We start from the raw sequence: 288,358 nt of genomic DNA on the forward strand, positions 1-288,358 counted from the left end.
TTCAGGGGCCGGGCAGGACGGGAGGAAGTAACCGCCCCCCCTCCTGCGATTGGTCGGTTAGCTAACCGACAGATCGCAGGGTATAGGAGGAGGTGGCAGGCTTGCCACCTCGCTCCTATTCTTTTGCATGGTCCTGGCTGTCTGACAGCCGGGATCATGCGAAATTACTGGGCGGTCGGGTCCCAGAGACCCGATCAGCCCGGTATCGCCGCAGATCGCAAGGGCGATTTCCCTTGCGATTTGCGGCGATCGCCGACATGGGGGCCTACATGGCCCCCCTCGGCGTTTGCCCTGGATGCCTGCTGAAGGATTTCAGCAGGCATCCGGTTCCGATCTCTGCCCGGCGAGCGGCAGAGACCGGAAAACGCCAGGACGTACGGGGACGTCCTGGGTCCTTAAGAGGTTAATAAAAAGGCCATGGCCTTGTTTATTCAATCTGGTGTCTGCCTTATCCCGGTTGGGGTTTATTAAGTCTGTGCCCATGTAGCAGAGTAAAACATGTGCAAATGAACCATGGGGAGAGAAAAATAAAAATAATCTGGTTGGTTGCTATGGACAGGGCAGTGTGTGGCCCTGGGCAAAACATGACCCTCTTCATATACATGGAGCTGCAGTGCAGCATAATTTGGGGAGCAGAACAAGGTGATCTTTGGACATGCAACCCATGCCATGTTACAGTAGCCTTATATTCTACATACAGAAACCGTGCATGTAAAGTAACAGGGTCCAAGATCTATGACTATTTTCTGTGTTTAAACATGTAAAACAAACGACAAAGCATTAAAGGTTACTCTTGTGGAAAACTTTTAATGAACTGGCGCCAGAAAGGTAAACAGATTTGTAAACTTTTTAAAACATTTTAATCCTTTTAGTACCTTTTAAGCAGCAATTTACTTTGTGTTGTCCAGTGCTCTCTGCTGACCCCACTGTCAGGAACTGTCCAGAGCAGCATAGGTTTGCTATGGGGATTCTCCTGCTCTGGACAGTTCCTGATACAGGCATCAGGTGTCAGCAGAGAGCACTGGACAATATAAAACTACAAGGCATTGGGCCCCAGATAAAAGTAATGAGTGTTATCCCAAGAATTGAAACACCAAGTATCTTAATCAGTGGGGGCCAACCATGGGAACCCCCACTTCCACTGAGGAAGCACAGTGCAGTTGCCCATAGCATAGCAACCAGATTTTAACTTCCTCTATACAAGTTCGATAAATGCCCTACAATCTCTTTATTCTTGAGATCAATACCCATCTTTAATTTCCTATTGTTATTCCCATCATCCACCAGCAACAACTCCCACCAGCAGTACACCCCCCCCCCCCCCCCATGGTAATAGCATTAGCTGACGGATGATTGGGTGCGACTGCTTGGGGGGGGGGGGGGGGGGGGAGCATTAGGTAGGTAGCAGTTTCTACTATAAGTGACATCATTGCACTATAAGTGACATCATTGCACACGCTGTGCAGGATGTCTTCATCCCTGCACAGCACTTGCTATGACACTCACCGTGTGCACCCCAGCTAGGCAGTCCCTGCATGCAGATATTACAGGAGTAGCAGTTTAGTGATGGGGCAAGACTGGTTGCACCGTCATGTGCATTGGGTCCCATGTAGCAGTGTTTGCCAAAGTGTGAAGTCTTCCGGCATCTTGCCCGAAGCAGGGCTAAATGCATGAAGAAATCTGCCCGGCACTGCATGTCCCGGAGTCAGGCAATACAAATTCTATATCTAGAAAAATGTTCGTTCCACAGGCTGCAAATTGCCTGCAGGCGGGGAGTGGAGACCCCTGCTCTAGCTTTGTTGAGTGCATTGGATTGAGATAGTCTTCCTAATGGAAAAGCCATTTGCAAAATACTACCTCTACATAGTAAATACAGAATGTGAGCACAACACAAAACTGTATGGCCCCAAAGAAAGTGTCCTAAAGCAGTTGCACTGCATTTGTGTTTAAGGCCTCATCAACACTGCAGAATTCCACTAGCAGAATCCCATTTTCAGCAGAGTCCCATTGTTTTCAGTAGGATTTTGCTGTCCACTGCAGCAATTCCTGCATTCTCAGGAGTGGACATCTGCCTAGAGAACTAACATGTTCATTCTTTGGGCGGAATGCCACCAGACTGCATTTGTATCCATGATACAGCGCATGCCTGTGCGGTCATACTGCAAGCGGGAAGTGTGCCCAACCCTTAGATCTTTTCATCCACCTTAGGTCTAAAATGTTCACATGGGCCTCATGTTTTCACTTCTGCAATAAATTCTTACAAGTGTTATTGTACACGCAAATGTTTGCCATAAGTCTTTGTAATACCTAGTCCTATGAACCAGATACACATTTTGAGTTAGTCAAGGCATCATTTTAAGCCTAACCAATAGCCAGTCAGCCTTATTAGTGAAACATTTTAATTGTAATAAAAGTTTAAAAAGTTACACATTAACATCTTAAAAGCAGTAGAATACAAATAAATAAGGGCTGGGGAAAGTCTATTAAAACAATTCAGAACTCTTGAGACTCTGCAACTTTGGGTTCTTGTGAGGACGCTCCTTTTCCAGTCTTCTTTGGCAGTAGGATTGCTTGGATATTTGGCAGGACACCTCCCTCTGCAATGGTGACCCCATCAAACAGCTTGGCTAGTTCCTCATCATTCCTGACAGCCAGTTGGATGTGTCTGGGCAGGATCCTGGATTTCTTGTTGTCTCTGGCTGCGTTTCCCGCCAGCTCCAGGACCTCAGCACACAGGTATTCCAGGGTGGCAGCTAGATAGATGCTGGCTCCAGATCCAATCCTCTCAGCGTAGTTTCCCTTCCTCAGGAACCTGTGGATACGGCCTACTGGGAACTGGAGCCCTGCCTTGGACGATCTGGAGGCCTTACCAGCTGCTGGACCTTTCTGGACCTTCTTACCACGACCAGACATATTGAGAGAAATACCTATTGAAAGAAAAGTAATAATCAGTTCATTTTCTGTGCAATACTATTTCCATTCACACAGTTCATGGTGGTATTGCATGCAGATCATAGAGTAAATATGGCATGCACAAAAAGACTGCAGTCAGTCTACAAGCAATGGGAAGATTTATCAAAACCTGTCCAGGAAAAAAAAAAAAAAAAAAAAAAGCTGCTGAGTTGCCCATAGCAACCAATCAGATCTCTTCATTTTTTAACCCCTTAAGGACCCAGCCCAAATATACCTTAAGGACCCGGCCATTTTTTGCACATATGACCACTGGCACTTCAAGCATTAATTACTCTGGGATGCTTTTACCTTTCATTCTGATTCAGAGATTGTTTCTTCTTGACATATTCTACTTTATGTTAGTGGTAAAATTTTGCCGATACTTTTATCATATCTTAGTGAAAAATTGAAAATGTTGCATTTTTTTACTTTGATGCTCTCTGCTTATAAGGAAAATGGATATTACAAAGAATTATACATTGATTCACATACACAATATGTCTACTTTATATTTTCATCATAAAGTTGACATGTTTTACTTTTGGAAAACAGGTCTTCAAAGTTCAGCAGCAATTTTCCACAAAATGACCAGTTCAGTTTTGAAGGGGCTATTAAAAATACCTCACAAATTATGCAATTATAAAAAATGCACCCCTCAAAGTATCAAAAGTGACATTCAGCAAGTGTGTTAACCCTTTGTGTTTCACAGGAATAGCAGCAAAGTGAGAAAATTCTAAATCTTCATTTTTTTTTTTAACACTCGCATGTTCTTGTAGACCCAGTTTTAGAATTTTTACAAGTGGTAATCGGAGAAAAATCTCCCCCAAAATTTGTAACCCAATTTCTCTCGAGTAAGGAAATACCTCATGTTTATGTCCAGTGTTCGGCGGGCGCAGTAGAGGGCTCAGAAGGGAAAGAGCAACAATGGGATTTTGGAGAGGGAATTTTGCTGAAATGGTTTTGGGGGGCATGTCACATTTAGAAAGCCCCTATGGTGCCAGAACAGCAGAAAAACCCACATGGCATACCATTTTGGAAACTACACCCCTCAAGGCACATAAGGGGTACAGTGAGCCTTAACACCCCAGAGTTTTTTTGTTAAAATCGGATGGGCAAATGGAAAAAAAAAAAACTCACTAAAGTGCAGTTTTCCCCCAAATTTACCATTTTTTTACAAATGTTAATTGAAGAAAATGCCCCCTAAAATTTGTAACCCCATCTCTTCTGAGTATGGAAATACCCCATGTTAGGACGTAAAATGCTCTGCGGAGCAAACTACAATGCTCAGAAGAGAAGGAGTCACATTTGGCTTTTTGAAAGCAAAGTTTGCTGAAATGGTTTTTGGGGGGCATGTCGCATTTAGGAAGCCCCTGTGGTGCCAGAACAGCAAAAAATACCCTCATGGCGTACCATTTTGGAAACTACACCCCTTAAGGAACGTAACAAGGGGTACAGTGAGACTTAACTACCCACAGGTGTTTGACGACTTTGTTAAAGTTGGATGTGTAAATGACATTGGGGGGGGGGGGATTTGTGCAGGGTGCCTGCTGATAGGTATCCATACGCCCTAGGTCCTCAAGTGGTTAAAAGGCCTCTGCAAAATGAAAGCAGCAATCTGGTTGCTATGACCAACTCAGCAGCTTTTTTTCTGGAGAGATTTTGATAAATATCCCCCACTGGTGTGGTTTCTGTTAATGGGATGCAGTTTTATACTGTGGCTACCATTTATTTCAATGGCATAAATGTTGACAACTTTCTATTGCTATATGCCATTTAAAAACAGGCTACTAAATGGCACCCACTGCTGTCTGCCCCGGTACAATATGACATCCCATTCTTGGCAGGCTACCTGTGATGGAAGCCAAAAGCTGATTAATTCCACTCTAAGGCCATACATAGATATTGGGGAGATTTTTTTAGATTCGTTACAGAGTGTCACTGGGGAAGTTCTATATAGGAGATTTATCAAAACACATGCATCACAGAAGTGGTACAGATGCCCATAGCATTGAGTGTTTCGATTCGTCTGACTTTAGCCTGTATAAGTGAGTTCAGCTTTCAGGTGCTCCGGTGGGCTGGAAAAGGTGGATACAGTCCTAGGAGAGAGAACAAGGTGAAAGCCAGCTCACCCCGCCCCAGACAGTAGAGCGCGGATCCAGGCGCTGGACGGCACCAGCCAATGAGGAAATGAAAGAGATCGGATCCAGCTCAATGCAGGTAAAATCGGGTTTAATCCATAGGACAAGGAAGGAACAAGTCCTAGGAGAGAGTCTTCCACCTTTTCCAGCCTACCAGAGCACCTAAATGCTAAACTAGTTTATGCAGGCTAAAGTCAGCAACTGCTGAGCCGAGAAGTTCATGATGAATCGAATCACTAACTTTGCTCATCTCTAATAGCAACCAGATTGTCTAAGTGTTAAGGTCTTTGAAAAAATTACAGCAGTCTGATTGCTGAGTAATGGGTTTTGATTAACCTCCCCCTCCAAATCCAGTGTTTAATACAAAAGTCAACATTGCTTTCCATTTGAAATTAAGTTTCCAAGTATATTTTGTATTGATTTTCTCAAGAGCACATGCATAACACTTACTGTAAATTCCATGTGAGTAATATACAGCAAATACAGTCATAAGGCAGAGTTCACACAGGGCACGAGGGATGAAGCAGTTTTTTCCTCCCAAAATGTATCAGATATAGCAGCTTAAAGGGGTAGTCCAGTGGTGAAAAACTTATCCCCTATCCTAAGGATAGGGGATAAGTTTGAGATCGCGGGGGGTCCGACCGCTGGGGCCCCCTGCGATCTCTCTGTACGGGGCCCCGGCTCTCCGCCGAGATAGCGGGTGTCGACCCCCGCACGAGGCGGCGGCCGACACGCCCCCTCAATACATCTCTATGGCAGAGCCGGAGATTGCCGAAGGCAGCGCTTCGGCTCTGCCATAGAGTTGTATTGAGGGGGCGTGTCGGCCGCCGCCTCGTGCGGAGGTCGACACGCCCCCTTCCAGCGGGCTGTCGGGGCTCCGTACAGGAGATCGCAGAGGGCCCCAGCGGTCGGACCCCCCGCGATCTGCAACTTATCCCCTATCCTTATGATAGGGGATAAGTTGCTCACCACTGAATCACCACTGGACTACTCCTTTAACCCTAAACCCATAGTTTGACATATATAATGCTTTAGTTTAAACTCTTGTATCTAAGGCTGGGTTCACACTACGTTTTGTCCCATACGGGAGCGCATACGGCAGGAGGGAGCTAAAACCTCGCGCTCCCGTATGTCACCGTATGCGCTCCCATATGCCATTCACTTCAATGAGCCGACCGGAGTGAAACGTTCGGTCCGGTCGGCTCATTTTTGCGCCGTATGCGCTTTTACAACCGGACCTAAAACCGTGGTCAACCACGGTTTTAGGTCCGGTTGTAAAAGCGCATACGGCGCAAAAATGAGCCGACCGGACCGAACGTTTCACTCCGGTCGGCTCATTGAAATGAATGACATACGGGAGCGCATACGGTTACATACGGGAGCGCAAGCTTTTAGCTCCCTCCTGCCGTATGCGCTCCCGTATGGGACAAAACGTAGTGTGGACCCAGCCTAAGACTGCACTGCAGCTACAAGCAGTTTGTCATGGATTGTGGTAAACTTGTCTGGCTACAAGACTGACCAGTCACCAATACAATTCACCATAAAACTCCCTTCACCTGCATGTCAGATCATGGCCCTACAACTTACTGCATACAGGGCTGTTTGTCCTTATTCACCCAGGGGCCTGTGCCTAGGGCCACACTTGTGTTTTTTTTTTTTTTTTTACTCAAGACTCTTGTTGAATCTTAAAGGGGTACCCAAGTGGAATTTTTTAAATATTTTTTTAAATCAACTGGTGCCAGAAAGTTAAACAAAACAGATTTGTAAGTTCAGCCACTAGAGAGGGAGAGAGCACACCGTGCAGCTTAAACATGCAGACATACAATACCACTGGTATACACAGGCAGCCTCCGGACCCGATAAGTAACAACGCAGCACATGCAGTGTGCACACACTAGATAAAGTATCAAACAATACAATGAAAGGGAGTAGCGTACACTCACCGCAGGTAAACAGCTGCAGGCCCGAGGTCCGGGATCACCACAGCATAGACGGAGACGGTAAGGGGCGCTCAGAGGCTACGCCAGCTGTTTTGGATGTAGGAACATCCTTCTTCCGGCCTCCGCGGAGGCCGGAAGAAGGATGTTCCTACGTCCAAAACAGCTGGCATAGCCTCTGAGCGCCCTTTACCGTCTCCGTCTATGCTGTGGTGATCCCGGGCCTGCAGCTGTTTACCCGCGGTGAGTGCACGCTACTCCCTTTCATTGTAGATTTGTAAGTTACTTCAAATTAAAATCACTACTCTACCAGTACTTTAGAAGCTGTATGCTACAGAGGAAATTTGTTTACAGTGCTCTCTGCTGACACCTCTGTCCATGTCAGGGACTGTCCAGAGCAGCATAGGTTTGCTATCGGGATTTTCTCCTACTCTGGACAGTTCCTGATACAGGCATCAGGTGTCAGCAGAGAGCACTGGACAAGACAAAAAAAAAAAAAAAATTCAAAGAGTTTCCTCTGTAGCATACAGCTCCAAAAAAGTACAAATTTTCCAGGCAGACATGACACTAAAGTTTTCTTCAGTGTGATCACCCAATAGGATGTACTCAGAGTGCCAATGGCAGCAAACTATATAGCCCTGAAAAATTAAAAACCCAGCAAAGTTAAACATAAATAGAACTACACAACTATACACAAGACAAGCACCACAGAAGGGACACCCCATGAGAAAAGATTAGGGATTTCCAGAGTGTCAACAGGAGTGCAGATTCCCATAGCCTACAGAAGTTCATCATGTAAATCACAAGCAGTACATTCCTTCTCATACATATTATGTGTATATATATATATACACACACACACACACACACACACACACACACACACACACACACACACACCTCTATATACAGATAAAACACTTCATGTTGGTTTAGACATCACCTTTGTCTGATGAGAAACACAATGGAATTTCACAGTCAAAGCCTGTTCCTCACACAGCTTTCCCTACTCCTGAATGACCAGCCTACAGACTCTGCACCTCCCTTAGCACCACTCCTGATATTTATACCATGTTAATTGATCTTGCAGCTGATATATAAAGAGTTAATTAGGCAAGGCCCACACCTTGCTGACAATGGGATGCTGATGTATACTGTGGAGGAAAGGAGTGGATGTCATTCAGGTCAATAGTGCAAACTCACTAAGGGTAGGAACTACATCTTTGCCCCCATTAATCATATCTACAGGCATCCCGCCTAAAAACAGGATGCTGATGTGTACTTATAACTGGCGCAACAGACCCCATTCAATTCTATGGCTGAAAGGAGCCACCTAGTCACTTTTTTTCAGGATGTGTGCGCTATTTCAAAAGTGCAACAGCCCGTCATGAGTGCGCTTAAAATAGGGCATATGTCCTGAACAGAGTCACTAGGGGTGACTCCGCTCGGCAGCAGAAGAGAATGGCGTGCTCTGCTCCCATTAACAACATATGTCGGCATGCCATTTTCTGCGGGATACCGACAGATCCGATTAACGGGGGCCAGAACATAGTGTGTTCAATGCACCAAAATGTGGTTTGGTGCGTTGCCCAGTCTGCTTAAAATAGCATATATGGCCTAGTCATAAGGTGACTCCTCTCAGGATGCTGGTGGATACCTGCAATGGAAGGGTAAAGCACAACATAAGGGTATGATCACACTGTGTCCCCACTCTTATATGTATCTGTTGGCATGCCACAAAAAACTGGATGCTAATGTATACTATTAGGCTACGGTAAGTTTCTTATTGTTTTTTGGGGGCAAAAACTCCAAGAAAAACAAAAATTCTGCCGCATGGCGTTTTTTTGGCCAAAAAACGCTGCGGCCAGATGTTAGCTGTAAATCAATGAGAAATCGCAAAATTCTTTTTCCACTTGGCGTTTTTCAGTTTGGCGTTTTCTTAAATCCTTTTGGCATTTTTTCACTCTTTCTTGGCGTTTTGCAGCTCCTTGGCGATTTTGCAAAATCGCAGCATGTTGAGCCTCTGGCGTTTTTTCCCCTGAAATCGTGGCGTTTTTCTCCCACAGAAGTCTATGGGAGTAAAAAGACGCCAAGAAAATCGTTTTTAACTTTGGTGTTTTTTCAGGCGGTTTTTATTCTCTTTTGGACTTTAGAGATCCAAAAATGTGATGGATACACCTTTTTTAATAAAATTTCTTAGGGTAAGATTAAAAAAAATTATAAAAAAAATACAGTAGTGATGGAAAAATTTTTTATTTAATAAAATGTATATTTTTTATAACAACATTTTTATTAATTTTTAAACAGGGATCAATTTATGTGGGCGGGCAGGGCACTAAAAATATAGCCAACAAATGTAGTGTGTGTGTGTTTGTGCGTGTTTTTCACTTTTTATTCTTTATTTTTTAGGTGGTACTACTACTCCCAGCATGGAACACACTGTTCCATGATGGGAGTAGTAGTACATGTACTAATTAACAGATCGCCTCGGGTTCCATTGCGATCCTTCTGTATAATTTATAGATGCGGCCGGCCACTCTTCTATGGTCCCCTGCACTGCCGTATATACACCTATTTATATTTCTCTCAGAGAACTGTGATTGGCCAGATGGTTCCAGCCAATCACAACTCTCTGTGGGAAATATGAATAGGTGTATATACGTCAGTGCAGGGGACCATAGAAGAGTGGCCACATCTATACATTATACAGGAGGATCACATTGGGTGTCAGGAGTGACATCCGCTGTGATCTTTCCTTAACTGCAGGTACTACAGCTCCCAACATGGAGCAGAGTGTGCTCAATGATGGGAGTAGTAGTACCTGCAGTTAAGGAAAGATCACAGCGGGTATCACTCCTGACATCCGCTGTGATCATCCTATCTATTGCAGAGATGTGGAGCGGCTCTATGCAGCGATCGCATCTCTGCACTATACTCCGGCCAGTGATGTGAAGAGAACATCACTGACTCATATTTCCCTCAGAGTGGTGATTGGCTGCAACCATCCGGCCAATCCCCACTCTGGGCGGAATATATGAATGAGTGATGTTCTATTCACATCACTAGCCGGAGTATAGTGCAGAGATATGAGTGCTGTATAGAGCCGCTCTGCATCTCTGCTATATTATGGACGATCGCATCGGGCGATATGTCTATTAGTACAGGTACTACTACTCCCATCATGGAACAGTCTGTTCCATGCTGGGAGTAGTAGTACTACCTAAAAAAATTATCCAAGAAGAGAGAAAAAAAGTGAAACACACATGCACTTTATTAAAAATTCATTAAAATTTCGTTATAAAAAAACATAAATTTTGTTAAATAATTCGTTTTTTTCCATCACTACTGCATCCCTTTTTTTGGGTACCAAAATAAAATGCAATTTCCACACAAATGAAAAAATGACAGAAATAACGACAGATGCAGGAGATTGCTTAATTGCTTAGCCTTAAGTTTGTACTTGTTTTTTTGTCCTGCGTTTTTTTGGTTTGAAAAAAATGCAAGAAAAAACACCAGTGCAATTCCCTGCGTCTGGCGTTTTTTATGGCGTTTTTTCATTTGTGTGGAAATGACATTTTTGGCCCCTTTGGCGTTTTTTTTTTTTTTTGGTACCCTAAATTTGTTGGGTAAACCCCCCCCCCCCAAAAAAAAAAAAAAAGGATGCAGTAGTGATGGAAAAAAAATTATTTAACGAAATTTATAGTTTTTATAGCAAAATTTTTATTTATTTTTAATAAAGTGTGTTTGTGTTTTACTTTTTATTTTTCTCTTTTTTTGAAATGTTTTAAGTAGTACTGCTAATCCCAGCATGGTACACACTGTTCCATGATGGGAGTTGTAGTACCTGTACTAATAGATATCTCGCCAGATGAAATCGTCCATAATATAGCAGAGATGAGGCTCTATACAGCGCTCGCATCTCTGCTCTGTACTCCGGCCAGTGATGTGAATAGAACATCACTCATTCATATTTCCGCCCAGAGTGGTGATTGGTCGGATGGTTGCAGCCAATCCCCAGCGGATTTCAGGGGTGACACCCGCTGAGATCTGTCTATTAATGCAGGTACTACTACTCCCATCATGGAGCACACTCTGTTCCATGTAGGGAGCAGTAGTTCCTGCAGTTAAGGAAAGATCACAGTGGATGTCACTCCTGACACACGCTGTGATCCTCCTGTATAATGTATAGATGCAGCCAGCCACTCTTCTATGGTCCCCTGCACTGACATAGATATACACATATTCATATTTCCCACAGAGAGTTGTGATTGGCTGGACCATCTGGCCAATCACAGCTCTCTGCGGGAAATCTGAATAGGTGTAAATATATACGGCAGTGCAGGGGACCATAGCAGAGCGGCCGGCCACATATATAAAATATACAGGAGGATCACAACAGACCCAGGGCGATCTGTCAATTAGTACAGGTACTACTACTCCCATCACTTTTTTGGATTGCTAAAGTCCAAAAGAGAATAAAAATCCCTAAAAAAAAGCCGCATGGCGTTTTTCTTGGCGTTAAACCTCTATGGGAGAAAAACGCCATTGGCTCAACATGCTGCGATTTTGCAAAACCGCCAATGAGCTGAAAAACACCAAAAAAGAGTGAAAAACGGCGAAAAGATTAAAAACCGCCAAACTGAAAACACCAAGTGTAAAAAGAATTTTGCGATTTCTCATTGATTTACAGCTAACATCTGGGCGCAGCATTTTTTTTGCCAAAAAAATTCCATGCGGCAGAATTGGCGTTTTTCTTAGCATTTAAAAAAAAAAAAAAAAAAGTAGAAACTTTGCCTGTTTTGTTAAATACATTTTTTTTCCCGTCACTACTGCATCGTTTTAATTTTTAAAATTTTTTGGTAACTAACAAATTTTGGGTACCAAAAAAAAAGCCAAAGGGCCAAAAATGCAATTTCCACTCAAATGCAAAAAACACCAGAAAAAATGCAATAAAAAAAAAAAAGCCAAACACAGGAAAATGCTGTGGTGTTTTTTCTGGCGTTTTTTTGTGGCCACCTAAGGCTAGGTTTCCACTTGATTTTTTTTCTGGCAGTTTTTGGAAAACTGCCACTGCAGTTTTTGAGCCAAAGTCAGAAGTGTATTCAAAATGAATAGGACATATAAAGGAAGAACTTACACTTCTCCTCCCTTATGTATCCACTTCTGACTTTGGATCAAAAACTGCAGTGGCAGGACTCCAAAAACTGCCAGAAAAAAAACCAAGTGGAAACCTAGCCTCACAGTATGAATCAGCATCCCATTTTGGCGGGATGCCAACAGATAAGATTAACAGGGGCAGGGATGCAGTGTGAATGTACCCTTGCACTGCTTTATTGTGTACATTTGTCTTATATTTTACTATTTTACTTTTACTATTTGACTATTTTACTTGAATTATTTTACAAATGCTCCTTGTGAGGAAGTCAGCAGATTTCTCAAATGAGACATTTTTAAATTGTTGCAGTTTTTTCTCCCAATCTCGCTCCAGCCTTGACCAGACTTGCTTAGATCAATTTTTGATAAATTTGGGGGAAGCACGCATGACAGGAATAATAACTCCCTCTCTAGTATTTTACTTAGTATATCTATATATAAATATATATATATATATATATATATATATATATATATATGTATATGTATATGTATATATATATATATATATATATATATATGCAAAACTGTAGGTATCAAATCAACCATATAACCAAATCTTTCCTTGTAAGTTTTACACCAGTTTTTCTTTTAGCTATATTCTGCATTAAGCTATACTATATACAATTGTTTGGTGCACTTGTATTGCATTAGTAAGGACTGCTGGTGGCATTTCAGGTCCATGGTACGTTCAAATAGGTCATGCAAAGAGTACGTACCTTATTAAATAAAATAAAAAATGTACTGTAGTGAACGGAACAAAATGTACTGAATGCTGTGGCAGTGGAGTACCCCTTTAAAAGCAGACAATTTCTTTTACATGCTTGTTATGCCATTGCACTCCTGAGGAAGGGGTGTTTTTTACCCAGAAACACGTCATGTATATGGTGATTATGTCTGAATATGTTGGTGTGAAGCAATATTGGGATCATCTTATCACTTCCCTATGGCTCTGCACCTGAACATCCAGAAATCCTTTTGCATTTTCCTTGGCATATCAAACACAATGTTTCTTCCCCAAAAACAAAAAACACAGCATTTAGATGAGCTTTCATGGTAGACTCGAGCCTCTGTACTTTGTGTCTTCACGGCTGTGTTTTAAAATGAATTGTTTATATTTTGCTCCCAATGTTTTGGCTCCCAATGTGCTCGTCTTTGGAGTAAAGAGAAGGTGTTTTGTGTTCTGCGGAGGGCATCTTAAATTCTGTGACATTTACTTAATTGCCGACATTCTTGTGAACAATTTTGCTGGTGCTGAGCAATTTCCTTTCATATTTCTAATGCTGTATTCGTGCGGAGCTGACACGCTGTGATTCTCCTGCTAAATATTGTGGCCACAACTTTGGGGAATAATTGCACAGCTTTCAGAAAAATCTTTCTTATCTAGTTTGGGAGGGAATGCAAGGAGAGATGTTTGTGCGGAAGAAAGAACTGTAGGGATTCATTAGCATTCATTGTTTATAACCTCGCTATTAAAAAAGCATAATAGGGATTATCAGAAAAAGAGACTTGGAGGGAGGATCTACTTTACGGTTACATTTCTTTCTGCCGTATTCAAGTAATATGTATATTTTATGGAAATTCTTTAAAGGGGTACTCCAGTGCACACACACAATCAAACAATAACCTAACTCCAACGCGTTTCACCTGTCATATCTAAACAGGATCATCAGGGAAAACAGTGGCACAAACACAGATATTAGTGATGGTGATAGCACTAATTAAAACAGGGCACTTATGGTAGTTAAGTGTTCCCTAAATTGCAGCATGACAGACCTAAATAGTGGCTAATTACTCCAGATTTACACCCCTGATATGGGATGCACACTAAGTACACGGAGTATGCCACGTATACCAAACTAGATCATAACCTATGCAGAGTACTCTGCATTCACACTGCAGAATTTTCTGTGGTAGAGAGTTCCACTGCAAAAATCCGGACTCTGGACCTACCCAAAGAATGAACATGTTCATTATTTTGGTGGAAATCCACATGGACTGCATTTCTGTCATTGGTGACAACGTATGTTTGCTCGGTCCTGTTGCAAAAGGATTTCATTGGCGCTTGCAGCAGACAGAATATTCCTCCAGAATGACCTGACCCCACCACCCTGTATAGGGTACAGGAGGCACGCGGGAACGGGTTTCCCTTCTCCCACCTGTGCTGGCTGCTTTCTTCTTTCTGTCAGCTAAGGAGCAGGCCGCGGCATCTGCGGGATTGGACTGACAGTTCGGGGCTGGGCTGGGCTGGCCAAGTTCACTTAAAGGGGTACTCCGCCCCTAGACATCTTATCCCCTATTCAAAGGATAGGGGATAAGATGTCTGATCGCGGGGGTCCCCGTGCGATCTCTCCTGCTGCACCCCCGTACATCAGCAACCTGGAGCTATGTTTGCTCCATGGCTGATGACGGGCGATGCAGGGGACGGGATATCGTGACATCACGGCTCCGCCTCTCTTGATATCACGATGCCCCGTCCCCTGTATCGCCCGTCATCAGCCACGGAGCAAACATAGCTCCAGGCTGCTGATGTACAGAGGTGCAGCAGGAGAGATCGCGGGAGTCCCCAGTGGCGAGACTCCCACAATCAGACATCTTATCCCAAATCCTTTGGATAAAGGATGATGTCTAGGGGCGGAGTATCGCTTTAAGGCTACTCCACGCTGTCTGATGCCTCTTTGGACCTCCTAGCAAGATGAGCAGTGTCCCACCCCCCTTCCCTTTTATTTTATTTAGTCACAGTTTTGTATTTGAGGGTTTAGTTGCCCTGTCTATTTGCTGGGTGAACTATGGTTCTGATATGGTTTCCTGGGGTCCTATTTTATGTTATGGTGTAAAATTTATCACCGATCTTAAGTTACCCATAATAAAAAAACGTGGCCTTGTTTACCCAAATTCTTTGTCTTGGACTCCTTTATTTTACTTGTTTGTCTTATGGTTTTTTGGGGGGCTCCATTCCTGTGTCTCCGGGCAGATATTCTGTAGTGTTATTGTAGCCTTAGACCGCTGACCTGTCCTGTATGCTCTATGGAAACCTGGTAATTGGTTCTGAAGCCTCAAAATGTCATCCAAAAATAGGAAAAAGTGAGGATTAAAGACACATAAGAAGATAACTAATACAGATAAAGCAAGTCTCTACATATAAAAGTAAGAAAGATCTGCTGGAAGCTGTAAATCACTGTCTATGTAGAGGACAGGAGCTTCTTCAGGGTCCTGTACAATACACACAGTGTCCCAAAAAAGTAAAATGGAGCCGTCCTTACCTGGTGTCCAAAGGAGCAGCTAACCGTGGTACAAGTAAAGAGAAAAATGAAATACAACAGACAAGAAATACAGGCAACATGGATATATCTCTGGTATATACCTAATTTAGGGTTAAAAAAAAAACTTACAGAAATACAATAAAAATGCCTAATATATACAGTTGCTACTCGATGAACTCCCAATACACAATATACTAACAACAGAAAAATCATAATCATCATCAAACATTTTTTTTTAGAAAAATGCTAAATATTTTATTTTATTAGTTATCTCACAATTGCATTAAAACAGCAAGGAGGTATCCCACTGAAGAGGGGAAGAAAAAACGGGTAACACTGGCCCTGATTTACTAAGAGTGGAGTCTAGTTTTTTTTTGTGGGTTTTGATTCCCAACAGGTATTTTTCGTATGGTATTTACTATTGTTTCCCTACATTGTGCACTTTTCCCTCCCTGCTCTGAGCTGTAGGTTTTTCCTCAGCTCAAATCCACCATGTGGAAACATTAGTAAATATGTTGGGATTTTTTCACTGGAGAGTTGGTTGGGTTATTGAACTTTTTGGCGCAAATTCTGGCGCTGACACAATTTGTGGCGCAATGTGCCAAATTCTGCCGCACAACCCAACAAAAAATGCCGGGTTTACAATAGTAAATCAGGGCCACTGGAAACATGTTTTGGAAAAATGCCTAACAATATATAGGGGGGTATTTATCAGCGGATTTATGTGTTGTTTTTTTTAGCGTAACTTTGGTGCAATTCTTTGGCGCAGTGTCTTTTCAGCATACTTAGGCTTTTGACACAGGCTCCAGGACACAGAGGGACAACACCCCAACCCGGCATTTCGTGACTAAAACCTTTGTCAACGTCATGGAAGGGGGTAGGCCAGATGGAATATTGATGAGGAAGGGGGAGTTGCGCGAGCCGCCTCCATTTCGCACTGGAGTGCAATGACAAAGAGCTTCTAGTGGGCTTCTATGGATTTACCTAAGGTAAAACTGTAGATGTTCTTTGTACAGCTATTCACCTGCACTATAAGGCTAAGTTTCTACTTGTTTTTTTGTCCTGCGTTTTTTTGGGTTGAAAAAAACGCCTGAAAAAACGCCAGTGCAATTTCCTGCGTCTGGCGATTTTTCTGGCGTTTTTTCATTTGTGTGGAAATTGCACCTTGGCAGTTTTTTTTTTTTGGTACCCAAAATTTGTTGGGTACCAAAAACAAAAGGATGCAGTAGCGATGAAAAAAATTATTATTTAAAGAAATGTAGATATTTTATAACAAAATTGTAATTATTTTTTTTTATTAAGTGTGTGTTTCACTTTTTTTCCTCTATGTTTAAAATTTTTTAGGTAGTACTACTACTCGCAGCATGGAACAGACTGTTCCATGATAGAGTAGTAGTACCTGTACTAATAGACATTTCGCCCCGGGTGTCAGTCATGACACCCAATGCGATCGTCCATAATATAGCAGAGATGCAGAGCGGCTCTATACAGCGCTCATATCTCTGCTCTGTACTCCGGCCGGTGATGTAAATAGATCATCACTCATTCATATTTTCCGCCCAGAGTGGGGATTGGCCGGATGGTTGCAGCCAATTCCCAGCGGATTTCAGGGGTGACACCCGCTGTGATCTGTCTATTAATGCAGGTACTACTACTCCCATCAGGGAAATATGAATGAGTGAGTGGCCGGCTGGAGTATTGTGCGAGCGCTGTATAGAGCCACTCCGCATCTCTGCTATAGACAGGACGATCGCAGTGGGTGTCAGAAGTGATAACCGCTGTGATCTGTTCTTACCTGCAGGTACTACTACTCCCAACATGGAGCACACTCTGCTCCATGCTGGGAGCTGTAGTACCTGCATTAATAGACAGATCGCAGCGAGTGTAACTTCTGACACCTGTTGCGATCTGTCTATTAATGCAGGTACTACAGCTCCCAGCATGGAGCAGAGTGTGCTCCATGTTGGGAGTAGTAGTACCAGCAGTTAAGGAAATATCACAGTGGATGTCACTCCTGTGTATATATACGTCAGTGCAGGGTACCATAGAAGAGCGGCCACATCTATACATTATACAGAAGGATCGTAACGGACCTGGGCGATCTGTCAATTAGTACAGGTACTACTCCCATCATGGAACAGTGTGTTCCATGCTGGGAGTAGTAGTACTACCTAAAAAAATGTAAAAAATAAAGAAAAAAAGTGAAAGTGAAACACACACACACTACATTTTTTTATTATTGTCGGCTGCACCTTTAGGTACCCACTCGCCCACATAAATTGATCCCTGTTTTAAAAATTAATACAAATTTTGTTATAAAAAAGATAAATTTCATTAGATACAATTTTTTCCTTCACTACTGTATCTTTTTTATAAAAATTTTTTTAATGGTACCCTACGAAATTTTATTAAAAAAGGTATCTCCATATCTTTTTTTGGATCGCTAAAGTCTCAAAAAAAAATAATAAAAACCGCCTGCAAAAACGCCAAAGTTAAAACCCACTTATCATTTTTCTTGCCTTATTTTCACTCCCATAGACTTCAATGGGAGAAAAATGTCACAATTTTGACAAAAAAAAATCGCCAGTGGCTCAACATGCTGTGATTTTGGAAAACCGCCAAGGAGCTGATAAACGCCAAAAAAGAGTGAAAAAACGCCAAAAGTATAAAAAAAAATGCCAAAGTGAAAAACGCCATGTGGAATAAGAATTTTGTGATTTCTCATTGATTTACATCTGTCTGCAGTGTTGTTTGACTGAAAAAACACCATGGGGCAGAATTGGCGTTTTTCTTAAAAAATAAACAAGTAGAAACTTAGCATAACCCAATATATTGAGTTTAGTTTGAGTGAAATAGCTGTCAGATTCTCTTTTAAGGGGAGCCGAATATAATACACTGGGTTATAGTGTGGGTGAACAGGAGTACAAAGAGGCATCACTTACTTAATTTGGTCTTGTAGTTTTGAAGCTATGAGCCCCCCCCTTCCCCCAATTGCTCTATTTTCACTAGGAAGGAAGAGTGAATAATAGTAAATATTCAAATAACGGGCGGACATGGCACAGAGATGGGGGGCTGGGAAGCACGAGCAGCTTCAATTGCGCCACAATCCTAATTTTTATCTCCAAATTTAGACCAAATTGAGTAAGTGATACCTCTTTTTACTCCTATTCACCAACACTGTAATCTAGTATATTAGGTTTAGTGCAGGTGAACAGGCTGTCAGTTTCCCTTTTAAAGGGGAACTTCAGTAGAAACAATTGGAAAACAAATGTTTTCAAATCAACTGGTGCCAGAAAGTTGAACAGATTTGTAAATTACTTCTATAAAAAAAATCGTAATCCTTCCAGTACTTATCAGCCGCTGTATACTACAGAGAAAACTGTGCAGTTATTTCCAGTCTGACTGGACAGTTCTTGACATGGACAGAGGTGTCAGCAGAGAGCACTGTGGTCAGACTGGAAAGAACTTTGCAAATTTCTCTGTAGTATACAGCATCTGATAGGTACTGGAAGGGTTAAGATTTTTAAATAGAAGTAATTTACAAATCTTTTTAACTTTCTGGAGCCAGTTGATTTGAAATTTTTTTTTACACCGGAGTTGCCCTTTAACCCCTTAAGGACCAAGGACGTACCGGTACGTCCTTGGTCCTGCTCTCCCGATATAACGCGGGGTTACACAGTAACCCCGCATCATATCACGGCGGGCCCGGCGTCATAGTGAAGCCAGGACCCGCCTCTAATAGCGCGCAGGGCCGATCGCGGCGCCGCGCGCTATTAACCCTTTAGCGGCTAAAAGTGAAAGTGAAAGTGGCCGGCTAGCTCAGTCGGGCTGTTCGGGATAGCCGCGGCTAATCGCGGCATCCCGAACAGCTGACAGGACAGCGGGAGGGCCTCTTCCTGCCTCCTCGCTGTCCGATCGCCGAATGACTGCTCAGTGCCTGAGATCCAGGCATGAGCAGTCATGCGGCAGAATCGTTGATCACTGGTTTCTTATGAGAAAATAGTGATCAACATAGAAGATCAGTGTGTGCAGTGTTATAGGTCCCTATATAAAGATCATTTAACTCCTCCCCTATTAAAAGTTTGAATCACCCCCCTTTTCCAATAAAAAAAAAAAAGTGTAAATAAAAATAAAAATTAACATATATGGTATCACCTCTTGCGGAAATGTCCGAATTATAAAAATATATCATTAATTAAACCGCTTGGTCAATGGCGTGCGCGCAAAGTCCAAAATAGTGTATTTTTGGTCACTTTTTATATCATTTAAAAATGAATAAAAAGCGATCAATAAGTCCTATCAATGCAAAAATGGTACCGTTAAAAACTTCAGATCACGGCGCAAAAAATTAGCCCTCATACTGCCCCATACATGGAAAAAAAAAAATTATAGTGGTCAGAAGATGACAATTTTAAAGGTATTAATTTTCCTGCATGTAGTTATGATTTTTTCCAGAAGTCCGACAAAATCAAACCTATATAAGTAGGGTATCATTTTAATCGTATGGACCTACAGAATAAAGATAACGTGTCATTTTTACCGAAAAATGTACTACGTAGAAACGGAAGCCCCCAAAAGTTACAAAACAGCGTTTTTTTTTTCAATTTTGTCGCACAATGATTTTTTTTTCCGTTTCACCGTAGATTTTTGGGCAAAATGACTGACGTCATTACAAAGTAGTACAATTTTTAGGTGCAAAATTGAAAGTTATGATTTTTTAAAGGCAAGGAGCAAAAAACGAAAATGCAAAAATGGAAAAAACCCCGGTCCTTAAGGGGTTAAGGTCATTGTCTTGTTGGAAGGTAAACCTTTGGCCCAGACTGAGGTCCAGAGCACTCTGGCTCAGGTTTTCATTGAGTATATCTCTGTGCTTTTCTCCATCCAGCTTTTGCTTAACCCTGACCAGTGTCCCTGACCCAGCTGCTGAAAAATACCCCCACACCATGATGCTGCCACCACCATGCTTCAGTGTATGGATGGAATTGGGCAGACGATGGGCAGTCTAACCTACACTTGTTCTATTGGACAATTATGCAGCCTAAGGCAGCAAAAAACACAACACATAACCTACAAAGCTACCTCACCATATAAAATGATGTCAACACCAATTCATATGAAATATATCTCTTTATTATATATGAAAAAGATAAGGACAACCTCTAACCCTTAAAAAACATATATCCCAAAACAGACAGGAGAAGTTCCCCACATACAGAGTATATACATGGAGAATGTAGTTAAGTGTACCCAATATAATATATTTCCAAATGAAAACAAATCACAATACAAAAAATTATATCCCCATAAGTGACCAAACAATAATCGTGCCAGAATAATATACCATCATAAATACATCATATTACTAATATAAATGACATGTGGTAGACCTCCTCCGTGTGACACCTCGACGCGCGTTTCGTGGAAGACCACTTCGACAGGAAGTGATATTCAGCTGCCCCCCCCCCCCCCCCCCTATATATCCTTCTGGCATGTTTGTCGGATTTCTGGCATGGATGGTGATGAACAGTGCCTGGTTTCCTGCAGACATAACACTTAGAGTTGAGGCCAAAGAATTGAATTTTGGTTTTATCAGATCAGAGAATATTGTACTGAGGAGAGGCTTCTTTTGGCCACTCTGCCATAAAGCTCAGATTGGTGGAGGTTGCAGTGACGGTTGACCTTCTGGTTTCTCCCATCTGCACACAGGATCTTTGGAGCTCAGCCAGACTGATCATTGAGTTCTTGGTCACCACTCTTACCAAGGCCCTAGATTATATAGTTTGTTGGCGGGGCCAGCATTAGGAAGATTTGTGGCTGTTCCAAGCATCTTTCATTTAAGAATTATGTGGGTTACTGTTATTTTGGGTGACTTTCATTCTAGTAGAAATGTTTTGTACCCTTCTCCAGATCTTTGCCTCCACTCAATGATGTCTCTGAGCTCTACAGGCAGTTCTTTCTTCCTCATGTTTTGGTTTGTGCTTTGATATGTATTGTCAGCTGTGAGACCTTATATAGACAGGGCTGTGTCTTTCCAATCCGATCCAATCATCTGAATTTACCATGGTGACTCCAAAAAAGGCAAAGGAAAATCTCAGCGATTATCACGAGAAATGGGAGGAGCCAGAGCTAACATTTAAGTGTTATAGCAAAGGGTCTAAATACTTAAGTTCATGCAAAATAAAAAAAAATCCTTTTTAATAAATATGCAAATATTTCTAAAATGCAGTTTTCATTTTGTCATTATGGGGTATTTAGTACAAAATGAAGGGGATTTTATTTTATTTTTTCATTTTCATTTTTTTTTTCTTTTTTCTTTTTTTTTTAAACCCTTATTTTGTGGAAAAAGTAAAAGGGTCCTTCAGCTCCTGAGATGAATGCATCCTGTAGAAACAAAAAAAGATTATGTGAAAAGAGCCAAAGCACAGGTTCTCCAGTAGGTTGGTGCATAGACATCTTATTCCATTAGGGCAAGGATGGATAGATCTAAGCTATGTGAGAATAAGAACTACAACACATACTGTAGGTCTAATGCACACAGCTTGTACAGTTGCACAGTCTCTACATTTTTGCATTATTGAGATGAAGGCACTCCACCAGTAAAAAAGACCTCAGTAATATAGTATGTGTGACAGCATTCCACAATTTTTCATGAATTTCCTATTCATCTTTGAGAATAATATGTTGTATTAAAGGGGTATTCCGGTGAAACACTTTTCTTTTTTAAATCAACTGGTGCCAGAAAGTTAAACAGATTTGTAAATTACTTCTATTAAATCTTAATCCTTCCTGTACTTATTAGCTGCTGAAGACTACAGTGGAAATTCTTTTCCGTTTGAAACACAGAGCTGTCTGCTGAATCACGAGCACAGTGCTCTCTGCTGACATCTCTGTCCATTTTAGGAACTGTCCAGAGTAAAAGGAAATCCCCATAGCAAACATCTGCTCTTCTGGACAGTTCCTAAAATGGACAGAGATGTCAGCAGAGAGCACTGTGGTCGTGATGTCAGCAGACAGCTCTGTGTTTCAAAAAGAAAATTATTTCCGCTGTAGTATTCAGCAGCTAATAAGTACAGGAAGGATTGAGATTTTTTAATAGAAGTAATTTACAAATCTGTTCTGAAATGTTTTTCACCGGAGTACCCCTTTAAACTAGAGGCGTGACAGAGATACAGCCTGGGCCTATAGATTTCTGTGGGTAGTGCATTATGGATCCATACAACACAGATTTGCAAAACTACAACTCCCAGCATGCCTGGACAGACAACGGCTGTCCGGGCATGCTGGGAGTTGTAGTTTTGCAACATCTGGAGGTCTGCAGGTTGGAGGCCACTGCACTACAGCATAACCATGTGACTTATGACATATTGGCCCACATTTATCAATCAGCCTGAAACCATAAGGCCAGGTTCACACTACGAAATTTCCGCCTGCCATTCCGCTTTGAAATTGCAGGCGGAAATTCCGCTTGCTAAAATATATAGTGTAGTGATTGGGTTTCCGTACACAAATTCACAGTTCGGAATTTGTGAAGCGGAATTTGTGAACGGAAAAAAAATCCGCTTGGAAATTTCCGCCTGAAGAATGGCGGTTCTCTTTCTTCAGGCGGAAATACTCGCGGAACACATTGCAGTCTATTGGAGACTGCAGTGTCCACGCGGTCCTAGCGCCGACTGATTCAGTCGGCGCTGGCCGCACTCTGAATCTCCAGGCGGAGAATCCGTAGTCTGAACCTAGCCTAATTGTCTTGTTTTTCCCATAACAGCCAATCATAGCTCAACTTTTAATTTACAAGAGCTCGTTAAGAAATGAAAGTTGAGCTTTGATTGGTTCCTGTGGGAAAAACCAGAAAATTAAGGTTTCAGGCTGATTGATAAATCTCCCCCATTGTCTCTGTCCCAATGGAATGCTGGAAAAGGTCAGAGACTATAGTAAAATAAAAGGACTTGCACTACAGTACTTGGGTGGGGGGCACGGAGGTCATAGAAGCATATTACATGGTATTATAACTTGATCTCATGGGCTCGAAGGCTGAAGGAATAATAATTCTGGAATTTTAGTTTTAAAGTGGATTTCTAGGACTATAATACTGATGGATGCTCAGAATTCAAGTCATATTAATGGAAGTCCAACTCCCAGCACCCCCCAAAAAACCTAGTGCAAGAGGGCACAGAGGTCCAGCAAATGGAGCGTTATTAATTACGCATACCGTATTTTTCGCCATATAGGACGCTCCGGCATATAAGACGCACCCACTTTTAAATGCTGAAAATCTAGAAAAAAAAAAAAAAAAAGATTCTGAACCTTTAACCTGCAGATGTTGCAAAACTACAACTCCCAGCATGCCCGGAGTTGTAGTTTTGCGACATCTGGAGGTCCGCAGGTTGAAGACCACTGGATAGGAGGTAGTACTCATGTGTCCCCGCCGCTCCGGACCCGTCACCACGGCCCTGGATGTCGCCCTCCATCGCTGTCGCCGCGTCCCCGGGGGTGTCCACGTCGCTCTGGAACATCTCTGCTGCCCAGTATTCTCGCTCTCTGTCGCCGCCATCACGTCGCTACGCAAGCCGCTCCTATTGGATGACGGGACAGCGTGCGCGACGACGCGATGACGACGAAGGAGAGTGCCGGCCATGGATCCCGGCACGGAGCAGGCACCGAGGAGGCAGGTGTCCTGTAAGCTGTTCGGGATGCTGCGATTTAACCGCGGCGGTCCCGAACAGCCCGACTGAGCAGCCGGGTTAGTGTCACTTTAGTTTCAGACGCGGCGGTCAGCTTTGATCGGTGATGTCCTGTAGTGTTGCTCGCAAATATTCGCAATTCGAATATTATTCGCGAATATCGCATATTCGCGAATTCGCGAATTTCGCGAATATAGCGCTATATATTCGTAATTACGAATATTCGTTTTTTTTTTTTTTTTTTTCTTCACAGTACACAGTGATCATCCCTCTCTGCTTCCAGCTTGTGTGGTGTAAAGAAGGCTGTAAAACTACTGTGTGAGACTGTCGTGCGAAAGTTCGCATATGCGAAAATTAGCATATGCTAATTTTAGCATATGATAATATTCGCATATGCGAATTTTCGCAGGTGCTAATTTTGTATGTGCAAATTTTCACGTACGTAAATTTTCGCGTATGCGAACTTTCGCATATGCGAAAATAAAACGAGGATATAACGAATATGCGAATATTCGCGAATATATAACGAATATTCGTCCATATATTCGCGAATATTCGCGAATTCGAATATGGCCTATGCCGCTCAACACTAATGTCCTGTATTAGCCGCGGGTCCCGGCCGTTAATGGTTTTAATGTGTATTCGCCGTATAAGACGCACCAACTTTCCCCCCCCCCCCCCCAGTTTTGGGGAAGAAAAAGTGCGTCTTATACGGCGAAAAATACGGTATTTGGAAATGGCTGTGCATTGTACTGTATCTCACTATAGCTCAGTAACAATCAAGTGAACGGGTCTTAGCTGCAGTACCATACACATCCACTCAGAAATGTTTGGCGCTGGTTAAACAATGAGGGGGATGCAGCACTTTCTGGTATCAGCTGATTGGCATTGATGCTGGGTGTAAGACCACCACTTATCATGACAAGACACTTTATAGACTAAAAAAAAAACAATGTCACAATGTCATAATCTAAGACAAATTACGAGTTAATTTTATAGGTTACCCAGTTTATACCAAAAGCAGACTTTTCCTCTTTATAGTTATAAAATGCCATCAGTGAATTCTACAGATTGCTTGATGTACTGACTCACATCCTATTGTCTGTCACCAGCATCTGCTAACAACTCACTTATGTCAACTTGATATTGTTTTTGCTGAATAACATGTCATGAAAGCCTTATTTTCCTGCCTGAGAATGTCTCACTTTCTGGAAAAATAAAGCTGAAAAGGTCAAGAATTATTAATATTTCCCTGTGTTTTGCTATCTAATCACAATTCTCAAATAGCAAGCTGTCATTACAAAAAGGCACTACCATAGTGCACAGTAGCTAAATGTCTCTCTATGATTAATGACTCTGGACTAGTATGTAGGATCGGTCATTTAGGAGTAATCATTTCGCTCTTACTGTAGAATTATTATTTTAGCAAGGAGGATTAATAGGCTTTTGTGTCCTTAGATTGGTTTATGTCATCTCTCAGATGGTTTTATTTAGTTTAGTGTTGTTTCTAGCCTTTAAAGCGCACCTTCAGTAGAAAAAACATCATACTCCTGTTAAAGGGGTTGTCTGGCCAAATAAAATGGATATTGAAGGGAAAGCAGGAAGTGCTCTGTGGCTGTGACCGAACACCAATAAGATGGATGCATCGGGAGGTTGGCACTGTTGAGTAAACTTTATTTTTAGGCCAGCCCTAACCGAGACGTACACAATTTATTTTGTCAGACAACCTCTCTAAATACTCATACGCACTCCCCTTGTTTGGCTTTTCCTTTCAATGCTGAGCAATTTCTATTATAGACAGGAAGTTGTTAATATTGTCATGTAATAGGAAGAATAGAGCTGCCGCCCAGTCATGGTTGTCACGATGCCGGCTGGCGGGTAGTGGATCCCCTGTGCCAGAGAGGGATTGGCGTGGACCGTGCTAGTGGATCGGTTCTAAGTCACTACTGGTTTTCACCAGAGCCCGCCGCAAAGCGGGATGGTCTTGCTGCGGCGGTAGTGACCAGGTCGTATCCACTAGCAACGGCTCAACCTCTCTGGCTGCTGAAGATAGGCGCGGTACAAGGGAGTAGACAGAAGCAAGGTCGGACGTAGCAGAAGGTCGGGGCAGGCAGCAAGGATCGTAGTCAGGGGCAACGGCAGGAGGTCTGGAACACAGGCTAGGAACATACAAGGAACGCTTTCACTGGCACAATGGCAACAAGATCCGGCAGGGAAGTGCAGGGGAAGTGAGGTGATATAGGGAAGTGCACAGGTGAAGACACTAATTGGAATCACTGCGCCAATCAGCGGCGCAGTGGCCCTTTAAATCGCAAAGACCCGGCGCGCGCGCGCCCTAGGGAGCGGGGCCGCGCGCGCCGGGACAGGACCGAGGGAGAGCGAGTCAGGTACGGGAGCCGGGGTGCGCATCGCGAGCGGGCGCTACCCGCATCGCGAATCGCATCCCGGCTGGAAGCAGAATCGCAGCGCCCCGGGTCAGTGGATCTGACCGGAGCGCTGCAGCGGAGAGAGTGTAGCGAGCGCTCCGGGGAGGAGCGGGGACCCGGAGCGCTCGGCGTAACAGTACCCCCCCCCCTTGGGTCTCCCCCTCTTTTTAGGGCCTGAGAACCTGAGGAGCAGACTTTTATCTAGGATGTTGTCCTCAGGTTCCCAGGATCTCTCTTCAGGACCACAACCCTCCCAGTCCACTAGAAAAAAAGTTTTCCCTCTGACCTTTTTAGAGGCTAAGATCTCTTTGACAGAGAAGATGTCCGAGGAGCCGGAAACAGGAGTGGGAGGAACAGATTTGGGAGAAAAACGGTTGAGGATGAGTGGTTTAAGAAGAGAGACGTGAAAGGCATTAGGGATACGAAGAGAAGGAGGAAGAAGAAGTTTGTAAGAGACAGGATTAATTTGACACAAAATTTTGAAAGGGCCAAGATAGCGTGGTCCCAACTTGTAGCTAGGGACACGGAAGCGGACATATTTAGCGGAGAGCCATACCTTGTCTCCAGGGGAAAAAACGGGAGGAGCTCTTCTTTTCTTATCCGCGAACCTCTTCATGCGTGATGAAGCCTGTAGGAGAGAATTTTGGGTCTCTCTCCATATAATGGAAAGGTCACGAGAAATTTCATCCACAGCGGGCAGACCAGAGGGCAAGGGGGTAGGGAGGGGGGGAAGAGGGTGACGGCCGTACACAACGAAAAATGGGGATTTGGAGGAAGATTCAGAGACTCTGAAGTTATACGAGAATTCGGCCCATGGAAGGAGATCTGCCCAGTCATCCTGGCGGGAGGAAACAAAATGTCGCAAATAATCACCCAAGACTTGGTTAATTCTTTCTACTTGTCCATTGGACTGGGGATGATATGCAGAAGAAAAATTTAATTTAATCTTGAGTTGTTTACAGAGAGCCCTCCAGAATTTAGACACGAATTGGACGCCTCTATCCGAGACGATCTGCGTAGGCAATCCGTGAAGACGAAAAATGTGTACAAAAAATTGTTTAGCCAACTGAGGCGCTGAAGGAAGACCAGGAAGAGGGATGAAATGTGCCATTTTGGAGAATCGATCAACGACCACCCAAATAACAGTGTTGCCACGGGAAGGGGGTAAATCAGTAATAAAATCCATACCAATCAGAGACCAAGGCTGTTCGGGGACAGGCAGGGGATGAAGAAAACCAGCGGGCTTCTGGCGAGGAGTCTTATCCCGGGCACAGATAGTGCAGGCTCGCACAAAGTCCACAACATCCGTCTCCAGAGTCGGCCACCAATAGAAGCGGGAGATGAGTTGCACAGATTTCTTGATGCCCACATGACCAGCGAGATGGGAGGAGTGACCCCATTTGAGGATTCCGAGGCGTTGGCGTGGAGAAACAAAGGTCTTTCCTGGAGGAGTTTGCCTGATGGAGGCTGGAGAAGTGGAGATCAGGCAGTCAGGTGGAATGATGTGTTGCGGAGAGAGTTCAACTTCTGAGGCATCCGAGGAACGAGAGAGAGCATCGGCCCTAATGTTCTTATCGGCAGGACGAAAGTGAATCTCAAAATTAAATCGGGCAAAGAACAGAGACCACCGGGCCTGGCGAGGATTCAGCCGTTGGGCAGACTGGAGGTAGGAGAGGTTCTTGTGGTCGGTGTAAATAATAACTGGAAATCTTGATCCCTCCAGCAGATGCCTCCATTCCTCAAGTGCTAATTTAATGGCTAGAAGCTCTCGATCCCCGATGGAGTAGTTCCTCTCCGCCGGAGAGAAGGTCCTAGAAAAAAAACCACAAGTGACAGCATGCCCGGAAGAATTTTTTTGTAAAAGAACAGCTCCAGCTCCCACTGAGGAGGCATCAACCTCCAATAGGAAGGGTTTGGAAGGGTCAGGTCTGGAGAGCACGGGAGCCGAAGAAAAGGCAGACTTGAGTCGTTTAAAGGCGTCTTCCGCTTGAGGAGGCCACGACTTGGGATCGGCATTTTTTTTGGTTAAAGCCACGATAGGAGCCACAACGGTAGAAAAATGTGGAATAAATTGCCTGTAATAATTGGCGAACCCCAAAAAGCGTTGGATAGCACGGAGTCCGGAGGGGCGTGGCCAATCTAAGACGGCAGAGAGTTTGTCTGGATCCATTTGTAGTCCCTGGCCAGAGACCAAATATCCTAGAAAAGGAAGAGATTGGCATTCAAACAGACATTTCTCAATTTTGGCATAGAGTTGATTGTCACGAAGTCTCTGAAGAACCATACGGACATGCTGGCGGTGTTCTTCTAGATTGGCAGAAAAAATTAGGATATCGTCCAGATATACAACAACACAGGAGTATAGCAGATCACGAAAAATTTCATTGACAAAGTCTTGGAAGACAGCAGGGGCGTTGCACAGGCCAAAGGGCATGACCAGATACTCAAAGTGTCCATCTCTGGTGTTAAACGCCGTTTTCCACTCATCCCCCTCTCTGATGCGGATGAGGTTATAGGCGCCTCTTAAGTCCAATTTAGTAAAGATGTGGGCACCTTGGAGGCGATCAAAGAGTTCAGAGATGAGGGGTAGGGGGTAGCGGTTCTTAACCGTGATTTTATTAAGACCGCGGTAGTCAATGCAAGGACGTAGGGAGCCATCTTTTTTGGACACAAAGAAAAATCCAGCTCCGGCAGGAGAGGAGGATTTACGGATAAAGCCCTTTTTTAAATTTTCCTGGACATACTCAGACATGGCAAGAGTCTCTGGGGCAGAGAGAGGATAAATTCTGCCCCGGGGTGGAGTAGTACCCGGGAGGAGGTCGATAGGGCAATCATAAGGCCTGTGAGGAGGTAGAGTCTCAGCTTGTTTTTTGCAGAAAACATCCGCGAAGTCCATATAGGCCTTAGGGAGACCGGTTACTGAGGGAACCACAGAGTCACGGCAAGGGTTACTGGGAACCGGTCTTAGACAGTCCTTGGAACAAGAGGGCCCCCAACTCTTGATCTCCCCAGTGGACCAATCCAGGGTTGGGGAATGAAGTTGAAGCCAGGGAAGTCCAAGGAGAATTTCCGAGGTGCAATTGGGGAGGACCAAAAGTTCAATCCTCTCGTGATGAGATCCGATGCTCATTAGAAGGGGCTCCGTGCGGAAGCGTATGGTACAGTCCAATCTTTCATTGTTTACACAATTGATGTAAAGGGGTCTGGCGAGACTGGTCACTGGGATGTTGAACCTGTTGACGAGAGAGGCCAAAATAAAATTTCCTGCAGATCCAGAGTCCAAGAAGGCCACGGTAGAGAAGGAGAAGGCAGAGGCAGACATCCGCACAGGCACCGTAAGACGTGGAGAAGCAGAGTAGACATCAAGGACTGTCTCACCTTTGTGCGGAGTCAGCGTACGTCTTTCCAGGCGGGGAGGACGGATAGGACAATCCCTCAGGAAGTGTTCGGTACTAGCACAGTACAGGCAGAGGTTCTCCATGCGGCGTCGTGTCCTCTCTTGAGGTGTCAGGCGAGACCGGTCGACCTGCATAGCCTCCACGGCGGGAGGCACAGGAACAGATTGCAGGGGACCAGAGGAGAGAGGAGCCGAGGAGAAGAAACGCCTCGTGCGAACAGAGTCCATATCTTGGCGGAGCTCCTGACGCCTTTCGGAAAAACGCATGTCAATGCGAGTGGCTAGGTGAATAAGTTCATGTAGATTAGCAGGAATTTCTCGTGCGGCCAGAACATCTTTAATGTTGCTGGATAGGCCTTTTTTAAAGGTCGCGCAGAGGGCCTCATTATTCCAGGACAATTCTGAAGCAAGAGTACGGAATTGTACGGCATACTCGCCAACGGAAGAATTACCCTGGACCAGGTTCAACAGGGCAGTCTCAGCAGAAGAGGCTCGGGCAGGTTCCTCAAAGACACTTCGGATTTCCGAGAAGAAGGAGTGTACAGAGGCAGTGACGGGGTCATTGCGGTCCCAGAGCGGTGTGGCCCATGACAGGGCTTTTCCGGACAGAAGGCTGACTACGAAAGCCACCTTAGACCTTTCAGTGGGAAACAGGTCCGACATCATCTCCAGATGCAAGGAACATTGGGAAAGAAAGCCACGGCAAAACTTAGAGTCCCCATCAAATTTATCCGGCAAGGATAGGCGTAGCCCAGGAGCGGCCACTCGCTGCGGAGGAGGTGCAGGAGCTGGCGGAGGAGATGACTGCTGAAGCTGTGGTAGTAACTGTTGTAGCATAACGGTCAGTTGAGACAGCTGTTGGCCTTGTTGCGCTATCTGTTGTGACTGCTGGGCGACCACCGTGGTGAGGTCAGCGACAACTGGCAGAGGAACTTCAGCGGGATCCATGGCCGGATCTACTGTCACGATGCCGGCTGGCGGGTAGTGGATCCCCTGTGCCAGAGAGGGATTGGCGTGGACCGTGCTAGTGGATCGGTTCTAAGTCACTACTGGTTTTCACCAGAGCCCGCCGCAAAGCGGGATGGTCTTGCTGCGGCGGTAGTGACCAGGTCGTATCCACTAGCAACGGCTCAACCTCTCTGGCTGCTGAAGATAGGCGCGGTACAAGGGAGTAGACAGAAGCAAGGTCGGACGTAGCAGAAGGTCGGGGCAGGCAGCAAGGATCGTAGTCAGGGGCAACGGCAGGAGGTCTGGAACACAGGCTAGGAACATACAAGGAACGCTTTCACTGGCACAATGGCAACAAGATCCGGCAGGGAAGTGCAGGGGAAGTGAGGTGATATAGGGAAGTGCACAGGTGAAGACACTAATTGGAATCACTGCGCCAATCAGCGGCGCAGTGGCCCTTTAAATCGCAAAGACCCGGCGCGCGCGCGCCCTAGGGAGCGGGGCCGCGCGCGCCGGGACAGGACCGAGGGAGAGCGAGTCAGGTACGGGAGCCGGGGTGCGCATCGCGAGCGGGCGCTACCCGCATCGCGAATCGCATCCCGGCTGGAAGCAGAATCGCAGCGCCCCGGGTCAGTGGATCTGACCGGAGCGCTGCAGCGGAGAGAGTGTAGCGAGCGCTCCGGGGAGGAGCGGGGACCCGGAGCGCTCGGCGTAACAATGGTCACTGTTTCCTGCTAACTCACATTCTTCTTAATAGACCTCTTCTTCTCCCCCAACCCTGTTATCACACTCCTACACACAGACCAGATCAGTGCTGAGGCTGCTGTAATCACAGGTCTACTCAGCAAATCTGGCAGCAACATTAAGCATCGTGTTGCCCAGCTTGGATTGTGATGCATCAAGGCTGAGATAACTAAATGGGGTTGTGTTGCGACCACATTGCCACATGTAGGACACAATGGGACCTCCATTTAGTTACCTTGGCCACAACACTCCATGATCAAGCAGTGACATGATGATTTTTGGTCATGCAAATCCAAAATGTTGGGTAGTTCTAGCCTCAATAGGAGGCACTTTTAACAAACACACAAACAGCTCTGTAATTCCATGTTTAGGTAATGTATTTAAATTATTTCAGTGATATCTCCCTATATATCTCTGTCTATTTCTGCCCCATATTGAAATAAATGGAGCGTGCAACCTGCAGGTGTTTAAAGCTAATAGTAAGCATAGAGTACTCATACATTAAAGAGTACCTGTCATCATACCATATTTTCTAAACTAACTCAAATTATACTCGTTAACTACTTCTAACACCCCTCCTGCCCTTAAAAAATGTTTCCGAACTTTTAAAAGCTCTGTATCATACCTTTCCCCTTGTTCATATTATATGAGCTCCCAGCAGGAGAAAGCGGGCGTTCCCCAGCAGGCGTGACGTCACTGAAGCCTACGAGAGCTGCGCCTCGCCATGCCCCACATGCACACACTGAGTTTGGTCTCCTGCTAGACCGGGAGGAGACCAAACTAACTGTTTTACTTGCGGCAGGGATTAGAACAGAGCCACCTAGGGGCCATTTTTTCAATCACAGTAAATAGCAAAGTGTCTTATAATTACATAAGTAACAATGTATTAAAAGTTTAAAAAGGGTTAAAAAACTGTGTAGCTCACTTAGCATTAATAAATATACCCGAGGTGAACTGGCGTTACCTTCACCCAAAGGTCTAACAAATATTAATTAATGAAGTTGAAAATCAACTAGGAACCAGTCCTCAGGGTATATTAGATAGACAGAAAAGAGATGGAAAAAAGAGTGATCCTGATATACAAAATATTTATTTTATGTTACTAAAACACTGATACTCTCTGTCCCTGCTGGGCCCTAGCATGGGACACAGAAGTCAGTGAAAATAGAAATTAAAAATTACATTAATAAAATGATAAAACTTGCAACAAAATGGGTGATATATGGAATATTCAATAATGCGCTAAAAATAGCAAAGTGCTGTACTGTTCAATAACTGGAAAGTTCAACAGTCTTTGTGCTTCCAATAGATAGTAACACAGTTCAACAAAGTTCCGATGTATCAATCTCAGTAATAGTCATTGGGGATACAATGTAGCAAGTTGTCGCTTCAGAACACTTAATATACTGAGTGGATACGAGGTCTGGTGCACAGCACCACTCACCGCTCCTGACGCCGTCTATGGTAGCTGGCTGGACGGCTGATGTGGAGTTGTCAACCTCCGGCGATGCCCGATGTCTGTGCGGATCTCCTTCTCCTTTGGTCCTCGGCTGGCACGGATGGCACCGGCCTTTCAGGTGTGCCGTGGATCGTGAGTTGGTCCGGGGAGACAGCGGTGGTGGCAGAAAAGAAGTAGAGCAGCAGCGGTGGCGATGCGGTGGAAGCGGTGAGGGTAAGTGCGGCGTGCCTCGTGTGAACTGAGCGTTGTGCGCGCGTAGTATAGCGTGGTCCCGAAACTCGGGAATTACAGCAGTTGCAAGAAAATTATTCAATAGCGCTATATTGAGATGGATAAGATATATGCAAGTTAAAATCTAGACGCGTTTCAATGCCTCGGGCATTTTCCTCAGTAGAAATATATTTCTACTGAGGAAAATGCCCGAGGCATTGAAACGCGTCTAGATTTTAACTTGCATATATCTTATCCATCTCAATATAGCGCTATTGAATAATTTTCTTGCAACTGCTGTAAGTCCCGAGTTTCGGGACCACGCTATACTACGCGTGCACAACGCTCAGTTCACACGAGGCACGCCGCACTTACCCTCACCGCTTCCACCGCATCGCCACCGCTGCTGCTCTACTTCTTTTCTGCCACCACCGCTGTCTCCCCGGACCAACTCACGATCCACGGCACACCTGAAAGGTTGGTGCCATCCGTGCCAGCCGAGGACCAAAGGAGAAGGAGATCCGTACAGACATCGGGCATCGCCGGAGGTTGACAACTCCACATCAGCCCGTCCAGCCAGCTACCATAGACGGCGTCAGGAGCGGTGAGTGGTGCTGTGCACCAGACCTCGTATCCACTCAGTATACTAAGTGTTCTGAAGCGACAACTTGCTACATTGTATCCCCAATGACTATTACTGAGATTGATACATCGGAACTTTGTTGAACTGTGTTACTATCTATTGGAAGCACAAAGACTGTTGAACTTTCCAGTTATTGAACAGTACAGCACTTTGCTATTTTTAGCGCATTATTGAATATTCCATATATCACCCATTTTGTTGCAAGTTTTATCATTTTATTAATGTAATTTTTAATTTCTATTTTCACTGACTTCTGTGTCCCATGCTAGGGCCCAGCAGGGACAGAGAGTATCAGTGTTTTAGTAACATAAAATAAATATTTTGTATATCAGTATTAAAAGTTTAGTTTGGTGACAGATACTCTTTACTGATAGAATAGAAACTTTAATGTCTACAAGGAGGGGCATATCCTAAGAGGTTTGCATGTGGATTACTAAGACATAGGGGGACATTTATCATTGTTGTCTTTGGAAAGTGCATTTTTATGTACTAATTTTTCTTTTGTTTTGCTTATGAATTATCTCTGTGTGGCCCATCGACTCACCGGGTATTATGTTCACAGTTAGGAATTTTCGACTCCTCCTGGATAGGGAACACTTGCAGAATGGCGCGGTCGCTTGCTGGGAGATTTTCTTTAGGCTTCCCTTAGATCACCTCACATTCCTGCTGTCTCTTCTCCACACTGCAGCTCACACTGAGCTCTGCGCTAAGACTGAAGTTAGATTCTGACTCTAACTAGACTGAATAGCTCCCCCCCTACACTATATTTGGCTTATCTAGGGGGCCTCCCATTGGGCAATCAGGGTCACATGGGTACTCTGCATCATACCTCCTCACAGATATCCTGTACATTTCTTAAAGGTACAGTGCAAAACAACATAAATTAACAGGAAAAGATCATAACAAATATTTAAGCATTACCTGAGCAGCAGGGCCTATTGTAGGCACCTGAAGCAATGTTAACCTGACAGAACGCACTCCGGTACTGGGAAACCACACAGGGTACAATGAAATCTGAAGACTATCAAAGCATTCTGGAGGTAAATGTGCTGCCCATGAAGCTTGGTCTCAGGTCACAGGTCATGGGTCCAGGATAATGACCCAAAACACACAGCTAAAAATACCCAAGAATGGCTTAGAGCAAAACATTGGATTTTTCTGAAGTGTCCTGCTAGGCGCTTTAATACCTGCAGTCTGGAGAAGACACCTTCACACCTGAGACAGGTGGAGTGGTATCTTATGTGGAGTGGGCCAAGATACCTGGAATCAAGGGCAAATGTCTCATTGAGAGTTACAGAAATCACTGAATTGCAGAGACTACCTCAAAAGGCTGTGCAACAAAATATTACATTAAGGAACCATCATTTAGTGTTGTGGCGTGCGGGGGTGCAATGTAGGGCAGATATTGTAACCCTGGGGCAGATGTTATTATCCCCTTCTTGTCATGATGCCAGGGCGTGGTTTACCCTTAACCACTCGAAGGTAATACCGCTGGTCCTGGGATAGGCACGCGGGCAATGAAGACACCGACGCCAAGTCACAAACAGCGCTAGCTTTATTGAGGGTAGACAGGTGATACAGTCTATGCAGTACAGCCAATATCCCAAGGAGGTAACCAGTGACACAGGGGGACCTCGCAGGCTTGCTGGGACTTGCAGTATGTAGAGACACTTTAGTGCAGGTCACGGTGACTTTATAGAAGACTTGACTTGACTGACTTGATAATTGACATGAAGATGACTTTGAGCTTACTTGAGCTGACTTTGTGGCTGCAGACTTTAGGTTTGAGGCCTCCAATGCTCTGGACACACACTGAGACGACTGCACTGGACCTCAGCAGGAGCAAGAATGCTGGAAGAGAGAGAATGTAGCTCCACCCCTGGTTTTTATAGGGGTGTCTAGCAAAGAGCCCATAGGTCACTTGAGGTGTCACCTGGTCACTAGTTCCTCCTGGGTAACAAGCACATGGTCACAGTAATTACATGTGTACATAGGGGATAACACTGCAGTGGGCCCTGGGGACATAAAGGGGCTCTGCCTGACAGGGCAGGAGAAGGGTATGAGGAAACACCATCCTGTACTGGGCCACCACCAACTCCCCCTCTTTAATGAAGTCACCCTCGACGCCCAGTCCTGGGGGGCAGAGGACCGTAATGACCACAGGGGCCACAGACAGTTCCTGAAGCATTTCAAACAATGTCCATATACAGGTCTGGTGGTAAAAAACAGGTGAACAAAAGGAGTCCATGAGGCATAAAAATGTCCTTAAACACTCAAAACATCTGGAGGCTTAGTAACCTTGTCACTGCTGTAGTAACACGATTAAAGGACAATATACATGACTCTTTTGGATTGGGCTGCTGGAGGCTATTTACCCAACTCCTTGGCTACTTGGGTCCCTCGGTTGGACACACTTCCCCCCAGAACTCTACCTTCTGGCCAGTAAAGTATCCTGGGCACGTGGACACAAGAAAATATTAGACATTAAACATTCTTATCATAGATACTTGTGGACTGGTACTTACAGTAAATGCTACAGCCCTAATGTAAATATAGACATATGTACACTATTTAATATGGTGTTATTTACCTATGTGTGGTACATATCTTTTATGTGGGAAACTAATCCTTATACTGTTGTCCTGGCGGTGTGGTAGTAGTGACGTCCCTCCTGACTGGGTCAGGATACCTCCTATAAAAATTGCCAGGCACAAAAACATTGAACACTTTGAACTTGATGTACAAACAAGTTATAAACATTTTATTACATTATGACAATTATAGCACATTAGCACAAGTGTTGACTTGTGCAGAATAATGAGCAAAAATATATTACTATAACAGGATATATATATACACATAGGTCCATTGTACCGCTCTACAGTCCAGGTACATTAATAAACAATAGAACCCAAAATGACTTCCCCCATGCATGTATCTTATATTATTTTATGGGTGTCTATCGTGATCCTAGTAAAAAACCAATGGTGGCAACTCCTCTATACATCACATACCAAAAAGAAAAAAATGGAGATACCACTTAAATTAATAACACAATCTTTATTGAAACAAATATGTGACAAGGTAAAAACAACTCAACATGTGGAAGAGATGAACATACACACAGTGATTGGACTGCTGCAGAGGTACAATATTGACCATGTATTAGCTAGACAAATTAATTTTCCAGTATAGAATATCACTTGTACAGAAATGGATGTCTCATGCACCTTAAACCAAAATATAACAACGATAATAAGCCCCAATGTATAAGTTGTTAATAAATGAAAGTAATATATAACAAGCGGAAGGACCACATTTAATCAGGTTCAATTGTCCACAATATCTAGTGCAACTAAGTACTGGGTCCTGCTGCTTCCGAACCACCTCAGATGTGTAAAAATGCAATAGTAAACATGGGATTGATCAAGGTGCTATTAAAGTCCACACTGGAAAAGTGCCTTCGTGCTTACCCATTGCTTTCAGCATACCTCGGCACCTCAACGCCGATTGGTGCCTCCCTTTTTTCAAGGGGCCGCCGTCGACTTTTTATAACTTGTGTATTCTTTATATATTTTATGGCCAGGAAGTGTCCATTCACGTGATCGCGTTCTTCCTCGCGCAGACGCCGCATTCAGTTTCGCCTTGCTCTGCTCCACTTTCGTCACCCATCCTGGAGAGCGCAAGCCCGGGCCAATATTCTGGGCATGCGCCGTCCGTGGTGAGCAACGGCTGGAGTAGGCTCGCTAGAAAAGGAATGCTGAGCATGCGCACTGAGCGCGATCACGGATATGGGTTTAATCATAACTAATGTAATGGGGAGAGCCACATGCAGCAGAACCCATTCTATTGCACATAACAGGTGGACAAAAAAAAATTCCCTTAACTATATTGAAAATCATACAGAAATATTAAGTGTAAAATCTGATACCCAACACAGTGAAGACACTCCGCAATATAAATCATGATAATATTATGATTGAAATGTATACATTAATGGTGATACATAGTGAATATACAAATATGTGATAAACCCTGCAAATGCAAAAAACACACCCATAATTTATGGTAATATTGGAGGAAAACAAGATATAAATACTATAAATGTGTTGATAATAATAATTGATTGTGTACCTCAATCCTTAAGTAGCACTAAAAATAACCCCAATGATATTATGTGAAAGTGCCCTAAAATAATGGATAATGCCCATGAATTCGTATTACCCCAATATTTTCAAATATTGCCACTGCAAATCAAATACATCCTTAAAGTGATCATGACACACACATGGGAGAAAGAAAAAAAAAATTATTTTATAATTAATTTTAAGTAAAGTCTTCATACCATCATGATCTTGAGATTTATTCTTGAATGAGTTGCTCCGGTTCTCTTCCCTACCAATGGACACTTTCTTGCCAATCCTTCTCTGATTGTATCCTATCATTCACATGGAAAGTCAATCTAAAATACAAGGAATAAAACAAAAAATTTTAAAATCGCTGATGAACATATTATTTACAAAAATGCTCCAAATGACAACTGCTCGTTTAAACCACTAGGAGCCATGGTACCCAGTTGTACTATCCAATGGCACTCTTTCTGTGCTAAAAGCTTTTTTATAATTCCCCCCTCTAGCTCCTAAACTGATTTTCTTTATGCCCCTTACCTGCAGACTCGAGGGATCACAATTGTACTCAGATTTGAAGTGTCTTGGTAGCGTTTTTAATGCTATACTATCATCCATATTTCTAGCCGCCTGTATATCTCGTATATGCTCTCGGATGTGTATCTTCAGTTGCCTCGTAGTCAGGCCTATGTATATTTTAGAACATCCACACGTAGGGTAATAAATAACATTTTGTGAGCTACACGAGATGTATTGGAGACCGGAAAATTCTCTGGCTCCATCTGCTGATCTAAATGTCTTGGCTCTTACCACATTAGTACACGCTATACAATCTCCATATTGGTAACACCCCACTCAGGGGTTTGTTGCCCAAAAAAGTTGTTGGACCCTAGTGGTGTAATGACTTCTCATAAGTTTATCTTTCTGGTTTGAACCCCTTCTGGTGGTGAACGATGCCCTATCCGGAACAAACAATACCAATACCGGGTCTGTTTTTGGACCCCCCAGAGTTTGTCCACTCCCCTTCTCATTGCATTCCATTGGCAATTGCATGTGGATATGAATCTAACAACATTGTTTGTCTGTTTTTTTCTTTGTTTGTTGCTGACTTTTTAATAAATTACTTCTATGTTCATGCTTGGCCCTATAATAACCCTGCTTAATGGCCCTGTTGCTATACCCTCTCTCCATAAACCTCTCACTCAAATCATAACTCTACTTTTCAAAAACTGGGTTTATTAGAGCATATCCATTTCATTCTCAAAATTTGTCCTGTCGGTATTGCTCTAATTGTAGCTGGTATGTGTGCCGATGAGGCATGCAACAAGGAATTTGTGGATGTTTCCTTTCGGAAAACATCTGTGGAAAGGCTGCCATCTAGTTGTTTTAGTATTTTAAAGGGGTACTCCGGCCCCAAGATGTCACGCCCCCTCCCATAGACTTGCATTGAGGGGGTGGGGCATGACGTCACATGGGGCGGAGTCGTGACATCACTATACTACAGCGCTTGCTGCAGGTGGGTGCTGCATGCTAGATTGCAGGGGTCCCCAGTGGCGGGACCCCCGCGATCCAACATCTTATCCCCTATCCTTTGGATAGGGGATAAGATGTCTTGAGGCCAGAGTACCCCTTTAATGTCCAAAAAGTCCACTTCATTTTTACTGTATCTGTATGTTAGTTTGACATTAATGTAATTTGAATTTGACATGCTCATTAAAATGTCTAAGTCTGACACATACCCCTGCCAAATAAAAAGGATGTCATCGATATATCGAATCCAACACTGCACCTGGGTTGCGAGCTGTGCCCCGCTGCACTGCAGGACCTCCCTCTCCCAGTAGCCAAGGAAGAGGCCTGCGTACGACGGGGCACAGGCCGCACCCATCGCCGTGCCTCTCTTTTGTAGGTAGTAACAATCCTTAAATGTGAAAAAATTATGACATAACACAAAATCCAACTGTCCTAGTAAAAATTGGTTCTGTGTTCTGTGTCAATGCCACTAGTTTCAAAGAAAAATCGAACTACATTAAGTCCATCTACGTGTCTTATGCACGTGTATAAAGACTCTACATAAGCCGTCACAAGCATCATGTCATCCTCCAAAAAGATCCCATCAATCCTCCCCAGCACGTCAGTGGTATAGACGGTAGTGTTTTACCAATGTTTTTAAGTAAATGTCAATGAATTTACATACCATATCACAAACCCCATTGATGCTTGATACTATCGGACGTCCGGAAGGATTCAGTGGATCATTGTGTAATTTCGGAATCAAGTAAAATGTTGGAACTTGTGGGTAACAAGTGAGGAGCCCATCTTTAGTTTTTTTTGTTGATTATGCCTTTTTCCCAGGCCCCCTCCAAAATCTGATTAAGTTCTTTTTTGTAAGTCTGTAAGGAATTATGTGTTAATTATAGAGTTCTTGGTAAAGAATCTCGGCTAAGAGCCGGGCACACATTTATGAAATTGGTTGTAACAAAAACATTTGACAAGTTCGTCAGGTGCCATACTTGAACGTTGCTACAGAAACCTGAGACAACAAAGTATTCTCACACAGAACACAGTTAGTATTTTCGACCAAAAGGGCAAAGTTACTTGACTGAAACGATGCTCCTCAATATTGTATCTTTCCATCCCAGCCTCGGCGGTCGGTTTGCTTCCTAGGTTGTGACATGAACCTAGGGCCACGAGACTGAGCCACCTCCATGGGGTTGACATGTGTGTTCCATGAGACATGGGACAAACGGAACTCGGTGATGGTCGGACTCAAAGTGACCACCAGCTTGCGCCACTGGGGGATGAACAGTTGGTGCCTGGTGAACCGGCCAAACCTCTGCAACAGCTGGAGTAGGCCGAGGCACTTTGGTTGGTGCCTGCTGATTAGGCCAAACCTCCTCCACCACAAGAGAAGGCCTGGGCACATTCTCAGATGACTCTGGCAGGTATCTTGGAACCATAACAGGCGCTTCGGGCATGAAGACCTCCTCTCGGGTGGTACCCTAGGACTTTCGGTGGCAGCAACCCAAAGGGATCTGCGTCCCAGTTGTCTGAACGGAAATAAGCAAATGGAATCTGAGTTGGATTCTTCGGATGGGTCACCACAGCTGCCCACTCTCCTCTCATGCTCTGCACAGCCGTATACTCCACAATCTCCCTGCTCTCAAGAGAATGCATTTCTGGGGGGGGGGGGGGAGATAGTCCCTCTGTACTGCCTGTCAATTGACTGGAATAATTTCTCCATGATGGCAGTCCATAAGGGAGCAAAACCCACGTACCGTGTCAAACTTCACCACCGTCGCGCTGCGGCTTTCCAGGGGTGGCTAACCCTCTCGGGGATGCTCCAATTTTCTTATGTACATGGCCTCTAGGGTTTTGGTGTCTTGCTGCTGCGCCTGTCGCACGTCAAATGGCAGCAGCTTCGGCCTATACTTCTCCAGTCTCTGAGCCCTCAGTCCCTCCACAATTTCAGCCACTTCAGCATCTCTTTTGGCCCTTTTGCACTGGGCCGGAAGAACTGGGGGATGGGACTTCCCTGGCAAGGGAAGAAGGTGCTCCTTCATGTATCAGATAAAACTGGGCTCATCGCCAAATAACCACTTAGGCAAAGGTGGTGATGGTGGACGGACAACAGACTTTGGGGCCTGGGGGGTTTGCGCAGGGCTAGGGGTGGAAGGAGGGGTAGAAAATGCAGCCTCAGCCGGGGTACTCACTTCCGATTCTTCCATCAGGATTTCTGCCCAGGACCCCCAGATCCGGTGGTGAGGGGACAGCCTCACCGGCGATGATGCACCTGATGACTTGGATGTTTTCTCCTCTGGGGTTGCTGGCCAGTCCCCATCGTCCTACGGTAGTGGGACTAGGTGGCAGGCCTCCTTGGCCCCAAAGGAAAGACGTTGCAAGCGGGCAGCCAGTTCTTGGAACAGCTGCGCTGACTTCCACGCCCAGGACATTGACCAGTGCGGGACATTTTTGCGCACTTCTCTGACGCATCTTTAACCCGTTCAGATACAGGCAATGCTGGATAACGTAACATGGCTTCTGTTCTAATTTTGTGCATGTTTTTTTGTGACTTTAGCAGTTTTCAAAACAACAGGCAGCTAATTTTTCTTCACCTCCCCCTCTATTTCACAAGCGCCTCGGTTAAAACTCATCTCAATGACAAAGTCACGTACACTTTCTGGCGCAAACCTGTCGCATCGGCATGAGATTTTTTGCAAACAGTATTAGACACAGTTCAGACTAGGGGGGAGGACTTGTGGCATATGGCACACACCTGTATCCTGTTCGTGATGCCAAAGTTGTGGCATGCGGGGGTGCAATGTAGGATGTTGTAACCCTGTAGGCAGATGTTATTATCCCCTTCTTGTCATGACGCCAGGGCGTGGTTTAGCCTTAACCACCCAAAGGTAATACCGCTAGTTCTTGGCTAGGCACGGGGCAATGAAGACACCGACGCCAAGTTACAGACAACGGTAGCTTTACTGTGGCTAGACAGGTGATACAGTCTATGCAGTACAGCCAATATCCCAAGGAGGTGACCAGTGAAACAGGGGGACCTCTCAGTCTTGCTTGGACTTGCAGTATGTAGATACACTTTAGTGCAGGCCACGGTGACTATATAGAAGACTTGACTTAGCTGACTTGACAATTGACATGAAGATGACTTTGTGCTTATTTGAGCTGACTTTGTGGCTGCAGACTTTCGTCACTGAGACGACTGCACTGGACCTCAGCAGGAGCAAGAATGCTGGAAGAGAGAGATTGTAGCTCCACCCCTGGTTTTTATAGGGGGTGTCTAGCAAAGAGCCCATAGGTCTCTTGAGGGGTCACCTGGTCGCTAGTGCCTCCTGGGTAACAAGCACATGGTCACAGTAATTAAAGAAACATTACTCTTTTAACATATAACATATGTACATAGGGGATAACACTGCAGGGGGCCCTGGGGACATAAAGGGACTCTTCTTGACAGGGCAAGAGAAGGGTACGGGGAAACACCACCCCGTGCTGGGCCACCACAGTGTATGTTCAGGACAGATTAATTATTTTGTTTTTCAAAATGATTCTGTTGAGCCACAATTTGAAAGCAATGTCTGAATTTCATTAGTAAATTTTCATATATTATTATACTAGCTGAGTACCTGGCGTTGCTCGGTTTTTCCTTCCTAATCCTTGTTGGGGAGGAAAATCAACAAAGGAGGAAGCTTTTGACTTCATATCCCATCCTCATATCCAGTCCTCATATCCCGTCCTCATATCTCGACCTCCTATCCCGACCACCTATCCAAACCTCATATCCCGTCCTCATATCCAAACCTCATATGCTGTCCTCATATCCCGACCGCATGTCCTGTCCTCATTTCCAGACCTCAAATCCCGACCTTATGTCCCATCCTCATATCCCAACCTCAAATGCCATCCTCATATCCCGTCCTCATATCTCATCCTCATACCCCGACCTCATATCCCGTCCTCATATCCCAACCTCATATGCTGACTTCATATGCTGACCTCATATCCCAACCTCATATGATGTCCTCATATCCTGTCCTCATATCCCGACCTCATATCCTGACCTCATATCTAGTCCTCATATCCCGTCCTCATATCTCGACCTCATATCCCTTCCTCATATTCCGTCCTTATTTCCCATCCTCATATCCTGTCCTCATATCCCATCCTTATGTCCCATCCTCATATCCCGATCTCCGATCCTGACCTCATATCCCGTCCTCATATCCCATCCTCATATCCCTTCCTCAGGTGGGACTGATTTGTAATGAAGATATTGTAAGCTGAAAATAGAAGGGGACATGGCTTTGTGCGACTGGGAGGTATTTGCAAGCCAGACCGATGAACAAAAAGGGTAGATAATAAAAGGGGTGGGGCTTAAACAGTGGGCGTGTCTCTGTGAGATGGGGTGTGGCTTGCAAGCCAGAATGACACATTCACCAGGAGATGCAGAGTGGAGCTTGCGGAGTAAGGTACTGGAAGTCCCATATACTTGCATGGGACTTGAAAAAAACAAACATCTTTTATATAAGGGTGTAGGCTAATTTAACTATCATATATTTTTATTTGACATATAAGTAATATGTGTACCAGGTATTATTAAAATATCTCCAGCAGTACAGAAGTTATGCAGGAACATACAGTCATGGCTGTTGGCACCCCTGAAATTTTTCAAGAAAATGAAGTATTTCTCACAGAAAAGGATTGCAGTAACACATGTTTTGCTATACACATGTTTATTCCCTTTATGTGTATTGGAACTAAATCAAAAAAGGGAGGAAAAAAAGCAAATTGGACATAATGTCACACCAAACTCCAAAAATGGTCTTGACAAAGTTATTGGCACCCTTAACCCGATAACGACCACGGACGAGTATAGACGTCCAGGTTGGCGGCCGTTACCGCACCTGGACGTCTATACTCGTCCATTATTCTCGTGGGTGCTGTCCAGTGCACCCACGAGATCGTGGCAGGGACTCTGCTGTATCACACAGCCGGGACCCTGCTGCACTGCCAGGACCGAAGTAAACTTCGGTCCCGGCAGTTTTAACCCTTACAGCCGCGGGCTGTGTTATGACAGAGGGAGGGGGCTCCCTCTGTCTCCTCTGCAGCACCCCGCATCGCGATCGCGGGGTGCTGTGTGTAATACGCGGTTGGCCGGGGCCTGCCGCACTGCCGGGAGTGAAGTTCACTTCACTCCCGACAGTTTAACCCTTACAGCCGTGGTCAGAAGTGACCGCGCGCTGTAAGGAGTTCTGACAGAGGGAGGGGGCTCCCTCTATCTCTCCTGCAGCACCCCGCAGCATCGCGGGGTGCTGCTGCATACCTGGGCAGCCGGGGGTCCTACAAAGACCCCCAGGTCTGCCCTGGGTATTGCCTGAAAGGACGTGCCAGAGGCACGTCCTAATATGCTGCCTGCTAGTGAAAACTGTCAGGCAGTATATAACTGCAATGCTTTGGAATACTAAGTATTCCAAAGCATTAAAAAGTTAAAAAATAAATAAATAAATAAAATAAAAGTGTAAAAATAAATAAAAATTTAATAAAAGGGGGAAAAAAAAAAATATATATATATATATATATATATCTTAAAAATACATTTATTAAATGAATCTAATAAAAAAAATGCATAATGTGTAGGATCGCTTTGGCGGACATCCGCAGCATGTATTATGCTGCAGATGTCCACCATGTGATCCTACACATTATGCAGCAGTCCCGGTAATGAGCTCCCTGCTGCGGCTGGGTAGCTTTGTGTGTTCACTCATAGCGGCGGATTTCCCGCCAGCAGTCATGAGCGGACACACTGAGCTACCCAGCCGCAGCAGTGATGGATATATTTGCCATGAGCGGGTGCTTATTCCCACAACATGGCGGATATATCCATCAGGAGCCTTAACTGTCACAGACAGACATGTTATACTGCCAGCCGACCAAAGACCAATCAGAGAGGTCCCTGGTCCAGCCAATAACTTGCAGGGGTGCGGTATATAAATGGGGTCACTTGTGGGGGTGGGGGTACTGTTCTACCCTGAAAGCCAAATGGCGCTCCTCTCCTTCTGAGTCCTACCAGGCGGCCAAGGAACCATATATGGCCTAAGCGGGGGTATTTACGAACATGGGACAAGCAGCTAAATAAAATAAAGGGTGCATTTCTTTCAATATCAGAAGTGATGTACAAAAAATATGCCCCCCAAATGATGCATTTGTGAAAAATTGCAAATTTCGAATTTTTAACACTGACTTTGTAATAATTCCTGCCAAAAAACTATGGTGTTAAAATACTCACTGTACCCCCTAGCGAATACCTTGAGGGGTCTAGTTTTTTAAATGGGGTCATTTGGGGGGGGGGGGTGTTCCTATGTTCTACTACCTTTTAATCTGCAAACCTTGCATAGCACATAAAAAAAGATGTACTTTTCAAATTTTCCAAATTTTCAAAATTTCAAGTTAAATTGTTAGGCTTTTAACTAATTTAAAATGTTAATTAAAAACAAAAAAATTACGTCAAAATAAAGTAGACATCTGAAAGTATAAGTTTCATAAACTATTTGGTCAGTATGTATAAATATATGCAACCTATTAGTGTTAAAATAGCAAAAAATCTTAATTTTTTGTAAAAATTTCATGATTTTTTACATTGTAAAAAAAAACTACAAATGATATCGGCTCACTTTTACTATGTACATGAAGGACAACTTGTGACAAAAAAACAATGTCAGAATTATCGTGATTGGCAAAACCTTACCAGAGTTATTCTCTAATAAAGACAGACATCCCCGATTTGAAAAAACAGGCCTGGTTTTTCAGGGGCGTACAGGTTTATTTATATTGGTCCTTAAGGGGTTAACTTAATATTTGGTTGCAAACCCTTTGAAAAAAAAATTACTGAAATCAGTCACTTCCTATAACCATCAATAAGCTTCTTACACATCTCAGCCGGAAAGTTAGACCACTCTTCCTTTGCAAACTGCTCCAGGTCTCTTATTGGAAGGGCGCCTTTTCCCAACAGCAACTTTAAGATCTCTCCACAGGTGTTCAATGGGATTTAGATCTGGACTCATTACTGGCCACTTCAGAACTCTACAGCGCTTTGTTGTCATCCATTTTGATGTATGTTTGGCGTCATTGTCCAGCTGGAAGACCCAAGATCTTGGACGCAAACCCAGCTTTCTGACATTGGGCTGTACAGTAAGACCCAAAATCCACTGGTAATCCTCAGATTCATGATGACTTGCACACATTCAAGGCACCCAGTGCCAGAGGCAGCAAAACAACCCCAGAACATCATTGAGCCTCGACCATATTTCACTGTAGGTACTGTGTTCTTTTCTTTGTAGGCCTCATTCCGTCTTCGGTAAACAGTAGGATGATGTGCTTTACCAAAAAGCTCTATCTTGGTCTTATCTGTCCACAAGACATTTTCCCAGAAGGATTTTGGCTTACTCAAGTTCATTTGGAGTTTGGTGTGATATTATGTCCAATTTGCTTTTTTTCCCTCCTTTTTTGGTTTAGTTCCAATCAGTGGCGTTGCTAGGGTTGGTGTCACCCGGTGCGGTAGAAAATGGTGTCACCTCCCCCCTCCCCCCAGTAAGTTTTTAGCCTGTTGTGACAGACACCACTGTTGTAGCGCATTGTGAGAAATTCCAGTATAATAATCAGATATACCAGTTGCCACAGAATGGGAAAGTGTTAAAGAAGTTTTCACCATTTAAATATACAGCTCCCAGAATTACTTAAAGGGGTACTCCACTGGAAAACATTTACTTTTATATCAACTGGTGCCAGAAAGTTAAACAGATTTTTAAATTACTTCTATTTTAAATCTTAATACTTACAGTACTTATAAGCTGGTGTATGCTCCACAGGAAGTTGCATAGTTCTTTCCAATCTGACCACAGTGCTATTTGCTCACACCTCTGTCCATGTCAGGAACAGTCCAGAGCAGGATAGGTTTGCTATGGGGATTTGCTCCTACTATGGACAGTTCTTGACATGGACAGAGGTGTCAGCACAGAGCACATCCTCTGAACACAGCAGTTTCAGTGTGTGAAGTTGTCGGGTGTGTCTCCTTTGAGCTCCAGACTTCCACACAGAGACAAGCAGCCTTCCCAGGGGTGTGGCAGGCCCCTGGGGAGAGCTTTCTTGCATGGAGCCAAGGGAGTCTCGGGCTTCTACCTCTCGTTCCCGGCTGGCGAGAGGGGGGGAGATAGCATCTACAGCCGGTTCCAAGGTCGGGGTGAGGCGTTCCAGCAGGGCCCGCAGAAATGCGGAGCCCGCTCCCCCATCCAAACCCGAAGGACGCAAGGCTACAGCCAAGAACAGCGGACCTTCTGCTACCCCTGAACCCCAGCAATGGGGGGTACGGGGTCCAAAGGAGTCTCTGGAGATGTATGGGTCACGGATCCAATCCAAGATGGCGGAGTATGAAGAGTTGGGAAGAAAACTTAGGAGCCTGAGGGAAGACCTGAAGTTTTCACGCCACCAGGCTGACAATGCCTCTGCAGGTAAGAGGCAGAAGTTTACTGCTCAGGTGCGGGCTCTTAAGGCAAAGGTGGCTGAGGTGGAGGAGGCCAGAAGGAACATTGCTGAGGATGCAGGGTTCTTTAAGGAAAAACTTACTAACAATGAAAGATTTAAAAACCCGCATGCATGTGCAGACAGCCATGAGGACAGCAGTGAGGAGGAAGATGGAGAGGAGGAAGGTGATGGAGAGTCAGGTGAAGCTGTGGAGAGTGAGGGGGATGCTGCCCCTGGTGCATGTGACCCCCAGCCCACCCAAGATAGCTACCCAGAGCCCTATCAAGTGGCGTTACCTTCCAGTGATGGGGAGATGGAGGATAGCTTTGAAGAGGACGCAGCTAGTGGGGGTTTGCTGAGAGCTATTGTGCAGCAGGAGTCACCTACCCGCTTTGAGGATTTTGCCTTTGGTGAAGATCTTGGCAAGAATGATGTAGTGAAGAAAAGGAAGAAGCAGAAAGTTCAGGAAACGGTATCTTTTGTTTTTCATTCATTCAAGCAGTCTGGGCCAGCTGTGAAGCTGGTTCAGGCTGCTGGGCCCCCCAAACTGCCAGACCCCGTTCCTGTCATGGACCGGGGCCAGCAAGGGGGGTACAGCATGGCGTCTGAAAAGGCTGTAGGCGCAATAGATGTGAAGCCCACCCATCCTGCCGGTAGGGAGGGGCAGGATGGGCTCATGGTTGGAAGTGGCAAGGCAAGCTATGCCGCCGCGTGCTCGGGGGGCGGTTCCCCGAGTGCTGTGGGCATTACCGGCGCTGCGGGGCACTCCCCTGTGAGGGGGGGGGAGTGTCCAGGTGCCGTTGGCAGAGAATGGTGGGTCCAGGTGCTCGGGGGGCGGTCCTCCGAGTACTATATGTTCTGTGGGCGCTGCGGGGCACTCCTCTGTGAGGGAGGGGAGTGTCCGGGCGTCAGAGTCTGCTGCAGAGCCCGTGCGGACGGGCACAGCTGGCACGGTGGGGATTCCCTGCGTGTCAGAGAGTGTGGGCGGAGCTGGGGTGTGCCCGGGGGGCAGCTCCAGACTCCAGAAGGGACATCGCCCATGGAGGAGGAGCCCTTGGCGTCAACCCCAGCAACAGCTAAGACAGCAAAGAACATTATTAAACCAGCTATACTACAAGTCCCAGCCAGCCCAGAATCTGTTAGGCAGGTAATGAGTGGAGGATGTGAGAATGCTGAGTGTAGTAGTGTTGTGGATGAGAGGAGTGCATGTGGGAGTGTAAGTGGGACTAGTATGATGGTGGGACTAGTAGTGGGAAGAGTGGAAAGTCGGGTATGAATGGGAATAAAGATGGGAGTAGTGGTGTAAGTGGCTGTACTGACGGTTCTGGGTCTGGGTCTGGTCTGGCTGCCCCCCCGGTAGTGACTGCTTCTAGGAGCTATGCCAATGTCACTGCCGGGGGTTCAGGGGGGTCCCCATCTCTGTCCGGCTCTGGAGGCCACTTGCAACAGCGCCTCCTGGAGGCTCTACGCAGGGGCGACAGGTCGATCCAGGTAGAGGGAAGGGGTGAGGTCGACCTGTCTTTCTGGATAGAGAGGCACGGTTTGGGGGCTTTCCGAGAGCGGAATGGGGAGGTGGTCTGGTCCCTCCCGACAACCGGGCAGGACAGTAACCGTAGGAATGTGGTCCGTCTGATTTGGAGGGGCGAGGATGCGTGCCCACCTCGCTCTAAAGTGGTTGAGCTCCTCCTTCAGATGGAATTCGGGGCAAGTGACATCTTTGCCCTCATTCACCCCTACGGTTCATCCGAGTTTGATGTCAGTTTCGTACGGCCAGAGGGTCTCGAACTCTTCTGGTCAAACTACGAAGTGGCAAAGAACGAGCCCGGCTGGCGGGATTTTGCCGTCAAGGCGATTTCCCGTCAGAACTCTGTCAAGAAAGTTACCGTTTTGACCCGTAACGAGTCACTTTCTTGTTATGACATTATGACCTGGCTTGGACGATATGGGGATGTGACGGATATGCCCAAGAAAAACTTGGATGAGCACGGGATCTGGTCCGGGGCCTGGACGTTTTCCGTCAAACTCAAGCGTTCAGGGAGTACAGTTGCCCACATTCCGTCAGCCGCCTTCCTTGGACGTGATAGGATCCAGGTCTTATACCAGGGGCAACCCAAGGTCTGTCACAGGTGTGGCAGCCCCACCCACTTTAGCGCAGCCTGTACTGTGCAGGTCTGCGCTTTGTGTGGTGGGTCATCTGGCCGCATCCTGTAGGCAGATCCGGTGCCACCTGTGTGGTGTCCTCGGGCACCCTTTTAGCCGTTGTCCTAGCGCCTTCGCCCGTGCGGCGGCCGCTCCGGCTGAGGAGAGCTGCGAAGTTGCCTCGGCTGGGGAGGGTACGGGCAGGGATGGGGGCGCAACAGGGCTAGTGAGGAGGAAAAAGGGCCCCACCAAACTAAGGCGGGAGGAAAATCGTAGAAGGAGTAGGGAGCTGGAGAGTGCCCAGGTGACGGGGGTAGCTTCAGCCCCTGCTCCTGAAGCTGGCCCTGTAACCGCTGAAGCCCTAGAAGAGAACGTGCTGGATGAGGAGATCAGGAGACTTCACAGAGAGAAAGGCAATATGGCCGACCCTTCCGATTCCTCCCACTATGAAAGTGTGGATGAGGAAAGTGGGGTGAGGCCCAAAAAGAAAGATAAGGGCAAAAGGAAAGGGAGAAAGAAGAGGTCAGAGCCCTCTGAAGTTCCCTGTACTACGGGCCAGGTCCAAAACGGAAGCCTGACTGCCCCCCTCTGATTGACCTGTCAAACCGATACCTCGTCCTCGATACCATCTCCTCCCCCTCCTTGGAGGGGGAAGGTGAGGACGGGGTGCCTAGGGAGAAGGAGCCTCTGGGGGGAACTGGGCCCTGTCCTGTTGAGGCACCTTCCTCAGAGGGCAGGGCTAGACCGGAGCCGGACAGAGACGGGGACCATATGGATCAATCGGAGTGTAAAAAAAGATCCAAGAGTGGTCCTGCCCTCTCGTCTTCTTCGGGGGATGAGGGGGCAAAAAAGAAGGGAAAGAGAAAGTAAAGGGTGTGGCCGTCTAATTTAATCACCCTGTATGGCGGCACTCACCCCATTGACGCTGGCATCTATTAACTGTGCCAGTATAAAGTCAGATACGGCTAGATTCGCAGCCTTTGATTTTCTCGGCCGTGTTGAAGCTGACATTTTCCTTTTACAGGAGACCAGGTTGTCAGATCTAGCCTCTCTGGTAAAAGCCAGAAGAGAGTGGAGGCGCGGTCCCTCCCACTGGTCTCTTGCGGCTGAGCCGTATAGTGGGGTGGCGGTCCTTTTTACCGCTCCTGTTGAATGCCGACGGGTTATTGAATTAGAAATGGGGAGGTGCCTGATCTTAGATGTCTTCATGAAGGGACAAGAGCTCCGGCTCATTAACATCTACGCCCCGCAAACTAAGCGGGGCCGTAAAGATCTCTTTATGAGGATTAAGCCCTTTCTTTTTACGAGTCAGCAAGTGATCTTTGGAGGGGACTTCAATAATGTCACGAGGTCCCAAGATAGGAGAGGCTCCAATGGTCCGCTGACTTGCGGTAGTGTGGCACTGATTAGCATAGCTAGAGAAGCTCGCCTAGAGGACGCCCACATCCGGAGCCCCTCGGGCCACACGGGTTTCACCTATCATCAAGGTAGTCGCAGGTCTAGGATAGATAGGTTTTATTTAAAGAAGGAAGCTGTCTCTTCCGTAGTGTCCGTGGTTGAGGTGGAGTTCTCCGATCACTGTATGATTTTGTTTTCCCTGAATGTTTCAGAGACCCCCCGGATGGGAAAAGGTTATTGGAAGCTGAATTCGTCCCTCCTGGAGGAAGCGGAAGTAAGACAGTGCTTTGAGGATTTTCTTCAGAGCCAGGTACCTTTACTGGGCCTATGTAGTAGTAAGTCAGAGTGGTGGGAGATATTCAAGAAGCGGGTTGCGGGGTTCTTCCGCCAGCTCTCGAGCCTCAGGTCTCTGAACAGGTATCGCTTGTATCAGGGTCTGAGGAGGAAACTCGAGCTTCTTGTCTCGACTGGAGGTAGCCGAGAGGATATCTCCAGAGTGAAGTCCTTGCTGATGAGGTGTCAGTACGATAGGCACGCATCTTTGGTTTTTGAGAGGGATTTCGGGAAGTACCGCTCGCCCGACCCTTACAGAAACTGTAAGATGTCAGTGAGTAGTAAAGTCATTTCAGGACTGATTGATAGTACAGGATCTCTGAATCGGTCCAGATCAGGGATCTTGGAGGTTGTCAGATCCTTCTACTCGCACCTCTTGGGAAGGAAGGATCTAGATCGAGACAGGATGTCGGTTTTCCTGACTGAAACCATTCCTGAGCCAGGGGTAGACCCCTCTCTTGATGTTTTGGCAGAAGAAATCAGGGAAGAGGAAGTGAGACTGGCGATCGAGGGGCTTGCCCCTAAGAAGTCGCCAGGTCCGGATGGCTTAACATCCGAGTGGTACAGGACCTTTAAGGAGTCTTTAGCTCCCCTCTTGACTGAGGTATTCAATGAGTGTCTCTCCTCGGGCACTCTGCCGAAGTCAATGAGGAGGTCAGCCCTGATTCTTCTGTCAAAGGGTAAAGATCCTAGCCGTTTTGAGAATTGGAGACCCATAGCTCTTCTCAATACGGACAGGAAGCTTCTGGCTAAGATATTGTTTAATCGGCTGGTGAAGTTTGCACCCCGGCTCCTTTCGGGGGCTCAGCACTGCTCTTTTCCAGGCCGAAGCACCTTAAGTGCTGTCCTTAGTGTCAGGGAGGCAGTGGAGCGGAGTAGTGCAGGTCTCTGGAAGGGGTACTTGCTTTCCTTGGATCAGGCCAAAGCATTTGATCGGGTGAACCACGAGTACCTATGGTCCGTCCTCCTGAGATATGGCTTACCAACTACTTTTGTTAATTGGCTTAAGATCTTGTATGCAGGGGCAGAGAGTTTCCCGCTGGTGAACGGGTGGTCTGGCCGCTCTTTTGTGGTGGGGTCCGGAGTCCGTCAGGGTTGTCCTCTGAGCCCGCTTTTATACGTGTTTGCAGTCGATCCCTTTGTCCGGAGGGTAGATTGTGGGCCGTTGGCGAGAGTCGGGATGAGTCTGGCGGAACTGGATGTCGCCCAGAGAGTGGTGGCGTACGCTGACGATGTCACTATTTTCGTCTCCTCAAGAGAGGAGGTCGATGTGGTGATGTCGGAGGTGGACCGCTACTCGGAGGCATCCGGGTCTAAGATCAACCGGGATAAGTGTGAGAGTCTCTGGCTGGGAGGGGGAGACCCCACGTTTGATCTCCCGGACACCCTTCCAGGGCCCCAAGAGTCAGCAAAAGTCTTAGGCATCACATTCGGCCAAGATGATTATCCCACCAAAAACTGGGATGGTAAGCTCCAGGATGCCGCTCAGAAGGTGGACCAGTGGAAGGGTTGGTCTATGACCCTCAGGGAAAGGGTACACCTGATCAAATCATACCTGCTCCCCTTGTTTATCTATCTGGGCAGTGTATGTATCTTGCCAGAGGCTTACTACACTAGGATCTACAGCCTGTTTTTCCAACTGTTATGGGGGAACAGGATGAACCTAGTCAAGAGGGAGGTTACGTACCGCACGAGGAGACTAGGGGGTTTATCTATGGTAAACCCTGTGGTGTTCTTTACGAACACCTTCTTGAAAGCTAACATCGCAAACCTCTGGTCAGAGAGGGCTTCTCCGTGGGTACTCTCCTGCAGAGAATGGTTTCGGCCTTTCTTCCAGGAATGGGAGAGAGGAGGGCGAGTGAAGGACCTCCGTACACCCCATGGATATCTTCCGGCATACGCTACCCCGACTCTGAAGGCGATACGCCGGTGGGGTCTGGGAGTGTGGGAGATCAGGACCCAGTCAAGGCAGTTCCTTGACAAACGGGTTCTGTTGACCCACTTCCAGAAGCCTCTGGCACTCAAGGACTGGCCAGGTCGGGATCTGAGGGTGGGGTTGTATCTTTTGAACATGAAAAGGATCCCCCAGAAGTTTTGGGACTTGGCCTGGCGCTGCTTTCACGGGAAGCTATATGTAAGGGACAACCTGAAGTGTAGGAAGTCTGATGACCGGGGATGTCCCCGAGAAGAGTGCGGGGACACGCTGGAAAGCATGGACCACTTCCTGCTTCATTGTCCCTTTAATATAGGGGTTTACAACCGGGTGGGCGCTTCCATCAACTGGAGTCAACTTGCCGGCCTTACCTATCCGGAGTGGGCTTATGGGGCATTCAGGTCCCTGGGTGGCCGAGACCGGGGCACTTTATTCTTAGTTAGTTTAGTGGTTAGGTACTACACGTGGGACGCACGGTGCTTAGTATCGACCCAACAGAAAGTCCTCTCCGAGGTGGAGGTCTGTAGGAACATCACTGGTGACCTCGGGAAGATTAGGTCTTTGGAGTATGGCAGTCTTGGTACCAGTAGGGCTTCTCTCCTATGGAGAGGTTTTTCTTTTGATGTGCCCTAGGTACTAGGCCCTTAAGGTGAAGTACCTTATTTTGGCCAGGGATAGTGTATATATCTTAGGGTGAGTATAGGGTCAGTTTCATGAAGGGATAGTGATAGGGTTAGAGGTTGATAGGGAGAGGAATTTAAATTAAATTTTATCAGGATTGCCATCCTTCTTCCTGGTGGGGGGCTATGCATGTCACCTTAGCCTTTTGTTTTGTTTTCTATGGATGGATTGTAAAGGGCTTGCAGGCAACCAAACTTGGGCCTTGTGGTTTTGGTGTATTGTACTGTTAATATTGCTTTGTTGTAGAGTATGTATATATTGTTTTGTATATATATTGTTCTGTTTACATTAGGTGGGTAGGGGTGTATTTTAGGTTGGGTGGGGTTTCTATTTTTTTTTTGGGGGGGGGGGGGTGTACCCAGGACTGGACTGTTGCAGTGGGTACTATTTTGGGGGTCTGGTATGGGTCAGTTGTGGACAAAAACTGTGACCTATGGACTCTGACCCATGTCCAGAGGGGGTGGTGGGATAGTTTAGTATAGGTTGTTTTTCTGTGTTATTAATTTTTTTTTGTTTTTTTATTTTTTTATTTTTGGTATGTATATTCTGTATGGTTTTATGTATAGTGGGAATAATTTTAGTATTTTTATTTTAAATTATTTTTTTTATTATATAATGTCATAATTATTTTGAGAGAAAGGCAGTCGGACCAGTTTTCAGTTATTATAGTATTATATTATTTTTGTTAAGGCAGCTAGCCATATTTTTGTTTTTAGGGGGGGGGGGGGGAGTGTGGTTATGTTTCCTAGTTTGGATATTTTTAGTTTTTGATCCAAGCGAGGAAAGCTTTATTTATGTTCATTAGGTATGTGTGTGTGTGTGTGTGTGTGTTGGACTATAGTAGGTAATGATTTATTTATTCATTTATTTTTGGTTTATCTGGGCTGGCCGGTTAGGAAGGTTTAAGTTGTTATTTTGAGACGGATAGTTTGTTTTTATGTTCAGTTTTGTTAATTTTGTTACAGTGAAATGAACTTGTTTTGTGTTTTGTACTTTTATAATAAAAAAGAGTGTCAGCACAGAGCACTGTGGTCAGACAGAAAAGAAATTAAAAAAGAAAATAACTTCCTGTGACTCGCTTATACAGCAGCTAATAAGTACTGGAAGGATTAAGATTTTTAAATAGAAGTAATTTACAAATCTGTTTAACTTTGTAGACCAGTTGATTAAAAAAAATGTTTTCCAGTAGAGTACCCCTTTATGCAGTGGTGAGGTTATGCTGGGAGTTGTAGTTTCACTGGCCATAACTGTAGAACTGACAAGCGACTACAGCTCTGATAGGACACAGAGAGGAGAATGTACAATGATATCAGTGACTACAGGTGACATCTTCTCTATAGTGAGGAGAATACACAATGATATCAGTGACTACAGGTGACGTCTTCTCTATAGTCTTCCCTTATCTAATTCAGATGGTACATACCGCCTGGTCCAGCTAAAACTTCTGTCTGTAGAATGTGACGCCCAGACATCTCCTCACTATGTCAGCGCATTCTCATCCTCTATATGAAAACAATTATTATTATAAACCTGCCAGACACTGTATCCTCTAAATATAATACTACTATACACTATACTCTTTGATTATAAACCTTCCATACACCATACCCACTGAATATAATAATACCACACACTGTACATTCTGAATATAATACCAACACATACTGTACACTCTGAATATAAATCTGCCACATACTGTACCCCTGAATATAATACTATCACATACTGTACCCTCTGAATATAATACTACCATATACTGTACCCTCTGAATATAAATCTGCCACATACTGTACCCCTGAATATAATACTATCACATACTGTACCCTCTGAATATAATACTACCATATACTGTACCCTCTGAATATAAATCTGCCACATACTGTACCCCTGAATATAATACTATCACATACTGTACCCCTGAATATAATACTATCACATACTGTACCCTCTGAATATAATTCCAACACATACTGTACACTCTGAATATATTACTACCACCCACTGCGCCCTCTGAATATAATACTTAGAGATGAGCAAACTACAGTAAATTCAACTCGTCACAAACTTCTCGGCTCGGCAGTTGATGGCTTTTCCTGCATAAATTAGTTCAGCTTTCAGGTGCTCCCGTGGGCTGGAAAAGGTGGATACAGTCCTAGGAGAATCTTTCCTATGAATGTATCCACCTTTTCCAGCCCACCGGAGCACCTGAAGGCTGAACTAATTTACGCAGGATAAGTCATCAACTGCTGAGCCGACAAGTTCGTGACAAATCGAATTTACTGTAAGTTCGCTCATCTCTAATAATACTACCACAAACTGCGCCCTCTGAATATAATACTACCACAAACTGCGCCCTCTGAATATAACACTACCACAAACTGCGCCCTCTGAATATAACGTTGCCATACAGTGCACCCTCTGAATATAATACCACAACCGCAGTAACACCCCTCAACATCCGTTAGCTGATGCTATTACCACGGGAGGGGGGTATTGGTGGTGTTGCTAGTGGATGATCGGGGTGCTACTACTGGGGGGGGGTGTTGCTGAAGGATGATGAGGGTGCTACTGGCCATCCCCCTTGGCAGTATCACCCCCATCATCCATCGGCAGGATCATCCTCCTGGCAGGAGCACCGCCTCATCCACCATCAGGATCTGCTGATGGAGGTGCTGCTGGGGGGGGGGGGGTAGTTGCTGGCGGATGATGAGGGTGCTACTGCCGGGGGGGGGGAGCATTAGGTAGGCAGCGGTTCCCGCACATTAGGTAGGTAGCAGTTTCCCCACATTAGGTAGCATCTTTTCCCCACATTAGGCAGCATAGATTCCCCACATTTGGTACCAGTTTCCCCACATTAGGTAGGTACCAGTTACCCCACATTAGGTAGCAATTTCCCCATATTAGGTAGCACAGATTCCCCACATTAGGTAGCAGTTTCCCCACATTTGGTAGCACAGATTCCCCACATTAGCTAGCATAGACTCCCCACATTAGGTAGCATAGACTCCGCACATTAGGTATCATAGACTCCGCACATTAGGTAGCATATACTCCGCACATTAGGTAGCATAGACTCCCCACATTAGGTAGCATAGACTCCCCACATAAGGTAGCATAGACTCCCCACATTAGGCCGCAGGTTCCCTTGCAGGTTCCCCACAATGCGTCAAAGTCTCCATACACACACACACATGCACACACACAAAAAAAAAAAAAAAACACATACAACACAGAGAGACACACACACAAACAAACACACACAGTCAGAGAGACACACACTCACAGACAGACACACAGAGTCACACAGTCACACACACACACAGTCACACACAGAGTCACACACACACACACAGTCACACAAACACACAGTCACACACAGAGTCACACAAACACACACAGTCACACACACACACACACACACAGAGTCACACACACAAACATAGATAGAGACAGACATACACACTCACCCATCCAGCGCAGCGATCCTTCTCACCGGGCGCAATGCGAGTGACGTAACTGACGTCCCCCTGCGCGGCCATGCGGTGTGACGTCAGGCCGGCGCAGACGTGGGAGCGGAGGCCGGGCACAGTACTGGTGAAGGTGAGGGGGGGGCGTGATGACGGACGGGCGCACTGAAAGGGGGGGGTTGCTAATGGACGGGCGCACCGCACACACAGCACAGGGGGGTGTGCTGACGGATGGGAGGCCGGTCGGGCACATAGGGGGGTGTCAGTGTAGCTGGGGAGGGGGTGTGGGTGCTGCGGAGCGTCTTGGTGTCACCCCATTAGGTTGGTGTCACCCGGGTCGCAACGCCACTGGTTCCAATACACACAAAGGGAATAAACGTGTATAGCAAAACATGTGTTACTGCAATCCTTTTCTGTGAGAAATACTTCATTTTCTAGAAAAATTTCAGGGGTACCAACATTTACGGTCATTACTGTACATTTCCCATGGATTTGCATGAGACTTTAAACATAAACCCCGACCCTCACAAATGGGGGAAGTTAAGGGTTAAATTAACTATTCTATATTTTTAGTGTACATATAAATAACATGTGACCAAGTATTATCAAAATATCTCCAGCCGTTTGGAAGTTATACAGTAACATATATTTCCCATTGGCTTGTATGGGACTTTAAACAAAAACCCTGACCCTGGCAAATGGGGGTGAGTAAGGGTTAAATTACCTATCTTATGTTTGTTGTTGACATATAAGTAACATGTGTGCCAAGTTTCATGGTAATATCTTTAGCTGTTTGGACGTGATTCTGGAACATACACACACACACACACACACACACACATTGGCCCTCATTTACTAAGAGTGTCGGGTTTATCTCTGAGTGTTTCTTGATTTACTCCCTGTATTTTTCTCCCTGATTTACTAATGTGTCACATGGGTTAGAACTACTGATTTACTATTGTGTCGCATGTTAAATTGTATATATGCCCCTGGCACAGCGCAATCATATGCCCCCAGCAGCGCATGTACATACAGTATATATGCCCCCTGCGCAGCGCAAACATATGCCCCCAGCAGCGCATGTATATATATATGCCCCCCTCACAGCGCAAACATATGCCACCAGCAGCGCATGTATATATATATATATATATATATATATATATATATGCCCCCCGCACAGCGCAAACATATGCCCCCCAGCAGTGCATTTATATACAGTATATATGCCCCCCGTACAGCGCAAACATATGCCCCCAGCAGCGCATTTATATACAGTATATATGCCCCCCGCACAGCGCAAACATATGCCCCCAGCAGCGCATGTATATACAGTATATATGCCCCCCGCACAGCGCAAACATATGCCCCCAGCAGCACATGCATATACAGTATATATGCCCCCCGCACAGCGCAAACATATGCCCCCTGCAGCGCATGTATATACAGTATATATGCCCCCGCACAGAGCAAACATAAGCTCCCGGCGCATCTATATACATATGCCTCAAGCGCTATCAAGGACAAGTATTCTTTTAGCAGAGCATCACTCCGGGAAGCCGCTGTCCGATGCTCTGATAATGCTCTGCTTGTCAATCATAGCGTTTCAGAGGCATATGTGTATAGAAGCGAAGTGGGGACCAGATAAGTGGGGACCTAATATATATAGCGTTATCTGGTCCCCACTTCGCTTCTATACACAGTCCTCCTCAGTCCAACCACCACAGCTGCCCCATCGCCTCCCCCATCCCCGGTGTTATAATTACCTGTTCCTGAGGTCCACAATCCTTCTGGCTCTGGCGTTATTACTGTGCACTTTCGGCTTTTCGCAACATGTCGCACATTGTCTGCGCCATGGCGCAGACAAAGTGCAACAACATATGTAACACTCACGTTTCTGAAGACAGGAACTCCGGTGTATGTGGATCCGCTGGACCTGTGTGGCAGATGACTCGAACCGTGCCAGGGTCTTCACCAGAGCCCGCCGCAAAGCAGCAGAAGGTAAGGGGACCATGCGCTCACGGCCAGCGTGTGAGGCCGGAGCGCATAGCGTAACAGTACCCCCCCCCCCCCCCTTTGGTCTCCCCCTCCTTTTACGAGAGAGGAAACTCCTGAGAAGGTCACGGTCCAGGATATTCTCCTCAGGTTCCCAAGATCTCTTCTCAGGACCGCAACACTCCCAGTCGACCAAAAAAAATTGTTTACCTCTGACAGTTTTTGCAGAAAGGATCTGCTTAACTTTGTAGACATCTGATGAGCCGGAGACAGGTGTTCGGGGAGGATTCTTCTGAGAAAACCGATTTACAACAAGAGGCTTGAGGAGAGAGACGTGGAAGGAATTGGGAATACGTAATGTAGCAGGTAGACAGAGTTCGTAGGAAACAGGATTGATCTTTTGTACAAATCTGGAAGGGACCAAGATAGCGGGGACCGAGCTTGTAACAGGGGATCTTGAAGCGGATGTATTTGGATGAAAGCCACACCATGTCACCAGGAGAGAAGGACAGAGGAGGTCTTCTACCTTTATCCGCTTGCACCTTCATGCGTGAAGAAGCCTGGGACAATGACTGCCGGGTCTGTTGCCGGATGGTGGAGAAGTCACGGACCAGCTCATCAAGAGCAGGCACACCGGAGAAGACTGGGAGAGGAAGAGGAGGACGGAGATGGAGCCCGTAGACAACAAAAAAGGGAGACGACCTTGTGGACTCGGAATCCTTACGATTATATTAGAATTCAGCCCAGGGGAGAGGGTCGACCCAATCATCTTGGCGAGCTGAAACAAAATGCCGAAGATAAGTCTCAAGGATTTGATTGACCCTTTCCACCTGACTGTTGGACTGAGGGTGGTAGGCCGAGGAGAAGTCCAGATTGATGTCCAGACGGTTATAAAAGGCTCGCCAGAACTTAGAGACAAACTGCACACCTCGATCCGAAACGATATGTTGTGGAAGACCATGTAAACGAAAGACATGCGACAAGATGTACTTCGCCAGCGTGGAGCAGAAGGAATACCTGGTAGAGGAATGAAGTGAGCCATCTTGGAAAACCGATCTACCACGACCCAGATGACAGTGTTATTATGAGAAGGTGGCAGATCGGTGATGAAATCCATGGCGATATGGGACCAGGGAGTCTCAGGAATGGGTAAAGGCTGTAAGAGTCCTGCAGGTCTTTGCCGAGGAGTTTTGTCACTGAACCGAACAAAATCAGAAACATCACGTTCAAGATGGGGCCACCAATAGTGTCGGGAAATAAGAAGTAGGGTCTTGCGTATTTCAGTCGGTTGATTGCTATGGCAGCAGGAGGTCAGATCATGACCTCCTGTCTGCCTGCTACGGAAGCCTGTAAGATCTAGCCAGAGATTTGATCGCACAGGATGTAGTGTATGCAGCTCATCAGGTCATACTGTGCTGCAGTACAAATGTATTGCAGCATAGTATAACCTGTAAAAAGTGCAAAAAATGTTATAACATTTCTTCAATAAAAGTATGAAGTGTAAAAAAATAAAATAAAATGCCGCTTTCCCAATAAAAGCCCTATATTATCACCAAAAAGATCAAAAACACAAACCATATACATAATAGGTATTGCCACGTCCGTAATGACGTGTACCATAAAACTATAATGTAAATTTTCCTTCACAGGAACGCCGTAAAAAAAAAAAATATAAAAAAAAAGTGCAAAATTCACCAATTTTGGTACAAATAGCGGACAAATAGCCGAATAAAAAAGATCAAAAGATAGCACGTAGCACAAAAATGATACCAATAAAAAGTACAACTCATCCTGCAAAAAATAAGCCCTTACCCAATGGCGTCTGACGAAAAATACAAACGTTACGGCTGTTGGAAAATGATAATAAATACATTTAATAATAATTTTTAAAATAATTTTTCTCAGAAAAGGAAAAAGAACATAGAAAGCTATATAAAATGGGTATCGCCATAATTGTACTGACCCACAGAATAAATATAAAAAGCTTTCAAAAGTTATTACTATTTAAAGAGATACATGTCAAATGTAAAAAAAAGAGCCTGGTCATTGAGGTAAAAAATGGGTCAGTCTGCCCGTCCTGAGTAAAAGTTGGTGTTTTCCGTAACCCTGCATTTGTGGTCGTTATTACCCCAATGCTTGGCCCAGGAAACTACTACCCTTGGAGCGTGGAGGTCAATGCTACCCTGGTATCACAAACTGTAACTTGTTATTGCCATACCACACACATACTACCACACAACATCTTAGCCTGACATTCCACATATCTTCTTATGATGTCTTGGTTTTAGGTGAATATGTTTTATAATTTAACAAATAGAAATTCACCTACCTACAGTATATCCAGTATATGAACATCAGGTGGAAATGTAAATTAGTTACCTCTAAATGTCATAACATTTGGAATAAAGTCACAGAAGCAGATGTTTTTTTTGGAAATGCTAAATCTGCAGACAACTAGGATTTTTATTTTCCATGTCATAGAGTTATGAACATAACTATGTAAGAGTTACTGCGCCCCCATGAGTCTTTCATCGGAGAGTCTTCTTTATGCAGAACACATCCTTTCCAGGGCGTAAACAAAAATAAAAATGCCTAAAATATAGTGAATGTACCTTAAATTGAAGCTCCAGTCTGAAACTTAGATTCTGAAAATGATCCTCAGAACATTTGTACTAAGGCTTATGTACATCACCCTATTTGCTAATATATTTATATATTTTATGTATAGATCTATGTTTAATTACTTTTTTAAGCTCTTGCATGGCAGAAGGGCCTTTGTGCCCCCTCAAGCATATGGACTGGGGCAACTGATTTCTTTGCACCCCATATAGCATTATTTTCCAACCAGTGTGCTTCCAGCTTCCGAAGGCTGCCTGGGCATGCTGAGAGTTGTGGTTATGCAACAGTCCAGTCACTGAAATTGTGCAAAGCGCCAGGTAGATTTTATCCCTAGGCAATTTACAGGGATGTTATATGTGACATATACATTTGCAGCTTTGTTGAAGCTGAAGCACAGGCATGGACAAAATCCAGTAAGTGAGGGTGGGCTAGTACTCCTCTGTGCTCTATCCTGTCTAATAGGACTTCTCTGTGCTTTCTCCTGTCTGATAGAACTCCTTTGTGATCTCTTCTGCTGATAGGACTTCTGTGTACTCTCTCTTGTCTGATAGCACTCCTCTGTGCTCTCTCCTGTCTCATAGTACTCCTCTGTTCTCTCGCCTGTCTGATAGTACTCCTCTGTTCTCTCTCCTGTCTGATAGGACTTCTCTGTTCTCTCCTGTCTGATAGTACTCCTCTGTGCTCTTCTGTCTGATAACACTCCTCTGTGCTCTCTCCTGTCTGATAGTACTCCTCTGTGCTCTCTCCTGTCTGATAGCACTCCTCTGTACTCTCTCCTGTCTGATAGCACTTGTCACGATGCCGGCTGGCAGGTGGTGGATCCTCTGTGCCAGAGAGGGATTGGCGTGGACCGTGCTAGAGGATCGGTTCTAAGTCACTACTGGTTTTCACCAGAGCCCGCCGCAAAGCGGGATGGTCTTGCTGCGGCGGTAGTGACCAGGTCGTATCCCCTAGCAACGGCTCAACCTCTCTGGCTGCTGAAGATAGGCGCGGTACAAGGGAGTAGACAGAAGCAAGGTCGGACGTAGCAGAAGGTCGGGGCAGGCAGCAAGGATCGTAGTCAGGGGCAACGGCAGAAGGTCTGGAATCACAGGCAAGGAACACACAAGGAACGCTTTCACTGGCACTAGGGCAACAAGATCCGGCGAGGGAGTGAAGGGGAAGTGAGGTGATATAGGGAAGTGCACAGGTGTAAACACTAATTGGAACCACTGCACCAATCAGCGGTGCAGTGGCCCTTTAAATCGCAAAGACCCGGCGCGCGCGCGCCCTAGGGAGCGGGGCCGCGCGCGCCGGGACAGAACTGACGGGGAGCGAGTCAGGTACGGGAACCGGGGTGCGCATCGCGAGCGGGCGCTACCCGCATCGCGAATCGCATCCCGGCCGGAGGTGGTAACGCAGCGCCCCGGGTCCGTGGAACCGACCGGGGCGCTGCAGTGAGGGAAGTGTAGCGAGCGCTCCGGGGAGGAGCGGGGACCCGGAGCGCTCGGCGTAACAGTACCCCCCCCCTTGGGTCTCCCCCTCTTCTTGGGGCCTGAGAACCTGAGGATCAGACTTTTGTCCAGGATATTGTCCTCAGGTTCCCAGGACCTCTCTTCTGGACCACAACCCTCCCAATCCACTAAAAAAAAAGTTTTTCCTCTGACTTTTTTAGAGGCCAAGATTTCTTTGACAGAGAAGATGTCCGAGGAGCCGGAAACAGGAGTGGGAGGAACAGATTTAGGAGAAAAACGGTTGAGGATGAGAGGTTTAAGAAGAGAGACGTGAAAGGCATTAGGGATACGAAGAGAAGGAGGAAGAAGAAGTTTGTAAGAGACAGGATTAATTTGAGACAAAACTTTAAAAGGACCAAGATAGCGTGGTCCCAACTTATAGCTCGGGACACGGAAACGGACATATTTAGCGGAGAGCCATACCTTGTCTCCAGGGGAAAAAATGGGAGGAGCTCTTCTTTTCTTATCTGCGAATCTCTTCATGCGAGAAGAAGCCTGTAAGAGAGAATTTTGGGTCTCTTTCCATATGGTGGAAAGATCACGAGAAATTTCATCCACAGCGGGCAGACCAGAGGGCAAGGGGGTAGGGAGGGGGGGAAGAGGGTGACGGCCGTACACCACGAAAAACGGAGATTTGGAGGAAGATTCAGAGATTCTGAAATTATACGAGAATTCGGCCCAAGGTAGAAGATCTGCCCAGTCATCCTGGCGGGAGGAAACAAAATGTCGTAAATAGTCACCCAAGATCTGGTTAATTCTCTCTACTTGTCCATTGGATTGAGGATGGTATGCAGAAGAAAAATTTAATTTAATCTTGAGTTGTTTACAGAGAGCCCTCCAGAATTTAGACACAAATTGGACGCCTCTATCCGAGACGATCTGTGTAGGCAACCCGTGAAGACGAAAAATGTGTACAAAAAATTGTTTAGCCAACTGAGGCGCTGAAGGAAGACCAGGAAGAGGGATGAAATGTGCCATTTTGGAGAATCGATCAACGACCACCCAAATAACAGTGTTGCCATGGGATGGGGGTAAGTCAGTAATAAAATCCATACCAATCAGAGACCAAGGTTGTTCGGGGACAGGTAGAGGATGAAGAAAACCAGCGGGCTTCTGGCGAGGAGTCTTATCCCGGGCACAGATAGTGCAGGCTCGCACAAAGTCCACCACATCAGTCTCTAGAGTCGGCCACCAATAGAAGCGAGAGATGAGTTGCACAGATTTCTTAATGCCCGCATGACCTGCGAGATGGGAGGAGTGACCCCATTTGAGGATCCCAAGGCGTTGGCGTGGAGAAACAAAGGTCTTTCCTGGAGGAGTTTGTCTGATGGAGGCTGGAGAAGTGGAAATCAGGCAGTCAGGAGGAATGATGTGTTGAGGAGAGAGTTCAATTTCAGAGGCATCTGAGGAACGAGAGAGAGCATCGGCCCTAATGTTCTTATCAGCAGGCCGAAAGTGAATTTCAAAATTAAATCGGGCAAAGAACAGAGACCACCTGGCCTGACGAGGATTCAGCCGTTGGGCAGACTGGAGGTAGGAGAGGTTCTTGTGATCGGTGTAAATAATAACTGGAAATCTTGATCCCTCCAGCAGATGCCTCCATTCCTCAAGTGCTAATTTAATGGCTAGAAGCTCTCGATCCCCGATGGAGTAGTTCCTCTCCGCCGGAGAGAAGGTCCTGGAAAAAAAACCACAAGTAACAGCATGCCCGGAAGAGTTTTTTTGTAGAAGGACAGCTCCAGCTCCCACTGAGGAGGCATCAACCTCCAATAGGAAGGGTTTAGATGGGTCAGGTCTGGAGAGCACGGGAGCCGAAGAAAAGGCAGACTTGAGTCGTTTAAAGGCGTCTTCCGCTTGAGGAGGCCAAGACTTGGGATCGGCATTTTTTTTTGTTAAAGCCACAATAGGAGCCACAATGGTAGAAAAATGTGGAATAAATTGCCTGTAATAATTGGCGAACCCCAAAAAACGTTGGATGGCACGGAGTCCGGAGGGGCGTGGCCAATCTAAGACGGCAGAGAGTTTATCTGGGTCCATTTGTAGTCCCTGGCCAGAGACCAAGTATCCTAGAAAAGGAAGAGATTGGCATTCAAACAGACATTTCTCTATTTTGGCATAGAGTTGATTATCACGAAGTCTCTGAAGAACCATACGGACATGCTGGCGGTGTTCTTCAAGATTGGCAGAAAAAATCAGGATATCGTCCAGATATACAACAACACAGGAGTATAGGAGATCACGAAAAATTTCATTAACAAAGTCTTGGAAGACGGCAGGGGCGTTGCATAGGCCAAAGGGCATGACCAGATACTCAAAGTGTCCATCTCTGGTGTTAAATGCCGTTTTCCATTCATCCCCCTCTCTGATGCGGATGAGATTATAAGCACCTCTTAAGTCCAGTTTGGTAAAAATATGGGCACCTTGGAGACGATCAAAGAGTTCAGAGATGAGGGGTAGGGGGTAGCGGTTCTTAACCGTGATTTTATTAAGACCGCGGTAGTCAATGCAAGGACGTAGAGAGCCATCTTTTTTGGACACAAAGAAAAATCCGGCTCCGGCAGGAGAGGAGGATTTACGGATAAAGCCCTTTTTTAAATTTTCTTGGACGTATTCAGACATGGCAAGAGTCTCTGGGACGGACAGAGGATAGATTCTGCCCCGGGGTGGAGTAGTGCCCGGGAGGAGGTCAATGGGACAATCATAAGGCCTGTGAGGAGGTAGAGTCTCAGCTTGTTTTTTGCAAAAAACGTCCGCAAAGTCCATATAGGCCTTAGGGAGACCGGTTACATGAGGAAGCACAGGGACACGGCAAGGTTTACTGGGAACCGGTTTTAAGCAGTCCTTGGAACAAGAGGGCCCCCAACTCTTGATCTCCCCAGTGGACCAATCCAGGATTGGGGAATGGAGTTGAAGCCAGGGAAGTCCAAGAAGGATTTCAGAAGTGCAATTGGGGAGGACCAACAGTTCAATCCTCTCGTGATGAGATCCGATGCGCATTAGAAGGGGCTCCGTGCGGAAACGTATAGTACAGTCCAATCTTTCATTGTTTACACAATTGATGTAGAGGGGTCTGGCGAGACTGGTCACCGGGATGTTGAACCTGTTGACGAGAGAGGCCAAGATAAAATTTCCTGCAGATCCAGAGTCCAAGAAGGCCACAGCAGAGAAGGAGAAGGCAGAGGCAGACATCCGCACAGGCACAGTAAGACGTGGAGAAGCAGAGTAGACATCAAGGACTGTCTCACCTTTGTGCGGAGTCAGCGGACGTCTTTCCAGGCGGGGAGGACGGATAGGACAATCCTTCAGGAAGTGTTCGGTACTAGCACAGTACAGGCAGAGATTCTCCATGCGGCGTCGTGTCCTCTCTTGGGGTGTCAGGCGAGACCGGTCGACCTGCATAGCCTCCACGGCGGGAGGCACAGGAACAGGTTGCAGGGGACCAGAGGAGAGAGGAGCCGGGGAGAAGAAACGCCTCGTGCGAACAGAGTCCATATCCTGGCGGAGCTCCTGACGCCGTTCGGAAAAACGCATGTCAATGCGAGTGGCAAGATGGATGAGTTCATGTAGGTTAGCAGGGATTTCTCGTGCGGCCAGAACATCTTTAATGTTGCTGGATAGGCCTTTTTTAAAGGTCGCGCAGAGTGCCTCATTATTCCAGGATAATTCTGAAGCAAGGGTACGGAACTGTACGGCATACTCGCCAACGGAAGAATTACCCTGGACCAGGTTCAACAGGGCAGTCTCAGCAGAAGAGGCTCGGGCAGGTTCCTCAAAGACACTTCGAATTTCCGAGAAGAAGGAGTGTACAGAGGCAGTGACGGGGTCATTGCGGTCCCAGAGCGGTGTGGCCCAAGCCAGGGCTTTTCCAGACAGCAGGCTGACTACGAAAGCCACCTTAGACCTTTCAGTGGGGAACTGGTCCGACATCATCTCCAAGTGTAATGAACATTGGGAAAGAAAGCCACGGCAAAACTTAGAGTCCCCATCAAATTTATCCGGCAAGGATAGTCGTATTCCAGAAGCGGCCACTCGCTGCGGAGGAGGTACAGGAGCTGGCGGAGGAGATGATTGCTGGAGCTGTGGTAGTAACTGTTGTAGCATAACAGTCAGTTGAGACAGCTGTTGGCCTTGTTGCGCAATCTGTTGTGACTGCTGGGCGACCACCGTGGTGAGGTCAGCGACAACTGGCAGAGGAACTTCAGCGGGATCCATGGCCGGATCTACTGTCACGATGCCGGCTGGCAGGTGGTGGATCCTCTGTGCCAGAGAGGGATTGGCGTGGACCGTGCTAGAGGATCGGTTCTAAGTCACTACTGGTTTTCACCAGAGCCCGCCGCAAAGCGGGATGGTCTTGCTGCGGCGGTAGTGACCAGGTCGTATCCCCTAGCAACGGCTCAACCTCTCTGGCTGCTGAAGATAGGCGCGGTACAAGGGAGTAGACAGAAGCAAGGTCGGACGTAGCAGAAGGTCGGGGCAGGCAGCAAGGATCGTAGTCAGGGGCAACGGCAGAAGGTCTGGAATCACAGGCAAGGAACACACAAGGAACGCTTTCACTGGCACTAGGGCAACAAGATCCGGCGAGGGAGTGAAGGGGAAGTGAGGTGATATAGGGAAGTGCACAGGTGTAAACACTAATTGGAACCACTGCACCAATCAGCGGTGCAGTGGCCCTTTAAATCGCAAAGACCCGGCGCGCGCGCGCCCTAGGGAGCGGGGCCGCGCGCGCCGGGACAGAACTGACGGGGAGCGAGTCAGGTACGGGAACCGGGGTGCGCATCGCGAGCGGGCGCTACCCGCATCGCGAATCGCATCCCGGCCGGAGGTGGTAACGCAGCGCCCCGGGTCCGTGGAACCGACCGGGGCGCTGCAGTGAGGGAAGTGTAGCGAGCGCTCCGGGGAGGAGCGGGGACCCGGAGCGCTCGGCGTAACAGCACTCCTCTGTGCTCTCTCCTGTCTTATAGCACTCCTCTGTGCTCTCTCCTGTCTTATAGCACTCCTCTGTACTCTATCCTGTCTGATAGCACTCTTCTGTGCTCTCTCCTGTCTGATAGAACTCCTCTGTGCTCTCTCCTGTCTGATAGGACTCCTCTGTGCTCTCTCCTGTCTGATAGAACTCCTCTGTGCTCTCTCCTGCTGATAGGACTTCTCTGTACTCTCTCTTGTCTGATAGTACTCCTCTGTTCTCTCTCCTGTCTGATAGTACTCCTCTGTTCTCTCTCCTGTCTGATAGGACTTCTCTGTTATCTCCTGTCTGATTGTTCTCTCTCCTGTCTGATAGGACTTCTCTGTTCTCTCCGGTCTGATAGTACTCCTCTGTGCTCTTCTGTCTGATAGCACTCCTCTGTGCTCTCTCCTGTCTGATAGGACTCCTTTGTGCTCTCTCATGTCTGATAGCACTCCTCTGTGCTCTCTCCTGTCTGATAGCACTCCTCTGTGCTCTCTTCTGTCCTATCAGCCCACCCTCACTTACTGGACTTTGTCCATGCCTGTGCTTCAGCTTGGACAAAGCCATGATTTTATAAGCCATGATTTCTATAAAAAGGAAATAACATTATCTTATGGAATATATTAGAAAAGTTAATGTTTTGCACAGATGGACAACATATGAAAAGTTTTTGTATCTGACAGTGCCCATTTAAAGGGGTACTCCACCCCTTGACATCTTATCCCCTATCCAAAGGATAGGGGATAAGATGTCAGATCGCGTGGGTCCCGCTGCTGGGGACCCCCGGGATCTACCATGCAGCACCCACCTTTAGCGGCTTCCGGAACCGCTGGAGGTCTCGACCACGAGGACAGAAGATCGTGACGTCATGACTCTGCCCCGTGTGATGTCACACCCCGCCCCTCAATGCAAGTCTACGGGAGGGGGCGGTGCTCGCGATCATGGCGGCGCGTAACTGTACGTCATGGTGCATTAAGTACCACGTCACCATGACGTACATTTACGTACATTGTCGTTAAGGGGTTAATGTTGTTCAGTGACATAAAGCTCTTGTTGGATATTGATTTAAAATGCCTTTATTTGCTGTTTCATGCTATGTTTTGCACAAGGCACAAAATAGGCAGCAGTAGTTACCTTTATTGGATTATCTTCCAGGCTTAGTGTAATGTCCCAGTACAGGACATGGTCCTGTACTACACTTAGGCCCTGTCAGGTTGAATCCCTCAGTGACCTGGGGGCTCTCCTGCAGTGCCTCTTCTGCTGTTGCTATAATGTCATTTGATGTAATAGGATTGTAGTCGTGTATTAATGTATAGTCAGTATAAAGTTATATATTTTGTGTATAAGGTGTTTAGGACCTGTGGAGGTCACATGATATGTTCACATGACGTTATCTCACGATTAACCAGAGAGCACCAGTAAAACACATGACCTGCTGCTTGACCAATGGGCTTTGGCTCAGTCCCCCTCTATATATAAGGGGGCGGCCATTACAATTCCCTCTCTTCCATCTCTTTCTGCTGAGGACAGCAAAGCACAACCATCATAGATCCTGTGTCCAGTACACCTGGAGACCACAAAGCCTGCACACCAGCCACATTGTCAGTAAGTAATCTCATCTATGTCTGCTGTCTCTACTAAAGTCAAGACACTGATCAAGTCTATTCTAGTCTGTGTGGCTGAACTAAAGTCTATTACAATAACTACAAGTCCCAGCAAGCTGCAGGGCCCTTTCCGTATTACTGGTCTACTTTCAGGGATTCTGGCCTAGCTGTGAAGATAATAACTCCTGTCTTAATTAAGTAAAGCCTCCGTTAAACCATAACTTGGTTGTGTACTTTCCTTTCACTGCCTAGCCATTAGGATAGCGGAGATGCTGTTCGTGTGGTTCCGATACCCAAAAACCACTCTGACCTCACGCAAATTAGGGTTAATTATACCTTGCCCCTGAGGTTAATACCATCTTGCCCCATCCACCTACACCGCTACACCCTGTGGTCCCACCATCACCGTGGGTCACCACATTAGTGTCACCTATGATTTTCTCTATTGCTCCCCCCCCCCCCTTTGATATTCCTTCCTATAAGGGGACACTTGTCCCTCAATAAAAAAAAAGATTGATTTTTATACATGAAAACTGGTGTTGCCTGCTTCTTTGGATACAAGGGTGCGATTTTCTTTAGTTCTGCCTAGGGATATTGCCTGTGGTATGCTGGGGATTGTCGTCTGGAAGGAAAAGTTGCTCTTAGCGGAGGGGGACACTGGGAGGTTCCTGGTCAGTCCATCACAAGGTGTTTAATAGATTCTCATAGTTCTGAGCAGGCAAGACATGGTTCTTGGTTACAAACAATTCAAACACAATATGGTTGGTAGCTATGGCCAGTAGAAATTCTCCCCTCATTTGCAGTTTTTGCAGGGAGGCTCACCTCAACCTGTCTATACATCTACTCTTTTTGACACAGCCCCCTTTCTAGCCGGGACTAGGTTCAACTGCACTGTTGTTGGCCCTGGACAGAAGTTATTGCAATGTCAGTGTTGGAGGCCATCTCCCTTACTTCTCAGAGTACAAAGGAAAAAAACTGTGATGTCCCAGAACAGGTACACGGTCCTGTACTACCTGTAGTCCCTGTCAGGTTGAGTCCCTCAGTGACTTGGGGGCTCCCCTGCAGGGCTTCCCTTTGTTCTCCTGTTGGTTTAATAAATGTGTGTATGTTCCTTTAATGCATAAACAAGATCCTATGTCTAGATAGTCTCAAGGACCTGTGGGAGGTCTAAAGGACCTGTATGTAAGTTGTTCACATGTTATGTTAAGTCATGATCTGTTGTCACATGTACTCCCAGAGAGCACCAGCTTTAACCTATGACCCACAGCTTGACCAATGAGCTTTAGTCCAGCCCCCCACTATATAAAGGGGCGGCCATTGCAATTTCTCTGAGATTCCATCTGCTCTTAGACCCTACCATCTGATCTGAGAACAAGTCTTTGCTGAAGCAGCTACCAGAGATCTCAGGACAAGTGTTCAGCATCTGGAGTACCACAAAAGCTACAAGTCTCTCCAGTAAGTCTACAAATCTATGTCTGCTGTCACTGAAACTAGGCAAGTCCTGACTGTGTAATTGAAATAAGTCTAAGTGCTGGCGCTGAAGAAATAGTGGGGAAGGGGAAGTTTACAGTATTGTTGGTTGCAAAGAAGTTTACAAAAAGTGGATTTACAATGTACAAGATAAGAACGGAAATGATGTTCCACACCAAAATGTCTGTTAGACCTGAAAGGGTTAAAGATCTGCAGGAGAAGCGCGCCAAAGATTCCTACCAAGGCCAGATTCCCGCCCCCTGGCGTGTAAACAATGTCGTAGTGTCCAGCCCCAAGTGGAACCTGAAAGGTCCGCCCCCTGTTGCCAGGGGGGTGATGAAGAGGATGCACTGCTGTGCCGCTTCCGGTCCCAGGCCCTGCTTATGACGTCCTTCCGGCTGGCAGCGCCTAGGCCTACTCCAGTTGTCACAGAGGTTTGGCCTGAAGAGCAGGCACCAACATGTAATCCCCGTGTGGCGCAAGCCGCTGCAGTGCAAGTGGTGGTTACAGTTAGTCCCACCATCACTAATTCCATTCTGTCCCACTTGTCTTGGGACACCCATATTGACCCCATGCAAGGGGCCCAGTCTCGCAACCCTAGGCACATCTCTCAACCTAGGACCCCACCTGGAAGGCGAGACTGGGAAAGAAGATTGCCAGAAGGAAAGAAATATGTTTAAATTGTGTACAGTACAATATCAAACTTGGTTGTAAGACTAACTGTCTGTTGTGCAGTAGCACTTTTGTTGTTTCAGGTTTATAGCAACAGTTCAAGATATGTGCCTGACAAGACTTTGTCAAGAAAAGTTCTTTCACTTGTAACGTAACCAATCTCGTAAGTCATGTGCCTGGCTTCGGTCAAGAGACTCCTTGCTGTAGGAGATTCTACTAAGTAATTAGCCGAGAGACTCCTTGTGGTGGGAGATCCTAATTGATCTGAACGAAAACAAATGAACTTATGTACATGAACTACTAAGCAGTACATGAACTCTAAAGTAATATATTTTGGTTCATTAAAAAGAAATGGTCAAGGAGGTACATTGAGTTGTCATGGTCCTAATGTTATGGTACTACAATGTGTTGTTAATATCAATGATAAGTAAAAATGTATAAAGTTATTGTACACCAAAAGTCATTGTGTACAGTCATGTATGATGTTTGGTTGTGTCCTTACAGGGGTTTATCCTGACACGGTCGGGAGGAGCACATATTACCCCCATCACCAGCATCTAGTACATGTCCATAGTATGTGTAAGTATCCTTCAGTACACATAGTTGTGTACACAATTAATGTACACATAGTTCAGTATACACAAGTCAAGTATACTTCAATCACAAGTAGTTCTGTATCACTCACATTCCACAGACTACTCAAAGTAACATGTCAAGTGTATCTAATGTCATATATTATTCTGTTCGTGCACAGGATACTTTCCTGGCCAGTAAGTATTCCTGAAACTAACCTAAAGCACGTTTTCAGTAAAGGTAACATGAATGTCAGTGTTATCTGTATCAAATGTCTAGCATAAACTAAAAATAGAGTTCTAGGGAGATGTGTTATATACCAAGGGACCCCAGTAGCCAAAGCATTGGGCAGAAAGTCTCCGGCAACCCAATCCGCAACTATAAGTCTACAGTTCTAAGTCTAGTCATGTATATAATGTCTAGTAAATAATGTCTAGTAATGTACAGTAAACAGTTATGCAAGTCAATAAATGCCTAGTGTATTATATGCATAGTCAGAAGCGTCAGTTGTGTATAGTCAATTATAACATGCATAGTCCAGTTATAAAATGCAAAGTCCAATTCTAAAATGCATAGTCCATTTCGTTCCTCAAGCCTGATAGAACCTTATGTCAAGGACGACTTAAGCAAGGGGGTTTGTGATGTCCCAGTACAGGTACACGGTCCTGCACTACCTGTAGGCCCTGTCAGGTTGAGTCCCTCAGTGAAGTGGGGGCTCCCCTGCAGGGTTTCCCTTTGTTCTCCTGTTGGTTTAATAAATGTGTGTATGTTCCTTTAATGCACAGACAGAATCCTATGTGTAGATAGTCTCAAGGACCTGTGGTAGGTCTAAATGACCTGTATGTAAGTTGGTCACATGTTATGTTAAGTCACATGATCTGCTGTCACACCAGCTTTAACCTATGACCCACAGCTTGACCAATGGGCTTTAGTCCAGCCCCCCCACTATATCAAGGGGCGGCCATTGCATTTTCTCTGAGATTCCATCTGCTCTCCAGTAAGTCTACAAGTCTATGTCTGCTGTCACTGAAACTAGGCAAGTCCTGCACATAGTCAAGTCAAGTCTAATTACAAGTCAAGTTTATTACAAGTATTGGTCCAGCAAGCTGTGAGGTTCTCTGGGTCCTGGCCACCTCTCTGGGAAATCTGGCCTTAGCTGTGAAGATAATTACACCTGTCTTCTATGCAGTAAAGCCTCCATTTGACCATAACTTGTTGTGGACTCTTTATTCACTACTAGCCCCTGGGATATCGGAGAATCTGGGCATGTAGTGTTCCGGAACCCAAAAACCACACAGGCGTCACGAACACATAGGGGTTAATACCATCCAACCCCCTGGGTTAATAACATCAGATTCCACCACTCACACCGCAAAACCCGTGGTCCCGCCATTCACCTGGTTGGTCACCACAATACCAAGGTGGGAATTTATAACACTAGTGGTCCACTCCAGCCATCGTATTGCTTATCCCATTGAGAACTGTCAGCAGGTAACATTCTCCTTGTGGTCCAATCCATGCTCACTCTGCAGCCATGCTCATACTGCTGCTGTTCCTGACTCTGCGACATACTTGTTTCTGCTGTCAGCTTGCCCCAACTTCAGTACCTGTACTGCTGCCATAACTATTTGTCTGACTATCGACTATGAACATTACCTATCAGCCCAACACCCTTAGTCTGTACCGGGACTTTTCTTTACCTAGATCCTCTGTGTTTTACACCAGTGTCTCTTAGCCTGCAGACAGCCACCTGCCACCTATTCCAGGACCACTCATAGCATGTGACTTGGTAACCAGATCACTATAGAGGGATCAAAGGTTTAAAGCCAGAAAATCACTTAGACAATGCCCAAAGCCAATCCATTTAGGTCACACAGTGGGTTCAAACCTGCCAGATTTGACAGAAACCAGCTTTTGTTACCGTTGGACTCCTCCAGCACTTGGTGACATGAATATTAGCGCCTTCCATTAACACCGCCTCTACAAGGTTTAACCAAGTTTTTGAGAACCTAACAGAAAGTACAATAGTTCTGGAAATGGACAGTAGCCTCGCAACCCTTGACAAAGGTGATTCGTCACCGAAACGTCGGGGAGGCCTACGGTCTAAGTTTTAGTTAGCGTGGTACAGGGGAATTCTAGTCACAAAGGAGTGAGCTGTGCACTAGTGGACACTGGAATCACCAGTGGTCCACAGAGTGGAATCAAATAAATGCGCAGCTGCCCCGAACACCCCTTAGTGTGTGAATTCCTTTACACCTGACCAGAAATATTCCCCTACCACTGCAGATTTTAACTTTTTTTGGGGTCATATATTTTAATTAATACCAAAAAAAGTAATTATTTTATAGGGAGGGTTCTAGTGAGGGTTGTCCCCATAAGGGGGTCACCCCTTATAGGTTGTTTTCTGGAAATGGACCAAGCATAGTCACAGTGGGGCAGATTTATCAAAACCTGTCCAGAGGAAAAGTTGCTGAGTTGCCCATAGCAACCAATCAGATCGCTTCTTTCCTTTTTGAAAAGGCCTCTGAAAAATGAAAGCAGCGATCTGATTGGTTGCTTTGGGTAACTCAGCAACTTTTCCTCTGGGCAGGTTTTTATAAATCTCCCCCAATGAATCTATATTTTTGCTCCAGTTAATGGGCCCACCAGGAACAGGTTAAAGGGGTATTCTGTGTTTACACATCTTATCCCCTATGCAAAGGATAGGGGATAAGATGTATGATCGCAGGGGTCCCGCCGCTGGGAACCCCCACGATCTCAGTGCAGCCCCCGGCATTCTGTGCTGGGTGCTGCCTCCGAGATGGGGATGTGACGTCGCGGCCAGGCCCCCTAGTAATATTACCCCGCGCCCCCTACATCCATGTCTATGGAAGGGGTGTGATGGCCGTCATGCCCCTCCCATGAAGATGAATGGAGGGGCATAGCGTGATGTCACTAGGGTGTGTGGATCATGGATCAAGATAATACACTGCTCAAAAAATAAAGGGAACACTTAAAGGGTTATTCCAGGAAAAAGCTTTTTTATATATATCAACTGGCTCCAGAAAGTTAAACAGATTTGTAAATTACTTCTATTAAAAAATCTTAATCCTTTCAGTACTTATGAGCTTCTGAAGTTAAGGTTGTTCTTTTCTGTCTAAGTCCTCTCTGATGACACCTGTCTCGGGAAACGCCCAGTTTAGAAGAGGTTTGCTATGGGGATTTGCTTCTAAACTGGGCGTTTCCCGAGACAGGTGTCATCAGAGAGCACTTAGACAGAAAAGAACAACTTTAACTTCAGAAGCTCATAAGTACTGAACGGATTAAGATTTTTTAATAGAAGTAATTTACAAATCTGTTTAACTTTCTGGAGCCAGTTGATATATATAAAAACATTTTTTCCTGGAATACCCCTTTAAACACCACAATGTAACTCCAAGTCAATCCCACTTCTGTGAAATCACACATTCCACTCAGGAAGCAACACTGATTGACAATCAATTTCACATGCTGTTGTGCAAATGGAACAGACAACAGGTGGAAATCATAGGCAATTAGCATGACACCACAATAAAGGAGTGGTTCCGCAGGTGGTGACCACAGACCACTTCTCAGTTTCTATGCTTCCTGGCTGATGTTTTGGTCACTTTTGAATACTGGAGGTGCTTTCACTCTAGTGGTGGCATGAGACAGAGTCTACAACCCACACAAGGGGCTCAGGTAGTGCAGCTCATCCAGGATGGCACATCAATGCGAGCTGTGGCAAAAAAAAGGTTTGCTGTGTCTCTCAATGTAGTGTCCAGAGCATGGAGGAGCTACCAGGAGACAGGCCAGTACATCAGGAGATGTGTAGGAGGCCATAGGAGGGCAACAACCCAGCAGCAGGACCGCTACCTCTGCCTTTGTGCAAGGAGGAGTAGGAGGAACACTGCCAGAGGCCTGCAAAATGACCTCCAGCAGGCCACAAATGTGCATGTGTCCACTCAAACGGTAAGAAACAGACTCCATGAGAATGGTATGAAGGCCCGACGTCCACAGGTGAGGGTTGTGCTTACAGCCCAACACCATGCAGGACGTTTGGCATTTGCCAGAGAACACGAAGATTGGCAAATGAAAGCAGGTTCATTAAGAGCACGTGACAAATGTGACAAAGTCTGGAGACACCGTGGAGAACGTTCTGCTGCCTGCAACATCTTCGAGCATGACCGGTTTGGCGGTGGGTCAGTAATGGTGTGGGGTGGCATTTCTTTGGGGGGCCGCACAGCCCTCCATGTGCTTGCCAGAGGTAGCCTGACTGCCATTAGGTACTGAGATGAGATCCTCAGACCCCTTGTGAGACCATATGATGGTGCGGTTGGCTCTGGGTTTCTCCTAATGCAAGACAATGCTAGACCTCATGTGGCTGGAGTGTGTCAGCAGTTCCTGCAAGAGGAAGGCATTGATGCTATGGACTGGCCCACCCGTTCCCCAGACCTGAATCCAATTGAGCACATCTGTGACATCTTGTCTCGCTCCATCCACCAACGCCATGTTGCACAACAGACTGTCCAGGAGTTGGTGGATGCTTTAGTTCAGGTCTGGGAGGACATCCCTGAGGAGACCATCCGCCACCTCATCAGGAGCATGCCCAGGCATTGCAGGGAGGTCATACGGGCACGTGGAGGCCACACACACACTACTGAGCCTCATTTTGACTTGTTTTAAGGACATTACATCAAAGTTGGATCAGCCTGTAGTGTGGTTTTCCACTTTGATTTTGGGTGTGACTCCATATCCAGACCTCCATAGGTTGATAAATTTGATTTCCATTGATACTTGTTGTGTGATTTTGTTGTCAGCACATTCAACTATGTAAAGATGAAAGTATTTCATACGAATAGTTCATTCATTCAGATCTAGGATGTGTTATCTTAGTGTTCCCCTTATTTTTTTGAGCAGTGTATATTGTCAGCAGTGTGTAGTCTCACATGCCACAACTCAATGTGTGATACAAGCCTAAAACAGCAACCTACAATATGAAATAGCACAGCAGCTTTTTATGGATCCATGGTCCAGATTCAGCACAGAATGTGAACAAAGCTGAACAGTGACAACTGCAAAACCTTTGGGAAAGTGTAAGTCCCATAGCTTTCATAGAATGTTAAAGGGGTACTCCGGTGAAAACCTTTTTTTCTTTTAAATCAACTGGTGGCAGAAAGTTAAACATATTTGTAAATTACTTCTATTAAAAAATCTTAATCCTTCCAGTACTTATTAGCTGCTGAATGCTACAGAGGAAATTCCTTTATTTTTGGAACACTGATGACATCACGAGCACAGTGAACACTGATGACATCACGAGCACAGTGCTCTCTGCTGACATCTCTGTCCATTTTAGCAACCATGCATAGCAGATGTATGCTAAGGGCAGCATGGTGGCTCAGTGGTTAGCACAGCTGCCTTGCAGTGCTGGGGACTTGGGTTCAAATCCCACTAAGGACAACAATAAATAAAGTGTTATTATTATTATAATAACGTCAGCAGAGAGTACTGTGCTCGTGATGTCATCAGAGAGCATTCCAAAAAGAAAATAATTTCCTCTGTAGTATTCAGCAGCTAATAAGTACAGGAAGGATTAAGATTTTTTAATAGAAGTAATTTACAAATATAATATATAGTAGAGAAAAGATGGTGGCTATGGCACCTAACTGTCTGTTAAACAATGCAATGAATGGAATTATAAGAGGTCCCACAATTATTCAAAAAAATGTATGGTGGTAGTCCATATACATGAAGAATGTCCTGCGTAACAGTGGTGCCTGGACAGAATAAATGCAGTACAAAAAATACCAGTAATAAAGAAAAGGGGTCCGGCAACTCACAGTAAGACGCTAGCTGCTAATCGACACGAGGTCCGTCCATGGGGCAGGAGAAGGTGAGGGAAGCTTACTGTGAGTTGCCGGACCCCTTTTCTTTATTACTGGTAATTTACAAATATGTTTAACTTTCTGCCACCAGTTGATTTAAAAGAAAAAAGGTTTTCACCTGAGTACCCCTTTAAGCTATAGATACCTGTGCCAGCCTTAGAGCCCAGGGGGGTTTCAAAGCTCCTATTTACTTATATTGCTCCTTAGATTTTTGTTGAAAATATACTCAGATCCAGCAATTGGTGATATTTCCTAATACAGAGGCCACTCAAAAGTTTTCTCCTCTACAGATTATTTACATGTTTAAAGGGGTACTCCAGCGCTCTGAGCCAGAGGCCGTGATCGTGCCATCATGGCCGCGCTTCTCGTGCTGTCACGCCACGCTCCCTAATTCATGTCTATGGAAGGGGGTGTGTCAGCCAACACGACCCCTCCAATAGACCTGAATGGAGGGGGGGGGGGTGATAGCATGACCACTTTCGCAGGAACACATCGTTTGTTTAGAACGCCGGGTGCTGCAGCAGATTGCGAGGGGCCCCAGCAGAGGGACCCACCTGATCGGACATCTTATTCCCTATGCTTTGGATTGGGAATAAGATGAATACCGCTTTTCAATTTTTTGCCTTTAAACTTTTCTTCCCGCGGTGTTTGCGACAATTGTGGCAAGAAAATATGAGCTCCATAGCAGTTCCATGGTATTTCTTAATATATGTCTCCAAGAGCAGAGGACCTGTCGCTTTTCTAACCCAGAAGAGGGGTGTTTGCCTGTTTTTCCTGTTCCTTCAGAACCCGAGAAAAAGCCAGTTTAGCATGTGGAGAGCCCCGGTGAGCACTCTCTGAAAGATGCAGCTCCAGTACTAGTAAAGCTTGGCCAGCCTGAAACATGCAGGGCCGGACTGGGGCTAAAAACCAGCCCTGGAAAAATTAGCATACCAGCCCCACAGCATTGCTACAGCACAGGGGCTCCATACAGGAGATCGCAGGGGACCCCAGCGCTTGGACCCCTGTGATCTAAAACGTATCCTCTATCCTTCAATTTTTAAACGTGAGATTTGTCCTTTAACTGTAGTTTAAAATAAAAAATCGTTAAAGGAAATTTGTCAGTAGTATCATCCGCACTAAACCTGTCACACAGGCTTGTAGTGTGGGTGATGCTGATTAAAACAGTACTCACATTTTCCGGATGCTAATAAGAGCCTTGTGGCATGGGCAGAGCTCCAATCCGAGCTTGGGGCATGCTGACATCATCTTCGCCGGGCTGTCGCTCCGCCCAGCTCATCAATATTCATAACCCCCCTCCCTGCTCCTTTGCCCGTGTTAGTGTACTTCCAGAAGCGGCGTTTAACCCCCACCCGGCTTCTTACTTATAAAACATGACTGTGGCAGTGAAGCCAAGGGGAACGCTGCTTCCAGGAGTACACCATAAGCGGCGCATGCCACTAACACGGGCAAGGGAGCAGGGAGGGGGATTATGAATATTGATGAGCCGGGCAGAGCAGTCGCTCGGGAAAAATTATGTCAGCATGCGCCAAGCTCGGATTGGAGCTTCGCCCATGCACCAAGGCCCTCATTAGCATAAATAGACAAATGCGATTTGCGAAGGGACGGCTGGGCGAATCTGGAGAATGTGAGTACCGTTTTAATCAGCATCACCCGCACTACAAGCCTGTGTGGCAGGTTTATTGCAGGTGACACTACTGACAGATTTCAATTGCAAAAAATGCCCCCCCCCCCTTACAAAATAGTAACAGCAGGTCTTCTCTTCCCAGAACCCACCCCCACCCTACATACCAGGTCCCCCCTCTCCAGTCTCCACATCATAGATCACCCCTCCAGCAGCACCCCCCCTCCACACACACATCACAGGTCCCCCCTCTGCAGCCTGCACATAACAGGTCCCCCTCTCCACCAACACCCTTCCCCCCACATCACAGGTCCAACCTCTCCAGCAACCCCCCCCCCCACATTACAGGTCCCCCCTCTCCAGCAACCCCCCCCCCACACACACACACATCACAGGTCCCCCCTCTTCAGCCCCCACATAACAGGTCTCCCCTCTCCAGCAATCTCCCACCCACATCACAGGTTCCCCCTCTGCAACAAGCCGCCCCCCCCCCAACACACACACACCACATAACAGGACTCCCACCCCACTACCTCAGACATTAGGTTTCCCTTTCCTCTCACCTAGGGCTGCAGATCTTCCCTGGAGCATGTTTCAGTGACTGTGTGCTGACAGGAGGAGGAGCCAGGAGCAGTGAGGAGCAGAGAGTAGATCCTGAGGTGAGTGTCCTGTCTGTACAGCTCCCAGTACAGACTCTGTAGCCTCTGGACCTCCGCTCACTGTATCAGCCTGCCAGGAGTGTCAGAACCTGTGTGTGATGCTGCAGCTGTGGTGCACACAGGTCCTGACAGGCTGACACAGTGACTTGTCGGTACTCAGGCAGCCTGTCCTCCAGACACTGTCGGCCCACAGGGCAGGCACCTACTGGGAATTTTCCCGGTATCCCGGTAGGCCAGTCCGACCCTGGAAACATGGGTGAAATCACTGCTGGGAAGAGTCTGCAGGATGGTCCAGAACTACCCGACACTTGATGTAGGACAACGCTAACAATGAGTGATTCCTGAGTTTGGTTGTGCTTAAAGCCTAGACAGTTTTCCAGTTCCCTAGTACATTTAAATGTGTTACCCTCATTTACGAGCCTGAGCCTTCACATTGACATCCTGAATGTTACAATGTTTGTGTCTGTTGCTCCAACTTCAGGAAAAGTTATTGTATTCCACTATTGACTAGTTATTGTCACTAAAGACCTTGCACCTAATAAATGGACACAGTTATTGTGACAATAACATGTGCAGATAGTATGATCAACCATAAGGGTCTATTCACACGGCAGAATTTCCGCTTGTGGAATTCAGCCTCAAATAAAAGCCTATAGACTTCTTTGGGATTCTGCACTTCCAATCACATTTCGCAAGTGGAAATTCAGAAGTGTGAATGGGAGTGCAGAATCCCAAAGAGATCTATCGGCTTTAATTTGAGGCGGAATTCCGCGAGTGGAATTCTGCAAGCGGAAATTCTGCCATGTGAATAGACCGTATCTCCGTTCAGAATTTCTGCCAGAGATCGAGCCGGCGGCACTAGGACCATGAGGACTTTGTTGCCATCCCCATATATGGCAGTACATTTCTAGGTGGATCCTTTAAGAGATCTGCTCAGAAATGCATTACCACCTATGGGGATGGCAATGCAGTCCATGCAGTCCTAGTGCCACCAGCTCGATCTCCAGCAGAAATTCTGCCTGGAGATTCTGCAGCGTGAACCCAGCCTTAGGCTTCAAAACATGCAAAATATGTACATGAGTGGAAGGGACACATCAGCCTGGTGTGAGATGTGGTTGTTCTGAAATCACAGAAATGTGTGTTTTGCTAACAGAGAGAAGCTATAATTTTCGAGCTATTTTTATATTTATTTTTCAACATATGTTTATATTATAAAATGATTAACTAACTCTATAATGTTCACTAAAAGCTGCCATGTGACTTAATTATCTTCTGGCAATTTTAATAAATATGGACAAAATAATTACTTTCACACTGTAATCAATTAACCACAACGGTTTCCTGCGTGTTCCTTGCTGAGAATAATTATAAATGTTAATGTGTTAATCAGTGTAATGCCGGCAGGGAGCACAGGCAGCGCTCTTATCGGAGACTATGCCATTCATTAGATGACATCAACAAATCATCAGATAATAGCACAATGAGTATCGCAGGCGGCAACACAATGTATAAAAGTGATTTCACATTTTGCCCACCTGTTCAGCATCAGTAATTCGGTAAAGGAACACAACTTTTGCCATAGAGTATCATAAAATTTCTGTACAGTTACCATAGTTATTAAAGAGGTTTTTTCCAGGTATACAGTATATACATCAAAACTATGTCAGCACAGTGTTTTTAGAGGAGTACTGCAGTGTAAGACAACCTATACTCCGTCTGCAGGATAAGATATTAGTGTCTGATTGCGGGGGGTCCGACCGCTGGGGGTCGTAAAATGCAGCCTTTTTGGGGATGTAGGTTAAAGTTTACCTGTTGTTAACAAAAAGTTTTTATTTAATGTAGATAATAATTATATGTATATTGGTAATATACATTGGTTAAAAAATGTTATTATTTTTGTTGCTACAGCTTTTGTCTCTGTGAGGAGTCCAACTATAGGAAGACGCAGGGCTCTGTACACTGAGGACACACAGGGCTCTGTACACTGAGGACAAGCGCGGCTCTGCACACTGAGGACAAGCGGGGCTCTGCGCACTGAGGACAAGCGGGGCTCTGTACACTGAGGACAAGCGGGGCTCTGTACACTGAGGACAAGCGGGGCTCTGTGCACTGAGGACAAGCGGGGCTCTGTGCACTGAGGACAAGTGGGGCTCTGTGCACTGAGGACAAGCGGGGCTCTGTGCACTGAGGACAAGCAGAGCTCTGTGCACTGAGGATAAGCAGGGCTCTGTACACTTAGGACAAGCAGGGCTTTGTACAATGAGGACAAGCAGGGCTTTGTACACTGAGGACAAGCAGGGCTCTGTACACTGAGGCTCTGTGACATGCCCCCACCTCCCACATCAGGATGATTTACAAGCCAGGAGCCTGCACAGAGCCCTGCTTGTCCTGTCCTCACTTCCTGTATTCACACACACAAACAATAGCTGCAGGGACAGCATTTTAAACCCAAAAATATACACATTTTTAAATCAATGTATATTACGAACATACATATAATGGTATTATCTACATTATATCAAAAGTTTTGTTAACAACAGGTAAACTTCAAGTCATTTTTGTTGTCCCTAGCATAAGCTATGTTTTAAGTTAGGATGTATTTTGGGCCAATAATAGCTGTATTATGGCACACAAATGGGCAAAAAAAGGACATGACAAATAATTTTATGTCTATAAGAATTATGGTTGTAAACTTAATCTATGTGTGCCCAATGAGCCGTTTTACTATTGAGTTCAACAGAACGTAATGGTTAAAAAAAAAACATAAAAATGCCTGCTTTCGGGCAATTTTTTAGATGTAAAACAACACAAAAATGTGCCAAATTACCATGTGTGTACATAGTCTCAAGGACACATATTTCAGTTAGAAAATCTGTTGTCTGTATGAGACCTAAAGTCATGGATGCTGACAGATCCTTTTTTACAAATAAAGATATATATAATACAGTCACCTTACTGATCCAGGGATGACAAAAAAACAATGACCCCCATGTTAACACCCTGTGTATATTAAAGTGTACCTGTTGTTAGCAAAAACTTTTGATATAATATAGATAATACCATTATATGTATATTTGTAATATACATTGGTTAAAAAATGTGTGTATTTTTGGGTGAAAAAAGCTATGGCCTGTGTGTCTCTATGAAGAGTCCAAAAACAGGAAGTGAGGGTAGGACAGGCAGGGATCTGTGCAGGCCCCTGACTTGTCAATAATCCTGATGTTTGAGCCGGGAGCGTGTCTCAGAGCTTCACTGCACAGAGCCCTGCTTGTCCTCAGTGTACAGAGCCCTGCTTGTCCCCAGTGTACAGAGCCCTGCTTGTCCTCAGTGCACAGAGCCCTGCTTGTCCTCAGTGTACAGAGCCCTGCCTGTCCTCAGTGCACCAAGCCCTGCTTGTCCTCAGTGTACAGAACCCTGCTTGTCCTCAGTGCACAGAGCCCTGCTTGTCCTCAGTGTACAGAGCTCTGCTTGTCCTCAGTGTACAGAGCTCTGCTTGTAATCACTGCACAAATCCCTGCTTGTCCTCAGTGTACAGAGCCCTGCTTGTCCTCTCTGCCCAGAGCCCTGCTTGTCCTCAGTGTACAGAGCCCTGCTTGTCCTCAGTGTACAGAGCCCTGCTTGTCCTCAGTATACAGAACCCTGCTTGTCCTCAGTGCACAGAGCCCTGCTTGTCCTCAGTGTACAGAGCCCTGCCTGTCCTCAGTGTACAGAGCCCTGCTTGTCCTCAGTGTACAGAGCCCTGCCTGTCCTCAGTGCACCAAGCCCTGCTTGTCCTCAGTGTACAGAACCCTGCTTGTCCTCAGTGCACAGAGCCCTGCTTGTCCTCAGTGTACAGAGCCCTGCTTGTCCTCTCTGCCCAGAGCCCTGCTTGTCCTCAGTGTACAGAGCCCTGCTTGTCCTCAGTGTACAGAGCCCTGCTTGTCCTCAGTATACAGAACCCTGCTTGTCCTCAGTGCACAGAGCCCTGCTTGTCCTCAGTGTACAGAGCCCTGCCTGTCCTCAGTGTACAGAGCCCTGCTTGTCCACAGTGTACACAGCCCTGTTTGTCCTCAGTGTACAGAGCCCTGCTTGTCCTCAATATATCAAATATTCATAAGACATATACACATATCATATTTACTCATTTGTAAACGGTGCACTTTAATGATAGATATGTGTGTTGTCGCTTCATAAAGAGGCTTTCCTCTTAATGTATTGCTTGCACCTACTTATGTTTGTATTAAAATTTTATAAAAATTATTGTTAAACTCAGTGTACAGAGCCTTGCTTGTCCTCACTACCCAGAGTCCTGCTTGTTCTCAGGGTACAGAGCCCTGCTTGTCCTCAGTGCACAGAGCTCTGCTTGTCCTCAGTGTACAGAGCCCTGCTTGTCCTCAGTGCACAGAGCCCTTGTTGTCCTCAGTGTACAGAGACCTGCTTGTCCCCAGTGCACATAGCCATGCTTGTCCTCAGTGTATAGAGCCCTGTTTGTCTTCAGTGCACAGAGCCCTGCTTTTCCTCAGTACAAAGCCCTGCTTGTTTTCACTGCACAGAGTCCTGCTTATCTTCAGTGTACAGAGCCCTGCTTGTCCTCAGTGTACAGAGTCCTGCTTGTTGTCGGTGTACAGAGCCCCGCTTGTCCTCAGTGCACATAGCCCTGCTTGTCCTCAGTGTACAGAGCCCTGCTTCTCCTCGGTGTACAGAGCCCTGCTTGTCCTCAGTGTACAGAGCCCTGCTTGTCCTCAGTGTACAGAGCCCTGCTTGTCCTCAGTGCCCAGAGTCCTGCTTGTCCTCGGTGTACAGAGCCCTGCTTGTCCTCAGTGCACAGAGCACTGCTTGTCCTCAGTGTACAGAGCCCTGCTTTTCCTCAGTGTACAGAGCCCTGCTTGTCCTCAGTGCACAGAGCCCTGCTTGTCCTCAGTGTACAGTGCCCTGCTTGTCCTCAGTGTACATAGCCCTGCTTGTCCTCAGGGAACAGAGCCCTGCTTGTCCTCAGTGCACAGAGCCCTGCTTGTTCTCAATGTACAGAGCCCTGCTTGTCCTCAGTGTACAGAGCCCTGCTTGTCCTCACTGTACAGAACCCTGCTTGTCCTCCATGTACAGAGCCCTGCTTGTCTTGCCCTCACTTACTGTATTTGGTCTCCTCACAGAGACACACAGACAATAGCTACATGGACAAAAATATACATATTTTTTTTAACTAATGTATATTACAAATATAAATATAATATTAATGTCTACATAATATAAAACGTTTTTGCTAATGACTGGTTCACTTTAAACTTATATCCATAATCAGGGACACTTTTAACTGAATTCTATTTTGGAAATCCTTATGTGTGCATTACTTTTATTTTCCCAGCATTTTTCCTCCACATGACATGGTGAGCGGCTGTACTTCTGTACGTATGGTGCCTGGCTGAACAGAATTAACATTTGTTAATTGGGGCATAAAATGCGTCATAATCTGTAATCCAAAATGGCCATTCTAAAAATGACAAATGTATACGTATCTTTATTAGCGGAAGAGATTAATTCCACTTCAGTAAAAGTTACTAGACAATGTTTTACGTCATGGCTCTACACTGTCAGGATCTCCGTAGTGGATCATTACTGGGAATACATACCGTGCGTGTTTTATTTTAGAAATTTCATAAAACATTACTTTATGCATTTACACATATCATTCCATTCAGGGGTGTAGCTAAAGCAGTGTTTTCCAAACAGTGTATCACCAGCTGTGGCAAAACTACAATTCCCAGCATGCCCGGACAGCCAAAGGCTGTCCGGGCATTCTGGGAGTTGTAGCTTTGCAACAACTAGGCACACACTATTTGGAAAACACTGGGGTAAAGGTTCTTGTGCAAAAGCTTAGGATGCCATCCATTGTCTTATAGACATGTTATATCCAATATATATATATATATATATATATATATATATATATTTATATATATACCGTATTTATCGGGGTATACCACGCACCGGCCTATAACACGCACCCTCATTTTACCAAGGATATTTGGGTAAAAAAAGTTTTTTACACAAATATCCATGGTAAAATGAGGGTGCATGTGTGCGCGTGTATACCCCGATATACCCCCAGGAAAGGCAGGGGGAGAGAGGCCGTCGCTGTCCGCTTCTCTCCCCCTGCCTTTCCTGGGGTCTAGAGCCCTGCTGCCGGCCCTTCTCTCCCCCTAGCTATCGGCGCCGCTGCCCCGTTCTGTCCCCCTGACAGCCAGGGGGAGAGAAGGGGCAGCGGCACCCATTGCCGGCGCCGCCGCCCCGTTGCCCCCCCCATCCCCGGTGGCATAATTACATGGGTCGGGTCCGCGCTGCTGCAGGCCTCCGTCGTGCATGACGTCAATGCGCCGCGCCGTGCATAGCAACGACGCAGGGGACGCTGACCCTTCTCTCCCCCTGGCTGTCGGCGCCGCTTCTCTCCCCCTGGCTATCGGCGCCAGCAGTGGGGCGCCGGCACCGATAGTCAGGGGGACAGAACGGGCAGCGGCGCCGATAGCTATGGGGAGAGAAGGGCTGGCAGCAGGGCTCTAGACCCCAGGAAAGGCAGGGGGAGAGAAGCGGGCAGCGACGGCCTCTCTCCCCCTGCCTTTCCTGGGGGTGTATCGGCGTATAACACGCACATAGACTTTAGACTAAAAATTTTAGCCTAAAAAGTGCGTGTTATACGCCGATAAATACGGTATATACACACACAGTATTCGTGGTGTCCCAGCACCAAAGGCTGTCCTGTGGGCTGCATATCTCCTCGGGCATGCCTGCTGCACATGTGGTGGGCCCACTGAGAGACTGTCTGTTGTATTTCAGATGTTCAAGCACTATATTATTAGTGATGAGCGGCATTGGCCAAATTCAAATTCATGGTTTTTCACGAATATATAGACGAATATATATATTCGTGAATTTGCATATCCATTATATTCGCATATTTGCGTATTCGAGGAAGGAAACAGTGAGGGGGTGGGCAACTTTCCCATTGGTTGCTAGGGATGTTGTTGATAACCTCTGACAAGTGTATTTGCATCATTCTATTTGGCCCACAAGTTAAAAGAAGGAATATGCGCATATGCGTAAAAAAAGTGAATATTCGTCATTTTTAATATATAGCGAATATATTTGCAATATTTGCGAATTTGCAATATTCTAAATAAAAATTCAAAATGCGAATATTCGCGCCCAGTACTATTTATTATATACTCATTTTTGTTTACCATATGCACTGTATAATATGTTATTTATGTGTACTATGCCTTTAAGAGTGAGGAGCAGTGTAAACCAGGTGTCCCTGTCTGCCCACTGGGATCCCCTAAATTCTGTAGTATTTAGTGTGGTGGGGGAGGAGTTGCCCCAGTTCATTCCAGTCTAGTGCTGAGTAAAGTGTGGAAAAGAGATGTGGAGAAATCCTGAGGGAAGCCTAAGAACACATCTCTTCTCAATTCTACCCAGCCATTCTGCAAGTAATCCCCCGCACAGTGGAAAGTCAAGCCCTGGCAGAGAAAGTTATTGGACCTTGTCAGAACTCTAGCTGGCGTGGGAAATCTACAGTGTCTTCTCTCAAGTCAGTATTAATCAAGTGGGCGAAAAGCACCATAAGGCCCAGCAAGGCAACAGGGCTCCCCAAGGGTTACACTGCATCCCTTCCACTCTGCTCCGTACTGTGTGTAATAAAATCTGCACCTGCTCAGTAAAAGGCAGTTATCCGTAACCCGACGTCGGTGTGTTTATTATCCCCTGTGTCTGGCCCAGGAGAAGTCTAACGGTACCCTGGCATCACGGTGCCCTCTCTCTTTCCAAACAAGTGACTGCTAGGTTGAGTCAAGCAACTACGTACTAGTTCTGACGCATGGGCCCGGTCTGGGCCAGAAACGCGTTGATGTGTGCCAATAATAAACTACCTGTACTTCACTAAGCTTACGTTCTTAGTGATGTTATTGGATGAAGGTCCAGTGCTCCAGAAGTTCCAGTTTTGCTATTTATATACTGCTTACAATGTACCGAACCAGCTGCATTGTGGAATCAGGAGGAACTTGGCTGCACCACCAAATTATTGTTTCTTGCGTATACAGACGTTGTGCTCTTAGCGCAACTGTGGAGGGTAAGTTTATACACCCTGTACCCTTTTTTGCCTGGGCCTTTCATACTTGCATGTTTTCTTTCTGTTTTCTCTTTTACCCCTTAAGGACGCAGCCCTTTTTCACCTTAAGGACTGAGCCCTTTTTCGCAATTCTGACCACAGTCACTTTACGAATTAATAACTTGAAAACACTTTTACCGAATATTCTGATTCTGTGACTGTTTTCTCATGACATATTCTACTTTATTTTGGTGGTAAATTTTCGGCGTTACTTGCATCCTTTTTTGGTGAAAAATCCCAAAATTTCATGAGAATTTTGAAAATGTTGAATGTTTCTAACTTTGAAGCTCTCTACTTGTAAGGAAAATGGATATTCCCAATAAATTTAACTTTATTCACAAATACAATATGTCCACTTTATGTTGGCATCATAAAATGGACATATTTTTGCTTTTTGAAAAAATTAGAGGGCTTCAAAGTAGAGCAGCAATTTTCAAAAATGTAATGAAAATTGCTAAATCTGAAGGGACAGATGTTACAGAACTACAACTCCCAGCATGTCTGAGCAGTCCAGGCATGCTGAGAGTTGTAGTTTGGCAACATCTGGAGGGCTACCATTTGGGCACCACTGTAACAGTGGTCTCCAAACTGTGACCCTCCAGATGTTGCAAAACTACAACTCCCAGCATGCCCAGACAGTCTTTGGCTGTCTGGGCATGCTGGGAGTTGCAGTTAGGCCTTCCTAGTGGTTGCCACAGTAAATATCACTTTACTTTCACTTTCAATTCTCCCCGCCCCCACCGTCGCTTCCCTACCTGAGCCCGGATCCAGTAGTCTCCAGCGAAGATCGGGGGGTCCCCAGGCATCTTCTTTGCAGGTAACCAGCCTCCATCTTCTGTCCATGTTCCCCTCGACATCCAGGGGTGGGCAGAACAGGGGGTTGCCATGGCAACCCACTGTCCTCCTCTGCCATTGGTCAGAATCAGTTCTGACCAATGGCAGGAGATAGGAGGAGATCGCAGCACTGCGACCTCACTCCTAGCCCTCAGGATGATCGGGGCTGTCCCTGACAGCTCCGATCATCGCTATTTTCCGGGTGATCGGGTCACCAGAGATCCGATCAGCTCGGAATAGGAGAAAATTGCATGTCTGAATTGACATGCGATTTTCTGCAATCGCCGACATGGGGGGTCTCAGGACCCCCCTGGGCGATGTGACGGGATGCTTCTGAATGATTTCAGCAGGCATTCCGGTCCGGTCCGGTCCCCAACGGGCTAGCGGCGGGGATCGGAATACCCACGGGCGTATGCATACGCCCCACGTCCTTAAGGTAAAGAGATGGTAAAGAAACCTGCACCTCAGTGTCACCCCAGTAGTAAGAAGATTACATGTGGAAGAGGATTGTTACAGTGTGCCACCCAGTAGTAAGGTGATTACATGACTAGGGGATAGTCTATAACCGCTGTGACCCACCCATACCCTATAAAATAACACAGACACCAACCTTGGTAGAAAAAGGCCACAGCAGCCCAATTTCTTAAATAACATATTGAACAAATATAAATAACTCTCATAATAATTAGGTAAACATTACTCATAACATTTTCAACAGTGCAAAAACCAATCCTAAAACACTATCCCAGTGGGAGAGGGACTTGAAGGCACGAATCTTCAGTCTCCTACTTTACCCTTGGCCGTACCTCACCTGACCCAAAGGCACCTCTTTCGAAGACACTTCCCACTTTGGGACTGCCCCCGCAGGGATTTTTCACCACCGTCTGGGTACCATACCAGCCACACCATACTAATATCTCCAATACTCTTCTCCTGGTCTATCCAAATGCCTCCAAGTCCCCCTCCAGCCCCTGCCACTGCGACTATAAGAACCCCAAAACCCAACCCCTACTACCACCGAAAATCAAGGGCGGGTTGGCAACTTTCGCATCCAGTGCTGCACTGCTTCTTCTTCCTCTTCCTGCCCTGCTAGCTCCTCCCCATAAGCCACCCCCCCTTAACCCCCAGTTAACCCCTACCTCCACGTTCATCGTCCCCGTCATGTGCCCCTCCTCTCCCATACTGTCCGCTCTAGGGCTTCTTGAAGATGAGGTTTGTTACAGTGTGTCACCCCCGTAGTAAGATGGGGCGTGTCAAAGATCGGAGCTAATGGGTGGAGTCAAGGGGCAGCAAAATTAGCTTTTGCCTAAGTTGGTAAAAATCCTTGCACCAGCCCTGAACACAGTATTAGATGCCATCAGGGGAAAGAATATCTTATTCACCCATGCAGAACAAATAGAAGCAGATTTGGAGTGACTTGTGTAACAAATAGAGAATAAGCTTTTAACCTTTGTCAAATTGAAAATTAAAACGTAAGTTCTATAAAATGACTCATGTTAGTTGCATTGACAGACCGAAAATGCAATGTTAGCTGTCGATAAGCCCAGAGGTAGTAATGTACAGCCTGCCTGAATGGATCTGACTGACTGATGTTAAGTACAATGACTTCTCCCTAGGTACACGTTAATATTGACATCTTGATTTACAGCTCTACATTTTAGCATGTTATTTTCTTTGTTCTAGAGTTTGACTTTCTTGCAGGTTATAAAGGGGATTGCTTTTATATTAGTAAATGAGTATGTTGAAAATTGATCAGAGGGGCATTATTAAAACATCAGTGTACCCAAGGCACCTCTGAGCACTGAAAAATTGAGTATATTGGTCGTAGCAGAGCATTTCAATTTCCCATTAGTTTAGGCCTGAAAAGCATATGCCTTTATCCATATATTTACATAGTTATTTTGTTTGAAAAAAGACAGGACTCTATCAAGCTCAACCTATAACCCTATTGTGTTGATCCAGAGGAAGACAAAAAAAAAAAAACATGAGGCTGATGCCTGTTGCCCTATAACACAGAAAAAGAAATCACTGGATCAATGTTCTATCCACATAAATCTAGTATTCATAACATGTATATATATATATATATATATATATATATATATATTTATTCTTTTTTTCAGAAAAACATCTAGGACCCCCCTTGAACTTATTCAGTGAGTCCGCATTATAGAGGGCAGAGAGATCTATAGTCTCCCTGCTCTTACAGTAGAGAATCTCTGTCTGTAATGGTGAAAGCTTCTTTCCTCTAGATGTAGATGATGCCTCCTTGTTATGGTTACAGGTAGAGATGAGCAAACTTTTCAAAAATTCGATTCGGCCGATTCGCCGAATTTTCCCGAAAAGTTTGCTTCGATCCGAATTTGTTTGCAGCGAATCGATATTAAAAAAAGGCTATTTCTAGCCTACATACAGCCTCTATAGGGGTATAGAACACTTTGCTGTGTCCTAAAACGCATATGGAGTGTGCTGGGGTAGTGAAATAATACTGTTATTCAGAATAGCATGCAGATTACCGGCATCGCTCTTAGAATCACTGCCGCACAGCAGCACAATGACAGAGCCTGGTGGTGGCATCAGTGTCAGGAGACCATATAGTGACTGAATGACATAGTGTGGAGGTGTTGGCAGCATGAGGACACCATATAGTGGATGAATGGCACAGCGTGGAGGTGTTGGCAGCATGAGGACACCATATAGTGGCTGAATGACACAGCGTGGAGGTGTTGGCAGCATGAGGACACCATATAGTGGATGAATGGCACAGCGTGGAGGTGTTGGCAGCATGAGGACACCATATAGTGGCTGAATGGCACAGCGTGGAGGTGTTGGCAGCATGAGGACACCATATAGTGGCTGAATGGCACAGCGTGGAGGTGTTGGCAGCATGAGGACACCATATAGTGGCTGAATGACACAGCGTGGAGTTGGCTGATGCTCTAGTACACTACACACCATGGCTTCACAATCCCCCCCAAAAAACAACACAATATATGAAATTTTTTACAAAGATTTCTCATAGGTAGCACCCGCTATCCAAAAATTAGAAATTTCCAGACCCAGGCCCCACCTCTGCGGCATCAGGAACCCATATATTGCCTCAAGGACACAGCTTGGAGTTGGCTGATGCACCAGTACACACCCGGGCTTCACAATCCCCTCCAAAAAACAACAACAGTTTAGAATTTTTTTAAAGAAATACCTTTGTATAAGAACGAGCGCATATCCAACAGTTCACAAGACTCTATAATGCAGGACGGTGGACCACCCAAAGACATTCTTCTCAAAAATAATAAACCACACAATGTTTGAAATTTTTTTACAAAAACTAATTCATTATGTGTGTAAGCGCATCTGTCTCCAAAAGATCAGATCACCAAAGGACTTTTCACCAAAATGATGAAGCAGAGTTAATCCCTGTCCGTATTTATTTATTTATTTTTTAATTTTCATAAAAAAATCACATGCAACAAGCGTTCCATTGTGTAACGATTAGCATTCTGGAAAATTCAATTTTATTACCGATAAAATTATCAGTACCGTATATACTCGAGTATAAGCCGACCCGAGTATAAGCCAAGACCCCTAATTTCAACCCAAAATCCCAGGAAAAGTTATTGACTCGAGTATAAGCCTAGGGTGGGAAATACATCATCCCCCCTGTCATCATCCAGACCCGTCATTAACATCCTCATCATCATCACCGCCTGTCATCATCCAGACCCTCATCATCATCACCTGTCATCATCCCCTTGTCATCATCCCACACATCCCCCCTTCATCATCCCCTTGTCATCATCCCCACCCCCCTTCATCATCCCCTTGTCATCATCCCCACCCCCCTTCATCATCCCCTTGTCATCATCCCCACCCCCTTCATCATCCCCTTGTAATCATCCCACACACACCCCTTCATCATCCCCTTGTAATCATCCCACACACCCCCCTTCATCATCCCTTTGTCATCATCCCCACCCCCCTTCATCATCCCACACCCCCCCTTCATCATCCTCTTGTCATCATCCCACACCCCCCCTTCATCATCCTCTTCTCATCATCCGCCCTCAGTGGTCTTCAACCTGCGGACCTCCAGAGGTTTCAAAACTACAACTCCCAGCAAGCCCGGGCAGCCATCGTCTGGGAGTTGTAGTTTTGAAACCTTCGGAGGTCCGCAGGTTGAAGACCACTGCGGCATTTCGACATCATCCAGCCCCCTCTCACCCCCTTTAGTTCTGTACAGTACTCACCTCCGCTCGGCGCTGGTCCGGTGCTGCAGGGCTGTCCGGAGAGGAGGTGGTCCGGTGGGATTGTGGTTCCGGGCTGCTATCTTCACCGGGGGCGCCTCTTCTCCGCGCTTCCGGCCCGGAATAGAGGCATTGCCTTGACAATGACGCAGAAGTACGTTGGCAATGAACGTACCTCTGCGTCGTTGTCAAGGCAACGTGACTATTCTGGGGACGGGCCCGAAGCGCTTAGAAGAGGCCTCCCCGGTGAAGATAGCAGCCCGGAACCATTATCCCACCGGACGACCTCCTCTCCGGACAGTCCTGCAGCACCGGACCAGCGCCGAGCGGAGGTGAGTACTGTACAGAACTAAAGGGGGGTGAGAGGGGGCTGGATGATGTCGAAGGCCGCAGTGGTCTTCAACCAGCGGACCTCCGGAGGTTTCAAAACTACAACTCCCAGCAAGCCCGGACAGCCGATGGCTGCCCGGGCTTGCTGGGAGTTGTAGTTTTGAAACCTCTGGAGGTCCGCAGGTTGAAGACCACTGCGGGTGGAGAGTTCACTCGAGTATAAGCCGAGGGGGGTGTTTTTCAGCACGAAAAATCGTGCTGAAAAACTCGGCTTATACTCGAGTATATACGGTAAATAAAAATAAAAAAACACTACCCAAGAGTGTTTAATTACCCCATACATTACACCAGGAGCAGTCAGGAGTAGGCCTCAGCAGTACCCAAGAGGCTTTAATAACCCCCTACCTTTGCACGATCAATTACGAGATCGAGCAATACCAGGTGTGTTATGCCCTCAGATTTCCGTGGCCGCAGGCGCGCTCCACTGAACGGATTAGCGTGTCTCTATCTTTCATCGACCGGTGCTGGTAACCCGCTAACTCCCGGAAAGGTAAGCTGCCGCGAAGCAGGTAGTCTCCCCCAGGCACGTTTGGCTCCAGAATTTCCACTACTGCCACACCACGCTGACTGCCAACCGTGCTACCGCCTTGCTGACTCAAGGGCAACCTGCAACTCTCTTCTCCCGATGATGAACCCCCCTTCTCCTGAGATCGAGCAATAACAGGTGTGTTATGCCCTCAGATGTCTGGGGCCGCAGGCGCGCTCCACTCAACGGATTAGGGTGTGTCCATCTTTTTTGGTAGCACCCGCAATCCAAAAATTTTTAATTCCCAGACCCAGGCCCCACCTCTGAGGCATCAGGAACCCATAGTTTGCCTGAAAGACACAGCCTGGAGTTGGCTGATGCACGAGTACACACCCGGGCTTCACAATCCACCCCAAAAAACTGCAAAATTTTATTGAAATTGTCTGACAAAATACCTGTTTTTTAAAAACAAGCGCATATACAGCAGTTCAGAAGACTCTATAATGCAGGACGGTGGACCACCAAAAGACATTCTTCTCAAAAATAATAAACCACACAATGTTTGAAATTTGGTTAAAAAAATTATTACATGTGTGTAAGCGCATCTGTCTCCAAAAGAACAGATCACAAAAGGATTCTAATCGCCAAAAATGATTAAGCAGAGTTAATCCCTCTCCATATATATATATATATATATATATATATATATGTATATATATTTTCATTAAAAAATCACACGCAACAAGCGTTCCGTTGTGTAACGGTTAGCATTCTGCAAAATTCAATTTTATTACTGATAAAATTATCAGTAAATTTAACAATAACACTACCCAAGAGTGTTTAATTACCCCATACATTGCACCAGGAGCAGTCAGGAGTAGGCATCTGAAGTACCCAAGAGGCTTTAATAACCCCTTACCTTGCCCGATCAATTGGGTGATCGAGCAATAACAGGTGTGTTATGGCCTCAGATGTCCTCGGCCGCACTAGCGCTCCACTGAACGGATTAGCGTGTCTCTATCTTTCAAGCACAGCTGCGTGTTGCACGCTGAATCCAGTTCGTGATAGGGATCTGTGATTGTAATTATTTAACCTTAAAACAAGGAATTACCAGTAAGTGAGGGTCATAAGCTGGCGTTGATTAAGTCCCTGCCCTTTGTACACACCGCCCGTCGCTATAAGCGATTGGATTAGTTAGTGAGTTGGTTAGTGAGGTCCTCGGATCGGCCCAGGCGGGGTAGGAGAAGGCCCTGGCAGAGCGCCGAGAATTTAACGATCATTGTTGAAATTTGCATTAAGCATGTATTTAGCTACTGCTAAATATCCAAAAATTTAAGGCCCAAGGCCAGAAGGTACCAGGGAGGCAAGTTGTTCCTGAAAGACACAGAATGAGTCTGGATCATGCATTTGCAGTACCCAAGAGGTTTTCATAACCCCTTACATTTAAAGATCAATGTTGACATTTGCATTAAGCATGTATTTAGCTACTGCTAAATTTAAAAAATTGATAGGCCCAAGGCCAGAAGCATCAGTTTTCCCCATATTAGGAGCATAGTTGTCCCCCAGATTAGGCAGCATAGATGTCACCCAGATTAGGCAGCATACATGTCCCCCAGATTAGGAGCGTAGTTGTCCCCCAGATAAGGAGCATAGATGTCACCCTGATTAGGCAACATAGATGTCCCCCAGATTAGGCAGCATAGATGTCCCCCAAATTAGGAGCATAGTTGTGCCCCAGATTAGGCAGCATAGATGTCACCCAGATTAGGCAGCATACATGTCCCCCAGATTAGGAGCGTAGTTGTCCCCCAGATAAGGAGCATAGATGTCACCCTGATTAGGCAGCATACATGTCCCCCAGATTAGGAGCGTAGTTGTCCCCCAGATAAGGAGCATAGATGTCACCCTGATTAGGCAGCATAGATGTCACCCAGATTAGGCAGCATAGATGTCCCCCACATTAGGAGCATACTTGTCCCCCAGAGTAGGCAGCATAGATGTCCCCCAGATTAGGAGCATACTTGTCCCCCAGATTAGGCAGCATAGATGTCCACCAGATTAGGAGTTTAGTTGTCCCCCAGATAAGGAGCATAGTTGTCCCCCAGATTAGGCAGCATAGATGTCACCCAGATTAGGCAGCATACATATCCCCCAGATTAGGAGCGTAGTTGTCCCCCAGATAAGGAGCATAGATGTCACCCTGATTAGGCAGCATAGATGTCACCCAGATTAGGCAGCATAGATGTCCCCCACATTAGGAGCATACTTGTCCCCCAGAGTAGGCAGCATAGATGTCCCCCAGATTAGGAGCATACTTGTCCCCCAGATTAGGCAGCATAGATGTCCACCAGATTAGGAGCTTAGTTGTCCCCCAGATAAGGAGCATAGTTGTCCCCCAGATTAGGCAGCATAGATGTCACCCAGATTAGGCAGCATAGATGTCCCCCAGATTAGGAGCATAGTTGTCCCCCAGATTAGGCAGCATAGTTGTCCCCCAATTAGCGCGGGCCGGTCAGAGCCAATCAAAGGGCCGTATGTGGCAAGCGGGCCGTACAATGCCCAGGTCTGCCCCAGAGGGTTTCATAACCAACCACAATAGAGAAAATTTTGTTGTAGGAGCATGGTCAATCTACTCAGACCCATCTGTCATTGGTGGCTGGAAATCCTGGCTGATCCATCCCTGATTCATCTTGACAAACGTCAGTCTCTCCACATATTTAGTGGACAGACGAGTTCGCCTTGGGGTGACTATGGCCCCGGCCGCACTAAACCCCAGCTCTGATGGCACACTACTGGCCGGACAGGACAGCTTTTCCAGGGCAAACTCCGCTAGTTGCCGCCATAAATCGAGTTTGGCTGCCCAGAAGTCCAGCGGATCTTCAACGGTTGTTGGCAGGGTCATGTCGAGGTAAGCCACCACCTGCTGGTTCAGTTCCTGCTCCATGTCCACCTGCTGCTGATGAGTAGCTTCACTATGCAGCTGAAGGAAGCTACTCATCAGCGACTGTAGACTCAGGCTGCTGCTGATTGAGCCGGTACTGCTCCTGCCACCCTTCCCCTCCCCAGCAGCCGTGGCAGTGGAAGGTGAGCACAGAGGGCCCCCCCGAGTCAGACCTGCAAGTGGATGGACCATGTGGCCGATAGGCATCGGCCAACCAACTACGTAGAAACTCCCTGAAGTAGGTCAGTTTGTCCTCTCTCTCAGTGGGTGTAAAAAAGGCCCCCCTTCTGGGCCGGTAGCAAGGGTCTAATAAGGTGGAGATCCAGAAGTCATTGCGCTGACGAATTTTGACAATTTGGGGGTCACAAGCAACTCAGCATGCATTGTGCCATTTGTGACAGTGACTCGCTGGGACTACCTGCCTCCATCTCCACTGCCTACTGCCATGTTGTGTCTGGGTCCTCTGTCTCGCCTCCCTCGTAATAACCCTCCAGCTCCTCTGGCTGCTCCTGCTCCTCCTCTCCTGTCCAATGACCAGAAACACCAGCCATCTCATCCACCGTAAACTGTGCTCCGCTCTGCCCCTCTTCATCCTCCTCCAGTTCATCCCCCACAGGACTCATATAGCCTTCTGATGTAGGCGCAACGTCTCCATTGCCGTGACCAGCCATGTTTTCAATCATTTTTTGGAGTAAATGTAGGAGTGGAATTACGCCGTTCATGGCGTAATTCGAGCGACTAGCAGAAAAAGTGGCTTCCTCAAAGGGCCTCAGCAAACGGCAGGTGTCACGTATGAGCTGCCACTCGTTCACATTGAAGTTACAGAGGGGAGTACTCCTATCTGCTTGTATCATCAAAAAATCTGTGATGGCTTTTCTTTGTTCGTATAGTCTGTCCAACATATGGAGGGTGGAATTCCAATGTGTGGCAACGTCAAATGAGACTATGTTGTGGAATACCGTTCTGACGCTGCAGCTCAAGCAAAGTGTGCTTGGCGGTGTACGAGTGGCTGAAGTGCATGCACAGTTTCCTTGCCATTGGCAGGACGTCTTGCAAATGGGGGGGAAGATTTGATGAACTTCTTGACAACCAGATTCAACACGTGTGCCATGCAGGGCGAATAGTTCACACTTCCTTGTCGCAGCGCGGCCACAATGTTCTTCCCATTGTCGGTCACCATGGTTCCCATTTCCAGATTTCGTGAAGTAAGCCATACTCGGATTTCTTCCCTAATGAACTTTAGCAGTTCCTCCCCTGTGTGACTCCGTTCGCCAAGGCAAACCATGTGAAGGACGGCTTGACACCGCTCCTGAATTTCCACTACTGCCACCACCACACTGATTGCCAACCGTGCTACGGCCTTGCTGCCTCATAGACAAAGAGCAAATCTCTTCTCCTGATGATGATGAAGCCCCGGCTTCTGCACCCGGCTCCCAATTACGATCGGCTTCATCATCATCAAAAGATGTGTGCACGTCACTGATGTCCTCCTCGTGTTCCACAACAGTGTGTGCCTCAGAACCCTGAACAATTGAAACACCGCCTCCCACGTCACTCTCCTCATCACTACTTGCCCGCCTTGTGGAGCAGGCGACGCATGTCTCCTCACATTCTTGGCTGCCCATTAGCTGCTGACTGTCCTCTATTACATCGTCCTCACTAAATAGTGGAGCTAAACCCAAGGCATGAGATACTTCTTTGGGAGAGGGAACAGCATAGGACAAAGGCAATGGGATTACAGGGACTGCTCCCGGGCCATGCCAACTGAGGGTTGTAATACAGGAATATGGGTGCACTACTGTGTTAGATGTAAACAATGACATTGGCTATCCCTCAACACTGATGTTAAAATTGAGACATTCAGGCACTGGAGATTACCGAATAAGTCTTTTTGCAGATGACATACTGATTTCATGTGTCGACCCACTTAAATCTTTAAAATCAGTAGTAAAGATATTAGAGGAGTTCAGCAAAGTAAGTTTTTATAAACTTAATATAACAAAATCTGTGGCCCTCATGCTTAATATTGATAAAGTAACTAGAAGGTGCTTGGGGGACAGGTGCTTCATGTGGACAGAGGAAAACATAACTTACTTAGGCATAAAATTAGGGACTACACTACAGCATACGGGGAAACTAAATGTGGATTCACTGATACTCCAAATGAAGCTGGATGTGGCAACTTACTCCAGACTGACGATTTCATGGCTGGGGAGGGTGTCAATAGTTAAAATGATGCTGCTGCCTAAGATTTTATACATCTTTCGTAATATGCCAATCAAGATACCCAATAAGTCAATTAAAATCCTTCAGCAAATAATATTAAACTATATTTGGAAAAACAAGAAACCAAGAACCTCTGCTCAAATACTATATCGTCCAATTAAAGAAGGGGGACTAGGCTGCCCAAACCTTTTAAAATATTATTAGGCTTCCCTCTTAACCCAGGTTCAGAGATTATGGCATAATGAAGTGGGGATGCACTGGGTAGTCTTAGAAACTGAGCTGATGGGGGAGTGCCCCCTGGGTTAGTTTTGTGGGTATCGACTTTATTAAATAAGAAACTGTGAAGGGATGTTGCGACAGTTGTTGCGGGTTTGGAGGCCTGGCGGTACGCGCTGCAACATCAAATCCTAAACCCATGCATATTGGAGAATGTTCCACTGGCGGTAGTCCAGTTCCTTATACCAACAACAGACTTTGCTGCCTGGATGAAAAAGGGTATTTTAACATTAGGAGATATTGTGGGGGGATACAGGACTGCTGCCATTTGAACATATCACTAAAAAATTTGAAATCCCTCCAAAAGACTTTTTCAAGTACTTGCAGCTGCGACATTGTGTCTCCTCTTTTGATTGGAGAATTGAAGTAAAGTCAAGATACAATGAGTATTTCTTTAATAATAAGGGGGGTAGAGGTGGGATATCTAGATCATATAAAGCTTTACAACAAACAGATCCCAAAATAATGAATTTTCAGGTCAAATGGGAAATTGACCTAGGGTACTCTATCTCTGAAGAAACATGGTCGGGTATCTTTACTATCCCAGTTAAGTCTTCACATTGTCTCTCCCATTTGGAGTCATCGCGTAAGTTACTATATAGGTGGTACCTGACCCCGGTTAAAATGGCAACCGGGCAATACAAAGAACTCTTCGGTTTGTTGGCGGTGTAAGCTGGGGGTGGGTACATTAAAACATATTTGGTGGGATTGCCCACATATAAAAAGGTTTTGGGATGAAATATATGAATTACTGAAGCTATTGTGGGGAGAAACTATGGATGTTACCTGGGGGCCAGGAATGGCGCTATTATCAATGGGTTTGAATCACCTTCAACTGAAATATTCAGTGATAGCCTTCCATGTACTGGTTACAACAAGAGAGGCAGTTGTTGGAGTAGCCAAACTCTTCCAAATATAATTTCCGTTGTTAGAACATTGAAACAAATATGTATTATGGAGAAACTAAGACTAAATAGGATTGTAAAGGAAAAGTCAAAAGATAAATGGCAGGAGATCTGGGAAATTTTTGAAATCCAATTAAATAAGTTGGTGTGAACCCCCCTAAAAACCAGGGGTGAACTCTGGGTGTGAGTGGAAAAGGGAGGCGGAAGGATAGTTAGGTGAGAGGGGTGAGAGAGAGGGAGAGATTGTAGGATGTTGTTAAGTAGAGGTTTTGTTTGTTTTGGGTCTTATTTATGTATATGTGCGATAATTGTATCCTGAAAATAACAATAATAAAATATATTGAAACAGAAAATTGAGACATTCGCCAGTGTATCCTTATATGAAGGACACACCAGAGTCCGCACACCAACGCCAAGGTTTCTCAAGATGGTGCGGGACCTACGCTAATCCTACCTGTGCTTGATAAGCAAAACAGGGGCCAGTGGGCAATTACGGCAGCATTCGGTCGACTCACAACTTCCTCCCAGATACCCTCCAGCGTGACTGAGCACACATGCAATGGGAGGAGGGAGGCAAGCTGCAAGCCCCACCTGAGTTGGCTCATATGGGTGCCTGGCCTCACAGGTGCTACCTTAATGCTGCCTTGAACATATTCAAGGCGCATTTATTTTGGAGTTTATACACCTCCAAGTATAAAATTTAAACAAACAACAAAAAACGTGGTCTCAAATGGCTGGAGGTGCTCAACCCCAGATGCGGTTGTGCATTTATACTGGGGGAGCAGATCCTGCCCTTGTAGTCCGTTGCTAAGGGCGATCCCCAGCATAAAAATGCATACAATGGAGGATGCCTGCAGCAGACTACAAGTGCCACAATAGAATCCTACACCAGATTAACGGTGTGGATGTGTAACAATTAGAATACAATACAGGAATATGGGTGCACTACTGTGGTAGATGTAAACAATGACATTGGCTATCCCTCAACACTGATGTTAAAATTGAGACAGACTTGGAGGTGTATAAACTCCAAAATAAATGCGCCTTGAATATCTTCAAGGCAGCATTAAAGGGGTACTCCGGTGAAAACCTTTTTTCTTTTAAATCAACTGGTGGCAGAAAGTTAAACATATTTGTAAATTACTTATATTAAAAAATCTTAATCCTTCCAGTATTTATTAGCTGCTGAATGCTGCAGAGGAAATTCCTTTCTTTTTGGAACACTGATGACATCACGAGCATAGTGCTCTCTGCTGACATCTCTGTCCATTTTAGCAACCATGCATAGCAGATGTATGCTAAGGGCAGAATGATGGTTATTATTATTATTATAATAACGTCAGCAGAGAGAACTGTGGTCGTGATGTCATCAGAGAGCATTCCAAAAAGAAAAGCATTTCCTCTGTAGTATTCAGCAGCTAATAAGTACAGGAAGGATTAAGATTTTTTAATAGAAGTAATTTACAAATATGTTTAACTTTCTGCCACCAGTTGATTTAAAAGAAAAAAGGTTTTCACCGGAGTACCCCTTTAAGGTAGCACCTGTGAGGCCAGGCACCCATATGAGCCAACTCAGGTGGGGCTTGCAGCTTGCCTCCCTCCTCCCATTGCATGTGTGCTCAGTCATGCTGGAGGGTATCTGGGAGGAAGTTGTGAGTCGACCGAATTCTGACGTAATTGCCCACTGGCCCCTGTTTTGCTTATCAAGCACAGGTAGGATTAGCGTAGGTCCCGCACCATCTTGAGAAACCTTGGCGTTGGTGTGCGGGCTCTGGTGTGTCCTTCATATAAGGATACACTGGCGAATGTCTCAATTTTAACATCAGTGTTGAGGGATAGCCAATACATCTACCACAGTAGTGCACCCATATTCCTGTATTGTATTCTAATTGTTACACATCCACACCGTTTATCTGGTGTAGAATTCTATTGTGGCACTTGTAGTCTGCTGCAGGCATCCTCCATTGTATGCATTTTTATTCTGGGGATCGCCCTTAGCAACGGACTACAAGGGCAGGATCTGCTCCCCCAGTATAAATGCACAACCGCATCTGAGGTTGAGCACCTCCAGCCATTTGAGACCACGTTTTTTGTTGTTTGTTCAACTGAGGGTTGTGTCTGAGGAACCCACTGACTCTTGACTGGGGTTGTCAGATGTCGCTTGTGATGATGGGGATGAGTGTGCAAACCAATTGACGAGAAGATATGGGTCGACGACACGACCGCTGGGTGTTAACGGGAGCTCAGGCCTATTGCTGCGACTCCTGTTGCCACTCGCCCCAAGTCTGCTGCCAACTCTGCCTGACGTATGTAGAACTCTGCACTCTGCCTGACGTATGTAGACCTCTGCCCCTTCTCTGTGCACGTCCTGGCACTTCCCTGCCTGACATACTTAGTGCGTTTATGAGGGTATAGAACAGCTGCAGGCGATCACTTACGGCTGTCCTTTAAAAGTATATAGGCCCTAGACAGAATAACAGTTACTAAATAGTACACTACTTGGTTCTATGTATGCCCTTTGCAATGATGAGCGCACTGTTAAGCGTATTTATACGCAGAAAAAAACTTTTTTTTGTTGTATACACCAGCCGGTGTATAATAATGTGTGGAATAGCACTGAATTTAGCACCGAGACAGAAATACAGGTACTAAATAGTACACTACTTGGTTGTATGTATGCCCTTTGCAATGATAAGGCCACTGTTAAGCGTATTTGTGTTACGCCTAGCGCTCCGGGTCCCCGCTCCTCCCCGGAGCGCGTACGGCGTCTCTCTCTCCGCAGCGCCCCGGTCGGTCCCGCTGACCGGGAGCGCTGCACTGTCATGGCCGTCGGGGATGCGATTCGCACAGCGGGACGCGCCCGCTCGCGAATCGCATCCCAGGTCACTTACCCGTTCCCGTCCCCTGCTGTCATGTGCTGGCGCGCGCGGCTCCGCTCTCTAGGGCGCGCGCGCGCCAGCTCCCTGAGACTTAAAGGGCCAGTGCACCAATGATTGGTGCCTGGCCCAATTAGCTTAATTGGCTTCCACCTGTTCCCTGGCTATATCTGATCTCCTCCCATGCACTCCCTTGCCGGATCTTGTTGCCCTTGTGCCTAGTGAAAGCGTTTTGTGTGTCCAAAGCCTGTGTACCAGAACTTCTGCTATCCACCCTGACTACGAACCTTGCTGCCTGCCCCGACCTTCTGCTACGTCCGACCTTGCTTCTGTCTACTCCCTTGTACTGCGCCTATCTTCAGCAGCCAGAGAGGTTGAGCCATTGCTAGTGGATACGACCTGGTCACTACCGCCGCAGCAAGACCATCCCGCTTTGCGGCGGGCTCTGGTGAAAACCTGTAGTGACTTAGAACCGGTCCACTAGCACGGTCCACGCCAATCCCTCTCTGGCACAGAGGATCCACCTCCTGCCAGCCGGCATCGTGACAGTAGATCCGGCCATGGATCCCGCTGAAGTTCCTCTGCCTTATATCTCTGATATCACCACGGTGGTCGCCCAGCAATCCCGACAGATCGCCCATCTAACCCACCAGCTGTCGGAAGTGTCCACCATTGTGCAGCAACTTCAGTCGCAACTTCAGCAGCAATCATCTCCTCCGCCAGCTCCTGCACCCCTTCCGCAGCGTGTGGCCACTCCTAGCCTCCGCCTGTCCTTGCCGGACAAATTTAATGGGGACTCTAAGTTTTGCCGTGGCTTTCTTTCGCAATGTTCCCTGCACTTGGAGATGATGTCGTACCAGTTTCCTACTGAAAGGTCTAAGGTGGCTTTCGTAGTCAGCCTTCTGTCTGGTAAAGCCCTGTCATGGGCCACACCGCTCTGGGACCGCAATGACCCCGTCACTGCCTCTGTACACTCCTTCTTCTCGGAAATTCGAAGTGTCTTTGAGGAACCTGCCCGAGCCTCTTCTGCTGAGACTGCCCTGCTGAACCTGGTCCAGGGTAATTCTTCCGTTGGCGAGTACGCCATACAATTCCGTACTCTTGCTTCTGAACTTTCCTGGAATAATGAGGCCCTCTGCGCGACCTTTAAAAAAGGCCTATCCAGCAACATTAAAGATGTTCTGGCCGCACGAGATACTCCTGCTAATCTGCATGAACTCATTCATCTAGCCACTCGCATTGACATGCGTTTTTCTGAGAGGCATCAAGAGCTCCGCCAGGAAAAAGACTTAGATCTCTGGACACCTCTCCCACAGTCTCCATTGCAATCTGCGCCTAGGCCTCCCGCCGAGGAGGCCATGCAAGTGGATCGGTCTCGCCTGACCCTGGAAGAGAGGAATCACCGTAAGGAAGAGAATCTTTGTCTGTACTGTGCCAGTACCGAACATTTTTTGGTGGATTGCCCTATCCGTCCTCCACGTCTGGGAAACGCACGCTTGCACCCAGCTCTCGTGGGTGTGGCGTCTCTTGATGCTAAGTCGGCTTCTCCACGTCTCACGGTGCCTGTACGGATTTCTTCTTCAGCCAGCTCTTCCCTCTCAGCCGTGGCCTGCCTGGACTCTGGTGCCTCTGGGAATTTTATTCGGGAGTCCTTGGTGAATAAATTCCGCATCCCGGTGACCCGTCTTGTCAAGCCACTCCACATTTCCGCGGTCAACGGAGCCAGGTTGGATTGCACCGTGCGTTTCCGCACGGAGCCCCTCCTAATGTGCATCGGACCTCATCATGAGAAAATTGAGTTTTTGGTCCTCTCAAATTGCACTTCTGAAATTCTCCTTGGACTACCCTGGCTTCAACACCATTCCCCAACCCTGGATTGGTCCTCAGGGGAGATCAAGAGCTGGGGTACCTCTTGCTTCAAGGACTGCCTTAAACCGGTTCCCAGTACTCCCTGCCGTGACCCTGTGGTTCCTCCTGTATCCGGTCTCCCTAAGGTCGTTATGGACTCTGCCCGCCTTAAGAAGTGCCTCTCCCCCCCTCCCAGTCCAGTCAGGCAAGCCTCGGTGCCTCCTCGTGGCCCTCGTCCTGGTGTCACACTGCCCCGTGCCAGGCCTCGCCCTCTGCCCTCCCTCCCCATTCCCACTCCTGCTGTACTGCCTGCCGTTGAGGAATCCCTCCATCCTTTCCCGGTGTCCTCATCCCAGGGGGGGCAGTTACCGGACAAAGAGAAGGGGAGACCTAAGGGGGGGGGGTACTGCTACGCCTAGCGCTTCGGGTCCCCGCTCCTCCCCGGAGCGCGTACGGCGTCTCTCTCTCCGCAGCGCCCCGGTCGGTCCCGCTGACCGGGAGCGATGCACTGTCATGGCCGTCGGGGATGCGATTCGCACAGCGGGACGCGCCCGCTCGCGAATCGCATCCCAGGTCACTTACCCGTTCCCGTCCCCTGCTGTCATGTGCTGGCGCGCGCGGCTCCGCTCTCTAGGGCGCGCGCGCGCCAGCTCCCTGAGACTTAAAGGGCCAGTGCACCAATGATTGGTGCCTGGCCCAATTAGCTTAATTGGCTTCCACCTGTTCCCTGGCTATATCTGATCTCCTCCCATTCACTCCCTTGCCGGATCTTGTTGCCCTTGTGCCTAGTGAAAGCGTTTTGTGTGTCCAAAGCCTGTGTACCAGAACTTCTGCTATCCACCCTGACTACGAACCTTGCTGCCTGCCCCGACCTTCTGCTACGTCCGACCTTGCTTCTGTCTACTCCCTTGTACCGCGCCTATCTTCAGCAGCCAGAGAGGTTGAGCCGTTGCTAGTGGATACGACCTGGTCACTACCGCCGCAGCAAGACCATCCCGCTTTGCGGCGGGCTCTGGTGAAAACCTGTAGTGACTTAGAACCGGTCCACTAGCACGGTCCACGCCAATCCCTCTCTGGCACAGAGGATCCACCTCCTGCCAGCCGGCATCGTGACAATTTGTACACAGGAAAAACTTTTTTTTTCTTTCATACACCGACAGGTGTATAACGTGTGGTATAACACTGAATTTAGCACAGAGTAACAGGTGAAAAATGGTAAAAAGGCACTAAAGTCCACACTAATATGACTTATTTCTGAACAGCAGCAGGACCCAACTGGGCAGTGCCACAGAATTTTTTTTTTTACAGGGATTAAACCCTAAATTGCACTCTGTCACACAATTGTGAGAATCAGATTTGCGGAGCAACAGCAAAAACTCAATTGAGCTGAAAAAAGAGGAGATTAGATGCTCCATACAGGTAAAACAGCTGTGAGATCTATGACGCAGGTGACTGCTATGCAGCACCTCTATGCCTGCTATATGGAGTAAGGAGAATACAAGATTTTGCTAGAATCGTTCTGGGTCAGAACTGCAGCAACACTGTGCCCTGTGTCTTTCCCTAATGCTGATGTCACCGCTACTCATAGCGGTCGGATGCTGTATAACGCCGTTGTATGCGATCAGCACACAGACGTGCAGTCACTTCCTTTCCCTATCTCGTGCATAGAAGAAATGACCAGAGGGAAGGTGGCCGCCGATTATATAGGGCTGTTACATCACAGGGGTCAGTGAACACTGATAGGCTGCATCTCACATGTGATTCAGGGTCAGCCCACCTACCTTCATTCCCGCCGCTGTTTCCCGCCCTCCCATAATCCCCTGCCCCATGTACTCACATGTGGATCCGCCATCTTAGGTCTCCAATAACCTGGAATGCTGTAAAATGGAGTTTAATGAAGCGATTTGCGCGATAGAATCGCGGCGATATTCGTATTAGTTGCGAATCAAATTTTTCATGAAATTCGGAACAAATTCGGGTTCGTCAACTTCGATTCGCTCATCTCTAGTTACAGGCCTAGGTATAAAAAGATCAATAGAAATGTCTCTGTTCTGTCCATTCATATACAGTAAGGCAAAAAAAGTATTTAGTCAGCCACCAATTGTGCAAGTTCTCCCACTTAAAAAGATGAGAGAGGCCTGTAATTTTCATCATAGGTATACCTCAACTATGAGAGACAGAATGAGAAAAAAAATCCATAAATTTACATTGTCTGATACATAAAGAATTTATTAGCAAATTACGATGGAAAATAAGTATTTGGTCAATAATAAAAGTTCATCTCAATACTTTGTTATATACCCTTTGTTGGCAATGACTGAGGTCAAACATTTTCTGTAAGTCTTCACAAGGTTTTCACACACTGTTGCTGGTATTTTGGCCCATTCCTCCATGCAGATCTCCTCTAGAGCAGTGATGTTTTTTGGGCTGTCGGTGGGCAACACGGACTTTCAACTCCCTCCAAAGGTTTTCTATGGGGTTGAGATCTGGAGACTGGCTAGGCCACTCCAGGACCTTGAAATGCTTCTTACAAAGCAACTCCTTCGTTGCCCAAGCGGTGTGTTTGGGATCATTGTCATGCTAAAAGACCCATCCAAATTTCATCTTCCCGGCATCAGTATGGCCATGCGGCGCGCTCTTTCGGGATGCGTATGCTCGGAGGGACATGCCGTGTGACCTGTGATGAAGATTTTGTATCTATTTATTCATTGGCTCATTACTATCGAGATGGAAGCGCCGCTCTGGTGCGAACGGATTTGCTGCTCCATGTGGCATGTGTTTGTCCATGTACAGGGTAAGTCCAGATTGCCGCCGCCCCATCTCTGTTGCGAGTGGATACTGGGTTCACATTACGATTCGTCAATCTGTTGCCGACATATATGTGCACCTGCTGGCAAAAACCTCATTGACTTTAATAGCTTTAATGTAGTAAATTTCTGAGCACAACATGCTTTTCGAGCAAAAGAAAATAGATGTATATATTTGGGAAATGAACCAAATGCAGTCTCTAGGGGAAATATTTATTAAACCTTGTGGAAAGGAACAGTTGGTCATAACAACCAATCAGATTCCAGCTTTCATTTTACAGCAGCCTTTTTAAAAATGAAAGAATCACGCTGATCTGTTGCTATAGACAACTGCTCCACTCTTTTTTTGCACAAGGTTTGATAAATCCCTCCCTAGCTGACGACATTTGGGTTATTAAAATACTGTAAATGAAGGAACAACAGAGGAATAACATGCTAGAACCTTAAAGGGATACTCGCGTGGAATACTTTTTTTTTTTTTTTTATTCAACTGGTGCCAGAAAGTTAAACAGATTTGTAAATTACTTCTATTGACAAATCTTAATCCTTCCAGTCCTTTTTAGGGGCTAAATACTACAGAGGAAATGCTTTACTTTTTAGGTTTCTCTGATGTCGTAACCACAGTGCTCTCTGCTGACCTCTGCTGTCCATTTTAGGAACTGTCCAGAGTAGCATATGTTTGCTATCGGGATTTTCTCCTGCCCTGTACAGTTCCTAAAATGGACAGCAGAGGTCAGCATTGAGCACTGTGGTCATAACATCAGAGAAATCTAAAAAGTAAAGTATTTTCTCTGTAGTATATAGCCCCTAAAAAGTACTGGAAGGGATAAGATTTTTTTTAATAGAAGTAATTTACAAATCTGTTTAACTTTCTGGCACCAGTTTATAAAAAAAAAAAAAAAAGTTTTACATGGGAGTACCCCTTTAAGAAAATAGTTGTTATTTTATGGGAATTGCAAATGGATACAATGGCCCTAATATGCTATTATAAATCTGGCTGCTTTCCTCGGGTTGTGCGCCAAAATATGGTGCAGTGCGCCACAAATTGTGTCTGCGCATTGTGCCAAAATGAACATGGCTGGCCATAAAAGGGTTTTTGTTTCACAACCTATTTACTATTGAATTCACAGAAAATCCTGTGAATAAATGGCTGGAAATTTCCACCAAGAAAAAGCTGGTCAGAAAACTCTTCCTACTTGAAAATCGGCGAATCCCTATAGTAAATAGGGTGAAATCTTGCAAGTCATTTTTAGGTCTCTAGGTAAATCAAGGCCGTAAGATCGTAACGTCACAACTCCGCCCCCGTGTGATGTCACACCCCGCCCCCTCAATGCAAGTCAATGGGAGGGGGCGTGAAAGCTTTCATGCCCCCACCCATAGACTTGCATTGAGGGGGCGGGTGTGACGTCACATGGGGGCAGAGTCGTGACATCACGATCTTACGTCCCATGGTCGGGATGGTATTAACCTGGGGGCCTTCAGCGGTTCCGGAAGCCATTACAGGTGGGTGCCGCATGGTAGAATGCGGGGGTCCCCAGCAGCAGGACCCCTGCGATCAGACATCTTATACCCTATCCTTTGGATAGGGGATAAGATGTCTAGGGGCGGAGTACCCCTTTAAGTAAGGTCTCTGGCCTGGTCATTCAAGGACATTCACAGAGTTCTCCCTAAGTCACTTCTGTTTGTCTTGGCTGTGTGCTTAGGATAATTGGTTGACCAGTTGCCAATAAGATTATTTATTTTATTATGTTTTTTGTTTTTTTTAAAGCCTCTGAAAAATAAATAAATCTGGTTGCTATGGGCAACTGGTCAATTACTCTTCTGCACAGGTTTTGAGAAATATTTACCATTGTCTTGCTGGAAGGTGAACCGTTTGCCCAGTCTGACATCCAGAGCTCTCTGGATCAGGTTTTTATTAAGAATATCTCTGCACTTTTTGCCATTAAGGTTTTACTCAACCCTGACCAGTCATCCTGTTCTAGCTGCTGAAAAACACAGCCGCAGCATACAGCTGACCCACCATGCTTCACTCTAGGGATGTATTGGGGAGGTGATGAGTTGTGCCTATTTTCTCTACAGTTGATGCTTAGAATTGGAGCCAAAAGTTCAATCCTTGTTTTATTAGACCAGAGAATTTTTTTTCTCACAATCTCAGATGCCTTTTGGTGTTTTTTTTGCAAACGCCATGCGGCTTTCATGTGTCATTACTTCTTTCTGGCCATACAACCATGATTGGTGGAGGCTGCAGTGATGGTTGACCTTGTGGATGTGTCTCCCATCTTCATGCAGACTCATGTAGGCAGATTAAAGGGGTATTCCAGGAAAAAAACTTTTTTTTATATATCAACTGGTACTAGAAAGTTAAACAGATTTGTATATTACTTCTATTAAAAAATCTTAATCCTTTCAGTACTTATGAGCTTCTGAAGTTAAGGTCTCGGGAAACGCCCAGTTTAGAAGCAAATTCCTATAGCAAACCTCTTCTAAACTGGGCAGTTCCCGAGACAGGTGTCATCAGAGAGCACTTAGACAGAAAAGAACAACTCAACTTCAGAAGCTCATAAGTACTGAAAGGATTAAGATTTTTTTATAGAAGTAATTTACAAATCTAATATATAAGGGTAAAAGGGGGGGTACCAAATGCCTCTAGACTAATACCATAAAATGGTACATGATGATGAAATTACAGAAAAAATTATAAATCGGACTGTGCTTCATTTTAAATGATGTACAAATTTAATATAAATTGATATAATATATTACAAATGAGACATAAAATAAATAATGCAAATCTAATACATAAATGCCTCCTACCACAGGGCCCTTGTGGGGAGGTATGATATTTGAATACAAAGCATATATTAAAAGATGTTAAAAAATAGCATGTAAATTATGGTCTACCGCTAACCCAATATATTGCAAACCGACATAGTGTACTTTTGTGCGGTACACTCCGTTCTCATGTGATTTAGAACAGTTCACAAAGTGATATAGTTACCAACTCCTAAAGGTAATTTTGGCTGGACGTCCGAGAGATGGATGTATGGAGGCTGTGTCCAGCGCTAGCATGCGCTTACGGTGACGGGCCCGGATGCCACAGGCCAAAGAAAAGATCACCGGTCACGGAATAATTGCAGGCTCGATGGCAGATGTAGTGGAGGCTGTGTCCAGCACTGGCATGCGCTTGCGGTGACGGGCCCGGTTGCCGCAGGCCGAGGAGAAGTCACCGGTCACGGAGTGGCTCCGGAGGTGGAGATGTACTCGGAGATGGATGGATCTTACTCCGGAAACAAAGGAAGGAAAGCCTCGTGGAGGATCTCTCGGCGTCTGGTGGAATGGCGGATGGATTACAGCCAGGTGTGAAAACAGCAGATGATGGAGTTGTATCGGAGGTAAGTGATAGCGGTTTGTGGATTGCGGTGGTCATGCGGTAAACATTTCTTTTGCTAGACGCGTTTCAGGGTACTTTATATATGACCCTTTCCTCAGTAGAGATATCTTTAACAGTGAAGCTCGAAGTCCTTTTATACATGTTACCTGTCTAATTGTAACAGGTGTGTTTCTGTTTAGATCTTCCGCAAATAGCGGAATGGAACGGGAAACATAGGGTTGTTTCATCTTGATAGAACAATGTTCACATTTAGAATCAATATATATGAGTTCTTATTTAAATATAGTATTATATATATTATAAACATTGGAATAGTAAATATAACACACAGTAAGGTGTACAGATAGTCTATAATACTGAGATACAGACTCTATCTGTACACCTTACTGTGTGTTATATTTACTATTCCAATGTTTATAATATATATAATACTATATTTAAATAAGAACGCATATATATTGATTCTAAATGTGAACATTGTTCTATCAAGAGGAAACAACCCTATGTTTCCCGTTCCATTCCGCTATTTGCGGAAGATCTAAACAGAAACACACCTTTTACAATTAGACAGGTAACATGTATAAAAGGACTTCGAGCTTCACTGTTAAAGATATCTCTACTGAGGAAAGGGTCATATATAAAGTACCCTGAAACGCATCTAGAGAAAGAAATATTTACCGCATGACCACCGCAATCCACAAACCGCTATCACTTACCTCCGATACAACTCCATCATCTGCTGTTTTCACACCTGGCTGTAATCCATCCGCCATTCCACCAGACGCCGAGAGATCCTCCACGAGGCTTTCCTTCCTTTGTTTCCGGAGTAAGATCCATCCATCTCCGAGTACATCTCCACCTCCGGAGCCACTCCGTGACCGGTGACTTCTCCTCGGCCTGCGGCAACCGGGCCCGTCACCGCAAGCGCATGCCAGCGCTGGACACAGCCTCCACTACATCTGCCATCGAGCCTGCAATTATTCCGTGACCGGTGATCTTTTCTTTGGCCTGTGGCATCCGGGCCCGTCACCGCAAGCGCATGCCAGTGCTGGACACAGCCTCCACTACATCTGCCATCGAGCCTGCAATTATTCCGTGACCGGTGATCTTTTCTTTGGCCTGTGGCATCCGGGCCCGTCACCGTAAGCGCATTCTAGCGCTGGACACAGCCTCCATACATCCATCTCTCGGACGTCCAGCCAAAATTACCTTTAGGAGTTGGTAACTATATCACTTTGTGAACTGTTCTAAATCACATGAGAATGGAGTGTACCGCACAAAAGTACACTATGTCGGTTTGCAATATATTGGGTTAGCGGTAGACCATAATTTACATGCTATTTTTTAACATCTTTTAATATATGCTTTGTATTCAAATATCATACCTCCCCACAAGGGCCCTGTGGTAGGAGGCATTTATGTATTAGATTTGCATTATTTATTTTATGTCTCATTTGTAATATTTTATATCAATTTATATTAAATTTGTACATCATTTAAAGTGAAGCACAGTCCGATTTATTATTTTTTCTGTAATTTCATCATCATGTACCATTTTATGGTATTAGTCTAGAGGCATTTGGTACCCCCCCCCCCCCCCTTTTACCCTTATATATTATTTTGTACTAGTATTTTTTTTGGTGTAAATACTTTCCATTTAGCCTCGACTAATTTATATTGTGAGCTGCACATACCCCAATTTCTTTCCGATTTAATTTACAAATCTGTTTAACTTTCTGGAGCCAGTTGATAAATAAAAAAAAAGTTTTTTCCTGGATAACCCCTTTAACTATTGGGTTTTTGGCCACCTCTCTTACCAAGGCCCTTCTTCACTATATACTGTTTGATGGGGCGGTCAGCTCCTGGTTGTTCCAAACCTCTTCCACCTATGAATTATGGAGGCCATTGTGTTCTATCAAGGTGTAGAAATATCAAGATGACCAAGAGAAATAGGAGATCCCCTGAGTTAAAATTCCAGTGTCATTGTAACAGATCTGAATTAGTTTTTTCTTTTTAATAAATATGCAAACAATTCATTTTCATTATTATTTTAGACAAGGTCTCAACATAAAATAGTGAAAAAGTCTGAAGACTTTCCAAATGCATTGTATGGCAAGAGAACTGACAGCTCCTCTTCAATGTTAACTCACCAAAGGCCAATTTATACTCTAATCCTCACCTAACATTTGCTCTTCTTGAGTTAGTATGTGATCCCATAAGATTATTTTTACAGTGCATTGTAATATACTATATCGTATCAGCTAAATTTCATTCCAAGGTGTCCAAGTGAGAGATACTGTCCAGAAAAGAGGAGAAATAAATGAAAGCAGCAGCTGCAGAGACTAAAGGAGAAAAAAAATTACATTTCATGTACTTCAAGATGACAAATATGAAGCCATCTGTCAAAGTCTTCTTGATAGGTCTGCAATCCTGTGTCATCCAATCTAAAATGCATCCAAGTAATTTGTGTCAGTTTATAGATGCTGGTCTAGTTCATATTAGTACAACAGATAGAAGACATTAAACCAGGCAGAACTAGATCTTAGGTCAGAGAATGTGGTGCACATTTCCATTTTTCGATAAATCCCCCCACCCCCATGTGTTTATATAGCTTACCTTTTATTGGTGATAAAGAAGAAACTTTTGAAAAGCTTTCTCTTTTTAAGGTTTTAAGCTTTTCTTTGTAATGAATATTCACCAAAAGTGTCTTAATATATATAAAAAACTAACAAAACTAAGAGGTCATTTTTGGATAACACATTCCCCGATGGATGCTTGCCTTTGAGAGTGCTTCATATACATTCAATGATTGGCCAGAACTTCCAAAATCAGTGGCTTCACTCATGACATGTCTAAAGTGTATGGTTAGTTTAGAGATATACGTTATGGTAGTGCCTCGGTGCAAAAATTTATTATTAGTGGAACACTCAAACTACACTTAAGAATTAAGGTCTTATGTGCTTGAAGTTTCACAATGTATAGCCGTAGGCACTCCATGTGCCGCTGTATGTTGTCTCAAAACATATATACCATTACCTCCCCTGGAAGCAGAGGTCAAGTCCTGGAAAAAAAAAGTGAGGGAACTCATCCAAGATTTTCAACAAGGGCTGGCCCTGCAGGACTCTTGCTAATGGGAATGGTGTTTCTGCTGTGAAAAAGTGCAGTAACTCAGTTCCAATGCGTTCCTGCAGGACTTGAGCCCTGCCTGGAAGCAGTACGTTGAGAGTAAATTACCTTTGCCTTTAATTTTATACATGATGTGTTTCATCTAATGCACAATTACTATGGTGCCCACCAGGAGGATGGATGGAGTAGTCCAGGGCAGCTGAAGGTAGTAGTCCCTCGGTCAAAGTCTCTATTGTCCTCATAGATGGCTTTTTGGCTGGCAAACTCTGTGGGTTCTCCAGTGAGCCCTTGCAACTTCTGACTGCATGATACACTCCGGTGAGGTGTCTGGAGGTGTACCCATGATACTTTAGACACAGATATACCTTATCTCTACTGAGGTCCACTGTGCACAAGCCAAACAATGTATTTTCCTTAAACACCAAAAATAAATTACTAGCACCAGTAATATTATTTAGAAAGTTAGACAATGATCTTTATTAAGGCAAAAAATAGACAGTTAAAATTATTTTTTACAAATAACATAATACATATACGTAAAAAAAGTGGCACATGGATAACAGAGCACCAGGATAAGCTGTAGCTACAAGTAGGTAACAATCTAAGAAAGTATTTAGTAAGTAAAGAGTATACAGTGGTAGACCAATTAATATGAGGTAGTAAAAGATAGGCTCAGACTGTAAACGCCAGGTAGCATAACAAGCCTTACCAAGGAGTATGCTCAACCCCTCAAAAATAATTTTAAATGTCTATTTTTTGCCTTAATAAAGATCATTGTCTTACTTTCTAAATAATATTACTGGTGCTAGTAATTTATTTTTGATGTTTATATTTCTAGTGTATTACTAGTTTCTACTTTCCCTGTGTGGCCTTGGTGCCCCACAGGATGGCTTTTGGAGTATAATGTATTTTCCTTACAGCATAGCCTCACAAAGTTACAGTACATTTGGACACATGAAAATGGGGTCCCAGATCCCTTTAAAGCAGTTCTGTTAGCAGCTTTTTAATGCTTAAAAGGCAGTGTACAGTAGGGCTTCTTACCCCAAATTTATAGATGCCACTCTTCTTGAAAATATGGAGATAAATCTCACGGGAAATTCCCCTGGGCTACAAAAGCCCAGCACAGTTTGGCCCCTACACTCCAAAGAACACGCCCAGACCCGCTAGCATAAACCCACCCACAGATGTTACTGGAGGAGCATGTGCTATGGTGTTCTCCCAGAGGCCTCATCTGTGGTTGCACAGATAACCGTCCGCTATACAACAGGACAGTGAGTACATTTACAAGTAAGAAAAAGGTAAGTATAAAGGGATCTCTAACAACGGCTGGGACCCGTGGCTAATAGCGTGCGGCGCCGTGCCGCGTGCTATTAAACCTTTAGACGCGGCGTTCAAAGTTGAACGCCGCATCTAAAGTGAAAGTAAATCATTGCCGGTTAGCTCAGGGGGCTGTTCGGGATGTCCGCGGCGAAATCACAGCATCCAGAACAGCTGTGACACAGCAGGAGGGTCCCTTACCTTGCCTCCTGGTGTCCGATCGCCGAATAACTGCTCAGTGCCTGAGATCCAGGCATGAGCAGTCAAGCGGCAGAATAATTGATCAATGGTTTCCTATGAGAAACCACTGATCAATGTAAAAGATTAAGTCCTATCAATGCAAAAATTGTACCGTTAAAAACTTCAGATCATGGGGCAAAAAATTAGCCCTCATACGCCACCATACGCGGAAAAATAAAAAAGTTATAGGGGTCAGAAGATGACAATTTTAAACGTATACATTTTCCTGCATGATACGACAAAATCAAACATATATAAGTAGGGTACCATTTTAATCGCATGGACCTACAGAATAAAGAGAAGGCGTCATTTTTACCGAAAAATTACAAATTACAAAATTGCGTATTTTTTTTTTTCAATTTTGTCTCACAATGATTTTTTTTTCTGTTTCACCGTAGATTTTTAGGTGAAATGACTGACGTCATTACAAACTAGAAATGGTTGCGCAAAAAATAAGCCATTATCTGGATTTTTAGGTGCAAAATTGAAAAAGTTATGATTTTCTAAAAGTAAGAAGGAAAAAACGAAAATGCAAAAATGGAAAAACCCCGGGTCCTTAAGGGGTTAAGAAAAGTCAATGATGTAATCCAAGTTGGAGAATGGCAGATGTGTTCTAAAGGGGCAAAATTACGTTCAGCCCAAGAGGTTGAAAAAGACCTTGTAGAGTGTGCTCTAGTGAACTCTGGTGTGGTCAAACCTTTAGAAGTGTAGCAAAGATTAATACATTCACAAATCCTCCAGAAAATGGATTGTTTCAATTCTTTAGAAGAATTTTTTGAACCATGATGTAGAATAAGAAGGTTTTCAGATTTCCAAAATTATTTAGTTCTTTCCAAATAAACTCTTAAACATCTTACCAGATCCAGGGTAGCAAAATCCAGAAGATCCAGACTCTGGAGAAAACTGTGGAAGAGAAATTACTTGATTAATGTTGGCAAAGGAAGCAACTTTAGACATGAAAGATGGAAGGAATCTCAGAAGGACTTTCCAAGGTTAAAAGTTAGTATAAGGTTCCACTGAAGCCAAAGCTTGAAGTTCACTAACCCTCTTGGCAGTAGCAACAGCCAACAATAAAACCAATTTGAGAGTGAGGAACATAAGTTCCACTTCCTCTAAGGGTTCAAAGGGTTGAGCACAAAGTTGTTGCAGGACTAATGACAAATCCCATGGGGCAACAGGTTTCACAGATCGAGGAGTCTGTGAAGAAATGCTATAAGGGTGCTAACTGTACCTTGAGTTGGGAGAAAGGCCTTTGTCAAATCCATCCTGTAGGAATTGCAGAATTGATGGAATAGAAGGAGAGGAGGGGTCAATCTTCTTGACAGCACACCACTTATGAAAAGTTATTTTAATTCTGGCTTAAGGCCTGTTAGTCGCCTCACTCCTAGAGCAGAATTTGTTTAACTTGCGATTGGCTCTTGTAGCCATCAGGTCTATTTCCGGAAGACCCAAAGGATCCACAAGATGAAGGAATACCTCCTGGTCCAGTGTCCATTCTCCAGGAACTGTCAGATCTCTGCTCAGATCTCTGCTCTGCTCCCCTTATGTGGGCAGCAGATTATTTGAGTATTCTGGACTTTGCCCAATGGAAGATCTTTGCCACTTCTTGAAGTAGTGTAACAGATCTTGTTCCTCCCCGTTTGTTTATATAATTAACTGCTGCCATGTTGTCTGTTCTCACCTTGACAGCTTCTCCCATGAAAAGAGGGCAGAAATGAAGTAGTGCATAGTAAATTGCTCTCAGTTCTTTGAAATTGGAAGATAGAAGTAGTTTTTCTGGACTCCATTTACCAGCCACCTTCCTTCCTAGAAGATGAGCACCCCATCCAGACCCTGAGACATCTGTTGTCAAGACTAACCAACGTGGTTCTAGAAGGGACATCCCGTCCCGGGGTACAGCCCACCACCTCAGGGACCTGCGGACTGAGGGAGAAAGTCTGAGGAGAGAGTCCAGGTAGGAAATGTTCCTTTCCCAGGATTGCATGACTTCTGCTTGTAGGGGTCTCATGTGCCACAATGCCCACGGGACTACTTCTACTGAGGAAGATGGGAGACCAAAAAATCTCATACGTGTCCTCAGGGATACCCTGCGAGGGGCCCGAAGGAACTGATATCCCTTGTATATCCTCTCTTTCATTGTAGGAGATAGATACATTCTCGTATTGTGAGAATCGCGGCAGAACCCCAAAAAAGTTCTTACTTCATCTGGAATTAAATGGGACTTTTTGCAAGTTTACCACCCATTTGAGCCTGTGAAGTAAGTCTAGTGTCAGAATGGTTTGGAGATGGAGTTCTTCCTGGGATCTGGCTAGATTTAGCCAATCATCTAGATACGGTATAATTCTGATCCCTTGTACTCCGAGTACCATCATCATGGAAGACACTGCCTTTGTGAAAACAAACCAGGCGGCCGTGATCCCGAAAGGAAAGACTAAAAATTGGAGATGATGAAGAACTGCCTTGATGTGGACTGCAATGCGGCAGAACCTTCTGTGGTTCTGGAAAATAGGTATGTGAAAGTATGCATCTTTGAGATCCAAGAATACCATATAGTTGTCTTTCAGAAGCATTGACCTCACAGATTTTAATTGTTTCCATCTGGAATTTTTTCTTTACAATAAATCTGGTTGGGATCTGAGGTCTATTATTAGCCTCCACTTCCCTCAGTACTCTAACTAGCGGCTGTAGTATAGAACCTCTTCAGGGCAACCTCAATACGACGGTCCATAGGATCCTTTAGGCTAGATCAGTCATCTGAAGGAACAATAGTCCTTTTAGACAATTTTGCAATAGTAAAGTCCACTTTAGGGAGGTTAATCCAATCCTTAGACTTGGATGGATCCAGAGGAAAAAGCATTTTAAAACACCTGCTCAAGACTGGAGCTTTTTCAAGATTTACCCATTCAGATTTCATAAGCTCTAAGAGTGTATCATCCACGAGAAAACCCTAGGTCCTCTCGAGATGGAAGGAGCTTCCCCCTGTTTATTCGGCAAACTCTCAGTCTGAACAGCTCTAATGAATTTAGGAAATGTATCCAAAGGAAAATGGGTCTTTCCCTGAATCTCTTCCTCCTCCGAAGAGGATGATTTGGTTGCATCCACTACCCTATATTCCTCATCAGAGTGGATTAAAGTGGCTTCACCCCGTCTCGAATTTTTGCTAGCGGGAGGGGCAACCGCTAGGGAATCCTTTAGTTCTTTAATAGATCCAAAAATGAACTCCTTAACCCACACATACATATACTGCATGGATGGCTCCTGATTAGGCAGAAGTCTGGGACGACATGAGGGACAAATAGAGTACTCATATCCATCTGGGAGAGGAGTTTTACATGATGTTCACTCAAAGTGTCTGCGTTTATGAGGAGACTTGCCACGTGACTCTCTGCATTCTCCAAAGTTGCCAGACTCCATGGATGACATCTAAAATATACATAAAAAATCATTAGCAAGTATTAGAAAAAAAGGAGGCAGAGCAGGATCACAGGAAAAAACATATATTACAGGATTAGAATAAACTATTAAGACAGCAAGGAAGCAATTCAAGAAGTCGGTGTAAGACACAAAGCACCAACTGGAATGCAGCTAAGCTCAGAGAGACTGAGCAGAGTAATAGGAGGGTTTAAATAAGGCATTCTGGCACCAAAAATATAAGTCCCGCCCACTTATGGGGCGTAAATAAGAAAAGAGCAAGCTAAACAAAGAGAATTCTGAATAATAGAAGATTGTTTAAATAAAACACTCTAGCAGTAAAGAAAATGCAGGGAACCTCATTTGGTTCCCTGAAGCTGCTCCTGAAGCTGCTCCGATGGCGTCAACGGAAGTGACACATGCGCACGCGACGCAATTCCAGGGATTGCGACCTAACGGGCCACACCAAAATGGCGCCATACACCGGAGCTGCCTGCTGACCCAACAGGACGACCAGGTACCTAAAAAGGAAAAAGAGGGAAGGGTTAAGGGGACAGCCGTCCACGCTCACATGAGGACAGAAAATAAAAACTCACTGTCCTGTTGTGTAGCGCACGGTTATGTAGGCAAAGGGGGAGGTGTCTATAAGTTTTTTGCTTAATCTTCATTAAAAAATCCCCTGTCCTATTTAGCTCACAGGGACGGAACACCCCATATTGTGCTGCTGAGGGACGACAGGGAAAAGCAGTGTCTAGTCACATGTCCATTTCTTATCCAGTTAATGCTAAAAGTTGTCCAGCTCCACACCTATCCCCAGAAATCAAAGCCCGTGGAGAGAAAATGTGGTAAAGTTGTCCATAGCAACCAGATTGAAAAGCTGATTGGTTGCTATGGGTAACTCCTCCACACAGGTTTTGCTAAATGTTCCCAAACGATTATAAAAGCTCTGCAGCCCTTCCCTTTTGAGGTAGTTTGCCACATGTCAGCCTCAGATTTGCTAGAGTCTGGCACATCTCAAAACTAGAAGGCCACAACATTTCTAGTCCTGCCTTATCCAAAGAACATCTGTCTAGCCTGCCCTGCTGGAAGGGTGAACAAAGCGCTGAGGATAAACATTTAAAGGGGTACTTTGGCCCTAAGACATCTTATCCCCTATCGAAAGGGTAGGGGATGAGATGCCTGATTGCGGGGGTCCTGCAGCTGGGGACCCCCGCAATCTTTCATGCAGCACCCCACAATCATCAGCCTCCGGAGCGAACATCGCTCCAGGTCTGATGAATCTCGATCATGGGACCTGAGTATCGTGACGGCACGGCTCTGCACCCATGTGATGTCACGCTCCGCCCCTCAATGCAAGCTTATGGGAGGGGGCGTGGCAGCTGTCACTGCCCTTCTCATAGGCTTACATTGAGGGGGCGGAGTGTGACGTCACATGGGGGCGGCACAGTGACGTCACAAGACTTCGGCCCCGTGCTCGGGATTCATCAGACCCGGAGCGATGTTCGCTCCGGAGGCTAATGATAGCGGGGTGCTGCTTGACAAATTGCGGGGTCCCCAGAGTTGGGACCCACATGACCAGGCATCTTATCCCCTATCCCTTGGATAGGGGATAAGAGTCTTAGGGCCGGTGTACCCCTTTAAAAGGTCTTTATTGCAAAGAACTTAATGGGCTATTCCTAAGGAACAGGACTAGTTTCCAACTAACATCTGGGGATTACTTTCTTGATACAACAGTAGAACAGTGCCATAGCACCACCCGCGAAGTAAGTGGTGAAGGAACCCTTGCAAGCATGCACCACCCCTGTGATGACCATTCAGTTTGCTCACAAATGGGAAATTAGCTAGTGCAACACTAATGTAGGACTACAAGTACACATTTCAATACACTTTAGAACATAGTATTGCAAGAGTCTTTGTGGTGGCCCAGTATGGGAGTTGCACCCCTGTACCCTTGCTGTCCTTCAGGCAGCCTCCATACAGTGTCCCCTGATCCCCATACACCTGTTCCCCTTGTTCCTGTGCTTCTATGCCTATATTATGCTGTGTATTGTATATTAAATGTGTTATAGCTTTAAGAACAGTTGACATGTGATTAACCTGTTGTTATGTATTGAAATCCAGTGAGGTATCAGTGACCATGTGACCTAAGGGTGACCTGTGGATCCCCTCCTAGTCTCCCCCAGATAAGACCTGGGTGGCGCTATCTTGCACTCTTGGCTCTTAGTCTTTGCTGAGGAGCAGTGAGGTCAAGTCCTAGGTGTGTGTCTGGAGTCCAGAGGAGGCCTAAAGTCAGTCAAGCAACCACAGATTCTCAAATCCATTTCCCCACAGGTCAAGTCAAAGCCTGGTAAGCTACAGAAGGGGTGAAGTCAGTCATAGTCTGTCATAGTCAAGTCAGTCCAAGTCATCCTGTCTCATGTCAGCGTGGCCTGCATCCAAATTGTCCAAGTCCACTATAACTCCCAGCAAGCCCTAAGATCTCTGAAGTCACTGGTAATCTCCATGGGCCTAGCCAAGCTGTATAGACTGTTACACCTGTCTGACTCAGTAAAGCTGCCGTTATCCGTAACTTGGCGTCGGAGTCATTATTTGCCCCCTTGCCTAGCCCACGATCCAGCTGTATTCCTTCGGGTGGTGTAGAGGATAAACCACGCCCTGGCATCACAAACACAAGAGGTTAATGCCATCTGCCCCTAGAGTAATTCCATCTGCCCTCATCACACCCTCACCACATCTTTACAATTCTACAACCACCAAACATATTTGCATTGCATATAACTGCTAAGGAAGCATCACATTTTCCCCAAAAACCTTGGATTTTGAGGATATTTTTCCTGGGGCCTTATGTAAGGATTTTAGCTTTATTGAAATAGTGGTTTCTGGAAATCTTCCTAGTGATAGAGGGTTGTACCACTCAGGCCACCTACTACTACAACCGTTATCAGAAGTAAATATACAGTCTACACAATCCTATTTCTGGCATCCAGTCCTGTATTAAACTTAGTGCTAAGCATATAACTCATGGGTTACCACACCTACACAAGCTAGCTAACTGGTGTAGGATACCTGAAGACTTAACTCCTGGTTCCATCGATTATGGTTTCCTATAGCAGGGTGTAAAATAGACTATCCGGACAGGGTAGACATGCAGCACAAATTTCAAAGATTGTGAGAGTACTTGCTCAACCATTTCCCTCTTCTGTCTGGATGATTCTACCTCTCAGTAGGAACAAGATACATGTGGTGCCGTGATCACCATCACTAGGCCTAAGCCTCTAACATGAATTAGCAGGAGGCAGTCACGTGTGCATGCTAGTCTAGACTTGACTGTTCAAGCCCTGTGGAGAGAGAGATAACATTGGAGACTCCTACCTCATACCCTCTAGCTCTTCTACATAGCTAACTGAGGGGAGTCATTGTAAAACTAATTGATGAGACTAACGTGACCAATGTTCCATGCATCCTTACAGATGCAATCCACCAGTGGTGGTAGTAGAGAGTGAATATGTGGTGATGGGTATGGAAGGGCAGATGTTATTAACCCTTTGTGATCATGATGCCAGGGCGTGGTTGACCTGTACACCACCCCAGGTAGACCAGCTTCACCCGTGCCTGGTCAAACTTAGGGAAGCTTATTGGCTTGCTGGGACCTGTAGCTGCAAGTGCCACCACCCTTGAATTTAGTATTTGACAGACTTGACTTGACTACTTGGATTGGCTTTTAGAGGAATCCCCGCTATGTTTAGATCCTACCATTGACTTTGACTTTCATCCATGGTGTAGGGGTTAACTTGAAGTAGAAAGTGGTGGCTGGACTAGGCCTTAGGCCTTCTTCAGGAACACTCCACAGACTCCTCAGACTTGTCTTCACTGTACCTCAGCTGCAGCACTAAGAGTGGGAGCTGAACCCTAACCTCATTATATAAGGGGGACAGTTTAGAGATATCCCATTGGTCACTGATAAGCCACCTGTTCACCTTGCATACTCCCCTTGACAACAGGGTTACTAAGAACATTATTTAAAGTGACAAATGCCTCGAGAGATAAACCAACATATAATCTGAGATTTTATAGACCTTAGGAGGGATGTGGACCCAGGGGAACACTGGAATAGAAGCCAGCACACAGGACGGGCAGGGGCACAGAACAACAGATTCTGTACTTGGCTACCACAAATGTCCCCTCTAAAAACAAGCCATCCTCAGCGTAATGTCCTGGAGGGCAGATGATATAAAGTGACCACTGGTGCCACAAAATATCAGAAATAGTAACAAAAATAGTTTTTCTTTTCAGAAACGTCCTCACATACTCCATTGGAAAGCAGGATTGATGATAGAATGAAAAACATAATGGAATTAACTGTGGTAGTAACGGTTGTTTTATTTGCTACTTCTCCCCGAAAGAACAGATTTGTAAATGTACTGACTATACATTAGACAACAATGACATTCCATCTTACGCGCTATTTCAGGTTATCAGGTACTTTCTGTTGCCACTCAAAAACGTTCCTGTGCACAGTGGACAGGAAAACAATTAGTATTAGTAGTATACATTTTATGGACTGAAGTATATATATATATATACATATATATATATATATATATATATATATATATATATATATATATATATACTGACTATGAGATAACAGTCCTAGCTTAACACTGTACATGAATTTACTTTCTGTACACAATATGCAATATATACATTACTCACTATTATACATTGATACTTGTATCCACTCTATGACTGTACACAAAATAATGTAGTAGATATACGTCTCTTAAGACTAAACAATCCTGACGTAATAGTACACCTTTCATTAAAGGGGTACTCCGGTGCTTAGACATCTTATCCCCTATCCAAAGGATAGGGGATAAGATGCCTGATTGCGGGAGTCCCGCCGCTGGGGCACCCCGTTTGTAATCAGTCCCCGGAGCGTGTTCGCTCCGGGACTGATTACCAGCGACTACAGGGCGGGCGGCGTGTGACGTCACACCCCCGCCCCTGTGTGATGTCACGCTCCGCCCCACAATGCAAGCCTACGGGAGGGGGCGTGATAGCTGTCTGGGCTTGTAGCCTGAATGTCTGATCCTTAGGCAGTTGCCTGTATCTTCCCATCATCAGATATTGGAACAGTGCACAGTGTTATTATAGATTTCCAGCAACTCAGGTAGCAACTGAGGCCGTTGTACTTGTCGCAACACAGAGGCTGCTTGCAGCATATGGATGAATACTGGATCTATCTGCTCACATAACCCGTTTACTTGAGGGTGATAGGTGGTAGTTCTGAGTTTCTTACAATCATGGAATTGACAGAGTTCTTGGAAAAGCTGGACCTCGAAGGCCGGTCCACGATCGATCAAGACAGTCTCCGGACATCCAAGGGTCTGCACCCACTTGGAGAAAATAATCTGGGCAGCCATTTTGGCTGTGAGATCTTTGACTGGAACGACAATAACCTACTTAGAGAAGTGGTTCACCATGGTGAGAGCATAGGTATACCCGAATCAGGTGGGAGACAATTTCTCATGGTCTAGCGCAACCAACTGGTTAGGTCTATCGCTCTGGATGTAGTGGAGCTCTTGCATACATTTTTGGTGATGTTACAGACAGAACATTCTCCACACCATTTTTCGATATCAATCCACATCCCAATCCAGTAGAATCTTCTCCGAACTGTGGCTTCGGTCTTATGGACTCTGAAGTGTCCCAACTGGTCATGGTAGGCATTGAGGACCAAAGCCGCATCTCTTCTAGAAACCAGAATCTGATGTAGTTGTTCACCGGAGACTGGATCCAAGGAATTGCGATACAACATACCTTTGTGCACAAACAATAGTTTCCTTTGACGCCACAGTCGTTTTAACTCACAATGAGCCCGCCGCAGTTTTGTCGGTACCTTCTTTGCCAGGAGGTAATCCATCAAGTCTTCCATGACTCGACTTTTGTCTTGCAGAGTCTTCCAGGTATAGAGATCCTCTTTCACCTTCTCTGGCCTTGATTCACCCTCCACAAGGGTAGTGACAACATTTTGATGAAAGAACCACTGAAGAAATGGGGACATCTCCACGTCCTCCCATTCCTCTTCTTGGGGTGGCTTATTCGCCTGGGGATATCCAGGATAGCACATCTGCATTGACATTAGACTTGTCGCTTCTATACTTGATAGTGAAGATGTAGTTGGCTAACCTTGAAGCCCATTGCTGTTCAAGAGCACCCAGTTTAGCAGTGTTCAGGTGTGCCAAGAGGTTGTTATCGGTATAGACTGTTAATGGCATGGCCATCAAATAATATTTGAATTTCTTGGTCACAACCAATACCAGGGCCAGAAGTTCCAACTTGAAAGAGCTGTAACTGGCATCATCCTTCTTTGCTCCTCGCAGATTCCGACTGGCGTATGTAATCACTCATTCTTGACCATCTTGGGACAGGACAGCTCCAAGACCTTCAAAACTGGCATCAGTATATAGCTGGAATGGTTGACTGTATTTCAGATATGCCAAGATGGGTGGCTGGATCAAAAGACACTTGAGAGCTTGAAACGCTGTCTCCTGCTCTTCGGCCCAATCAATAGGGAGTCTTCCATTATAATTCTCCTTTGCCGTTCCCCACAGGAGAGCTCAAAGGGGTTCTGCAATTTGGGCGAAGTGTGGGATAAAACGGCGGTAGTAGCCGGCGAATCCCAGGAAGCTCCTGACATCTTTCACCGTGCGAGGTGTAGGCCAGTTCTTGACAGCATTCACCTTTTCAGGATTCAGCTGTACTCCCTCTGCACTTACAACATGGCCCAGATAATGAACTTAGGGTTTGAGCAAGTGATACTTTGACGGCTTGATCTTCAGCCCGTGCTTGATCAGGACTTGAAAGAAGTCTGACAGATGACTGAGGTGTTCCTGGTAAGACTTGGAATACACGATTACATCATCCAGATATTGCAAGACACTTTGGAAGTTCAGATGTCCCTGGCACCTTTCCATCAGTTTCTGAAATGTAGCAGGGGCATTGTACATCCCAAACGGCATACTTTTAAACTCAAACAAACCCATGGGTGTCACGAAAGCATTCTTCTCCTGATCCTATGGGGTCATGGGCACTTGCCAGTACCCGCTGGTTAAGTACAGGGTGGAGAAGTAAGCAGCAGACCTAAGGGCAGTACGTGACTCCTCAATTCGTGGTAAAGGATAAGCATCCTTATGTGTGATATTGTTCAGTTTCCTGTAGTGGACTCAGAAACGGACAGTTCCATGCTTCTTTTTGACTAGGATGAGTGGCGCCGTCCAGGGACTCTGACTTTCTTGAATCACGTCCGCTTCCTTCATGTCAGCCAGCATTTTCTTGGCAGTTTAATACATGTGTGGCCCGACCAGATTGTGTCTCTCTTTGATAGGCGGGCTTTCGCCTGTGAGGATATGATGTTGGATCATCAATGTTTTCCCAAAGCCCGTTTGGTGCTAACTGAAGGCTTCATGGTACCTCTTTGTTACATTCACGACTCCATTAACCTGGTCCCGAGGGGTAGTGGCGTCCTCTACCTGGAGCTGCGTCCCCCAGGGTTCCAGGGGAGCAGTACTTGATCCACCGGCGACTTGAGCCACTCGCTGTCAGGCCACCAGATGTTCAGTCATGATATCTCTTGATTCGAGGAGGTACAACTGGGCCACTTGGTTGAGACAGTAGCGGAATCAGACACATTCACTAACTGCACTGGTACTCTTCCGTTTGAGACGGTGGCGAGGCTTCTCGCAGCCTGGACCAAGGAATTGTCTTCCATCTGCATGGGCCTGATAAATTCGATTCTCCGGGACGTGCATGGCACCATATGACAGTCTCAGTGTTGGGTTGCAGGTCACCGACCTGATGTCTTGGACTCGTACTCTGCAGGGGGAGGTTTCCTAGATAAGGACGGTTCACGTGAAAGTGGAGGAGGGCCAGGTGGCAAGCTCCTTCACAGCTTTAATCAGTTGCTCAATGTCCTGCCTAACACTCTGTAAATCTGGGATTGTGGTGATTGGCAGCGTAGGTTGCACCGTGGCAGGGACAGGGGATGGTGATGGTGATGGTATGGGCCTGGCTATCACCCCTAGGGGTTCCTGAACGGGGCAAAGGGGATCACATACTTCCTCTAATTCAGTCCTGGACTCGAATACTTGTATAGCCAGTCTCATATAGGCAGGAAATGACATGTTAGGGTTTTGGACTGCTAACATTCTCAGTTGGGCCTTGTCCCACCTATTATGAGCCCCATCAATTAATCTGTCCATTAAAGGGTCACTCTAATTAAAACTAATTTTTGCTATTGCACTCCCTATGGTAAATGAAAAATATTTCTAATATACTTTGTTTAAAAATAATGAATTTTTCTATGTTTTATTTGTGCTTAAAAAAGCTCAAGAGCACATTTTCCCCCAACTCATACACAGACTTTGGACCAAAGTCCAAACACAGGAAGTGCTGCCTGGAGTGCTGAGGGAGGGGGGGGGGGTGTCCAGCCTCATCCAATCATAGCTCCTCTCACACATAACTGCCATATGCTGTTGATTGGACATCCCCCCCCCCTCAGCACTCCAGGCGGCACTTCCTGTGTTTGGACTTTGGTCCAAAGTCTGTGTATAAGTTGGGGGAAAATGTGCTCTTGAGCTTTTTTAAGCACAAATAAAACATAGAAAAATTCATTTTTTTTAAACAAAGTATGCTAGAAATATTTTTCATTTACCATAAGGAGTGCAATAGCAAAAATTAGTTTTAATGAAAGTGACCCTTTAATGGATGTCACGCTCCGCCCCTCAATGCAAGCCGACGGGAGGGGGCGTGACAGCCATCACGCCCCCTCCCGTAGGCTTGCATTGAGGGGCGGAGCGTGATGTCACACGCCACCGGCCCTACGGTCGACCATAATCAGTCCTGGAGCGAACACGCTCCGGGGACTGATTACAAACAGGGTGCCGCATGCATGATCACGGGCGTCCCCAGCTGTGGAACTCCCACGATCAGGCATCTTATACCCTATCCTTTGGATAGGGGATAAGATGTGTAAGCCCCGGAGTACCCCTTTAAGCACAAATAAAACATAGAAAACTCCATTTTTTTTAAACAAAGTATATTAGAAATATTTTTCATTTACCATAAGTGTCACGATGCCGGCTGGCAGGAGGTGGATCCTCTGTGCCAGAGAGGGATTGGCGTGGACCGTGCTAGTGGACCGGTTCTAAGTCACTACTGGTGTTCACCAGAGCCCGCCGCAAAGCGGGATGGTCTTGCTGCGGCGGTAGTGACCAGGTCGTATCCACTAGCAACGGCTCAACCTCTCTGACTGCTGAAGATAGGCGCGGTACAAGGGAGTAGACAGAAGCAAGGTCGGACGTAGCAGAAGGTCGGGGCAGGCAGCAAGAATCGTAGTCAATAAGGCAATAGCAGGAGGTCAAGTACACAGTATGGACAAACACAGTAACGCTTTCACTAGGCTCTAAGGCAACAAGATCCGGCAGGGGAGTGCAGGGGCAGTGATGAGATATAGTCTGGGAGCAGGTGGAAGCCAATTAAGCTAATTGGGCCAGGCACCAATCATTGGTGCACTGGCCCTTTAAGTCTCAGGGAGCTGGCGCGCGCGCCCTAGAGAGCGGAGCCGCGCGCGCCAGCACATGACAGCAGGGGACCGGGACGGGTAAGTGACCTGGGATGCGATTCGCGAGCGGGCGCGTCCCGCTGTGCGAATCGCATCCCCGACGGCCATGACAGTGCAGCGCTCCCGGTCAGCGGGACCGACCGGGGCGCTGCGGAGAGAGAGACGCCGTAAGCGCTCCGGGGAGGAGCGGGGACCCGGAGCGCTAGGCGTAACAATAAGAAGTTCAATAGCAAAAATTAGTTTTAATGAGAGTGTCCATTTAAAACTTTGTTGCCCTGCTCAGGAGTTATACTATCTAAACTCTGGACAGTCTCTAGTCTAGGGCATTCTGCAGGGCTACAGCATACACTCTCAGAGTCTCACCTGGCTTTTGTCACCTTTCATACTGCCGGAGATGTATCTCTGATGGAGAATGTGACTCAAATACCTGGTACAGTCCTTCTAAAATCTACTCCACCGTTGCCTTCTCGGATACTGGCCATGTGCGGACTTCCTCTAATGCCGGTCTCTGAAGTTGTCCTGTTAGTAGTTGCACCTGTTGGTTAGGAGGAAAAGAGTAAAATACAAAAAGGCTCTGGATCCTCTCTTTGCAATCCCTCAGGGGTCTCCATTGTAGTTAGGAAGGACAGGATTCCCCATGAGTATCGGTGCATTCGCTGGAACACCAGGGTTGTTGATGCTGGAAGGAGGCAGGACACTAGCCGCTTGACCAGGTGGTGTGCTCGCCACAGGAGATGGAGGGGCGCTGGTGCATGGTTGATCTGTGGTGCTTGGTTCAGACATCTTGTAGTCAAAAGGGTGGGCTGTCGCTTTAAGAAAGATGATGTGGATTGCCCTTAAGAAAGTTGAAGAGGTGCTGCAGCAGCTTGGAGTTTGCACCTGGACTGTGGGAGGATAACAGCAAGCACTATGTTGCAGGTACCCAGTGACAAAACACTCGTTTAAGATATTTGCGGACAGCACACTGTGTATAGCAGTAGACCAGGATGGCCGGTAACTTCGTGGGACACTGTACCGAAGACTTGGGAAACTTTCGGAGTGGCGCAGTTACGCTGCAGCGCCGGTGATAGATGCGACAAACGGCAACTCTTTAAGATGGCTGCACCCAGGGAACTTCCTGTTCTGGTCCAGGCAGAAAAAATCTTCCCCTGTGTAACATAGGGCGATCCTTTTAGTTCCTCCTTGCTGTGCTGAAAAGACATCACCGCTGGGGACTGATGTGAGCAGAGCTGTGGCCACTCGTGTACGCTGGTCTCAGTTATCCCTTCAGGGTAAGGCAACACGGTACTGATTGTGCAGCTCGAGTCCCGCAGACTAATTGTGCATACAATGAAGGGTAATACCCACAAACTTGGTACTTTCACAGTGGCAGACAAATAAATCTTCACCCCCCCTCTATTTCACAATCTCCTTTAGCATATAACTTTTAGACAGACAGTCCCATACAGATTTTGGCGCAATTTCTGTCACATGGATGTGCAGTTTTTCTGCAGTACTGGACACAGTTCAGACTGGGAGGGTACTTTTGTATAAGGCACACACCCTTATCCTGTTTGTGACACCAAAAGTTGTGGTGACGGGTATGGAAGGGCAGATATTATTAACCCTTTGTCATCGTGATGCGTGGGTGTGGTTGACCTGTACACCACCTGAGGTAGACCAGCTTTACCTGTGCCAGGTACGGGGCAAATAATCACTCTGACTTAAGGTTACAGTTAACTGGTATGCTTTACTGAGGTAGACAAGGTGTTAAAGTCCATACAGCTCAGATAGGCACTAAGGAGAGGCAGGGTGAACTTTGGGAAGCTTATAGGCTTGCTGGGACCTGTAGTTGCAGTTATATAGATTGATGTTTGAATTTAGTATTTGACAGACTTGACTTGACTACTTGGACTGTACTTTAGAGGAATCCCAACCAGGGGCGTACCTAGAGCATTTGGCACCCGGGGCGGACCCATTGTTTGGCACCCCCCTTAATTATACCCCCCTCCCCCCCCTTTTTTTTACCCCCCTCCTCTCCCCCCCTTTAATTACACCCCCTCCCAGGAGCGGATTGACAACACTCGGGGCCCACGGACCAAAAAAAAGGCAAGGGCCCCTACTAGACTCTGCAGCTCGTCAATCTTCTGCCACGCCCCTATTCCACCTAAATCCCACACACAATAAACTAAAATTTATATATATAAGAAACACTTCAACATAAGTAAATTTCCATGACTAATAATACTGGTATACAAGGAGTAAATATATACCACCACACAATAACTGGATAATACCGCCATACTGTACTGAATAAAACCACTATACACAGACCACTATACTATACAGGATCTGTATAAGTTATTATATACAGGACCATATGGCGGTAGATATCAGCTGTACACAGGATGTATATACCATATAAGTGATTGCAGTTACATTTTGGAACTCACAATTACGTATTTTCTGATCAGCTGGGCCCTCTTTCCTTTTCTTTTCCGTCCGGATAAGACCGCAATGTGGATCTCTTAACATCTGCAGGAAAAACATCTCAGACTCTGAATTTTTTCAGTGCCCTCCCCTCCTCTACACAATCTTCCCATCTATAGGCCCACAAACTGTAATAATGCCCTCTTTGGTGTCCTGCACAGTAAACAGGCAGGTAGGTAGGTAGTCAGGTAAATAGGTAACTAGGTAGGTAGATCAGGAAGCCAGATATGTAGGTAGGTGACAAGTTAGGTAGGTAGGGGGCTAGCTAGGTAGTTAGGCAGCCATGTATGAAGGCCAGGTATGTTCATAGTTAGGTAGCTGGGTATGTAGGTAAGTAGTTAGGCATCCAGGTATAAGGTTAGGTAGCCCCCCTTCTCTGTAGGTATAGGCAGCAGAGTTAAACCCCCTTCCCAATAGGTATAGGAACAGAGTTAACCCCCCTTTCTCCTTAGGTATAGGCAGCAGAGTCCCCCCCACCCCCTTTCCCCCTAGGTATAGGCAGAGTTAAAACCTCCCTCCCCCGTTTCCCATAGGTATAGGTAGAGTTAAACCCCTTTTTTCCCATTGGTATAGGCAGATTCCCCCCCCCTCTTCCCCATTGGTATAGGCAGAGTTACCTTCCCCTCCCCTCTTTCCCATAGGTATAAGCAGGTACACCCCCCTCTTTCCCATAGGTATAAGCAGAGCTACACCCCCCTCTTTCCCATAGGTATATGCAGTTACACCCCCCTCTTTCCCATAGGTATATGCAGTTACACCCCCCCTCTTTCCCTTAGGTATATGCAGTTACACCCCCCCCTCTTTCCCATAGGTATATGCAGTTACATCCCCCCTTTTCCCATAGGTTTCTGCAGATGCAGTTACACCCCCCCTTTTCCATAGGTATATGCAGTTACACCCCCCCCCCTTTCCATAGGTATATGCAGTTACACCCCCCTTTCCCATAGGTATATGCAGTTACATCCCCCTCTTTCCATAGGTATATGCAGTTACACCCCCCTTTCCCATAGGTATATGCAGTTACATCCCCCCCTTTCCCATAGGTATATGCAGTTGCACCCCCTCTTTCCCATAGGTATACTGTATGCAGTTGCACCCCCCCTTTCCCATAGGTTTATGCAGATGCAGTTACACCCCCCCTTTTCCATAGGTATATGCAGTTACACCCCCCTTCCCATAGGTATATGCAGTTACACCCCCCTTTCCCATAGGTATATGCAGTTACATCCCCCCTCTTTCCCATAGGTATATGCAGTTACACCCCCCCATTTCCCATAGGTATATGCAGTTACACCCCCCCCTTTCCCATAGGTATATGCAGTTGCACCCCCCCTTTCCCATAGGTATATGCAGTTGCACCCCCCCTTTCCCATAGGTATATGCAGTTGCACCCCCCCTTTCCCATAGGTATATGCAGTTGCACCCCCCCCTTTCCCATAGGTATATGCAGTTACACCCCCCCTTTCCCATAGGTATATGCAGGTACACCCCCCCTTTCCGATAGGTATATGCAGTTACACCCCCCTTTCCCATAGGTATATGCAGTTACACCCCCTCTTTCCCATAGGTATATGCAGTTACACCCCCCCCCTTTCCCATAGGTATATGCAGTTACACCCCCCCCTTTCCCATAGGTATATGCAGTTACACCCCCCCTCTTTCCCATAGGTATATGCAGTTACACCCCCCCCCCCTCTTTCCCATAGGTATATGCAGTTACACCCCCCCCTCTTTCCCTTAGGTATATGCAGTTACACCTCCCCTCTTTCCCATAGGTATATGCAGTTGCACCCCCCCTTTCCCATAGGTATACTGTATGCAGTTGCACCCCCCTTTCCCATAGGTTTATGCAGATGCAGTTACACCCCCCCCTTTTCCATAGGTATATGCAGTTACACCCCCCTCCCCATAGGTATATGCAGTTACACCCCCCTTTCCCATAGGTATATGCAGTTACATCCCCCCTCTTTCCCATAAGTATATGCAGTTACACCCCCCCTTTCCCATAGGTATATGCAGTTACACCCCCCCTTTCCCATAGGTATATGCAGTTGCACCCCCCCTTTACCATAGGTATATGCAGTTGCACCCCCCCTTTCCCATAGGTATATGCAGTTGCACCCCCCTTTACCATAGGTATATGCAGTTGCACCCCCCCCTTTCCCATAGGTATATGCAGTCGCACCCCTCCCCTTTCCCATAGGTATATGCAGTTGCACCCCCCCCTTTCCCATAGGTATATGCAGTTACACCCCCCCTTTCCCATAGGTATATGCAGGTACACCCCCCCTTTCCGATAGGTATATGCAGTTACACCCCCCCTTTCCCATAGGTATATGCAGTTACACCCCCTCTTTCCCATAGGTATATGCAGTTACACCCCCCCCTTTCCCATAGGTATATGCAGTTACACCCCCCCCTTTCCCATAGGTATATGCAGTTACACCCCCCCTCTTTCCCATAGGTATATGCAGTTACACCCCCCCCCTCTTTCCCATAGGTATATGCAGTTACACCCCCCCCTCTTTCCCTTAGGTATATGCAGTTACACCTCCCCTCTTTCCCATAGGTATATGCAGTTGCACCCCCCCTTTCCCATAGGTATACTGTATGCAGTTGCACCCCCCTTTCCCATAGGTTTATGCAGATGCAGTTACACCCCCCCTTTTCCATAGGTATATGCAGTTACACCCCCCTCCCCATAGGTATATGCAGTTACACCCCCCTTTCCCATAGGTATATGCAGTTACATCCCCCCTCTTTCCCATAAGTATATGCAGTTACACCCCCCCCTTTCCCATAGGTATATGCAGTTACACCCCCCCTTTCCCATAGGTATATGCAGTTGCACCCCCCCCCTTTCCCATAGGTATATGCAGTTGCACCCCCCTTTCCCATAGGTATATGCAGTTACACCCCCCCTTTCTCATAGGTATATGCAGTTACACCCCTCCTTTCCCATAGGTATATGCAGTTACACCCCCCCCCTTTCCCATAGGTATATGCAGTTACACCCCCCCCCCTTTCCCATAGGTATATGCAGTTACACCCCCCCTTTCCCACATGTATATGCAGCTACATCCCCCCTCTTCCCCATAGGTATATGTAGAGTAACCCCTCCCCTTCCCCATAGGTATATGTAGAGTAACCCCCCCTTCCCCATAGGTATATGTAGAGTAACCCCCCCCTTCCCCATAGGTATATGTAGAGTAACCCCCCCTCCCCTTCCCCATAGGTATATGTAGAGTTGAGATAAAAAAATAAAAAAAGGATGCTCACCTGATGTACCACGCAGCGATCTCCTCAGCTGCAGGGCCCGCGTCTTCTCCCCTCCACAGTACAGGTGCCGATGAGTGACGTCACCACCGCCTGTACTGCGTGCTGCGTGGGGGCAGAGGTCACGTCTCCTCTGTGTAGCTGCAGATGCGGCTCACACAGAGGGGACGCCTTCTCCTGTATGTACGTGTATCGTGCATACTGGAGAAGGCACCGCTGTCTGCTGGGGATCTGGGACAAGTGTCCGGGATCCTCAGTAGTGGTGGTGGCGGCGGCGGCGGGTCAGTCTGACCCTGGCACCCCCCTTGTGAGCGGCACCCGGGGCGGGCCGCCCCCCCTCCCCCTTATTACGCCACTGATCCCAACTATGTTTAGATCCTACTGTTGACTTTGACTTTCATCCACGGTTTAGGGGGTTAACATTTACATAGAAGCGTGGTGACTGGACTAGGCCTCAGGCCTCCTTCAGGAACACTCCACAGACTCCTCAGACTTGTCTTCACTGTACCTAAGCTGCAGCACTAAGAGTTAGAGCTTTAGAGTTTAGTGAGATCCCATTGGTCACTGATAATCCACCTGTTCACCTTGCATACTCCCCTTGACGACAGGGTTACTAAGAACATTATTTAACCCCTTAAGGACCAAGGACGTACCGGTACGTCCTTGGTCCTGCTCTTCTGATAGAACTGTGTAACCCCGCGTCATATCACGGCGGGCCCGGCGTCATAGTGATGCCGGGACCTGCCTCTAATAGCGCGCAGCGCCGATCGCCGGCTAAAAGTGAAAGTGAAAGTTCCTGGCTAGCTCAGTCGGGCTGTTCGGGATAGCCGCGGCTAATCGCGGCATCCCGAACAGCTGACAGGACAGCGGGAGGGCCCCTTCCTGCTTCCTCGCTGTCCGATCACCGAATGACTGCTCAGTGCCTGAGATCCAGGCATGAGCAGTCATGCTGCAGAATCGTTGATCACTGGTTTCTTATGAGAAACCAGTGATCAGCATAGGAGATCAGTGTGTGCAGTGTTATAGGTCCCTATAGGACCTATAACACTGCAAAAAAAAAGTGGAAAAAAAAGTGAATAAAGATCATTTAACTCCTCCCCTATTAAAAGTTTGAATCACCCCCCTTTTCCAATAAAAAAAAAACACAGTGTAAATAAAAATAAAAATAAACATATATGGTATCAACGCGTGCGGAAATGTCCGAATTATAAAAATATATCAATAATTAAACCGCTCGGTCAATAGCGTGCGCGCAAAAAAATTCCAAAGTCCAAAATAGTGCATTTTTGGTCACTTTTTATATCATTTAAAAATGAATAAATAAGTCCTATCAATGCAAAAATGGTACCGTTAAAAACTTCAGATCACGGCGCAAAAAATTAGCCCTAATATAGCCCCATACACGGAAAAATAAAAAAGTTATAGGGGTCAGAAGATGACAATTTTAAACGTATTAATTTTCCTGCATGTAGTTATGATTTTTTCCAGAAGTCCGACAAAATCAAACCTATATAAGTAGGGTATCATTTTAATTGTATGGACCTACAGAATAAATATCAGGTGTCATTTTTACCGAAAAATGTACTACGTAGAAATGGAAGCCCCCAAAAGTTACAAAACTGCGTTTTTTTTTTCAATTTTGTCGCACAATGATTTTTTTTCCTGTTTCATTGTAGATTTTGGGGCAAAATGACTGACGTCATTACAAAGTAGAATTGGTGGCGCAAAAAATAAGCCATCATATGGATTTTTAGGTGCAAAATTGAAAGAGTTATGATTTTTTAAAGGCAAGGAGCAAAAAACGAAAATGCAAAAACGGAAAAAACCCCGGTCCTTAAGGGGTTAAAGTGACAAAGGCCTCGAAAGATTAACCACCATATAACCTGAGATTTTATAGTCTTTAGGAGGGATGTGGAACAAGGGGAGCACTGGAATAGAAGCCACCACACAGGACGTGCAGGTGTACAAAACAACAGATTCTGTACTGGACCACCACAAATACTTAACCCTTGCACTTATACTACAGTGTATCCAGGAGGCAGCTAAATAATTCAAATTAATAAGTTTAAAGGGGTACTCGGGTAAAAAAACAATTTCTTCAAATCAACTGGTGCCAGATTCTATAAGTTACTTCTATTTAAAAATCTTAAGCCTTTCAGTACTTAGCGGTTGTATACTACAGAGGAAGTTGTGTCAACAGACTTAAAAGAACCACACATCTGTTTGTGTCAGGAAGTGTCCAGAGAATGAGCAAATAACCATAGAAAACTTCTGTTCCTGACACTGACCGAGGTGTCAGCACAGAGTACTGGTCAGACTGAAAACACCACAGCTTCCTCGGGCGCATACAGACGCTCATAAGTACTGAAGGCAGGGGCGGACTGACTGTCTGAGGGCCTGGCCGGGTAAAGGGCCCGCCCTCGCTACGGAGGATCCAGGACATTTGTCCGGGATCCCCAGGTAGACGGTGCTGCTTTCTGCTGTATGTGCGGTACACGCACATACAGAAGAAAGCCTCGTCTCTGTGTGACCTGCATCTGCGGCCTACACAGAGAGGAGACGTGACCTCCGCCCCCACGCAGTGCTGGCACTGATGACATCACTCCTTGGCGCATGCACTGGGAAGGATGGAAGACGAGGGCCCCAGTGGCTCTCCAGAGGAGATCACTGCGCAGAACAATCAGGTGGTGGTGGGGAGGCTGGGTAGGAACACTGCTGCCTGTACCCACTGTGGGAGAACTCTTCTGTTGCCTGTACCTACAATGGGGCAAAAAGTATTTAGTCAGCCACCAATTGTGCAAGTTCTCCCATTTAAAAAGAGGAGAGGCCTGTAATTTTCATTATAGGTATACCTCAACTATGAGAGACATAATGAGGAAAAAAAATCCATAAAATCACATTGTCTGATTTTGAAATTATTTATTTGCAAATTATGACGGAAAATAAATATTTGGTCATTAACAAAAGTTCATCTCAATACTTTGTTATATACCCTTTGTTGGCAATGACAGAGGTCAAACGTTTTCTGTAAGTCTTCACAAGGTTTTCACACACTGTTGTAGGTATTTTGGCCCATTCCTCCGTGCAGATCTCCTCTAGAGCAGTGATGTTTTGGGGCTGTCGCAGGCAACACAGACTTTCAACTCCCTCCAAAGGTTTTCTATGGGGTTGAGATCTGGAGACTGGCTAGGCCACTCCAGGACCTTGAAATGCTTCTAACGAAACCAATCCTTCGTTGCCCGGGTGGTGTGTTTGGGATCATTGTCATGCTGAAAGATCAAGCCACATTTCATCTTTAATGCCCTTGCTGATTGAAGGAGATTTTCACTCAAAATCTCACAATACATGTCCACATTCATTTACAAGGATCAGTCATCCTGGTTCCTTAGCAGAAAAATAGCCCCAAAGCATGATGTTTCCACCCCTATGCTTCACAGTAGGTATGGTGTTCTTTGGATGCAACTCAGCATTTTTTTTCTCCTCCAAACACAAGTTGAGTTTTTACCAGAAAGTTCTATTTTGGTTTCATCTGACCATGACATTCTCCCAATACTCTTCTGGATCATCCAAATGCTCTCTAGCAAACTTCAGACGGGCCCGGACATGTACTGACTTAAGCTTGGGGACATGTCTGGCACTGTATGAATTGAGTCCATGGCAGCGTAGTGTGTAGTGATGGTAGCCTTTGTTACTTTGGTCCCAGCTCTCTGCAGGTCATTCACTAGGTCCCCCCCCGTGTGGTTCTGGGATTTTTGCTCACTGTTCTTGTGATCATTTTGACACCACGGGGTAAGATCTTGCATGGCACCCCAGATCGAGGGAGATCAGTGGTCTTGTATGCCTTCCATTTTTTTTATTGCTACCACAGGTGATTTCTTCACACCAAGCTGCTTGCCTATTGCAGATTCAGTCTTCCTAGCCAGGTGCAGGTCTACAATTTTGTTTCTGGTGTCCAACAGCTCTTTAGCCATAGTGGAGTTTGACGTGTGACTGGAGGTTTTGGACAGGTCTTTTATACTGATAAAAAGTTCAAAGAGGGGCCATTAATACAGGTAATGAGTGGATGACAGGAGACTCTTAAAGAGGTCTGTTAGAGCCTGAAATCTTGCTTGTAGGAGACAAAATATTTTCACCATAATTTGCAAATAAATTCTTTAAAAATGACTGATTTCATGGAATTTTTTTTCTCATGCCTCATAGTTTAGGTATACCTATGATGAAAATTACAGGCCTCTCATCTTTAGTGGGAGAACTTGCACAATTGGTGGCTGACTAAATATTTTTTCACCCCACTGTACTGAGAAAACTGCTACTGCTGCCTGTACCTACTGTGGGGGGAACGAAGCTGCCTATACCAAATATGAGGTAACTGCTGCCAACTATACCTATTGTGGGGTAACTGCTACGACCTAGCCAGTGGGAGGGGATATCCACTATGTTCCTGCCTAGCTACTATGGGGACAAACTACGAGGGCTACCTAGATGGGAGGGTTTTCATACAGGGGCAGCTATCTGGGGGGGGGGGTTACCTACAGGGGACATAACCTACTAGGGGCCACTACCTACTTGTAACTTCCATAAGAAAACACCTTATTTTTCTGCCTGTTAAACAATATACTCTGTTAGTGCTCCTTCTGAGACTAGACTCTGGATCCACCACTGGGTGGAGGGGGATGCTGGCTACTTAGTTTTATACCCGGTATCTACCTACCTGGCTGCCTAACTACCTAGCCAGTCATGTACCAACATATCTGGCTTCCTGATCTACCTACACTTACTGTGCAGGACACCAAGGAGGGCATTACAGTTTATGGGCCTATATATATATATATATATATATATATATATATATATATATATGAGAAGCTTGTGTAGAGAAGGGGAGGGCACTGGATAATGCAGAGGCTAACATGTTTGTCTTGCAGATGTTGAGATCAACATTGCAGTCTGATCTGGAAGGTGGAGAGGATGCCACTGATCAGAAAAGATGTAATTGTGAGTCCCTAGATTTAACTAGTCACTTATGCTATACACATCCTGTGTACAGTTAGTATCTACCAGCATATGGTCTTTATTAGAGGAGATGAGCGAAGTTAATGATTCTATTTATCATGAACTTCGAGACGGGGTGGAGATCTAAAGAGGATGGTTCTCAACAGGGAATCGTTCTGGATATTCATGTTAGGCACGAGAGAGCCTCATGGGTTAAATTTGAGACAAGACCTTATACTAACGTTTTAATAATGGAAGTAACTAGTTAATATGGTCTATTTAGCCAGACTACAATTTTGCTTGTGAAACTAAAAGTATTAGTGCAATTGAATTTTGTGGCTTTCTTGTATACTTGTGTATTGAACACCATGTCTATCTATGTATAACAGTCATAGTATTTTGTGATCAATTCCATGCCGGATTTTTTAGATGATCCACCACTTTGCTGCTCAGATCATGTGATTCTAATGTGTTTTATTATAAAAGGACACAGTGATGTAAAGTTTTTATGCCATGACTAAGGGCTCTACGCTCCTCGTTATGCTGTTTGTTACTTTTGTACCTCAATAAACAAGTTTTTACCTGCCTTCCTGGTGCTGGACATTTTCCGTTTTCTATATGGTATACACATCCTGTGTACAGTTAGTATCTACCAGCATATGGTCTTTATTAGAGGAGATGAGCGAAGTTAATGATTCTATTTATCATGAACTTCTCGGCTCGGCAGTTGCTGACTTTAGGCTGCATAAATTAGTTCAGCTTTCAGGTGCTCCGGAAAAAGGGGGCTACAGTCCTAGGAGACAACCCACTTGAAAGCTGAACTAATTTATGCAGGCTAAAGTCAGCAACTGCCAAGCCGAGAAGTTTGTGACGAATCGAATCACTAACTTCACTCATCTCTAGTCCTAACAAATCACTTATATACTATACAGATCCTGTACAGTGGTTTTATTCACTACAGTATGGAGGCATTATGCAGTTAGTGTGGTGATATATATTTCCTCCTTGTATATCAGTGTTTGTCAAGAAGTTTTTACCTATGTTAGATTATGTCTTACATATAAGTTCATTGTGTGTGGGACTGGGGGGGGGGGTAGATAGGGATAGATAGGTGACCAGCGGCAGAGCGACTTTTTTTAAATCTAGGGGCCCTGAGTTAGTCTGCCCCTGACTGAAGGATTAATATTTTTTTTTAAATAGAAGTAATCTACAGATCTGTTTAACTTTGACACCAGTTGATTTGAAGAAAGAAAGTTAACAGGAATACCCCATTAATGACTCCAATACAAGTTCACACACTGAGAACCTCAGCCACGACTTCCCTTCTTAAAGAAAACCATCCTCACAGGGCCGGCCCAAGATGTTGTGCTGCCAATGTGAAATGCTTTCAGAGGCCTTTTCAATAATGAAAGCAGCAAGCTGATTGGTCGCTATGGGCAACTTTCCCTGTACAGGTTTTAATAAATCTTCCCTTTATTCTTTAGTAAGCACTGGGATCCCAAGAGGGACTCCTAAGACTGACAATTATTTGGTAATCAGTTGCTCAGGAGGAAGGCTACAAAGTGGCTCAGTGGTCGACATTGTTGCATTGTAGCCCTAGCTAGAGCCTGATCAGTACTTTACACAGGGGAATCCTATACTTACCCAGGGACCCTCTACTCTCCCCAAAGTAACACTGTATAATTTGTCTGTTTGGTGTAGTATACTTTTGTCACCATTAAACAAATTTAGAAAAAGGTTAATTTAATGATAATTTAAATACGATTTAAAAACTTTCCAATAAGCTTTAGCTTATTGTTATAACATACAAAGATTTTTATATCATACAAAATATTACATAAACTTTAGAAATCCTGAGACTCTGCAGCTTTGGGTTCTTGTGAGGACGCTCCTTTTCCAGTCTTCTTTGGCAGTAGGATTGCTTGGATATTTGGCAGGACACCTCCCTCGGCAATGGTGACCCCATCAAACAGCTTGGCCAGTTCCTCATCATTCCTGACAGCCAGTTGGATGTGTCTGGGCAGGATCCTGGATTTCTTGTTGTCTCTGGCTGCGTTTCCCGCCAGCTCCAGGACCTCAGCACACAGGTATTCCAGGGTGGCAGCTAGATAGATGCTGGCTCCAGATCCAATCCTCTCAGCGTAGTTTCCCTTCCTCAGGAACCTGTGGATACGGCCTACTGGGAACTGGAGCCCTGCCTTGGACGATCTGGAGGCCTTACCAGCTGCTGGTTTCTGGACCTTCTTGCCACGACCAGACATATTGGAGGCAGTTAGACAGCAAATATGTAACTATGGAAACAGAAAGATTAAAGTTATTAGCATGTGAATTGCAAGTGGTCAGTCGTTCAATTTAAAAAAGAAAGCCAAAGCTTTGGCTTTTAGCTCCAAAGGGGCAAAAAAAAAAAAAATTATATTTTTTTTAACCCCTTAAGGACTGAGCCCTTTTTCACCTTAAGGACTCAGCCATTTTTTGCAATTCTGACCACTGTCACTTTAAACATTAATAACTCTGGAATGCTTTTAGTTATCAATCTGATTCCGAGACTGTTTTTTCGTGACATATTCTACTTTAACTTAGTGGTAAAATTTTGTGGTAACTTGCATCCTTTCTTGGTGAAAAATCCCAAAATTTGATGAAAAATTTGAAAATTTAGCATTTTTCTAACTTTGAAGCTCTCTGCTTGTAAGGAAAATGGATATTCAAAATAATTTTTTTTTTATTCACATATACAATATGTCTACTTTATATTTGCATCATAAAATTGATGAGTTTTTACTTTTGGAAGACACCAGAGGGCTTCAAAGTTCAGCAGCAATTTTCCAATTTTTCACAAAATTTTGAAACTCGCTTTTTTTCAGGGACCAGTTCAGGTTTGAAGTGGATTTGAAGGGCCTTCCTTTTAGAAATACCCCATAAATGACCCCATTATAAAAACTGCACCCCCCAAAGTATTGAAAACGACATTCAGTCAGCGTTTTAACCCTTTAGGTGTTTCACAGGAATAGCAGCAAAGTGAAGGAGAAAATTCACAATCTTCATTTTTTACACTCGCATGTTCTTGTAGACCCAATTTTTGAATTTTTACAAGGGGTAAAAAGGAGAAAATTTTTACTTGTATTTGAAACCCAATTTCTCTTGAGTAAGCACATACCTCATATGTCTATGTTAATTGTTCGGCGGGCGCAGTAGAGGGCTCAGAAGGGAAGGAGCGACAAATGGTTTTTGGGGGGCATGTCACATTTAGGAAGCCCCTATGGTGCCAGAACAGCAAAAAAAAAAAAAAACACATGGCATACCATTTTGGAAACTAGACCCCTCGGGGAACATAACAAGGGGTAAAGTAAACCTTAATACCCCACAGGTGATTCACAACTTTTGCATACGTAAAAAAATAAAAAAAAATTCCCTAAAATGCTTGGTTTCCCAAAAGTTTTACATTTTTAAAAAGGGTAATAGCAGAAAATACCCCCCAAAATTTGAAGCCCAATTTCTCCCGATTCAGAAAACACCCCATATGGGGGTGAAAAGTGCTCTGCTGGCGCACTACAGGTCTCAGAAGAGAAGGAGTCACATTTGGCTTTTTTGAAGGAAATTTTGCTCTGGGGGCATGCCGCATTTAGGAAGCCCCTATGGTGCCAGGACAGCAAAAAAAAAAATCATGGCATACCATTTTGGAAACTAGACCCCTCGGGGAACGTAACAAGGGGTTAAGTGAACCTTAATACCCCACAGGTGTTTCACGACTTTTGCATATGTAAAAAAAATTTTCTTTTTTTACCTAAAATGCCTCTTTTCCCAAAAATTTTACATTTTTAAAAAGGGTAAAAGCAGAAAATACCCCCCAAAATTTGTAACAATTTCTCCCGAGTACGGCGATACCCCATATGTGACCCTAAACTGTTGCCTTGAAATACGACAGGGCTCCAAAGTGAGTGCCATGCGCATTTGAGGCCTAAATTAGGGACTTGCATAGGGGAGGATATAGGGGTATTCTACGCCAGTGATTCCCAAACAGGGTGCCTCCAGCTGTTGTAAAACTCCCAGCATGCCTGGACAGTCAGTGGCTATCTGGCAACACTGGGAGTAATTGTTTTGCAACAGCTGGAGGCTCCGTTTTGGAAACAGTGGCGTACCAGACGTTTTTCATTTTTATTGGGGAGGGGAGGGGGGCTGTGTAGGGGTATGTGTATATGTAGTGTTTTTTACTTTTTATTGTGTGTTAGTGTAGTGTTTAGGGTACAGTCGCACGGGCGGGGGTTCACAGTAGTTTCTCGCTGGCAGTTTGAGCTGCGACAGAAAATTTGCCGCAGCTCAAACTTGCAGCCGGATACTTACTGTAATCCTCCGCCCATGTGAGTGTACCCTGTACGTTCACATTGGGGGGGGGGGGGGGGGGGGGGGAACATCCAGCTGTTGCAAAACTACAACTCCCAGCATGTACGGTCTATCAGTGCATGCTGGGAGTTGTAGTTTTGCAACAGCTGGAGGCACGCTGGTTGTGAAACAGAGTTTGGTAACAAACTCAGTGTTTTGCAACCAGTGTGCCTTCAGCTGTTGCAAAAGCTACAACCCCCAGCATGTACGGACAGCGGAAGGGCATGCTGGGTCTTGTAGTTATGCAACAGCTGGAGGCATACTACTTTGGCTGGGGATGCTGGGGACTGTAGTTATGCAACAGCTGGAGACACACTGGTTTGCTACATAACTCAGTGTGCCTTCAGCTGTTGCAAAACTACAACTCCCAGCAGTCACCGACAGCCAACGAGCATGCTGGGAGTTGTAGTTATGCACTACTACAACTCCCAGCATGCACTTTAGCTGTTGGTGCAAGCTGGGAGTTGTAGTTACACAACAGCTGAAGGTACACTTTTCCGTAGTTGCAAAACTACAAGTCCCAGCATGCCCATAAGGGCATGCTGGGAGTTGTGGTGGTCTGCCTCCTGCTGTTGCATAACTACAGCTCCCAGCATGCCCTTTTTGCATGCTGGGAGCTGTTGCTAAGCAACAGCAGGAGGCTGTCACTCACCTCCAACGATCCAGCCGCACAGGTCAGTCCCTCATCGTCTCCGCCGCGGCCGTCGCTCCTGGGGCCCCGATCCCAACATTGACGCCGGGGATCGGGGTCCCCAGCACCCGGGGTGCACGTCCCGCACCCGCTCACGTCCTCCGGAAGAGGGGCGGAGCGGGTTGCGGGAGTGACACCCGCAGCAGGCGCCCTGATTGGTCGGCCGGTAATCCGGCCGACGAATCAGGGCGATCGTGAGGTGGCACCAGTGCCACCTCACCCCTGCAGGCTCTGGCTGTTCGGGGCCGTCGGAGACGGCCCCGAACAGCCTGTAATTCCGGGTCACCGGGTCACTGGAGACCCGATTGACCCGGAATCTGCCGCAGATCGCTGGACTGAATTGTCCAGCGATCTGCGGCCATCGCCGACATGGGGGCATAATGAACCCCCTGGGCGATATGCCCCGATGCCTGCTGAACGATTTCAGCAGGCATCGGGCACCGGCTCCCCTCCGGCTAGCGGCGGGGGGCCGGGATTTGACAGGACGTACTCAAACGTCCTGAGTCCTTAAGGACTCGGAAAAGGGGACGTTTGAGTACGTCCTGCGTCCTTAAGGGGTTAAACCTGTATTTTTGCCAACGAAACATTTTGGCATGTAAGCAGTTAGTTTAGGTATACATTCCTAATGGATACAGACAAAGATTTATTGGCTGAAAGTTTTGTAATCCAGCCCAGGAGAAGCCAGAGAAGTAGGGCCCAGTATTCACTCTGCAGGGGGCCATTCAACCCCTCTCCTGCATTATCACTTAAAGGGGTACTCTGCACCCCTAGACATCTTATCCCCTATCCAAAGGATAGGGGATAAGATGTCAGATCGCCGGGGTCCTGCTGCTGTGGACCCCCGGGATCTCGGCTGCTGGACAACTCCGCCCCGTTTGACATCACGCCCCGCCCTCTCAATGCAAGTCTATGGGAGGGGGCGTGACAGACCTCCCATAGACTTGCATTGAGGGGGCAGGGTGCGACATCACACGGGGCAGAGTCGTGACGTCATGCTCGTCCGCCATTGTGGTCGGGATCTGAAGCCTCCAGCGTTGCCGGTGTGAGGTGGAAGCCACATAGGTGGGTGCAGCAGCTGAGATCCTTTGGATAGGGGATAAGATGTCTAGGGGTGTGGAGTACCACTTTAATGGATTGATACAGAGCTCACCTGCTGCAGCCGCCATGTGTTCTGCTCCTGCACTATTGATCAATAGCAGGAAAGAGGCAGTACATCCCTGGAGCATAGCCGACCCCACTTCTCCACCCGTTCGGATATGTCAAATGTTTGTATTTGTCTGGGTGCCAAGACCCCCATATATCACTAAAGTGACATGACAGGCGCTCAGCTGCACCCCCTCATCTGTGCTCTGCACGCCTAGAGAAGCTAAAAGGAGGTATACAGACATTTATCATTGTCTTTAGACTTTTTTGTGTCTACAAAAGGCACAAGCAGGGTTTGTTTGCACCTTTTGGTTTACACATTTCTGCTGATTTTGAGTTGTAATCCACGGATTTTGACAATACATATGATATGGAAGGGTTTTATGAACTGCACCTTTTGTTAAAAGGTGCAAAAATGTCGCAAAGCCACTGAAAAGTCTCAAACTACAGCAGCCCAGACTAAGCTTGGCTTTTTGGTGTATGTGAAGAGAAGTTTCAGAAAATGTGACCTGCACAAAATTTATCATATGCTCTGACTATTTAATACATTTGGTGCTCCTACACATTACCAGTGTAGAAAAGTGCTTAACTTACAATGATAAATGCCGGCCATAGGGTTGCAGTGTAGATCCATATACCACTTTATAATGTGCAAACAGGAATGAAGAAGCACTACCCCTTTATTCTAAAGATATATGGGATTCTCAGAACCTGGAGCCCCACTGATGCAGACATTTAATGAAATTATGGATAAACTAAGGGTGTGTTCACATGTGCATATTTTTCTGCAGCAGATTTTGCTGCCAATTGCAGTCAATGGACAGCAAAGTCTGCAGGAGCAAATATATGCAAGTGTCAACATGTTAAGAGTATGTTGCAAGTTTGCTGCAGATCAGTTACAAAAAAGTGCAGTGTTTCTGCACCAACACAAGTCCGCAACATGTTTTAAATACATTGATTTCTTCTGTTAAAGAAACCGCATGATGCACAGCCTAAGGGCTCATTCACAAGAGCAGATATGCAGGTGTCCCCACTGCATGTTTGAAAGGGGGCATGCTCTCTGCAGCAGGTTCTCAGCTGCAGAAATTCCACCACAGACCCTGTTGATTTTATTGGGGCTTGTGGTGGATTTTCTGCATCAGAAATTCCACAGCCAAAAATCTCCTGTGGGCAGCTGCAGAGAGCCCACCCCCTTTCAAACAGTAGGAAGCCAGCAAAAAAAATTCCACTCATGTGAACAAGCTCTTAGGAGTAGGTTCACCAGTGCATATTTTTGCTGCCCATTAAAGTCAATGGGTAGCGAAATCTGCAGCTACATACATGAGAATGAGTGTGCCCTTAGGGAAGGTTCACATTTGCTGCAGATTATCCACAGCTGATTTTGCTGCACATTCACTGAGCAAACATCACATTTCCCTCAGTTTCCCACATCTCAGACAAGATTTTAAAGTGACCATAATAAAGGTCTATAGAAGAGTTACTAAAGAGTAGAAGCAACAGTTACACCTGGGTCCTATACATATGCTCAGCATGGACATATAGTAAAAAGCACAGTAACCTAAAATTATATCAGCATTGATGCAGTTTTAAAGTTATAGTAAATATGACTGCATATCACCACACAGAGGCGTAGCGTGGGGGGTGCAGGGGGGGCCGGCCGCAACATCTGGGGGGGGCGCGCTCTCCGGGATAGGAATACTTTTTATGTGCCCGGGCTGGCTCCCGTGTGTGGCTGCAGGCAGGGGCCGGCCAGAGCATATAAAAATCTAATACTGTATACTAAAAACCAGGGGTCCTCCAGCTGTTGTGAAACTAACTCCCAGCATGCCCGGACCGGCAAAGGCTGTCCAGCCATGCTGGGAGTTGTAGTTTCACAACAGCTGGAGGCCCCCTGGTTTTTAGTATACAGTATTATTTTTTATATGCTCTGGTCGGCCCCCGCCTGCAGCCACACACGGGAGCCGGCCCGGGCACATAAAGAAGTATTCCTATCCTGGACATCCCTGTGTCCCGAAAAATCTTTTCGGGACATAAGGATGTCCGCCGGTCACTCACCATTCCCCGGCCAGCACGCGTCCTCCTTCGGTCCATCGCTTCTCCGCCTCTATGGTCGTACGAACGGGACGTCAGTGACGTCCCGTGCGTACAACCATAGAGACGCAGTAGAACGCACGCTGGCTGGGGCTTGGTAAGTGACCGGCGGCGCGTCATCTTCAGTGTTCCGGTCACCGGTCCCAGCACCTACTGCTATGGTCCATAGGCCATAGCAGTAGATGTGACCCCGGGCCGGAGGAGCGGTGACCGGATCACTGTGGGGGCAGCAGTACAGACATACAGCCTCCAGCCCAGTGGCGTAGCTATAGTGGTCGCAATCGCGACTGGGCCCGTAGCCCGGGCCCCCCTGCCACTTCACTATACTATACTACAGCAACAGGTCCCGGGCCCGCCGCTGCAAACCGCTCTGCCACCAGCTTTCAATCATTGTGCCGACCTGGCGTCCCCAGATGAAATAGCTTTCACTGCTGCGCAAAGGCTCCTCCCCCAGCTTACGAGCGGCACGCGACTGTACAGATATGGTGGCTGCGTAATGACGTTCCCAAAATCACAGCAAGGGGGCGTCACTAAGCTCTACGTCATCACGCGGCCGCCGTTTCTGTATGGCCGCGCACCGCTCGTCATCTGGTGGAGCTGCGCGGTGTCTTTTGCCTCCGACTCCTACAGCAGCAGAAGAGTCGATGAAATGTGGTGCACTGCTGGATGCAGCCACCTGGTAAGTGAAAGGGACTGTCTACTGCAGTGTTTCCCAACCAGGGTGCCTCCAGCTGTTGCAAAACTACAACTCACAGCAAGAGGCCCCCTGGTTGGGAAACAATGGTCTACAGGAGGGGAGGCGTCCTAATATAAAAATCTGAGGAGACTACCTGACTATTGGGGGGGGGAGGGGGATATGAGATTTGTGGTACAGAGGAGGGGGGGGGGGGGGGAGAGTGTATATACTGTATGTTGTATGAATGATAAATGTTGTGTGTAAGCTTGAAGGATATATGTATGATGTGTGGACATGTATTTTGTTGGGGGGTGTATGTATATGTATGATGTGTATGTATTATGCATGTGTGGGGGGTCCAGAGGCGGCGTGTGTATGAATGATGTAGGTGTATAAATGATAGATGTGTGTAAGCAAGATGTACATGTATGATGTGTGGACATGTATTATGTTTGGGGGGGGGGGGGATATGGAGGCAGCATGTGTATAAATTATGTATGTGTATGTATGATGTATGAATGTGGTGTGTATAAATGATAGATGTGTGTAAGCAAGATGTATATGTACGATGTGTGTAGATGTGTGTAAGCTAGAAGGATGTATGTATGATGTGTGGAGATGTATTATGCAGAGGGATCTGCAGGTGGTGGGTGTATGTATGTGTATGTATGAATTATGCATGTGTTGGGGGGTTCGGAGGTGGCATGTGTATGAATGATGCGTTTATGTACTGTATGTATGAAAGATAGATGTGTGTAAGCAAGTTGTATGTATGTATGTATGTTGTGTGGGAGGGTACAGTGTATAGCATGGTTATTTTTGAGGGTTTATATTCAGGGGCACAGTGTGTGACAGTATGAAGAATGCAAGGAAGAAGCGGCACTCCAGGGATTGTAATCGAAGAAAATGATTTATTCACCCATCAGTGAGATGCAACATTTCGATCCACAATCCGGATCTTTATCAAGCATACTATGCTTGATAAAGATCCGGATTGTGGATCGAAACGTTGCATCTCACTGATGGGTGAATAAATCATTTTCTTGGATTACACTCCCTGGAGTGCCGCTTCTTCCTTGCATTCTTCAATTACCTGGGATCTTGAGTCGGACCCTTGGAGCCTGTGCACCCACTCTGGACTACAAGTCCTCCACTGTGCCTTACCTCTCTTTTCTTTGTGTGTGACAGTATTATATTCAGGGGTACAGTGTGTGGCAGTATTATATTCAGGGGGTGCAGTAGGTGACAGTATTATATTCAGGGGGTGCAGTAGGTGGCAGTATTATATTCAGGGGGTACAGTGGATGGTAATTTTATATTCAGAGGATACAGTGTGTGGCAGTATTATATTCAGGGTGTACAGTAGGTGGCAGTATTATATTCAGGGGATACAGTGTGTGGCAGTATTATATTCAGGGGGTACAGTATTTAGCAGAATAATAATGATTGTTGTCTTCATACAGAGGATGAGGATCTACTGACAAAGTGAGAACCTATGATGTCCGGGTGTCAGACTCTGCAGAGAAGATGGAGCTGGAAGACATCCTGATGTCTGGACCAGATGGAGAAGGAAAGACAACAACAAAGAAGAAGTCACTCAGGTCAGTGATATCATTGTGTTTTTTCCTGACTGTCCCATCAGAGCTGGAGTCAGTTGTAAGTTCTGCAGGGATGATGGGTGATGCTGTACCCTAATCTATGGCTCTCCAGCTGTTTAAAAACTACAACTCCTATAATGCCTGAGGCTCTCTACACATGATGGGAGTTATAGCTTTACAACAGCTGATTGGCGATTGGTGGGGGTCCCAGCAGCTGGACCCCCACCAGAAAAATGGGCGTATTATTCTTCAATGCCTGTTTTGTCTGCCTGGCCCTGCCTGTTAGTCACTTAGTCAGGAGAATACACAACTATATAAGTGACTAACAGGCAGGGCCAACGGGACAAAGATATCAGTGACTACAGCACTGATGGGACACAGCCAGGAGAATACACAACTATGTCCCATCAGTGCTGTAGTCACTGATATCTTTGTGCAGCCAAGTAAGGGGTCGTCCGGGATTGGGGAAGAGGGTCGTCAAGTGGTAGGGGGGCCCAGGGCAATTTTTCACACCGGGGCCCCATGGTTTCTAGCTACACCCCTGCTCCAGCCATACACTGTATATGGCTGGAAGCTGTATGTCTGTGGGGTGGGGGAAGCTGCCTACTATTGTGGGGGAACTGCTGACCTAATGTGGGGGGGGGAGCTGCCTAATATTGTGGGGGGGGAGCAATACATGTACACACATGTGCTTAGGGGGTAAGGGTTTCTTCAACTAATCTAGTGGAAGAGCCTCAAGTGCTAAAATCCACAGGTTAGGGGGCACAAATAACTTGCCTTGCCCCGGGTGCTGACAACCCACGCTACACCACTGCCACCACATGACTATAGGCTTCCACACATTACACTGAAATTAGTTAACCCCCATCACAATCTTCACTTTACACATGTGCCAGTAAATAGTTCCTAACCATACATCAAAAGGCTCATAGGTTTACCCCAGCTTGAGAAGTACTCCATACCTCAGAGAATCTATGGAAGCATGAAGAGCCATAAACTAAATCCCATAAAAAAAACGGTGGTCATTCACATGAAGCTTTTTTGGGGGAATTTAATAAACACACTTGTCACGATTCGGCTTACAGGTTGTGGATCCACTGTGTCAGCGAGGGATTGGTGTGGACCGTGCTGGTGGACCGGTTCTAAGAGGCTACTGGTGTTCACCAGAGCCCGCCGCAAAGCGGGATGGTCTTGCTGCGGCAGTAGCAACCAGGTCGTATCCACTAGCAACGGCTCAACCTTGCTGACTGCTGAGAAGGCGTGGGACAGAAGGACTAGGCAGAGGCAAGGTCAGACGTAGCAGAAGGTCAGGGCAGGCGGCAAGGTTCGTAGTCAATATGGATAGCAGGAGATCAGGCTTGGACAACACTAAACACTTTCACTGGCACAAGGCAACAAGATCCGGCAAGGGAGTGCAGGGGAAGTGAGGTGATAAAGCCAGGGAGCAGGTGGAAGCTAATCAAGCTAATTGGGCCAGGCACCAATCATTGGTGCACTGGCCCTTTAAGTCTCAGAGAGCTGGCGCACGCGCACCCTAGAGAGCAGAGCCGCGCGCGCCAGCACATGACATCTGGGTACCAGGACGGGTAAGTGACTTGGGATGCGATTCACGAGCGGGCACGTCCCGCTGTGCGAATCGCATCCCCGCCGGCAATGTCAGTGCAGCGCTCCCGGTCAGCAGGTCTGACCGGGGCACTGCAGGGAGAGAGACGCCGTGAGCGCTCCGGGGAGGAGCAGGGACCCGGAGCGCTCGGCGTAACAACACTTCAGTAAAATCCCAGTGCCATTGGATTCTGCAGATTCATTAAGAGTTGAGCCACCTCAGCAGCTGCCCATAGAAATCTATACTAGCTGCAAACTAATTTCCCCCCCAAAATGTAAGTATTTAAACAGCAAACCACAGCACTTATTCATTTTAAGCCAATGGGGCATACACTGAATACATTTACCACATTTTGACACATGACAAAATGCACACTAATAATTATGTAAACCCAACCTTATAATTTCAAGCAATAAGGCTAAGACTAAAAACAAAAAATGTATTACCACCCCCTCCTTTAAACTTACTTTACTTCTCTCACAAGACACTGCAGAAACCTCTGACCACACCAGCACTCTCCTGGCTTTTATAGTATAGCAGTGGTCAGTAATGAACAGGTTGGCAGCCAATTAACAAACTAACGATTCACTCCAAGCTGAACAGATAATTAAGGGGAGGTTCACACTACATTACTGCTCCCATTAGGGTATGATCACACTACATTACTGCTCCATTGGGAAAATGGGATGCTGACCACATTCACCTTTATGAACATAAAGAGTCACCCCTAGTGACTTTGTTGCGGACGTATCTGGTATTTTAAGTGGACTCATAACAGGGGATGTTGCGCTTTTGAAATAGTGCTTATGTCTAGAAAGGTGTCACTAGGCGACTCCATTCAGCCATAGAAGTTAATAGGATTGGCTGCTTCCATTAACAGTATACGTCAGCATCCCGTTTTCCTCGGGATTCGCTGACATAGTGTGAACCTTCCCTATAGGGCTAGGCCAGTGTTTCCTAACTAAGGTGCCTCCAGTTGTTGCAAAACATGCCCGGTTTTGCAACAGCTGGAGGCACACTAGTTGGGAAACACTGCTATAGCTGCATGTGACTTTGGTCGCATGGCACAAAGACTGCAGTCTTGCATGTAATGTAAGCATTTTTAGTGAATGGTGTTGCATTGCAAAATGCAACATGAATGGATTTTTGGTCGCATGCAAATTTGTCAGCATTGTTCTCAATGTGACTTCTCAGAAATTTTTTTTTACAGTCAAATCACAACTATAAAACATAAAAAAAGTCATACAATTACTTCAGTTGCGCAACACACGTGTGGCCCTAGCCTTATTCTCATTCAGACATCAAGGGTGCTCTTTGGTTACCATCACACTGCGTTCCTGCCCCTGTTAATCATATCCATGGACATCCTGCCAAAAACGGGATGCAGATATATATATATATATATATATATATATATATATATATATATACTGTTTTTGGCAGGATTCCAATGTATACATTTAACTGGAGCAGGAACGCAGGGTGAACGTACCCTAAGGGTAGTTTCATACTACGTTAGTGCTACCAATAATACTATCTGTCTGCATCCCGCCAAACAGGATGCTGCCATATACTGTCAAGGGGAGTAGTGGACCCCATTGATTTTAATGGCTGAACTATGCACTATTTTAAGTGGACTCAAAAGCAGGGTCTGCTGTGCTTTTGAATCCGATCAAAATAGAGCATGCGCCTTAACAGAGACACTAGGTGAATCTGTTCAGCCATTAAAACCATTGGGGTCTGCTGCTCCCCTTGACTGTATACTTTGCCATCCTGTTTTTGGTGGGATGACAACAGATATAACTATAAAGCCTGGCTTAAAGAGTACCTGTCACTAAATAAAACTTTCCCATTCACTTGATTTTAAAATTATCAACATAACTATGTTTAAAATGTAATAGAAAAAATGGCCACTAGGTTGCTCAGTTCTTTTCCCTGCCACAATTAATACAGTGAGTTTGGTCTCCTCCCGGCCTGGCAGGAGACCAAACTCAGGAAGTGTTTTCCTGCAATGAGCTTGATTGACAGCTGCACAAAGCCTCACTGAAAGCTGCAAAGAGCCTCACTGAAAGATGCACAGAGCCTGAGGTCTTCTATTCATCACAGCACTGCAACCATGTAAGGGTGGAAGTGGTCCCCCAGCAGGCTTCAGTGATGTCATGCCTGCTGGGAAACACCCACCTTCTCCTGCTGGGAGATTGCACTATGTGAGCAAGAATAAAGGTAAGATACAGAGCTTTTTAAAGCTCTGAATTTTTTATTTTTTTTTAACGGTGAGAGGAGTTTTAGAAGTAGTTAGGAAACATAGCCTGAGTTAGTTTAGAAAAGTTTATTTGGTGACAGGTACTTTTTTTTAGGGAAGGGGCATGGTCTTCAGCAGCTTGCTAAATTTATCATAGCCCACACCAGAAGTTACTGCAATGCCAGGAATCTACTCTAAGGCTGGGTTCACACAGATGAAAAATCTGTGGAATGGCCATACAAAACACAAGTGCAGACATTCCGCACATTTGACTAACTGGTGGACACTAGGACACCAGTTAGTCAGATTATATGAGAATTCAGCCCAGGGGAGAAGGTCGACCCAATCATCTTGGCGAGCTGAAACAAAATGCCGAAGATAAGTCTCAAGGATTTGATTGACCCTTTTCACCTGACTGTTGGACTGAGGGTGGTAGGCCGAGGAGAAGTCCAGATTGATGTCCAGATGGTTACAAAGGGCTCGCCAGAACTTAGAAACAAACTGCACACCTCGATCCGAAACTATGTGCTGTGGAAGACCATGTAAACGAAAGACATGCGACAAGAATTACTTCGCCAGCTGCGGAGCAGAAGGAAGACCTGGTAGAGGAATGATGTGAGCCATCTTGGAAAACCGATCTACTACGACCCAGATGTTATTATGAGAAGGTGGCAGATCGGTGATGAAATTCATGGCGATAAGGGACCAGGGAGTCTCTGGAATGGGTAAAGGCTGTAAGAGGCCTGCAGGTCTTTGCCAAGGAGTTTTGTCACGGGCACAAGTTACACAGGACCGAACAAAATCAGAAACATCACGTTCAAGATGGGGCCACAAGTAGTGCCGGGAAATAAGATGTAGGGTCTTGCGTATTCCAGGATGTCCTGCTGTTAAGGCAGAAAGACCCCATTTCAAGACCTTGCGTCTCAATTTGGTGGGCACAAAGGATTTTCCCGGAGGAATTTGCTGAATCTCGGCAGGAGCGGCAGGAATCAAACGGTCAGGAGGAATAATGTGCCTAGGCATGGAGTCCAAACCAATGATGTCAGAGGACCTGGAGAGTGCATCAGCCCTGATGTTCTTGTCTGCAGGACGGAAATGAATGAAGAAGTTGGAACGGGAAAAGAACAGTGACCATCTTGCCTGGCGGGGGTTCAAACGCTGAGCAGACGAAAGGTATAGAAGATTCTTATGATCGGAGTAGATGCTGACCGGATGAGAAGAACCTTCCAGTAAATGTCGCCATTCCTCCAAAGCTAGCTTAATAGCGAGAAGTTCATGATCTCCAATGGAGTAATTCCTCTCAGCAGAAGAGAAAGTCTTGGAGAAGAACCCACAAGTTACACTCTTACCCTTGGTGTTTTTCTGTGTGAGGACGGCACCTGCTCCAATAGATGAGGCATCAACCTCCAACGCAAAGGGCCTCTCTGGATCAGGTCTTATAAGCACGGGAGTGGAGGCAAACGCAGACTTTAAACGGGAGAAGGCCTCTTCAGCCTCTCGAGGCCAAGACTTAGGATTGGATGCTTTTTTCGTGAGAACTACAATAGGAGCAACCAAGGATGAAAAATGTGGGATAAACTGACGATAATAGTTAGCGAATCCCTGAAAGCGTTGAATTGCACATAGGCCCGAGGGACGAGGCCAATCCAAAACTGCAGATAACTTATCTGGATCCATCTGCAGGCCCTGATGAGAGACAATGTAGCCAAGAAACGGAAGACTAGAATTTTCGAACAGGCATTTCTCCAATTTGGCATAGAGATGATTCTTCCGTAGTGTCTGAAGAACCAGGCGAACATGAGCACAATGCTCCTCCAAGTTGGAAGAGAAGATCAGGATGTCATCAAGGTATACGACAACACAGGTGTAAAGAAGATAACGGAAGATATCATTAACAAACTCCTGGAAAACGGCTGGAGCATTGCAGAGACCAAAAGGCATAACAAGATACTCAACATGTCCGTCACGAGTATTGAAGGCCGTTTTCCATTCATCTCCCTTGCGGATACGAATGAGGTTATACGCACCAGCTCGGAGAAGACCTTGGCACCACGTAAACGGTCAAAAAGTTCTGAGATAAGAGGTAGAGGGTAACGGTTCTTTACCGTGATTTTGTTAAGTCCCCTGTAGTCAATGCATGGACGGAGTGAGCCATCCTTCTTCCCTAAAAAGAAGAAACCTGCTCCAGCAGGAGAAGAGGACTTATGGATAAATCCTTTTTGGAGATTCTCCTGGATATACTCAGCCATGGCTTTGGTCTCAGGAACTGAAAGAGGATATATCCTCCCACGAGGAGGAGTGGTACCAGGCAGAAGATCAATTGGGCAGTCGTAAGGACAATGTGGAGGCAGAGACTCAGCCTGTTTCTTGCAGAAGACAACCGAGAAATCTTGGTAAGGTGGCGGCAGAACAGGTTGGAGGCAAGAATTTTGACAGGATTGTCCCCAGCGAATTATTTCTCCAGTTCTCCAATCCAGTTGCGGGGAATGGCGTGGCAGCCAAGGGAGACCAAGAAGAATCTCCAAAGTACAGTGTGGCAGAACATAGAATTCAATCTTCTCTTTATGCGATACTCCCACTTGCATGACAAGAGATTCAGTACGGAAGTGAACCTTGCTGTCCAGATTTTGTCCATTTACAGAGGAGATGAACAAGGGCTTGGCAAGCCGATGAGAGGAAGATGATACTTGTGGACTAAAGCCGCATCAATAAAGTCACCTGCAGATCCGGAGTCCAAAAATGCTGTAGCGCTGAAGGAAGACTTGGCTGAAGCAAAAACTTATACAGGAATAGTTAAGCTTGGAGAAGTAGAATTCACACCCCGGGATGCCTCTCCCACATACAAAGTGCTCCGGGCTAGCACAGTACAAACACAAATTCTCATTGCGTCGTTGTGACCTCTCCTGCTGCGTACGACGAGGACGATCTCCTTGTATAACCTCTTTGGCAAGAGGCGCAAGAGACAGAAGAGGAGAACGTTGGGACACAGGTGTCTGGTGGGCAGATTCCCTCTCAAAGCGCAATTCCTCCTGGCTTTTGGCAAAACGCACATCTATGCGTGTGGCCAAGTGGATATGTTCAGACAAAGAAGATGGAGGATCTCGTGCTGCAAGGGCATCTTTAATCCTGCTTGACAGTCCTTTTTTAAATGTGGCACACAAGGCCTCTTCATTCCAGACAAGTTCAGAGGCTAGAATGCGGAACTGAACTGCATAGTCACCAATGGTAGAATCTCCTTGACATAGATTCAGCAATGCCGTCTTAGCTGAAGAGGCACGTGCGAGTTCCTCAAAGACACTGCGAAATTTGGCCAGGAATGCAGACAAATTGGAGGATATTGGATCACTATGGTCCCAAAGGGGTGTAGCCCAAGCCAGGGCTTTTCCAGAAAGTAGACTAATGACAAAGGCCACCTTACTACGTTCAGTTGGAAACAGTTCAGACATGAGCTCCAAATGCAATGAGCACTGTGTAACAAAGCCTCTGCATGACTTGGAATCCCCATCATACTTGGAAGGCAAAGGCAGGCGCAGCTGGGAGCCAGGAGAGACTGCAGGAGCTGGAGGAAGGAGTGGGCCATATTGAGGTACCTGCTGCTGTTGCAAGGCCAAAAGCTGTTGCATCATGGCTGCAAGTTGAGAAAATTGCTGCGCCTGTCGGGACAACTGCTGTGAGTGTCGTATCACAACGGAAGAAAGATCCGCAACTTCAGGCAGGGGTTCCTCAGCGGGATCCATGGCCGGATCTTACTGTAACACTCACGTTATGAAGACAGGAACTCCGGTGAATGTGGATCTGCTGGACCTGTGTGATAGATGACTTGGACCGTGCCAGGGAGCAGAGTCTAAGGTCCCGCTGGTCTTCACCAGAGCCCGCCGCAAAGCAGGATGGGCTTGCTGTTGCAGACGACACCCAGGTTGCAACCCCTGGCAACAGCTCGACCACACAGGCAGCTGAGGAGATGCGAAGCACGGAAGGAATGAGACAACTTGTAGGTCAGGACAGGCGGCACAGTAGCGTAGTCGGGACATAGCAGAAGTTCAGTAGGCAGGCGGCAGAGAAGCAAGATAAAGGTCAGAAGAGCAGGAGATCTGGTACACGGCAAGGCAATACAAAGGAACGCTTTCTCTAGGGTACAAGGCAACAAAGATCCGAGGAGGGTGGAGGAATTTATCAATAAGACACAGGTGGTTACACTAATGAGCGTACTGGCCCTTTAAATCTTAAAGCTCCGGCGCGCGCATGCCCTAAGGGACGGGGACAGTCACGCCGGAGCAGAGAGGTGGAAGCAGAGGGAGGGGAAACACCCGGAGAGTGATGGACTGGGGCTCGCATGCGGTAGCGTCCCGCAATGCGAGTCCCAGCCCCGTCGGCAGCAGAAGGTAAGGGGACCATGCGCTCACGGCCAGCGTGTGAGGCAGGAGCGCATAGCGTAACAAAATATATATATATATATATATATATATATATATATATATATATATATATAAATACAGTGGGGTAAAAAATTTTATTAATGCACATGAAGAAGCCAAGGAAAGATGGAAAAATCTCCAAAAGGCATCAAATTACAGATTATACATTCTTATAATATGTCAACAAAAGTTAGATTTTAATTCCATCATTTATAGTTTCAAAATAATGGAAAACATAAAAATGGCGTCTGCAAAGGTTTGGGCACCCTGCAGAGTAAATATCTTGTACTGCCCTCTTTGGCAAGTGTCATAACTTGTAAACGCTTTTTGTAGCCAGCCAAGATTCTTTCAATTCTTGTTAGAGTTATCGTTGCCCATTCTTCCTTACAAAAGTCTTCCAGTTCTTTGAGATTTCTGGTCTGTCTGTCAAGCTCTTTTAAGGTCTATCCATAGATTTTCAATTGTGTTGAGGTCAGGAGTTTGTGAAGGCCATGGCAAAACCTTCAGTTTACGCCTCTTGATGTAATCCCCCGTGGATTTCGAGGTGTGCTTGGGATCATTATCCATTTGTAGAAGCTATCCTCTCTTTAACTTCAGCTTTTTCACAGATGGCATCAAGTTAGCATCCAAAATTTGCTGAAATTTTATTGAATCCATTTTTCCTTCTACTCGTGAGATGTTCCCTGTGTCACTGGCTGCAATACAACCCCAAAGCATGATTGATCCACCCCCATGCTTAACAGTTGGACAGAGGTTCTTTTCATTAAATTCTGTTCCCCTTCTTCTCCAAACGTACCTTTGCTCATTCTGGCCAAAAAGTTCAATTTTAACTTCACCGGTCCACAGAACTTGTTTCCAAAATGCATCAGGCTTGTCTATATGTTCATTTGCAAAATTCAAACATTTGTGGTGAGGACGCAGAAGAGGTTTTCTTCTGATGACTCTTCCATGAAGACCATATTTGTACAAGTATCTCTTTATAGTGGAACAGTGTACTACAACTCCAGTGTCTGCCAGATCTTTCTGGAGGGATTGTGTAGTCAAATGTGGGTTTTGAATTGTTTTTCTCACAATCCTGCGAGCTGTTCTGTCTGATATTTTTCTTGGTCTTCCAGATCTTGCTTTAACTTCTACTGTTCCTGATGACTGCCATTTCTTAATTACATTCCGAGCACCTGAGTGCTTAATCGTAGACTCACGATTATGCACTCAGGTGCGAAACGCGTCAGACATTGTCCTCTGTTAAGTGTTTTCTGTCGGATTTTCTAAATAAAAGCAAGCTTTTACCTGAAAGCCCAGCGCTGGACAATTCTTCTTTCTACTAATTTACAAATCTGTAGAAATATATATATATTAGGGCTCAGGGTTTGAGACAACTGGACAGGTTGTGTTTAAAGTAATATTTCAATTTATTGATTGTATATAATGTGACAATTGAATATTAGATAAAATGTAAATAGCAGCAACTGCGTCTCACAGGGCCCTTGTGTAGGCGCAGCACCAACTATTAAGAACTATAGCATATGTATAGTACAGTATATAAAATATAAAAATATACTTGTAAAAAATTATAAAAGATATAAAATAAGAATATAGAGACCACCATAAACATATATATATAGAGAGGGATCTGGGTAGGAGAGTCTTAGACCATCCTCTATGGTAAATAATCTCCTCTCATAAAAAAGTCCTGCTCATATAGACTGATTCTGGTATTGTGGTAACCAATGGCAACCATAAGGTTAGTAACCCGTAGCAACCGTTCTGATGAGTCTGGCTATTTAAGCACTTCAACGTTTAAGTAGAAGATAAACTTGATATTTGTAGACAATATTCAATATGAACAGCTAGTGTGCAGTCACTGTTAATATGCATGCATATTTGTATGATACTTTGTATCTCACCGCTCCCGGACACTGATGCGCTGAACTTCACGGGGATGCTGCGATCTCCTCCTGATGCGCTGTGTAATCCTGCAGTGTATTAGCACTGAGTAGCTGTCTTGGTAAGCGGCAGCATCACCGGAGACTCGGCCGTCTCCCACAGTGGTGATGTTGGTAGATGGTGGGTTGTGGGTGGTGTTGTCGCAGCGGTTCTGCGGATGCGCACGTACATGTGCCGGTGGCGTCCTCGTGGCAGCGAGGCGCGGATGTCTTCTTCACCGGGTGTCGGGTGATTGACAGTTTATTGTCCGGTATCGGACTGCTATTGACTTAAGCAGGGCAAATATACTGGTGGTCTCAATAGGTATTGAGGGGACGTTGGACGCGTTTCAGGACTGTCTCAGTCCTTTCTTCAGCAGCAACTATTCTTTGCTGCTGAAGAAAGGACTGAGACAGTCCTGAAACGCGTCCAACGTCCCCTCAATACCTATTGAGACCACCAGTATATTTGCCCTGCTTAAGTCAATAGCAGTCCGATACCGGACAATAAACTGTCAATCACCCGACACCCGGTGAAGGAGACATCCGCGCCTCGCTGCCACGAGGACGCCACCGGCACATGTACGTGCGCATCCGCAGAACCGCTGCGACAACACCACCCACAACCCACCATCTACCAACATCACCACTGTGGGAGACGGCCGAGTCTCCGGTGATGCTGCCGCTTACCAAGACAGCTACTCAGTGCTAATACACTGCAGGATTACACAGCGCATCAGGAGGAGATCGCAGCATCCCCGTGAAGTTCAGCGCATCAGTGTTCGGGAGCGGTGAGATACAAAGTATCATACAAATATGCATGCATATTAACAGTGACTGCACACTAGCTGTTCATATTGAATATTGTCTACAAATATCAAGTTTATCTTCTACTTAAACGTTGAAGTGCTTAAATAGCCAGACTCATCAGAACGGTTGCTACGGGTTACTAACCTTATGGTTGCCATTGGTTACCACAATACCAGAATCAGTCTATATGAGCAGGACTTTTTTATGAGAGGAGATTATTTACCATAGAGGATGGTCTAAGACTCTCCTACCCAGATCCCTCTCTATATATATATGTTTATGGTGGTCTCTATATTCTTATTTTATATCTTTTATAATTTTTTACAAGTATATTTTTATATTTTATATACTGTACTATACATATGCTATAGTTCTTAATAGTTGGTGCTGCGCCTACACAAGGGCCCTGTGAGACGCAGTTGCTGCTATTTACATTTTATCTAATATTCAATTGTCACATTATATACAATCAATAAATTGAAATATTACTTTAAACACAACATGTCCAGTTGTCTCAAACCCTGAGCCCTAATATATATATATTTCTACAGACAAACTACAATCTGACACCTTGGGTATAAGTGTCTAATTAGGTAGCCCGGGTTTATTTGGTGGGTAGTCAGACAAGAGCCTCTCCAACTCTTCTATATAATTTACAAATCTGTTTAACTTTCTGGAGCCAGTTGATATATATAAAAAAGTTTTTTCCTGGAATACCCCTTTAATAATAATTACTAATATTATTTTGATTATTATATATATTTTAATAAATTGTATATTTTCTTTCATCATACATTTGAAGCACGGTTCATTTATATCCATCATGTATCAGTTTATCTGATATTGCCTTGAGGTTTATGGTTACATTTTTTTCCTTTTACAAATTTATCTCACACGTAAGGTGGAGGTATCATATTACACCTCGATCAATTAATTGTGAGCTGCACTTATCATTTTCTATTCCACTTTTTAAGATTAGTCTAAGTTGCACTGGAGTCAGTCCATTTTTCCTCTCCTATATACCTCTGAGGCTTAGACCAGGGCTACTAGCTTTGACCACTGCTTTGACGATCTCATTCTCAGGATACCCTTTCTGTTGTTGTCCCAGGTCAAGTTGGTGCATCAGATTGATGTAGGACAGCTTATCCTTCTGTTCTTTCTCTCCAATCTGGCCTGTGATCTTGAAGTTTTTTCTGATTGTCACCTCTGGCAGCTACCATGGTGTAGTCTCTGAGTAAGCGGAGCTGGCTCTGGTTTTGACTGTCACTCGAGTCTTTACTTTTGGTACTGAGTTCTTTAATCTATTCCTCAATTATTCTGGCCGTTTCCTGGAACTTCTCCTACATAGTGTGATACTGTTGTTTCAAGTCGGACAATTGCTGTTCTGGTTGCGGGTCTTTCTTCATGAAGCTTGGAACTTCTGCATTGTCCCTCTTCTTCTCTAGCTCACTAATTAATTTTTTTGTAGCTTGCAGAAAGGGTGCCACCGTCACTTTCAGTTTCAACCAGTTCATCTATCACCTCATTTATATGGCGCCGGCTTTTTCCTTTTGCCATACTGGCTTTGGGGTTTTTGATGAATTGGCAAATCTTGATGAGATCACCCACTTACAAGTGGATCAGGTGTCCACTGATTTCATCCTGCAGCCTCTCTAGATCCATCTGCGTATGCTTGCTGTGCTGCAAGGGTTAAGATCCTAATCTCTTACAAACGTTGTGTAACCGCTCTCCTTACTTCCGGGACCGCGTCTTCTCCCCCTCGCTCCCCGTACGGGCCACCAATTTGGTTGCACATATGCTGAAAGTATGGTCAATAATTACAATGTGCGAGGGGAGCGGACTGGGTGAAACCAGAAGTATTTTTATTGAACATTTGCCTGTAATGACAAATCATAGTCTTTCAGTCTGGTGGACATTATAGTAAGAGCATATTCTGTCCAGCACATTTCAATTCACATCTATTTATTTAATACTAATTTTCATATATTCAGCTATAACATTCTTATAAAGATAATCCATTATCAGGTGCAGTATAAACATATATATTTCACCATCGACTCCCACAACAGCCGCATTCACTATACTCTAGCACCATGTGACACATCCGTTTACTTCACTAACATGCGTGCAGCATTTATCTACTCACACTGCATCACCAGCAGCCTTAGCTGATTGCAGAGATGTGCATTCAATTGTTTTAGCTGGTTAATTTCCCTCCATGTGTGTTCTCTTACCTGCAGTGACAAATCATAACCTTTCAGTCTGGTGGACAGGATAGTAACAGCATATTCTGTCCGACCAGGAACAAAAGGTTTGTCATTTAAGTTCCCCCCTGCTATTTGCAGTACTATGTAATTCAGGCTTTAAAGGGGTACTCCGGCCCTAAGACATCTTATCCCCTATCCTTTGGATAGGGGATAAGATGTCTGACTGCGGGGGTCCCGTCGCTTGAGACTCCGCAATCTTGCATTCGGCACCCATCTCTTTGAGCTGCATGCACCGCTGCCAGCTCACAAACTGCCTGGTGCCAACCATGAGGCCGAAGTATCATGACATCATGACTCCGCCCCCGTGGGACCTCATTCCCCGCCCACGCTATGCAAGTCTATGGGAGGGGGCATGACGGCCGTAAAACTTGACCCATGTTCACAGGACCGAAAATGGGCGGAATGTCTGCCTAAAATATACGGGCGGACATTCCGCACATTTGAATGTTCCATCGGGCAAATTTGCTGTTTCATTGACAGCAATGCATTCCTGAGCGGAATATGCAGAAAGAATTGTGGTGGCCCAGTACAAAAGTTGTACCCCTATACTCTTGCTGTCCTGTGTGGCAGACTCTATTGCAGTGTCCTCTGAGTCCCCCCTTAAGGTGAGTAGTATAAATGGTTAATTATACCTTTTGCTATAGGACCCTATAGGAGCTAGCTAGTCAGTTGAGTCTTAGCCGAGGAGCTGGACAGTCAAGTCCTGAGAGCGTGAATAAATACTGAATAAATAATTACCAAAATACTGTGTGTGACCTGGCATAAATGTCATTTACCTACTTAACTGACAATAGGATAATGCTGGAAATAAAGACTAAACATCAGATTAGCTTAACTAAAAATAATTGAGCTTATTATCCTTAGTTGCCACAATATAATAATACAAACATTTAATAGCGCTGTGAAATGAGCTGCGACTCCAAGCACACATACATAATACATACAAGTTTTATTACAGGCTAGTTAAGGCTTCATGTATAATGCATGAACTGATTTGCACTAGCAATTAAAATGTATCTAGGGGCTTTCATAAAGGCAAAAATGTAAATAGCAAATAAACCAGAAGTTTTCAACATCGTAATGTGTACATGAGTTATATTCTGTCAGGATATTACACATACACAAACACATGCTATATCACGCAGTGCCGCACCATCTAAATGGAACATTTTGTGTTGATTTTTTACATTTATCTTCATATTCCTATCAGTTCTGTTCTTCTTTGACAGAAACCGCCTGCAAACTCTGCCACCGCTAGGTGGCGCTAAAAACGTTTTTACATACTTTTTATTCATCTAGAGCAGTGGTCTCCAAACTTTGGACCTTACAGATGTTGAAAAACTACAATTCAGCATGCCTGGACAGCCAACAGCTTTCTGGGCTTGCTGGGAGTTGTAGTTTTGTGACATCTGGAGGTCCACAATTTGGAACCAACTGATCTAGAGTAACCAAATAATGTCACAGTAAACTGATTGCTATTTTATTTTAGAGCTTTTGCTGCTATAGAGATACTGTATATTTTAGAAGCACTCAGTTTTTTCTGTGTTTTTATTACCATATCATGCACACTCATGCATCACTAGTCTTTGTTTTATTCTAGCACAGCTGCGTTGCTCTATTACAGGCATTGACAACCTTCAGGCACTGCAGATGTTTTGGACTACATCTCCCATGATGCAAGAGTAACATTGCTGTAAGAGCATCATGGGAGATGTAGTCCAAAACATCTGCAGTGCCGAAGGTTGCCTATGCCTGCTCTATTACAATAACTTGATGATGTGATCACTAGTCTGGCTCTACCTTTCAGTGCTTATAAGGAGTACTCTGGTGGAAAAAAAGTTCAAATCAACTGGTGCCAGAAAGTTAACCCCTTAAGGACCAATACAAATAAACCTGTACGCCCCTGAAAGACCAGGCCTGTTTTTTCAAATCGGGGATGTCTGTCTTTATTAGAGAATAACTCTGGTAACGTTTTACCAATCACGATAATTCTGACATTGTTTTTTTGTCACAAGTTGTCCTTCATGTACATAGTAAAAGTAAGCCGATATCATTCGTAGTTTTTTTTTATAATGCAAAAAATCATAAAATTTTTACAAAAAATTATGATTTTTTGCTATTTTAACACTAATAGGGTGCATATATTTATACATACTGACCAAATAGTTTATGAAACTTATACTTTCAGATGTCTACTTTATTTTGACGTCATTTTTTTTTGTTTTTAATTAACATTTTAAATTAGTTAGAAGCCTAACAATTTAACTTGAAATTTAGAAAATTTTGAAAATTTGAAAAGTACATCTTTTTTTGTGTGCTATGCAAGGTTTGCAGAAATTAAAAGGTAGTAGAACATAGGAACACCCCCCCAAATGACCCCATTTTAAAAACTAGACCCCTCAAGGTATTCGCTAGGGGGTACAGTGAGTATTTTAACACCATAGTTTTTTGGCAGGAATTATTACAAAGTCAGTGTTAAAAATTCGAAATTTGCAATTTTTCACAAATGCATCATTTGGGGGGGCTTATTTTTTGTACATCACTTCTGATATTAAAAGAAATGCACCCTATATTTTATTGAGCTGCTTGTCCCATGTTCGGAAATACCCCCGCTTTGGCCATATATGGTTCCTTGGCCGCGTGGTAGGACTCAGAAGGAGAGGAGCGCCATTTGGCTTTCAGGGCAGAACAGTACCCCCACCCCCACAAGTGACCCCATTTATATACCGCACCCCTACAAGTTATTGGCTGGACCAGGGACCTCTCTGATTGGTCCTTGGTCGGCTGGCAGTATAACGCGTCTGTCTGTGACAGTTAAGGCTCCTCATGGATATATCTGCCATGTTGTGGGAATAAGCACCCGCTCATGGCGAATATATCCATCACTGCTGCGGCTGGGTAGCTCAGTGTGTCCGCTCATGACTGCTGGCGGGAAATCCGCCGCTATAAGTGGACACACAAAGCTACCCAGCTGCAGCAGGGAGCTCATTACCGTGACTGCTGCATAATGTGTAGGATCACATGGCGGACATCCGCAGCATATTACATGTCCGCCAATGCGATCCTACACATTATGCATTTTTTTTTTATTAGATTAATTTAATAAATGTATTTTTAATATATATATATATATATATATTTTTTTTATATATATATATATTTTTTTACACTTTTATTACATTTTTATTTATTTTTACACTTTTATTTTATTTATTTATTTATTTTTACACTTTTTAATGCTTTGGAATACTTAGTATTCCAAAGCTTTGCAGTTATATGCTGCCTGCCAGTTTTCACTAGCAGGCAGCATATTAGGACGTGCCTCCTCCCTCTGTCAGAACTCCTTACAGCGCGCGGTCACTTCTGACCGCGGCTGTAAGGGTTAAACTGCCGGGAGTGAAGTGAACTTCACTCCCGGCAGTGTGGCAGGTCCCGGCCAGCCGCGTATTACACACAGCACCCCGCGATCGCGATGCGGGGTGCTGCAGGAGTGACAGAGGGAGCTCCCTCCCTCTGTCATAACACTTACAGCCCGCGGTCACTTCCGACCGCGGCTGTAAGGGTTAAAACTGCCGGGACCGAAGTTTACTTCGGTCCTGGCAGTGCAGCAGGGTCCCGGCTGTGTGATACAGCCGAGTCCCTGCCGCGATCTCGTGGGTGCACTGGGCAGCACCCACGAGAATAATGGACGAGTATAGACGTCCAGGTGCGGGAACGGCCGCCAACCTGGACGTCTATACTCGTCCGTGGTCGTTATCGTGTTAAACAGATTTGTAAATTACAGCTATTAAAAAATCTTAATCCTTCCAGTGCTTATCAGCTGCTGTATTCTCCACAGGAAGTTCTTTTATTTTTGAAGTTCTTTTCTGTCTTACCCCAGTGCTCTCTGCTGACACCACTGTCCATATCAGGAACTGTCCAGAGATGGAGAATATCCCCATAGCAATCCTCTCCTGCTCTGGACAGTTCCTGACATGGACAGTGGTGTCAGCAGAAAGTGGTGTCACGCTCCGCCCCTCAGTGCAAGCCTATGGGAGGGGGCGTGACAGCTGTCACGCCCCCTCCCGTAGGCTTGCATTGAGGGGCGGAGTGTGACATCACACGGGGGCGCAGGCGTGACGTCACACGCCGCCCGCCCTGTGATCGCCCGTAATCAGACCCGGAGCGAACACGCTCCGGGGACTGATTATAAACGGGGTGCCGCGTGCAAGATCACGGGGGTCCCCAGCGGCGGGACTCCCGCGGTCAGGCATCTTATCCCCTATCCTTTGGATAAGGGATAAGATGTCTAAGCACCAGAGTACCCCTTTAAGGAAGGATAATCATGTGATGTAAATCAATTATTCTAAATGAGTTTATTAGTAATTGTTACAGATAATTTTGTTTGTGGGTTGTATCTGTAAAGCACTCCTACTTCTCTTCTGTTTCATACTCTCTTAGTGTTGTAGTTCTTAACTATTCAATACAATCAAAGGATTATCCAGCCTTTAAAATGTGATGACCCATTGTTAGGATAGACCATCAATATAAGATTGGCGCAGGGTCTGACTTGTAAACCCCCCCCCCTCCAATCAGCTGTTTACATGAGCTATGGTGCACAAGTGAGCAGCGATGCTCTTTATTATTTCATTTATAACAACTGCAAGCCAGTTTGTCTTTGCAAATTTTATGGCAACGTCGGTAATAATAGCAGAAAGGATGAAGAATACGTGGTGTTTTGGCACCTGAATTGAAAGGAGGATGTGTTAGAAACACTGAGATGATGTCAGGGTAGCCCAGCATACCTTGCAGCTAGCAGCAAAATCCCATGACCCAAGGCTATCCCAGGTTATCTCCCAGGCCAGTTAGGAGACAGCATAGGGGTGGGTTTAAGAAGCTGATAAAGCCCCATGCACTGCATTGTGGCTGCCACCTTGGAGCAAAAAAGGTTAGAGAAAGTACTGCACAGTGGAACTACTGATCCCAGAAAACCCTCACAAATCTTTTGAAAGAAAGCAGAGCAAGGCATTGAGGAGTGGGCTGACCTCAGACTGTGATCTGTGACTTGGTGGTGCCAAAGGGAGGTGAAGGTTGGCACCGCCACTTTACAGATCCCAGAGAACAACCTTTATACCCAGGTGCAGTATGACCTAATACAAGTGCTCTTTGCTTAATGATGATGATGGCCATCACTAGTGTTCACGTTAGGGACAGTGGAAAGAATGCAAGAGAAAAATGAAAGAAAATAGCGATACTCACTGACAAAATTCTTTAAAGGGGTTATTCCCCCATAAGGTGATTTTAATGCATACTTGCCAGGCTATCTTTTTGTGAACTGGGTATTTCCTGTTGGAGTTCGGTCTCTTAATCTACACACCCCATAGTTTCATGCTTGTAAGTGTGAAGTTACATTTCCTCCCTCCCACACATCAGCCCCCCCCCCCCACCCATTGCAGCACAAATGAACTGCATCCATTTAAAAGACCATTGTTTTATGACCAGGGTGCCCACAGCTGTTGCAAAATGATCTCTCTCCCACCCAGCAGTCGCTCAACCCATTGAAAAAGGTCTGGCTTCCTTTGCACACCTGACTAGTGATATCACGTGTCGACGCACTGCAACCTTGGAAAACTCGAGACATGAGTAGTTTTGTATGCTGTTAAAAATAAATATTGGGCCGAAAATAACATAAGAATTGCAAGACTACAGTCAAACACAGGTACAGACACCATATTATGAACTAAACTAACTTTACAGCCCCTGTAGTATTGTCAAATAAAAAAAATCCTGGAATACCCCTTTAATCACAGAGGTGTGGGATGGATATAGTAGGTGTGTTCCACAGGACAAGGGCAACATCGTTTCACAACCTTTTCTGCCGGAATAGCTGATTTTTTTTTATGGTCCTCACTTTTGTCCTTTCTCTAGATCCACTGTGACATTATGTTTTCTGAGCCCCTGTCTCCCATTTTTCCTCCATTCTTCCAAAAACTCCTGACACTTTTAGTCCTTCTTGACCCTCCCCCCACCTTCTGTCTCTCCACCTCTTCCCTATAGAACTTGTGCATTCCCCATGCCACACAGTTCCCACCACTTGATGTTCTTGAACTTTTCTTTACCGTGCTCCTACCACTTTGTGTCACCTCCAGAGACCCTGGAACTTTGTTTAGCTTTTGCCCTTTTCACCCCAGACAGAAGTCATGTTCTTTTGTGTACCATTGCAGCACAAAGAGGTCAGTTCAATGCTGAATAAAACACGTCATTCAAATAACAAGTCATTCTATATGCATGTAAAAAAAAATTATGACTGTCTGACGGACCACTGTGCGTCGAGGTTTTTATTGAACAATAGGACAATTTGGCCCTCAGAACAAAAAATAATTGGGCAGGTCTATGCTAAGGGACATTGCCCCAAGCTATTCTTGGACTATCCTCCACCTTGATACAAGTTCCCTGAGAAGGTAGGAAATAGCACACAAGAATTAAACTTGGACTGGGTTCACACATTTTAAATGGAAACCCCAAAATAACCATAAAACCAGTGTAAAAATATTACTCATATTGTGTTATATAAAAGTTTATTGAAAAGATGCTGTCAGTACTCATGTTGTTTAAAAAAAGCTGTAATTCCAACATTGGAATTATGGGTGGTTTAAAAAAAAATGTATTATAATATAACACATTATTATTTTTATTCTCAGCCAGATACCAACCAAGCAGCAACAGCCTGACGTTACCAGAGTGGCGAGGACAATTGCTACTTGCCCTCCCCAGCCTAAATAACTCCAGCCTGTTAACACCTAGGCCCAGGAGCGCCATTTTTGATGCTTCGGGCCTGTTGGAACCAGCTCTTCCCGGTACCTCTGTGGTCTTGGGTACCGGGTTACATTTGAGGGTTAGCGCTAGCTATTTTTTTTTTACCTAAGCCCCCGCTTAGTAATGGATTCCGTCCATAAAACAGCTTCCACTACTAAGCCTGAAAATTACATTTAAAGGGGTACTCCGCCCCTGGCATCTTATCCCCTATCCAAAGGATAGGGGATAAGATGTTAGATCGCCGCGGTCCCGCTGCTGGGGACCCCGGGGATCCCCGCTGTGGCACCCCACCATCATTACTGCACAGAGCGAGTTCGCTCTGTGCGTAATGACGGGCGATACAGGGGCCGGAGCAGCATGACGTCATGGCTCCGCCCCTCATGACATCACAGTCCGTCCCCTTAATGCAAGTCTATGGCAGGGGGCGTGACGACCGCCACGCCAACTCCCATAGACTTGGGGCGGGCCGTGACGTCACGAGGGGCGGAGCCGTGATGTAACGATGCTCCGGCCCCTGTATTGCCCGTCATTACGTGCAGAGCGATCTCGCTCTGCACATTAATGATAGCGGGGTGCTGCAGCAGCGATCCCCGGGGTCCCCAGCAGCGGGACCCCGGCGATCTGACATCTTATCCCCTATCCTTTGGATAGGGGATAAGATGTCTAGGGGCGGAGTACCCCTTTAAATAAACAACACATTGAAAAAAATATTTTATTTAAAAAAAAACACTCCCCCACAGCCCTTGCCATTTTATTAAAAGAAAAAAAATGCTGTTTCTTTTTTTTCGTAGTCCAAAGGAATCTGCCGCAGTCCTCTACATACAGTCATGGCCGTAAATGTTGGCACCCCTGAAATTTTTCAAGAAAATTAAGTATTTCTCACAGAAAAGGATTGCAATAACACATGTTTTGCTATACACATGTTTATTCCCTTTGTGTGAATTGGAACTAAACCAAAAAAAGAGAGGAAAAAAAGCTAATTGGACATAATGTCACACTAAACTCCAAAAATGGGCTGGACAAAATTATTGGCACCCTTTCAAAATTGTGGAAAAATAAGATTGCTTCAAGCATTTGATGCTGGGGCAAGTAACAGGTGTGGGCAGTATAAAAATCACACCTGAAAGCAGATAAAAAGGAGAGAAGTTCACTTAGTCTTTGCATTGTGTATCTGTGTATGCCACACAAAGCATGGACAACAGAAAGAGGAGAAGGGAATTGTCTGAGGACTTGAGAACCAAAATTGTGGAAAAATATCAACAATCTCTAGACATCTCCAGACATCTAGATATGCCTTTGTCCACAGTGCGCAACATTATCAAGAAGTTTACAACCCATGGCACTGTAGCTAATCTCCCTGGGTGTGGACGGATAAGAAAAATTGCTGAAAGGTGTCAACACAGGATAATCCGGATGGTGGATAAGCAGCCCCAAACAAGTTCCAAAGATATTCAAGCTGTTCTGCATGCTCAGGGAGCATCAATGTCAGCGCGAACTGTCCGTTGACACTTAAACAAAATGAAATGCTATGGCAGGAGACCCAGGAGGACCCCACTGCTGACACAGAGACATAAAAAAGCAAGACTACATTTTACCAGAATGAACTTGAGTAAGGCAAAATCTTCTGGTAAAACATCTTGTGGACAGATGAGACTAATATAGAGCTTTTGGTAAAGCACATCAATATAGTGTTTACCAAAAATGGAATGAGGCCTACAAAGAAAAAAACACAGTACCTACAGTGAAATATGGTGGACATTCAATGTTGTTTTGGGGTTGTTTTGCTGCCTCTGTCACATGGTGCCTTGAGTGTGTGCCAGGCATCAAGAATCTGGGGATTACTAATGGATTTTGAGTCGAACTGTACAGCCCAGTGTCAGAAAGCTGGGTTTGTTACTGAGATCTTGGGACCCCAAACATATGTCAAAAAGCACCCAGAAATGGATGGCAACAAAGTGCTGGAGAGTTTTGAAGTGGCCAGCAATGAGTCCAGTTCTAAATCATTGAACACCTTTGGAGAGATCTTAAAATTGCTGTTGGGAAAAGAAGCTCTTCCAATAAGAGAGACCTGCAGCAGTTTGATAAGGAAGAGTGGTCCAACATTCCGGCTGAGAGGTGTAAGAAGCTTATTGATGGTTATAGGAAATGACTGATTTCAGTTATTTTTTTCCAAAGGGTGTGCAACCAAATATTTAAGTTAAGGGTGCAAATAATTTGGTCCAGCCCATTTTTGGAGTTTGGTGTGACATTATGTCCGATTGGCTTTTTTTGTCCTCCCTCTTTTTGGTTTAGTTCCAATACACACGAAGGTAATAAACATGTGTATAGCAAAACATGTGTTACTGCAATCCTCTTCTGTTTTACGGCCATGACTGTACATGGATCTGAAACAAGAAGAAGAAAAAACACAAAAAATGTTTTAGTACATTTTTGGTGCTCTTCGCTGGGGAGAGCGCCCATAATGCAATTTCTTCCCAAACAGAGAGCCTCGAATTGTTGCAAAACTTCAACTCCCAGCATGCCCAGACAGTTTTTGGCTGGGCATGCCGGGAGTTGTAGTTTAGCAACAGCTGGAGCCTCCCTGTCTGGGAAGACACTGCCAGGAATGTCTGGGAAGACAATACAAAACGCACAATGTGAACAGAGGGGCCACTGCTAATAGCTGGCAAGCAGTGATCGCTGCAGCTGGCTTTTCAGCCTTTAGATTGCTGCTGTTAAAGCTGACTGTGGTGATTAAAGGGAGCTTTAAACCACCCCTGGTGGTCCAGTGGAGTAAATCCCCCCCCCCCAATCCACTTTAGAGGTAGGCGGAGGGCTTACCTCTCCTTCCTTTTGGTCCATGGCTCTTCATTTGATAAAGCCTGGCTGTACCAGGTTCTACCAAATGATCGCTGAGCACACAGTTCAATGAAGTTCTATGGATCTGCATTGATCTGTTTGAGGGATCTAATCATTCCTCCTAAAAGTCCCCCAAGGGTTCAATAAAATGGAAAAAAAAAAAAAAGCTTAATAGAGTAAAAAAAAAAAAACCACATTAACCCCTTCCATATTAAAAGTTCAAATCACCCCCCTTTTCCCATTTTCCATATAAAAAAAACATGTAAACACAATAAAAATAAACATATTGGGGGGACATTTATAATTGTTTGCTTTGGTAAGCAAGTTCTGAAGGCACTTTTTTTTTTTAGTATTTATCATACTATCATACTATCACAGGGGGGTTGATAAATTTGGAGCACATAAGCAAAACAAAAAAGTTGCAGCCGAGACTTTTTGTGAGACTTTTTAAATTTGCTCCTGTACGGGAGTTTTGTACTAAAGGTCAGACCTGAAGCAGACTTGTGACTTTTTTTTTTGCTTGCGTGCAACTTTCACACATCATAAATACCTGAACACTGCAAAGTGAAAACTGAAATTTACTCAGGTAAGGCCATTTGTAACTTTTTGCTTACTCACAAAAGTCGCACAAAAAAGTGCTTAGGTACACGTGCGACTTTTTGTGCGCCTGGAGTAAGCAAAAAAAAAAAAAAAGGCTCTACATACCTTGATAAATGTCCCCATTTCACCCAGGCAGCACAATGTCTTGGGCCAGCCCTGACTTACACTGTCCAGCAATGTAAGTTAACTCTTTTCTTGCTGGGCTGGCGCATAGCGCTCAGCTCAACAGGGGGTTAAGTGAACCAGCAATGTGTATACTGTATACACATTGCAGGCTCACTGTAAATTGTTGCTGGCAGTAGATATACAACACATATCTACTGCACAGTAGTGTTGAGCGGGAATATTCGAAATGCTAATTTTTTACGCGAATATCGGCACTTCACAATTTTGCGAATATTTTGAATATATATTCGTAATGACAAATATTGATTTTTTTTTCTTCACAATACACATCACAACAATGATGAGTACTTTGTAAAAAAAAGTGATCATCCCTCCCTGCTTCCAGCTTGTGGGCCAAAGAAGGCTCCAATATTATTTACTGTGTGAGTCGGTGTGGAGCCTGAATATTTTGTATATGCAAATATGCAAATATTCACGAATATCGGCACTTCCAGAGGACACTCATCCCTCCCATCTTTTAGGTGAAAGATATAATTGTGCACTATGTGAATTTCATAAAAAAAATTTACATGGGAAAAAAAGTGAACGAACGTAGGGAATATGCAAATTTTATGGCTGCGGAGGGATCACTACTTTCCTCTGAGGATGCTGAAACTATGGCATTTTTGCTTAAAAAAGGCCATGATCTCAGCATGCTGCGATTTGGCAAAACTGCCAGATGGCAGCAAAATGCCAGGGTCAGAGGAAACCCAAAAACGCAAAGTGGGTTTGGTGTTGTGCGTTTCCCTATTGACTCCCTGCTAACATTTGCCTGCTGTGTTTTGCCCATGGAAAAATGCTGTTCAGATGTTTTGGCATTTTTGGGGGGCAAAACTCCCCCCAAAAAACCAAGTGGAAACATAGCCGAAATGGGAGGTCACTTTCCTCCCTCCCACATCAGCCACTCCACCCATTGAAACACAAATGAACTGCATTCCATTCAAAAGACCAGTGTTTTCTAACCAGGGTGCCTCCAGCTTTTGCAAAATGATCTCTCTCCCACCATGCGGTTGCTCCACCTATTGAAGCAGAACAGGCTCCCTTTGCACACTGGACTTGTGATGTAATGTCTCAGCCGCACTACAACCTGGGAAAATCCGAGACCTGAGTAATTTTGTATGCTGTTAAAAATAAATATTAGAGCAAAAATCATAGAAGAATTGTGAGACCACCATAACACACAGGTACAAACACTATATTGTTACGCCGAGCGCTCCGGGTCCCCGCTCCTCCCCGGAGCGCTCGCTTCACTCCCTCCGCTGCAGCGCTCCGGTCACGTCCTCTGACCCGGGGCGCTGCGATCCTGCTGCCAGCCGGGATGCGATTCGCGATGCGGGTAGCGCCCGCTCGCGATGCGCACCCCGGCTCCCCTACCTGACTCGCTCCCCGTCTGTTCTGTCCCGGCGCGCGCGGCCCCGCTCCCTAGGGCGCGCGCGCGCCGGGTCTCTGCGATTTAAAGGGCCACTGCGCCGCTGATTGGCGCAGTGGTTCCAATTAGGGTTTTCACCTGTGCACTTCCCTATATTACCTCACTTCCCTTGCACTCCCTTGCCGGATCTTGTTGCCTTAGTGCCAGTGAAAGCGTTCCTTGTGTGTTCCTTGCCTGTGTTTCCAGACCTTCTGCCGTTGCCCCTGACTACGATCCTTGCTGCCTGCCCCGACCTTCTGCTACGTCCGACCTTGCTTCTGCCTACTCCCTTGTACCGCGCCTATCTTCAGCAGCCAGAGAGGTGAGCCGTTGCTAGTGGATACGACCTGGTCACTACCGCCGCAGCAAGACCATCCCGCTTTGCGGCGGGCTCTGGTGAAAACCAGTAGTGGCTTAGAACCGGTCCACTAGCACGGTCCACGCCAATCCCTCTCTGGCACAGAGGGTCCACTACCTGCCAGCCGGCATCGTGACAGTAGATCCGGCCATGGATCCCGCTGAAGTTCCTCTGCCAGTTGTCGCTGACCTCACCACGGTGGTCGCCCAGCAGTCACAACAGATAGCGCAACAAGGCCAACAGCTGTCTCAACTGACCGTTATGCTACAACAGTTGCTACCACAGCTTCAGCAGTCATCTCCTCCGCCAGCTCCTGCACCTCCTCCGCAGCGAGTGGCCGCTCCTGGGATACGCTTATCCTTGCCGGATAAATTTGATGGGGACTCTAAGTTTTGCCGTGGCTTTCTTTCCCAATGTTCCCTGCATCTGGAGATGATGTCGGACCTGTTTCCCACTGAAAGGTCTAAGGTGGCTTTCGTAGTCAGTCTTCTGTCCGGAAAAGCCCTGTCATGGGCCACACCGCTCTGGGACCGCAATGACCCCGTCACTGCCTCTGTACACTCCTTCTTCTCGGAAATCCGAAGTGTCTTTGAGGAACCTGCCCGAGCCTCTTCTGCTGAGACTGCCCTGTTGAACCTGGTCCAGGGTAATTCTTCCGTTGGCGAGTATGCCGTACAATTCCGTACACTTGCTTCAGAATTGTCCTGGAATAATGAGGCCCTCTGCGCGACCTTCAAAAAAGGCCTATCCAGCAACATTAAAGATGTTCTGGCCGCACGAGAAATTCCTGCTAATCTACATGAACTTATTCACCTAGCCACTCGCATTGACATGCGTTTTTCTGAAAGGCGTCAGGAACTCCGCCAAGATATGGACTCTGTTCGCACGAGGCGTTTCGTCTCCTCGGCTCCTCTCTCCTCTGGTCCCCTGCAATCTGTTCCTGTGCCTCCCGCCGTGGAGGCTATGCAGGTCGACCGGTCTCGCCTGACACCTCAAGAGAGGACACGACGCCGTATGGAGAACCTCTGCCTGTACTGTGCTAGTACCGAACACTTCCTGAGGGATTGTCCTATCCGTCCTCCCCGCCTGGAAAGACGTACGCTGACTCCGCACAAAGGTGAGACAGTCCTTGATGTCTACTCTGCTTCTCCACGTCTTACTGTGCCTGTGCGGATGTCTGCCTCTGCCTTCTCCTTCTCTACAGTGGCCTTCTTGGACTCTGGATCTGCAGGAAATTTTATTTTGGCCTCTCTCGTCAACAGGTTCAACATCCCAGTGACCAGTCTCGCCAGACCCCTCTACATCAATTGTGTAAATAATGAAAGATTGGACTGTACCATACGTTTCCGCACGGAGCCCCTTCTTATGAGCATCGGATCTCATCATGAGAGGATTGAACTTTTGGTCCTCCCCAATTGCACCTCGGAGATTCTCCTTGGACTTCCCTGGCTTCAACTTCATTCCCCAACCCTGGATTGGTCCACTGGGGAGATCAAGAGTTGGGGGTCCTCTTGTTCCAAGAACTGTCTAAAACCGGTTCCCAGTAACCCTTGCCGTAACTCTGTGGTTCCTCCAGTAACCGGTCTCCCTAAGGCCTATATGGACTTCGCGGATGTTTTCTGCAAAAAACAAGCTGAGACTCTACCTCCTCACAGGCCTTATGATTGCCCTATCGACCTCCTCCCGGGTACTACTCCACCCCGGGGCAGAATTTATCCTCTCTCTGCCCCAGAGACTCTTGCCATGTCCGAATACGTCCAGGAGAATCTAAAAAAGGGCTTTATCCGTAAATCCTCCTCTCCTGCCGGAGCCGGATTTTTCTTTGTGTCCAAAAAAGATGGCTCCCTACGTCCTTGCATTGACTACCGCGGTCTTAATAAAATCACGGTTAAGAACCGCTACCCCTTACCCCTCATCTCTGAACTCTTTGATCGCCTCCAAGGTGCCCACATCTTCACTAAATTGGACTTAAGAGGCGCCTATAACCTCATCCGCATCAGAGAGGGGGACGAGTGGAAAACGGCATTTAACACCAGAGATGGACACTTTGAGTATCTGGTCATGCCCTTTGGACTGTGCAATGCCCCTGCCGTCTTCCAAGACTTTGTCAATGAAATTTTTCGTGATCTGTTATACTCCTGTGTTGTGGTATATCTGGACGATATCCTAATTTTTTCTGCCAATCTAGAAGAACACCGCCAGCATGTCCGTATGGTTCTTCAGAGACTTCGTGACAACCAACTCTATGCCAAAATTGAGAAATGTCTGTTTGAATGCCAATCTCTTCCTTTTCTAGGATATTTGGTCTCTGGCCAGGGACTACAGATGGATCCAGACAAACTCTCTGCCGTCTTAAATTGGCCACGCCCCTCCGGACTCCGTGCTATCCAACGCTTTTTGGGGTTCGCCAATTATTACAGGCAATTTATTCCACATTTTTCTACCATTGTGGCTCCTATCGTGGCTTTAACCAAGAAAAATGCTGATCCCAAGTCCTGGCCTCCTCAAGCAGAAGACTCCTTTAAACGACTCAAGTCTGCCTTTTCTTCGGCTCCCGTGCTCTCCAGGCCTGACCCTTCCAAACCCTTCCTATTGGAGGTTGATGCCTCCTCAGTAGGAGCTGGAGCTGTTCTTCTACAAAAAAATCCTTCCGGGCATGCTGTCACTTGTGGTTTTTTCTCTAGGACCTTCTCTCCAGCGGAGAGGAACTACTCCATCGGGGATCGAGAGCTTCTAGCCATTAAATTAGCACTTGAGGAATGGAGGCATCTGCTGGAGGGATCAAGATTTCCTGTTATTATCTACACCGACCACAAGAACCTCTCCTACCTCCAGTCGGCCCAACGGCTGAATCCTCGCCAGGCCCGGTGGTCTCTGTTCTTTGCCCGATTTAATTTTGAGATTCACTTTCGTCCTGCCGATAAGAACATTAGGGCCGATGCTCTCTCTCGTTCCTCGGATGCCTCAGAAGTTGATCTCCCTCCGCAACACATCATTCCACCTGACTGCCTGATCTCCACTTCTCCTGCCTCCATCAGGCAGACTCCTCCAGGAAAGACCTTTGTTTCTCCACGCCAACGCCTCGGAATCCTCAAATGGGGTCACTCCTCCCATCTCGCAGGTCATGCGGGCATCAAGAAATCTGTGCAACTCATCTCCCGCTTCTATTGGTGGCCGACTCTGGAGACGGATGTTGGGGACTTTGTGCGAGCCTGCACTATCTGTGCCCGGGATAAGACTCCTCGCCAGAAGCCCGCTGGTTTTCTTCATCCTCTGCCTGTCCCCGAACAGCCTTGGTCTCTGATTGGTATGGATTTTATTACTGATTTACCCCCTTCCCGTGGCAACACCGTTATTTGGGTGGTCGTTGATCGATTCTCCAAAATGGCACATTTCATCCCTCTTCCTGGTCTTCCTTCTGCGCCTCAGTTGGCTAAACAATTTTTTGTACACATTTTTCGTCTTCACGGGTTGCCTACGCAGATTGTCTCGGATAGAGGGGTCCAATTCGTGTCTAAATTCTGGAGGGCTCTCTGTAAACAACTCAAGATTAAATTAAATTTTTCCTCTGCATATCATCCCCAGTCCAATGGACAAGTAGAAAGAATTAACCAGATCCTGGGTGATTATTTGCGACATTTTGTTTCCTCCCGCCAGGATGACTGGGCAGATCTCCTTCCATGGGCCGAATTTTCGTATAACTTCAGGGTCTCTGAATCTTCCTCCAAATCCCCATTTTTCGTGGTGTACGGCCGTCACCCTCTTCCCCCCCTCCCTACCCCCTTGCCCTCTGGTCTGCCCGCTGTGGATGAAATTTCTCGTGACCTTTCCATTATATGGAGAGAGACCCAAAATTCTCTCTTACAGGCTTCTTCACGCATGAAGAGGTTCGCGGATAAGAAAAGAAGAGCTCCCCCCGTTTTTTCCCCTGGAGACAAGGTATGGCTCTCCGCTAAATATGTCCGCTTCCGTGTCCCTAGCTACAAGTTGGGACCACGCTATCTTGGTCCTTTCAAAATTTTGTGTCAAATTAATCCTGTCTCTTATAAACTTCTTCTTCCTCCTTCTCTTCGTATCCCTAATGCCTTTCACGTCTCTCTTCTCAAACCACTCATCCTCAACCGTTTTTCTCCCAAATCTGTTCCTCCCACTCCTGTTTCCGGCTCCTCGGACGTCTTCTCGGTCAAGGAAATTTTGGCTGCCAAAAAGGTCAGAGGGAAAAATTTTTTTTTAGTAGACTGGGAGGGTTGTGGTCCTGAAGAGAGATCCTGGGAACCTGAGGACAACATCCTTGACAAAAGTCTGCTCCTCAGGTTCTCAGGCTCCAAGAAGAGGGGGAGACCCAAGGGGGGGGGTACTGTTACGCCGAGCGCTCCGGGTCCCCGCTCCTCCCCGGAGCGCTCGCTTCACTCCCTCCGCTGCAGCGCTCCGGTCACGTCCTCTGACCCGGGGCGCTGCGATCCTGCTGCCAGCCGGGATGCGATTCGCGATGCGGGTAGCGCCCGCTCGCGATGCGCACCCCGGCTCCCCTACCTGACTCGCTCCCCGTCTGTTCTGTCCCGGCGCGCGCGGCCCCGCTCCCTAGGGCGCGCGCGCGCCGGGTCTCTGCGATTTAAAGGGCCACTGCGCCGCTGATTGGCGCAGTGGTTCCAATTAGGGTTTTCACCTGTGCACTTCCCTATATTACCTCACTTCCCTTGCACTCCCTTGCCGGATCTTGTTGCCTTAGTGCCAGTGAAAGCGTTCCTTGTGTGTTCCTTGCCTGTGTTTCCAGACCTTCTGCCGTTGCCCCTGACTACGATCCTTGCTGCCTGCCCCGACCTTCTGCTACGTCCGACCTTGCTTCTGCCTACTCCCTTGTACCGCGCCTATCTTCAGCAGCCAGAGAGGTGAGCCGTTGCTAGTGGATACGACCTGGTCACTACCGCCGCAGCAAGACCATCCCGCTTTGCGGCGGGCTCTGGTGAAAACCAGTAGTGGCTTAGAACCGGTCCACTAGCACGGTCCACGCCAATCCCTCTCTGGCACAGAGGGTCCACTACCTGCCAGCCGGCATCGTGACATATATTTTGAACTTTACAGCCCCTGTAGCATAGTCAAATAAAAAGAAATTCCTGGAACACCACTTTAACTGTACTTTGTAATTGTAATTAATAAAATATTTTGCTATAGAAATTGCTACTAAAGTTGAAGGCATTTTATGAATAATAACTTGCTTAATAAAAAGCTGCATAAAAACTGAATACATGGTTTTTAGATCAGCTAAGCAGAAAATATATGATAATATATAATATATGATAATGCCGGAGAGAACAGTTTGGGGGTATGGGAAAAGTGAAATGCAGCATTTTACGATCCAATTACAGATTTACACTTTAAGTCTTGTCTGATAAATAAGTTATCCCTAGCTCTATGGTGCTGTATATCAAGAAAGCAAATCTAAGATCTCTGAAATGGCTCTAGAGTTAGTCCATTAACAGATACATTTTAACTGTATTTCCAGTAACGTCTTCTTAATTTCATATGAAAATGTGCCCTAGAATGCACTATTATATATTTTATGAAATAAATGTTACAATATTTTATAGCAGTGGTGGCCATCAGTTTAATTTAATCAGAATTCAAATAATAATTTTTTTTGATATCTCCTAAAATTAGGAACGCCTTTTCCTTGTGTAATAATTCATATAGGCACAGTGGGGTGTCCCAGCACCAAAGGCTGTCCTGTGGGCTTCGGATCTCCTTGGGCATGCCTGTGGCACAGGTGTTGGGCCCACTACGGTGACTGTCCGTTCAATTTAATATGTATGAGCACTTTTACCTATATTATATTATGCTCCTTATATGCACAGTAAAATGTTATTTATGTGTGTTGTATCTTTAAGAGCAGAGGAGCAGTGTAAGCCATGTGACCCTGCCTGCCTAATGGGAACCCCTAAATTCAGTAATATATAGTGTAGTGGGGGAAAAGTTACCCCAGTTTAGCCTGAGCAAGAGTGTGGTAAAGAAGTTAAGTGGTGTGTGGAGAAGCTCTGAGGGAAGTCCAAGAACAAATCTCTTCTCAATCCTATCCAGCCCTTCTGCAAGTGATCCCCCGTACAGTGGAAAGTCAAGCCCTGGCGGTGATAGTAATTGGACCTTGTCAGAACCCTAGCTGGCCTGGAGAATCTTCAGTCTCATATGAAGTCAGTATTAATCAATTGGGTGAACAGGCAACAGGGCTCCCAAAGGGTTACACGGCATTCCCTCCACTCTGCTCCATACCGTCTGCGTGTAATACCATCTGCACCCTGCTCAGTAAAAGGCAGTTATCTGTAACCCAACGTGAGTGTGTGTCTCTTTACTCCCTGTGTCTGGCCCAGGAGAAGCTGACTCCAACATTGGACATGTATAGGCTAACAGTGTCCTGGCGTCACAAAGTGATCAGGTATTCCTTGTACCCCTGTGGCCCCACAACAGTATATAGTGTGGCATGACCATAAGAGTAAACATTATCACTTGAGTTGTGATTATAGGTCAAATCACTTTTCCTTATGACAGTATTACTCTAAAAAAAAGTCAGTTTGAATAAGAAATTGCATCAGCGAACACTTCTTTGAAAAGTGGTACCAGAGAATAAAAGCATTTCTTACATTATGGAAGCATAGACAGATATAGGAAAGGTACCATATGTCTCCTTACAAAGTCTGTAATAGGGCCTCTGTCTGCCTTGTGTACTTTTTAAAAATGATTTCTTATCATGTGACCAAGGTGCCTTGGGGCCCCATCAGAAGCCAGGGCTGGGTGCAACTGCTACCTCTGTACCCCTTAAAGTTAAATAGGTACTCCACTGCCCCAGTGTTCGGAACTGTGGGGGTTGTGATGTCACACCCAAGCCCCTAGCAATGTCACGCCATGTCCTCTCAATGCAAGTCTGCCATGCTCCCTCCCATAGACTTGCATTGAGGGGGTGTGGCTGTGATGTCACGACCCCTGCAGCCCGCACCCAACATTTGGAACAAGATGTTCCAAACGCTAGGGCAGTGGAGTACCCCTTTAAGTCCCTGAGTGAATGAAAAAAATTAGGCATAAGGGGTCCTACTGTGACTCTGCCGCACAAGTGCCCTTGTAAACCTAGAGCTGGCCCTGTGTATTATTTCTGGTCTCTTGCACAAAAACAAATACAAAGGTTCAAAGTAGAGCTAAAGGTTTCTAAATATGCCGGTGGTAAAATATAGCAGTTGAGATCATGTTTATGACTTCTGAGCTGTTCCCTCATATTATCCGCGCTGTCTCTGAAGCTCGTACATCTGCTGATGCTTCCAGTTCAGGGGATCATCTTCACACCTATAAACAACTGAAACTTCTTCCTTCTTATGTCTCCTGACCAGAAGATATAGGGGAAGAGCAGCAGAAATGATACAGAGAGGGTAGTCAGGGAGCAGCAGTCAGATGTCATGGAATAATAATATAGCTAACAAATGAGTAAAGCAAGTCCGCTCTCCTCCAGGTGAAAGAAAACTTACTCCTACTAACCAAACTCGGGTCATCTGCTCTTGACTAGTATGTTTCCATACCACTTATCTCATCATTGAAAAACCGTAACAAAAAAAAAATCACAGAATATAGGCCATACTTACTGGCTACTGATCCAAGGGCAGATTAGGCACCTATTCCCATTATGATGAAGACCAGCCACAGCGCTATATAAGGGGAGGTTGCACAGGTACAAAATACTGATGAACAACCAGTTCTGACTGGAACTCCCTTGTGATGTCACAGTATCTTCTCTGACTGGAACTCCCTTGTGATGTCAGAGTATCTTCTCTGACTGGAACTCCCTTGCGATGTCACAGTTTCTTCTCTGACTGGATCTCCCTTGTGATGTCACAGTATCTTCTCTGACTGGAACTCACTTGTGATGTCACAGTATCGTCTCTGACTGGAACTCCCTTGTGATGTCACAGTATCTTCTCTGACTGGAACTCCCTTGTGATGTCACAGTATCTTCTCTGACTGGAACTCCCTTGTGATGTTACAGTATCTTCTCTGACTGGAACTCCCCTGTGATGTCACAGTTTCTTCTCTGACTGGAACTCCCTTGTGATGTCACAGTTTCTTCTCTGACTGGAACTCCCTTGTGATGTCACAGTTTCTTCTCTGACTGGAACTCCCTTGTGATGTCACAGTATCTTCTCTGACTGAGACCCACTTGTGATGTGAAACATCGCTCCCTGTCATAGCAGCTTTCCAAACTATTCCCACAATTTATGTCACAATAGTTTACCGTACAGAACACAGTTCTGATTTTACAGTAGATTACCTAACTAAAAGATAACTATGATGTCTCATAACTTACCTGACTGGAAGAGTTGCAATATTGCTGCGGTTACTGCACAAACAATTGTCACAACAACTTACTAAACTATTGTGATGTCTTAGCAGTTGCCTGACTGAAACCCACTTGTCATAGCATCTTTTCTGACTGAAACTCCCTTGTGATATCACAGTATGATCTCCGACTGGAACTAATTTGGGATGTCACAATATCTTCTCTGACTGAGACCCACTTATGATGTCACATTATCTTCTCTGACTGAAACTCCCTTGTGATGTCACGGTATCCTCTCTGACTGAGACCCACTAGTGATGTCACAGTATCTTCTATGACTGTAACTCACTTTTGATGTCACAGTATCTTCTCTGACTGAGACCCACTAGTGATGTCACAGTATCTTCTCTGACTGAAACCCACTTGTAATGTCACAATATCTTCCCTGACTGAGACCCACTAGTGATGTCACAGTATCTTCTATGACTAGAACTTACTTGTGATGTCACAGCATCTTCTCTGACTAGAACTCACTTGTGATGTTACAGTATCTTCTCTGACTGAAACCCACTTGTAATGTCACAGTATCTTCTCTGACTGAAACCCACTTGTAATGTCACAATATCTTCTCTGACTGAGACCCATCAGTGATGTCACAGTATCTTCTCTGACTGAGACCCACTAGTGATGTCACAGAATCTTCTCTGACTTAAACCCACTTGTAATGTCACAATATCTTCTCTGACTGAGACCCACTAGTGATGTCACAGTATCTTCTCTGACTAGAACTCACTTGTGATGTCACAGTATCTTCTCTGACTAGAACTCACTTGTGATGTCACAGTATCTTCTCTGACTGAGACCCACTAGTGATGTCACAGTATCTTCTCTGACTGTAACTCACTTTTGATGTTACAGTATCTTCTCTGACTGAAACCCACTTGTAATGTCACAGTATCTTCTCTGACTGAGACCCACTAGTGATGTCACAATATCTTCTCTGACTGAGACCCACTAGTGATGTCACAATATCTTCTCTGACTGAGACCCACCAGTGATGTCACAGTATCTTCTATGACTAAAACTTACTTGTGATGTCACAGTATCTTCTCTGAGTAGAACTCACTTGTGATATCACAGTATCTTTGACTGAAATCCACTTGTGATGTCACAGTATCTTCTCTGACTGAAATCCACTTGTGATGTCACAGTATCTTCAATAAACTAGAACTCACTTGTGATGTCACAGCATCCTCTCTGATTGTAACGCCCTTGTCACAGCAACTTACACGACAAGTGTGCACTCTAAGTAAATGTTTTTGTGCACAAAAATAACCTATTCATTTAGGAAACTTTATGGAAATGTTAGTGTATGCTTGCAGGCTGAGGGATGACTAGAAGGTCAAAAGACACAAAATAACTGAGTATGGTTGCAATTTCTTCTCTTTAGTAAAAGTCCCCCAGCTTTCTTATGCCATTTATTGATCTGGTCTCCTCTTGGGCAGTGGAGCCCTAAAGGGCCTGAGTGTGACTGCAATCTCGTCACCCCTGTAGTCACACTCTAGATCATTCTTCATATAAGGTCTTGATATTGTACAGATCTATAGAACATTGATGAATAGATGTATGGAACAGTGCACACACAGGCAATGACTATTGATAAATTACAGAAAAATAATGTGTTTTTTTTACCTGGTGGCTATCTAACATATACTGTAAGTATGTAGTTAAAACCAGGTTCATCTATAATGGTGGAAAGGTTGCAAGTCACATTGGAATCTGGCAAAACAAAGACGAGAACACAAATTTTAGAAGAGGGACGGCTGGAAATATGATGGATAAGGTGATCAATGAGACATAGAGCAAATCAAAAGTGATGCTGGGAGAATGTTTTACAATGTCTGTCAAAAAAAATGATTGAATGAAGGTGAAACAAAATGATATAGTGTTGCCTTGGTGTTGGTGAGGCTGTAGATGTTGCGGTGCAAATAACAATGAAGCAGAAAAGTCATTACTGTATAGCATTGTTTCCCAACCACTGTGCCTTCAGCTGTTGCTAAACTACAACTTCCAGCATGCCCGGACAGCCAAAGGCTGTCCGGGCATGCTGGAAATTGTAGTTTTGCAACAACTGGTGACACAGTGGTTGGGAAACACTGTTCCATAGTCATCCCATGTGGTCAACTGAGAATCCTGAAACTCCAGGAAACCAATGCAAAATCTGTAATAGGGGCCTCCATGTGCCATTAATGGCCATAAAATTTTATGAGGCAGAGAGGTCCCTCAGGCACCAAGGCCCTGGTAATAATCTGGAGCATATGCCTAAACTGTGGAAAGGAAGTCTAAAATTGCAGATTTTTGGTTCACTTATGCCAGAATTTTTTTTTATAAACTGCGATCAAAAGTCCCATAAAAACAAACATGGTACCAATAAAAACTATAGGTGACACGCTAAAAATAAGCCCTCATACAGCCCTGCATATAGAAAGAATAAAAGAATTATAGGGGTCAGAAGAGGACAATTTTAAGCAATTGTGAGCACTGTGTTCGTGATGTCCGCAAAGAGCTCTGAGTTCAAAAAAGAAAAGAATTTTCTCTGTAGTATTGTAGTATTCAGCAGCTAATAAGTACTGGGAGAAGTACTGGATTAAGATTTTTTAATATAAGTAATTTACAAATCTGTTTAACTTTCTGGCACCAGTTGATAAAAAAAAAAGTTTGCCACCAGAGTACCCCTTTAAAGGAAGCCACGGAACTTATCAGATAACCATATATGGGAGCCTCTTTATTCATATCTCTTGAATATTACATCCATTATCCCGACTTATCCATCAAGCATTTCCTGCGCTCCTCTGCCTTGATCTACAACATCCAGGTTACTGCGTCCATCATCCCGGGCATATTTACTATGCGCCTCTTACACTCTTGCATCCTGGAAATACTGCACTCATTACCTTGTAATATCAACTTTACAGGTTCTGCTCTCTTTCTGGGAATGTAATACCATATGTCCCCAATAATAATCCATGCCCCTCCCCTCAAATCTATGAGCTGAATCTTACTATAATCACCTCAATGTCAAATATCTTATGTATCCAGTTTTAACTATATATGCTTAATATTAACACCATGCTTCAGGACTATGCTAATTGACTGCCATGTACACTGACACATGTATTATTATTTTAGCATTTAGCATCGATTTGATATCAGCCCGAATATGTATCAGATAACTTAAAAATGATTAGATAAATATATACACCATGGTCTATATATTTATATTTCCAGTTTTTATATTTCCAGTTTACATTTTTTTTAATAGTTTTTTTAATCTATTTCTAAATATATATATATACATTACAATATTTCCCCTTAGTACAGCTTATGATCAACTGATTTTTTCTGACCACTAAATATGGCAGACGTTTCCTCTACAATCTATATGTGTAGCATATGCTATAAAGAATATTCATTCCTATATAATTGTTTTTTACCCAGTACATTGTCACAATATTGTTTTTAATATTTGTAAGTGCATATGCTATATGAAGTTTTATACCGGGATGCAATGTCTATGCCGATATATCACATCCGGTAATCGAATGATGTCATCATGACGCTCTCTCTCCTGCACTTTTTCAAATGTGTACATGTATTTAAAAAATGCTTTTATGTTTTGTCACCATGACCTGATGAAGCGAGTGACCCCTCACAAAATGCGTTGTCACAATTGTCCAATTAAAGGGAAACATTCATTCTATACCTTCTCTGCATCTTCATTCTGACATTCCGATACTGGGACACAGAGCAAGATTCTCCCAGGTGCCCCATTGCAGCATCATTATTTTCCTGCTGGACAAGCTACTTTGCAGTTACACTCCAGCAAAAGCGCAACCACTTGCTGATGGAAGAAAGTTTTCACTCAAAATCGCATTATACATGGCCCCATTCATTCTTTCCTTTACACGGATCAGTCATCCTGGTCCCTTTGCAGAAAAACAGCCCCAAAGCATGATGTTTCCACCACCATGCTTCACAGTAGGTTTTGGTGTTCTTTGGATGCAACTCAGCATTCTTTTTCCTCCAAACATGACGAGTTGAGTTTTTACCAAAAAGTTCTACTTTGGTTTCATCTGACCATATGACATTCTCCCAATACTCTTCTGGATCATCCAAATGCTCTCTAGCAAACTTCAGATGGGCTCGGACATGTACTGGCTTAAGCAGGGGGACACGTCTGGCACTGCATGATTTGAGTCCCTGGCGGCGTAGTGTGTTACTGATTGTAGTCTTTGGTCCCAGCTCTCTGCAGGTCATTCACTAGGTCCCCCCGGGTGGTTCTGGGATTTTTGCTCACCATTCTTGTGATCAGTTTGACACTACGGGGTGAGATCTTGCATGGAGCCCCAGATCGAGGGAGATTATCAGTGGTCTTGTATATCTTTCATTTTCTAATAATTCCACAGTTGATTTCTTCACCCCAAGCTGCTTGTCGTTTGCAGATTCAGTCTTCCCAGCCTGGTGCAGGTCTACAATTTTGTCTCTGGTGTCCTGCGACAGCTTTTTGGTCTTGGCCATAGTGGAGTTTGGAGTGTGACTGTTTGAGGTTGTGGACAGGTGTCTTTTATACTGATAACAAGTTCAAACAGGTGCCATTAATACAGGTAACGAGTGGAGGACAGAGGAGGCTCTTAAAGAAGTTGACAATGTGATTGTAAGCGGCACTGAAGAAGTGGATCCGCTGAACCTTTGTGGATGATGGCGTGAGCCGTACCAGGGAGCGGAGTCTAAGGTGCCACTGGTATTCACGTGCAAAGTGGGATGGACTTGCTGTGGCAGGCGGCACCCAGGTTGCTACCCCTGGAACGACTCATCCACACAGGCTGCCGTGGTGACACATTGCACTGGAAGGATGACTCAAAACACGTAGTCTGGAAAAGCAGAAGGTCAGGGCAGGTGGCACAGGAGTGTAGCCAGGAACGAAGCAAGGAGGTCAGAACACAGCAAGGCAATATCGCTTTCTCTTGGCTAATGAGCACAAAGATCCAGCAAGGGGAAACAGGAAGTGTTGACACTTATAGTACAAGCGAGCAGCTGTAACCAGTTAAGGGCATACTGGCCCTTTAAATTGCAGAGAGCCGGCACGCATGCGCCCTAGAGGAAACAGGAGGTGAGTAACGGCCTGGCGTTTGCATGTGAACCGCGGCACCGCCGGCAGAGGAAAACGGGGCAGGAGAGCACCTGGGCCAGCGTGTCTGGCCAGAGCGCTAGTTGTAACAGTGATTTTATTTTTTTTCTCATTATATCTCTCATAGTTGAGGTATACCTATGATGAAAATTACAGGCCCCTCTCATCTTTTTAAGTGGGAGAACTTGCACAATTGGTGGCTGACTAAATACTTTTTTCCCCCACTGTATATGTGTCCTACATTACAATGAACTTCTGGTCATTCCTAGCAGTAGTACAATTAAAAATAGGAATCATAAGGGGATGTATAAATGCTGTGTTAGCAGCTTCCACAGATCAGTAGCCTGCACCTTCCCTTCTGGTTTCATCAGTGTGATGTGTCTATAATCCTGCTTGTGACATGTTCTTCTTGCTGAGGTTTTCAGTTGTCTGTGGTGATAAGATGTTGTAGGGCTCTCTGATTCTTGTTGACTTCATGCATGTCCCTGTACTTGTCTGGTGCAAGTGTCTTATTTTAAAGCAGTTATCTAGGATTAAAGTAGCTTTCCCATCTTGAAAATGTATCCCATATCCACAGGACAACTATAGGGGATAACTATTTAATAGTAGGAGGCTTGATCGCTACTAACAGACCACACTATTGAGGTGCACAAAAATATCATGTATGCTTGGACTGGACATAGTCATTAGTTGACTATGCCAATTCATTATACTCAGTTGGGGTACAAAACATTAGATGGGAAAAACATGATGTGTGCTGTAAATGGGTTGAGGTCGGGGCTTTTGTCCATGCAATGTACTTGCCTTATTCCTGACATTCTTGTTCTTCTTATAAACACCGCTATGCCATGATATGATGCCCTGGAGACATCACATGATTGTGGTGGGCAATGACTAGGAGGAACATGTCAAACCTGGATGATGTTCCTGTAAAGTAATAAATCAATAAGGTATATAAATACAGTGGAGGAAATAAATATTGAACACGTCACCATTTTTCTTACTAAATATATTTCCAAAGGTGCTATTGATGTAGAACATTTTTGTTGGTAACATCCCAAGTAATCCATACATACAAAAAAAAATAAATAAATAAATAAATAACTAATTTAGGTATGTGCAATAATGTGAAATAACACAGGAAAAAATTATTGAACATGCTTACTATTATTTATTTAATACTTTGTACAAAAGCCCTTGTTGGTAATGACAGCTTCAAGGCACCTCCTGTATGGAGAAACTAGTCACATCCATTGCTCTTGTGGAATTTTTGCCCATTCTTCCCCACAAACAGTGTTCCATTCTTGAAGGTTTCGTGGGCCTCTTCCATGAATCATGATTTTCAGTTCTTTTCATAGATTTTCAATGGGATGTAAGTCAGGTGATTGGCTGGGCCATTTTAGCAACTTTATTTTATTTGAAACCATTTCAGAGTTTCCTTGGCTGTGTGTTTGGTATCACTGTGGGGTTTCATCAAGAGTGGTGTAGGTGCATGTCTTTTTACCCCATTGCGTGGTGAAAACTGTGTACCTGCACCACATTTATTACATGGTGCAGGGAAAATCTGGTGATGATCACATTCCTTACTTTAGTCCTCAACTTTATATGTTGATCCCTCTGCAACGTTTTGTGCGATTTTTTAACCCATGCAACAAAATGTGCGACTTTTTGATAATGCTGTCCACAGCCAGCTTGGTAAGCCAAGTCAGGGCTGGTGTAGATTTGCGCCTCAGTTAGAGCATTTTCACCAAAGGATGCACCAAACTGAAAGGTTGCACATCATAAATTCATGACCAAAGTATGCACCAAACTGAAAGGTTGCACATCATAAATTCATAACCAAAGGATGCACCAAACTGAAAGTTTGCAGATCATAAATTCATGACCACTGCATGATATCAACTAAAGTACCGTATATACTCGAGTATAAGCCGACCCGAGTATAAGCCGAGACCCCTAATTTCAACCCAAAATCCCAGGAAAAGTTATTGACTCGAGTATAAGCCTAGGGTGGGAAATACCTCATCCCCCCCTGTCATCATCCAGACCCGTCATTAACATCCTCATCATCCCCTTGTCATCATCCCACACATCCCCCCTTCATCATCCCCTTGTCATCATCCCACACATCCCCTTATCATCCCACACATCCCCCCTTCATCATCCCCTTGTCATCATCCCACACATCCCCTTATCATCCCACACATCCCCCCTTCATCATCCCCTTGTCATCATCCCACACATCCCCCCTTCATCATCCCCTTGTCATCATCCCACACATCCCCTTATCCCACACATCCCCCCTTCATCATCCCCTTGTCATCATCCCACACATCACCTTATCATCCCACACATCCCCCCTTCATCATCCCCTTGTCATCATCCCACACATCCCACACATCCCCCCTTCATCATCCCCTTGTAATCATCCCACACCCCCCTTCATCATCCCCACACCCCCCCCCCCCTTCATCATCCTCTTCTCATCATTCGCCCTCAGTGGTCTTCAACCTGCGGACCTCCAGAGGTTTCAAAACTACAACTCCCAGCAAGCCCGGGCAGCCATCGGCTGTCCGGGCTTGCTGGGAGTTGTAGTTTTGAAACCTCCGGAGGTCCGCAGGTTGAAGACCACTGCGGCCTTCAACATGCGGACCTCCAGAGGTTTCAAAACTACAACTCCCAGCAAGCCCGGGCAGCCATCGGCTGTCCGGGCTTGCTGGGAGTTGTAGTTTTGAAACCTCCGGAGGTCCGCAGGTTGAAGACCACTGCGGCCTTCAACATCATCCAGCCCCCTCTCACCCCCTTTAGTTCTGAGTACTCACCTCCGCTCGGCGCTGGTCCGGTCCTGCAGGGCTGTCCGGTAAGGAGGTGGTCCGGTGAGGAGGTGGTCCGGGCTGCTATCTTCACCGGGGGCGCCTCTTCTCCGCGCTTCCGGCCCGGAATAGAGCCGTTGCCTTAACAACGACGCATCTGCGTCGTTGTCAAGGCAACGTGACTATTCTGAGGCCGGGCCCGAAGCGCTTAGAAGAGGCCTCCCCGGTGAAGATAGCAGCCCGGACCACCTCCTCACCGGACCACCTCCTTACCGGACAGCCCTGCAGGACCGGACCAGCGCCGAGCGGAGGTGAGTACTCAGAACTAAAGGGGGTGAGAGGGGGCTGGATGATGTTGAAGGCCGCAGTGGTCTTCAACCTGCGGACCTCCGGAGGTTTCAAAACTACAACTCCCAGCAAGCCCGGACAGCCGATGGCTGCCCTGGCTTGCTGGGAGTTGTAGTTTTGAAACCTCTGGAAGTCCGCAGGTTGAAGACCACTGCGGGTGGGGGAGTTCACTTGAGTATAAGCCGAGGGGGGTGTTTTCAGCATGAAAAATCGTGCTGAAAAACTCGGCTTATACTCGAGTATATACGGTATGTCACAACTTAGTATGTTTTTTTGAAAAACTCTGTAAATGAAAAGTTGCAAAACTTTAGCACAGAAAATCACTCCACTAAAGAACAGCAAAGAAACCGAGGTAAAATGATTCCTAAATTCCCCCATTGTCTTGCTGAAATGTTCATCTTCATTACTTCTTCATCATCCTGGTAAATGGCAGCAGATTTTTGTCATGAACATCTCAGTAAATTTGCCCATTTGTCCTTCCTTCAATTATGTGAAGTTTACCTTTACCATTTGCTGAAAAGCCGCTCCGAACCATGATGTTCCCAAATGCAAACTTCACTGTTGGTATGATGTTTTTAAGGTAATGTGCAGTACCATATCTCCTCCAAACATGGTGTGTCTTACGGCATCCACACAGTTCAGTTTTGCGCTCTTCTGACCACACTTTATTCTTCGGTGGGGCTTATAGTCTGCCTCACTCCTCCCAATGTATGTGTGCTCAGCCACACTGGAGGTAACCTGGGAGCAGCCTGTGAGTCAGACCTAATGCTGTTGTAATTGCCCACTGGCCCCTGGTTTTGCTTATCATGCACAGGTAGGTTAGTGTTAGGTCCTGTGACACTTGAGAAACCTTGGCGTTGGTGTGCGGGCTCAGGTATGTCCTTCATATAAGGATATTCTGGCTAATGTCTCAATTTTAACATCAGTTTTGAGGGATAGCCAATGTCATGTTTACCTCTACCACAGTAGTGCACCTAAATTCTTGTATTGTATTATTCTAATTGTTACACATCCACACCGTTTATCTGGTATAGGATGCCATTGGGGCACTTGTAGTCAGCATTCCCCATTGTATGTATTTTTATGCTGGGGATTGCCCCTAGCAACAGACCACAAGGGCAGGATCTGCTCCCCCAGCATAAATGCACAGCTGCATTTGGGGTTGAGCACCTCCTGCCATTTGAGACCACGTCTTTGTTATTGTTCACACTATATTCTCCAAGTATTTCACTGGCTTTTCCAAATGTTGTCCAGTAAACTTTAAAAAAGCTTTGCTTGCTTTTATTCAGCAATGGAGTCTTGTGTGGTGAGTCCGTATATACAGACCAATGATGACAGAGTGCATTACTTACTGTTTCACAAGACAACAACATTTACTTATTCCAGGTCTTTTTGAAGCTCTCCACAAGTCACTTGGCTCTTGGACAACTCTTCTCATTATTCTTTTCTCTCCTCTATCAGAAATCTTGTGAGGAGTACCTGGTTAAGGCAAATTTATCGTGAAATGCTTGTCTTTCCACTTCTGTATCATGGCCCAAGCTGTGCTCACTGGAGCATTCAGAAGCTTAGAAATGTGCCTGTACCGACGCCATTGTTATGTTTTACAACAATTAGGCTGTGATGGTCTTGAGACAGCTCTTTGCTTTCCCCCATCATGAGATGTGTCTTGTGCAACATCTTGGCAATGAAACCTTTTTTGTAGGCCATCAGTTGGCACTGAATTAGCTGATATTAATTTGCACTCACAAGAGGCTGTATTGCTTTTTAATTACTGATAGATTATAGCTGTTGTCTTGGCTATTCATGCCTTTTTGCACATCCCTTTCTTCATGTGTTCAATACTTTTTCCCTGTGTCATTTCACATTATTACAAATAACTTAGTTTCTGAGCTTATTTGTTTTGGTTTCTTCTTTGAATGTATGGATTATGTGGGTTGTTACCAACATTTGGTGAAAATTTCATGTCAATCGCACCTTTGGAAATATATTTAGTGAGACAAATGGGGATGTGTTCAATACTTATTTCAGTACCATACACAAGAATGTGGGGGCTCAACCGCAATATCGAAGCCGGGGTGAGGCCTTCAACGAATACACATGCAATTGTACCCAAGAGAAGCAACCACTGAATAAACAGCACACACCACTTTGTTAGCAGTTAAATCACATCATTTTATTATAGTAAATGTACGACATAGGTCACATAACATTTAAAAACATTTAAAATGCTCATCAAGAGCCACAACACATCCACAGGGCCATGAACCCCCACTCCCGAGAGACCCCGTTCCACAATATATTATTAGATCCTCAGTCAGCTCCAAATGGCTCTGCTACATAAATATCACAATGTGTAAAATATCACCATGCACAAGAATAAATAATTAATAAAGGTATCAGCTTCTGTACCGGTATGCATAACAATGATCACATGATCATATATACACAATAATGGTGCAGACCGGTCAGAATTCCTGTAAACCAAAGTGCAGTAGAAAAGTACAGTCTATGAACATAGCAAACCCTACCCATTCCGTCGCAAGAGACTTCCTCAGGGGTGTTAACCGCCACATCTAAAGTGAAAGCGAAACCATCCTGGCAGCTCAGTCGGGCTGTTTGGGACCGCTGTGGTGAAATCGCTGCGTCCCCAACAGCTTGCAGGACACAAGGAGGATCTCTACTTGCCTCCTGTGCGTCCTGAGATCCCGGCAGGAGCAGTTAAGCAGCGATAACACTGATCAATGCCATGTTAATGCATGGCAGTGATCAGTGTAGAAAATCAGTGTGTGCAATGTTATAGCCCCCTATGGGGGCTATAACATTGCAAAAAAAATTTGAACATAAAGGCCCTCATTTACAAGAGTGGAGTGTAGGTTTCTTTGTGGGTTTTGATTCCCTACAATTTATTTTCCACGGTATTTACTAAGGTTTCCCTACATTTTCAACTTTCCCTACACTTTGCTTTTTTTTACACATGTTCTGATCTGTCTGGTTTTTCTCAGCTCAAATCCACCACATTTTATGTGGAAACCTTAGTAAATATGTTGGGTTTCTGTGAAAATGTCGGGAACACGCCCCTTTTCTGAGACAACACCCCTTTTTCCCAGCGGCCATGCCCTTTTTCAGGGTTTCTTAGCAAAATGGAGAGTTAGTCAGGTTTTTTCAATTGTGGCTCAAATTCTGGCGCAAATTCTGACGCAGACAGAATTTCTGGCGCAATGCGACAGAATCTGGTGCACAACCCGACAAAACATGTCGGTTTTGCAATAGTAAATGACGGCCAAAGTGTTAATAAATGTGATTTAACCCCTTCCCTAATAAAAGTCTGAATCACCCCCCTTTTCCCATAAGAAAAAAAAACTACCGTATATACTCGAGTATAAGCCGACCCGAGTATAAGCCGAGACCCCTAATTTCAACCCAAAATCCCAGGAAAAGTTATTGACTCGAGTATAAGCCTAGGGTGGGAAATACCTCATCCCCCCCTGTCATCATCCAGACCCGTCATTAACATCCTCATCATCATCCCCTTGTCATCATCCCACATATCCCCCCTTCATCATCCTCTCATCATCCCACACATCCCCCCTTCATCATCCCCTTATCATCCCACACATCCCCCCTTCATCATCCCCTTGTCATCATCCCACACATCCCCCCTTCATCATCCCCTTATCATCCCACACCCCCCCTTCATCATCCCCACCCCCCTTCATCATCCCCACACCCCCCTTCATCATCCTCTTCTCATCATTCGCCCTCAGTGGTCTTCAACCTGCGGACCTCCAGAGGTTTCAAAACTACAACTCCCAGCAAGCCCGGGCAGCCATCGGCTGTCCGGGCTTGCTGGGAGTTGTAGTTTTGAAACCTCCGGAGGTCCGCAGGTTGAAGACCACTGCGGCCTTCAACATCATCCAGCCCCCTCTCACCCCCTTTAGTTCTGAGTACTCACCTCCGCTCGGCGCTGGTCCGGTCCTGCAGGGCTGTCCGGTGAGGAGGTGGTCCGGTGAGGAGGTGGTCCGGGCTGCTATCTTCACCGGGGGCGCCTCTTCTCCGCGCTTCCGGCCCGGAATAGAGGCGTTGCCTTGACAATGACGCAGAATTACGTTGGCAATGAACGCACCTCTGCGTCGTTGTCACGGCAACGTGACTATTCTGAGGCCGGGCCCGAAGCGCTTAGAAGAGGCCTCCCCGGTGAAGATAGCAGCCCGGAACACTATCCCACCGGACGACCTCCTCACCGGACAGTCCTGCAGGACCGGACCAGCGCCGAGCGGAGGTGAGTACTCAGAACTAAAGGGGGTGAGAGGGGGCTGGATGATGTCGAAGGCCGCAGTGGTCTTCAACCTGCGGACCTCCGGAGGTTTCAAAACTACAACTCCCAGCAAGCCCGGACAGCCGATGGCTGCCCGGGCTTGCTGGGAGTTGTAGTTTTGAAACCTCTGGAGGTCCGCAGGTTGAAGACCACTGCGGGTGGGGGAGTTCACTCGAGTATATGCCGAGGGGGGTGTTTTCAGCACGAAAAATCGTGCTGAAAAACTCGGCCTATACTCGAGTATATACGGTATGTAAATAAATATAAACATATGTGCTATGGCCGCGTGGGTAAATGTCCGAACTATAAAAATATATTGTTAATTAAACCGCATGGTCAATGGCATACACGTAAAAAAAATTCCAACAAAGTCCAAAATAGGGTATTTTTGGTCACTATTTATACCATAAAAAAATGAATAGAATGCGATCAAAAAGTCTGATCAAAACAAAAAAGGAGCCCTCATACACTCCCATATGCGGAAAAATTAAAAGTTATAGGGGTCAGAAGATGACAATTTTAAGCGTATACATTTTCCTGCATGTAGTTATGATTTTTTCCAGAAGTACGACAAAATCAAACCTACCGTATATACTCGAGTATAAGCCGAGTTTTTCAGCACGATTTTTCGTGCTGAAAACACCCCCCTCGGCTTATACTCGAGTGAACTCCCCCACCCGCAGTGGTCTTCAACCTGCGGACATCCAGAGGTTTCAAAACTACAACTCCCAGCAAGCCCGGGCAGCCATCGGCTGTCCGGGCTTGCTGGGAGTTGTAGTTTTGAAACCTCCGGAGGTCCGCAGGTTGAAGACCACTGCGGCCTTCAACATCATCCAGCCCCCTCTCACCCCCCTTTAGTTCTGTACAGTACTCACCTCCGCTCGGCGCTGGTCCGGTCCTGCAGGGCTGTCCGGAGAGGAGGTGGTCCGGTGGCATAGTGGTTCCGGGCTGCTATCTTCACCGGGGGCGCCTCTTCTAAGCGCTTTGGGCCCGGCCTCAGAATAGTCACGTTGCCGTGACAACGACGCAGAGGTGCGTTCATTGCCAACGTACTTCTGCGTCATTGTCAAGGCAACACCTCTATTCCGGGCCGGAAGCGCGGAGAAGAGGCGCCCCCGGTGAAGATAGCAGCCCGGACCACCTCCTCACCGGACCACCTCCTCACCGGACAGCCCTGCAGGACCGGACCAGCGCCGAGCGGAGGTGAGTACTCAGAACTAAAGGGGGTGAGAGGGGGCTGGATGATGTTGAAGGCCGCAGTGGTCTTCAACCTGCGGACCTCCGGAGGTTTCAAAACTACAACTCCCAGCAAGCCCGGACAGCCGATGGCTGCCCGGGCTTGCTGGGAGTTGTAGTTTTGAAACCTCTGGAGGTCCGCAGGTTGAAGACCACTGAGGGCGAATGATGAGAAGAGGATGATGAAGGGGGGGGGGTGTGGGGATGATGAAGGGGGGTGGGGATGATGAAGGGGGGGGGTGTGGGATGATGAAGGGGGGGGGTGTGGGATGATTACAAGGGGATGATGAAGGGGGGATGTGTGGGATGATAAGGGGATGATGAAGGGGGGATGTGTGGGATGATGACAAGGGGATGATGAAGGGGGGATGTGTGGGATGATAAGGGGATGATGAAGGGGGGATGTGTGGGATGATGACAAGGGGATGATGATGAGGATGTTAATGACGGGTCTGGATGATGACAGGGGGGGATGAGGTATTTCCCACCCTAGGCTTATACTCGAGTCAATAACTTTTCCTGGGATTTTGGGTTGAAATTAGGGGTCTCGGCTTATACTCGGGTCGGCTTATACTCGAGTATATACGGTATATAAGTAGGGTATCATTTTAACCATATGGACCTACAGAATAAAGATAAGGTGTCATTTGCACTGCGTAGAAACGGAACCCCCTAAAAGTTACAAAACTGTGTTTTTTCTTTTTGTTGCACAATGATTTTTTTTTTTCACCATGGATTTTTGGGCAAAATGACTAATGAATGTTACTGCAAAGTAGAATTGGTGGCGCAAAAATTAAGCCATAATATGGATTTATAGGTGGAAAATTGAAAGCGTTATGATTGTTAAAAGCTAAGCAAGAAAAAAGAAAATGCAAAAACTGAAAAACGCTGAGTCCTTAAGGGTTAAAGCTTCTTTCAAAATCCTGAAAAATCCATTTGTTTATTTTGGTGGAATTTGATAAAGGTGGATTTCTGTAATAAGCCCTGAGTGAACATGTATACAAAGCAAATAAAAATATATTAAAGCACCCAATGACTGGTACAATTTGATTGACATTTAGATTTAGTTTCTTTATAGACATTCTACAATCTATCTGTACAAGTCATGGTCAAGTACTCCACCTGAGTGATCTGCAGCATGAGCGCTCAAGTGTGAGAGAAACGGAATAAGCAAGATTTATTTTTCTTTTAGTTTTCCTATCATTTGCTTGCAGGACTGAACTAAGTACCTTAGATACTTTGCATATACCAGCTGCTCAGTGTACAATGACCAGACTGTATCTGACAATATTAGTTAGTGAAGAATGCTCAGTAGTGAGCGCAACAGCTGCAGAATTAATCTAACAGTGCAGAAATGATCTCAGAAATCAGTCGATAGAAGCGTCTGGAAGGTACTGTGCAGCAAAGATTGGGAATATCTCAGGTTGAAGCTTAGGGATATGAACCTCTGGTTATATACTGTGTGCACAGATCTTGTCTCTTCTGATCTGTGTCACTGTGAAGTGTCACCAACCACAATGATTAAAGGTCAGGTTGGATTTATGGATGGGCTCTTAGACAAGAGAGAATGAACACTTAATGCCTTTTAAAGGAAGCAAAAGCAAAGAAAACATTACATTGTGATATTACATAGCACAAAAGAATATCTGAATCATAAAAATAACTTATTGTTTAAATAGATTGTCTATTAAATGTTATTTAATCCATGTGCCCAGATTGTATGATAAAACAAAAAAGCTTTTCCTCACCAACCTTGCAGGCTCCGGTATTGGTCTCAGCCGCCACAACACTTCACAGAGCTGCAGATGTCACCTCACATCGCTGCTCAGCCAATCGCTGACTGGGGGACATTGCTGCGGCCAGTGAGTAGCTGACAGGTGCAGCGAAGTGCTGCGGCAGCTAAGACCGGGCACTGATACCAAAGGCAATGAGGGAAGTGTGGGAGGTGAGTAGAAGCCTTTTTTTACATTTTATTATGCAGTCTGGGTGTAACATTTACAGTAGTAGTGGATCCGCTGTACCTGTGTGGAAGATGACGTGGGCCGTACCAGGGAGTGGAGTCCTAAGGTGCTGCTGATTTTCACCAGAGCCCGCCGCAAAGCGGGATGGACTTGCTGCGGAAGGCGGCACCCAGGTTGCTACCCCTAATACGACTCATCCACACAGGTTGCTGAGATGTAAAGTAGCACAGAAGGGATATGGCAACTCGATGTCAGGATAGCAGAAGGTCAGGACAGGCAGCACAGGTGCGTTGTCAGGAATGTAGCAGGAGGTCAATAAGCAGGCGGCACAGGAACAAGGTCAGGTCACGGAGCAGAAGGTCAGAACACAGCAGGGCAAATACAATAACGCTTTCTCTAAGGCTCTAGGCAAACAAAGATCCGGCAAGGAGTGGTAGGAGGAGCACATACTTATAACAGAGGTACAGGTGCAACTGATAATTAAGGGCACACGAGCCAGTGCTATGTGATTTAAAGGGCCAGTGGGCCCTTAGCCCCTTAACGACCATGAACGTGTATACTTGTCCATGTGCCATTGAGGTGGTATGGCGCGGGCTCCTGACTCGAGCCTGCATCATACCGGGCGCCCCCCCAGCTGATTCCAGCAGCTGGCGTTAATAGCCGACATGTGGCAACCGCCACGGCCGGCTATTAACCCTTTAGATCGCCCCTGTCAGCTTTGACCTTCGTCTAAAGGTGCCTTTATTCCATTTCTGGTGGACCAGCGGTGTGGATCGCCCCCCCCCCCCCCAACTGCAGCGCGATCGCGGGGGCGATCCACTGCTGCGATAGCCTGAGAGCTTGCCTCATGTCCTGTGTCAGCTCCGGCACTCAGAATGATAAAGACTGTCAGGGCCAGGCTTTATCAATCGAGCGCAGAGCGCACAGATCAATGTGGTTTTATACAACCACATTGATCTATATGAGGAATCAAATGATTCCTAAAAGTCCCCTAAGGAGACTAAAAGTATGAAAAAAAAGTTTTAAAAAAGTTTAAAAACACACACATTAACCCCTTCCTTATTAAAAGTTTAAATCCCCCCCCTTTCCCAAATTCCATATAAAAAATATATAAACATAATAAAAATAAACATATGTGGTATCACCGCATGTGTAAATGTCCAAACTATAAAAATATATTGTTAATTAAACCGCACAGTGAATGGCGTACGCGAAAAAAAAATTCCAAAGTCCAAAATAGCGTCTTTTTGATCACTTTCATCTACCATAAAAAAGAAATAAAAAGTGATCAAAAAGTCAGATCAAAACACAAATGGAACCATTTAAAACTTCAGATCACGGCGCAAAAAAATGAGCCCTCATACTAACCTGTACGTAGTAAAAAAGTTATATGGGTCAGAAGAGGACAATTTTAAATGTATTAATTTTGTGCATGTAGTTATGATTTTTTCAAAAGTATGAAAAAATCAAACCTATATATGTAGGGTATCATTTTAATTGTATGGACCTACAGAATAAAGATAAAGTTTCACTTTTACCGAAAAATTTTCTGCGTAGAAATGGAAGCCCCCAACATTTACAAAAGAGTGTTTTATCTTCAATTTTGTCGCACAATGATTTTGTTCCCCATTTTGTCGTAGATTTTTGGTTAAAATGACTGATGTCATTACAAAGTAGAATTGGTGGCGCAAAAAATAAGCCCTCATATGGATTTTTAGGTGCAAAATTGAAAGGGTTATGATTTTTAAAATGTGAGGAGGAAAAAACAAAAGTGCAAAAACAGAAAAATGCTTGGTTCTTAAGGGGTTAACTATCAGTTGCACCTGTACCTCTGTTATAAGTATCAGCTCCTTCCACCACGCATATGCAGAGTGGAGCCAGAGACCTCGTGGGGTAAGGAGATGCCCGGGGCTCGCATGCAGGTGCGTCCCGCACAGAGAGTTCCGGAGCTGCCGGAGACAGGAGGAGGGGAGCACTCACGGTCAGAATGAGTGACTGAAGCATTGCCCATAACAGTACCCCCCTAAGGTCTCACCCTTTTTTGGGGGCTCAAAAAGCTCCGTAGCAAGTCACGGTCCAGAATATTCTCCTCCGGCTGCCAAGATCTCTCTTCTGGGCCAAATCCTCTCCAGGCTGCCAAAAAGTATCGTCTCCCTCTCACGGTTTTTGTACCTAAGATCTCCTTAACCTCATAGGCGTCTGAAGAGGCAGAAGCAGGCATGGAAATGAGAACCGATTGATCACAAATGGCTTGAGGAGAGAAACATGAAATTAATTCGAAATGCACAGAGAAGAAGGCAGACAAAGTTTATAGGAGACTGGATTAATTATTTGCAACACATCAAACGGACCCAGGAAAAAGGACCCAACTTGTAGCTGGGAATCTTGAAATGGATATATTTGGAGGACAACCAAACCTTATCACCGGGAGAGAAGGACGGAGGAGGTCTTCTCTTCTTATCTGACTGGGCTTTCATATGAGAGGAGGCTTGAAACAGAGAATGCCGAGTCTGTAGCCAAATGGAGGTAAAGTCCCGAACTAGTTCATCAACAGCTGGAACGCCAGAGGAGACTGGAAGAGGAAGAGGAGAACGAAGATGATGACCATAGACAATAAAGAATGGTGAAGTTCTCTTACAGTCAGAATCTTTATGATTGTAAGAGAACTCTGCCCAAGGTAGGAGGTCGACCCAATCCTCCTGTTGAGCTTAGACAAAATGATGGAGATAGCTTCCCAGGATTTGATTCACTCTCTCCACCTGACCATTGGTCTAAGGGTGATAGGCAGAGGAAAAGTTCAGATTGATGTTAAGACGGGAACAGAGAGCATGCCAAAACTTAGAAACGAACTGCACTCCATGATCCGAAACTATGTGATTCGGAAGGCCATGTAGGTGAAAAATATGTTGAAGAAAACGTTTTGCCAACTGTGGAGCAGATGGAAGACCTGGTAACGAAATTAAATGAGCTATATTGGAGAATCGATCGACCACCACCCAGATGACCGTATTATTACAGGAAGGTGGCAGATCGGTAATAAAGTCCATTGTTATGTGAGACCAAGGGGTTTCCAGAATGGATAAAGGCTATAAGAGACCCACAGGTTTCTGTCGTGTAGTTTTGTCGCAGGCACAGGTAGCACAGGAACGGACAAAATCTGTGACGTCGCGTTCAAGGTGAGGCCACCAGTAATGCCAAGAGATCAGTTGAATGGACTTTTATACTCCAGGGTGACAGCCAGCAAAGAAGAATGTCCCCAAATCAAAACTCTACATCTCAATTTAGCAGGCACAAATTATTTCCCAGGTGGGACTTGCTGAAGATTGGCAGGAGCTGCAGAAATCAATCGCTCAGGAGGAATATTATGCCTTGGCGTGAAGTCCAATCCTACTACATTGGAGGACCTAGAAAGAGCATCAGCTCTGACGTTCTTGTTTGCAAGACGGAAATGAATAAAGAAATTAAATCTGGAAAAGAAAAGAGACCCTCTAGCCTGCCGAGGGTTTAGTCACTAAGCAGACTGAAGATATAGGAGATTCTTATGGTCTAAATAGATGCTGGCCGGGTGAGAAGAACTTTCTAATATATGTCGCCACTCTTCCAAGGCAAGTTTAATTGCAAGGAGTCCCTGATCTCCGATAGAGTAGTTCCTCTCTGCAGGCGAGAAAGTCTTGGAAAAGGACCCACAGGTCTCAATCTTGCCCTTGGAGTTTTTCTGAGTTAAAACGGCACCCGCTCCTATGGATGATGCGTCTACTTCCAAAGCAAAGGGTTTTTCTGGATCAGGTCTTGAAAGGACAGGTGCAGAGGCAAATGCAGACTTTAACCGAGTGAAAGTCTTTTCGGCCTATGGAGGCCAAGTCTTGGGGTTACAGTTCTTCTTAGTGAGGGCCACAATCAGGGCTACAAAGGAAGAAAAATTAGGGATGAACTGACAATAATTGGCAAATCCCAAAAAGCGTTGAATAGCCCGTAGACCAGTAGGATGAGACCAATCCAAAACCGCACTCAGCTTGTCAGGATCCATCTGGAGGCCTTGATGAGAAACGATGTGCCCGAGGAACGCAAGACTAGATCTCTCGAATAGGCATTTTTCCAGTTTGGTGTAAAGATGATTCTCCCGGAGGCACTGTAGGACCTAACGGACATGTAAGCAATGATCCTCCAAATTGGGTGAGAAGATCAAAATTTCATCAACCACACAAACACCTCCAGGGAAGTCTCAGGATCAAGCAAGGCACGGTAGTACCCCTTTAATCAATTTCTGAAATCTGTTGTGAGAAGGGATAGTTTCTATAATGACCAGATTTAAGATGTCAAAATTACCATCATGGAAACAACGATAGAGTTCCTTGTAAGGTATTATAATTAGAGATGAGCGAACTTACAGTAAATTCAATTCGTCACAAACTTCTCGGCTCAGCAGTTGATGACTTATCCTGCATAAATTAGTTCAGCTTTCAGGTGCTCCGGTGGGCTGGAAAAGGTGGATAGAGTCCTAGGAGACTCTTTCCACCTGGAAGCTGAACTAATTTATGCAGGATAAGTCATCAACTGCCGAGCCGAGAAGTTCGTGACAAATCGAATTTACTGTAAGTTCGCTCATCTCTAGTTATAATCCAAATGAATAGCGCATTCTAAAAGAGCTCCACTCAACTCTATAAAGCACACTGGGTAGTACACATTTGTAGGGCAATAGAATGCTAGTAGCACGCCAAATAAGCTTCACATTGCAGGTGAGTATACATAAAATTCATAACTCACGATTTCTTTGGAAATATTCTTCCGGTTGTATTGCATCATTCCTTATTGCACATGGATTTGTCTCACAGGACTGAATTAAAAAGCATAACAGCAGCAGAAAATAGCATCACAACAGCTGCAATTAATTAGATAAACTTACACGATTTTTAAAAATGCACATATAACTTCATACGTTTCATTATAGATTCAGCATAATCGGTCTTACAAAAATACAGTAAAACTGCAATGTTCATTCATACCTCTCGGCATTAATGTTTCAAGCTCTGTAATCCAAAACATTTCTCTCTGAAGCAAGCGTTTTCTATTGAGATTTTAATTAGTGTGAATAGTGTGACCTGTTCTAAAATTTGCCATCTAAGGTCTGATATTTGATGGGCTTGTTCCTTAACGTGTCGTCCAATGGTAGTTTCACCATATTTAGCGGATATTAATTCTGATGTATCTTGTTCACTTTTAAGAGCTTTCCTTATTGCTGCCTTATGTTCGTTGATAGCCAATGTAAGCCAATGGGGGATATTTATCAAAGTTGTCTATGTCCCGCATCAATATAGACCAAACTACAGAGTGTTTGGCTGGTCTATTGTGCACCCAATTTATCAAATGGCGCACAGCTCTTGATAAATTTTGTGCACAGACTGCATGATCTATGGTTTAGTCTATATTTAAACCTGCTCCAACATGGTCTGACATTTCGGCGTACTTTCAGCCTATGCGACTTGTCGCTGAAAAGTCGCTTTTGATAAATTCAGCACCAATGCATTTTCCAATGCATTTCAGTCTAAAATAGACTAGCATGCATCATGTTCTAAAAATCCTCTAGAGCAAAAGTCGCAGAAAAGTCGCACATATTTAGACTGCTATCACGCCCCCTCCCGTGGGCTTGCATTGAGGGGCGGAGCGTGACGTCACACGGGGGCTGAAGGTGTGACGTCACACACCGCCGGCCCTGCGGGCGCCCGTAATCATACCCGGAGCGAACACGCTCCGGGGACTGATTACAAACGGGGTGCCGCGTGCATGATCAACTGCGTCCCCAGCTGCGGGACTCACGCGATCAGGCATCTTATCCCCTTTGGATAGGGGATAAGATGTGTAAGCACCGGAGTACCCTTTTAAAGGTGACGTAGTACATCATCCCACTAGAGGTCATAAAATTCACATTAAGGGTTTTCATACTTGTAATTCTAACAATGTTATATACTTATTAAAATGCCCTTGTGGCATAGGGTATATGGGTCAAACATCTGGAAATAAAAAAAAATGTATCAACAAACATAAGGCAGCAATAAGGAAAGCTATTCAAAGTGAACAAGATACATCAGAATTAATATCCACTAAATATGGCGAAACCACGTTGCACAACACTTTAAAGAATAAGGCCATCAAATTTCAGACCTTAGATGGCAGATTTTAGAACAGGTCACTATTCACACTAAAGAAAATCTCAATAGAAAACACTTGCTTCAGAGAGAAACGTTTTGGATTACAGAGTTTAACAACAAAGACGTGGCCTCAAATGGCAGGAGGTGCTCAACCCCTAATGCAGTTGTGGATATATATTGGGGGAGCAGATGCTACACTTGTCTTCCATGGCTAAGGGCGATCCCCAGCATAAGATGCATACAATGGAGGATTTCTGCAGCAGACCACAAGTACCGCGATGGCATCCTACACCAGATAAAAAGGTGTGGATGTATAACACTTACAAAACAGGAATTTAGGTGCACTACTGTGGTAGATGTAAACAATGACATTGGCTAACCCTCAAAACTGTTTTTCTCACTATTAGTGTTAGGTCCCGCGCCACTTGAGAAAACTTGGCGTTGGTGTGCGGGCTCAGATATGTCCTTCATATAAGGATATACTGGCTAATGTCTCAATTTTAACATCAGTGTTGAGGGTTGGCCAAGGGGGTCCGCCTCTGGAACGCTGTGCCATGACTGGTGAAATACCATAAAATGCTGCTATTTTCTGCTGCTGTTATGCTGTTTAATTCAGTCTTGTGAGACAAGGTCAGGTCACGGAGCAGAAGTTCAGAACACGGCAGGGCAAACACAATAACACTTTCTTTCACTTTCTAACACTTCCTTCCTTCCCAACCAGGAGGGAGTTGAGTAGCAAACAGCACACATTTTTTGTAATGTATATGTGGTGGCCCAGTACAGGAGTTGCTGCCCTGTCCGGCAAACTCCATTCCGTGACCCCTGGGCCCCCCCTGTACTTGTGTCTTATGTATTCCCCTAAGTGCCTATGTGGTATCCCGGTACCGGATTGCATCCGTTACCTTGTGGTGAGGTCCCCAAAGTCAGAGTCCCTAGGTACCAGTGGGATCCTCATCTATAGTCAGCCCCTATTCACCCCTTTAACAATTAAAATTATTCAAATTCTAATTGTCTATATGTATATAAAGTGAACTTACCTTGTTGTTAGTGTCGCAGGACCTGCGGGTCACGTGATGCGTTCCAGAACTCTATGGTTTTTACTCAAGGACCTTTGGGGGTAGTCAGGTGATCACCCACCATGCTTTGTAACGGTGAGTGACAGCTGACATGGACCAATCCAAAACGGCCCTGCCCATATAAGGGAGTGGCGGCCATTAATCTCTCTCTTTCCTCGTGGGCTGCTGATGAGGATCTGCGCAGCTGTCATCGGCAACCACTAGGCCAAAGCCTTGCGGCAATGGCCATCATTCCAAAACTGTGAGTTACTTCAATTCCCTATTACTCCGCAAGATCACTGGACCTAAACAGACCCCTAAATCGAGCGGATCTCTGCAAAACCTAATTCTACTAATCTCAGGATAACTTATCGGTCCTAAGCAACTGTCAGTCACTACCGTGCTGATAATAGACTCTGTTACTAAGACTGTTACCGTTACTGAATGTACCGCAATTCATTAGTAAAGTTCCTGCAAGTTCAAGTTCAGCACTGCCGTGGACAATCATTTATTTCTGCACGCACCTATCGTTTCTGGGAAGGGTGGCGATAGGCCTAGCAACTACCTCAGCGCATTAACCCTCACCCTGGCATCACGAGTGACAAGGGTTAAATTAACCCCTCATATTCCAACACAGCAACACCCCAACTACACTATACCCCCCAAGGGCTACCACACCTATGTTATATGGTGTAATGTACATGTGATGTTATATACCTTTAAGTGTTGTTGTCAAGTGACCTAAGGGACCCCTCCTTGGTCTCCCCAATTCAATAACTATGCCCTTGTCACACCCCACTACTACAACGTTTGGCGTCACGAACAGGTTACGGGTGTGCGCCTTATTACACAAGTCCTCCCCTAGTCTGACGTGTGTCCAATATTGTCTGCAAAAAAACGCATGCTGATGCGATTTAAGTCTGCACCAGAAAGTGTATGTAACTTTGCAAATGAAAAGTGGTTTACTCGTGGCGCTTAGAGGGGGAGGTCAAGAAAAGTACTGTGTCAACCATGAGCAAGATTAGTTCTGAAGCTATGCTACGTTGCCAAGTATTGCCTGTACCTGCAAGGGTTAAAGATGTGACGGCGAAGTGCAGGAAAATGTTCCGTGCTGGTCAGCGTCCTACCCCTGAGCGTGGAAACCATGTTGCTGTATCCATGCTGAAGTGGAACTGTGAAGATCCGCCCCTTGTTGCTGGGGGAGCGGAAGTCAGCGCTGCACCGCTTACGCACTTCCGGCCAGCAGCCATTTTCCCAAAGACCTTCATAAAAGGAGCAGCACTGCAGGATCCTCCCAGTTTGTTGGAAGACAGTCAGAGAAGCAACATGGCGGAGCAGGCAAGCACATGTGCAGAGAGTGCCAAGATGGCGCCGAAGGCCCGGAAAGTTGCCGCAGCACAAATGTTTCAGGAGCTAGCAGATTGTTTACAGCGCATCTCCCTCAGGGCCGAAGAGTTCCGCTGCCCTAGGACGATGGAGACTGGCCACCAACCCCGGAGGAACGCTGGCATCTTCTTGTGCATCGTCGCAGGTGAGGCTGTCCCCTCACCACCAGACTTGGGGGTCCTGGGCCGAAATTCACGCCGAGGCATCAGAAGTGAGTACCCCGGCTGAGGCCCCGTTCTCTACCCCTCCTTCTACCCCTAGCCCAGAGCAAACCCCCCAGGCCCAGAAGTCTACAGCACATACCCGGTCCCCACCTTTACCAAAGTGGTTGTTTGGCGATGAGCCTGGACTAATACAATATATGGGGGAAGTCCCATCCTCCAGTCCCATCGGCTCAGTCCGAGAGGGCCAGAAAAGAAGCTCAGGTGGCCGAGATTGTAGAGGGGCTGAAGGCACAAAGAATGGAAAGATAAGGGCCGTAGATGCTGCCATATAAGGTGCGACAAGCACAGCAGCAGGACACAAAAGCATTGGAGGCCCTGTACATTAGGAATCTAGAACATCCCAGAGAGGGAGAGCCACCCCTGGAACGTCGCAGAGCCACGATCATAAAATTTGACAAAGTGCGGGGGTTTGGCACCCTCATGGACTGTCATCATGGTGGGACCATCTTGGTTAATTGTCGGGCAGTGCAGAGAGAATATCTCCCCCCATCATTGCATTCTCTAGAGAGCGGGGAGATCGTGGAGTATACTCCTGTACAGAGCTGGAGAGGAGAGTGAGTGGCTGTGTTGACCCGTCCGAAGAATCCAACCCAGATTCCATTTGCCTGCTTCCCATCGAACGACTTGGATGCTGATCCCTTTGGGTTGCTGCCGCCTAAAGTCAGAAGTACCATCTAGGAGGAGTAGGTCTACATGCCAGAAGTACCTGTCATGGCACCAAAGTATCTACTACAGTCGTCTGTGAATGTGCCCAGGCCTACTCCTGTGTCTGAAGTGTCTCGCCCTACTCCCGCAGAGGAGGTTTGACCAGCCCAACAGGCACCAACTTCAGTTCCCCCAGTGGCGCAAGCCGCTGCAGTGCAAATGGCGGTCACCATCAGCCCCACCATTACAGAGTCCACATTGTCCCAGGTGAACTGGAACACTCAAGTGAGTCCATTAGAGGAGGCACAGTCCCGTGGACCCCGTTACATGTCCCAGCCTCGGAAGCAGTCCGACTGGCGAGACTGGGATGGCAAGTTCCCAAGTTAAAGGAGTCTACCCGTGATATTTCTGATATATATCACTAACTTTCCTTTTGAAGTAGTTTTGTTCTCCACAGGTTATGCAATGTTTAAGAAGAAGGGTCTGAAGAACTTGTCAAGAGGTTTATTTGGAACCATTTGAGTAGGTGCATGTGCCCAGCTTTTAGCCGTGATTCCTTACTAAGAACTCCTAAAGTGTACCAGGACTGTGGAGCGGTACAATGAGAATATGTATAAATACCATTAGAGTAATATATTTTTGCTCATTCTTTTTGCACAAGTAAATACTTATGTTGGTGTACTATAATGGTTATTGTGTATTGTAATAGAATGCATATAATATGTTTGTACAAAATGTCAAGGTGTACAGTGTCTGTTGTGCATGACAATTTATATAGGAGGTTTCCTGACCCGATAAGGAAAAGCGTAGCCACTACCTCAACACAAGGACAAATTCTCGTAAGGTACAAAGATTAGCTCACAATACAGTGCACAAGGTTATGTACCACACATAGTTCATATGTAAACACTTAAGTTAGCACTGTAACATTACTTGTAGTCCCAGCCCACAAATTTCTAAAGTGAGTATATAGCTGTCTAACATTTTTCTGTCCTCGTGTGCAGGGTACTCTACTGGCCAGAGGGTTCCCCTGAAACTAAAAGTAACACAAGTGTAGAGGCAGAGTACATTATGCAGAGGTAAAATGGTTATATAGTATCACACTACTTATTGAGTTCTGGGGAGAAGTGTTAAGAACAGAAGGGGTCCCAGCAGCCAAAGCATTGGGTGGATAGCCTCCGGCAGCCCAATCTGCAAACTTGTGTGTGTTCTGGTATAAAATGTGTTCCTAGAGCAGTTACAAAGCTTGTTAATGCCACATGTTTACCAAACCAAAGAGCATGTATGGACATTAACAGTGCTACATGGACTCGTTTCTACCTTGTTCTATAACCAGACCTGTGAAGGACATTTTGCATAATGCCCCAGGAACTGTCACACTAGGCCCCAGAGGCCACTTCAGTCCTCCACTCTCCAGGACTGGGTGTTGAGGATGACTGTATTTTAGAGGGGGAGTTAGTGGTGGCCCAGTATGGGAGGTGTTGCCCCATACCCTTGCTGCCCTGTCAAGCAGCCTCCTTCAGTGTCCCCAGGGCCCCTTGCACCTGTTTCCCCCCTGTACATATGTTCTGCATTCTATTGTATTATAGTCAGCGTGGCCCTGACTGTCCAAGTCCACCATAAGTTCCCGCAAGCCCTGTGGCCTCTGAATTCACAGGTCACACTCCTTGGGCCTAGCCAAGCTGTATATATAGACTGTTACACCTGTCTGACTCAGTGAAGCTGCCGTTGTTCCGTAACGTGGCGTCGGAGTCATTATTTGCACCCGTGCCTAGCCCAGGATCCAGCGGTATACCTTTGGGTGGTGAAGAGATTAAACCACGCCCTGGCATCACAAACAAGAGGGGTTCATGCTGTCTGCCCCTAGGGTAATTCCCTCTGCCCTCATCACACCCTCACCACAACTTTTTGCCTCCTACAAACAGGATACGAGTGTGCGCCTTATGCAAAAATCCCCCCCCCCCCCCAAGTCTGAACTGTGTCCAGTATTGCTGAAAATTTCCAAGCAGATGCGAAAAGAAATTGTGCCAGAAAGTGTATGGGACTTTATCAGTGAAAAGTGTTTATTCCGAGGCACTTGTGAAATAGAGGGGGGGGGGGGGGGGGGGGGTGAAGAAAAGACTGTTATCTGCCATTGTGAGCTTTATAGAGTCTGTACCTGAAAGAGTTAATTTGGTGTGGTGTTTCCTGCATGCGAGCGGTCACTGCTTTGCCCACATCAGTCCCCAGCGCCTCTTCAATCAAGCGAGGAGGAACCAAAGAGCCTCCCTGTGTTGCATAGGGGAAGATTTTGCTGACCGGACCTAGACAGGAAGTTCCCTGGGCGCAGCCATCTTGGAGGTTCCGGCTGCTGCGCCCGTCTCTGGCAGTCACCTGCAAAGCCATGCTGCATTACAGGCTCCACAACCACCACCGATCATCAGTATCAAGTCTTCGGTGCCCGAATCTGTCATTACTGTCATTTTACTGTCTTCAAGTCTGGTCGCAAGACTGTTCATCACAAGGTTCCTGCAAAATAGAGGGGGAGTGTCTACTGTAGTACCCCCATCAGTCAAACCGGAGCTGCTGCAGCACTTCATCAGTTCTCTTTAAGGGGAACGCACCTCATTCTTCTTAAAGCGACAACGCACTCAAAAATCAAAAGGATGTCTGAACCCAGCACCACAGACCAACCGGGCGCCAGTGCCTCTTCATCTCCCACGGCAAGGTCATCACCTGCTCCAGCAGCTAGTGTCCTGGCCCCTGCAAGCATCAGTAATCCTGGTGTTCCAGCGACAGCACCGGTATTCATGGGGAATCCTGTCCCTTCACCCTGAGAGATTTTAAAGAGAGGATTCAGAGTTTGTATGTCTTTTACTCTTTCCCTCCTAACCAACAGGTGCTACTGCTAACAGGACAACTCCAGGGACCGGCACTAGAGGAAGTCCGCACCTGGCCAGCATCTGAAAAGGCGACAGTGGAGCAGATTTTTGAAGGACTGTACCAGGTATTTGAGTCACACTCTTTGCAGAGGTACAGCTATGGCTGTATGAAAGGCGACAAAAGCCAGGTGAGACCTTGAGAGCGTATGCTGAACAGGGCAACAGAGTGTTAATGGACAGATTTATTGATGGAGCCCATAACAAGTGGGACAAGGCCCAATTGAGAATGTTAGAAGTCAAAAGACTCCACATGTCATTTCCTGCTTTTAAAAGACTGGCTATCCAAATTATTGAGTCTGGGACTGAGTTAGAGGAAGGTTGTACTCTCCTTGCACGTGTTCAAGAGCAACTAGGGGCGGTAGCCAGGCCTATACCATCACAGTCCCCTGTCCTCACCTTAGTGCAACCCCCTTTGCCAGTCACCGCAGCCTTAAATCTACAGAGCGTTAAGCAGGACATTGAGCAATTGACCAAGGCTGTTAAGGAGCTTGTCACCCGGCCTGCTCCACCTGACCGAGAACCGTCCTTATCCAGGAAACCTGCCCCTGCTCCTGCTCCCTGCAATCTCTTCCACTGTAATTCTCCACCCAATAGATACTCGGGGGCTCAGAGACCTTTTTTCAACCTATTGTAACAAGCCCGGCCACTGGAAAATGCAGTGCTTGGATTTAAATGGATTCACCCTGAAGTCGAGGAACGGCCCTCAGGAAAACAGTCACCAGGTCCAACCCTCGAACAACCGTAATCAAGATTCTCACTTTATGTCCCCTCCTGCCCCCTTGTAACAGTTATTGTAGAAGGTGTACCTCTAGATAGATACAGGGTCACAAGTGTCTACCATATCTAAAAGTGTTTTCTACCAGCATTGGGAAGTCTATTATGTGAGCCTGAGGATGTTAATTTCAGGGTAGTTGCAGGTAATGGGCAACCATTCCCCAGACATGGGTACTGGGAGCCAACCATTCAATTGAGTGAACATCAAGACATCAGGTCGGTGACCTTACAACCCAACACAGAGACCATCATCTGGTGTTGTGCACATCCCGGAATCAAGAATAGGAACTATCAGGCCCTGCTGGAACCTGTGCAGTAAGAAGATCCTCCTCTCGTCTGAGCTGCGAGAAGTCTCGTCACTGTCACCAACTGGAGAGTCCCGGTACGGTTACTAAACCTGTCTGATTCTGCTACTGTGTTACCCAAATACACTCCAGTGGCTCAGTTGTACCTGCTTGAGTCGAAAGACATTGTGACAGAATGTCTGGTGGCCCGACAGTGTGCAGCTCAAGTTACTGATGGATCCAGTGATAACCGTCCAGAGCCCTGGTGTGCACAGCTCCAGGTTGGGGACGACACTACCCCATGGGACCAGGTCAATGAAGTCCTCAATACGCCAAAAGGTATCACAAAGCTTTCAGCAAACACCCCACAGACTTTGAGAAGACTGCGATGATCCAGCACCGCATCCTCACAGGCGACAGCCCACCTATCAAGGAAAGGCACCATCCGATCACGCCAGGCATGTACTAGACTGTCAAGAAAATGCTGGCCAACATGAAAGAAGTTGATGTGATAAAAGAAAGTAAGAGTCTCTGGGCGACACCACTTGCCATGGTCAAGAAGAAAGACGGAACCATCCGCTTCTGTATCAATTACTGGAAACTGAACAATGTCACGCATAAAGATGCTTATGCTTTGCCAAGGATCGAGGAGTCGCTTACGGCCCTCAGGTCTGCTGTTTACTTCTCCACCCTGGATTTAACCAGCGGATACTGGCAAGGGCCCATGGCCGTGGAGGATCGGGAGAAGACCGCCTTTGTGACGCCCATTAGGTTGTTCGAGTTTAAAAGTATGCCGCCTGGGCTATGCAATGCCCCTGCTATGTTCCACCGTCTGATGGAAAGGTGTCAGGGTAATTGGAATTTCCAAAGTGTCTTGTTGTACCTGGACGATGTCAATGTGTATTCCAAGTCTTACCAGGAATACCTTAGCCACCTGTAAGATGACTTCCAAGTCCTGATCAAGCATGGGCTGAAGATCAAACCATCAAAGTGTCACTTGCTCAAACCTCAAGTCCATTACCTGGGTCATGTTGTCAGCGCAGAGGGAGTCCAGGCAAATCCCGAAAAGGTGTATGCTGTCAAGAACTGGCCTACCCCTCGCACGATAAAAGTTGTCAGGAGCTTCCTGGGATTTGCTGGCTGCTACCGCCGAAGCATCCACACTTCGCCCAAATTGCAGAACCCCTCACAGCTCTCCTACAGGGTAAGGCGAAGGAGAATTACAATGGTAGACTACGTATTGAATGGGCCAAAGAGCAAGAGACAGTGTTCCGAGCTCTTAAATGTCTGCTGACAGAACCACCCATCTTGGCATGTCCAGACTACAGACAGCCATTCCAGCTATATACTGATGCCAGTTTTGAAGGTCTCAGAGCTGTCCTGTCCCAAGTTCAAGATGGACAAGAGAGAGTGATTGCCTACGCCAGTCATAACCGGCAAGGTGCAGAGAAGAACGATGCAAATTACAGCTCATTGAAATTAGAACTTATCGCCCTGGTATGGGCTGTGACAGAAAAGTTCAAAGATTATTTGGCTGTCACACCATTTACTGTCTACACAGATAATAACCCGCTGGCTCACCTGAATCCTGCCAAGTTAGGTGCTATTGAACAGCAATGGGCTTCAAGATTAGCCAATTACAGTTTCACCATCAAGTACAGAAGCGGCAAGTCAAACGTTGAAGACATGTGGGAAGACATTGAGATGCCCCATTTTATCAATGGTTTGTGACGCAGACATTGAGATGCCCCATTTCATTAACGGTTTGTGAGCCAGAATGTTGTGACCACCCTCATGGACGGTGAGCTCAGGTCCGAAAAGGTTAAAGAAGACCTGTACACCTGGAAGACTCTAAAAGATGAAAGTCAAGTTATGGGGGATCTGTTGGACTACCTTCTGGCGAAAAAGTTACCCGTCTACGCCGTGCCCAATGTGACCACGAGTGGAAACGTCTGTGGCGACAGAGGAAGCAACTGTTTGTACACAAAGGACTATTGTACCAAAATTCTTTGGATCTGGTCTCTGGTGATCGACTTAATCAGATTCTGGTGATGGTCCTCAATGCATATTATGACCAGTCGGGACACTTTGGAGTCTACAAGACCGAAGCCACTGTCAGGCAAAGATTCTATTGGATCGGTATATGGAGCGATATTGAGAAATGGTTCAGTGAATGTGTTGTCCGTAACGTCACCAAGAATATGCACAAGGATGCAAGAGTACGCCTCCACTCTATCCAGAGTTACAGACCCAACCAGCTGGTCGTGCTAGACCATGTGAAATTTTCTCCTACTTGGTCCGGGTAATACCTATGCTCTCACCATGGTGGATCATTACTCCAAATGGGTTGTCGTTGTACCCGTCAAAGATCTCACAGCCAAGACAGCGGCCCAGATGTTCTACTCCAATTGGGTGCAAATCCTTCGATGTCCAGAGTCTGTCTTAATGGACCGTGGAAAGACCTTCGAGGCCCAACTCTTTCAAGAACCATGTCAATTCCATGACTGCAAGAAACTCCAGACCACCGCCTATCACCCTCAGGGAAACGGGCTCTGTGAACATATCAACCAAGTCTTCATTCATATTCCGGGAGCAGCCTCTGTGTCCAGGCAAGAAGAATGGCCCAGGTTACTGCACTAGTTGTTGGAGATTTACAATACAGTGCACTGCTTCACCGGATACACCCCCTTCTTCTTGATGATGGGACAACATGGGCAACTGCTGAAAGACCGGACGTTTGGGTTGCAGGCCCCGATCATCAATTCTCCACAAGCATCTCTTGAGTGGGTTTCTGACCATCAGAGAAGAATTGAAGAGGCCAAAGAGATTGTCAGCAAGAAAATGGGCAAGGCCCGACAAAGACAACAATAAGACTATAACCGCCATGCAAACCCCTCCAGGTAGGTGACAAAGTCTGGCTACAGAAGTTCACGAGAACTAACAAATTAGATTCCATCTGGGAGACAGAACCCTATACGGTGACTGCCATGCCCTATCCTGAGTCTCATGTGTACAAAGTGCAGAAGCCTGGGTATGGACCACAAGTCATTCACTGAAAACATATCAAAATCTGTCTAAAAGAAGATTTGCCAGTACTTCCATCACCGCTTCCCCTGGATGTCTGACCTGCAAGGGAGTATGTTCCTGGCGAGGGGATCCACCCATCCATGGATTTCTTCATGTTTTCTCCAAATCATCCAGCATTTTTCTATGTGTCTCCAACCCCGGGACTAAGCCAACCAACGTTAGTCAACACGCCAGTCCCTGCTCTATCACCGTTGGCTCCAGTTAATACACCTGTCTCCAGAGCGCCAACAATGTCTCCAATCTCTCCCGTACAGATGCCAGCGATCCTGAGTGAAGCAAGTTCTGAACCAATTCCAACTCCTGAGGAAGAGCCGGCTGAAGCTCCAGAAGCTTAGAGGGTTCCTGATTCTCCAGAAGTGGTGTTGTGAAGATCCCAAAGGTCTACACAGGGACAGTTACCAGCTAGGTACAGAGAATAATGGTACCTTTGTACAAAAGTTATTTGTCCATAGTATACTCCTATTCAGTATAGATTAACTAATCCTAGTGTACATAGCATTGTGTGTATCTAAACTAGTCTAATGTCATGTCTAGTCAGGACTGTAGCTAACTGGTTTATATTTCCAGTCCACATCAGTCATCAAATGTCATATCTAATGTCTAACTATTTTCCTGTCCATCTTGTACAGGGTGCTCTACTGGCCAAAGAGTTCTCCTGGTAGCCTAGGTAAACACATGCAGTGACAGAGCTACTATGTGTATAGGCAATCAGGGATGTGGAAATCCTATCGCCCGATGCCTGGGACATGTAGTTCTGGGCGCCGGGCAGGTGAATTTTTCATAGATTTAGCCCTGTATCGGGCAAGCAGGGACAGATCGACTTCCCCCTTATTTTTCTTTAATGCCAGTGTGAGGCGCAGGAGCCAATGCAAGTCTGCACCTACACCGGTGTGAGGTGAAAAAAATCAAACCCATGAAAAATTCGGAGCGAGGGCAGAGCCCGAGATTGCACGTCTGCAGGAGATAATTAAGACACGCCCCCTCATCCCCCTCCCGGAGGATGGAGAGCGCTGCTCTACATAATACAAAAAGACAGGGGGACAATGAGGACGTACAAAGCTCCTCCCCTCCCCTGTACACAGCTCCTCCCCTCCCCTGCTCTGTCTACACAGGACATAACTTATCACGGGGAGGTTTCAAGTTTTCACGGGGGAAAATACTGAGCAGGGGGAGGGGAGAGGACGTGTGTGTGAAGGAGACATACTGCACTGCACGGGCTGGGGATTTCACCTCACACCGGCTCAGGTGAGGAGGCCGAGCATGCAGGCGGCGGGAAGGATGGTTGTATATGTATGTAATGTATGATTAGGGGGTTGTATCAGCGGCGGGTGTATGTATGTATGATGTGTGCATATGTATGGCGTATGTGTCATGAGTATATATGATGTGTGTATGGTGTCTGTGTATGTGTGATGTGTGTATGTATTGTATGATTAGGGGGGTGAATCAGTGGCAGGTGTATGTATGATGTGTGCATATGTATGGTGTATGTGTCATGTGTATATATGTGTGTATGTATATGGTGTCTGTATGTGTGATGTGTGTATGTAATGTATGATGTGGGGTGGGCAGCGGCAGGTGTATGTATGATGTGTGCATATGTATTGTGTATATTTATGGTGTGAGTGTATGTGTATATATGATGTGTGTATGGTGTATATGTGATGTGTGTATGTAATGTATGATGTGGGGGGGGGGGGGGGGCACCGGCGGGTGTATGTATGATGTGTCTGTATGTATGATATATGTATATAATGTATGATATAGGGGTCAGTGGCCCCGTGTATGTATGATATGTGTATGCATGTATGTTTTGTACAGGGGCGGACTGACAAGTGCTGCCGCCAGTTGTGCTATCTAATTTTTTTAATTTATTTTTAGTGGTTTCTGGCCACCCGCACTAAATTGCACCATCAGAATCCCGCCCCTTCATACTCACCCGCCGACCAAGAGCCCCACAGAGGCACGCAAACACGCCCAAACCAAAACTACAACACCCCACATGTTGCACCATAACCTAAACTGTAGAACTATAAAGTGTAACATACTGGGAGTTGTAGTTTTGGTTCGGGTCAGCTGCAGAGCCATAGGCTGTATCAGGGCATGCTGGGTGTTGTAGTTACTAACTGCAATTCCCAGTATTCCTTGACACAGCCTATGGCTCTACAGCTGACATGAACCAAAACTACAACTCCTAGCATGTTACACAATAACCTTAACTGTACTACTATACAGTGCAACATGCTGCAACACCCACACAACCATAGGCTGTTTCAGGGCATGCTGGGTGTTGTAGTTATCTAGTAACTAAATGCAACTTCCAGCATTTCCTGACACATAAATTAGAGTAAATAAAATGCACCACACAAACTGGAGAAGCAGAACACACCCCCAGTAACACAGCGTTGTTCAGTGTTTTCCAATCAAAATACTCCATATATAAGTCCCTGTGAAGACTGAAAAATAGTGATTAAAATATTTTAAGAAGTGTGTATATACCGTATTTATCGGGGTATACCACGCACCGGCCTATAACACGCACCCTCATTTTACCAAGGATATTTGGGTAAAAAAAGTTTTTTACCCAAATATCCATGGTAAAATGAGGGTGCGTGTGTGCGCGTGTATACCCCGATATACCCCCAGGAAATTCAGGGGCCGAGAGGCCGTCGCTGCCCGCTTCTCTCCCCCTGCCTTTCCTGGGGTCTAGAGCCCTGCTGCCGGCCCTTCTCTCCCCCCTGGCTATCGGCGCCGCTGCCCGTTCTGTCCCCCTGACTATCGGTGCCGGCGCCCCATTGCCGGCGCCGATAGCCAGGGGGAGAGAAGCGGCGCCGACAGCCAGGGGGAGAGAAGGGGCAGCGGCACCCATTGCCGGCGCCGCTGCCCCGTTGCCTCCCCCCATCCCCGGTGGCATAATTACCTGTTGCCGAGGTCGGGTCCGCGCTGCTGCAGGCCTCCGGCGTGCGTCCCCTGCGTCGTTGCTATGCACGGCGCGGCGCACTGATGTCATGCGCCGCGCCGTGCAGCGCATAGCAACGACGCAGGGGACGCACGCCGGAGGCCTGCAGCAGTGCGGACCCTACCCCGGCAACAGGTAATTATGCCACCGGGGATGGGGGGAGGCAACGGGGCAGCAATGGGGCGCCGGCACCGATAGTCAGGGGGACAGAACGGGCAGCGGCGCTGATAGCCAGGGGGAGAGAAGGGCCAGCAGCAGGGCTCTAGACCCCAGGAAAGGCAGGGGGAGAGAAGCGGGCAGCGACGGCCTCTCTCCCCCTGCCTTTCCTGGGGGTGTATCGGCGTATAACACGCACATAGACTTTAGGCTAAAAATTTTAGCCTAAAAAGTGCGTGTTATACGCCGATAAATACGGTATGTGAATAAGCCCCTTTCCTAATAAAAGTTCAGATAATAAATGGTTCCGATAAAAACTACAGATCACGGCACATACATTACCCTCATTACCCTGTATATGGAAAAATTGGAGTTATAGGAAATTTTCTGGGCTTGCCTTGGGTGTAAAAGGAGCTACAGCTCTCCCGCCGCTAATAGCCTGGCATACTGCGATCGCCATGGCTGGCTATTAAACCATTAGATCACCGCTGTCTAAGTTGACAGCAGTGTCTAAAGGGATCTTATAACCATCCCTGGTTGCCTAGTGGGGTGAATCGTTCTATTTTGGTTGAAATTATTTTATCTACCAGGACAAGTGGATTTTCTTGAGGGACAAGTAGATTGTGTTCTGCTTTAGCCCCTTGGACAAGTATTTTTTTTTTTTAATTTCCACATCCCTGGTAATATAATGTTTTGTCAGAAAATGTGCATTTTCTATTTGTATAATGTTCTGGGGAGAAGTAGCTAAAGCCGAAGGGCCCCAGCAGCAAGAGGCATTTGGGTAGAAAGCCTCCGGCAGTCCAATCCGAATGAAATATGTGCTTAAGTGTGCAGTTGCAAGTCCTAAAACTCCCAAATGTTCACATCTTAAAGGGGTATTCCAGGAAAAAACTTTTTTTTTATATATATCAACTGTCTCTAGAAAGTTAAAAAGATTTGTAAATTACTTCTATTAAAAAATCTTAATCCTTCCAATAATTATTAGCTGCTGAAGTTGAGTTGTTCTTTTCTGTTTGGCAATAGTGCTCTCTGCTGACATCTCTGCTTGTCTTGGGAGCTGCACAGAGTAGAAGAGGTTTGCTATGGGGATTTGCTTCTACTCTGGACAGTTCCTGAGACAGGTGTCATCAGAGAGCACTTAGACAAAAAAGAACTCAACTTTAACAGCTCATAAGTACTGAAAGGATTACGATTTTTTAATAGAAGTAATTTACAAATCTGTGTAACTTTCTGGAGCCAGTTGATTTATAAAAAAAAAAAAAAAAGTTTTCCTGGATAACCCCTTTAACCCCTTAAGGACTCAGCCCATTTTGGCCTTAAGGACTCAGACAATTACATTTTTACGTTTTCATTTTTTCCTCCTCGCCTTCTAAAAATCATAACTCTTTTATATTTTCATCCACAGACTAGTATGAGGGCTTGTTTTTTGCGCGACCAGTTGTCCTTTGTAATGACATCCATCATTATATCATAAAATGTATGGCGCAACCAAAAAACACTATTTTTGTGGGGAAATTAAAACGAAAAACGCAATTTTGCTAATTTTGGAAGGTTTTGTTTTCACACCGTACAATTTATGGTAAAAATTACGTGTGTTCTTTATTCTGAGGGTCAATACGATTAAAATACCCATTATTACATACTTTTATATTATTGTTGCGCTTAAAAAAAAATCACAAACTTTTTAACCAAATTAGTACGTTTATAATCCCTTTATTTTGATGACCTCTAACTTTTTTATTTTTCCGTATAAGTGGCGGTATGGGGGCTCATTTTTTGCACCATGATCTGTACTTTTTTTTTGATACCACATTTGCATATAAAAAACTTTTAATATATTTTTTATAATTTTTTTTTTATAAAATGTATTAAAAAAGTAGGAATTTTGGACTTTTTTTTATTTTTTTCGTTCACGCCGTTCACCGTATGGGATCATGAACATTTTATTTTAATAGTTCGGACATTTACGCACGCGGCGATACCAAATATGTCTATAAAAAATGTTTTTTACGCTTTTTGGGGGTAAAATAGGAAAAAATGGACGTTTTACTTTTTTATTGGGAGAGGGGATTTTTCACTTTTTTTTAACTTTTACTTTTACATTTTTTTTTACACTTGAATAGTCCCCATAGGGGACTATTCATAGCAATACCATGATTGCTAATACTGATCTGTTCTATGTATAGGACATAGAACAGATCAGTGTTATCGGCGATCTTCTGCTCTGGTCTGCTCGATCACAGACCAGAGCAGGAGACGCCGGGAGCCGCACGGAGGAAGGTGAGGGGACCTCCGTGCGGCGTTATGAATGATCGGATCCCCGCAGCAGCGCTGCGGGCGATCCGATCGTTCATTTAAATCGCGAACTGCCGCAGATGCCGGGATCTGTATTGATCCCGGCACCTGAGGGGTTAATGGCGGACGCCCGCGAGATCGCGGGCGTCGGCCATTGCCGGCGGGTCCCTGGCTGCGATCAGCAGCCGGGATCAGCCGCGCATGACACGGGCATCGCTCCGATGCCCGCGGTTATGCTTAGGACGTAAATGTACGTCCTGGTGCGTTAAGTACCACCTCACCAGGACGTACATTTACATCCTGCGTCCTTAAGGGGTTAATCCCAGTTATTCACACTCTCATCAATTGAGCATGTATGGACATTAAAAGAAATGCCACATGAACTCTTCCTCAGTTGTTTATTCACCAGCCCTGAGAAGGACATTGTCTTAAAATGCCCAAGGAACTGTTATTGCTATCAACAGGCCTCAGTGGCCACATCATGTCATCCACCCTCCAGGACTGGGCGCCGAGGATGGCTGTTGTTAAGAGGGGGAATTTGTGGTGGCCCAGTACAGGAGCTGCACCCCTGTACCTTTGCTGCCCTGTCCGGCAGACTACATTCCATGACCCCTGTAGCCCCCCTGTACTTGTGTCTTATGTATTCCCCTAAGTACCTATATTATATGGTATAATGTACATATAATGTTATATACCTTTTAAGTTTTGTTGTCATGTGATTGTAACCAGGGAAGGTACCAGTGACCATGTGACCTACAGATTGACCTATGAAACCCCTCCTGGGTCTCCCCTATGTAAGCCCTGCATGGAGCTTCCTCGCTCTCTTTAGTGCTGAGTTGCAGTGACGTCAAGTCTGGAGAGAGTGTCTGGTGTCCTAAAGAGGCCTAAAGTCTACAAACGGGGTAAAGTCTGTCATAGTCTGTCTCAGTCAAGTCAGTCCAAGTCAAGTCTGTCTCAAGTCAGCATGGTCATCAAATTGTCCAAGTCCACCATAAGTCCCAGCAAGCCCTGTGGTCCCTGAAGTCACTGGTCACCACCTTGGTCCTAGCCAAGCTGGATAGACTGTTCCACCTGTCTGACTCAGTAAAGCTGCCTTTTTTTTGTAACTTGGCGTCGGAGTCATTATTTGCCCCCAAGCCTAGCCCAGGATCCAGCAGTATACCTTCGGGTAGTGAAGAAGTTAAACCACGCCCTGGCATCACAACCACAAGGGGTTAATGCCATCTGCCCATGGCTAATTCCATCTGTCCTCATCACACCATCACCACATATATATTTTTGAAAAAAGAAATGTGGGGTTCCCCTATTTTCCAAATCAGCCAGATACCAACCAAACAGCAGTAGTCTTAAATTACCAGGATGGGCAAGGGCCATTATTTTTGGCCCTCTCCAACCTAAATAACGCTAATCTGGTACCTGGCTCTTCCTGGTACCCCTGCGGAGGTGAATATAGGGGTAATAATGGGGGTTAGTAATAGCTGCTTTTGTGGCTATAGCTAAACCCTCACAAAACACTTGTCAGTCATTTTATTAACCCCTTAAGGACGCAGGGTTTTTCCATTTTTTTGTACCAGGGATGGTTTAAATGACCCTTTATATGCGGATGTCAACATTGACAGCGGCGATCTAAAGGGTTAATAGCGGACTGCGGCGATTGGCGCTTGTGGACTATTCACTGCGGCCCACAGCTACAGGAATGTGCTGAGAGCAAGCCGGTATGGAGCGGGCTCGAGTCGGGAGCCCACGTTATACACCGCTTGCAGTTGTAGGACGAGCTGGTTTGTCCTTAGATGGCAACCGGTTAATATAAAAATAGTTGGTTATTGACTAAATTCTCCAGTCTGAAAAAAGGCATGTTCAAAGCGTTGTGTGAGAACACTGCATCCCTTTCCAATCCTCATTCCTAAACAGTCTTATCATTTGTAGCCCTGCCTCTAGAGATCATTACATAATCTCTAAAAGAAGATGCTACACAGGAATGGTAAATGTGTAAGAGGACTTCTATAGCTAGTATACAGTATACAGCCTTCTATATGGATGGCTCTGATAGTGCCCAATACATGATCTCTAATTAGTGATATTCATCTCAACGCAAGAAAGTGCTCACTCAATGACTGGCCCCTCCTGAGATGAGTGGGTACTCTTTTGTCGAGATGTCACCAGGAAGTGGTGAGCAGCAAAGACCGGCACTATCAGAACTATGGTGGCAGAAGGTCACAGCAGCTTAGTACAGACTGTTATTTTTAAGCTCAGCCTAAGCACTTTTAAACAAAAAAAAATAAATTGTCAGACAACCTTTTAAATAGTGTGATGTCTCATTTTTGTACCAACAATTCATTGCATGGCCATAGGATCTAATTTTATCAGTAGTTTATTTATATGAGTTAGGGGAGGGTGCAGCGAAATCCATACAGACACACACACACACATGGGCATAGGCCAGAACTTCATGGATATTGTACCTTGTCAGAATAAAACCTTAGGCGCCGGCTCCTAAGATATCATTGTCAACAACCCAAAATAACCCGGTGCTGACATATCCCCAATTGCTCTTTTATTTTTGTTGGCTGTATAGAGTCAGTGAATTCTAACAATAATTGTAATATTTTATGCAAGTTTGAATTCCATCTGGCTCCGGGCAACGTACGTACAGTGTGCCAGGTGCCATTAACCTGGATGCCATGACATTGTAAGTCTCAGATGGAGAACCAAGTACACGTTCCTTGGTCTTCTCTGGCTCTGGGAAACATTACATCATGTCCTTTCATGTTCTGTTTATCTTTTGTATTTTTTCCTCTGAACAAGTAAATGTAGCGGATCAAACCTAAATCCAATATAAAGTCAGCTGAACATACAGTACAATTTTGTTTCCCTGTTGGTTTCATTGATGACTCATTGACTAACTTCTAAAGGCTGACAGTAAAAGCAAACAGCTCTGAACTTAAGATAGAAATCCCCCTTGGCACTCACTTTTGAACTGCAGGCAAAAAACATGAACAATGACAAGACGGGATCCAAGAGGGATTTGGTGCATCTTCCAATTCTGCCGAGGGCCAGAATCAAACTATGAAAAGGTTATGGATGATTGTCAAATGAAAAGACTGGTCCATCACAATGCTATGCATCTTCAAATGGGATGATGTATTAGCTGCAAAGATATGACCAACTTATTGATTATTGATGTTACACCTAATTTTTTTGTCACCCACTCTTAGTTTAAAGGGGTATTCCGGTGAAAAAAAAACAATTTTTTTCATATCAACTGGCTCCAGAAAGTTAAACAGATTTGTAAATTTGTAAATTACTTCTATTAAAAAAAATCTTAATCCTACCAGCTATCAGCTGCTGAAGTTGAGTTTTTCTTTTCTGTCTGACAACAGTGGTCTCTGCTGACACCTCTTTCTGTCTCAGGAACTGTCCAGAGTAGGAGCAAATCCCCATAGCAACCTATCCTGCTCTGGATAGTTTCTGAGACAGACAGAGGTGTCAGCAGAGAACACTGTTGTCAGACAGAAAAGAACAACTCAACTTCAGCAGCTGATAAGTACTGGTAGGTAGAGGTAATGTCATTCATACCTCCTACAAATAGGCCATATTGTTTTAGGCTTGTCTTCAATCAAGTCAAGCCTGTGTTTTGATTGGCGGGGGTCTAAGTGTTCACACCTCCACTGATCAGGAGAATGAACCGGTAGAAATCTGCTTTGCCGCACACACCTCTCTCTGCCTCTGTGTCACATGATAGAGACATGCTTATGGATTTACATTGCGAGTTTGTCTCGATCACAAGACCCAGAGCCAAGAGAGAACGATCTAAGCGTAAACTTCTCCCTGCTCATTTTCCTGATCGACGCAGGTCATGCAAACTTTTGACATGTTTCTAGGACATGTCAATAGTTTTTCCAAATGACAGTGGCCATTTAAGAGTTCTTTATGGCTGTAATAAAACTCTCAGACCCTTTAGCCACATGATGACATCAGACGTACCTGTATGGCATGGCCACGTGGTTCTTAACGCACCATGCCTTACATATATGTCATGCAGAGCTAGGGCACAAGCTGTGCACAAGGTGAGTGAAAGCTTCTTTCAGCAGCCGGCACTCAAAGTCAATAACTATTGCACCGAAGGCCAATTTCCACGCAATTTTGCACAGATTTTCTCCGCAACTCAATGATGAGAATTGTTAAAATATCATCCACTTTTTTTGTATTCAGAAATTCAGCCAGCGCAGGTCTTGTGCAAAAGATGATTCTTTATTAAAGATTAAAAGCCATATACTTTTCTGGTATTGTAATATGCTGCAAATGTTCTGCCTGCAAAATCCAGATGGAAAATTCATAGCGCATCCCCTTAATGTGAACACACCCTTACCATATGAATACTCCAGTTCACATCATTCTTCTGTTATTAGGTAGTTAACAAAGCATAAATATCAAGTCAACATACCCTGGGTATATGAACATCATAAGTGAGGTCCCTGCTTAGGACCCCCAAGGTGGAGAGCTGCTATAAAGGATTATGGTACTATATAGATGACTGTTCACCAGAATTAGTGCCATACTGTATAATACAGGGCAAAACCGGCATTAAGTATTCAAATACTAATAAGGTAAATTAATAAAACAACACCCTCACAGGGTGCAAACTGTTTTTATTGATACTGTAATTCTTAAAAAAAACAGTATCACATTGCAAAAATTGCATTTTGATAGAAGATCACAAACATTTCCCTTATAGAAAATAAAGATAAAATTGTAATAAAATATCTAACATATGTAATCTGCAAAAAGGGCAAGAAAATCACCAGCTAAAAAATAAAGAATATTCAAACTATATACTGTTACTTCGTTCTTTGTAGTGACATAGTAGATGCTTTTATGAATAATAGCCAAAGGATAACTGTAAAAATGCCTGACCGAAATAAATAATACACCTTCATATACGAATAAATCTCAAAGTTTGTGATAGGAAATCTTAATGGGTTTTGAGAAGCCTATCCATCACGGGTCATATATAATTCATACATGACATAAAACACTTCTGTATGTTTTTCTATAGTAACAATATATCATCCAGTGACAGCTATCTGCCGCTAAACCTGTAATACTACTATATATTTCCAGATTTATGTCTCTTCATCTTAGGCTGTTTAAACAGTATAACTTCATTAATATGCATCAAGACTGTGACATCCAGCATAACATATGATATCAATACTGCCAAGTTATTTGGGAGGAGAAGACATAGATCATTGTATGATAGTCTGATGGATTTCACAAAAGGGCCATAGACAGTCATTTACACTGAAAGATGTTGATGGAGAAGTAGATGTACTTGAAGAATGTTGGTGAGAAAAGGACATTTAAAGTGTAACTCCGGGCAAAAGCTTACAATCCTGTCAAGTTTAGATGGACAGAAATTTCACACAAAACCAATTTACCCATGAAAAGAATGGGAGAACCTGGAGCAAAACCATATTTGAAAAGAAGAAATCCATCTATCTATCACCTTGCCATTACTGAACCTTAATAGTCCCGTTTTGTCTCTGGGCTACTGAGGCAGATATAGTCATTTGGTGTTACTAAACAGCACATAGACATCGAATACAGCGTATAGTCTGATCAGAAAAAAAATTGTGTTATTAGAACATTTCGTGAAAGGTTACATCATGCTTTTTTGTCTAATCTTGACAGATGCATGAATAAACTTATGTTTGTGTTGTCTACTTCACAGGAATTCCAATAGAATGGGAGTAGTATTCCTATACCATGGGAGTAATGTGCACATGATAGATATAGAAAGGGAAAGGGTGAGCAGTGATGTATCCGTGTAACCATTTTATGCAGCTGAGCAACTAAGTGACCAGAAGACCTGACTCAGTAATTGTAAATATGAATTGCATATTCCAGAAGTGTGCAAAAAGGGGTTTCCAAAGTCAAGATTAAAATTGGGGCCCTGTCTGGTGTTAGACAGTCCCTAGACATCTGTTCTCCTATCCAAAGGTGTCACGACCGACTGGGGGAACAAGGAGAGTGAGCCCTAAACTGACCCTAAAAACACTCTCCCTACCTACTTGCCCATCCATCCTAAGCAATGGATTGACAACTTGGAGCTGGTCCCTCCCTGCGCTAAGTGCAGTGGCGTAAAAACAAATAATAAACATAGTCGGTCACAGGCCAGAAACAGAAACGGAAAGCTACTAGACAACCAGATGTACCAGACAGGATACAAATACTAACAGGGCAGAATATAAACCGGAAAAACTGATCAGGAACATAGGACACTGTTCACAAACAGGTCTAGAACATAAGACTGGGAAATGAATGAGTCTGCATATTCTCCAGGAATAAACAGGAATAAAAACTCATCCCCCCCCCAGGAAACCTCCAGAAAACACAGAAATGTCTTGTTACTAGAACTCAATCTCCCAGAGTCTACCATGGAGCATGGACATATTTTGTACTAAAACTCAATTCCCCAGAGTCACATTAAAAGGTAACCGGGATGTCTTTTTACAAAAACTCAGAAAACAGATAAAAGAAAACTCACCGTGTGAACAGCGACACACCGACTAATGAAACACAGACTAAAATCCACTAAACAAGACTAATTAACCATGGCTAAAAACTCAGATAAAATATATCACAAGATAAATACAAGGTAAATGCTCAAGCAGACATAGTCAGAGTATATTGCACAAACAGACATCAAAGCATATTGCACAAACAGACAAAGTGTATTGCACTAACTAAACAGCCACTAGAATGCAGACTGGCGATATATAGGCACACCCGCATTGCAATTGGGCGAAAGGATTAACTCTTCCACGCCTGGAAGAAAAGCACAGAAAACAGATAAAGCATGAAAAACAAGGTCTGAACAGGGCCTAAAACGAAAAATGCAAAAACAGAAAAACAGACATTACAAAAGGATAGGGGATAAGATGTCTAATTGCGGGGGTCCGCTACGGGTCTCCCCCCGGCATTCGTTTAGAGCATTGGGTACAGCGCCATAGGCTCGTGACACCACCATGCCCCCTCAATGCAAGTGTATGGGAGGGGGCATGACAGCAAAATACATACAAAGACAATGCCACCTTTGTATGATCTATAACCCCACCCCCAAAATAAGCCAACTGTGGGCCATGGGATATAGAAATAAACTATTTGTTGCCTGGTCCTGGTATTTTGGAGTATTGCTTCACATTTCGCCGTTGGTCTGTGGGTATTGTCCACATGGTGCTGCAGTGAGCTGACATACTTGCACAATTCTAGAAGGTTGGTGCAGTTTCATTTGGCTTTTGTAGTCCCCATATATCTTCACCTGACAGTAATACAAGAATAAGCTCCCTTACATTTTGTTTTATGCCTCCTTTCTAGGATCCTTGGGTAATTGTACACTTCTTCGGCTGCTGTAGGGCCTGTAGAGATGGGATCCCTGTGCAGGTTCTCTAAAATAAGGGATCCAGTAAATTTGGGCTGAACCCTCTCTCTTCATAGTTGCCCATGGACAACCTTTGTGGTGCTTTTGCCCTTTATCACTTTCTAACTTTAGTTACAGCTCTGTAACACATAGATGCACTTTATAAAGTAATGGGTAGAGATGAGTGAACCTCCCTAAATTATTTCTGAAAGGTTTCACTCAAATAGTCTTTCAAATTTGATTCAGATTCAATAGTACACTCTGTAGCTTACTGGAGAAGGGACTGTATGCCTCATATGCCTTACAGATCAATTATACATGTCGGTAGAGGTGCAGAGTACCTGGCCCAATGAATACAAAGTATAAGCATCTCTGCTTACTTCTTAGGGCTCTGTATGTTTTCTGGACCAGGTGTAAAGCATATTGTAGAGTGTACTCAGTAAGCAGTAATGCATACAGTATCGTTGCTTACTGTCGAGGAGCAGAGAATACTTTTTTCTTAGTACAGTGTTTGTGTGGCATTACTATATTAGTCCAAGAAACTTTATACAGAAATAGGGATTCCTGTCAAAGACAGTAGTACTTACTGAGCAGCGAGTCATAAACTGCATGCATTCTCCCCAAGCCCAGAGAATGCAGTTAAGTGGTGATGCATGCAGCATCGCCACTTACCTCCAGGCAGAACTCATTTGCTAGGCGTTGTGGTCTGTGCCCAGATCAGTGAATGTACACTGAACAGCAAGGCATACAGTGTATGCCTCACCTCTCAGTAAAAACAGAAGCAGGGACTCCTGTCTTTGAGTAGTCCCTGCTCTTCTATAGATTTGTCCAAAGCAAATTAAAGCTGTTATTTTGTAAAATGCAGAACAAGTTTAATTCATTCCAAGCTAATTCACTCATAGCTGAACATAAAATAATACATTATGGGGCAGATTTACTAATTTTGTTTAATATTTAGACAGTGTAAACTTAGACTAGGCAGTCGGAAGAGGAGACAATATCATACATTTGGCATATCTTTAGACACTGTTGTCTACCCTTATACCAACTTTTGTTTCGCGTACTTCATATCAATGTTTTGTGCACAAATTTTGGCACACTGTGTCACATTTAATGTCTTTTCGATGAGCCATGTCTCTTATGCTCGTAAGTTATACCCCTTGTTAAGCAGATGCAAAAGTGTCATAAACACATGTAATGAATGCAGTGTAAAATGTATACACCATTTTTTTGGTGTAAATCTGCCCTAATATTTCTTGAGTGCACAAAAAATCGGCTCTGTCCCTTTAAATAGCACTTCAAGATGGCACACAGTGTATACAGCACTCTGGTATAAGAGAGAAAGTGACCTTTTGACTAAGATCAAGTGTAGTATCTGTTCTTATTAGTTGGCCCACTGGTGAGGATGAATAGCTGCATGGAGGAGCAGGTGGACAAGGGAATTCCAGGGCTGGTGCCACGTAACCAGCTCAACGGCTGCCCTGATGTCCCCTGCTTCCTCCAGGTCTGGTTAATGGGCCAGGGGTGTAGAGCCGAGGTACTTCTGTGTGACCCTGAGGTGCCAAAACTCACTGGGTGGATGGGACCCACTGAGTTAAAGCACTGCACCATTTACTCTTCACCTTGGCACTCACGTTTGGTATACTGGCCTTCTGGCTAGGATCAGGGAAATGTATATAGACCCGGCCAGATGACCGGGCAGTAACTCACTGCATCATCCACTTATTTATTTGTATGTCCTTTTTTCACTGTGCCACGTTTGTTGTGTCTAGGTTCACTAGGATGGTCAGGGTGCTGTCACGATGCCGGCTGGCAGGAGGTGGATCCTCTGTGCCAGAGAGGGATTGGCGTGGGCCGTGCTAGTGGACCGGTTCTAAGTCGCTACTGGTTTTCACCAGAGCCCACCGCAAAGCGGGATGGTCTTGCTGCGGCGGTAGTGACCAGGTCGTATCCACTAGCAACGGCTCAACCTCTCTGACTGCTGAAGATAGGCGCGGTACAAGGGAGTAGACAGAAGCAAGGTCGGACGTAGCAGAAGGTCGGGGCAGGCAGCAAGGATCGTAGTCAGGGGCAACGGCAGGAGGTCTGGAACACAGGCTAGGAACACACAAGGAAACGCTTTCACTGGCACAATGGCAACAAGATCCGGCGAGGGAGTGCAGGGGAAGTGAGGTATACATAGGGAGTGCACAGGTGAACACACTAATTAGAACCACTTGCGCCAATCAGCGGCGCAGTGGCCCTTTAAATCGCAGAGACCCGGCGCGCGCGCGCCCTAGGGAGCGGGGCCGCGCGCGCCGGGACAGGACCGACGGAGAGCGAGTCAGGTACGGGAGCCGGGGTGCGCATCGCGAGCGGGCGCCACCCGCATCGCGAATCACATCCCGGCTGGAGGCGGTATCGCAGCGCACCGGGTCAGTGGATCTGACCGGAGCGCTGCAGTAGCGAGAGTGTAGCGAGCGCTCCGGGGAGGAGCGGGGACCCGGAGCGCTCGGCGTAACAGTACCCCCCCCCTTGGGTCTCCCCCTCTTCTTAGAGCCTGAGAACCTGAGGAGCAGACTTTTGTCTAGGATATTGTCCTCAGGTTCCCAGGATCTCTCTTCAGGACCACAACCCTCCCAATCAACCAAAAAAGTTTTCCCTCTGACCTTCTTGGAGGCCAGTATCTCCTTTACGGAGAAGATGTCCGAGGAGCCGGAAACAGGAGTGGGAGAAACAAGTTTGGGAGAGAAACGGTTGATGATGAGTGGTTTAAGAAGAGAGACGTGAAAGGCATTAGGAATACGAAGAGAAGGAGGAAGAAGAAGTTTGTAAGAGACAGGATTAATCTGGCACAAAATTTTGAAAGGACCAAGATAGCGTGGTCCCAATTTGTAGCTAGGGACACGGAAGCGGACATATTTAGCGGAGAGCCATACCTTGTCTCCAGGAGAAAAAATGGGGGGAGCTCTTCTTTTCTTATCAGCAAACTTCTTCATGCGTGATGAAGCCTGTAAGAGAGAATTTTGGGTCTCTTTCCATATGGTGGAAAGATCACGAGATATTTCATCCACAGCGGGCAAACCAGAGGGCAAGGGAGTAGGGAGGGGGGGAAGAGGGTGACGGCCGTACACCACGAAAAATGGGGATTTGGAGGAAGATTCAGAGACTCTGAAGTTATACGAGAATTCGGCCCATGGTAGAAGATCTGCCCAGTCATCCTGGCGGGAGGAAACAAAATGCCGTAAATAATCACCCAGGACCTGGTTAATTCTTTCTACTTGCCCATTGGATTGAGGATGATAGGCAGAAGAAAAGTTTAATTTAATCTTGAGTTGTTTACAGAGAGCCCTCCAGAATTTTGACACGAATTGGACGCCTCTGTCCGAGACGATCTGCGTGGGCAACCCGTGAAGAAGAAAAATGTGTACAAAAAATTGTTTTGCCAACTGAGGCGCTGAAGGAAGACCAGGAAGAGGGATGAAATGTGCCATCTTGGAGAATCGATCAACGACCACCCAAACAACAGTGTTGCCACGGGATGGGGGTAAGTCTGTAATAAAGTCCATACCAATCAGAGACCAAGGCTGTTCGGGGACAGGCAGAGGATGAAGAAGACCAGCGGGCTTCTGGCGAGGAGTCTTATCCCGGGCACAGACAGTGCAGGCTCGCACAAAATCCACAACATCCGTCTCCAGAGTCGGCCACCAATAGAAACGAGAGATGAGTTGCACGGATTTCTTGATGCCCGCATGTCCTGCGAGATGGGAGGAGTGACCCCATTTGAGGATTCCGAGGCGTTGGCGTGGAGAGACGAAGGTCTTCCCTGGAGGAGTTTGCCTGATGGAGGCTGGAGAAGTGGAGATCAGGCAGTCAGGAGGAATGATGTGTTGCGGAGAGAGCTCTACTTCCGAGGCATCCGAGGAACGAGAGAGAGCATTGGCCCTAATGTTCTTATCGGCAGGCCGAAAGTGAATTTCAAAATTAAATCGGGCAAAGAACAGAGACCACCTGGCCTGGCGAGGATTCAGCCGTTGGGCAGACTGGAGATAGGAGAGGTTCTTGTGATCGGTGTAAATAATAACTGGAAATCTTGATCCCTCCAGCAGATGCCTCCATTCCTCAAGTGCTAATTTAATGGCTAGTAGCTCTCGATCCCCGATGGAGTAGTTCCTCTCCGCCGGAGATAAGGTCCTAGAAAAAAAACCACAAGTAACAGCATGCCCGGAAGAATTTTTTTGTAGAAGGACCGCTCCAGCTCCTACTGAGGAGGCATCAACCTCCAATAGGAAGGGTTTAGATGGGTCAGGTCTGGAGAGCACGGGAGCCGAAGAAAAGGCAGACTTGAGCTGTTTAAAGGCGTCTTCCGCTTGAGGAGGCCATGACTTAGGATTGGCATTCTTTTTGGTTAAAGCCACGATAGGAGCCACAATGGTAGAAAAATGTGGAATAAATTGTCTGTAATAATTGGCGAACCCCAAAAAACGTTGGATAGCACGGAGTCCGGAGGGGCGTGGCCAATCTAAGACGGCAGAGAGTTTGTCTGGATCCATTTGTAGTCCCTGGCCAGAGACCAAGTATCCTAGGAAAGGAAGAGATTGACATTCAAACAGACATTTCTCCATTTTGGCATAAAGTTGATTGTCACGAAGTCTCTGAAGAACCATGCGGACATGCTGGCGGTGTTCTTCTAGGTTGGCAGAAAAAATCAGGATATCGTCCAGATACACAACAACACAGGAATATAAGAGATCACGAAAAATTTAATTAACAAAGTCTTGGAAGACGGCAGGGGCGTTGCACAGGCCAAAGGGCATGACCAGATACTCAAAGTGTCCATCTCTAGTGTTAAATGCCGTTTTCCATTCATCCCCCTCTCTGATGCGGATGAGATTATAAGCACCTCTTAAGTCCAGTTTGGTAAAGATGTGGGCACCTTGGAGGCGATCAAAGAGTTCAGAGATGAGAGGTAGGGGGTAGCGGTTCTTTACCGTGATTTTATTAAGACCGCGGTAGTCAATGCAAGGACGTAGGGAGCCATCTTTTTTGGACACAAAGAAAAATCCGGCTCCGGCAGGAGAGGAGGATTTGCGGATAAAGCCCTTTTTTAAATTTTCCTGGATGTACTCAGACATAGCAAGAGTCTCTGGGGCAGAGAGAGGATAAATTCTGCCCCGGGGTGGAGTAGTGCCCGGGAGGAGGTCAATAGGACAGTCATAAGGCCTGTGAGGAGGTAGAGTCTCAGCTTGTTTTTTGCAAAAAACATCCGCAAAGTCCATATAGGCCTTAGGGAGACCGGTTACAGGGGGAACCACAGGGTCACGGCAAGGAGAACTGGGAACCGGTTTAAGGCAGTCCTTGAAACAAGAGGAACCCCAACTCTTGATCTCCCCAGTGGACCAATCCAGGGTTGGGGAATGGTGTTGAAGCCAGGGTAGTCCGAGGAGAATTTCGGAAGTGCAATTGGGGAGGACCAAAAACTCAATTTTCTCGTGATGAGGTCCGATGCACATTAGGAGGGGCTCCGTGCGGAAACGTATGGTACAGTCCAATCTTTCATTGTTAACACAATTGATGTAGAGGGGTCTGGCGAGACTGGTCACCGGGATGTTGAACCTGTTGATGAGAGAGGCCAAAATAAAATTTCCTGCAGATCCGGAATCCAAGAAGGCCATAGTAGAGAAGGAGAAGGTAGAGGCAGATATCCGCACAGGCACAGTAAGACGTGGAGAAGCAGAGTTGACATCAAGGACTGTCTCACCTTTGTGCGGAGTCAGCGTACGTCTTTCCAGGCGGGGAGGACGGATAGGACAATCCTTCAGGAAGTGTTCGGTACCGGCACAGTACAGGCAGAGATTCTCCATGCGGCGTCGTGTCCTCTCTTGAGGTGTCAGGCGAGACCGGTCGACCTGCATAGCCTCCACGGCGGGAGGCACAGGAACGGATTGCAGGGGACCAGAGGAGAGAGGAGCCGGGGAGAAAAAACGCCTCGTGCGAACAAAGTCCATATCCTGGCGGAGCTCCTGACGCCTTTCGGAAAAACGCATGTCAATGCGAGTGGCTAGATGAATGAGTTCATGTAGGTTAGCAGGGATTTCTCGTGCGGCCAGAACATCTTTAATGTTGCTGGATAGGCCTTTTTTAAAGGTCGCGCAGAGGGCCTCATTATTCCAGGATAGTTCAGAAGCAAGAGTACGGAATTGTACGGCGTACTCGCCAACGGAAGAATTACCCTGGACCAGGTTCAACAGGGCAGTCTCAGCAGAAGAGGCTCGGGCAGGTTCCTCAAAGACACTTCGAATTTCCGAGAAGAAGGAGTGTACAGAGGCAGTGACGGGGTCATTGCGGTCCCAGAGCGGTGTGGCCCATGACAGAGCTTTTCCAGATAGAAGGCTGACTACGAAAGCCACCTTAGACCTTTCAGTAGGAAACTGGTCCGACATCATCTCCAAGTGCAGGGAACATTGAGAAAGAAAGCCACGGCAAAATTTAGAGTCCCCATCAAATTTATCCGGCAAGGATAGTCGTAGGCCTGAAGCGGCCACTCGCTGCGGAGGAGGTGCAGGAGCTGGCGGAGGAGATGATTGCTGAAGCTGTGGTAGTAGCTGCTGTAGCATCACGGTCAGTTGAGACAGCTGGTGGCCTTGTTGCGCTATCTGTTGTGACTGCTGGGCGACCACCGTGGTGAGGTCGGCGACAACTGGCAGAGGGACTTCAGCGGGATCCATGGCCGGATCTACTGTCACGATGCCGGCTGGCAGGAGGTGGATCCTCTGTGCCAGAGAGGGATTGGCGTGGACCGTGCTAGTGGACCGGTTCTAAGTCGCTACTGGTTTTCACCAGAGCCCGCCGCAAAGCGGGATGGCCTTGCTGCGGCGGTAGTGACCAGGTCGTATCCACTAGCAACGGCTCAACCTCTCTGACTGCTGAAGATAGGCGCGGTACAAGGGAGTAGACAGAAGCAAGGTCGGACGTAGCAGAAGGTCGGGGCAGGCAGCAAGGATCGTAGTCAGGGGCAACGGCAGGAGGTCTGGAACACAGGCTAGGAACACACAAGGAAACGCTTTCACTGGCACAATGGCAACAAGATCCGGCGAGGGAGTGCAGGGGAAGTGAGGTATACATAGGGAGTGCACAGGTGAACACACTAATTAGAACCACTTGCGCCAATCAGCGGCGCAGTGGCCCTTTAAATCGCAGAGACCCGGCGCGCGCGCGCCCTAGGGAGCGGGGCCGCGCGCGCCGGGACAGGACTGACGGAGAGCGAGTCAGGTACGGGAGCCGGGGTGCGCATCGCGAGCGGGCGCCACCCGCATCGCGAATCGCATCCCGGCTGGAGGCGGTATCGCAGCGCACCGGGTCAGTGGATCTGACCGGAGCGCTGCAGTAGCGAGAGTGTAGCGAGCGCTCCGGGGAGGAGCGGGGACCCGGAGCGCTCGGCGTAACAGGTGCAGTTGCCCTTCTAGGTGTCCCTCCTGGCGGTTTAGGGGAGGTGTATGTGGCCTTCTGGTTCCTCACCTCCCTGCAACCCCGGGTATCTTGGCTTCAGCTGAGATACCATCAGTATACGGCTTCTTGGCTGGCACCTTTGTGCTGACCCAGTACAGAATAAGGTGTTCTTCTGTACTCCTGCCCATCCTGTGTGGCAGATGCTGTTTCAATGTCCGTCTTGGGCCCACACTACTAAGGGCTCTATATAATATAAAGCTATGCAATGGTTAAGTTATTGGTATTTCTGATGCACTTGTCACTTTAAACCTTAAGCCTGTTGTCACGAACCTTGTTGCTAGGGGAGTAGGCAAAGGTGAAGCAGCTGACTTATCTGGCCAAGCGGATGTCTCTAAATTGCTTCCATATATAGTGTAACCAGAATTCAGAGTTCAGTTCTGCAGTGTTGTAGCTGAGCTACAGTTGAGAGAAGTCTGAGGAGTCTGTGAGGTGATTCTAAAGGAGGCCTGAGGCCTAGTCCAGCAACCATGCATTTTCTACAAGTTAACCCCTGCGACTGAGTGGAAGTCAAAGCATGGCGGTAAGCACTAAAGTCCGGAGATCAATTCAAGTCAAGTCAGTCAAGTTAGTCAAACCCAAGTAACTAAAGTCTAGAGTGGGTTGCATACAAGTCAAGTCATTCATATACAACACAATCTACTATACAGTAAGTCCCAGAAAGCCGATAAGCTTCCCAAAGTTCACCCTCCATCTCCTTCACGCTAATCTGAGCTGTAACGGATTGTACCATCTTTCCAACCTCAGTAAAGCCAGTTATCCGTAACCTTGAATCAGAATAATTATTTGCCCCATGCCATGCACAGGAGAAGTTGGTCTACCTCGGGTGGTGCATAGGTCAACCTCGCCCTGGCGCCACGAAAAGGTTAATTACACACATTACCCTCACCCGACACCACACCTTTATTAATGCCTAGGTTGATGCCACGAACACTTGCGGTCCCTTAGTAGCTTTAGCAAAATGGGACATTGAACCTGGACTATTGCAGGTGCCTTCTGGCCAAGGGGGAAAGTGTAGGTTTTTTGGGCTGCCTCTCTGCTTTCGGAGAAGGGCTTGAATGGACCGCATCTTCATGCACGTTTTTTTTTAGTGTGACATGTTTGCATTTTTTTTACACTTGGGTGATAGAGCAGAGTAGCATTCTATATAGCTAGATGATACACTTCTGCGCCCTACATTCATGTGAATAGAGAAGGGAAATCGTGAGAGCTTCAGTCTGTTTTCATCTTCATGTAGGGATAAATTTTGCGCATTATTCATATTCTGTTTTATCTTCTGTTTGCTTCTGGATATGTTATTGTAACGCAGTTATCAATAGTTACATACAGCATATTTTTTATCTGTGTACTATCACAAATACATATGTTATAAAGGGTTATTTTATTCATATCAGCAGAATCCATGTGATAAACTTGGTTAGTTCACAGCTGCACCTATCAGCACTTTTCTTTAATAAAAATAATCAATTACATTTAATGTATGTCAGCAAAATAACAATCAACTGCATATTAAACTGTATGTTTTATGTGCACAACTGATTGATAAGATGACCCTGATTATAAGACGGCCCCGCAAATTTAGGATCTTATTAAAAGAAAATACCAAAAGGTCTGAATGTAAGACTACTTTATGGGAAGAGGAAATTCCATGTCCATTTCCCTCATTCCATGTCCCCCTCATTCCATATCCCTTTATTCCATGTCCCCTTCATTCCATGTCCCCCTCATTCCATGTCCCCCTCATTCCATGTCCCCCTCATTCCATATCCCTTTATTCCATGCCCCCTTCATTCCTTGTCCCCTTCATTCCATGCCCCCCTCATTACATGTCCCTTCATTTTATGTCCCATATGCAATGGAGGGGATTGGATATGAAATGAGGGGGAATGAACTTCATTCCTTTCCATTTCATGTATACCCGGCCTCATGTACTTTTGCGGCTCTGCTGCTTTACCTGTCTCCTGTCTCTGGTGCGTACCTCCTAGCAGTGCCTAGCATTGGGAGGAAGTGATCTTTCACTTGATGATGTCACTTACTCCCAGCACTGGGCACTGCTGAGAGGTACGCACTGGAGCCATCGAAGAGGAGCCAGAAGCTGAGACGCCACTGCATATAAATGTATGAAATACATTTTTCTAGCATGACTCTTAAAGCCCAAATTTAAAACAACCTTGATAATAAGACCAGCTTGTTTTTTCAGGAGTTTTCTCCTTAAAAAAAAAAAAAAAAAAAAAAAAAACTTGTCTTATAGTCAAGCTAATACAGTAATTTGAGTACTATGGGGGGAAATTTATGAAAATTTGTGTAGAGGGAAAGTCGACCAGTCGCCCATAGCAACAAATCAGATCAATTCTTTCACCTATGAAAAGGCCTCTGAAAAATAAAAGAAGCGATCTGATTGGTTGCTACGGTCAACTGGTCAACTTTTTCTCAGCACAGGTCTTGAAAAATCATCCCCTATGAGTACTATTATTTTACAAATTTTTTACACTTTCCCCCTGTGTCTGACAAAGGGAGCTTGGCCTCGATAAAAGATGTTTCTCAAGCTGCAACACGGTGCGACAAAAATTCACCGGAATTCTGGCACAAGATTGTGGCTCAGTTTAACCCCTTAAGGACCAAGGACGTACCGGTACGTCCTTGGTCCTGCTCTCCTGATATAACGCGGGGTTACACGGTAACCCCGCGTCATATCACGGCAGGCCCGGCTTCATAGTGAAGCCGGGCCCGCCTCTAATAGCGCGCAGCGCCGATCGCGGCGCCACGCGCTATTAACCCTTTAGCCACGCGCTCAGAGCTGAGCCGCGCGGCTAAAAGTGAAAGCGAAAGTTGCCGGTTAACTCAGTGGGCTGTTCGGGATAGCCGCGGCGAAATCGTGGCATCCCGAACAGCTTACAGGACAGCGGGAGGGCCCCTACCTGCCTCCTCGCTGTCCGATCGCCGAATGACTGCTCAGTGCCTGAGATCCAGGCATGAGCAGTCATGCGGCAGAATCGTCGATCACTGGTTTCCTATGAGAAATCAGTGATCAAGGATGAAGATCAGTGTGTGCAGTGTTATAGGTCCCTAATAGGACCTATAACACTGCAAAAAAAAAAAGTGAAAAAAAAAGTGAATAAAGATCACTTAACTCCTCCCCTATTAAAAGTTTGAATCACCCCCCTTTTCCCATAAAAAAAAACCACAGTGTAAATAAAAATAAAAATAAACATATATGGTATCACCGCGTGCGGAAATGTCCGAATTATAAAAATATATCATTAATTAAACTGCTCGGTCAATGGCGTGCGCGCAAAAAAATTCCAAAGTCCAAAATAGTGCATTTTTGGTCACTTTTTATATCATTTAAAAATGAATAAAAAGCTATCAATAAGTTCTAGCAAAGCAAAAATGGTACCGTTAAAAACGTCAGATCACGGCGCAAAAAATGAGCCCTCATACCGCCCCATACACGGAAAAATAAAAAAAGTTATAGGGGTCAGAAGATGACAATTTTAAACGTATAAATTTTCCTGCATGTAGTTATGATTTTTTCCAGAAGTCCGACAAAATCAAACCTATATAAGTAGGGTATCATTTTAATCGTATGGACCTACAGAATAAAGATAAGGTGTCATTTTTACCAAAAAATGTACTACGTAGAAACGGAAGCCCCCAAAAGCTACAAAACGGCGTTTTTTTTTTTTCAATTTTGTCGCACAATTATTTTTTTTTCCATTTCACCGTAGATTTTTGGGCAAAATGACTGACATCTTTACAAAGTAGAATTGGTGGCACAAAAAATAAGCCATCATATGGATTTTTAGGTGCAAAATTGAAAGAGTTAGGATTTTTGAAAGGCAAGGAGCAAAAAACGAAAATGCAAAAATGGAAAAAACCCCGGTCCTTAAGGGGTTAAGCCATCGGATGCACATTTGGAAAATCACTCAAACATAGTCACTAGCTGACTAATTTTGGGCCATTGGATTGACTGGGGTCTGTGCTGCTCTATGCACAGATATGTTGGTAGGCGATATTGAGCAAACATATGGCTGTAGTAGTCAGACACATCAGCACTGCAGCATGGCAAATAATGGCCACCGGTGAGCACGGGAGAAGAGGTGTGGGAGCAGGGGGATTTGTCAAGTGAGTAATAGTTCTGTTATTATTTTCTGCCATGTCCCCCTTTTTAGCAATTTTTTATCATCCCAGAAAACCCTTTGTGTAGAAATGTCACTGTTTTCATGTAGAAAAGAACAGAAGAGTATTCACTGCCTCTATGCCTTCTTGGACTTTATATTTGTATTCGGAGTAGCGGGGAGGCTCTCATGGACTTGATGTGGGCGCGCAAAGCGCTCATTTCACTGTTTCCATTTCATTATGTTTCATTTTGTCCCCCCCCTTCCATATATACTGCTTCCTATGGCCATATACCCCTATATACTGTTCCTTATGCCCCCTATACACTGCTCCTTTTGCCCCCCCTTTATACTGCACCCTATGCCCCTTATATACTGCTTCCTATGGCCTCCTATTTTATATATACTGCTTACTATGGAGCCCAGTCCCACATATTGTATGCTGCTCCCTATGTCCCCTATATACTGCTTCCTATGACTTCCTATTTTACATATACTATTCCCTACTGCTTTGTGGTGTCCCGGTACCGGATTATATACGTTACCTGTATAGAGGTCCCAATAGCCAGAGTCCCTAGGACGTCGGGGTCCCTCTTTTGTAGATCTCCCCTTGTCACCTCACACTTAGTCTATGACTATATAGCAGTTCTATTTAATATTAGCATAAGTATAAGTATATATATATATATATATATATATATATATATATATATGTAGATTTAGTTATTTAGCTGTTCGGAGCGTAGCAGGACCTGTGGGTCACGTGACTAGCTTAGAACTCTATGGTTTTAGTTTAGGACCTTTGGAGGTTCCCGTGACGTATTCACCCACAATGCACTCTAACGATGAGTGACAGTCGTTATGGACCAATCCAAAACGGCCGGCCCCTGCCCATATAAGGGACCTGCGCCATCTTGATCCCTCTCTGGTTGCTGACTCTGGAAGGGGTAGGACCTCCGCAGCTTACAAGACAATTTACTAGGCCAAAGCCTTGCGGCCTAGGCCTATAACCTAGTGGATAGACTAAGCAATTCCCCGCTACTCATCGCAAGATCACTGGACCTAATAACTCCCCTAAATCCAGCGGATCTCTGCTATACAATTCCTCAAAAGCTAAATTGGGCTTACATGATCCCAAGTGATCGCTGTCAATCGCTGCTCAAATCCTATGTAAAGAGACTCTGTTATCTGGACTGTTGCTGTTACCTCATGTACAGAAGTTCACTAGTAAAAGTTCCTGCAAGTTTTCAATTACAGTGGTTGTGGACAATCCTTTATTCCTGCATCACCTATTGCTCTTGGTAAGGGTGGCAATAGGCCTATCACTAAACACAGTATTTAACCCTCACCCTGGCATCACGAGTCACAAGGGTTAACAGCGCCCTTAACTATTCAGAACCGCAACACCCTAGTTACTATACACCCCACAAGTCAACATCCTCCCATCCGCCACCTCAGCCTGCTATGGCTTCCTATTTTACACATACAATTCCCTATGCCTCCTATACACTGTTTCCTATTGCCCCTATCTAATATATATTGCTCCCTATGTCCATACCATATATACTGCTCCCTATGGCTTCCTAATTTACATTTACCATTCCCTATGCTGCCTATATACTTCTCTCTATGGCCCCCATCTAATATATACTGCTCCCTATGCCCCCCCCCCATATACTGCTCACTATGGCCTTCTATTTCACATGTACTATTCCCTCTGCCCCCTATAAACTGCCCCTATGGCCATTATCTAATATATACGGCTCCCTGTACCGATCCCCTGACAAGCACCGCAGTGCTTTCAACTATATGTGGGTATTTAAGACACTTGCATACAGAGCTCAAGTCCTGCAGGAATACGTGGAAACAGAGTTCCTGCACTTTTTCCACAGCAGGAAGACTGTTCCCATTAGCAGGAGTCCTGCAGGACCAGCCCTTGACTAAAAATCATGGGTGAGTTCCCACACTTTTTTCACCAGGACTTGACCCCTGCTTAGGCTGGGTTCACACTACGTTTTGTCCCATACGGGAGCGCATACGGCAGGGGAGAGCTAAAACCTCGCGCTCCCGTATGTGACCGTATGCGCTCCCGTATGTCATTCACTTCAATGAGCCGACCGGAGTGAAACGTTCGGTCCGGTCGGCTCATTTTTGCGCCGTATGCGCTTTTACAACCGGACCTAAAACCGTGGTCAACCACGGTTTTAGGTCCGGTTGTAAAAGCGCATACGGCGCAAAAATGAGCCGACCGGACCGAACGTTTCACTCCGGTCGGCTCATTGAAATGAATGACATACGGGAGCGCATACGGTCACATACGGGAGCGCGAGGTTTTAGCTCCCTCCTGCCGTATGCGCTCCCGTATGGGACAAAACGTAGTGTGAACCCAGCCTTACATAGATGAATATGAAAGGCTCCATCCTGTCAGTGCAGCTGGGAGCTTCCTGTGAAGGCTGCGTTTAATTGATGCACGCTGCACAGGAATAGACACAATATAGGGGAAGTATGAGGGGTGTATGCTATTATAAAGAGGAAGAGGGCCTACTCCTGCAAAGGGCACACAGAGAAGGGCCTGTTACTTAAAAGGGGGCATAGATGAGGGCCTGCTGCTGGAAAGGAGGCACAGAGCAGGGCCTTTTACTGAAAGGGGGCACAGAGGAAGGCCTACTGGAAAGAGAGTTCAGATGAGGCCCTCTACTGTAAAGGGGGCCTAATACAATATAGGGAAACTGAGGGGGCCTGCTACTATATAGGGGGCCTAACTACTATATGGGGGCACAAAGGGGGCCTAACTATTATATAAGAGAAACTATGAGAAGGGACACTGAAGCAACCTAATTATCTAATGGGGCAGACCTACACCCTCTTCCCCAATCCACGTATCTATGCACTCTTCTATGTGGGACACAAGGGGGCATTATTACTGTTTGAGGCACTATGGGTCTTGGAAAAGTGTCGAGCCTAAAGTGCTTTTTCCTTCAGATTCTGCAGAGAAGAGTCATAGCTGGAAATCATCATGACGGTCTGAGAAGGATGGAGAAGGAAAAGGAAGGGGAATGACTGTGATCAGAAAATACGTCACCTGTGAATCACCAGATGCAACTGCACTGTAATCACTTATATGGTCAGTTGTGATAATGATGGTGGTTGTTGTTAGTCTGTCAGTATAGGAGGTCCTCCTTAACTTAGGTGACAGGCTGACAACATTATTACTGTTAAAGAAGTGTTCCCATTCTGCATGTGCAGGTGTAGATAGGGTGTGATTGAGGGTGTGGATAGGGTGTGACTGAGGGTGTGGTTAGGGGAAGTTAGGAGGTATCCTTTCTCTATTACCTCCTTCTCTGTACAGTCTTACTCAATCTGAAGGACCTTCCTGATAATGTCATTGCAGGTCCTTGCAGATCAAGTAAAAGTGTTTGTGCTGGTCCCTGGGCTCTATGTGATCACACTCCAATTACTCCAATCCGCTACATTTGTGCAGTTGTGTATATTTAGCATTGATTTAAGTATGATTTTGTGCAAATATTGGCAAAGTTCAGTAATATTGCTGGTGTCCTATAGCTATTCTTGGGGCCCCTTAGGGATGGCGAGGTTGCCCTCCCCCTAACACAGATCTTGCACATGGCTGCAGAATCAGACTACGTACAGGTATGTTTGTAGCCTGTAAGCAAAATAATATGTGAATCTGCATATGAGCTTTGTACACACAGGGCCTCACATATGTTACGCCGAGCGCTCCGGGTCCCCGCTCCTCCCCGGAGCGCTCGCTTCACTCCCTCCGCTGCAGCGCTCCGGTCACGTCCTCTGACCCGGGGCGCTGCGATCCTGCTGCCAGCCGGGATGCGATTCGCGATGCGGGTAGCGCCCGCTCGCGATGCGCACCCCGGCTCCCCTACCTGACTCGCTCCCCGTCTGTTCTGTCCCGGCGCGCGCGGCCCCGCTCCCTAGGGCGCGCGCGCGCCGGGTCTCTGCGATTTAAAGGGCCACTGCGCCGCTGATTGGCGCAGTGGTTCCTATTAGGGTTTTCACCTGTGCACTTCCCTATATTACCTCACTTCCCTTGCACTCCCTTGCCGGATCTTGTTGCCTTAGTGCCAGTGAAAGCGTTCCTTGTGTGTTCCTTGCCTGTGTTTCCAGACCTTCTGCCGTTGCCCCTGACTACGATCCTTGCTGCCTGCCCCGACCTTCTGCTACGTCCGACCTTGCTTCTGCCTACTCCCTTGTACCGCGCCTATCTTCAGCAGCCAGAGAGGTGAGCCGTTGCTAGTGGATACGACCTGGTCACTACCGCCGCAGCAAGACCATCCCGCTTTGCGGCGGGCTCTGGTGAAAACCAGTAGTGGCTTAGAACCGGTCCACTAGCACGGTCCACGCCAATCCCTCTCTGGCACAGAGGGTCCACTACCTGCCAGCCGGCATCGTGACAGTTCTTGGAACAAGAGGACCCCCAACTCTTGATCTCCCCAGTGGACCAATCCAGGGTTGGGGAATGAAGTTGAAGCCAGGGAAGTCCAAGGAGAATCTCCGAGGTGCAATTGGGGAGGACCAAAAGTTCAATCCTCTCATGATGAGATCCGATGCTCATAAGAAGGGGCTCCGTGCGGAAACGTATGGTACAGTCCAATCTTTCATTATTTACACAATTGATGTAGAGGGGTCTGGCGAGACTGGTCACTGGGATGTTGAACCTGTTGACGAGAGAGGCCAAAATAAAATTTCCTGCAGATCCAGAGTCCAAGAAGGCCACTGTAGAGAAGGAGAAGGCAGAGGCAGACATCCGCACAGGCACAGTAAGACGTGGAGAAGCAGAGTAGACATCAAGGACTGTCTCACCTTTGTGCGGAGTCAGCGTACGTTTTTCCAGGCGGGGAGGACGGATAGGACAATCCCTCAGGAAGTGTTCGGTACTAGCACAGTACAGGCAGAGGTTCTCCATACGGCGTCGTGTCCTCTCTTGAGGTGTCAGGCGAGACCGGTCGACCTGCATAGCCTCCACGGCGGGAGGCACAGGAACAGATTGCAGGGGACCAGAGGAGAGAGGAGCCGAGGAGACGAAACGCCTCGTGCGAACAGAGTCCATATCTTGGCGGAGTTCCTGACGCCTTTCAGAAAAACGCATGTCAATGCGAGTGGCTAGGTGAATAAGTTCATGTAGATTAGCAGGAATTTCTCGTGCGGCCAGAACATCTTTAATGTTGCTGGATAGGCCTTTTTTGAAGGTCGCGCAGAGGGCCTCATTATTCCAGGACAATTCTGAAGCAAGTGTACGGAATTGTACGGCATACTCGCCAACGGAAGAATTACCCTGGACCAGGTTCAACAGGGCAGTCTCAGCAGAAGAGGCTCGGGCAGGTTCCTCAAAGACACTTCGGATTTCCGAGAAGAAGGAGTGTACAGAGGCAGTGACGGGGTCATTGCGGTCCCAGAGCGGTGTGGCCCATGACAGGGCTTTTCCGGACAGGAGACTGACTACGAAAGCCACCTTAGACCTTTCAGTGGGGAACAGGTCCGACATCATCTCGCAGGTCATGCGGGCATCAAGAAATCTGTGCAACTCATCTCCCGCTTCTATTGGTGGCCGACTCTGGAGACGGATGTTGGGGACTTTGTGCGAGCCTGCACTATCTGTGCCCGGGATAAGACTCCTCGCCAGAAGCCCGCTGGTTTTCTTCATCCTCTGCCTGTCCCCGAACAGCCTTGGTCTCTGATTGGTATGGATTTTATTACTGATTTACCCCCTTCCCGTGGCAACACCGTTATTTGGGTGGTCGTTGATCGATTCTCCAAAATGGCACATTTCATCCCTCTTCCTGGTCTTCCTTCGGCGCCTCAGTTGGCTAAACAATTTTTTGTACACATTTTTCGTCTTCACGGGTTGCCTACGCAGATTGTCTCGGATAGAGGGGTCCAATTCGTGTCTAAATTCTGGAGGGCTCTCTGTAAACAACTCAAGATTAAATTAAATTTTTCCTCTGCATATCATCCCCAGTCCAATGGACAAGTAGAAAGAATTAACCAGATCCTGGGTGATTATTTGCGACATTTTGTTTCCTCCCGCCAGGATGACTGGGCAGATCTCCTTCCATGGGCCGAATTTTCGTATAACTTCAGGGTCTCTGAATCTTCCTCCAAATCCCCATTTTTCGTGGTGTACGGCCGTCACCCTCTTCCCCCCCTCCCTACCCCCTTGCCCTCTGGTCTGCCCGCTGTGGATGAAATTTCTCGTGACCTTTCCATTATATGGAGAGAGACCCAAAATTCTCTCTTACAGGCTTCTTCACGCATGAAGAGGTTCGCGGATAAGAAAAGAAGAGCTCCCCCCGTTTTTTCCCCTGGAGACAAGGTATGGCTCTCCGCTAAATATGTCCGCTTCCGTGTCCCTAGCTACAAGTTGGGACCACGCTATCTTGGTCCTTTCAAAATTTTGTGTCAAATTAATCCTGTCTCTTATAAACTTCTTCTTCCTCCTTCTCTTCGTATCCCTAATGCCTTTCACGTCTCTCTTCTCAAACCACTCATCCTCAACCGTTTTTCTCCCAAATCTGTTCCTCCCACTCCTGTTTCCGGCTCCTCGGACGTCTTCTCGGTCAAGGAAATTTTGGCTGCCAAAAAGGTCAGAGGGAAAAATTTTTTTTTAGTAGACTGGGAGGGTTGTGGTCCTGAAGAGAGATCCTGGGAACCTGAGGACAACATCCTTGACAAAAGTCTGCTCCTCAGGTTCTCAGGTTCCAAGAAGAGGGGGAGACCCAAGGGGGGGGGTACTGTTACGCCGAGCGCTCCGGGTCCCCGCTCCTCCCCGGAGCGCTCGCTTCACTCCCTCCGCTGCAGCGCTCCGGTCACGTCCTCTGACCCGGGGCGCTGCGATCCTGCTGCCAGCCGGGATGCGATTCGCGATGCGGGTAGCGCCCGCTCGCGATGCGCACCCCGGCTCCCCTACCTGACTCGCTCCCCGTCTGTTCTGTCCCGGCGCGCGCGGCCCCGCTCCCTAGGGCGCGCGCGCGCCGGGTCTCTGCGATTTAAAGGGCCACTGCGCCGCTGATTGGCGCAGTGGTTCCTATTAGGGTTTTCACCTGTGCACTTCCCTATATTACCTCACTTCCCTTGCACTCCCTTGCCGGATCTTGTTGCCTTAGTGCCAGTGAAAGCGTTCCTTGTGTGTTCCTTGCCTGTGTTTCCAGACCTTCTGCCGTTGCCCCTGACTACGATCCTTGCTGCCTGCCCCGACCTTCTGCTACGTCCGACCTTGCTTCTGCCTACTCCCTTGTACCGCGCCTATCTTCAGCAGCCAGAGAGGTGAGCCGTTGCTAGTGGATACGACCTGGTCACTACCGCCGCAGCAAGACCATCCCGCTTTGCGGCGGGCTCTGGTGAAAACCAGTAGTGGCTTAGAACCGGTCCACTAGCACGGTCCACGCCAATCCCTCTCTGGCACAGAGGGTCCACTACCTGCCAGCCGGCATCGTGACAACATACTATTGAAGCTCCATTTAAATTTAGGTTAAAAAAAAAGTCTGGGTAAATACATTTCACTTTATATAATTAATGTTTTCACCATTATTCGTTTTTTTACCATTTTCAGCTTATTTCGCAAAAAGTGGGCACGGTTTTCAATTTTTTCGCACTCCGAATGATTTATGAAAATTGCTCACCTGTTTTTGACATCTTTTCAGGCTGTAATTTGTAACTTTTAGCAGAAAAGTTAAATAAACGAGGAACACCGAAATTGTATTATTGCATATGAGGGGAAAATTCATAAAAATTCACTATGAAAAGGAAAAAAGGAAACATTGTAGACGAGGCCCAAAGGGATAGGATTTATTTTTAAGATTGTGCAACCTATTTTTCTACATGTCAGAAAACATAAATATAAAAAATAGTCAAGTAATGATCGACCACGTTCTTTTGTGGTTCATTATTAAAATATTAGCATTTTTAGCTCCAAGCTTACGAGATTCCATCTGTACTTGCTTCCTATTAGGGATAATATATGCTGATTATAATAATATTCCGGGATAGTTACAGAGCGGCAGCGCAGACAATGGCCACATAATCAATCATTTCTGTCTAAGGTTCTTAACTAGGCAAACAATCCTCTGTCTCTGGGGTTGTGGATGGGTTATAAGGGGCTCATAAGTCATGTGGTTGATACTATAGATGCAGACTCAGCAGGACTATTCCCTGTAATTGAAGGGGGCTTTCGAAATTCCCACTCCCACATCACAAGGGACGCAAAAAATGCCAACAATTTACTAACTTTTTTGTGCTAAGCTTACACTTTTAACTGCACTGTTTCCCTGCAAATGCAAATGTATCCTGATGTCTTGTTTTCCCCAGGACAGGGACTTTCTTGCTCTGATGAACTTCATGAAATTTTCCATCTTCATATCCCACAGGCTTCTTTTTTTTTTTAATTTCGGAGATAGAGAGGCAGTGAGATCTCTTTTTATATTCTTTCTACATATACAGCACAGATGTAGTCTGAATTCCATGCCTTGAGGTTATAAAGGAGCTGAAGAAAATCTAGACATGCTTGTTTGTTCCTACGTTTCTGCATCTAGTAATTTATAGGCATTTTTCTTCGATGCGAAATTGTTATAGAGATGATGATGACTCACGGTAGATCACAGATAGATCAGTGTTTAAAAGTGGTGTCATGAAGAAGATCGTCATCGGTAACTGGAGGATGACGAACGCTTGACCTATTTACAGAACAGACGGCACGTTTTGAAATTTGGTATTAAAGGGGTACTCCACCCTTAGACATCTTATCCGCTATCCAAAGGATAGGGGATAAGATGTCTGATCGCGGGAGTCCCTCCGCACAATCTCCCTGCTGCACCCAGCGTTCTTTTAGAGCGTCGGGTGCAGTGACGGAGGCTCGTGACATCACGGCCGCACCCCACTCGTGACGTCCCGGCCATGGTCCCTCAATTTAAGTCTATGGGAGGGGGTGTGACGGCCATAGACTGACACCGTAACTCCCATAGACTTGCATTGATAGGGAAGTGGCCATGACATCACAAGTGGGGCGTGACCGTGACGTCATGAGCCTCTGCCCCACATCGCCAGTTATCCGACATGGAGCAAAGTTTGCTCCGTGCAGCAAATGTCTGGGGCACCGCAGCCGGGATCGCAGGGGTTTCCAGCAGCGGGACCACCGCGATCAGACATCTTATGCCCTATCATTTGGATAGGGGATGAGATGTCTAGGGGCGAAGTACCACTTTAACTACTCCACTTACTTTGTAAAATGGATCATATGTATTTAGTAGTTGACTATGCCAGTCCATGATACTCAATGGGCTCATCGGAAGAATTCTTCGGTATATGTCAGCAACCTTTTTTGACAAATGGCTAAAAATGTATAGGGATAATGTAATGAAAACATAGCCTTAGACCTGTTTCTGCATATTCTGCTTCTGCCGTAGATATTGTTATTAGTGTTGAGCGTGAATATTTGCCATTCGAATATTTATTGCGAATTTCACATATTCGCAAATATGATGAATATAGCACTATATATTCGTAATTACGAATTACATCACAGTGATCTCATCCCTCCCTACTTCCAGCTTGTGGTCTAAAGAAGGCTCCTATACTAGTTACATTGGAGTTACATTGTGTTGTTTAAGTTTTCCCTTTATTTTTTTTAAGCAGTGTATTTGTGGGATATTTGTGGGATTTGTTTCAGTGTCATTGTCATGTCATGTAGGGATTAGTCTAGACCGGAGCTTGCCAAAAACCAATATCCCTACTCGCTTACGCAATCAACCCTAAACTAGGCAATGATCCTTACACACTTACTATTAAATCAGCAAGTAAGTGATTACCCAGGGAGAAGCCAAAAAGTCAAAATCAAAAGGGCAGCGCAGTACAAAAAATGTTATCAGAGTCAGAGCAAGTAAGGATCAAACCAGTAGGACAGCATGGTACAAAATCAGCAGGCAAGTGAATAGTCAAAATACAGGCCAAGGCCAGGTCCCATTAGATCAGAATACAGGGAACAGGCACAGGGAACAGGAATGCTAGTGAATGGTATAAACCACAATCCCAGGCATTAGTGGCCTGCTGCTATTTACTGCTGTTAGGAGGTGTGAGCATCAATGCTGCAGGTGATTGGCCCAGTGCTCCCGCCTCCTAATCAGCCATACTGGCTACAGTGCACCATGACAGCCCAGGACCAGTCGCCAGGGACAATGAAAGACACTGTCGGCGGCTGACAGCATTGGCTGATTGGCTGAGCAAAAAATGTGTTGTGCCCTCTGCAGAACCAGGAAGCAAAATTCACCAGAGACCGGCAACCATGGTAATAAGGCTCTGGGGTGAATGAGGGAGCTAAGTAGAGGCTTTTTTATGTTATGACACAGCCAGGGAACATTTATAAAAATAAAAAAAAGTTTTTGCTGGACAACCCCTTAAAGCGCTTCATTCACCGTCTTACAGTGATCTCTGTCCTACTTTACAGGTCTATGGACCTGACCTATGAAGCTGAATGGAGATCACTGCAAGCCAGATAGTTAGGCACGTAGCCCCATACTTTACTTTTTTTTATTCAGCACTCAGACCTCAACTAATCAAAACTTTTAACACATCAGTATGACATGCCAAAATTTTTTTTTTTTTTTAAATAACAGGGACACTTTAAGGATGTATCTACTCTGCTGAAACTCTTTGACCTTAAAGGTTTCCTGTTGATTATTACCCCAAAGGTATGAGTCTCTATATGTAATTTTAGGTTTCAATTATAGGTATAGGTAACCTTCAAAGGGGTATTCCAGACAAAAACTTTTTTTTATATATCAACTGGCTCCGGAAAGTTAAACAGATTTGTAAATTATATAGAAGAGTTGGAGAGGCTCTTGTCTGACTACCCACCAAATAAACCCGGGCTACCTAATTAGAAACTTATACCCAAGGTGTCAAATTGTAGTTTGTCTGTAGAAATATATATATTAGGGCTCAGGGTTTGAGACAACTGGACAGGTTGTGTTTAAAGTAATATTTCAATTTATTGATTGTATATAATGTGACAATTGAATATTAGATAAAATGTAAATAGCAGCAACTGCGTCTCACAGGGCCCTTGTGTAGGCGCAGCACCAACTATTAAGAACTATAGCATATGTATAGTACAGTATATAAAATATAAAAATATACTTGTAAAAAATTATAAAAGATATAAAATAAGAATATAGAGACCACCATAAACATATATATAGAGAGGGATCTGGGTAGGAGAGTCTTAGACCATCCTCTATGGTAAATAATCTCCTCTCATAAAAAAGTCCTGCTCATATAGACCGATTCTGGTATTGTGGTAACCAATGGCAACCATAAGGTTAGTAACCCGTAGCAACCGTTCTGATGAGTCCGGCTATTTAAGCACTTCAACGTTTAAGTAGAAGATAAACTTGATATTTGTAGACAATATTCAACATGAACAGCTAGTGTGCAGTCACTGTTAATATGCATGCATATTTGTATGATACTTTGTATCTCACCGCTCCCGGACACTGATGCGCTGAACTTCACGGGGATGCTGCGATCTCCTCCTGATGCGCTGTGTGATCCTGCAGTGTATTAGCACTGAGTAGCTGTCTTGGTAAGCGGCAGCATCACCGGAGACTCGGCCGTCTCCCACAGTGGTGATGTTGGTAGATGGTGGGTTGCGGGTGGTGTTGTCGCAGCGGTTCTGCGGATGCGCATGTACATGTGCCGGTGGCGTCCTCGTGGCAGCGAGGCGCAGATGTCTCCTTCACCGGGTGTCGGGTGATTGACAGTTTATTGTCCGGTATCGGACTGCTATTGACTTAAGCAGGGCAAATATATTGGTGGTCTCAATAGGTATTGAGGGGACGCTTCAGCAGCAAAGAATAAGTGTAATGGGGGGTCACTGTGTCGTATTTTATACCTTTAACTCCTCCTCTATCAATTAGTGACATCAGATCCAGAGTAAACAAAGTAAACAAAACAAAATAGTGGTGTTAGATTTATGAATGAAAGTAGTAGAGCTCAGTACTAAATGAATAGGACTGTCTTGAATTACATATAGTCTGCTGTGTAATGCATTGAAAATAAAATAAAAAGACCTGTATTCAATAATATACGTGAGTGAATTACAAAGTGATGTCTTTTTGTGTGAATGGAATGTTTGAGATATATAAAGTAAATTCATTGTGTGCCAATTGTTGACCATAAGTATAAAATCATAGTATCTGTGTACAATTGTATAAAAGTATGAGTACTATGTGAAAGTCTAAATATTGATGATAATGCAAATATTTAAAATATTGGTGTAGTGTGAAATGGGATATATATTTTGCTTGTGAGTATAATTGTGATGGTGAAACCTAATATGCAAATGTGGTGATTGTGGATTACTAGAGACCAGGTGTCTGAAGAAAAGTATCTATACTCTTAGTGTCCTACAGTCAGTATATCTGTTGCAGTATAGAAGAAGGGACTAGATAGTGTACATAAGGCATATGGATATGGTTGAATACAAAAGTTGTAGACAATGGAGATATAAATACCCGAGTTGTGTGGATAAAGGCAAGGGTCCGATAAAGGGTCCGTCAGGGTGCTGATAGTACAGCCAGACCCCGACGGGCCGTCCAAAGGGACCTCACCCATCTTTATTCCAAAAAGCCGAACAGTTCCAGGTCATTATTCAAGCCCTTGGGGGCTAGTGACCCAAATTCGAATATCTTGCGAGATTCTGCCCTAGACATTTTTCCGATAAAATTCCCTCCCCTCCAATCTTTGTGTATCAGTTGTAGTGCCGTATATCTTAAAAGGTTAGGGTTACCTTGGTGGACAGATTTAAAATGTGCCGATAAGGGGTGTTTATCATTTTGTTTTTTGATGTTGTATCGATGCTCCAGAATGCGTGTTTTAAGTGCACAAGACGTGCGTCCTATGTATTGTTTATGACATGGACGTTCAATTAGATAAATAACCCCCTTACTGGCACAGTTTAAAAATTCTTTAATAGTAATGGTGTAATCATTTACTGTAGATTTTACCGTCACGGTTCTCTTGTCGAATCTCGTGGATTTACAATTCGGACATTGTCCACATCTAAAAAAACCTTTTAAGTCAACCAGAGTAGAGTCTGGTTTGGTACGTTTTTGATTGGGACGTATAGTGGGGGCTATCTTGATGCCGAGATTGGGGGCCTTTGTGTATATAATGGGAGGTTTTTCAGGGATGAGGCTCCCAATTGTTTTATCTTGTTGGAGTAATGGCCAATATTTTTTAATAATGTTTGCTATTTTGCGGTGTTGAGTATTATATGGGATGATTAGTTTAGAGTTGTCTATATTGGTGGTATTTTGAGCTTCTGGGCTTTTTTGGAAAAAGAAGGTTGTTCGGTCTAGGTTTCTAACCTTTTCTAATGATTGTGTCAAATTTTCTGATGGATATAATTTGTCTAGGAATTGTTGTGTGAGAGTTGCGGCTTCCAGTTCGAATTGTTCATTCTGTGTGCAGTTGCGTTTTAATCTACGGTACTGACTTGTTGGTACATTGGTCAACCACTGTGGTAAGTGGCAACTGGTGTGAAGAATAAATCCGTTTTTGGCTACTGGTTTGTGGAAAGTGCTACAGATGAGTCTGTCAGTGCTAGTGGTGATTAATAGGTCCAAGAATTCTACTGAAACAGAGCTGGTATTGGGGGTGAATTTAAGATTTAAATTATTGTTGTTGAGTGAATTAATAAATAGGTCTAAGTTTGTGGTAGAGCCGCGCCAAATGAGAAAAATGTCGTCTATATAACGGTGCCAGGACACCAGATCCGTCCCCAGCTGTGGATAGATGGTGGTGTCTTCCCAATCTGCCATGAACAGATTGGCATAGCTGGGGGCGAATCTGGTGCCCATGGCCGTACCGTTGGTCTGTAAATAATAGTCAGATGCAAATGAGAAATAGTTATGTGATAATATAAAATGAATACCATCAATAATGAACTGTATTTGGTCTGGATGTAAGTCGGATTTCTTTGTGAGGGTGGATTGGATGGCAGCAATTCCTTGTTGGTGATTAATTACTGTGTATAGGGAACTGACGTCTAGTGTCCCCAAGATCCAGGATGGATCCCACCTTATCGCCTCGACTATTTGTACTACTTGTGTGGTATCCCGTATATAGGATTTTGTTTCTTTTACATAGGGTTGCAAGAATTGGTCTATGTACTGAGAAAAATTTGCTGTGATAGATCCTATACCCGATACTATCGGGCGGCCCGGGGGCTTGGTGGGATTCTTATGGATCTTGGGGATTGTGTAAAAAACTGGAAGTCTTTTTGGAGTGTTAGTAATAAACTCATATTCCTGTTTGGTGAGGATTCCCTGTTCTTTAGCTGTAGTGCACAAAGTATTCAATTCCTCAAAATATTCTATAGTGGGGTCCCCTTTGAGTTTACTATAGGTGTGTGTGTCATTCAATTGTGATATACATTCCGCCATGTATGTGGGAGTGTCCATCACTACTATACCGCCTCCTTTGTCGGCCGGCCTAACAGTGATGGACAACTCTTCTTGGAATTGTTTGATGGCTTTTATTTCACCCTGAGATAAATTGTTCCATGTTTTATTAGGTTTTTTGATTTTTCTCAATTCATTCTCTATAGCTTTTTTGAATGATAACATATCTGTGCTAACTTCTTGGTAGGGGAAGAAACAAGATTTCTTTTTTAAAATAGAATGGCTATAAATCGATGTGTTTGTGGGAGTCGGAATGTTTTTTTTTATAAAATATTTTTTTAAACATAACTTGCGAATATATTTTTCTAGACCAATGTATGTGCCAAATTTGTCTAACGGTTGGCTTGGTGCATATTTTAGACCTTTATTAAGTAATTTGAGTTGATCTGGATTAAGAGATTTGGAACTAAGATTAAAAATAGCACTATCTGTGTCACTTATGGTTTGCTCATTTTGGATTTTGGTATTTCGGTTTCTTCTATGGTGTCCTCTGCGTATTCTCTTTTTCTGTTGGGGGTTGGTACTCCCATGCTGTTTGATGGTGTCGGGTGAATTTGAGCTACTGTTTCCACTGTTTTGATAATCCTGCGTGGTTCTGGGACTTGAGCGGGGTTTGGGACTGACATCAGTTCTGGAAGTTGTCTGTTGAAATAATGTTGGGGAGCTGGGTATTGGTGTGAGGGGGTGTGTTGGGGTGTTGGGTAGTGATGTGTGTAATTGAATTTTGGGTGACGTGGTTTGTGTGAAGCATATGGTCTGGGTTGTCTCCAATTGGGGTGTGGGAAATACGGAGACCGAGGGCTCTGAGGATATGTCTGGGAATTGGAACGGTGATATGTTTGATGTGCTGTGTGTCCATATTTTGGTTTGTGTCTCGTGGCATATGGGGAAAATGGTGCATTTGGCTGTTGGGGAGTTACCCCTAAAAAAGCATTATCTGTAGCTAATGCTGTGTATTTGTTGGATGTGGGTACACTATAAGTTTGTGTTTGTGGATTATTTGATAATTTAGTTTGATCTGATATTTGTTTATTGGCATTCCATAATCTTTTTTTAGTTTTTTTAGTGATAATTTCGTTTTCAATTGCATCTAATTTTTTAATTAAGCATTCTTGATATTTCAAGAATTCTGTTGTTTGTTCAAATGAGTCAATTGTTGTACGTAATGTGGCAATTTTAGTGTCAATGTCCGAGAGAATTTGTTCCCGTCTTTCCACCACTAATTTAGTTGTCTCTATGGAGACCTGTTTGAAAAATGTATTCCATTTGACATCAAATGTGTCACTATGGAGGTCTCCCGCTGGTGTTTTAAAAACTGTTAGGCCTTTGGGAATATTTTCTGTATTAATCATATGGGTTAATGTTTTTATTTCCCATTTTTTGTTTTAAATTTTTAATTAGATAATATTCTAGTTCCCTGAATGTGTCTGATACTATTTTCTGTGGTTGTGTAGCATCACTAGAATTTTGTACATTGTCTGTAGAGTCGGAGAATTGGAAAGTTTCAACATTTGATTGTTTTTTAGCTAAATGTGTCCAGATGTCCATGGTAGTAGGAAGGCAGAGCTCTAACCTCCTGGGTATATTCAAGGTAATAATATAGAAGAGTTGGAGAGGCTCTTGTCTGACTACCCACCAAATAAACCCGGGCTACCTAATTAGACACTTATACCCAAGGTGTCAGATTGTAGTTTGTCTGTAGAAATATATATATTAGGGCTCAGGGTTTGAGACAACTGGACAGGTTGTGTTTAAAGTAATATTTCAATTTATTGATTGTATATAATGTGACAATTGAATATTAGATAAAATGTAAATAGCAGCAACTGCGTCTCACAGGGCCCTTGTGTAGGCGCAGCACCAACTATTAAGAACTATAGCATATGTATAGTACAGTATATAAAATATAAAAATATACTTGTAAAAAATTATAAAAGATATAAAATAAGAATATAGAGACCACCATAAACATATATATAGAGAGGGATCTGGGTAGGAGAGTCTTAGACCATCCTCTATGGTAAATAATCTCCTCTCATAAAAAAGTCTTGCTCATATAGACTGATTCTGGTATTGTGGTAACCAATGGCAACCATAAGGTTAGTAACCCGTAGCAACCGTTCTGATGAGTCCGGCTATTTAAGCACTTCAACGTTTAAGTAGAAGATAAACTTGATATTTGTAGACAATATTCAACATGAACAGCTAGTGTGCAGTCACTGTTAATATGCATGCATATTTGTATGATACTTTGTATCTCACCGCTCCCGGACACTGATGCGCTGAACTTCACGGAGATGCTGCGATCTCCTCCTGATGTGCTGTGTAATCCTGCAGTGTATTAGCACTGAGTAGCTGTCTTGGTAAGCGGCAGCATCACCGGAGACTCGGCCGTCTCCCACAGTGGTGATGTTGGTAGATGGTGGGTTGCGGGTGGTGTTGTCGCAGCGGTTCTGCGGATGCGCACGTACATGTGCCGGTGGCGTCCTCATGGCAGCGAGGCGCGGATGTCTCCTTCACCGGCTGTCGGGTGATTGACAGTTTATTGTCCGGTATCGGACTGCTATTGACTTAAGCAGGGCAAATATACTGGTGGTCTCAATAGGTATTGAGGGGACGCTGGACGCGTTTCAGGACTGTCTCAGTCCTTTCTTCAGCAGCAAAGAATAAGTGTAATGGGGGGTCACTGTGTCGTATTTTATACCTTTAACTCCTCCTCTATCAATTAGTGGCATCAGATCCAGAGTAAACAAAGTAAACAAAACAAAATAGTGGTGTTAGATTTATGAATGAAAGTAGTAGAGCTCAGTACTAAATGAATAGGACTGTCTTGAATTACATATAGTCTGCTGTGTAATGCATTGAAAATAAAATAAAAAGACCTGTATTCAATAATATACGTGAGTGAATTACAAAGTGATGTCTTTTTGTGTGAATGGAATGTTTGAGATATATAAATATAAAGTAAATTCATTGTGTGCCAATTGTTGACCATAAGTATAAAATCATAGTATCTGTGTACAATTGTATAAAAGTATGAGTACTATGTGAAAGTCTAAATATTGATGATAATGCAAATATTTAAAATATTGGTGTAGTGTGAAATGGGATATATATTTTGCTTGTGAGTATAATTGTGATGGTGAAACCTAATATGCAAATGTGGTGATTGTGGATTACTAGAGACCAGGTGTCTGAAGAAAAGTATCTATACTCTTAGTGTCCTACAGTCAGTATATCTGTTGCAGTATAGAAGAAGGGACTAGATAGTGTACATAAGGCATATGGATATGGTTGAATACAAAAGTTGTAGACAATGGAGATATAAATACCCGAGTTGTGTGGATAAAGGCAATATATTCTTATTTTATATCTTTTATAATTTTTTACAAGTATATTTTTATATTTTATATACTGTACTATACATATGCTATAGTTCTTAATAGTTGGTGCTGCGCCTACACAAGGGCCCTGTGAGACGCAGTTGCTGCTATTTACATTTTATCTAATATTCAATTGTCACATTATATACAATCAATAAATTGAAATATTACTTTAAACACAACCTGTCCAGTTGTCTCAAACCCTGAGCCCTAATATATATATTTCTACAGACAAACTACAATCTGACACCTTGGGTATAAGTGTCTAATTAGGTAGCCCGGGTTTATTTGGTGGGTAGTCAGACAAGAGCCTCTCCAACTCTTCTATATTATTACCTTGAATATACCCAGGAGGTTAGAGCTCTGCCTTCCTACTACCATGGACATCTGGACACATTTAGCTAAAAAACAATCAAATGTTGAAACTTTCCAATTCTCCGACTCTACAGACAATGTACAAAATTCTAGTGATGCTACACAACCACAGAAAATAGTATCAGACACATTCAGGGAACTAGAATATTATCTAATTAAAAATTTAAAACAAAAATGGGAAATAAAAACATTAACCCATATGATTAATACAGAAAATATTCCCAAAGGCCTAACAGTTTTTAAAACACCAGCGGGAGACCTCCATAGTGACACATTTGATGTCAAATGGAATACATTTTTCAAACAGGTCTCCATAGAGACAACTAAATTAGTGGTGGAAAGACGGGAACAAATTCTCTCGGACATTGACACTAAAATTGCCACATTACGTACAACAATTGACTCATTTGAACAAACAACAGAATTCTTGAAATATCAAGAATGCTTAATTAAAAAATTAGATGCAATTGAAAACGAAATTATCACTAAAAAAACTAAAAAAAGATTATGGAATGCCAATAAACAAATATCAGATCAAACTAAATTATCAAATAATCCACAAACACAAACTTATAGTGTACCCACATCCAACAAATACACAGCATTAGCTACAGATAATGCTTTTTTAGGGGTAACTCCCCAACAGCCAAATGCACCATTTTTCCCATATGCCACGAGACACAAACCAAAATATGGACACACAGCACATCAAACATATCACCGTTCCAATTCCCAGACATATCCTCAGAGCCCTCGGTCTCCGTATTTTCCACACCCCAATTGGAGACAACCCAGACCATATGCTTCACACAAACCACGTCACCCAAAATTCAATTACACACATCACTACCCAACACCCCAACACACCCCCTCACACCAATACCCAGCTCCCCAACATTATTCCAACAGACAACTTCCAGAACTGATGTCAGTCCCAAACCCCGCTCAAGTCCCAGAACCACGCAGGATTATCAAAACAGTGGAAACAGTAGCTCAAATTCACCCGACACCATCAAACAGCATGGGAGTACCAACCCCCAACAGAAAAAGAGAATACGCAGAGGACACCATAGAAGAAACCGAAATACCAAAATCCAAAATGAGCAAACCATAAGTGACACAGATAGTGCTATTTTTAATCTTAGTTCCAAATCTCTTAATCCAGATCAACTCAAATTACTTAATAAAGGTCTAAAATATGCGCCAAGCCAACCGTTAGACAAATTTGGCACATACATTGGTCTAGAAAAATATATTCGCAAGTTATGTTTAAAAAAATATTTTATAAAAAAAAACATTCCGACTCCCACAAACACATCGATTTATAGCCATTCTATTTTAAAAAAGAAATCTTGTTTCTTCCCCTACCAAGAAGTTAGCACAGATATGTTATCATTCAAAAAAGCTATAGAGAATGAATTGAGAAAAATCAAAAAACCTAATAAAACATGGAACAATTTATCTCAGGGTGAAATAAAAGCCATCAAACAATTCCAAGAAGAGTTGTCCATCACTGTTAGGCCGGCCGACAAAGGAGGCGGTATAGTAGTGATGGACACTCCCACATACATGGCGGAATGTATATCACAATTGAATGACACAAACACCTATAGTAAACTCAAAGGGGACCCCACTATAGAATATTTTGAGGAATTGAATACTTTGTGCACTACAGCTAAAGAACAGGGAATCCTCACCAAACAGGAATATGAGTTTATTACTAACACTCCAAAAAGACTTCCAGTTTTTTACACAATCCCCAAGATCCATAAGAATCCCACCAAGCCCCCGGGCCGCCCGATAGTATCGGGTATAGGATCTATCACAGCAAATTTTTCTCAGTACATAGACCAATTCTTGCAACCCTATGTAAAAGAAACAAAATCCTATATACGGGATACCACACAAGTAGTACAAATAGTCGAGGCGATAAGGTGGGATCCATCCTGGATCTTGGGGACACTAGACGTCAGTTCCCTATACACAGTAATTAATCACCAACAAGGAATTGCTGCCATCCAATCCACCCTCACAAAGAAATCCGACTTACATCCAGACCAAATACAGTTCATTATTGATGGTATTCATTTTATATTATCACATAACTATTTCTCATTTGCATCTGACTATTATTTACAGACCAACGGTACGGCCATGGGCACCAGATTCGCCCCCAGCTATGCCAATCTGTTCATGGCAGATTGGGAAGACACCACCATCTATCCACAGCTGGGGACGGATCTGGTGTCCTGGCACCGTTATATAGACGACATTTTTCTCATTTGGCGCGGCTCTACCACAAACTTAGACCTATTTATTAATTCACTCAACAACAATAATTTAAATCTTAAATTCACCCCCAATACCAGCTCTGTTTCAGTAGAATTCTTGGACCTATTAATCACCACTAGCACTGACAGACTCATCTGTAGCACTTTCCACAAACCAGTAGCCAAAAACGGATTTATTCTTCACACCAGTTGCCACTTACCACAGTGGTTGACCAATGTACCAACAAGTCAGTACCGTAGATTAAAACGCAACTGCACACAGAATGAACAATTCGAACTGGAAGCCGCAACTCTCACACAACAATTCCTAGACAAATTATATCCATCAGAAAATTTGACACAATCATTAGAAAAGGTTAGAAACCTAGACCGAACAACCTTCTTTTTCCAAAAAAGCCCAGAAGCTCAAAATACCACCAATATAGACAACTCTAAACTAATCATCCCATATAATACTCAACACCGCAAAATAGCAAACATTATTAAAAAATATTGGCCATTACTCCAACAAGATAAAACAATTGGGAGCCTCATCCCTGAAAAACCTCCCATTATATACACAAAGGCCCCCAATCTCAGCATCAAGATAGCCCCCACTATACGTCCCAATCAAAAACGTACCAAACCAGACTCTACTCTGGTTGACTTAAAAGGTTTTTTTAGATGTGGACAATGTCCGAATTGTAAATCCACGAGATTCGACAAGAGAACCGTGACGGTAAAATCTACAGTAAATGATTACACCTTTACTATTAAAGAATTTTTAAACTGTGCCAGTAAGGGGGTTATTTATCTAATTGAATGTCCATGTCATAAACAATACATAGGACGCACGTCACGTGCACTTAAAACACGCTTTCTGGAGCATCGATACAACATCAAAAAACAAAATTATAAACACCCCTTATCGGCACATTTTAAATCTGTCCACCAAGGTAACCCTAACCTTTTAAGATATACGGCACTACAACTGATACACAAAGATTGGAGGGGAGGGAATTTTATCGGGAAAATGTCTAGGGCAGAATCTCGCAAGATATTCGAATTTGGGTCACTAGCCCGCAAGGGCTTGAATAATGACCTGGAACTGTTCGGCTTTTTGGAATAAAGATGGGTGAGGTCCCTTTGGACGGCCCGTCGGGGTCTGGCTGTACTATCAGCACCCTGACGGACCCTTTATCGGGCCCTTGCCTTTATCCACACAACTCGGGTATTTATATCTCCATTGTCTACAACTTTTGTATTCAACCATATCCATATGCCTTATGTACACTATCTAGTCCCTTCTTCTATACTGCAACAGATATACTGACTGTAGGACACTAAGAGTATAGATACTTTTCTTCAGACACCTGGTCTCTAGTAATCCACAATCACCACATTTGCATATTAGGTTTCACCATCACAATTATACTCACAAGCAAAATATATATCCCATTTCACACTACACCAATATTTTAAATATTTGCATTATCATCAATATTTAGACTTTCACATAGTACTCATACTTTTATACAATTGTACACAGATACTATGATTTTATACTTATGGTCAACAATTGGCACACAATGAATTTACTTTATATTTATATATCTCAAACATTCCATTCACACAAAAAGACATCACTTTGTAATTCACTCACGTATATTATTGAATACAGGTCTTTTTATTTTATTTTCAATGCATTACACAGCAGACTATATGTAATTCAAGACAGTCCTATTCATTTAGTACTGAGCTCTACTACTTTCATTCATAAATCTAACACCACTATTTTGTTTTGTTTACTTTGTTTACTCTGGATCTGATGTCACTAATTGATAGAGGAGGAGTTAAAGGTATAAAATACGACACAGTGACCCCCCATTACACTTATTCTTTGCTGCTGAAGAAAGGACTGAGACAGTCCTGAAACGCGTCCAGCGTCCCCTCAATACCTATTGAGACCACCAGTATATTTGCCCTGCTTAAGTCAATAGCAGTCCGATACCGGACAATAAACTGTCAATCACCCGACAGCCGGTGAAGGAGACATCCGCGCCTCGCTGCCACGAGGACGCCACCGGCACATGTACGTGCGCATCCGCAGAACCGCTGCGACAACACCACCCGCAACCCACCATCTACCAACATCACCACTGTGGGAGACGGCCGAGTCTCCGGTGATACTGCCACTTACCAAGACAGCTACTCAGTGCTAATACACTGCAGGATCACACAGCGCATCAGGAGGAGATCGCAGCATCCCCGTGAAGTTCAGCGCATCAGTGTCCGGGAGCGGTGAGATACAAAGTATCATACAAATATGCATGCATATTAACAGTGACTGCACACTAGCTGTTCATGTTGAATATTGTCTACAAATATCAAGTTTATCTTCTACTTAAACGTTGAAGTGCTTAAATAGCCGGACTCATCAGAACGGTTGCTACGGGTTACTAACCTTATGGTTGCCATTGGTTACCACAATACCAGAATCGGTCTATATGAGCAGGACTTTTTTATGAGAGGAGATTATTTACCATAGAGGATGGTCTAAGACTCTCCTACCCAGATCCCTCTCTATATATATGTTTATGGTGGTCTCTATATTGTTATTTTATATCTTTTATAATTTTTTACAAGTATATTTTTATATTTTATATACTGTACTATACATATGCTATAGTTCTTAATAGTTGGTGCTGCGCCTACACAAGGGCCCTGTGAGACGCAGTTGCTGCTATTTACATTTTATCTAATATTCAATTGTCACATTATATACAATCAATAAATTGAAATATTACTTTAAACACAACCTGTCCAGTTGTCTCAAACCCTGAGCCCTAATATATATATTTCTACAGATTTGTAAATTACTTCTATTAAAAAATGTTAATCCTTCCAATAGTTATTAGCTTCTGAAGTTTTCTGTCTAACTGCTCATTGATGATGTCACGTTCCGGGAGCTGTGCATGATGGGAAAATATCCCCATAGGAACTGCACAGCTCCCGTGACGTGAGTCATCAGAGAGCAGTTAGACAGAAAACAACAACTCAACTTCAGAAGCTAGTAACTATTGAAAGGATTAAGATTTTTTAATCTAAGTAATTTACAAATCTGTTTAACTTTCCGGAGCCAGTTGATATATAAAAAAATAGTTTTGGCCTGGAATACCCCTTTAATATTCGATTTAAGATTTTTTCTGAATCCAAACATATTGGATTTATATAATTCTTCTCCATACACTCTCCTTTTCATCACACACACTGTCAAGATAGCTGAGAAAAGGACATAACTTTTGTGTTCTTTTTATATGTTATATTTTTAATGTTTACCGTAGTTTATAGATTCACAGTATACTGTAGTTGCATTTCTCATTGGCTTTGTCAAGTTTCCTTGGTAACAGGATTACACATCCCGGCATTTATTTTTATGTGTTTGTTACTCAGGATCTATCAAATGGAGGTTTTTTTACAAATAAACTAATACTACACCTACATTTTGTGCGAACGCACAGAAAAAACATGTACAAGAAAGATATAATGGAGCTAGAGAGGGTTCAAAGACGGGCAACCAGAGTAATAGGGGAATGGGAGGACTACAGTACCCAGAAAGACTATCCTTTACCAAAACCTCTCTAGAGAAAAAGTTGCCAACTTGCCCATAGCAACCAATCAGATTGCTTATTTAATTTTTCAGAGGCCTTTTCATGAAAATGAAAGAAGCCATTTGATTGGTTGCTATGGGCAACTCAGCAATTTTTCCTCTGGACAGGTTTTAATAAATCTCCCCCCTGGTGTTTAGGGAGCACTACTTGAAAAAGGAGATGTGATTGAGCTGTTTACATGCCCCCTCTTCCCAAAATGCCCAGGGAGTGCTAATGGCCTTAGAAGCAGTAATGGTGTCTTCTAAATGAGAAATCTTACACCCTTTATCAAGTGTCCATAAAAAGAGTAAACGGCAGACATATGAAAAAGCATATATCTATATCAAAGGAATACTGAAGTGGAATATAACTCACCCCCCTATGTGACACGCCCCCTCCATGTATCTCATAGAGATACATGGAGGGGGCGTGTTTGCCGTGGCTTCCTGCTGGGGAGGGCACGGCACTTCCTGTGGACTGCTGCGGCCCTGTACAGGAGATCGCGAGGGATCCCAGCAGTCGGACCCCAGTGATCTATAACTTATCTCCTCTCTCCTTGGGATAGGAGATAAGTTATATTCTACTACAACACTCCTTCAACTATAATTGCTTATGTAGTAACACTTTCCCTTGACTTCCGTCTAACATCTATAATAGCATCTATCCTTTTACTGTGTACCAGTTGAAATTGTCCTCTGGGCATATTTCAGGTCCACAGAAGTGTATATGGACATTACAGTATATATCTATACCTTTGAACTTAGCTGGAATAAGTGATGTGAAATCAGCCGTTACTTATAAACGCTGACAAGTATAGTTGGATGGACTATATCTATATTCAGCATTTCCTGTACATGTATGTTTGTGCTGGTTGACAGTTTTAGTGATAGTTTAGAGATTTTTTTCAGCTGTGTTTATTGGCACTGACTTGACGTGTTTTGAAACTACTGAAGCATTCTCTCTTGCTGACATATTTCCTTGTTTAATAAATATCTGTAGGCTCAGTGAGAAGGCTACTTGGCAGTGCTTGGATTCTATTTTAGATACATCAAAAATGTGCCAATCTTATCATTCGGTACCCCCTAGATGTACACTGGTGACACCACATTTGTTTATATGGTTTGCATAATGTAACCTTGACGTGCAGAAAACATTCTATTTTAAAGGGGTTATCCAATCTATTTTAAAGGGGTTATTTTTAATATATCAACTGGCTTCAGAAAGTTAAACAGAATTGTAAATAACTTCTATTAAAAAATCTTAATCCTTTCAGTACTTATGAGCTGCTGAAAATGAGTTGTTCTTTTCTAAGTGCTCTCTGATGACACCTGTCTTGGAAACTGTCCAGAGTAGAAGCAAATCCCCATAGCAAACCTTTTCTACTCTGTGCAGTTCCCGAGACAAGCAGAGATGTCAGCAGAGAGCACTGTTGCCAGACAGAAAAGAACAACTCAACTTCAGCAGCTGGTAATTATTGAAAGGATTAAGATTTTTTTAATAGTAGTAATTTACAAATCTGTTTAACTTTCTGGAGCCAGTTGATATATAAAAAATACCCCTTTAATTCTAGATTAACAACTTCATCACAACGGGGAATATTACTCCATGTATGTAGATATTATTCTATGTAGAAAAGTTTTCTGATGTATCTAGTCTTTTTTTCTACAAAGTGACAATCTTGTTCCATATTGTCAGGGGCACAGTCACAACGAATCATCCCCGATCAGCCAAGTTTATTAGATAAATTTAAATACATAATAGTAATATATTTTGCACAGCACATAAACCTTTCAGTATTAGTAAAATTAATGTAAAGGTTATGCAATAATTTATGTTGCTTCAATACACCTTAACCCCTTAAGGATGCAGGGTTTTTCCGTTTTTTCATTTTCATTTTTTCCTCATCACCTTCTAAAAATCATAACGCTTTCAATTTTGCACATAAATTCCATATGATGGCTTATTTTTTGTGCCACCAATTCTACTTTGCAGTGACATTAGTCATTTTACCAAAAATCCACGGCGAAACATTAAAAAAATTCATTGTGCGACAAAATTGCAGAACGAAATGTAATTTTGTAAATTGTGGGGGTTTCCGTTTATACTCAGTGCATTTTTTGGTAAAAATAACACCTTATCTTTATTCTGTAGGTCCATACGGTTAAAATGATACCCTACTTATATAGGTTGGATATTGTCGTACTTGGGAAAAAAATCATAACTACATGCAGGAAAATGTATACGTTAAAAATTCTCATTTTCTAACCCCTATAACTTTTTTATTTTTCTGCGTACAGGCTGGTATGGGACTCATTTTTTGCGCCGTGTTCTGACGTTTTTATCGGTACCATTTTTGTATTGATCAGACTTTTTTTTATCACTTTTTATTAATTTTTTCATGATATAAAAAGTGCCCAAAAATACGCTATGTTGGACTTTGGAATTTTTTTGCGCGTACGCCTTTGACCATGCGATTTAATTAACAATATATTTTTATAGTTTGGACATTTCCGCATGCGGCGATACCACATATGTTTATTATTATTTTTATTTACACCGTTTTGTTTTTTCTTATGGGAAAAGGGGGGGGATTCAAACTTTTATTAGGGAAAGTGTTAAATGACCTTTGTTAACTTTTTTTTTTCCACTTTTTTTTTGTAATGTTATAGCTCCCATAGGGTGCTATAACACTGCACACACTGATCTTTTACCCTGATCCCTGCAAAGCCATAGCTTTGCATGGATCAGCGAGATAGGGGCTCGATTGCTCAAGCCTGTAACTCAGGCTTGGAGCAATCAAACGCCGATCGGACGCGACAGAGCAAGGTAAGGGGGTCTCCGCTCACGTCATAGCTGATCGGGACATCGCAATTTTATTGCGATGTTCCAATCAGCCCGACTGAGCTGGCGGGGAGCGTTTACTTTCATTTTTAGATGCTGCGATCAACTTTGATCACTGCGTCTGAAGGGTTATTAGCACGCCGCACACTATTAGCCCAAGGTTCCGGCTATCTTTGATGCAGGGTCACGGTGTGAACCCATTTTAAACACCGGGCATAGGGCGTACAGGTACGCCCTTCGTCCTGAAGGAGTTAAATAAAAAAAAAAAAAAAAAAAGCTACTTTGCTTATACTTGTCACGATGCCGGCTGGCAGGAGGTGGATCCTCTGTGCCAGAGAGGGATTGGCGTGGACCGTGCTAGTGGACCGGTTCTAAGTCACTACTGGTTTTCACCAGAGCCCGCCGCAAAGCGGGATGGTCTTGCTGCGGCGGTAGTGGCCAGGTCATATCCACTAGCAACGGCTCAACCTCTCTGGCTGCTGAAGATAGGCGCGGTACAAGGGAGTAGACAGAAGCAAGGTCGGACGTAGCAGAAGGTCGGGGCAGGCAGCAAGGATCGTAGTCAGGGGCAACGGCAGGAGGTCTGGAACACAGGCTAGGAACACACAAGGAAACGCTTTCACTGGCACAATGGCAACAAGATCCGGCGAGGGAGTGAAGGGGAAGTGAGGTATAAATAGGGAGTGCACAGGTGAACACACTAATTGGAACCACTGCGCCAATCAGCGGCGCAGTGGCCCTTTAAATCGCAGAGACCCGGCGCGCGCGCGCCCTAGGGAGCGGGGCCGCGCGCGCCGGGACAGGACAGACGGAGAGCGAGTCAGGTACGGGAGCCGGGATGCGCATCGCGAGCGGGCGCCACCCGCATCACGAATCGCATCCCGGCTGGAGACGGTATCGCAGCGCACCGGGTCAGTGGAGCTGCCCGGAGCGCTGCGGTAGCGAGAGTGAAGCGAGCGCTCCGGGGAGGAGCGGGGACCCGGAGCGCTCGGCGTAACAGTACCCCCCCCCTTGGGTCTCCCCCTCTTCTTAGAGCCTGAGAACCTGAGGAGCAGACTTTTGTCTAGGATATTGTCCTCAGGTTCCCAGGATCTCTCTTCAGGACCACAACCCTCCCAATCGACCAGAAAAAAGGTTTTCCCTCTGACCTTCTTGGAGGCCAGTATCTCTTTAACGGAGAAGATGTCCGAGGAGCCGGAAACAGGAGTGGGAGAAACAAACTTGGGAGAGAAACGGTTGATGATAAGTGGTTTGAGAAGAGAAACGTGAAAGGCATTAGGAATTCGAAGAGAAGGAGGAAGAAGAAGTTTATAAGAGACAGGATTAATCTGGCACAAGATTTTGAAAGGACCAAGATAGCGTGGTCCCAATTTGTAGCTAGGGACACGGAAGCGGACATATTTAGCGGAGAGCCATACCTTGTCTCCAGGAGAAAAAATGGGGGGAGCTCTTCTTTTTCTATCAGCAAACTTCTTCATGCGTGATGAAGCCTGTAAAAGAGAATTTTGGGTCTCTTTCCATATGGTGGAAAGATCACGAGATATTTCATCCACAGCGGGCAAACCAGAGGGCAAGGGAGTAGGGAGGGGGGGAAGAGGGTGACGGCCGTACACCACAAAAAATGGGGATTTGGAGGAAGATTCAGAGACTCTGAAGTTATACGAGAATTCGGCCCATGGTAGAAGATCTGCCCAGTCATCCTGGCGGGAGGAAACAAAATGGCGTAAATAATCACCCAGGACCTGGTTAATTCTTTCTACTTGCCCATTGGATTGAGGATGATATGCAGAGGAAAAGTTTAATTTAATCTTGAGTTGTTTACAGAGAGCCCTCCAGAATTTTGACACGAATTGGACGCCTCTATCCGAGACGATCTGCGTGGGCAACCCGTGAAGACGAAAAATGTGTACAAAAAATTGTTTTGCCAACTGAGGCGCTGAAGGAAGACCAGGAAGAGGGATGAAATGTGCCATCTTGGAGAATCGATCAACGACCACCCAAACAACAGTGTTGCCACGGGATGGGGGTAAGTCTGTAATAAAGTCCATACCAATCAGAGACCAAGGCTGTTCGGGGACAGGCAGAGGATGAAGAAGACCAGCGGGCTTCTGGCGAGGAGTCTTATCCCGGGCACAAACAGTGCAGGCTCGTACAAAATCTACAACATCCGTCTCCAGAGTCGGCCACCAGTAGAAACGAGAGATGAGTTGCACGGATTTTTTGATACCCGCATGACCTGCGAGATGGGAGGAGTGACCCCATTTGAGGATTCCGAGGCGTTGGCGTGGAGAAACGAAGGTCTTCCCTGGAGAAGTTTGCCTGATGGAGGCTGGAGAAGTGGAGATCAGGCAGTCGGGGGGAATGATGTGTTGCGGAGAGAGCTCTACTTCCGAGGCATCCGAGGAACGAGAGAGGGCATCGGCCCTAATGTTCTTGTCGGCAGGCCGAAAGTGAATTTCAAAATTAAATCGGGCAAAGAACAGAGACCACCTGGCCTGGCGAGGATTCAGCCGTTGGGCAGACTGGAGATAGGAGAGGTTCTTGTGATCGGTGTAAATAATAACTGGAAATCTTGATCCCTCCAACAGATGCCTCCATTCCTCAAGTGCTAATTTAATGGCTAGAAGCTCTCGGTCCCCGATGGAGTAGTTCCTCTCAGCCGGAGAGAAGGTCCTAGAAAAAAAACCACAAGTAACAGCATGCCCGGAAGAATTTTTCTGTAGAAGGACCGCTCCAGCTCCTACAGAGGAGGCATCAACCTCCAATAGGAAGGGTTTAGATGGGTCAGGTCTGGAGAGCACGGGAGCCGAAGAAAAGGCAGACTTGAGCTGTTTAAAGGCGTCTTCCGCTTGAGGGGGCCATGACTTAGGATTGGCATTCTTTTTGGTTAAAGCCACGATAGGAGCCACAATGGTGGAAAAATGTGGAATGAATTGTCTGTAATAATTGGCGAACCCCAAAAAACGTTGGATAGCACGTAGTCCGGAGGGGCGTGGCCAATCTAAGACGGCAGAGAGTTTATCTGGGTCCATTTGTAATCCCTGGCCAGAGACCAAGTATCCTAGGAAAGGAAGAGATTGACATTCAAACAGACATTTCTCCATTTTGGCATAAAGTTGATTGTCACGAAGTCTCTGAAGAACCATGCGGACATGCTGGCGGTGTTCTTCTAGGTTGGCAGAAAAAATCAGGATATCGTCCAGATATACAACAACACAGGAATATAAGAGATCACGAAAGATTTCATTAACAAAGTCTTGGAAGACGGCAGGAGCGTTGCACAGGCCAAAGGGCATGACCAGATACTCAAAGTGTCCATCTCTAGTGTTAAATGCCGTTTTCCATTCATCCCCCTCTCTGATGCGGATGAGATTATAGGCACCTCTTAAGTCCAGTTTGGTAAAGATGTGGGCACCTTGGAGGCGATCAAAGAGCTCAGAGATGAGAGGTAGGGGGTAGCGTTTTTTTACAGTGATTTTATTAAGACCGCGGTAGTCAATGCAAGGACGTAGAGAGCCATCTTTTTTGGACACAAAGAAAAATCCGGCTCCGGCAGGAGAGGAAGATTTGCGGATAAAGCCCTTCTTTAAATTTTCCTGGATATACTCAGACATAGCAAGAGTCTCTGGGACAGAGAGAGGATAAATTCTGCCCCGGGGTGGAGTAGTACCCGGGAGGAGGTCAATGGGACAGTCATAAGGCCTGTGAGGAGGTAAAGTCTCAGCTTGTTTTTTGCAAAAGACATCCGCAAAGTCCATATAGGCCTTAGGGAGACCGGTTACAGGAGGCACCACAGGGTTACGGCAGGGAGTACTGGGAACCGGTTTAAGACAGTCCTTGGAACAAGAGGGGCCCCAACTCTTGATCTCCCCAGTGGACCAATCCAGGGTTGGGGAGTGGTGTTGAAGCCAGGGTAGTCCAAGGAGAATTTCGGAAGTGCAATTGGGGAGGACCAAAAACTCAATTTTTTCATGGTGAGATCCGATGCACATAAGGAGGGGCTCCGTGCGGAAACGTATGGTACAGTCCAATCTTTCATTGTTAACACAATTGATGTAGAGAGGTCTGGCGAGACTGGTCAGCGGGATGTTGAACCTGTTGATGAGAGAGGCCAAAATAAAATTTCCTGCAGATCCGGAATCCAAGAAGGCCATAGTAGAGAAGGAGAAGGTAGAGGCAGACACCCGCACAGGCACAGTACGACGCGGAGAAGCAGAGTTGACATCCAGGGCTGTCTCACCTTTGTGCGGGGTCAGCGTACGTCTTTCCAGGCGGGGAGGACGGATAGGACAATCCTTCAGGAAGTGTTCGGTACCGGCACAGTACAGGCAGAGATTCTCCATGCGGCGTCGTGTCCTCTCTTGAGGTGTCAGGCGAGACCGGTCAACCTGCATAGCCTCCACGGCGGGAGGCACAGGAACGGATTGCAGGGGACCAGAGGAGAGAGGAGCCGGGGAGAAAAAACGCCTTGTGCGAACAAAGTCCATATCCTGGCGGAGCTCCTGACGCCTTTCGGAAAAACGCATGTCAATGCGAGTGGCTAGATGAATGAGTTCATGTAGGTTAGCAGGGATTTCTCGTGCGGCCAGAACATCTTTAATGTTGCTGGATAGGCCTTTTTTAAAGGTCGCGCAGAGGGCCTCATTATTCCAGGATAGTTCTGAAGCAAGAGTACGGAATTGTACGGCGTACTCGCCAACGGAAGAATTACCCTGGACCAGGTTCAACAGGGCAGTCTCAGCAGAAGAGGCTCGGGCAGGTTCCTCAAAGACACTTCGAATTTCCGAGAAGAAGGAGTGTACAGAGGCAGTGACGGGGTCATTGCGGTCCCAGAGCGGTGTGGCCCATGACAGAGCTTTTCCAGACAGAAGGCTGACTACGAAAGCCACCTTAGACCTTTCAGTAGGAAACTGGTCCGACATCATCTCCAAGTGCAGGGAACATTGAGAAAGGAAGCCACGGCAAAATTTAGAGTCCCCATCAAATTTATCCGGCAAGGATAGTCGTAGGCCTGAAGCGGCCACTCGCTGCGGAGGAGGTGCAGGAGCTGGCGGAGGAGATGATTGCTGAAGCTGTGGTAGTAGCTGCTGTAGCATCACGGTCAGTTGAGACAGCTGGTGGCCTTGTTGCGCTATCTGTTGTGACTGCTGGGCGACCACCGTGGTGAGGTCGGCGACAACTGGCAGAGGAACTTCAGCGGGATCCATGGCTGGATCTACTGTCACGATGCCGGCTGGCAGGAGGTGGATCCTCTGTGCCAGAGAGGGATTGGCGTGGACCGTGCTAGTGGACCGGTTCTAAGTCACTACTGGTTTTCACCAGAGCCCGCCGCAAAGCGGGATGGTCTTGCTGCGGCGGTAGTGACCAGGTCGTATCCACTAGCAACGGCTCAACCTCTCTGGCTGCTGAAGATAGGCGCGGTACAAGGGAGTAGACAGAAGCAAGGTCGGACGTAGCAGAAGGTCGGGGCAGGCAGCAAGGATCGTAGTCAGGGGCAACGGCAGGAGGTCTGGAACACAGGCTAGGAACACACAAGGAAACGCTTTCACTGGCACAATGGCAACAAGATCCGGCGAGGGAGTGAAGGGGAAGTGAGGTATAAATAGGGAGTGCACAGGTGAACACACTAATTGGAACCACTGCGCCAATCAGCGGCGCAGTGGCCCTTTAAATCGCAGAGACCCGGCGCGCGCGCGCCCTAGGGAGCGGGGCCGCGCGCGCCGGGACAGGACAGACGGAGAGCGAGTCAGGTACGGGAGCCGGGATGCGCATCGCGAGCGGGCGCCACCCGCATCGCGAATCGCATCCCGGCTGGAGACGGTATCGCAGCGCACCGGGTCAGTGGAGCTGCCCGGAGCGCTGCGGTAGCGAGAGTGTAGCGAGCGCTCCGGGGAGGAGCGGGGACCCGGAGCGCTCGGCGTAACAATACTCTTGATATAAAATATGTTACCGTTTTGTTCCTTGAGCTCCTGTGCACATTTATGTCTCTACATGAATGTTTCGATGCTGATGCTCCTTTCCACCTGTCCTAATTCTCAATGTTAGCACCCCTCAAAACGGCAACCAATGCACTAATGGCTTTCTGGCCCCAGAGATCATTGACCCGAAAACAAAAGAGAGCACCTACAACACAACTTTGAATAGAAAATAGCTTTATTTGAATCAAAAGTTAAAAACACCATTAAAATACGTACGAGAGTGAAAGAAGGCACATGATACAGGTATGTAGGGGTAGCAAATCGAAAGACACTGGCAAAGAAAGGAATGCAAAGAGAGTCAAATGATCAAGCTGAAAAAACTCAAAAGCAGACAAATATTTGTTACTCAGTACAAAGTCCTGATTATGCACATATCATTTTTATGTGTCTAGCACCTATAGTTCGCTCACAAATACATATCTATTGCTCACTTTTGTGATTTTGTCATTCTGTGCTCTGGAGGGGGCCGTGTCCTCACTCTGCGTCACTCCCCTTTCGCTCTGAGTCTGCTGTGCTGTGCTGATTCTCTTCATCCAATCACTGCAGGCTGCTCTGTAACTCCCGTCTCTATTTTCATGCTACAGTCTGATGGGACAGGAGTGAGCTAGTGCAACCCTTATTAACTGAGCTTTGTCCCTGCCTGTGCTTCAGCTGGGACAAAGATGATGCTGCAGCCAGAGAGGATTATATTCTGGATGTATGGGGACCCCTAGTGGTCTTTCTTATAAGCCATGATTTCTATAAAAAGGAAATACAATTTTCTTATGAAGAATATTAGAAAGGTTAATGTTTTTTGACAAGATGTACAACATATAAAATGTTTTTGAATCTGACAGTGCCCAATAAAAAAAATTTCATTGCAACTTCCATAAAGCATACACACCCTGCTGCGCAGACAATGCAGGCAATAAGCTGTATGGGGAGAAAAAAAGTATTCTCTCACAAAGACTGAGCAGCACTAGGTATCTAATGGGCACCAATACCTAAGAAAAAGCACAAATAGCTGTGTTTCACAAAAAGTGTGTCTCCAGCTGTTGCAAAACTACAACTTCCATCATGCCCGGACAGCCTTTGGCTGCCCGGGCATGCTGGGAGTTGTAGTTTTGCAACAGCTGAAGACACACTGTTAGGAAAACACTGCCTTATAGTAAAGCTGATTCTTACACGTGGGTCATTGTTTTCTTGCAGAATGGGGGTTTATTAGGTTCCTTGTTCCGGTATTTTAGTCAAGAACAGATCTGTAAAACATCAATATGTACAGGGTTTTGAATAAGTGTTAATGGATAAAGAGGTTAGAAATACATTGCTGCAATCTTTCAAAGATAGCACCACAACTGTCCACAGGTTGTTTGCGGTATTGCAGTATCAGCTCTATAGAAGTGAATACAGCTGAGCTGCAATATCACACACAACATGAAAAGAGGTTCTGTGCTATTTTGGGAAGATATCAATAATGTTTCTCTAATTCTGTATAATCTCTGTTAATAATGAATTGGATGTTTTGTCACTAGGTGTTGGAGTGATCGCCTTGGATGATTTGTTTTATGAGTAGTCCTATAAATCGCCTCTAAACAGCAGGGTTCTTTATTGCTTGCTTAGTACCGTTCCATCAATAAGCCATTTCTTGCCTTTAAATTAAATCGGGACCCAATAAAACCTACTTCAAGGTGAGGAATTACAAACCTTCCAGCCTTTTAGGCTATGTGCAGACGGTAGAAATTCCGCAAAGATGTGTGAATTTCGCGGCTCATTAATTCAGCCAGAATTCCTCACCTTTGCAATCATATGCGGAATTTCTGCATGAATTCCGCATAAATACACAGCGCATGGAAAAAAAGTTTTTTTTTTAATTCCAACAATTATATTTTGAGTGGAATCCATGTGCAATACGCAAGAAATTAGCATGAAATCAGCATTTAGGGGAGAAAAAATCTGCAGCTGAATTCCGCAAAAATATAAGATATGACTCATATTTTTGCGGAACGCTGAATGCGGAATTTTAGCTGCGGAACGTTCGCAGCGAAGATTCTGCAATGTGAATGGGACTGCGGAATTCTATTGTAGAAAACAGGCTACAAGAACATGCAGAATTTCCATGCGGATTTCAATGCAGAAATTCTGCCATGTGAACATAGCTTTAGTCAACCAGTTTTCTACAAGAATTAACATGAATCTAGGGCTGGTGCAAGGATTTTTGCCACCCTAGGCTAAAGCAAATTTTCACGCCCCTTGACCCCGCCCATTGGCTCCACCCTTTGACACACCCCACCTTACTACTGAGCTGACACACTGTAGCAAACCTCCTCCTCATGGGGCAGATGTATGTAGGTGCGTGCAACGTCAGGACCTACCTGTCTGGCATTGGCGGTGGCACTGCGTTCCTCCAGCAGGCTGAATACAGATTATTATGGTACCAGGGCAGGGGGGGGAAGTTGCATGGATGGCGAGTGCTTTGGATGCTGGCTGGCTACTAACTTTCTTTCAGCGGGCAGAGTGGTGCCCCCATAAACAGGACACCCTAGATGGCTGCCTATTTTGCCAATAAGCAGAACCGGCCCTGCATGAATCTATAAATTATGGAGCCGACACTGTTTTAATTACCAAAAATAGGAAAAATTGGAAATCAAATCATACTTTTTCATTTTGTTTCTATTTTCTTCCGGAACCCTTTTTTTTTGTTTGTTACTAAGTGAAATCCTATTGCACATTTATCTCCTCCCCTGGCTGTTGCTTTTGCGTCTTCCATGTCTGCATTAACTTTGTGAAGCGATTAACAGGAGGAGGCATGTGATGGCTGACAGGTCCAGTGTGTCAAACTCTGTTTAGTCTATTATGTGATTTTTTGCATTGTTATGGGCAAGTCAATAAAGCTGTAAGACATCAATATGCAGAGACAGCGCTGTCAGAGCATCTTGGCATTTGTGCCGTGATTTAGAGGCTCTGTGAATGCTATCAGTGAGTGTGGACAGGTTCAGCATTGATCGGGCTCTGTACGGATACATGGAGCCTAAAGGCTGTTTTCTTTCAACTACATACTTTGCATGGAAATCGGCTGCATAATAAACCTTTACAGTGCTTGAAAGAGATTACTATATATATATATATATATATATATATATATATATATATATATATATGTATGTATATATATATATATATATATATATATACAGTACAGACCAAAAGTTTGGACACACCTTCTCATTCAAAGAGTTTTCTTTATTTTCATGACTATGAAAATTGTAGATTCACATTGAAGGCATCAAAACTATTTTAGGTTCTTCAAAGTAGCCACCTTTTGCTTTGATTACTGCTTTGCACACTCTTGGCATTCTCTTGTTGAGCTTCAAGAGGTAGTCACCTGAAATGGTCTTCCAACAGTCTTGAAGGAGTTCCCAGAGATGCTTAGCACTTGTTGGCCCTTTTGCCTTCATTGGGTTCAGGTCTGGTAAATGTGGGGGCCAGGTCATCTGGTGCAGCCCCCCATCACTCTCCTTCTTGGTCAAATAGCCCTTACACAGCCTGGAGGTGTTTGGGGTCATTGTCCTGTTGAAAAATAAATGATGGTCCAACTAAACGCAAACTGGATGGAATAGCATGCCGCTGCCATGCTGGTTCATTATGCCTTCAATTTTGAATAAATCCCCAACAGTGTCACCAGCAAAACACCCCCACACCATCACACCTCCTCCTCCATGCTTCACGGTGGGAACCAGGCATGTAGAGTCCATCCATTCACCTTTTCTGCGTCGCACAAAGACACAGTGGTTGGAACCAAAGATCTCAAATTTGGACTCATCAGACCAAAGCACAGATTTCCACTGGTCTAATGTCCATTCCTTGTGTTCTTTAGCCCAAACAAGTCTCTTCTGCTTGTTGCCTGTCCTTAGCAGTGGTTTCCTAGCAGATATTCTACCATGAAGGCCTGATTCACACAGTCTTCTCCTAACAGTTGTTCTACAGATGTGTCTGCTGCTAGAACTCTGTGTGGCATTGACCTGGTCTCTAATCTGAGCTGCTGTTAACCTGCGATTTGTGAGGCTGGTGACTAAGATGAACTTATCCTCCGCAGCAGAGGTGACTCTTGGTCTTCCTTTCCTGGGGCGGTCCGCATGTCAGCCAGTTTCTTTGTAGCTATTGATGGTTTTTGTGACTGCACTTGGGGATACTTTCCACCTAGAATATGACATATTTTCAGTTGTTTTACACTTTTTTGTTATGTATATAATTCCACATGTGTTAATTCATAGTTTTGATGCCTTCAGTGTGAATCTACAATTTTTATAGTCATGAAAATAAAGAAAACTCTTTGAATGAGAAGGTGTGTCCAAACGTTTGGTTTGTACTGTATATATATATATATATATATATATATATATATATATATATATATATCTCTCTACAGTAACATCTCCCTTAGGGAACACCTCCTAACACCTCCTAATAGCGGACAGTTTTTTATATTCCCCGTCAGAGTCCCAAAAGACTTAATGTATTTGTACCATCGAATAGCGGACACACTCAATAGGGGACAAAATACCCCAATAGGGGGCAGCCAGGCTTATGTGCTGGCCTTACCTTGTACACAGGGTCGCCGTAATGGGGACCCCAGCACAGAAGCAGAGGACTGATGTTTGAACAGTGGTCTCCTGATTCTGTACGTCCGCATGCCGCATCATTCAAGCACCAACCCCCGCCCCACCCCGATCTCCCCTGTGCCAACACAGGGGGGATGAAATGATATAGGTAGGTTATAAGGGGTGATTAAACATCACTGGGAGATTATACTGTAATATTGATTTTTATCATGTTATATAAGTAATTACACTCTGGAGTGAGTACAGTGCAGTATTTGGTCATTTAGAAAGATTGATGAATCTTTTTTTCCCAATAGTAGACATCTCTCAATAGTGGACGCTTTTTTCCCTATGATTGTCCCCTATTGGGAGATTCTACTGTATATATACTAGCTGAGTACCCGGCGTTGCCCGGTTTTTCCTTCCTAATCCTTGTTGGGGAGGAAAATGAACAAAGGAGGAAACTTTTGACTTCATATCCCGTCCTCATATATTGTTGTCATATCCCAAACTGATATCCCGTCCTCATATCTCAACCTCATATCCCGTCCTCATATCCTGACCTTATATCCCATCCTCATATCCCATCATCATATGTCGACCTCATATCCTGACCTCATATCCCGATCTCCTATCTCGACCTCATTTCCTGTCCTCCTATCTCGACCTCATATCCTGACCTCATATCCCATCCTCATATCCCGTCCTCATATCTTGTCATCATATGTCGACCTCATATCCTGACCTCATATCCCGATCTCCCATCTCGACCTCATTTCCTGTCCTCCTATCTCGACCTCATATCCACCCTCATATCCCATCCTCAAATCCCGTCCTCATATCCCGTCCTCACATCACGTCTTCATATCCCGACCTCATATCCTGTCCTTATGTCCCATCCTCATATCCTGTCCTCAGGTGGGACTGATTTGTGATGAAGATATTGTAATATAGAAACCTCAAAAACCTTGACCCTCACAAATGGGGGCAGTTAAGGGTTAAATTAACTATCCTCTATTTCAAGTGGACATATAGGTAACATGTGACCAAGTATTATCGAAATATCTCCAGCCGTTTGGAAGTTATGCAGTAACATATATTTCCCATAGACTTGTATGGGACTTTAAGCAAAAACCCTGACCATGGCAAATGGGGTGGGAAAGGGTTATATCACCTATCCTATGTTTGTTGTTGACATATAAGTAACATGTGTGCCAAGTTCCATGTTAATATCTTTTGGACGTGATTGTGGAACATACACACACACACACACACACACATTGGGGGAGATTTATCATTGCTTTTAGAGCATTTGTTTTTCTATGTTTAGGCGCAAGCAGCATATTTAGTAACTTTTATGCGTCTTTTGATATAGACAGTTTCACTCTTTTTGCCTACTCGTAGAACTTTTTCTTTCTGATCATGCAGTGGTCAAGTATTTATAATTTTGTGTGCAAAGGTACTTTTTTAGGCGCAAAGCTACACCATCTACCAGTGGGCGTGAAAATCCCTTCTACCTTCCGCAATTCAATCTTTAACCTCTTGTGGACGACAGCGTACCACTCCCCTTCTATGACACGTGCTCAGGAGCTGAGCGCAAGTCATAGCTGGGTGGTCCTGGCGGCTATCTGCCACCAAGACCCATCTCTAATGCCAGACGTCACTGATCACTAGTGTTGCTCGCGAATATTCGCAATTCGAATATTATTCGCGAATATCGCATATTCGCGAATTCGCGAATTTCGCGAATATAGCGCTATATATTCGTAATTACGAATATTCGTTTTTTTTTTTTTTTTTTTTTTCTTCTTCACAGTACACATCACAGTGATCATCCCTCTCTGCTTCCAGCTTGTGTGGTGTAAAGAAGGCTGTAATACTACTGTGTGAGACTGGCGTGCAAATATTCGCATATGCGAAAATTAGAATACGCTACTTTTCGCATATGCGACTTTTCGCGAATGTTAATTTCGTTTATGCTAATTTTCACATATGTTAATTTTCGCATACGCGAAAATAAAACGAGAATATAACGAATATGCGAATATTCGCGAATATATGACGAATATTCGTCCATATATTCGCGAATATTCGCGAATTCGAATATGGCCTATGCCGCTCAACACTACTGATCACGTTGATGACCGGCTTTAACCCCTTAGACACCGCAATCAAATTTGATTGTAGCATCTAAAATGCAAGTAGAAATGTCCCGACAGTTAAAGTAAGTAAAAACACCTAACCTGACAAATTCAGGTCCCGTGAAAGTGTCTACTTATCTCCCTCACAAGTGTCTAGGAAAAGTGTATGTGATAGAGCTTTTCCCACCACAGCAGAGCTGCGAAAAATTCCTCATCCTTCTGCACCTTCTTGATAAATAAGATGCACGCTAGTCAAACCCACCACCCAAATAAAGGTGGGAAAATAGCTCTATTGTAGGCATTATTTGATATATCTGGGCCATTGAGTTATATCTATCTATCTATCTATCTATATATATATATATATATATATATATATATATATATAAAAATATATATATATATATATATATATATATGTACATACAGAAATATTCCTTTTTATAACTGCCACCCGATAGTCCAGAATGTCTGATCCGATCATCCTAACCAAAAGTATAATGTGAAATTTTATATAAACAAAAGCAGAAGATTAAAGGGGTACTCCGCTGTAAACATGTTATCCCCTATCCAATGCAGGGGGTCCACAGATGGCAGCACCGGCGTCCAGAACACGAAAGCTTGTGACGCCATGCCTACTCCATTCATGTCTATGGGAGGGGGCATGACTGCTAATACATAGTCTCATGCGTCCTCCCATAGACGTGAATTAAGGGGGCGTGGTGGCTGGAATCGGCAGTCATTACGCACGGAGCGAAGTTCGCTCCTTGCACCGAATGAGATCCCCTATTATTTTGCACTTTCAAAATACTGTGTATGTGGTGTTGATCAAATAATTAAAGTTTGTCTATTTGAATTCTAATTTGTAACCAGAGGCATACTAGTGCCCCTTGCGCCCCTGGCGGAGTGCTGTATCGGTGCCCAACCATGCACGCTCTCCAATCTAATACAGTAAATAGTATAGGAGCCTTCTTTAGACCACAAGCAGAAAGCAGGAAGGGATGAGATCACTGTCATGTGTTCTGTGGGGAAAAAAAATTACAAATATTCGTAATTGCGAATTTATAGTGCTATATTCGCCATATTCAAGAATATGGGAAATTTGCAATAAATATTGGAATTGCGAATATTCGCGCTCAACACTACTGTTCAGTAACAGTAGTTAGAATATCAGGCCCCCCATTAAGTAGGTATATCCCCCCCCCTCCACAATAGGCAGGTAGGTAAATCTGCACGAATTGGGGAGAGCGATTGCCAATATAGAGGTAAATATTGCAATTTCGATATGTAATTGCTAAATAATAAACAAATGGTGAAATCTCCCCCTACCCCCCCCCTCTCATGTCCAATCCCCCAATTTTATGTAGCATTTTCCCTTATTGGCTATGGGGGATGGCTATATGAAAGGAGAGAAATGGCTACTGTAAGGCAAAAAAGTATTTAGTCAGCCACCAATTGTGCATGTTCTCCCACTTAAAAAAAGAGGAGAGGCCTGTAATTTTCATCATAGGTATACCTCAACTATGAGAGACATAATGAGAAAAGAATCCATAAAATCACATTGTCTGATTTTTAAAGAATTTATTTGCAAATTATGGTGGAAAATAAGTATTTGGTCACCTACAAACAAGCAAGATTTCTGGCTCTCACAGACATGTAACTTCTTCTTTAACCCCTTAAGGACTCAGGGTTTTTCCGTTTTTGCACTTTTGTTTTTTCCTCCTTACCTTTTAAAAATCATAACCCTTTAAATTTTCCACCTAAAAATCCATATTATGGCTTATTTTTTGCGCCACCAATTCTACTTTGCAGTGACATTAGTCATTTTACCCAAAAATTCACGACGAAACAAAAAAAATAATAATTGTGCGACAAAATCGAAGAAAAAACGCCATTTTGTAACTTTTGGGGGCTTCCGTTTCTACGCAGTGCATATTTCGGTAAAAATGACACCTTATCATTATTCTGTAGGTGCATACGGTTAAAATGATACCCTACTTATATAGGTTTAATTTTGTCGTACTTCTGGAAAAAATCATAACTACATGCAGGAAAATTGATGCCTTTAAAAATGTCCTCTTCTGACCCCTATAACTTTTTTATTTTTCCACGTACAGGGCGGTATGAGGGCTCATTTTTTGCGCCGTGATCTGATATTTTTATCGGTATGATTTTTGTTTTGATCAGACTTTTTGATCACTTTTAATTAATTTTTTAATGGTATAAAAAGTGACCAAAATACGCTTTTTGGGACTTCGGAATTTTTTTGCGCGTACGCCATTCATTGTGCGGTTTAATTAGCAATATATTTTTATAGTTGGGACATTTATGCATGCGGCGATACCACATATGTTTATTTTTATTTTTATTTACACTGTTTTATTTTTTTTATGGGAAAAGGGGGGTGATTCAAACTTTTATTAGGGAAGGGGTTAAATGACCTTTATTAACACTTTTTTTTAAACTTTTTTTTGCAGTGTTATAGGTCCCATAGGGACCTATAACACTGCACACACTGATCTCCTATGCTGATCACTGGCGTGTATTAACACGCCTGTGATCAGCGTTATCGGCCCTTGACTGCTCCTGCCTGGATCTCAGGCACGGAGCAGTCATTCGTCGATCGGACACCGAGGAGGCAGGTAAGGGCCCTCCCGGTGTCCTGAAAGCTGTTCGGGACGCCGCGATTTCACCGCGGCGGTCCCGAACAGCCCGACTGACTAGCCGGGACACTTTCACTTTCGCTTTAGAAGCTTCTAAAGGGTTAATACCGCACATTGCCGTGATCGGCGATGTGTGGTATTAGCCACGGGTCCCGGCCATTGACCGCGGGACCGACGCGATGTGATGCGGGGTCGCAGCGCGACCCCGCTTCATATCGCGGGACCCGGCGCAGGACGTAAATATACATCCTGCGTCGTTAAAGGGTTAAGAGTCACCTCAGTCCTCCACTCATTACCTGTATTAATGGCACCTGTTTGAACTTGTTATCAGTATAAAAGACACCTGTCTACAACCTCAAACAGTCACACTCCAAACTCCACTATGACAAAGACCAAAAAACTGGGGCTCCATGCAAGATCTCACTCCGTGGTGTCAAAATGATCACAAGAACGGTGATCAAAAATCCCAGGACCACACAGGGTGACCTAGTGAATACCTGCAGAGAGCTGGGGCCAAAGTAACAAAGGCTACCATCAGTAACACACTACTCCACCAGGGGCTCAAATCATGCAGTGCCAGACGTGTCCTCCTGCTTAAGCCAGTACACGTCTGGGCCTGTCTGAAGTTTGCTAGAGAGCATTTGGATGATGCAGAAGAGTATTGGGAGAATGTCATATGGTCAGATGAAACCAAAGTAGAACTTTTTGGTAAAAACTCAACTCCTCATGTTTGGAGAAAAAAGAATGCTGAGTTGCATCCGAAGAACACCATACCTACTATGAAGCATGGGGGTGGAAGAATCATGCTTTGGGGCTGTTTTTCTGCAAAGGGAACATGCATTGCCCCATTCAAAGAATGAATGGGGCAATGTATGGTGAGATTTTGATTGAAAACCTCCTTCCACCAGCACGGAATTGAAGATAAAACATGGCTGGGTCTTTCAGCATGACAATGATCCCAAACACACCTCCCAGGCAATGAAGGAGTGGCTTGGTAAGAAGAATTTCAAGGTCCTGGAGTGGCCTAGCCAGTCTCCAGATCTCAACCCATAGAAAACCTTTGGAGGGAGTTGAAAGTCTGTTTTGCCCAGTGACAGCCCCAAAACATCACTGCTCTAGAGGAGATCTGCATGTAGGAATGGGCCAAAATACCAGCAACATTGTGTGAAAACCTTGTGAAGACTTACAGAAAACATTTGACCTCCGTCATTGCCAACAAAGGGTATATAACAAAGTATTGAGATGAACTTTTGTTATTGACCAAATACTTATTTTCCACCATAATTTGCAAATAAATTCTTTAAAAATCAGACAATGTGCTTTATGGATTATTTTCTCATTATGTCTATGATAAAAAATTAAAGGCCTCTCTCCAGTGGCGTAGCTAAAGAGTTTGCAGGGGTCGCAGTCGTGACCAGTCCCCATAGCCTTGGGGGCCGCAGGGCCCCCCTGCCACTACACTATGCTACATGCTGCAGCAACAGGCCGGGACCTCGTGCGTGGCCCGAGGGCCCGGGCCCGTAGCTACAAACACTTTTTTTAAATTACCTGCAAACGGCGTGCGCTCTTTAAAAATAATTTCCAGGTCGAACAGGCCAGGGGCTCATGGGAGTAGAGGTGCACCGCGTAGGTCACACGTCTGCTTCAAGCCTCTGGCACGTCACAGTCTCTGACCCCTGCAACGTGAGAGTGACATGAGCAGGGAGTGACATGAGTGTGGGAGTGGCACGAGCAGCAGCCTACGCCGCATCCTCACACCGCAGCACCGCCGATCTCCAGGAAGGTAAGGAGGCCAAGGATCGGGTGCTGGGGGTGGTGTAATATTAATGAGGACAGTGTCTGGCGTGGCAGTGGGAGGGATTGCAATGATGTTGATGATGAGGAGTGGGGTGCTGGGGGGGTGCAATGACAAGGAGACTGAGGATGGGCTGTTGGGGGGAATGCAATGATGATGATGATGATGAAGGGGAGGAGGGGATGCTGAGAGGGGGGGTGGAATGATGAGGAGACTGAGGATGGGGTGTGCAATGATAATGATGATGATGAGGAGGAGGGGGAGTGGAATGATGAGGAGACTGAAGATGGGGTGGGGGTGTGTGCAACGATGATGATGAGAAGAGCCAGGATGGGGGGGAGGCAATGAAGATGAGGGTGTGTGTAGGGCATGGGAGTGCAATAGGGGGGGGGGATGCAATGTTGATGAGGAGGAGTCTGAGGATGGGGTGCAGGGGGGTGTGCCATGATGACACTGAGGATGGGGGGGGGGGAATAATATGGAGTGCGGGGTGAAGAGCCAAGAATGGGTGGGGGGGGGGGGTTGATGATGTGACTGAGGGTGGGGTGTCCGGGGTGATGAGAATACCGAGGATGGGGCGGAGGGGAGGGGGCATTGGGGTAATAAGCTGACCAAGCATGGGGTGGGGGGATTGATAAGACAGAGGATGGGGTGAGGGGTATGTGGTGTATGGCAGTATTATATTCAGGGGTACAGTGTGTGGCAGCATTATATTCACAAAGTACAATGTGTGGCAGTATTTTGTTCAGGGGGTACAGTGTATGGCAGTTTTTTATTCAGGAATACAGTGTGTGGCAGTATTATATTCAGGAGGTATGTGGCATTAATATATTTAGAGGGTACAGTGCGTGGCAGTATTATATTCAGGAGGTACAGTGTATGGCAGTATTATATTAAGGGGGTACAGTATGTGGCAATATTATATTTAGAGGGTACAGGGCATGGCAGTATTGTATTCAGGGAGTACAGTGTATGGCAGCATTATGTTCGGGGGGTACAGTGTGGGGCAATAATATATTTAGAGGGTACAATGTGTGGCAATATTATATTCAGGGGGTAAAGTGTATGGCAGTATTATATTCAGGGGGTACAGGTTGTGACAGTATTATATTCAGGGGGTACAGTGTGCTGCAATAATATATTTAGAGGGCACAGTGGTAGGTAGTATTATATTCAGGGGTACAGTGTGTTGCAATAATATATTTAGAGGGTACAGTGCGTGGCGGTATAATATTCAGGTGGTACAGTATTTGGCAGAATTATAATGTGTTACAATAAATATTGTCTTCATACAGAGGATGAGGATCTGATGACAAATTAAGGAACCAATGATGTCTGGGTGTCAGACTATGCAGAGAAGATGTAGTTGGAAAATGTCCTGGTGTCAGAACCAGATAAAGTAAGAAAGGAAAGACAACAGAAAAGACATCACTCAGGTCAGTGATGTCACTGTGTATTATTCTGACTGTCCCATTAGCTGGAGTCACTTGTAAGTTCCGCAGTTATGATGGGTGACACTGTACCCCATTCAGAGGCTCTCCAGCTGTTGCAAAATGTCAACTTCCTTAATTCCTGAGGCTTTTCAGACAAGATGAGAGTTGCAGCTGGAGAGCCACTTGAACCGAGGTGACTGGTGTTGGTCCGTCCCAGCAGTCTGACCCCCACCATAAAAATGGGCTGCTTATTT

The 288,358-nt window shown here is 45.4% G+C and overlaps 2 protein-coding genes across 3 annotated transcripts; both read right to left on the minus strand.

Moving 5' to 3' along the window:
• Nucleotides 1–2,407: 2,407 nt before the first annotated feature.
• LOC130356953 (histone H2A, sperm-like) lies at nt 2,408–193,807 on the minus strand. 2 transcript variants are annotated; one of them, XM_056559160.1, is made up of 2 exons: nt 38,295–38,468; nt 2,408–2,927 (listed from the first exon to the last, which is right to left on the minus strand). In XM_056559160.1, exons 1-2 carry the CDS (start codon nt 38,392–38,394, stop codon nt 2,494–2,496), a joined length of 534 nt encoding a protein of 177 aa, XP_056415135.1. In that variant the 5' UTR covers nt 38,395–38,468; the 3' UTR covers nt 2,408–2,493. The 2 variants fall into 2 exon arrangements, with proteins under 2 accessions (XP_056415135.1, XP_056415136.1); XM_056559161.1 differs by lacking the exon at nt 38,295–38,468 and adding an exon at nt 193,710–193,807 and having other exon boundaries at nt 2,410–2,927.
• LOC130356954 (histone H2A, sperm-like) lies at nt 143,234–143,650 on the minus strand. The gene has a single exon (XM_056559163.1). The coding sequence runs from the start codon at nt 143,648–143,650 to the stop codon at nt 143,234–143,236; it is 417 nt and encodes a 138-aa protein (XP_056415138.1).
• Nucleotides 193,808–288,358: the final 94,551 nt, after the last annotated feature.

This window comes from Hyla sarda, chromosome 2 (assembly GCF_029499605.1).
Source record: "Hyla sarda isolate aHylSar1 chromosome 2, aHylSar1.hap1, whole genome shotgun sequence".
Taxonomy (NCBI): Eukaryota; Metazoa; Chordata; class Amphibia; order Anura; family Hylidae; genus Hyla; species Hyla sarda.

Coding starts and splice junctions, on each gene's coding strand:
- LOC130356954 (XM_056559163.1), bottom strand. CDS start 143,650: ATGTCTGGTCGTGGCAAGAAGGTCCAGAAACCAGCAGCTGGTAAGGCC.
- LOC130356953 (XM_056559160.1), bottom strand. CDS start 38,394: ATGATAGGATACAATCAGAGAAGGATTGGCAAGAAAGTGTCCATTGGT. Junction 2,928..38,294: donor TAAATCTCAAGATCATGATG/GTATGAAGACTT, acceptor TTCTTTCAATAG/GTATTTCTCTCAATATGTCT.